Source organism: Pogona vitticeps, chromosome 2 (assembly GCF_051106095.1).
Source record: "Pogona vitticeps strain Pit_001003342236 chromosome 2, PviZW2.1, whole genome shotgun sequence".
NCBI lineage: Eukaryota > Metazoa > Chordata > Lepidosauria > Squamata > Agamidae > Pogona > Pogona vitticeps.
This window is the reverse complement of record NC_135784.1, coordinates 138,201,306-138,487,234: the sequence shown is the minus strand read 5'-3', so window position 1 is coordinate 138,487,234 and position 285,929 is coordinate 138,201,306. Positions and strand designations below refer to the sequence as shown.

At 42.2% G+C, this 285,929-nt stretch overlaps 5 protein-coding genes, 1 long non-coding RNA gene and 1 pseudogene across 17 annotated transcripts; 2 read left to right on the top strand and 5 right to left on the bottom strand.

The window, feature by feature from the left end:
* Nucleotides 1-12,083: 12,083 nt before the first annotated feature.
* Nucleotides 12,084-18,847, bottom strand: LOC144586279 (uncharacterized). Its single transcript, XR_013541013.1, has 2 exons — nt 18,704-18,847; nt 12,084-18,091 (listed from the first exon to the last, which is right to left on the bottom strand). It is a non-coding gene; the product is annotated as an uncharacterized LOC144586279 (long non-coding RNA).
* A 14,110-nt stretch (nt 18,848-32,957) lies between these two features.
* WFIKKN2 (WAP, follistatin/kazal, immunoglobulin, kunitz and netrin domain containing 2) lies at nt 32,958-44,998 on the bottom strand. The gene is made up of 2 exons (XM_020815408.3): nt 44,281-44,998; nt 32,958-36,092 (listed from the first exon to the last, which is right to left on the bottom strand). Exons 1-2 carry the CDS (start codon nt 44,488-44,490, stop codon nt 34,572-34,574), a joined length of 1,731 nt encoding a protein of 576 aa, XP_020671067.2. The 5' UTR covers nt 44,491-44,998; the 3' UTR covers nt 32,958-34,571.
* A 44,609-nt stretch (nt 44,999-89,607) lies between these two features.
* Nucleotides 89,608-97,265, top strand: LOC110091069 (ankyrin repeat domain-containing protein 40). Its single transcript, XM_078384233.1, has 4 exons — nt 89,608-89,850; nt 91,395-91,543; nt 93,719-94,180; nt 95,391-97,265. The coding sequence occupies exons 1-4, from the start codon at nt 89,732-89,734 to the stop codon at nt 95,564-95,566; spliced, it is 906 nt and encodes a 301-aa protein (XP_078240359.1). The 5' UTR covers nt 89,608-89,731; the 3' UTR covers nt 95,567-97,265.
* A 2,383-nt stretch (nt 97,266-99,648) lies between these two features.
* Nucleotides 99,649-144,874, bottom strand: LUC7L3 (LUC7 like 3 pre-mRNA splicing factor). Of its 8 annotated transcripts, XR_012083829.2 has the most exons (12): nt 144,635-144,874; nt 125,446-125,512; nt 123,177-123,216; nt 122,361-122,505; nt 111,712-111,789; nt 111,526-111,630; nt 110,757-110,918; nt 109,015-109,292; nt 108,634-108,794; nt 101,826-101,966; nt 100,726-101,720; nt 99,649-100,155 (listed from the first exon to the last, which is right to left on the bottom strand). XR_012083829.2 is itself a non-coding variant. In XM_020815068.3 (11 exons), exons 1-10 carry the CDS (start codon nt 144,731-144,733, stop codon nt 101,806-101,808), a joined length of 1,296 nt encoding a protein of 431 aa, XP_020670727.1. In that variant the 5' UTR covers nt 144,734-144,874; the 3' UTR covers nt 99,649-100,155; nt 101,773-101,805. The 8 variants fall into 8 exon arrangements, 7 of the variants coding, with proteins under 7 accessions (XP_020670727.1, XP_020670714.1, XP_078240356.1 ...); XM_020815068.3 differs by lacking the exon at nt 100,726-101,720 and having other exon boundaries at nt 101,773-101,966; XM_020815055.3 differs by having other exon boundaries at nt 99,649-101,720.
* Nucleotides 144,875-148,815: 3,941 nt separating this feature from the next.
* On the top strand, nt 148,816-176,056 carry LOC110091110 (ankyrin repeat domain-containing protein 40). 2 transcript variants are annotated; one of them, XM_078384232.1, is made up of 6 exons: nt 148,816-150,154; nt 154,240-154,388; nt 155,463-155,942; nt 157,548-157,729; nt 164,905-165,785; nt 171,416-176,056. In XM_078384232.1, exons 1-5 carry the CDS (start codon nt 150,021-150,023, stop codon nt 165,049-165,051), a joined length of 1,092 nt encoding a protein of 363 aa, XP_078240358.1. In that variant the 5' UTR covers nt 148,816-150,020; the 3' UTR covers nt 165,052-165,785; nt 171,416-176,056. The 2 variants fall into 2 exon arrangements, with proteins under 2 accessions (XP_078240358.1, XP_072846730.2); XM_072990629.2 differs by lacking the exons at nt 164,905-165,785; nt 171,416-176,056 and adding an exon at nt 159,582-160,316.
* On the bottom strand, nt 161,289-161,439 carry LOC140705219 (U1 spliceosomal RNA; annotated as a pseudogene).
* A 344-nt stretch (nt 176,057-176,400) lies between the features above and the next one.
* Nucleotides 176,401-273,335, bottom strand: ABCC3 (ATP binding cassette subfamily C member 3). Of its 4 annotated transcripts, XM_078384224.1 has the most exons (32): nt 273,199-273,317; nt 259,251-259,352; nt 258,541-258,717; nt 256,767-256,892; nt 254,865-255,002; nt 252,406-252,531; nt 243,395-243,456; nt 237,412-237,543; nt 226,459-226,677; nt 225,390-225,567; nt 221,142-221,303; nt 219,313-219,405; nt 216,767-216,970; nt 214,773-214,919; nt 213,943-214,030; nt 211,085-211,151; nt 209,302-209,428; nt 209,010-209,186; nt 205,831-205,998; nt 203,938-204,121; nt 202,821-202,926; nt 202,472-202,622; nt 199,960-200,167; nt 198,391-198,701; nt 193,297-193,496; nt 193,059-193,185; nt 190,113-190,214; nt 188,702-188,848; nt 186,272-186,430; nt 180,342-180,508; nt 178,154-178,348; nt 176,401-176,830 (listed from the first exon to the last, which is right to left on the bottom strand). In XM_078384224.1, the coding sequence occupies exons 3-32, from the start codon at nt 258,559-258,561 to the stop codon at nt 176,722-176,724; spliced, it is 4,401 nt and encodes a 1,466-aa protein (XP_078240350.1). In that variant the 5' UTR covers nt 258,562-258,717; nt 259,251-259,352; nt 273,199-273,317; the 3' UTR covers nt 176,401-176,721. The 4 variants fall into 4 exon arrangements, with proteins under 4 accessions (XP_078240350.1, XP_020670742.3, XP_078240352.1 ...); XM_020815083.3 differs by lacking the exon at nt 259,251-259,352 and having other exon boundaries at nt 273,199-273,335; XM_078384226.1 differs by lacking the exons at nt 237,412-237,543; nt 243,395-243,456; nt 252,406-252,531; ... (3 more) ...; nt 259,251-259,352; nt 273,199-273,317 and adding exons at nt 227,698-227,759; nt 235,276-235,389.
* Nucleotides 273,336-285,929: the final 12,594 nt, after the last annotated feature.

Sequence of the window (285,929 nt, the reverse complement as noted above, 5' to 3'; positions counted from 1 at the left end):
AGCTCTTGAAAAAAGGCCTAAATTGTTTTCCTGCCGTCATGCAGAATCTTCGCTAGATAGATATAATGTAGTGTAGCAAAAACAAATTCTTGTGGTGCCTTAAATACTAACTGATTTTATCTGGCATGAGCTTTAGAGGGAGTGTAGCAGGCTTCTCTGGGAATTTCTATAATGTAACTGTTGTAACAAATGGAGGTGGGGAGAGGTCACTATACAATAAAAGTACCTCTGGATCAAATGTTGTATCAGTATAACCTTAGGATGGCAATCTGAACCCTACTTATCAGAGAGAGAAAAAAAAAACCCCTATTGAGCTAATCCATTATCAGGATTCTGTTGTCTAGTGCCCAGGTTCTCTCTCACAATTGTTATGGGACCATTTGCCTATCCAGATGTAGCAATGAGTGTGCCAGCCATCGGTCTCAACATGTGGAGTGGCACAGCAATTGCATACTTGGGTGTTTGCCTGCAGCCTCTGTGAGCCAGCTTGAGCTAACAGGTCTCATTTTTGCAACTCCATTTTTTTAATATGCTCTAGCAGGGCGGGTAACTTAAAGCAATCCAAGTTTATATGTTTTTAAAAGGGGCGGGTCAGCAACATTTCCCTAGATGGCTTGAGTATATGGCAAGGCAGGTCTTGCCATTAGGCAAACCGAGGCGGGAGGTGCTGGGATGGGCAGCAAAGGCAACCCTCTGTCTGTTGCCCTTTCTTGGTTGACTGGGCTGGATGTGCCACATGGCAGGCCCTGATTCCCACAGCTGCCTGCTGCCCTTGGGTGTGATGATGACACGGCTCCCTTGCCAATATTCAGTTGGCAGTCCAGTCAGCTTCTATATGTGGAACAGGGAAGAGGGTGATATCATGTCTTTTGACCCGTGTGGAAGACTATTTTTGGCCAGCCTCGGTTTAGGGCAGGAGTGGGCAATATATACAATCCATGACCCCCATGGTCATTTTTCATTTCCCCTCCCATGTTCTCTAGCATGCTCTCACCCTCTACCTGCTTTTTAAAAAAATTGCTATGGGGGTGGGGTGGGGAATGGCTTTTTACTCAGAGACAATTTTGCTACATTTTAGTGGCCCCAAAGTGTACCTGGAAACCCTCATATCCCATGTCATTTTATTTTATTGGTTTAAATTGGCAACTAGAGAGAACGGGGGGAGGGCATCTCAGTTTTTAAAAAGCAATTTTTTTTTAGTTAAACCATATTTCAGTTAACAAAAAAATGGCTATTCTGACAGACTCATCACAATATACAAATTCTCTTATGTGACCACAGCACTCTCCTCTAGCTCATCCCCTCTTGGGAGTGTGGTCTTCAGTCTTCTGGCAAATTTGAAAAATGGCTCTCAGACCCAATGAAATCTCCTGACAATTCTGGGACACTGTTTTCCAAAGTCTGGTGGTGTGACCCTCTAGGTTTATGTGAAGATATTCCAGGGGGAGGGAGCAGCATCATTCACATTAAACTGGTTTTGTTTTTATGGTTTCTTAATACAAGTTTTGTTTTATTAGCTCTTTTAACAATAACAATTATCAGTGTTTATTTTTATGGTAAGTCTTTTTGAAAGCTTTTTGCTTTCATTTTTAAATTTACATTTTAAAAAAACATTTTTTGTTAAGGGATAATAGCAAAGCTGGTCTAGCTTTGGTTAGGAAGATAGACTACTTCTTTAATATTTGAATACAGCAGTTTTGTGCCCATCTATTTAACATATCAGTAAAATGTTTCTGCACTGAGTTCTCATTTGGTCAATGTGACGAGACAGGCTTGGAGCCCAGACCCTTTTTGCATATTACCTTTCATATGCTGCTGCCTATCCAAACTCTTCCTGTGACAGCAGAGACACAGGCCAAGAACAAGAGAGTAAATTGCCCACTTTATCATCTGTGTAGTCAATAAAGGCTCTCTCTCTCTCTCTCTCTCTCTCAGTGACACACATACACACACAAGCTAACACACCCATCTGGCTGTACTTTTTCTATCAAGTCTACATGACACAACTAATCCACTCAATAGCATTTTCCTATGCCTAAACCATATACAGTTAGACGGGTCTGGTGGTCAAAGTAATAAGACTGCCAAGTGTCGAGAAACCTATTCTAGGGATAGGTGAGAAGTTTGCATAAAATCAGTTTTTTGTGAGAATTTTTCCAAATTCATTGAAATTTAAAAATAAAATATGAGAGGCTTTTAAGTGCTTAGCTCATTAAATGGTACAGTAGTTTGATTCTCTGTGTATTCAACCATGAGTGCAACTATAAAGTGTGGAAAATACAGTTTGATTCGCTGTGTATCCACAGACCATCAGATTGGGTTTCTGGGGCGGGAACTGCTGTAGCTGCCCAGAGGACAATTTGCAGGAAGGGCAGAGGCAGTTTGATTTGCATGGCATTTCAACAGGAGAAGGTGCTAACAAGATACTAATTGGCGATTTCTACCTTTCTCTCTCTTTCTTATTGTTTCCATAAGTGCTCTAGTAAAAGTCTGTTTCAGTGCTGAGTTGAAACCATTTTTGAAAAAAAGAAACATTTTGGAGACAAGAGGTGCTCTGTAGAGAGGAAAGGGGATCCCTGTAAGCACCACTTTGCTTCCGATAAGGTGATCACACTAGGCAGAACGTGGTCATAAGTGATGTCAAACTGATCGGAAGAAATTTAAACCCACCTGCTATTAAAAAAGAGGTGATTCCTTGCTCAAAACAAATGATTCCACAGTGGGTTCTCCTACATTGAGCTTTCTGTCATCTAGTTGCCAGGTTTTAATTTGAAGTTCACCGTGTCCAGTCAGAGGCAAGTTATGGAGTAAATGGCCAATGTAGTTGTCTCCTATGTGGCTCTTGAGTTCTACTTGTCAACACATTTCTTCTGGCAGGTTCCTCATCCCTCACAGCTGCATCTCAGCCGTGATCCTCTTCATATCAGACTCATTAGCATTTGTTGAATTTGAAAGCAGTGAAATAAATTTTTAGAAAGTTGAATGTGGAACGAGACAGAGAAAGAAACTGGCCATGCCTTCAGTTCTCATTTTAAAACCTCCACTCATTTTGCCACTTTCCCCTTACTGCTCCTTGCAGGCACCACCTTTACCTGTAGGGCCACATTGAGTCACTTCCACGAGCTCAGCTTCCACATTCAGAGAGATTTCTCTGGCTGTGAGGAAAGGCCAGGAGGGGAAAGCATTTGCTGTTTGTCCTTGTAATGGCCCTTAGAAGCCATATGTAGAAACCATGTGCTGCCAAAAGACTACCTGCATTTCTGTAATCTCTGGACAGCTGTGGAATAAAGGAAATTTGGCCATTCTTAGGGTTCATCCCAATGGGGCACATTGTCCCCCTTTGATCTTGAAGAAGGTGGTGATTACCTGAAATTCATGGGATTTCAGTCCATAAATTCAGCTTTAACCTTAAGGGTGAATGAGATGCAGAGATCATACATCCAGTACTCAGATAACAGATTCCTGATCCACTTGCTCTCTCTCCTTCTGCTTTTTCTTCTTTTTACTGGTTGGGGAAAATGTCAAAGCGCTACATCACCTTTTTGAAGGCAGGCAGATTGGCCCTAGGATAACATTTGACATGGACTGCAGCTCAGCTCTGCCTATTCGCAGCTCTTCTACCCATCCTATGCTTGGAAGGAAAAATAAAATAAAAGAACTTTTCTGTTGCAATTTCTCTTCTACAGCTTCCCTTCCCTTTAATCGTATGCCTGGAAGTAAAGTTTGTGACCAGAAATTATGACTGCAGGAGCCTATAACCTCCTATACCTTTCTCTGAGATTTGCTGAACTCCTTTCCATGCAATGAACCAAGGCTAGGGGATACCATGACTCAGGAGGGAACAACAAAAAAAAAAAAGCATGGGAAGGCATGGATATTTTACACTGTTCATTACTGCTATTACAGAGACAAGCATTACATCGTGTGGATGGTGGCAAAAATACCAAAACGATCAGCGCACAGCCAGGTACTTTCACAGAATCAAAAGCTTTCGTTGTATGAGCTTGTGCAGAAGTTTTGGATTGTTTATGCACTCGTAAAGGGAATGTCAGAAAGCTGACTTTTGAATTGGCCACTGATTCCTTGGAGAACAAGCCACTGCACAGCTAGTTGACATACCACCTGTCTGCACGCCACATGCAATCACAAATGGTTTTAGAACTCTAAACCATCCCAATAATGTTTGAATAAGAAATACCTTAGAGTTTATATGTCTAAGTTTGGAACTGATGAAGCAAAACTGTCTAGTTCAGCACTCTCTTTTTCTTTTTTTTTTTTCTTTTTTGGTCATCATCAGCAAGTTGATTTAAATTGAATGAACAATGCTGGCTGCATTCCTCTGCCGAGCAGCATAAAAAAAAAAAAAGAAGTTTTGCTAAACTGTAAAATCCTGCTGAAGGGATTGTTCCAGAAAAGTGTAGTGGCCGACTGCAGTCATACAGACTGTTCCCGTGGCTTTTTTTGTTCTGATCGCTTTATTTCAGAGGAGGAAGTTTGCCATGGAGGAGGAGGGGAAAAACATTTAGGAGTCAGGAGGATAACTCCTCTGGGTATTCTCAGCCATTTACCTCACAGATAAAATATGATCAGTGTGCTGAGCTGAGAACAGATGTAAAATATTTTTAGAAAAATCTTGGCGTACAACAATATGGAACTCTTCGTCCCAGCTCACTCTCCTTGTTTTTACTTTCAGATTTGACCAAACATGTTCTGTTTGGATTGGATTGGAATTGCTGACTTGGAACATCCAGGCTCGTTTGAGTGATTTGATGAACTCTTAGGCTGACCTCATTCTTAACATGCAAGCCCCCTCCCCTGGAATGGAAAAAAAATCCCCCCCCCCTTTTCGCTTCACACAGTTAAAGGGATTTAATCTCAAGGCCTTCCTGAACTAGTCATTGGGATATCATATTGTGTTGCTAGCCCAGCATTTGCTGGGCACTAAAGGGGCTCTGTATAGAGCGTATACGACATTGATCAGTGTTTGCATAGCGGATTTGTGGGGAATAAATGGCAATAGTTAAAGTGAGGCCGAGTGTAGGGACAGCGGGATGTTTTTAACAGGACCCGTCTGGGATTACATTCTTTATGAATGATCCCATAATGTGGATCTGACTGTAGGCCCTCTTCATATGCCACGTATGGAATGTAGAGGCAGAGAGAGAGAGAGAGAAAGAGAGAGAGAAAGAGAGAGAGAATCGTAGCATTCTTCTCTGCTGTTTTCAACATCCCGTTAAACTGTAGGGCAGGTTGCCCAGAAGACAGGTGGAAGCTCTGGTGAAAACCAGTCTTTCCTTCAGAGAGAAATCCCTACAGCGGTGGTTGCATAAATCCTTCTGTTTGTTTTCATCACACTTACTGTCTCTGGTAAACTGGTCCCCTGAGGCTTGGGGGAAAAAGGACTTGGGGACTTTGGCTCATGAGCAGAAGCCATGCTTGCAGACAATAAAAAGAGGACCTGTCACCTCTACTTTAAAAGGGTGTCTCTCTGGGATCGGACCTGGCAGGAGAGAATGTGAAAATATCTGCCTGATACTCTAAAGGAGTGGTTCCCGACCTTGGGTAACCTAGGTGTTCCTGGACTACAACTCCCAAAAATCTGGTCAGTACAGCTAGTGATGACGGCCTCTGGGTGTTTTAATCCAAGAATATCTGGAGACACAAGGTCAGGAACCACTGCTCTAAAAAGCTGTTGCCAATCAGAGGAGAACCAGCCTTTTCCCACTTTGGACTTCCAAATGGTTTTGGATTATAAATCCCATCATCCCAGCCCCCACGGCAGTTGATGGTTTGTTTTTTAAAAAAATTCCAACAGCCTCTGGAGATCCAAAGGTGGAGTTTCTGGGTCTCTGACAATAATAAGTGAGAAAGGTAAAACTCTATGACCTTGTCTGAAGTGACTCTCAAGTGCCCCACATATCAAAAGTCCTGTTCTTAGCCCACATATCGCCACAATGCAGGCTTGGAGTGAAGTGCCAGGATCTCATGGCACTGGAGCTGTTTCATCGTCTGTGTCAAGAGAATGGCCACGATCCTACGGCTAGGTAGCTGCTTTTCGCCGTTACATGGAGTCAAATGCTGATCCCATTTAGTGCTCAGCCTCCAGGGATCACGGGTGGTGGTGGTGGTGGTGGTCTTTTGCTGGAACAGGAGAGAGCTAGCTTCCAGTTTGAGCAGAATATGATTAAGAGGAGCCTCCTTCCCCAGCGAATATCAGATAGGATCTCTTCTGGAAACAACAAAGTGCTCTGAGAATAATCTAGTTTTGGATGACGCGCGAGAGAGTGCCACTCTGGCATTTTCATGTCAAAGGCCATTAAGCTCTGGTTGGATGCTGCCGCCTGCTTTCATTATGGTAGCAAGAGAGCTCTAGACTTTCCAGAATAGGTTTTGTTTTTTAGAAGGATCATTTGACTTTTCATGGACCAGGTGGTAGGATATGTGTGTTAGAATAACAATATTGAATTTGTACTAGCATCTTCCTTTCTTCCCTGTGCTAATTCTTTTGCTCTCATTGTAGGGAACAGAACTGAAATGTGCCATTCAGCGTGCATAATCATCGGCCTATTATCTCCTCTTCTTTTCAACAGTGAAAAAAAAATCAGGAATATAATACATAGCGGGTTCAGACTGAAATGTGTGCAACTGGGCAGGCTGTAATGGACTTCCCACCTCCTCAAGCCGGATCCTCAAGCCATCAGAAAGGAGGAGACGCATGATCAGTGGTGTATGTGAAAGAGGGGGTCCCCTCCCCTCATATTGAGCAGCGGCACTTTCTGTGAGCACAGCTCTTCCATCAACAGAAGGCAGATCCTGGAGCCAATCCATTATGAATAATTACCATTTTCAGACACATGTTATTATTAACAAGATCTAGCATTCATAGCCAAGAATCCAACTGAAGAAATACACTGGGGTAAAAATGCAAATAGGGAATTGCTGGTACAGTAGTTAGAAGGCCAGTGCAGACATTTGTTCTTGCAGGCACAATTGTTCAGCTGGTGTGCAATAACAAATGCATGGGCTGACTTCTTAACTAGTGGTGATTCCAGCCAAATTTTAGGCAGATCATTGCCACTGGATTGTAAAATAAAGGCTACGGGAATCTTCTTACTTACATCTGACACTGTTAAGCCCAACTGCATACGTTTCAACAGTACAGTTGTCCCTAGTTAAGAGGTTGATGGTTATATCTTGTGTCATGCACCGATCTTGTGATCTGGCATGTGAGAAGAAATACAAGCACCAACGTCTTACCTACCTGCATACACTGCTGCAAATACTCTATTGAACTGTGGGCACAGGTGACACCTTAACAGAGTGCACCCATCTCCCTCCCCACCCCCCCAAAAAAGGAATACACCGGGCACTCAATTTGAATGAATAAAATAAAAATCATGCATTTATTGGTTACAGCAAAATCAGCATTGATGCTCCAGGAAAATCAGCACTGGTGCTGCATCAGGTGAGCCAGCTCTCTACCGATGCCCTTTTCCAAGCTTGTCTTCTGGGAAGTGCTGAAGTGGCAGCTGAAGGCCAGTAGCCCCAGGCGGGAGAGTCCTAATGAGAGCCTCTGCCATTTGTACTGAGAAGCCGAGGCCGCCCTCCTGATCTGAGCTCACCTGCTGTCAACCTCTATTCCAAAGGGATTCTTTGTTTTGGGTTAAGAACGTGAGTGCTTCTACCCCACCAACCTGGATCCTTTCCTAGGTGGAAAGCCACCCAGGCAGCCACCAACAAAGTTGTGACAAATCGATAAGACAAATAAGTACAGTCAGTAGCCGCTAATGATCTTCATGACCTAGGCTTATGGTACCCTTGCTGTCACGACTCTTTACATGGAACTAGTGGGGGGATGGCGGGCAGGCGGGCGGGCCAAGTTTTCGAGCAGATGGGCTGCAGGGAGAACTGCTCAGCAATGCCACAGACTCTTTGGCTGGATGTCTTTAAGCAGATATGAGACAGCCAACTCTGTCGTATTGTACAGTATATGCATAATCCCTAAATTAAATGGTAGGCTGGGGAGTGTAATGTACATACCTTTGGTGGACCAGAGTGAAAACTCCAAGATTCCCCTCCCTCCCAGTCAACCAGCTGTCCTCTGATTGGCTGGCCGGCCAGAGTGCAGATGTGGTGTGCTGTGACACACATGCTGAGAACTTTGCCATAGCACAAAGAACGTCGAGGGAGCAGCCACTCCCCTTCACCCCCACCAGCGCAAACACACACACACACACCCCAGTAAGTGTTGGAATTTAATTTGCAACCTCACATACTGTCTGTCATTTGTGTGACTAGGAGGAACTTTTCTGGGTTGGGTGATTGGCTATCCAGCACTAACCAATAGTTCTTTCCAGCCTTTGAACTCAAAAAGAGCACTGCCTGCCTACTGAGTGCTCTTTCCTCTCTTTCCTGGTTTGATGGCAGTTGTTTGTTTTCTGTTGATCTATTTGCAACTGTAAGTAAATACTGTAAATGTTCCTTATTCTTTTTCCTTTAATGTCTCAGACACTATTGAGACTTTAAGTGCCAGTTAATGAGAAAGGGGTGGACTCTGGGGAATTTGTAGCTATTCTCCTCTGTGAGTTCCTGTACTTCTAAAAAGGTAAAGGTAAAGGTTCCCTTGACAATTTTTTGTCCAGTCGTGTTCGACTCTAGGGGGCAGTGCTCATCCCCATTTCCCAGCCATAGAGCCAGCGTTTCGTCCGAAGACAATCTTCCGTGGTCACATGGCCAGTGCGACTTGGACACGGAATGCTGTTACCATCCCACCGAGGTGGTCCGTATTAATCTACTCGCATTTGCATGCTTTCGAACTGCTAGGTTGGCGGGAGCTGGGACAAGCGACGGCAGCTCACTCCATCGCGTGGATTCGATCTTACGACTGCTTGGTCTTCTGACCCTGTGCTTCTACTGTGTAGCAAAAGAGTATTTTACCAGAAATTCAAAACTCTGCAACAGTGAGTTGGGTTGGGGACAGTGGTTTTTGGCCAGTATTTTAGTCCTAAAGTGGATCTTAGAAATCTTGAAGTCCAACCTACTTCTCACTCTAGGTATCTCACAAATACAATCCATAAACACAGTTGGCTGTCTTGGGTCTGTTTAAATTCACCCAGCAAATTAGTTTGTTGCATTGTTTAATAGCTCTTGGAAAGTTTATCCTGACATTTGGCCAAAATCTGTTTCCTTGTTGTTTCTACTCATGTCTAACCCTTTGAAACTACTTGTGCACGTTGGGCTAGTCACATGGATACAGCAGTTGCTTCAAAAATCGTAAATATTATTTGATAATTTTTTCTTAATTCTCTCAGTCTTAAAATTATTACTACTCCTGTCCATCTTACGCACTGTTAGCATAACTCATCTGTACAATGCTTTCTGATTCCATTTAGGCAGGAAATGGAGGTAGTCCTGGTGGTTCCAGACTCTGTCTGCCTCCCACCCCCACCCCGGGGGCATTTCTTTGTAGTGATTTTGCAGATGATTGGCATGCCGGGAAGTTATTACCTGCAGGCCAAATGTTCATGGCACGTGCCAGTCCTTATAAGGATACCCGAGATTCCAAATCCATCAGACGAGGGAGGGGGGCAGGAGGGTGAGTGAAGGGAAGAAAACTATCCACTGCACAGACCTGGAAATCATCACTCCAAACCCCGTGATAATATGAGGTACTTCCTGTTTTGTTTCCAGACTTGAACACAGCTACTGTTGCTGGGGAAGCTCCCATCTCAGAGCACCCTTAGCAATTAAAACAGGAGCCAGTATGGACACGCTTGCCCTGTGAGTCGCTAAACTCATTATGCTGGCAGTCAAACAGGCAATAAAAACTGGGCAGGCTTCACTCATTCATTCCTCAGTAATGGCATCACAAAGAAGTACAGAGAGGTCTCCTTCTTTTTATCTTCCCATACATATGCAAATCTCAGACTGCGCTTGGGCTCAGATTGTCACAACAACACCCGAGGGAGTGGCTGTGACACTCCAGGGTCCACGTCTCCGTCAGGCACATTCAGTTTTATTCTAATTTGGCAAACAGAGGCACACGTACAAATGGGGGAAATGCTGCCAACGCTGAAGGCCAAAATGCTACGAAAGTCATGGAAAAAACAAGCTCATAACATTTCTAAGCTGCACCAAAATGTGGAGAAGAAGAGGGGGAAGAAAATCTCTGCCGTAACATGGCCCTCCAGATGTTGTCTTGTTGCCCGGGACCTTGGTTAGCTCTAGTCAGCATAGGCAATGGTGAGGGATGATGTGGGTTGTGATCCATCAACATCTGGAGAGGGTACCTGTTGCCCAGCCCTCTTCTTGGTCATGGCTGAAGAATGTATGGCACTTCATCTACACTCCATTCCCTCAGAACCCCTGCCAACATAGTCAGTGGCAAGGACTGTCCATATTTGGAGGGACACTTGTACCTCGGCCTCTCCACGGTTTCTTTACTGCGTCATTGTGTTACATGACATCACATGGCTAGCTTAAAGAAGTCTGCATTTGTGTCCCTATGTCCTTAAGAAGGTGGGCCCCTTTTTTGAGTCAGGTAGCTGCTTGTCAGGCAAAGATTCTGAGAAATACAGCATTCCTGCTATGAAGAGAGCTTCGCCCCGTAAATTTCTGCATGCCACAGAGCTGGTACAAGGCATAGGACTTTGGCCACTCCTCACAGTCAGCACTCCTGTTGTCCATCGGTTTTCTCCTTGTGCAAAATAGCAATTTTCTACTGGGTAAAATGTTGGTGGCTCCAACCCACGTGCTTTTCAGTTTGAGGTTTGGTTGTGAATCAGAATAACCAGAAAGGCGGCAAGAGAGGGTCAATCCGACAGCATCCACTCTGTCTTTTTAAGCGGTTCTGTAGGACGTGCTTATCAGGTGAACCTTTAAAAGGCAATTAACCCTGCTTCGTTCAGCTCACAAACTGAGCTGTGAATGGAAAAGTGGGGTCATTAAATTTTATGCAGAGATCGACAGAAAGGGAATGATTAGATGAGTATTTCTCCCACTGTTTGTACTGTGTTTCTTAGTGCTCCTTTCAATATTTATTTCGCCTGCTACACAATGCTAGCACTAATTGCAAGTAATTCTGATCTTTTGCTGTAAGTAAATGGTCTATTTTGTTCAGTCAGCAGGGCTTATGTTTTTTTGGTAGCATTTCTACTTGCATTGCTTTGTCTTACACGACTGCCTGTGCTCAGTGCCATAATGTTGTTGTTGGGTGTGTCTGGATGACATCTCAGATGATGCTCAGAGAAGGGTGTGGTGTGGGAGTGAGGACCTCCTCCTTTTGTCTGTTTCATTTCAATTGGTAAGCCTTAGGACAGTGATGGCAAACCTGTGGCACGTGTGTCACAGCTGGCACACAGAGCCCTCTCTGTGGGCACGCGAGCCACAAGTCACCATTGAGAAATACTTACCCATCCTCCGATCCCAAATTTTGGCACTCCCCTCTGCTGGTGAAGGTCCAGCGGAGGGGTGCAATGGCAGCCATTACTGGTCTAACCTAATGGGAGATTGGAGAACTGGTAAGTATTTCTCTGTTAATACCACCCCTAGGAGTGAAAAAAACACAAGCATTTAAATGTTCCAGTGCAGGGGCAGTTGTTTTTTCTAATCTAAAAACTCAGTATTCAGGTTTAATTGCAGTGCTGGCATTTTGAAATAAATAAGTCAGTTTTCTGTTGCAGTTTGGGCACTTGGGCTCAAAACGTTTCACCATCACTGTCTTAGAAGTTCTTGACTTTCAATCTAGGTAATCAAAATAATATGGGTGGAAGCCCTACCAAAAACAAACAAACAAACAAACAAAAGCCCAGCTGGCTGAACAAAATAGATCTGGTCGACTTGTGATTACCTCTAATATTGTGTAGCTGATAAAATAAATATTGTAAGGAACAGTAAAAAACATGGCACAAACAGTGGGTCAAGTAGCTGCTCTGTTAGTTTTTCAGGGTAATGAAAGGTTAACTCAGTTTAATTTTTATTTAAACATATGAACTGTCAGAAATATAGCTTCCAAATAAAGCTGGAATTAGGGCTGCATTTCAACCCATTTTTAGGTTTAGATGATGCACAACTGTTACCAATTCTTTTGTTGTCGTCCCCCCTCCCCCGGTGCTATCTCTGCATCAGATCCAGCCCATTGGGAGGCTACAGTACTACTGTATTTGTTCCACATTTCATTGCACAGTACAACCAACATCCCATGGAGTGTGTACTCCAAAACGGATTCATTTCCTATGCATCTAGTGTACAGTCCCACCTCCCTCACCCGCTGTCTTTCGACTCCCTTAATTTTTAAAAATTAATTTCCTAACAGGAATGTCAATGTATTGGTATACGGCTGTCAGCACATTTTAGGGAGGGGAGATGCCCAAGGTGTTTGTCTGAGGAGCTTTGAGCTCTCATCAGGCACCAATCGTCCCTGCCCATATAATAGTTTCTGCCATCTCCCTATGCAGCACATCTCCTTTTGCAATGTTCTTGCTCTTGCAGGCTTGATTCCACAGTTGGGAGTGGATAGGATTTGGGATCTCCCAGAAATGTTGACTTTCATTGGCTCAGGCATGAGATGCATGCAAGTATAACTTTGTGGCCTGGGCAGACATATCTGCACAATCAAAAGGAGGAGGGGATGTTCCCTAATTTTTTGGGTTCCTTCCTTATGGATGAAGGGGAGACCAAAAAACAAACAAACAAAAAAAAACAAAAACAAAAACAAAAAACCAACCCAGCAAGCCTTTATACAGCTACTCGTAAATAAGCTCCACTGAGTTTAACGGGCCTTACTTCCAAGCAAGCAAACATAGAATTGCAGCCCAAATTAATTACAAGTGAAAGGGGGAGGAGTTGTAGTATAGTGTAATGGAGTAGTTTACCTCCCACTGAGTTTCTAAGGTAAATAAAAAAAGGTCTAAGAATGCAGTCCTATGTATGTCTACACAGAAGTAAGTTCTGCTCTATCCAATGGGACTTGTTACCAGAAAAGCAGGTGAAGGACTGCAGTTTAAGTGGCTTCCAATCACAGCCAGCCTCCCTCACTCCACACAAAAATATCTCCAGAAGGAAGTGTTTTACTAAAAAATATGTTTACATAAATATAAATAAAACATTTGGAAGAAAGACTATGTATGCAACAAATAAATAAACCTATACATAATAGTAAGAATACTGTAGGATTTATTTCTGAGTAAATTTGCATCCTATTTAGTAATTGCCATCCTCTGAACAGTTCTCTTAGAAGTAAGCCTGGAAGTGATGCCTTGGTGCATGTACAGAGTGCAAACCTGGTAGTTTTCATTAATTATTTTTATAGTGAAAGGTTAAAAATTTTTTTAAAGCAACAGCTAATAAAAATGGCTTGGAATAAAGTGGTGCTCTTCTTGTGTTCCATACGTACTATATACTGTACTTGAAGTGAAGAAAAGGTATTTTTGTTTTTTAAATACTTCATCTAGTTTCAGATCAGGTGTGAAAGAAGATAGATCTCCCCTCACTGCATCTTTAAGAGTTATGTAGATATGGTTTTTTTTATTAGCCCCTGTGGCTTGTCATGTGAACCATACCCACAACTCGAAGCTGTGCCCTGTTTAGAAGCTTTGAGGGCTGCTGGCCCCACTTTCTCTCAGGTAATTTTAAAAAGAGTGGTTTGGCAGAGTTTTTCAAGGCCTCGATGTAGATCAGTAAGACGCCAGCTATATGAGTGTTTAACCCAATCAGTAGCCCCTGCTGGAATGGGTTGGGATCGCTCTAAAAACACTGATGTTCTTGTTAGAGCATTCCAACCTGTTCCTAATGAGGACCAATCCATCCCTGATTGATCTAGGGCTTGAACCTACTGTTTCTTTGGAGCAATTATTTAGGATCAGTCCAAATAAACATGGTTTCCTTGCTGTGCAATCACCTAGATCTCTCCAGTGTGTGGTTGGGGGTGTTCTTCCTATGCCTTAGTGGTGATGTGTGGAGATGGGTGTGGTCCGGCCATGACTACAGATGGCACTTTCACCCTATTTTGAAGTGAAAAAGGAAATTTAGTTTTAATTTTATTTTTTTTTAAAAAAATACTTTCCTAATATTGCAGTGCATCACCTAAGGGCTATGCCACTTGCCAAAAAATATAATTAAAAAAAAGAAAAAGAAAAGGAGAAATTTGTGGCTGATATATGTGACTTTGTATTTTCTCTCTTTAAGTGCACAGAGACCCAGGAATGTCAGGATATTATGACCCACCATAGAGAATTTACTCTTTTGTACATGAGCCAAAATTTGTTAATAGGCATCCATATTAAAACAGGTGTGCAGTCACAGATTCAGCACATTAAGCTGATGCAATCTATGAAATGTGTATTGGACATGAGGTAATGTCTGGGATCCATTCATGGATTGCTTCCCTTCATGGATTGCTGCCTTGTCGTGGTGAAGGGGCTTAAATAATTCAGAGAAGCTATGGGCTACACCATGCAGGGACACCCAAGACAAACAGGTCATAGTGGAGAGTTCTGACTAAACGCAGTCCACCTGGAATAGGAACTGGCAATGCCACTCCAGCATCTTTGCCAAGAAAACTCCATGGACAGAAACAAAAGGCTAAAAGATATGACGCTGGAAGATGGGCCCCTCAGGTCAGAAGGCGTCCAACATGTTACTGAGGAAGAGCGGAGGACAAGTACAAGTAGCTCCAGAGCTAATGAAGTGTTTGGGCCAAAGCCAAAAGGACACTCAGCTGCAGATGCTCCTGAAAGTGAAAGGAAAGTCCGATGCTGCAAAAAAAAAAAAATACTGCATAGGAACCTGGAGTGTAAGATCTATGAACCTTAGTAAGCTGGATGTGGTCAAACATGAGATGGCAAGAATAAACATTGACATCTTGGGTGTCAGTGAATTAAAATGGATGGGAGTGGGCAAATTCAATTCAGACGATTATCATATCTACTACTGTGGGCAAGAATCCCATAGAAAAAATGGAGTAGCACTCATAGTCAACAACAGAGTGGGGAAAGCTGTATTGGGATATAATTTCAAAAAGGTAGAATGATTTCAACACAAAATCAAGGCAGACCTTTCAGCATCACAGTAATCCATGTTTTTGCACCAACCACCAATGCTGAAGAGGCTGAAACTGACCAATTCTATGAAGACTTACAACACCTTCTAGAACTGACACCAAAGAAGGATGTTCTTGTCATTATAGGGGACTGGAATGCTGAAGTAGGGAGCCAAGAGATAAAAGGAACAACAGGTAAATTTGGTCTTGGAGTTCAAAACGAAGCAGGGCAAAGGCTAATAGAGTTTTGTCAGGAGAAACAAGCTGGTCATAACAAGCACTCTTTTCCAACAACACAAGAGGTGACTCTACACATGGACATCACCAGATGGGCAATACCGAAAACAGATTGATTATGTTCTCTGCAGCCAAAGATGGAGAAGCTGCATACATTAAGATTGCTGGAAGAAATATCAACAACCTCCGATATGCAGATAATACCACTCTGATGGCAGAAATTGAGGAGGAATTAAAGAACCTCTTAATGAGGGTGAAAGAGGAGAGCGCAAAAGTGGTCTGAAGCTCAACATAAAAAAACCTAAAATCATGGCCACCAGACCCATAACCTCTTGGCAAATAGAAGGGGAAGATATGGAGGCAGTGACAGATTTTACTTTCTTGGGCTCCATGATCACTGCAGATGGTGACAGCAGCCATGAAATTAAAAGACATCTATTTCTTGGGAGGAAAGCAATGACAAACCTCAACAGCATCTTAAAAAGCAGAGACATCACCTTGCCGACAAAGGTCTGTATAGTCAAAGCTATGGTTTTTCCAGTAGCGATGTATGGAAGTGAGAGCTGGACAATAAAGAAGGCTGACCACCAAAGAATTGATGCTTTTGAATTGTGGTGCTGGAGGAGACTCTTGAGAGTCCCCTGGAGTGCAAGGAGATCAAATCTATCCATTCTGAAGGAAATCAATCCTGAGTGCTCACTGGAAGGACAGATCCTGAAGCTGAGGATTCAATACTTTGGCCATCTGATGAGAAGAGAAGACTCCCTGGAAAAGACCCTGATGTTGGGAAAGAGTGAAGGCAAGAAGAGAAGGGGATGACAGAGGACAAGATGATTGGACAGTGTCATCAAAGCTACCAACATGAATTTGACCCAACTCTGGGAGGCAGTGGAAGAGAGGGGAGTCTGGCATGCTCTGGTCCATGGGATCACGAGTCGGACATGACTTAACTACTAAACAACAACAAATGTCTGGGAGAAGATGTCAGGTGATTTGCCCAGTTATTGGCTATTGACACTATATAAGTGCTACACACTATGATGTAGTGCGGAATGTTGTGTTGGAGAGTTGCTGCATAAAGTGCTGTTTGTTTACCGAAAGTGTATGATTGAGTCATTTGACTAATGTACATAGTTCTGTTGTACATAGTTTGTAAATACACTGCTGGTGAAGGAACCTACTGTGTCTGTGAGTCTCTTTGCTGTCAATCTGCAAGACTAATGTGTCTCAGAACCATCTCCACACCCCAAATCTTGACAAGGATTAATGCCCACCTGCAAACAAATGGAAGTGAGCTGTTCCCAACTGGCCGACAGAGATTGCAAAAGAGAAAGCAGGCCGCAGGGAGCAAAAAGGACCAAATGGACCAACACAGAGCAATCTAATGGAATATGTGGTTCCCTGGATAGCAACTACAGGGGCTACAGGAGTAATTTTCGTGAACAGAAGGAGCAGTTTAATCAAGCCCTATGATTCCAAACTGTTCCGAAGTTACCCAGACTAAATTGCACCCTGTCACTCACCTTAAGATCGGCCAACAGCTTTACTTGATATCAACAAGCAAGCTGTGTGTATACCTTTCAAAACTTTGAGTAAGTCTAGGCTAGGAGAACGCAACATGACATTGACAATGGGCCTCAAAAGTTAAAACACACCATAACATTTATAAAATGGATTTGGCATTTTGCTATTAATCTATAACATAACATAACATAACATAACATAACATAACATAACATAACATAACATAACATAACATAACATAACATACTATACTGTACTATACTATACTATACTATACTATACTATACTATACTATACTATACTATACTATACTATACTATACTATACGCTGTTTCCCCGAAAATAAGGCAGCGTCATATTAATTTTTGCTCCCAAAAATGCATTAGGGCTTATTTTCAGGGAATATTTCATTTTTTTTCCATGTACAACAATCTACATTTATTCAAATACAGTCATGTCATCTTCTTCTGGTTGCTGCACAAGGGTGGAGGGCGGGGCTTCACTTCACTGGGGCTTATTTTGGGGGTAGGGCTTAAATTACGAGCATCCTGAAAAGTCATACTAGGGCTCGTTTTCAGGTTAGGTCATTTTCGGGGAAACAGGGTAATATAACATACTGGGAGCTTCATAAAATGGAAGCAGCCCTGGACCTCTCTCAACGTCCGAGGGGAGCCCTGTTCAGAGGCAGTAGGAGAGCTACTTGCTTTATTTCTACTCCGTTGCTCCAGGAGCCCATTTACCTGCCTGGCATCACCACTGGCAGTAGCACAGACCAGCAACTGTGTTTTGAGGTTTACAGATAGCTACAGTGAAGCAATTGGTCCTGGAGAAACTGTAGACTACAAATACCATGATCTAATCTAAAATTCAGGCAGGGAGTTAATTATATTAGCCAAGCTGTCTGACATTGCTGGTTTACTTTATGCAACAGTGAAAAAAAGCTCAGAAAGGTTTTATTGCAATTTTTTAATAGCGTGAGATAACACGAGTTAACAGAATGGTGAGTATACCAATTATTAATGTAGGAATTTTCTGTCACTGTTTTGATTCCACCCCAAACAAAGATGTTCCCACTCAGTATATAGATATACTGTATGTATTGTTTATTTTTAAAACTATATTGATATCCTGTCTTTACTGAAGTAGACATGGATGGCTCTTGCCCTCTGCACTCTATACTAACAACAAAACTGTGGGAGAGTAGGACTCATCGAGGCTCCATGGGGAGAGGTGAACTTCGAAGCTGCAGCCCAACACAGATATGGCTAGTGTTTCTTCTTCTGTATTGCTGATCTGAAAAAGGAGGGGGGAAGTGTGACGACGAATCTTCTCCTAGTTCTCCTATAGATAACTAAAAATATAGCTCCTCCAAAAGTAAACAGCAGAACAAACATACATAAAGAGGATAAAAAAACCTAGCCCTGTGTTGCTACAAATGATTCAAGTAGCTAAAAAAAAAAGGGAGTTCTGAAAGATTATTTACTATAAAATGGGGATTAATCTTCCTCCACAGCAGGCTGTTGTCTGAACTACTTTGAGGGATATGAAGAATTAGAGGCCAGTGGACTCCTTGCTCTCATGTCAGGGTGGGAATATCAGTGACCAATTAATAATCAGCATGTCTAAAAAGCTACAGATACTTAATGTGAGATGAAAAGGAAGAATTGTCTGTATACCTTTTGAGAATTGCACCAAACAGGGAATTCAGGCAGGTGTATAGGCTGGCGTTTTTTATGGACAGCTGTTACAGGTACAAGAACGTTGGTGTCCTCCTTTGTGTTTGGCCACCATACACTCCATCTTGTCATAACAGAAAAAGCTACTCATGCCTGCCCAGTAAAGGATGGCTGGAGAAACCAAGAGGAAGGGAACCAAGTAAAGAAAAATTTACTGTATAACAGATACCTCCATTTTGCGATGTCAAGTGCCACCTGGTGTTTGACTGAGAGAAAATCAACGGAATACGCATGAGTGCTCCCAAAACACCATCCTCTGTACCTTGCAGGTAAAATCATGTTCAAAAATTTACTGTATCAGGAAAAAAATTCTTGTAACAGGACAAAGATTTTTAATTGCACGTTTATTTATTTACTTATTTATTTACTTATTTATTTATTTATTTATTTATTTATTTATTTATTTATTTAGTTAGTTAGTTAGTTAGTTAGTTAGTTAGTTAGTTAGTTAGTTAGTTAGTTAGTTAGTTATAGCCCACCCTGTATCATAGGATCTCAGAGTGGCTTTCAAAACTTTATAAAATAATTTTAAAATGTGAGATATTGGAAACGCTTAAAATCAAACAAAATTAGAACACTCAAAGATTAAAAACATAGCACTAAAACCTGTGCACGCCATGACCCTCAACTCTCAAAGGCTGTAATAAATTACTTGTATGCCAGTGTTGGCGTCAATCACGCCTCCAAGGGGAGGGCATTCCATAGTTAGGGTGCTAAAGCAGCAGAAAAAGCCCTTCTTTTGCATGCCTGAGGCCCCTTTTGCTCAACAACACTCTGGAAGAATAGTGGAACTAGAAACAGCAATTTTTGCAAAACTTATGTTTGAGTACATGTGTTTGATCTCTTATCTCGTCCAATGTCTTCAGATAAATGACTGTAATGGGGTCATGTAGTTAAACCCTATGCTTAACCCGTGTGTGTGTGTGTGTGTGTACACACACAAGCCAGGGTACAAGTGTTTGCTGAACCCATGGCTATGTCTGGCCTGGCCAAGATGGGTCACGTAGAGGGAGAATTTGTGTAGATCAATTCACATATAGGATTGCCCTTTCACAATTGCTTCAGATTGCAGAACAAATCCGTTATTATATTTGTGCTAAAAAGCTCACCAAATCTGCCAATTCGATACATTTTATTTCATTTATTTCATTTTTTAAAATTTATTTTATTAGATTTATACCCCACCCATCTAGACCAAAGGTTTACTCTACTTTTATTAGTTTCATACTACCCTGCCTTTCCTAAAGCTGGCATATGTGACTCTTGTCCTCCACACTGCAGAACAGCAGCCCTTAACTGCAAAGGACCCTTGGCCATCCAAAAACTACAGTATTTTAATTTTACAGAATTCCTGGAACCCAAAGGAATATCCTACATTTGCTTCTGGCTTCTTTTTCTTTCTCTCTGTGCAATGTGTACGTATGTACTGTACAGTTGTCAGTCATAACAGCAGCCTGGCACACAGAAATTTAGCTGTTATAATTTTTCCTAACATGAAAATAAGTATCCAGAAAACATTATCCTCATCCTTTGAGAGTCTGGAAGACCAAAAATGTCTTCAAATTTAAGAGGAAAGCTAGGATTCTTCTCAAAACACAGAGCATTTGGCAACTGTGCTTAATTACCTGAAAGTATGTGCTTCATGCTATGGAATCCATGTAGACCTGAATCAACACAGATTGGCCAACATAGAGGTACAGTCACAGATGCCAGCTTTTAGAGCTTCACAATCTGATCTCACATCCCACAACAAAGGTCATTCTTAGAGATGGGATATTCATATTCGTCTCCCAGGGGAGATGAATATGAATATTGCCACTAGAGGTGGCAGGGCCCTTTCAACCTCTCCCCCCCCCCCGAAACCTGCCGCTCCACTCACCAGGCTTCACGTGGCATTTGAGGTCCTCATCAGTAACATTGCACCAATTGTGGAAGTAGCCTGGCCCAGCGCATCCCCTCCTCCCTGTGCTGCTGAGCTCTTAGCAGCTGAGTGGGGAGACTTCTCATCCCAGCTCCTCGTCAGACTGGTCAGCAGTGCAGGGAGGTGGGTAAGTGCCAGCCAGGCTACTTTCACGATTGGTGCAATGTTACTCATGCGCACTATGCGAAGCCCAGTGAGTGGACCGGGCTGGTTCTGAGGGGAGAGAATGGCCCTCTTTGGCACCTGTGGTATTGCACTTCATATTTGTATCCCCCAGGATATGAATAAGAAGCTCCCATGTCTAGTTCTTATTCCGCCAGTTTCCGAAGAGGTGGCTGTGTTAATCTGTGCTAGCATAAGGCAAGAACATTAAAAAAAAAGATGACAAAAACCTTGTGGCACCTTAAAGACTAACTGCTATATTTTAATGTGAACTTTCATGGACAAGGCCACTTCCTCAGACATACAAGTGGGGCGCTCTTCCAGTATTAGGTTGAGCTATCTTTATTCCAGGGCCAGGAGACCTATGGCCCTCAAAATTGGTTGGACTCCCACCTTCCTGTAATACTGCATTTAAAGTAATGTATGTGTGTGTGAGAGAAGTAAATAGCCATGGGGGGGGTTGAGCGCCTTGGCCTCCCTTGGTTTCCTGTGAGTGACCACTCCTCTATTACTGCTGTTAGATCACATCCTCCTTAGCTCAGGTCCCCCTTTTTCAAGCTGGTAGTTTGGTCATAACGGTGGTGGTGGGTTTGCTCTTATTTCTCTGCAATGAAAGGCCAGCCATGAGGACACTTTACTGCTGGGACCCTAGGATGCATAGAAGCCATCTCCAAGGGCTTCTATGTATACTCAAATCTAGGTTCATTTTACAGGGATTCCTTGGTCAATAAATGTCAAGTTTTTCCTTTTACATAATATGAACATATTGGGTAATCACACTTAATTAATTGCCAGAAGTGACAGATGATGGAAGATACACAGCATCTGAAGAACTATGGATTTTCCATCCTTACTTGACTCTGAGGGTGTTTCTGCTTAAGAACTTTCCTCCTTTTGCTCTAGTCATTTTGCAGTTTGTGTCCAGAAGATCAGACTGAGAGGTAGCTGGTTAAAATAACAGAAGGGTCAGTGTATCCAATGCTATTTAGACTACCCCTGTTGTGGTAAAACAAGTCTGTGGCCCTTCCCCTCTTTTGCTTTGTGACTGGCTCTGCTGGAGTGTTAGAACCCGCATAAGCACATTTGCTACAAACTAGAGAATACTTAGCCGATGACCATCAAGATTCCAGTCCTCCCTTTTGCATCCAAACATTTTTTTTTGTGGTTCAGTAAAACCGAAGGGAAAGGGCTTATCTCTAGTGGGCCAGAAAGTGAATCTGTGGGAGGACTGCCATTTCATTCATATGTCAGTTCCAGCATCCGCTTTTTTTTTTTTAAATATCTGGGAGAACACTCATTATGAGCCTAGACGCCAGCACTGCAGCTGGCTTGTCTCAGTTCTCAGGTTTTTGCTTTTGTTTTTGCAACACGAGCTTCAGAAATTAACTGAATCAGAAAAACAACAATGTGTAAGTTTTGTAGGCTATCGAAATCGCATATGGGTGGGATCCCTCTTGGCACTAGCTCAGGGGAAACAAGGAGTTCCTGTTATACTTCATTTATGTTGGCATGGTTAATAAACATGGGTCATGACAAAGAAATCCTTGCATTTATCATAGATAATGGATCTCACAAAGCTGCATGAATGTCAACAACCACGGAAAAGCTTTACCTGTTGATTTCTGCAAGTTGAGGGCAGGTCAGAGGTATCTCTAGTTTACAATGCAGAAGGAATATTACTATCCAAGAGTATCACTTCATGAGAGTGCAGTGATTTTATTGTGCTGGTAGAGCAAACCAACATTCGAAAAGGCATTTCTAAAAATAGGGTCAGCCCAAACAAAAAACTATATATTTGAAAACTGGGCTTTGGATCAACACCAAATTTGGCACAGATGTACCAGTCCGCTCTTGTTCTGTGCTAAACTTGGGGAAGTTACACTCCATATTTTGCCACAGGTTACTCCTCCCCAGTTTCATTTCCATTTACTGAGGATATTTGTTAGCATTAGTTTTGTATGTGTTACTCTTAACCTCCTGGGGATACACATATTGGCCAAAATCCTGCTGCTTAGTTATGTCTGCAAAAAAAGGTGTGTGTGTGTGTGGAATTAGCAGCAGTTTCCCACTGCTAATAAACTAGTTCCTACTTGGATTTTCAGGGACTTCCTAATACTGGTGCGTTGGTTGTGCACTCAGAAATCCAAAGAGGGACTTGTTAATTGGCCACGAGAAGCCATTGTGAGTTATACCATTTGTGGGACCCATATGCTCCCTGAATGTGACAAATGAGTGTTGTAAAAAACCAGTAAGGTGCCTTTGCTGAGAAACAAAATTTTCAATAATCACCTAAAGCAAGAGTGATGATAATGATTTCTTTACCTCACTAGGTTCATAATATAGAATCAAGATTATCACAATACAGGTCAGCTGTTTGTATTATTTCCTATTGAAGATCACAATCCTTTAGCACAGGGAGAGGAAGAGGAATTTTTTTGCCCCTCCAGATGTTGTTGAGCTGCAGCACAAAATGTCCCCCACCATGGGCTATGCTGATGCAGCTCTTGGGAAATGGAATCCAACAAAATCTGGAGCGCACGCACACACGCGCGCACTCGCACACACACACCAATGTTTCTCTTGCCTTGTCTAGCAATTTTGTTGCATGTCCTACATTCTGAGAGGATGGAGAACAGATCCTGCCCCTCCTCTGAATTTGAAATATGCTATCATATCTCCAATCTGTCTTCTTTTCTAAAGGCTAAACATGCCCAGTTCTTTCAGACTTTCCTCATAGGGCTTGATTTCCAGCCTCTTGAACATCCATGTTGCCCTCCACCGAACTTGTTCCAATTTGTCAGCATCCTTCTTGCAGTGCGGTGTTTAGAACTGGACACAACAATCAAGATGAGGCCTAACCAGTACCGAATAGAAGGGAACTAGTACCTTGTTGGATTTGGAGACTATCCTTCTGTTAATGCAGCCTAAAATAGCATTTGCCTTATTTGTAGTCACATCACACTGTTGGCTCAGTGTGATTTGCACTTATCCCTGTTAAATTTCATTCTATTGTTTCCAGCCCAGTGCTCAAGCCTATCCGAATCATTCTGAATTTTGTTTCTATCTTACAGAGTATTAGCTGTTCCACCCAATTTTGTATCATCCAAAAATTTGATTAGCATTCCCTGAACCCCTGATCCAGGTCATTAATAAAAATGTTGCACTAGGCCCAGGACTGAGCCCTGAGGAGCCCCACTTGTTACCTCCACCCAATTTGGGAAGGAGCCGTTAATCATCAACCTCTGAGTACAATTCTGTAGCCGACTGTGTATCCACCTGACAGTTGTTCTATCCATACCACACCTAGTTAGCTTGCTAATCAGGATATCATGGGGCACTTTGTCAAAAGATTTGCTGAAGTCAAGATATACTAGGACTACAGCATTCCCTCTTTTTATTAGGGAGGTCACCCAATCAAAAAACAAGATCAAATTAGTCTGTGTTGGCTTCTAGTTATTACTGCATTGTTTTCTAGGTGCTTGCATAGTGACCGTTTTATAATTGGTCCCAGAATTTTTCTTCGGATTGATGTCAGGCTGACTGGTCTGTAGTTCCCAAGTTCCTCCTTTTTGCCCTTTTTGAACATAGGGAGAACAGTAGCCCTCCTCCAATCATCTGGCACCTCACCCATTCCCCATGATTTCAAGAAAATAATGGACAGTGGTTCTGAGAGCTCTTTAGCCAGCTCCTTCAATACTCTTGGATGCAGTTTGTCCGGCCCTGGAGATTTGAACTTGTTTAAGATAGCGAAGTATTCCTTGACTATTTGTTCTTCAGTCTCCAGCTGCAATCTTGTTCCCTCCACCTGCACTTCACAACTGTCTGGAGGGTCATAGTCTGTCCTTTGGGAAAAGACTGAGCTGAAATAGGAATTGAGGACTTTTGCCTTTTCTTTGTCTTCTCTTATCAATTGGCCAGTGATTCTTTTCTTTGTCTTTTGCTACACATGTACCTGAAGAATGCTTTTTTGTTGCTTTTAGAATGTGTAGTTAACCTCAGCTCATTCTCAGCTTTTGCCCTTCTAATGTGATCCCTGTAATTCCTTGCTACTTGTCTATACTCTTTCTTTGTGGCCTGGCCTTCGTTCCACTTCCTATATGTGTCTTTTGTTTGTTTGTTTGTTTTCAGTCCCTCCCTGAGCTTTTTGTGAAGCCACACTGGCCTTTTTCGCTATCTCCCACCTCTTCTTGTTGGAATTCTTTCTAGTTGTGCATTTAGAATTTCCCATTTTAGAAACTCCCACCCTTCTTGTTTTCTCCCCTATATAACAAAATATACCATATTTTCCTGTGTATAAGACAATACGTTTCTCTAAAATATTTAGATTAAAAATTGGAGGTCGTCTTATACATGGAAGTAAGGTGGGGGGGATCAAAGCATGTCATGCCATGGGATGCTACTTATCATTGTCCTGAGTTTGTTAAAATTGGCTTTTTTGAAATCCAGTATATATGTGTGGCTGCGCTCTGCTTTGGTTTCTTTTGAAATCAAGAATTCTAATAGAAAATGGTCACTCTCACCCAGAGTTCTCCTTATTGCCACTTCCTCCATCAACTCATCTTTATTAATTAGAATCATGTCAAGGGTAGCTAGTTAGTCCTCTAGTTTATTTCTCCACTTTTTGTAGGAGAAAATTGTCAGTCACACAAGCCAGGAATTCCCCGTGGAATCAATTTATTTTGTCTGATGTTTCCTGAGGCAGTATTGCCCCTTCTTTTTATTTTATTTTATTTTTTAAAAAACCCCAACAGATACATTGATATGGCAGAAAGGGATCCCCATTCGGGAACCTTTGATCTGTAGTGCCTGTGTCTCAAGAAGTAACACATTGCCCACCATGGTCCCAACTCCCACCTGTACGGCTGTGCTGCTTGGCAGACAGTAGGAGGAGTAAACAACACAAATGGCACAACACGTGAAACCGTGTGGAGATTGTCCCTGTAAAGCCTGAATCCTCAATTTATTCATGTATCATCATACCACTTGTGGAAAACATAATAATCGCAGGGCCACTGCATGGTAATCATGGCGGCTGCCTTCCCCAGGTACCGAGGGTGGGAAAAGAGTCAATAGGAATGTGCACACATGCTAAACAGGTAAGGAATGAATCAATATATCACTGGTACAATTTAAAACCACCCTCTCGGTGAGGGGAAAATAAACTGGAAACAGACCACTGGCCAGGAAAATGAGTCAATCTTGGCTGTGCATTTTGTGTTTGGAAATTTATGAGATGATCTTTAACAACGGTCAAATTGATATAACTACGGTTCTTTTGCCAGGTGTCCTTGAGCCCTAACAGAGGAACACTACTCCTGGATGTGGAGCCTCTGTTTTTAATTATCCCGGTTGACATTTACTGACAGAGCTGTCTTTTATGATTTTGAAATAGAAAGAAAGCATTTCAGATAGTGTTCATCACCCCATATGATGGACATTTATTCTACATGCTAATGATCTGCAACATGAAGAAATGCTCTCCTTCTGGTCTAAAGCGTGGCTAATGAGTGATGGTTTTAAACTCAGTTCAGCTGGTGATAATTTCTTAGGTTGCATTCACAGTGATGTGAAAAGCTTCAGCCACTTAATTTCCATTGTGAAAAGCTGAGGCTTTTCTTCCCCCAAAGGCTGGCAACTCTGCCATTGCGTGTGATCAGGGGAAAACTCCTGAGGCAGAAAATCAGAGGGCAGCTTAGCTTGCCCAGCATTTTGTTTGAGCAACAGTGGTGTAATTTTTTTTAAAAGCCAGAAGTGGAGATGTTGTTTTGGGAGAACCCCAAAGTAAATAATCCCATCTCAGGAACAATGTTGACACACACTCACCCTAGTGATGGAGACCAAACTTGTAGTCTACCTCTAGCAAGCAGGATGGTTATCTCAAATATTTCCTCTTGATCCTGTCAGTTTCAGGATTGCAAAATGTCCCAGGCTCTGTATGGAGCGTGTTTTCATTCCCTACCCTGCCTGAAAGGAAACAGCTAGGCATTTAGAAGAACATGAATAGTAAGTTCAGGAGCTGGAGCAGCTTCTCCCAAAGGAATTGTATCACAGCCTCTTTCCTTACAGCTTTAACTGTTTCCTGCCTCTGGACTTCTACAGCTGAGCAAAATAAGGTACCTTTCTCTCTCTGCTCTCCCCCCCCACCTCCCCCACTTCTCTTTGCCTCCCACACATGCCATTATTTGTTTGTGGCAGAGGGAAAACTTTCTTACTAGGGAGTAAATAGGACTTCTGTCACAGTGGTGGCACGACAACCATTTATTTGAATGAACTGCATTTTATTTTTCATTGATTTAATTATTTTAAACTTTGTGAACTGCCTTGCACAGACCTTTGCCTCAAAAAGTAAAGAAATAATTTTAAACAAAATTAAGTGATTAAATAAATAGAACACAGTTAATTCACTGTTGAGTAAATGTATTAATAAACTTCTTGAACTCAGAACACAAAAAGCTTCCAAGGAAAAGAAGTGCTTGGAAAATTATGTTGAAAACAGTGTGGTGCAAATACCTGGGTAAATTTCCTGTCTGTCTATTTTCAGGGCCCAGGCTTTCCTTTCTGTCTTGTGCAAATCCATTGTGGTTTTGATTATAGTTCTAGATATAAGAGTATCATACTCATGCTACGAAGGACATCAGGGCTTTTCAGATCTACACCATTTCCCAAGACATTCTTCGGTCTGAGGTGGAGTAGCAGCAAAATGTGTGTTAGCTATGTTGACTAACCAAAAAACTCTATATCAATAGGGTTTGTTTCCTCTGTGTCCGGGTGTTTTTTTTTTATAATTTAAGGCCGTTTAACAACGAACACGTCGGGCAAAAGATACAGGTGGCATTGCACCCAGACAAACAGCTTCTATTCCAGGGACAGTTTTGCAAGGGCATTTCCTCCTTGATGCTTCAAATCGCCCTTCCCCAACATGTTGCCTCTCCAGGAGCTAGATCTACTTGCTGTTCCCAACTAGAATAGACCTTCTGGCCAGTATGCTGTTCAGGATTTATGCCTGTGGAGTTCCAGCTGTGGGAACTGCAGCAGCAATCCAATCAAGTGCCCGTCTTGGGTGCCTGTGGGCATGCTTGCATGACATAGTCCAGTGCTTCCCAATCCTGAATCCACAGATGTTCTTGGACTACAACTCCCAGAAATCCTGGCAAGCACAGTGAGTGGTGAAGGCTTCTGGGAGTTTTAGTCCAAGAACATCTGGAGGACCCAAGGTTGGGAACCACTGACCTAGTTCGATGGTTGTGACAACTTGTTCATTTGGAGCTCCACTTGCACAAAAATTAAACAGGACACTGGCAATTGAACCAATTTTTATTTAAGTGTTGACTTCATGATTCAAGCATTGATTCCATGAGTCCGCTCTGGTTGGGACTAGCTGTTGGATTTAGGCCCAGATGTTTAGATAATATTTTTCCCATCAGCCCCAGCCTTTAAAGCTCAATGGTTAGGAATGATGAGCACTGTAGTATTTGTAGTCAAAAAGAAAAAAAAAGAAAAAAGAAAAAGTGTGCTGCTACTAGGCTGAGCAATCCTGCTGTCAGCATCACCCTGAGACTGTGCTGTGTATACCTGCAAAGCAAGAAGGGGTGTAGCACACAGTTTTATATGTCAACATTGCTCCTGGCCATGTGTGGGCTGAGCTGCCCTTCTACAACTTCAGTATGCCAGGGATGTGGGGTCTGCCAGGTGTTACAGGATCTTTTGCCTCATCATCCTTCATGGCTGTCTGTGCTAAGACTGACGTAAGCTGCAGTCCAACAGCATCTGGAGGGCTGCATTTTCCTTAGTGTTGCAATAAGTTGTGATTGCTGTATGGAGGTATCAGGGGCCAGTGCTGATACGTGTGGGCTCCACCAGGGAAGATCCAGCTGGAAGCATCTTGAGAAGAGATCAGGAATGGAAAACAGATAGCCTACAGAAGATGAAGAGTGGATGGACAGGAGAGGCTGAAAGTCATACTGGCTTCAGCCAGGATGTGTCTGTCTGTGGCTTCTACGGCCAAAATGCAATATGGCTAGGTCTAACTTCCGAAATACCCTCTTCTGTGCCTTTATTAAAGGTAAAGGAGCTTTGTTCTCCTCTGTCTGTCCCTGACTTTTAAGTTTGTACTGGAGCATCAGAAATGAACCCTGTCGTCTTTTTACAGTGTCAGAGCTGCATTTCTGAGTGGAGAACAGGTGGCCCAATAGTTGCTGGACTACAACATCTATCTCCCTTAGCCAGCTTGGTTAATGGTGAAGGATGCTGAGAACTGCAGTCTGGCGTCATCTGGAGGGCCGCAGGCTCCCCATTGTGGGTCTGTTTGGAACATTTCATAGCTTGTCCTTTGTGATCCCCACCCCACCCTACCCCCACCCCTAGAGCTTCACTGAATCACCAATGCGTTGTGAGGACAATTGAGCTCAATCAGCAACCATGGCCCTGTTTGGGGGAACAACGTTAAGGTCAGCATCTTACTGACTTTCTGCTGATCAGGTAGCCCCACCAGCATGGTGCTTTGGGATCCCGCTGCCTGCATAAGCGTTGCCACAAGCAGTAATCTTCACAAAGACAAGTTGCCTTCTTCTTGGCGTAATCCTGCATTATTGCGCTGGTGAGACTTTTTCTCTTAGTGGAAACTCGGTAAGGTGTTAGTCTAAACAGCTTGCTTTCTTCAAAGTTAAGGAGGAGGAGGAAGAGGAGGAGGTCTTGTTCACTTTGAGTGCCGATTTATATAATTGTATATAAATTATTCACAGTTTATGGAGAGACGCGTGTATTTGCTTTTCCACCCCCCACATTCCCTGATCATATTGGTCTTTATCTTTGCTGTTGTTATTTGAGTGGCAGGTTACTGAACTCCCACTGATGTATTCTTCTTTCCAACTCACATTATTTCATGGTGGACTTATTTGGATGGACATTTGTCCTGCTGTTTAGTGCACTGCAAAGGTGGATTTGGTCCCCTTCTGCCCCCCCCCCCCAGGGACCGCACAAGGTAATCAGAGGAACAGACCCATTTGCCCCCAGAGCAGCCTTACCTTTTTGAGCCCTTATCAGGGGCTTCTATTTATTTTTGATGTGGGCTCGTGCATTCTAGTTTCGTCCGTTCCCACCGTGTGAAATCACTGGGAATTGAACTAAAATCAAATCTTGCAGCCATCAAAGCTGTCAAGGCTCCTTTCAGTTTCTGGTATTGTAGAGCAGCAAATTGGACACTCCTGAATTTTTAAAAAACTCTGAAGCCAATATGCCCCATTTGGATGGGGAGATCTTGCCACATGACATATCGCTCCTCCCCACCACCACCACCTCAAGTGATCCTATTTAGGCTGCACCAGCCCGCACCAAAAGGCCCCATATAGGCGAACCCTGTTTTCTACATCTGTAAGACAAACTGTATGTGACAGCGGGGAGGATACATAGTGGTGTAAAAACAATTTCCAAGGATTTCTTGTATTGTCCCACCCTCAGGCCCTTAGGGGTCTCTCCCAGAAACAGGCACTCCATTTAACAGCTTTTTAAATGGAGGTGTGTGTTTTTTGGAGGGGGGGTTCCTATTTAAAAATCAACTTCTTTTCTTGGGTTCTTTCTGCTGCTGTGCCACTCCACCCCACTTTTGCATTTGTGCATTTGCGACGCAGCCTTCCTCAGCCACTGAACGGTAAAATAAAGAGACCTTATTCATGCTGGGTGCGAACAACCCAGCAAGCCAGACAGCTGTGTCAGGGCTTTGCAATCTGAAGTGGCCCATTATGGGTCATCCTTGGCCACTACATGCCAGAGCTGAATGGGACTGTGAGAAAACCCTGCACCTTTCTTTTCTTCTCCCTGCTATTTCCTCCCTCGAGCAACAGAGGGAACCTTTTAGTGGGAAATGCTAATCGCAGACGGGATCCCTCTCAAAATACTGTATAGCTGGCAGGAAGACTAGCCTGCCTATTTCCAGGCAGAGTGAGGGGGTGGCAGGTGCTATGAGAGACTATGAAGGGAAAGGGCTTGCTCTGGGTGCATACCTGCAGTTGGCTGAGACCTTACATTGGCCTCCCGATCTGTTTCCAAGGGAGAAGATTACCTTCAAGAAAATAGAAGGGTGGGGAGGAGGTGGAATAAGGATTGCCAACTCAGAAGTTTTTTTTTAAAAAAAAAACCTGGAGTTCATGCAAGTACAGAAATGGAGCAAAGGATAAACATTGTGAGTTCAATTAAGTCTGCATTACTACTACTACTACTACTACTACTACTACTACTACTACTACTACTACTACTACTACTACTCTCGATGATAAAAGGCAGAGAGTTTTGCCATTTGATTATAAAAGGTAAAGGTAAAGGTAAAGGTTCCCCTTGACAATTTTTGTCCAGTCGTGTTCGACTCTAGGGGGCGGTGCTTATCCCCGTTTCCACGCCATGGAGCCAGCGTTTTGTCCGAAGACAATCTTCCGTGGTCACATGGCCAGTGCGACTTAGACACGGAACGCTGTTACCTTCCCACCGAGGTGGTCCTTATTTATCTACTTGCATTTGCATGCTTTCGAACCGCTAGGTTGGCGGGAGCTGGGACAAAGCGACGGGAGCTCACTCCATCGCGTGGATTCGATCTTACGACTGCTTGGTCTTCTGACCCTGCAGCACAGGCTTCTGCAGTTTAGCCTGCAGCGCCACCAGGTCCCTTTTGATTATACTGTACAGCAATCCCCTAGAAAGCAAGCAAGCAAATAAAGTAAACCATAATGTTTCCGTTCCCTTCTGCCTCTTGGCTGGTTGGTTTCTATAAGCAGGAGGGTTCAAGTGTGGATGGCTGCTGGGTCAGGGCACAAGAAGGTTAAAAAAGGACAGGGTTCTTGTCCCTTTAAATGAAAAGGTTCATCTGCTGAAACAGGGGAGAGCTGACAACTAGGGATGAGATCGGGATGAGATCTTGGACTGCACTTCCCAGAAACCCTGGCCCCATACTGTTGGTGGTGAAGGTTTCTGGTAATCGCAGTCCAAGAATGGCTGCATTACCCAAAGCTGGGGACGATTGGTTTAGAGGATAGGGTGTGTAATGTACACCACTCTGCTCTCCAAGACACAAGAATGATTGGAAGGTTCAGGAAGAATGGTTGCGCTGTCTGCAGCATCTGCCACCTGAGGTGACTGGCTAACTAATGGTAAGGCCAGCCCTGCCAAGGTTATTTTGATAGTCAGAGACAGGTGGTATAAAACAGATGAACAGTGATGGTTTGAGGTACACCCTGTGTAGCCAACACCTTTAGCAATACAGAAAATCATTCATCTCCCTTGCTACCTGGATCATATGATGACCAGTGTTTATCAGTTAATGACTAAAAATGTGAAACTGCTATGATGAACCATTACGAGGTGGAATCCTAGAACTGCTTTGCATTTGGCCTCCCGTCCTAGAAGTCCAGGTGGAAGTAAATGTGGGTGAAGCTGTTTCTCAACTGTTAAGGACACAAGAACATAAGCCCAGCTGGATCAGGCCAAGGGCCCATCTAGTCCAGCTTCCTGTATTTCACAGTGGCCCCACCAGATGCCTCTGGAAGCACACGAGACAACTAGAGACCTGTCTCCTGATACATCTTCCCCTGCATCTGGCATTTGGAGGTCCCTTCCTTTTAAGCCTAGAGATGATACATCCCCATCATGGCTTGTAACCTGCGATGGACTTTTCCTCCAGGAATCTGTCCAATTCCCTTTTAAAGGCATCTAGGTCAGATGCCATTACCACCTCCTGTGACACGGAGTTCCACAGACTAACAACAAGAAATATTTTCTTTGGTCTGTTCTCACTCTCCCAGCGCTCAATCTGAGTGGATGTCTCCGGGTTCTGGTACTGCGTGAGAGGGAAAAGAGCTTCCTTCTATCCACTTTATCCATCCCCTGCATAATTTTATAACTGTTTTTTTTTCAACTGTTTACTACAAGAATGACTGAAATGTAGTAAAGCAACATGGAAGCCTGCACAAAAACGTCCACACTCATCTATGTCAGGCCGCAGTTTGTGCCTGTGTGATTTGTGATGAATGCTTTGGTGATGGTTCTGTTGTAGAAGAAAGCCTTTTTTACTTCCCTCCACCTAAAAGATTTCAGCTTGTTGTTCAACTGAGTTGTACAGTTCATAGGTCTCATCAAAAGTGGAAAAAGCTCTGAAATGATTTATCTTTGTCACATTTTTTTTACATCACAGATACTTGACACTTTAACAGGGGTGTGTAAACTTTTTATATCCACTGTAGTATGGTGGGGAAAATAATGTGGTGTATTGGATCGAGTAAGAGACTAGGACTCCAGAAGACCTGGGTTTGAATTCTCAGTTGGTCATGGAAACTTACTTGGAGGAACATACCACTCCTTAAATATCTCATTTACTGTGAAAGCTCTATTATTGTTGATTTAAATAATTTTTGACTTGACAACACATATACACATAATATTTGGGAGTACTGGTAAGAATTAGGATAACTTGCTTCTCAATGGGATGGATACAATCTATCTTGGTTGCAGCAAAGCATTTGACAGAACTCCTCCTTTGTCAGACAGTTGGTTACATGTGAGCTATATGGGATCCCCAGTGTGGTGTAGTGGATACAGTGACAGACCAGGACTCTAGAGAACAGGATTAGAATCCCCACTTGACCAGGCAAACTCTCTGGGGAAAGTGGAACTGGTAAAACCACTCCTTAAATATCCTTCTTACATTGAAAGCCCTATTAGGGTCACTGTAAGTCGGTTCTGACTTGACGGCACAGAACACACAGATGGTAATATTGTCCTACTGCTTTCTGAACAAACACGAAGAATGCTCTGTCTTCATTGCTCATCAAACTGGCCTGTATTTAATAGGGGTTGGAATAGATGGCCTACGAGACCCTTAAAGCTGGATTTTGGGAAATGAAATGAACAAGGAAAGCATGAAAAGAGCTTGATAATGATGTTGTGCTGATGCCCCCCCCCTAAATACAAGCTAACAAAATATGGCAATTCTTTGATAATGGCCTATATGTGGAAGCACACTACAATTCGATCGCAAGCACTTTATCCCGCCTTTGACCGGTGCCCTCAGGGGCCCATTTTCTTGTTCAAACCTGTTCTTAGAAAATGTGGTAGCCTCTGTAAGATTTGCACAAATTTTTGCTGTTCAGGACATATTTTGTTGGTGTTTATTTTAATTTAGCAGAATATTTGTGTTGGCCTTTGAGATACAAAGTGGAAGACACATTATTGTCATCTGAAATAAAGTGACTTCAAATATTAGATTTAGAACAGTCTGTGAGCAGGACAGTTTAGTGAGATAGGTAGTATTTGATTTGACTCCAGTGCTCCTTGCCTGACAGAACGCTCTGAGGACTCCTCAGAATTTGACTTCAGTGTGAATTTGAATCAGAATTCATAATAATATGCTAGACAAATTTTGGTTAAAGATAAGATTCATCTCCTGAAAAGCTGCTTTTCTGATTGCAGCAGTTTCTGCACTGGAGTGCTTTATCTGGTATAATTATTGTGAATATAGGCCATAATTTACGTATTCTTCTCTTACAATCTACTTACGAATTACATTTCAGCTGCTTTCCAGAAGCGTCTCGATGCTTCCAGCGAAAGCAATTATCATTAGGGCAACAGTGTGTATGATTTAGCTTGGAACCAAACAGAATGCTATGAATTTGGTTTTTTAAGAAGAAAGCTGGATTGGTATTGTGTTATGATTACCAGATGGCATTTCTAAACAAATAGAGAGATTGAAATCTAAAGACTAATAGCTGTTTGCTGCTATTTTAAGTGCTTGCCAAACAGGCTTCTGCATCATTACTACACATCATTAATGAGTTAATATATGGCTTCTGTGTAATACACAACATCTATTGGTAAACAGAGATGTTCAGAAGAAGGGTTTCCAGGCTAGCCTACCTTTCATCAGCACAATATAATATACAAATCTGTGAAGCTGACGAGATACAAGCAGGATATACTAATGCAGTCCTAAGAACTCTTTTAATAGCTCGCAGGTTTTCTTGTGGACGACCTCCCGCAGCTTCCGAACACGCCGAATGCTGGAGGCCCCAACAAAGCTGTCTGGTTGTAGGACAGCCATGCCATTGTGGACATCGCCCATGATGATCAGCTGACCATCAGCTGCAGTTATGTTGGGGCAGGGGCAACTCCAGTTCATGTTCAGAAGCGTAATTTCGAGGGGTTCTCTGCCCAAGAACCTGAGCCCCATTTTCTCATCCTTGAGAATCTCCTCCACGGTCACCAGTGCATGTCCCGAATCTTGGTCCTCCGTCAGTTCCGTCACGCGGCCAAGTATAACGAAATCGCTTTTGCAGAAGCTGGTCACCAGCTTTTGGCGCGGCTTGCAGGCTTTGCAGGTTTTGCAGTGCACATTCCTCGGGAAGGGGCACATTTCCTCGCAGGCCTCTCGGCTCTCAAAGTTATTCTCATTGCCTCCGCAGCCTCCGTAAATGAAAGACTGGCATTGTTTGGTCAAGCTGTTGTATGCCCACCGGGGCTCGTAGGCTTTGCAGTGACCTTGGAGAGCCGGCAGGTTGCAGACGTTGATGGGCCCATTCATGCACGTCAACATGCAGTTCTCATAGGTCTCGAAGTGGTTCAGGTTACTGTTACAGTTTCCGTAGATGAAAGTAAAGCAGTTGTTTTTCTTGGCGTCGTAATACCACCGGGTCTGTTCCTCTCCACAGTCTTCACTGTCCGGCTGCTTCAGGCACTCATCAGTTGGGAAGTGGCTTTTGTTCTGGGCTGCCTCCATCGACGTGGCTTCTCCTTTGAGGACTGACAATGGGAAGTCTGCCCTGAGAAGACCACCCAGATTTTTGGCAATGCAAGTATAGATACCTGCATCTTGCACTTGTGTGTTATAGATAACCAGCTGGGCAATGTTAGTGACGACAATGTTCCCTCGGACATGATTGGGTCTCATAATTATTTTCTCATTATCCTCCATCTCCTTCTCCCAGGTGATTTCTGGCTTAGGTCGTCCAACAACATCACACAGAAAGCTAACGGTGTCTCCTACGTAGACAGACTGGTGGGCTGGGTTGTTGACCAGCACGGGTGGAAGGATGTCAGTGATGGTTGTCTCCAAATAGGCAGTCGTGGGGTGAGCTGTCGTCTCTGGCGGGATAGGGCTAGTATTGGGCCATGTGAGATGATAACGGCAAGTTACCACATTAAGTGTAATGCCTTTGGTGCATGCTTCGGCATCCATATAGCACTTGTTGTAATAGGTGAGGCCATCTGATGCACATGTGAAACTTGGCTCTTTTTCACATCTGTCTTTGCATTTGCAAACAGGCTGCCCGTCCCAGATGTCACACTCTGAGCCTTGCTGGATGCACATGAAACGGTCACACGTCGCCTCTTTAGGCATTCCAACGGGCCCTTTCTTCCCCCTAATGTCCATGTAGCGGGCTGCAACGCAGCTCCTAGTTCCACAGACATTAGGACAGCACTTCTCAAAGGTCTCACATTCCTAAGACAAAAGAAATCAAAATTAAATCAACGTTTCCAAGAAGTCTCTAGAACAGAAAACATTCCCACATTATAGTTTTGGGTAAGGTCCTAACACGTCCCACGCCAGACATGCCAGTGGCCGGTAAAGCTCTAGCTCGTAACTACAGTGTAATGGAAGCTTGCTGTGGAGTTGTATGTTGGTCAGGTTGTAATAACTGTGACCACTTTTGTTTTTGAACACTGGAAGGCAGAACTGTGTTCTTGAGAGTTCTTGATATGTCTTCCTTGTCTAGAAACCTTGACCACTATGGTACTGTTTGATCCAGAGGCATGTATCCATAAAAGGCCAAAAGAGGCCGTGCTGCCCAACTTGTTAGTTCCTTAGCATTCTTGTCGGTTTCTCTGTCTTTGGCTTGAACTGTTATTCTAAAGGTGAAAAGTACTTCTGTGATTGCATTTTGGAAAAGGTAGAGAGCAGTAAGCCTGGGCTGTTGAGTGTTTTGATGCATGCGATGGTCTGATGAGTCAAATTACTTCTCTAAAACTAAAACCTTTTTGTTCCTGGCTGGGTGAATCAAATCAATTTAAATCTCAATTTAAATCACTGCAGGGTGCATAAACATCTATGTTTTTTGAAACAAAACCCCAAAAATGGAATTAAAAAATTTAAATGGGATTTTATTTACTGTATTTAAATCAGATTTTTAAAAATTGAAATTGGATTTTTAAAGTATTGATTTTTATGCACCCTGCAGTCATTTAGATTGATTTGATTCAAATCAGTTCCACCCTGGTTACTGGAGAGTAAGTCTCATTGAAATTGATGGATGTTACTTCTGAGCTGACCTGCATACAGTTTCTTCTTTGTGTACAAAATAGATACGGTACATTGAGAAGGTCTACTTGTTTTAAATCTAAAGAGCAGTTTTCCTCTCTTTCAAGAGAAACTCCTGCACAAGAACAGGAATTATATTCCTTCTGGAGATACATGTAATTTATCTCACACAGATTTAAGGGGACCTTGTATCAGTCTTGCTGAATAAACAGACATGTCCTCTGTGGATTTATAAGCACTCCCTCCCTATTGGAAAGCAGCATAACATTTTAACTCCTTCTCTCTCTCTCTCTCTCTCTCTCTCTCTCTCTCTCTCTCTCTTTCACTGGTTCTTGGAAAGCTAACAATAGGTAATAAATAATCTATTCCATTTTCCCTGAGATGTGGGACAACTATCTGAGGTTTTGCCTGAGGTTGGCAGCTAATTTTGTACGAGCTGTTTTCGTTTCTATAGTAGTTGCATATATGTCATTTGAATTCAGAACTGGGTGAGAAAAATGTGTGATAGATAGCTAAGAAAATCTTCTCATCAGAGACTTCATGAACCAGTTAATTCTTTACATTTCAGAACTAACTGGTTCATGACATCAGGAGTGGGAAACCACTATTCACCATGTCACCTGGACTGATCCTTCTGATGTGGTCTTCCTCATACAATTCACATCTTTGAACCATTGTGTCATAGAATCCTTTGTACATGGATCGGGATGGAGGGCAATTCCTGGTATATTGTGTGATAGCTGGGAAACAAATCACACCAGACTGCTCCACAAGCGGTTTGTTTTGTATGACTTTTTATAAAAACTTTCCAACAATCACTTAAGTACAATTATTTTTTTAAAAAAATAAGTATATGGAGTAGAATGTGAAAGTGATAGATTTTCCCATTTAGACAGACAGTTTTGAGTACATAGCATTTTAAGTCTGGATTTGAATCCCTGTATATTCAGCTAAATTTATGGGGCTTTAATTAGAGTTGTTACCACTTCTTCCTGCCAGGCTCCTGATCTTTAAGAGCTACTACATGACTGGTAGACATCAAACAAGGTTGTTGTTTGGTGTGGTTGCACCTAACTGCAATGTGATTGTACCATACTGCATACACTGGTAGTGTTTGAATTTGGGCAGTGCAGGATTTCATGTCCAGCTTTTTTCAGGGAACGTTCAGCTACTGCCGATTCTTCCGGTTGGTTTAGTCTGCAGTGTCCCTCATGTTCTTCGATTCTGATGTGGATGCTGCATTTTGTGGTTCCAATATATACCTGGCCACAACTGCAAGGTATCCAGTATACTCCTGCAGTGGTGAGGGGGTCCCTTTTGTCCTTTGCTGAGAGTAACAAATGACCAGCTAACGACACCCATCAATCACAGTGACAGACCATCTCTCTCGCTTATCACTGCAATAAACCCACAACGAAAAACACGCTGATAACCATAATCACCCAATCTCCTGAAAAGGACAAAAAGCTGATCCCACAGCTATAAATAATCAACTATCCCACAAACTGCACCAGAGCACAGAGAGAGTTCTGACTCCTGTCCTCTGAAGATGCCGGCCAGAGACTAGCGAAACGTTAGGAAGAAAAACCTCAAGAACACAGCCAGACAGCCTGAAAAACCTACAACAACCACTAGATTAAAGTTATCTGTGAAGATTCTCAGTCATCCAGGTGAGTTTATCTGGGAACTGAGTCATGGCAACTGGACTTCTTTCTTATTAGGTTGAAACATTTTGCTACTTGATTAAAGATGTTGAAGTTCAGCAGGGGAATATGTTATCTGGCTTGGATAAAATAAAGAGACAGAAAGAATATGCTGAAGAACTATACAGAAGAGAAGCAGAGTAAAAACAGGAGTAAGAAACATCAGTGATTTAAGATTTGCCGCTGACACCATACTACTGGCAGAAAACACAATGACTTGAAACAAGTGATCACATTTAAGAATGGAAGTGCAAAAGCGGTTAACAATTTAACATTCAGAAGATAAGAATAATGACTGCAGAAGAACTATATAACTTTATTGTTAATGAGGAAAAAATGAACATTGTTAAAAGTTTTCTATACCTTGGTTCAATCATCAATCAAAATGGAGACTGCAACCACGAAATCAGAAGAGCAGCTATGAGGTTCGGAAGGTCAGCGATGAAAGAACTATAAAAGATCCTTAAGTGTAAGGATGTGTCCCTGGAGACCAAGGCCAATGCAATTAGTGCTATCATATTCCTAATTACTATGTGTAAATATGAAAGACAGACAGTGAAGGGAAACATTGATTTAAGTCATGACACCATGGAAGGTTGTCTCAGATTTATGCAAACTTCCTTATCTCTGGCACTTCTCTGTACTGCACCCTGGCACATAAATTCTGTATGAAATATTTGTTCACACAGAAAATTTTAATTATCCCAGGAAATTGTGCTTCACGTGACCATACATCACACAAGTCCCCCTTTTCCTCTCGCCCTTTTCTGCCATTATCACTACCACCTTCCCTTCCACAGTCACACAAGCCAAAAATTGAGCCAAGAGAACTCATATAGAAATGCCATCCCAAACATTGCAAGTCCTGTTGGCTGAACAAAATATACTGCCTACTCATATCAAAACATTGGATCTGCTCACAATTAGTGCTGAGGTCATGTAGTCATTAGGACATAAATATTCAGAGGAACAATGAAGAACACAGCACAAACCGCACAGTATATATTTGTCTGGTTGCTACCTCATTTGAAATGTGATGTCAGAGGGGACATTTAAGGGATACCATAGGCCACTAGAGAAACCAGTAAGTGGGTACTCAATCAAATGAAGCCTGAACTCTCACTACAAGTTAAAACGAGCACACTATTGTCATTTGAAACTATTGCGAGAGGACAGTAATGGAAAGGAAAGCTAGAGGTAACAAAAAAAGAGAGGAAGATCATATATGAGATGAATTCATTCATTAACGGAAGCCACGGTTCTGACATTGAAAGACCAAAATAAGGCTGCCAATGATGGCAACTTTCACAGGTCACTAATTCCTAGGGTTGCTGTAAGTCAGATGCGACTTGACAGAATATAACCAAAACACCTTAGTCCATTTCTTAATTTCATCAGATGCTAGGGAAAACAATAAAAATCCTTCAGCCAGAGTAGGGAGCATCTGGTCTTCCAGAAGCTGATTGATTAAACTCCAGATAAATGACAAATAAATAAATGGCCACATCTGTCAGGACTGATGGTCGTTTGAGTCCTTGGCTCTTGTTTGGAGCTCTGGTGAGTTGGGTGTGTGGCTCAGGAATGAGTATTCAGCCTATTCTTATGGGAGTCCCTCGGTAGTCTGGGAGTGTCCCTGGAGCCATCTTTGCTCTTAGATGGTCTGGATGTAGCTCTACCCAGAAATAAGTTTATGCATTTATGGAAAACTACAGATTCATTAATTTCACACACAGTTCACCCACATGCAGGTCCACAGTATCTTAACATAATCTGCAAGGGCTGCCTTTGAAATATGTTTGGCCAATAGAAAAGGTGTAGAATTCTGATGACATGGCATAATTCTGAACCTGGGACTCTTAATGGAGAAGCAAATATTGACCATGGCCAAGGTGGCATGGCTGCAGCCCTTCCTTGACAGAAAATTCCAGACCACACTGGTTCATGTATTGGTAATCTCTAGGACTGGTTATTGCAATGCTCTCTACACGGGGCTACCTTTGAAGATGATATGGAAACTGCAATAGGTGCAACATGTAGTAGCTAGGCTCATATCGGGAATGTTGGAGATATGACCATGTCTCTCTGATTCTGGCACATCTGCATGTTTGCTTCCCTATCAAATTCAAAGTGTTAACTTATAAAGCCCTTAAAGGTTTGAGATCTCACTACTCGTCAGAGTGGCTTTCTCTAAGATCATCTACTCAGGCTTCCCAGGCTTCCCAGTTACGGGTGGTCACCCAAAGAGAGGTTGGAAATCTGCCCCCAGGAACTGGACTTTTTTGGTGGGGACCATTATGTTGTGGAAAGTGTTGCCTGCAGATATATGCCAGGCCCCCTCCCTCTTGACCTTCAGGAAATACATAAAATCCAAGCTTTTAAAGGACACTTTCAGAAACATCCTCCCCCTATGATTTTCTTGTTGTCCCATGTGATCGTACTTGACTTTTGTTTGCTTTTGCCTTTGGGGGCTTCTTTTTCTCATCGTTTTTATGATTTTGGTGTTAGTGGGTGGGTACATTGGTGATTATGTATTCTTTTTTCTTGTTAGCAGTCCAGAGTGGTGGTTTGTCATTAGATGAGCAGGATACAAACAAATAAACAAACAAAAACAAACAAACAAACAGATGGCATATAATACAAAACAATAATATATTGGTTGATCTGAATTAGCTCCCCACCTGTTTCTAACCCACTAGGTGGTATTTAGAGTCCTAAACAATCTGAGCCTGCATATAGTTTGAGCTAAGATATGTGAAGCAATCCTTTCAATCTTGCCTGCCCGTTGAGATGATCAAAAGAGATGTTGGTCTATGTCCTACACTGCTGTCATAAATGAGGCTGTTGGGTACATGGGATGAGACAGGGATTTCATTATGGTGAAGTGGAACTCCCTCCCTTGGGAAACCGTAAGGCCCCAGCCCTTTTTGTCCACATTCTGCACATGTTTTGTATGCAGGAAGTGTCATGCATTTCCACAGTCTATTCTAATTACTTCATGCTCAACTAGAAAAGACCCTGGAAAGCCACTCCTGGTCAGTGGCATCAAGCGCGACCTCAAAGGAGCAGTTCAGTGATTTGGTACAAGGCAGTTTCCAGCATCTACGCTTGTCTGTAGAGGCTATATTATGTCGTTGGTTTTGGCAAGGCATCTGGAATGAAAGATATAACTCAGGGCAAGTTAAAGCCCTATGGAATTCAATAGGGCAGAAGCATACATTGGATTCACGTACCTATTTGCAAATTGGTGGACTGTCTCCCAAATGTCTCAATCAGCAATAAGAAATACGTTGCTCTCCAGATTTTGTCCTGCTGCAGCTCCACCATCCTTCCTCATGGGCTATGTCAGCTTGGGCTGATGGAGTTATAGTCAAGCAGCATCTGGAAGGCCATAGATTGCCCATCCCTGTTTCATATTATACTCTATCCTCAGGTGAAATCAGCTAGTTCCTGCACTCTGTAGCTGATCTACAGGTTATTATTTGAGTTGAAGATCAACAGCTGCCTGGGGAACCACTGATGACACAAGCTGCTTGGCGGGGGGGGGGGGGGAGTCTTCTAAGAAAAAGAATAATTAACATTGATTTTGTTTGTGTATGTCCCCACTGGCAGTGATAGCTGATGGACCTTTGCTACCAGCAAAGGCTGTACTACATTATTTTGCGACTGTTGTATCACTCAGGGCTGGGCCCTCCTTCATCATTGGTGTAGATGGAGCATGGGAGATGCTCTTGAATGATTTACCCTGGACTTCTTGCTATCCTGAAAATGAATTCAAAAGGGAGCTTGTTCTGCTGCTTTAATTTGGAAGAATAAAAGAAAGCTACTGCTTGGTTTCATAAATGGCATAATTTATCCAGCAGTGATGTTTATGTTACACTTCCCAAGTCATCATATGTTCTCAATTATGTGTTCTCTCCAGTTCCCCTTTTTCAAAGTGGTGTTAGATGATATTGTTATCACTAGAATAGTCCTTTGTAACAGGACATTCTGGAAGTATCAATAGTACTAGAAGGATGACATTTGATTTATTAAACTTTCCAATAATTGGGGATAGGGATGTGGAACCTGTGGCCTTCCAGGTGGTAAAAGACTCTAATTCCCATCATCCCTAGCCAGCTTGGACAATGGTGGTGGTGGTGGTAGTTTCAACTTATATACAGCCCCAAACACTTTTTAGGGTGTTTACAATGTAATTACACAAACAACATTTTGCCGCCAGCCTCCCAGCACACAAAATAGTGAGGTGTGAACTACCAGATCATCAGCACCTACAAGACTGAAGCATCCTCTGATTTAGGAGCTTCTACAATGAGTTTCTTCCACATCAGTGCCCTGGATGTGAATCGATCCATTTGATAATAGAGGCCTCAAAAGTTCTGGGAGGAAAATAAGCCATGGTATGTATCCTACTTAAACACAGATGGCTGCTGAGTCATTGTTTTTTTCAAAAATGGTCACCCACACATGGAAATATCCCAGAATCTAGTACAGTGCTGGTTTGGGGCTAGGTCATGGATGCTCACTGCGCTGTTTCAATAGTCATTTGACCGCAATGAAAGCTTTCGGTTCTCTCAGTTGTCTTGTAAAGGATGCACCGCATCCTGTGACAAGGGTTCTTTTCAGAGCAGTATTTCATGATGACAGGCAACTCAGTAGAGATGACAGCCAGCTCTATTATTCTGGGCAGGTAGGCGAGGCAGAAATAGCTCAGAGGAGCACTGGGATGCCGAAGTGAGCCAGCAGCCCCGGCCAGTGGGTGAGCAGCAGTTCGAATACATTTGGATTGGGAAGAATCATCTGAGAGTTCACGGCAAGCTGTCATTTTTACTGTGTCATTTCTTACATGGCTGCTGGATTTTAAATTAGGTGCTGGCAAGGCTGGGCCATGCCATGTTCCTAAGGAGGGAACAATTTACACCACTGCCTCAGGAAAGGGACGTGTTCCTCTGGAGGAGGCACAACATGGCAAGGTGGGCTTCCATGGAATTTTTGGGGCAGGAGGGCAGAAGAAGAAGCGTTCTTGAAAAGTAACTATTGAGGGAAAGGATACAACTAGCATTGCCGCTCCACAGTGGATGATCAATGTGTTGGGGTAGATGGGGGAGGGTGGGAGAAGTCCTGTGACAAGACAGTTGTGTTAAACTCAGCACTACAGTCTGCCTTGGCTATTGACACCCAATCATTCATGCTGCAATGGTCAAAATGTGCAGGGAATGTTTGCCGTGTGATTTCCCCGCTGGCTAGACAAGTTGAGAGATGGTTTTCTGCCTACAGCCATCACTCAGCATTTGCCTTGTATGAGAATGGTGCCTTCCTCACTCCACCCTGGCAACAAGATCTGGACTCAGTTTTAAAAGCTCGCCTTCTCCCGTTACCATCCAGTGATGTTTGGATGCAAAGTGCCCACCGCCTCCCCTTCCAGGAGGGCTGGAAAACCTCTGGCCCTCCAGATGCTGGATTCCCATCCACTCCAATCTGGCCCAGCCAATGACGGGGGAGCGTAGGCGTTCATTCACAGCTGGAGAGCCACAGAGTACCCAATCCTGACCTGCAAAAATATCCCCCTTCAGCCCTCATTAAATAAAACACAAGACAGACCCAGACAATCCTATCGGCATAGAGAGGCCAAAGAAGACAATGCGAAGAGGAAATAAAAGAAATAAACTCACCAGGTCAGTGTCACACTCTCTCCTGCAGGTGCTCTGCGCATCTACCCAGAGGTTGGGATTCATATCATTGGGACAAATCCCAGCATGAGAGTATCGTATTGGAGGCAAGGCAGTACCTTTTAAGGGGACTTCCAGAAGCAGGAGAATAAAGGTCTTCCCAGTTAGCATCCATATCCATATCCATTGTGTGAAGAGTCTGGAAAAGGACATCTCAGAATAGCTCCAGAGTTGGGGTGGGGGGGTAGGGAAAGTATGTCAACAATTGGATGCAGAAGGAGGGTGTGTGTGTGTGTGTGTGTGTGTGTGTGTGTGTGTGTGTGTGTGTGTGTGTGTGTGTTTCTTTCTTCAGAGTTTGAATTTTTAAAAAAAGAAGAAAAGAAGTCGAAACAAAGGCAGCATCGACACCTGCTTTCTCTTGCTCACCCAGACGTCTTTTCCACCTTGGTCAACGGTGCTGCCTGATCTTGGGTCAGGATTAAAAGTCTTAGGAAGTAGCCCCCTTATTTTAAGCAAAAGGCTCTCCGTCCAAGCCAGACTTAGCTGTATTTATACCCTGCCCGTCTACAACAAGTTGGAAAAAGTAAACTCTATTTCTGTGACAGGCACACGCTTCTTATGTCCCGGTGGCAGCAGTTGTACAGATTTGTTACAAGGGAGAAAAAAAAAGAGCTGGAAAGAGTTTTAAAGGCTGGAACTGCCACGGTGGGACCCCTGCATGTTTCTGAATGGAAGGAGGCCTTCTTAACCCCTTTAGACCTAAAGTACTTCCCTATGCTAAGAATGCATTTTCTTCTGAAAGAGCGCTTGTCTAAATAACATGAACCTACAGTCTGAGGGATTTCCCTATGCCAGGGAAACATATACAATCATTTTCTTTAAAAGGAGCAGCTTACTAGGATAGAAGCTGTGAAAGCTGAGATATAACTTTTTAATTTTTTTTATTTTATTTTAAAGGAGAGAAATGTGAAGTGAGAGGAGGCAGAATAACATTGTTTGAGTTCAGGATCTGAAAGGCAGTAAGTCTTTATAAATGAAAATCCCCCTCCCCTCAAAAAAAAAAAAGAGTCCCCATTTGTTTTATTTATCTTTTCCCCCCAAGTTTCTCTTTTGTTGAACTCTAACCCCACCATGGGAAATTTTTAAAAATTCCTTCACAGTTCACGAACATGAGACCCCCATTGTACGACTTTTTGCTGACCTCTTTAAGGGGGGGGGGGGAGAAATAGGAACAGTTTAACTCTATGGAAACCTGCATAAAGGAATGTACTGCATTTTTTTGCATAGAGGAGGGGGAAGAAGAAAGGAAAAAACCACAAATAACTGAAATCCTAGCCACCCTGGTTAGGATAGGAAGGGCTAACCGAACCCACAGAGAATGGTGAGCTCTTTTCAAGAAAGGCTAATGGGAGAAGACACTGAGGTGTTTGGGGAAGACGGATAGTCAAAGAATGGGAGGCAGGGGAGGGGACGGGGCTCCTCACCAGCTTTGAGATTCTGTTCTACCTTGGGGTCCGTCTGCTATGAAAGGCATGTGCTGGCTGAGATCCAAAGAGCTGCTTTACAGAGTGGGTGGGGGTGGGTGGGCTCATGGATGGCTGCCCGGAGGGGCCTTTTTTTTCCTCATGGAGCAGCAGAGCCCATCAAATCCCGTCCACCACTCCTATTTGACAAACAGCTTCTGACGGATAACGTTATCCTCTCCTACTCTTTCTGAAAGTAGCAGGAGGTCCTTGGTATACCCAGAAGGACTTGCACCCTTCTGAGAATACAGAGATTTTCCTGGATGCAGGGTTTCTATGCTGCCCATATCACATGTGTTGGTGGCCTGTGAGAATCCTTTCGTTCCCACCAGTGCAAGATGATGAGGAATGGAAAGATGGCTGCTGTGCTTTTTTGGTACCAGTAAAGAATAAGGTTAGACAGTAAAGAGTTCCCCCCTCTGTGTAGTGCCTGAAGTGATCTTGCAATTTCCGGGCTACATCCAGTATGTGCTTCACTGGCTTTATCCCTGAACCTAGGGGCCACTGGTGGCAATGGCAAGCACTGATGGATGGTTTTACTGATAAGGTACTCTTGGGCAATGCTAAATCATACACTATTTGTCTTAGCCAATTTCTCACTTTGAAAATACGCCTTTCGTGCCAGCGTATAGGCTACCTTTGAGAGCCACATTATAGATGGTTGCTTGATGGCTGTAGGCCAATGTTATGTTCCAGAGGATCTGCATCACAGGTTAGTGCCAATGTTCTATACACTTTCAGCCAATGTGGTTTTAGCAACTTCGTGATGTTGGTACCTTGTGCCTGTTGCTACCTTGGTACTATGGTATAGAAGGTGCAGCCAAACTAAAATATGCTTCCTGTAAATATGAACTCTCATTACACATATCTGCCTCTGGTGCAGAGAGAGATATACTACCAGCATACTTAGCGGTACCTTTCTTCCAAGGAGACAATGCGGACCCTTTGACCCTCCACATGTTTTGGTCTTCAGTTCTTAAAAGCCCTGGCCAGCAGAGCCAACAGGAAGGATTTCTGGGGTTTAGAACTGGAGGGCCAAACTTGTTCTACCTCTACTTTATAGCAATCATGTATGTACATTACATTAGCATGGAGGTATGACCTAGCGCCAACCTAGAGGTTCGAAAGCATGCAAATGCAAGTAGATAAATCGGGACCACCTCGGTGGGAAGGTAACAGCGTTCCGTGTCTAAGTCGCACTGGCCATGTGACCACGGAAGATTGTTTTCGGACAAAAACGCTGGCTCTATGGCTTGGAAACGGGGATGAGCACCGCCCCCTAGAGTCGAACACGACTGGACAAAAATGGTCAAGGGGAACCTTTACCTTTACCTTTATGACCTAGAACTTGGGGTATGCACCTCTCTTATGCTCATGTGGATAATCTTTGCTGCAACAGGTGTTTGACAAGCACAATGTACCAGTTTCTTGGCAAGTGTGTGGACTTGGGTCTGGGAGTTAGCCTGGGCACAGTTTGCAATCAGTTGTGAGCAAGGATGAGAGGCAAGATGGCTACAATCTTGGCAAGCTGTTGTTTATCTTCCAGGGTCCCCACATGGACCATTCCACCATTTGCTGCTCCCAGACCCATTCGGGGAGCACCTGGAGGTGGGACAGTTTCCTGGCCAGTTTGAGAGGGTAAGTTTTTTCTCTGGTCCACCCAGGGGGAAGAAAAGCACGGTGTCTCTGTGCTACACCTGCCAGTTTCACCTTGACCTTTGCCGCACTACCCTAAGTGGTATGCTTTACTCAATTGTTTGTTAATATAGAACAGTTTCCATCAAATCCAGATCAGATCTAGAAGTCCTACATGCTTTCAGAAAGGCTGATGAATATCCGAGATGGCTGAGTTCATTTACAGTGATAAATGTAAGGCTCTTTCTGTGCTGAAGGATGTCCCAGTTATATTTTGAGCAGTTTTGTTCATGCTCAAATTATTTTGTGGTCTGTATCTTCTAGTAACTCTCTAACGCACAGAGAATATTGAGTTTACGTATTCCTGGGAGTGGGTGCCTGATGCCATTGAGTCCCAGGCTGCCACACCTTTCCCCTCCCACTGCAAGCAAATAAGAAGAAAGGTCTGAGGAAATGGTGACGTCAGGGAGAGCAGCACAGCCTGACTTAATGGGCCTGTACCTCTGGAAGGGCCACGCCTCAGATTCAGAAGCAGACGTCTGCTGTCCATGTCTTCAGATGGACAGGAATGTGGCCCTGAATGAACAGCTCTGGAGCTCATGATGAAAAGGGTAAAAGAGGCAGGGTCAATCATGGGGAATATGGGAGAAGATTCGAGGAGGGCAGAAGGGCAGGAAGAGATATAAGGGAGGAGTCAGGCTTATCTAGAAATAAGGAGGAAGACAAAGAGTGCAGCAAGATCTACATATGGCTCTCTAACCCTTGGTATCACTGGAGGCATTCAAGAGAAACTGAGACAACCACCTGGCAGATATCCTTTGGTTTGTATTCCTGCATCGAGTGGGGGTTGGACTCGATGGCCTCTTTCAACCCCATTATTCTATGATGCTCTGTTTCTGTGTCAGCCCACCTTCAGTCCTGAGCCAGGACGAGGCTGCATTGGGGGTGTCTGTCGTCATGTGGCACTCCAAGAAGAACCATATATTGATTCCATCCCACTTTGCTGCTGGCCATGCAAATGACAGTTCTAGAGATTGGAACAACTGAGTACATAGTGAGGGCCACACCCAGCATCCACCACCTGTAGAGGACAGTGACTGTTGAGTACTCACATGAGAGTGACAGGAACCAACTGGGGGCATGATCAGGAGCAAAGGACTGTGGACTGGAGAAAGGCTCTGTCCCAGGAAGGTGACCACAGCCACTCCGAAGCATACCTGTGAGACTGGAGTTTAAACTCCTCAGTAAAAGACTTATAGCTGTTGTTGAACTGAGTGGCATGTTTATATGTCCCACATGGGTGGCCCCTTCAATGCCTCCCTGCCCATGAAGGGCTTGCAGGGCCCACACAGTGCCATAGAGAGTGTAATTGTCATTGGTTGTATGTTTTATTTACATGGGGAAAGTTTTGGGCAGTCATCCGGGATGCCGTCTAGTTTTGTGACCATCTTCCTACCTTGACTTTTATTTGTACAAACCATGCTAGATTGTGCCCTGATCTATTGATTTTTCACATGAGCAACTAGTAGTGCATAACCATCAGAGAAGGACTTTGAGGTTGAGGTCACACTCAGCAGAATGATCATAAGGACTGGTGTCCCGGAGTTTGGAATAAATGAAATGAGATATATTTTCACCTAACATGCAGCGTATGCCCCTCTAGACATGGTTGGGCTAGAATGCCTATCATTCTTCATTACTGGATTTGCTAACCAGGGATGATGGGAACAGCAGTCCAGGAATATTTGGTTAGCCAACTGTCCCCCTCCCCTGGATTATCATCTAAGTGTGGGTGAGGCGGAACATAATGGTCACAGCCTAAATTACCTAACCTCACCATTGTGTGCAACCATGTGCTGTGCTCATGGGATGTATGTCAGGCTTGTTTCGTGTTGCCCATCTTACCCTCAAAGAGAGCATTTCCATAGAGGCAACAGCATCAACACCACACTCTTGCTCCAGGGAGCCACCACTGGCACTTCTACGTGGGTACATCTGGTGTACCCTACCACCTAATATCAGGTCAAAAGATTTGAAACCTGGCACCTCTCCCTTAAAAACTAGCCAATGGATCCAGGATTAGATTTAAGTACAGTAGTAAGCTCATTACATTGTAGCATAGAGACTTCAGTTTGCTTGCCAAACTGTTTGTGTACATGCTTTCCCTTCATTAGAGCACATTGGGTTTAAACTTTAATTTGTGGCAGCTGGAAGGAATTGATTGTCTACAGCTTTGCTCAGAGGAGTGAGTGGTAGGCCTGTTGCATACAAGACACATTTTACTGCAGGGCTGTTTGAGTTGGTGGGTTGGTGGGGAGGGTTTTGTTGAGCTTCCCCAAAAGGAATTATTTTCTTGAATGCACGAATAGGGAAGTTCTGGCCCATGAGTGGTCTCCTACCTCTGTTATATTTAGTCAGAGAAGAGATGGAATTTAAAGGCATTTAGACTTTTAATAGTCTGCATAGAATACAGCTGTGCTTTACATGCCAGAAATCTGTTGCACTGGATCTTATCCCTGAATAGGGTCAGCAGGGGAAACGTCTAAATGGGTAAAACTGCATTTGCTCCCAGTCATTTGATTTAGGCTGTGCCTGCTCTGTTCCTCCCCTTCATGGATTGCTGCCTTGTCATGGTGAAGGGGCTTGAGTAATTCAGAGAAGCTATGGGCTACACCATGCAGGGACACCCAAGCCGGGCAGGTCATAGTGGAGAGTTCTGACTAAACACGATCCACCTGGAGCAGGAACTGGCAATGCTACTCCAGTATTTTTGCCAAGAAAACTCCATCGACAGAAACAAAAGGCTAAAAGACAGGACGCTAGAAGATGAGCCCCTCAGGTTGGAAGGTGTCCAACATGCTACTGAGGAAGAATGGAGGACAAGTACAAGTAGCTCCGGAGCTAATGAAGTGGTTGGGCCAAAACCGAAAGGATGCTCAGCTGCAGATGTGCCTGAAAGTGAAAGGAAAGTCCGATGCTGCAAATAAAAATACTGCATAGGAACCTGGAATGTAAGATCTATGAACCTTGGGAAGCTGGATGTGGTCAAACAGGAGATGGCAAGAATAAACATTGACATCCTGGGCATCAGTGAACTAAAATGGATGGGAATGGGCGAATTCAAATCAGATGATTATCATATCTACTATTGTTGGCAAGAATCCCATAGAAGGAATGGAGTAGCCCTCATAGTCAACAAAAGAGTGGGAAAACCTGTATTGGGATATAATCTCAAAAATGACAGAATGATTTCAATACAAATCCAAGGCAGACCTTTCAACATCACAATAATCCAAGTTTATGCAACAACCACCAGTGCTGAAGAGGTTGAAATCGACCAATTCTATGAAAACTTACAATACCTTCTAGAACTGACACCAAAGAAATATGTTCTTCTTATTATAGGGGACTGGAATGCTAAAGTAGGGAGTCAAGAGATAAAAGGAACAACAGGTAAGTTTGGCCGTGGAGTTCAAAACAAAACAGGGCAAAGGCTAATAGAGTTTTGTCAAGAGAACAAGCTGGTCATCACAAACACTCTTTTCCAACAACACAAGAGGTGACTCTACACATGGACATCACCAGATGGGCAATACCAAAAACAGATTGATTATGTTCTCTGCAGCCAAAGATGGAGAAGCTCTATACAGTCAGCAAAAACAAGACCCGGAGCTGATTGTGGCTCTGATCATCAGCTCCTTATAGCAAAACTACCGACCGACCGACCGACCGACCGACCGACCGACCGACCGACCGACCGACCGACCGACCGACCGACCGACCGACCGACCGACCGACCGACCGACCGACCGACCGACCGACAGACAGACAGACAGACAGACAGACAGACAGACAGACAGACAGACAGACAGACAGATAGATAGATAGATAGATAGATAGATAGATAGATAGATAGATAGATAGATAGATAGATAGATAGATAGATAGATAGATAGATAGATAGATAGATAGATAGAAAAGGCCCAGAGTCAGGGTGGTTTAGTCTGAGTTAAATGGAATGGTTCCTGACTCTTGATGGTACTACCGAGATAAGAACTGGGCTTGGTATCCAATGTTCTTGTCTAATGGTATTGTCAGATGCCGGTTTTCTTGATGACCTTTATCTGGTATACGCAATACACAATATTTTGGCAAATGGTCCAGCAACATCCCCACCATGCAGTAAGGGTAAGCAGCCTGCCTTTGTGGCCCTCCAGATATTGTTGGACTGCTGTGGATATCTGGGTGGCACAGTGGTAGTATTTCATGCATTAGCCCTACTGGTTGTAGCGCTACTATTTGGTGCTCTGCTTCAGAAAACAGGAAATGGCAAAGTGGTTTACTATCCAGATTTGCATGTACTTTGAACAGTTTCCTTCCACTATCTAAGCATTCCCTGTTTCATGCGGATGTGATTTTTTTCATGGAAATCAGAGAAAGTGCTCAGATCTCACACTTCAGCAATTTGTCACATTTGAGAACTCCTACCATTAATAATCCAAGCTCTTTTTGCACCTCTTCCAATTTTTCCCAACAGGATTGGAGTGACAGCAATAAAATCCATAAATCTTGCATTTGGCTAAGCATTGAGAAGGTAAAAGGGTCATGAGGCACTTCGTCCTGGGGATGCTGCTCTCCATATGTCATGCATTCCTGATAGTAACAACTTTTAAAAAAACGTTTAAAATAGAAATAGATTGAAGACAACGTGGATTGTGTATTTGTTCCTCAATGAAGAGTTTCTCAGTGCTGAAGAGAGAAGTTGCATTCTGATGGGAAAGTTGTAAGCTATGTTGCCCTTTCTTTCCTGTCCCCTGTGGTGTAGAGAAGCAAGGATGTTACAGAGACGGGCTGTGAGCAACACTATGAAATCACCACCCCCTTAGATCAGGAGAGAAGAACCTTTGGTTTCCCAGATGTTTTGACCCACAACTCCCACCTGTCCCATCTAACATGACCACGGGGGGGGGGAGGAGTTATGGGACCCGGAGTCTGGAATATCTACAGTGCCGAAGATTGCTACTCCTTGCTTTTTTAGATTAATGGGGAATGCTGTGCAAGGGTACTTTCTTTCAAGATTCAAATCGTGCAGGTATACTCAAGGATACTCAACTTTGGATAGAGGCTCGTAACATTGTCCAGGAGGCAGCAACGAAAACCATCCCAAAGAAAAGGAAATGCAAGAAAGCAAAGTGGCTGTCCAACGAGGCCGTAGAAATAGCAGAGAGGAGAAGGGAAGCAAAATGCAAGGGAGATAGGGAAAGTTACAGAAACTTGAATTCAGACTTCCAAAGAATAGCAAGGAGAGACAAGAGGGCCTTCTTAAATGAACAATGCAAAGAAATAGAGGAAGATAACAGAAAAGGAAAGACCAGAGATCTGTTCAGGAAAATTGGACATATTAGAGGAACATTTTGCGCAAAGATGAACATGATAAAAGACAAAAATGGGAGGGACCTAACAGAAGCAGAAGACGTCAAGAAGAGGTGGCAAGAATACACGGAGGAATTATATCAGAAAGATGTGGATATCCCGGACAACCCAGACAATGTAGTTGCTGACCTTGAGCCAGACATCCTGGAGAGCGAAGTCAAGTGGGCCTTAGAAAGCCTGGCTAACAACAAGGCCAGTGGAGGTGATGGCATTCCAGTTGAACTATTTAAAATCTTGAAAGATGATGCTGTTAAGGTGCTACATTCAATATACCAGCAAGTTTGGAAAACTCAACAGTGGCCAGAGGATTGGAAAAGATCAGTCTACATCCCAATCCCAAAGAAAGGCAGTGCCAAAGAATGCTCCAACTACCGTACAATTGCACTCATTTCGCACGCTAGCAAGGTTATGCTCAAAATCCTACAAGGTAGGCTTCAGCAGTATGTGGACCGAGAACTCCCAGAAGTACAAGCTGGATTCCGAAGAGGCAGAGGAACTCGAGACCAAATTGCTAACTTGCACTGGATTATGGAGAAAGCCAGAGAGTTCCAGAAAAATATCTACTTCTGCTTCATTGACTATGCGAAAGCCTTTGACTGTGTGGACCACAGCAAACTATGGCAAGTTCTTAAAGAAATGGGAGTGCCTGACCACTTTATCTGTCTCCTGAGAAACCTATATGTGGGACAGGAAGCAACAGTTAGAACTGGTCATGGAACAACGGAGTGGTTCAAAATTGGGAAAGGAGTACGGCAAGGCTGTATATTGTCCCCCAGCTTATTTAACTTATATGCAGAATACATCATGCGGAAGGCTGGACTGGAAGAAACCCAAGCCGGAATTAAGATTGCCGGAAGAAATATCAACAACCTCCGATATGCAGATGATACCACTCTGATGGCAGAAAGTGAGGAGGAATTAAAGAACCTTGTAATGAGAGTGAAAGAGGAGAGTGCAAAAAACGGTCTGAAACTCAACATCAAAAAAACTAAGATCATGGCCACTGGTCCCATCACCTCCTGGGAAATAGAAGGGGAAGATATGGAGGCAGTGTCAAATTTTATCTTCCTGGGCTCCATGATCACTGCAGATGGAGACAGCAGCCCTGAAATTAAAAGGCGCCTTCTTCTTGGGAGGAAAGCGATGACAAATCTGGACAGCATCTTGAAAAGCAGAGACATCACCTTGCCAACAAAAGTCCGAATAGTCAAAGCTATGGTTTTTCCTGTCGTGATGTATGGAAGTGAGAGCTGGACCATAAAGAAAGCTGACCGCCGAAGAATTGATGCCTTTGAATTGTGGTGCTGGAGGAGGCTCTTGAGAATCCCCTGGACTGCAAGGAGAACAAACCTATCAGTTCTAAAGGAAATCAACCCTGAGTGCTCACTGGAAGGACAGATCCTGAAGCTGAGGCTCCAGTACTTTGGCCATCTAATGAGAAGAAAAGACTCCCTGGAAAAGACCCTGATGTTGGGAAAGTGTGATGGCAAGAGGAGAAGGGGACGACCGAGGATGAGATGGCTGGACAGTGTCTGCGAAGCAACCAACATGAACCTGACACAACTCCGGGAGGCAGTAGAAGACAGGAGGGCCTGGCGTGCTCTGGTCCATGGGGTCACGAAGAGTCGGACACGACTAAACGACTAAACACACACACATACTCAAGGATTTGATATGAAACCAATGTGCAGCCTTGCATATAAGCTTAGCTCTTCAATGAGTTTTCTATATACAGTACACAAAAGAAAAACAACAGTAATCCATACACTCATTTCCAACAGTCTTCAGCTCTTTGCTTCGTCTTCTGGTACTACTTTTTGAATATTGAAAACAAAAATGTTGTGGGCGAAAACAGACACTTGTGTCACTCGCCAAATGTTGATCTGTTATGAATCGCAACTGAGTCATTTTTTGTGAGTCATGTAGAAGCATTTGGGGACTGACTCAAAACTCTTAGGATTCTTAAAAAAAAAAAAAACAGGAACAGCACTTTTCTACATCAAATCATTTCCCACCAAATACTTTACAGCAGTGGTCTCCAACCTTGAGCCTCCAGATGTTCTTGGACTTCAATTCCCAGAAATCCTGGCCAGCAGAGGTGGTGGTGAAGGCTTCTGGGAGTTGTAGTCCAAGAACATCTGGAGACCCAAGATTGGGGACCACTGCTTTACAGGGTCAACAATATGAAATCCCCTTGAGCCAATGGGAAGTAGTCTCATCTACTCTCATTATCTCAAAATAATGGACCACCATTCCTGTGCTCAGAGGAGCCGAATAACATCTGCCATCCACAGGCACTGTGTGAGAGACAGTGTGGTTGCGGCTGGGCTGCTGCCGGATTTTCCAAGGGAGTCTGGCTCAGCTTCCCTGTGCCTTGCACTCCTGGCTGCTCCACCCCCTAGGTGACCGTATCAGCTATCCCCCCGGGCCACATGGTGCTGTTGGTAAACACCAGATTGGCAAAGAAATAAGACCACCGTCATCCATGACTTAATTTTGGATGAGGGGGCTGACCTGCCATGTATTACTGAGACCTGGGTGGGAGAAGAAGGAGGAGTTCCTCTATCTCAGTTGTGTCCCCCTGGGGTACTTGGTCCAACACCGGGGTCGCCTGGAGGGTCAGGGAGGAGGCGTGGTGATAGTCTACAAGGATTCCTTCCACTTTTCCAGACTCCCTGTCCCCTTGGGAAATGGTCTTGAGGGCCTGTATTGTGTGTTGGGCTCAAGGGGCAGACTGGGGGTTCTGTTGGTGTACTGCCCACCTTGCTGCTTACCAACAGTCTCCCTACCTGAGCTGATGGAGGTGATCTCAGATCTGGTGGTGAGGACCCCCAGACTTTTGTTACTGGGGGGCCTCAACCTCCATGCCGAGGCTACCTTAACAGGGGCGGCTCACGACTTCATGGCCGCCATAGCAACCATGGGGCTGTCTCAACATGTAATTGGCCTGACTCATGAGAAACGCCATACACTTGACCTAGTATTCTCAACGGGACAGTGGGATGGTGGTCTGGATGTGGTGGGTTTATCTTTGACCCCATTGTCATGGTCAGACCATTTCCTGGCAAAGTTTAGACTCTCTGCCACTACTACCCTCTGTAGGGATGGGGTATCAATTAAAATGATCCACCCCTGGAGAGTTATGGATCCTGAAGGATTCTAAGGGAGTTTCCAGCTGATATGGTTGGCGCTCCTGTCAAAGCCTAGGCCATTTTGTGGTACAAGGAGATGGCCTGGGCGGTTAACACGATAGCACCTAGGCGCCCTCTCCCTGTCCACAGAGCCTATATGGCTCCATGGTACAGTGGGGTCTCTACTTAAGAACTTAATCCGTATTGCAAGGTGGTTCTCAAGTTGAAAAGTTCTTATGTTGAATCTGCATTTCCCATAGGAATGCATTGAAAACCATTTAATCCGTATCTGCTCTTTTCCGTCCATAGAAACTACAGTGGAACCTCTACTTAAGACCTTAATCCGTTTTGGAATGGTGTTCTTAAGTTGAAACATTCTTAAGTTGAAGCAAAATTTCCCATAGGAATGGACTGAAAACCAATTAATCCGTTCTGGCTGTTTTTTTGTTATGTAGAGGTGCGTTCGTACATTGAAGCATTAGTTCCCATAGGAACTAATGCAAAGCTGGTTAATACGTACTCTACCGCTAGGGGGAGAATTTTTTTTTAACCTAAGATGACCTAAGGTTAAAAAAAGAGTAGGAAAGGTTTTTTTTTCCTGTTCTTATCTTGGATTTCTGTTCTCAAGTAGAAGCAAAATTTAACAAATGGAGCTGTTCTTAAGTTGGATTGTTCTTAAGTAGAGACGTTCTTAAGTAGAGACCCCACTGTACACAGAGAAGCTTCTGGCTATGAAGTGATTGGGTAAACAGCTTGAGTGCAGATGGAGGAAAAATCACTGTGACTACGACCAAACACAGCTTAGAACCCATTATTGGGCCTATTCTGTGACAATACAGCTGGAGAAACGTCAACATTTCTCCATTTGTATTGCTTCCTTGGAATGTCGTTCAGCAGATCTATTTTGAGTGGTCCAGGACCTTCTTCAGCCTAATGGTTCAGTGGAGGTCCCGGACCACTCAGTGGCTTGCTGTAATGAATTTGTTACACACTTTGAGGGGAAAATTGCTCAGATTCGCAAAGAGTTGGAATCCACTGTTGATGCAGAGCCTATGGTTGTGTCCAGTGCTCTGGATTTATGTCATAATTTATTGGATGAGTTTTGGTTGTTGTGACCCAAGGATGTGGACAAGGTGCTTGGATCGGTTCATGCCACCACTATGCAACTCAACCCTTGCCCATAATGGCTAATAAAAGAATCTGCCGGGGGTGTGTGTGATTCTGGAGGTCATCAACTCCTTGTTAAGAGAGGGAGTGGTCCCCACCCCATTAAAGGAGGCAGTGATTCACCCACTCCTAAAAAAGCCTAATCTGGACCCAGGTCTAGTGATCAACTATCTACCAGTGGCGAACCTCCCTTTTCTGGGCAAGGTGTTGGAGATGTGGTGGCTGAGCAGCTCCAGGCTCTCCTAGATGAAATGGATTATCTAGTTCCATTTCAATTGTGTTTCAGGCCGGGTTATGAAATGGAGACCGCCTTAGTCACCCTGTTTGATTACCTTTGCCACTAAAGAGACAGTGGGAATGCGTCCCTGTTGATTCTCCTGGACCTCTCAGTGGCTTTCAACACCATCGTCCATGGGGTCCTTCTGGACAGATTGGCTGGGATGGGAACGGGAGGCACTGTTTTATGGTGGTTCCGCTCCTACCTGGCTGATTGGGTCCAGAAGGTGGTGCTGGGGGACAGTAGCTCTGAAACATGGCAGTTGCGTCATGGGGTTCCTCAGGGCTCTATACTGTCCCCCATGCTTTTCAATATCTACATGAGGGAGGTTGTTAGGAGGTTTGGGCTGAGGAGTCAGCAATACACTGATGACACCTAGCTCTACCTTTCATTCTCTACCAATCCAAATGTGGCAGTTCTGAACTTGTGTTCTGAACTTGTGTGTGGATTCAATAATGATCTGGATGAGGGTCAATAAACTGAGGCTCAATCCAGACAAGTCGGAAGTACTGTTGGTGGGTGCTCTGCCAGATAGGTTAAAGGGCCATTTAACTGCCCTAGATGGGGCTACACTCCCCCTAAAGTACAGGATCCACAGCTTGGGAGTGCTCCTTTACCCGGGTCTGACCTTGGAAGCCCAGGTGGACTCGGTGTTCAGGGGTGCCTTCTTACAACTGCGGAGAATATATCAACTTCGCCCTTACCTGAATGAGCAGAGCCTGGAAACAGTCACACATGCATTGATAACAACCAGACTGGACTATTGCAATGTGCTATACATGGGGCAGCCTTTGAAGATGGTTTGGCAACTGCAGGTGGCACAGAACTGGACTGTGTGGCTGGTTAGGAGTGCTGCCATGCGGACTCATATCACGCCGGTTCTGAAAAATTTACCTTGGTTGCCAGTTGCTGCTCGGGCCCAATTCAGAGTGCTTACTTTGACATATAAAGCCCTAGACAGCTTAGGACCTGGTTACCTAAAGGACCGCCTTCTTCCATATGAACCTGCCCGTCCTCTAAGATCAGGCCAGGAGGCCCTTCTGAAGGTGCCATCCCTGAAAGAGGTGAGGGGGTGGCATGTCAAAATAGGGCCTTCTCGGCTGTTGCCCCCCAACTTTGGAAGGCCCGCCCTATAGAGATCTGCCTGGCTCCAACACTTTCGGCTTTTTGGTGCCAGGCAAAGACTTTTCTGTTTAGCCAGCTTAGCTGGCCATATGAGAGGCGGATTTATTAATGATAAATTGACTGCTTTAATATAGGTTATTATTATTATAATATTGCCTATTTTTAATGGTTTTAATGTTTTCTAATGTTTTGATATTGTTGTACGCTGCCCAGGGACCCTTGGTAATGGCGTGGCTAAAAAGTCTTGTAAATAAATAAAAAATCTTGTCAATAAAATGGCAACTATATTAAGGCTTGGAAATGCACAAATAAATGCACCAATAAGTGAAAGGCACAAAATTGTCAGGCGATGTTCAAATATATAGGTTGAGCAGATGAAGCCAAATGGTTAATCCGCTAAATGTGATTCAGTCAGATAGCCACACTGAAGAACAGTCTTGCCGATAAATCCACAGATATGTAGGTCCAAAGGCAAATCTTCACCCCACCCCCCTTCCCTTTCATCTCTACCTTTAGCTGTCCCTGTACTTCTGATGCTAAGAAATATGGTTGGAATAAAAAGATACAAGGGGGGGGGGGAATGACACAACTAGCACTTTTTTGAAATTGTTTTGATGGAATTGAGAAAAGAGGTTAGGAATGGAATAACATGCTCCATCTGCATACTCGGCTTCCATGTGCTCAGTGGAACACATCCTTTAGAAGCTGTACATGTATAAGCTCAGCCAGGATTCAGTGGGCGGCATCTGTCCATGTGGCTACCCTCTGTTGTCACAAACTGCATGTATTTCCCTCCCATCTGAGGACAAACCCAAGCTTATGATTATACATTATTTTTTAATACGTCCTCAATCAGTAGCTATGATCAACAATCCGTCAAAACCATAAAATAATCCAAGAAGACATTTGGCATAAAGTGTAAAGAAACTGTACTTTGCATGGATTTGCATCATGTCTGGTACACTCTTTCGTTTTTATTTCGTGGCTCACCTTTTGCTCTCTTTCTATGTAATATAAGAAGTGAAGGGTGTTTAGATGTTTACAAGCAGACATCACACAGTGCTTTAGACTGCCATTTTCCCTCCCAGAAAGATTACAAAACCGTAAAGTGTGTGTAGAAAAACAACTTTGTAATCCAAATATTTTATTCATTAGTTTTTGGCACAGAGATCTACTACATCCTGTGAAAGCTTTATTTTGATTTTCAATTTTTTTTAAAAAAAGCAGCTGAGTATGACACATTCCCAGGCAGTACTTAACATTCTTACAGCTCCATTAACAACAAAGTTGCATGTACTGATGTTTCAGTTGACTAAACAAAGATGCTTTATAGTGTAAAACTGACTCCATGAGGAATTGTGGCACAATGTGACTGGCGCATTATACCGTGGAATTAGAAACAAGTGGATTCGCACTGCATGTATCACACAGGGCCCAATGTTAACCTGCTGAGATCGGGGCCTTGCTGAAGAACGAGATGCTGTCAAAACACTGAGGTGGGGTTGAGGGAGAAATTAAAAACAGCTGCCCACGTTGCTCTGTCTGCAAGGAGAATGCTCTGACAAAGTAGGAGTTGGACTTATTTAGCTTCCTGGAAAACATAGCTATCTTTTCTTAATTTTTTTTTTAAAAAGCTTTAATCCTTAAAGCTATGAGGAGTTTGAAAATGTCAGGACTAGATCTCAGGAGGATGTGAAATCTTTGGAGCAGGGAGAGGGTTGTTATCCCCCATGTCTAACTCCAGGCTTGTCCCCAGAATGGATGGTGAGTCATCAGGGAGTTCTTTTTCAGAATCAGAATCGCTAGCGTGGGAACTGTTAGTAAATAATGTCCTTATCTTCTTTTGAGGGAGAGTGCCATTTGGATTAGGAAGACTTGAGAGATAAAATAAGTACCTGAGGAGTTTCTAAGTTACCACCATCACATTTTCAAACTCTCCTGGCTATGAAGGGTTTGAAAATGTAGTGGAGGAAACTTAGAAATGAACACTCAGCTAGGTCCCTGTGTGACACATATTTTCGTCATGGTTAGTCCCTTTTCTTTGGACCCAAACCACCATTCCTTCTTTGCTTATTTTACTACATAGTCATTTCCAAAATAGGATGAATTCTTCCAAAACAGATATTTAATAATAATAATAATAATAATAATAATAATAATAATAATAATAATAATAATAATAATAATAATAATAATAATAATAATAATAATAATAATAATAATAATAATAATAATAATAATAATAATAATAATAATAATAATATAAAATCACTATCAAGTGATGAAAATTACAAATACTAGAAGCAGATAACATTGTGCACACAAAAGTTAAAGAACTGACAGACAGGAAATGTATCAAAAGACTGCGGAAAATCTTAAAATCAAACTAAAAGGTGGAAATACAATCAAAGCCATAAACACATGGGTGGTTCCAGTCATTAGACACCCAGCTGGTATAATAGATTGGATTCAAAACCAATTAGAAGAATTGGATTGAAAAACAGGGAAACTAATGAACATGCATCACGCACTACATCCAAAAAGTGATGTGGAGAGATTCTATTTACCATGAAAAATCGGAGGCCATGGATTTCTGCAAATACAGCAGGTAGTAGAGGAGGAAAAAAGAAGCCAAAATGATTATATCAGTACAAGCAGAGAAAAATTACTAAAGGCACTGAAAAATGGAGAATATTTTGAAAACAATAGAAACAAAGGCTCAATATAAGAAACAACACTTTGAAAATAAATTAAACAGCTGGAAAAAATAAACCACTACATGGACAACACCTGAAAAATATTGATGAAAAGCATGATAATAATTCAACATGGGCATGGCTAAAACTGGGGACCCTTAAGAAAGAAACCGAAGGCTTGATTTTTGCTGTACATGATGAAAGCTAAGATCCAAGGAATTAGTTCTAACCGCAAATGTCGACTCTGCCAAGAAAAAGGTAAAACTGTGTCACACTTCATCTGTGAATGTCCAAAGATGCAGAAACAGATTACAAGGTTTGACATGATAGAGTGACAAAGTCAGTGCACTGGTCATTATGCAAAAAATATAACCTTCCGGCCTCCAAAAACCAATGGGAACATCAGGTAGATAAGGTGTCAGAAAATGAGGAAGTCAAGATTTTGTGGGATTTCCAGATCCAAATTGATAGACACCTTGAACATAATACAGCAGACATAGTAGTAATAAAATGAAGAAAGGTGCAGATCATTGACATTGATGCCAGAGTTGAAAATAAAGAATTAGAAAAACTAACAAAATACAGAGACCTGACAATCAAAACGTCTTGCTTGTGGAAGAAACACACTTCAGTCGTCCCCGTAGTCATTGGGGCTTTGGGAACAATATCAAGAAATTTCACACCGTACTATAAGCAGTTGCAGATATCAGAAATCACACCATCAGAGCTCCAAAAAACAGCAATATGAGGAACAGCATACATACCATGCCAATATTTAATAGATACTTAGGTTTTTGGTTAAAACTTTTATCTGTTATATAATATCAGTCAGTGTTTTTATAGCTTTGATTGACTGCGCCTGGTGTTTTTGAACAACAACAATAATAATAGCAATATGCGTGAGGTGTGCTACCTTTATCCATAAACTAGGGTTACAAATCTCAGGCTCTCCTCTTTAGCACGTCCACTTGTGGCGCCTCCTGAGCAACCTTGGCCTCCAGTATCTCCACATCAGTTCCATGTTTGTAGGGTTTTCATATTTGTTTGTAAAGGCTCTTTATATCCTGCAAGGCATCTGGAGGAAATTTCCCCAAATTTTGGGCCTCTCCCACCACCTCTGGGCCTACACATCACAAACCTGTTGAACTGCCACTACAGGTTGCAAGGGGCTTTTTCAGTTTAAAAAAAACATTCTTTTAAAAGAAAAATATGATTTAGGTGAGGGGCATGGGAGCCGGTGCAGGCCTTCAAGGTGTGCCGCTGGGTGGGTCGAGGCCCTGGCCCTACGGAGGTTGCTCATCCCTGCTATGGGGCAACTTCACAAGACTCCCTATGTGATATTAAACCCTATGCACCCCTGTTTCTCCCCAGGCCCTTATCAGTCATTTCATGGGCATTTCTGAGCTGCAGCTTTGCTTGGGCACTGAGAACCACGGTTGCTGTTATTCAACCCACCACCCACTATACAATTTGTTCAGAACAAATATTTGCTAATAATAATAATGTCCCCCCAGGCCTTACACTGGAAGGAACCTGATCCCAGAGTTCCCTGGCTGAGCTTGAGCTGAGGAGGAATGTGCACCTGTTCCTGTTGCCTTGCACTAGAGTGATATATACTCATGATCTCATGAATGTCCCTGGCATGAGGACAGAGGCAGGCAAGGTCAAACCTAAGGCCTCCTTGTTCTCTCAATGCAAAGCTATGTGTCAATGAATCCTAAACAAACAGTCTACTTAATGGGCCAGCCAACCACAGCATCACACACCACACATGTTAGTTATGTTTCCTTTAAATATAAATAGCTCAGCCGTTTAACATAAGTTTTCCATGTGCTAATGCACAGTGCATAGGCGAGTGACAGCTTTTGCAGCTGAAGCTTCTCTGCGGGAGGTAAACCTTAATAATTATGTCTTACTTGAGAGCAGGAGTGGGCTATGGTGGCCCTCTAGTCTGTGTCGAGACTGCAGCTGCTGGCATCCCTCATCACTGGCGATGCTGGAGAGGACCGATCGCAGAGCAACGACATCTGGAGGCCCACAGTGGCACACTCCAGCTTTAATGTAGCCATTTTTTTACAAGGCTTGGAAAAGTTGTCTTTTTAAATGACAGAATTCCCCACCCAGCATAGCCATTGGCCAAGCTGGCTAGGGGATTTTGGAAGTTTAGAATTTTAAAAAAGGTATTTATTTTTATTTATTTATTTAATTTATATCCCGCCTATGTAGTCAGCTCAGGACCACTCTAGGCGGCTAACAATAACATTTTTTCACTATAAAAAGACCTACATTCAGCTGCTAGTCCTAATCAGCATAGATTCATTGGTTGAAATTCAGTAAAAAGTGGCAACTACAGTAGCCCATTGAATCAATGAGATTTCTAAAGGAGTTGATTCACCAAATCCCTATTGAATCAACCAGTCATTCAACTGATGAATGGTAAGTCAACACATATATAACTTCTGTTGATTTAATAGGTCTACCCTAGCTGGGACTTTCATTTGGATTTAGGCTATAGTATCATGTAGTCTGAACACCATCCTATAAGGCAGATCAGTATTGTTGATTCTGGCTTAAGAATATGGCTTAATAAGTAGCTGATGGCATATAACAAGATCCTGTGTGCTGAGTACACTTCTGTACTGCAGTGAGTCCTGGACCCTTTATGCATGGCAGGAGAGGAAGCTGAACATGTTCCATATGTGTTGTCTCCGATGCATTTTTGGTATCACCTGGCAGGACAAAGTTCCAAATAGTGTAGTCCTGGAACTAGCTGGAATTGTCAGCACGTATACATTACTGAAACAGTGACATCTATGTTGGCTCGGGCATGTTATGAGAATGGCTGATGGTCGAATTCCAAAATATCTCCTGTATGGAGAATTAGTGCAGGGAAAGCACCCCAGAGGGAGACCACAGCTGCGATACAAGGATATCTGCAAGCGGGATCTGAAAGCCTTAGAAATGGACCTCAACAGACGGGAAACCTTGACATCTGAGCGTTCAGCCTGGAGGCAGGCAGTGCATCATGACCTCTCCCATTTTGAAGAGACCCTTGTGCAGCAGGCTGAGGCAAAGAGGCAGTCCTGAAACCAACAAAACCAGGGAGCTGGACAGGGGACAGATTATATTTGTCTTCAGTGTGGAAGGGATTGTCACTCTTGAATTGGCCTTCTCAGCCACACTAGACACTGTTCCAAGACCTCCATTCAGAGCATGTTAGCATAGTCTCTCAAGACTGAAGGATATCTATTCAATCATTGTTGATTCCATAATCTATTCCACTGCTAAGAGACAGTGGCTTAGTTGCTTAAACTCAAGTGAGTTCATGGCATAAGTTGGAAAGGGGAGAGAGCCTATAAAAAATATAGTGTTTTTTTTTTTAAGTCTGGTAGAGTAATTGAAAACACAGTGCCTTCAGCAGTCAGGCAGGTACACAGTTCCATCTGAGATTGATGGACGATGAATGAGTCGCCATACCCTTTTGCAGGTGTAGGGGGTGAGCCATATTTGAAAGTTTTGCTCAGCCCCATGGCAATTAAGCTCTGTGGGATGCCACAGGGATCCATTCTATCTCCCATGCTGCTTCATATTTATATGGAGCCGTTGTCATTAGGATTTTTGGAGTTCAGTGCTATCTATATGCTGATGACACTCAGCTCTGCTTCTCCTTATCATCAAGGTGGGCTAAAGCTGTGCAGCTCCTGGACCAATGTCTGGAGATTGTAATGGACTAGATGAGGACCCATAAACAGAAGCTGAATCCTGACAAGACAGAGGCTCTGTGGTTTGGCAGTTCCCAGATCTGGAAGTTGAACAGGAGATTTGCACAGTGTGATTGGATGGAAACGGCTCAACAGACCATGGCCGTGGAGGGAGAAGGTAAAGGATAAAGGAAACCTGGGAAGATAGGAAAGAAAATAGCCAGAGAAAAGAATGAGAAAACGGAGCAGGAGAAAGGAGGAACAGTGACGAAGAGACAAAAAAACAAAAACAAAGACTCTGTGGTAGATAAGCGAGAAAATGGCAGAGCCAAAAGAATGGAAAGAAATGCTCTTCAGTAATCTAGTTGTTGGTCTGCACAGACAAGTACATCAGTGTGATGACATACAGTATATAACGCCTACTCCTTTCCTCCCCATGACCGTACAATCGTTTCCCTCCCTTCTCTTTGCTGTATGATAGAACTTTATTAAGTCCGGCCTCTGTCTGAAGACACCAGGAAGCCTAATACAGTGGGGTCTCTACTTAAGAACTTAATCCGTATTGGAAGGTGGTTCTCAAGTTGAAAAGTTCTTATGTTGAATCTGCATTTCCCATAGGAATGCATTGAAAACCATTTAATCCGTATCTGCTCTTTTCCGTCCATAGAAACTACAGTATCTTACTTCCCAGCAGAAGCTGGCAGTAGAGTAAGTTTGTAGGATATTAGGAAGACATTTGCGTAGAGTTACAATTTACTAATACTGTATCCATTGCATTGTCTACATATTGTTTAGATCGACATAACTTGAAGTTTGCCTGTTCATCATTTTTTAAATCAAAATGCTACATGAATAGCTGGCCCATGGCCCATAGGCAGGCTATCATCTACCTTCTCTGCACCCCTGCGGTAAATGTGTTACACTAATGTTAAATATACTGTATCAGGATATATTTAACATTACATGTTTAAGACGGACAAAACTCCTCCTCAGTAGAAGCAGCTGTTTGGCACTCCACACTAGAAAACCATCATCCCTGACACCGGTCACCTTTTTTGTGTGTGTATAAATAAGAACTAACAGCAATTAAGAGCCTAATATACTGATAAAAAAAAGTAATAGAAAAAAGAAGTTAACTATCCTTTTAGCTCCTTTGAGACTTATCGGCTGAAATGCTTTTGCCAGAAATTATGCTGTATACAGCGAATGACATCATCATTGGGAAATAGAGGAAAAGAATAGAAAGGGAAAAACCAGAGATCTGTTCAAGAAAATTGGAGATATTAAAAGAACATTTTGTGCAAAGATGGACATGATAATAAAGGACAAAATGGGACCTCAGAGAAGCAGAAGACATCAAAAAGAGGTGGCAAGAAGATCTGGATGTCCCGGACAACCCAGATAGTGTGGTTGCTGACCTTGAGCCAGATATCCTGGAGAGTGAAGTCAAATGGGCCTTAGAAAGCATGACTAACAACAAGGCCAGTGGAGGTGATGGCATTCCAGTTGAACTATTTAAAATCTTAAAAGATGATGCTGTTAAGGTGCTACAATCAATATGCCATCAAGTTTGGAAAACTGAGCAGTGGCCAGAGGATTGGAAAAGATCAATCTACATCCCAGTCCCAAAGAAGGGCAGTGCCAGAGAATGCTCCAACTACCATACAACTGCACTCATTTCCCACGCTAGCAAGGTTATGCTCAAAATCCTCCAAGGTAGGCTTCAGCAGTATGTGGACCGAGAACTCCCAGAAGTAGAAGCTGGATTCCGAAGAGGCAGAGGCACTCGAGACCAAATTGCTAACTTGCACTGGATTATGGAGAAAGCCAGAGACTTCCAGAAAAACATCTGCTTCATTGACTATGCAAAAGCCTTTGACTGTGTGGACCACAACAAACTATGGCAAGTCCTTAAAGAAATGGGAGTCCCTGACTACCTTATCTATCTCCTGAGAAATCTATATGTGGGACAGGAAGCAACAGTTAGAACTGGATATGGAACAACTGATTGGTTCAAAATTGGGAAAGGTGTATGACAAGGCTGTATATTGTCTCCCTGCTTATTTATATGCAGAATACATCATGCGAAAGGCTGGACTGAATGAATCCCAAACCAGAATTAAGATTGCCAGAAGAAATATCAACAACCTCCGATATGCAGATGACACCACTCTGATGGCAGAAAGTGAGGAGGAATTAAACAACCTCTTAATGATGGTGAAAGAGGAGAGCGCAAAAAATGGTCTGAAGCTCAACATAAAAAACAAACAAACAAACAAAAACCTTAAGATCATGACCACTGGTCCCATCACCTCCTGGCAAATAGAAGGGGAAGACATGGAGGCAGTGACAGATTTTATTTTCCTGGGCTCCATGATCACTGCAGATGGAGACAGCAGCCATGCAATTAAAAGATGCCTGCTTCTTGGGAGGAAAGTGATGACGAGCCTAGACAGTATCTTAAAAAGCAGAGACATCACCTTGTCGACAAAGGTCTGCATAGTCAAAGTTATGTTTTTTCCAGTACTGATGTATGGAAGTAAGAGCTGGACCATAAGGAAGGCTGACCACTGCAGAATTGATTATTTTGAATTGCGGTGCTGGAGGAGGCTCTTGAGAGTCCCCTGGACTGCAAGGAGATCAAACCTATCCATTTTGAAGGAAATCAACCCTGAGTGCTCACTGGAAGGACAGATCCAGAAGCTGAGGCTCCAGTATTTTGGGCATCTCATGAGAAGAGAAGACTCCCTGGAAAAGACCCTGATGTTGGGAAAGTGTGAGGGCAAGAGGAGAAAGGGACGACAGAGGATGAGATGGTTGGACAGTGTCATCGAAGTGACCAACATTTATTTATTTATTTATTTAATTTATATGCCGCCCACACTACCCAAAGGTCTCTGGGCGGCTTACAGCATTTAAAATACAATAAAGTTATGTAGCAATTAAAATACAATTAAAATATATATAAAATTGCCATCGGACCCACAGCTAATATTATTTCAGTTAAAAGCCTTCTGGAACAGGAAGGTTTTGACCTGGCGCCGAAATGTCATCAGTGTCGGCGCCAGACGAATCTCAGTCGGGAGGGCATTCCATAGTCTGGGGGCAGCTGCCGAAAAGGCCCTTTGTCTACAAGCCGTCCCTCTTACCTCCTTGAGGGACGGCTCTTTCAAAAGGGCCCCCTGGCTAGATCTTAACTGCCGGGTAGGCTCATATGGAAGGAGGCGGTCCTTCAGGTATCCAGGGCCCAAGCCGTTTAGGGCTTTATATGTCAAAACAAGCACTTTGAATTGGGCCCGGGCAGCAACTGGTAGCCAATGTAACTTATACAGAATCGGCTTGATATGTTCCCTGGCGGCCACACCACTCACCAGCCGCGCCGCTCGATTCTGGACCAGCTGCAGTTGCCGGACCGTCTTCAAAGGCAGCCCCATGCAGCGCATTGCAGTAATCTATACGGGATGTTACCAGTGCATGTGTAACTGTCATGAGACTCCGCTCGTCCAGGTAGGGCCGTAGCTGGTATAGTTTCCGCAGCTGGAGGAAGGTGCCCCTGGCCACTGAGTCCACCTGGGCTTCCAGTGTTAGACTGGGGTCCAGGAGCACCCCCAAGCTGCGGACCCTGTCCCTTAGGGGGAGTGTAACCCCATTCAGGGCAGGGAGATGGCCCTCCAGCCTGTCTGGCGAAGCACCCACTAACAGCACTTCCGTCTTGTCTGGATTGAGTTTCAATTTATTGACCCTCATCCAGTCCACTATCAGGTCCAGACACGAGTTCAGCACAAAAACCGCCTCACCTGGATTGGTGGAAAACGAGAGGTAGAGCTGAGTGTTGTCAGCATATTGCTGACTCCTCAGCCCAAACCTCCTGATGACCTCTCCCAGCGGTTTCATGTAGATGTTAAACAGCATGGGGGACAGTATCGAGCCCTGAGGAACCCCATGACATGAATGCCATGGGGCAGAGCAACTGTCCCCCAGCACCACCATCTGGACACGGTCAGCCAGGAAGGAGCGGAACCGCCGTAAAACAGTGCCCCCAACTCCCAACCCAGCCAGCCTATCCAGAAGGACACCATGGTCGATGGTGTCGAAAGCCGCTGAGAGGTCCAGGAGTATCAACAGGGTCACACTCCCCCTGTCTCTCTCCCGGCAAAGGTCATCATACAGGGCGACCAAGGCAGTCTCTGTACCAAAACCCGGCCTGAAACCCGATTGAAATGGATCTAGAAAATCAGTTTCATCCAGCAGCGCCTGGAGTTGCCCAGCCACAACCCGCTCCAACACTTTGCCCAAATAAGGGAGGTTCGCTACTGGTTGGTAGTTAGCCACCAGCCTTGGGTCCAGGTTTGGCTTTTTAAGGAGTGGTCGAATTACCGCCTCTTTCAAGGTGGTAGGGACCACTCCCTCTCTCAAAGAGGCGTTCACGGCCTCCTGGACCCAGGTGCGAACCCCCCTGGCTGATCTTCTAATTAGCCAGGATGGGCAAGGGTCGAGCGGAGTTGTGGTAGAACGGACAGATCCAAGCACCCTGTCCACATCCTCAGGTCTCAACAATTGAAACTCATCCATTAATACCTGACCAAAGCACGGTGCGCTGGATACATCCTCTGACTTTGCAGTAACTGTGGAGTCCAACCCACTGCGAATTTGAGCGATTTTTTCCTCAAAATGGATGGCAAACTCATCACAACGAGCTGATGAGCAGTCCAGGACCTCCACCGGATTTCCCGGTTGAAGAAGATCCTGGACCACCCGAAACAGCTCGGCTGGACGACATTCTGAGGAAGCAATACGGCTGGAGAAATATTGCCGTTTCGCCAGCCGTATTGCCACGAAATAGGCCCGATAATGGGCTCTAAGTCGTGTTCGGTCGGACTCCCAGCGGGATTTCCTCCACCTGCGCTCCAGCTGTCTCCCCTCTCGCTTCATCGCCCGCAGTTCAGAAGTATACCAAGGGGCTGTCTGGGCTCGGCGAGCAGGGAGAGGGCGCTTAGACGCAATCGTGTCAACAGCCCGGGTCATCTCCTTATTCCATAGGGTGACCTGAGCTTCGACAGGAGCGCCGACCATATCAGACGGATAATCCCCCAGAGCATTCAGGAATCCATCTGGATCCATTAGTCTCCGAGGGTGGATCATCTTAATAGATCCCCCACCCTTGCAGAGGGAAGAAGAAGCTAATAGACTAAACTTGACCAGGAAGTGGTCTGACCATGACAATGGGGTCATGACCAGCCCCTCCACATCCAAACCACCATCTTCCAGTCCCGTTGAGAAAACCAGGTCCAAAGTATGGCCCTTCTCATGCGTTGGGCCGATGACACATTGAGACAGCCCCATGGTTGTTATGGCGGCCATGAAGTCCTGAGCTGCCCCAGTCGAGTGAGCCTCGGCATGAATGTTGAGGTCCCCCAGCACCAACAGCCTGGGAGTCCTCAACACCAGGTCCGAGACTACCTCCGTCAGCTCAGGCAGGGAGACTGTTAGTACGCAGCAGGGTGGGCGGTACACCAACAGAATCCCTAACCTGTCTCGCGAGCCCAACACACAATACAGGCCCTCGAGACCTCCTCTCAAAGAGATAGGAAGCCTGGTCAAGGAGATAGAACTCCTATAGACTATAGCAACTCCCCCTCCCCGACCCTCCGAGTGACCTTGGTGCTGGACTGAGTACTCAGGCGGACACAGCTGGGAGAGGGGAACACCACCCTCCTCTCCCACCCAGGTCTCAGTAATGCACGCCAGGTCAGCCCCCTCATCCAGAATTACATCATGGATGAGGGCAGTTTTATTTTGTACTGACCTGGTGTTCATCAACAGCACCGTGTGGCCTGAGGGTTTGCTGATATGGTCGCCTGATACCATCTGGTTGGGGGTAGAACTAGAAGAGGGGATAGATGTAAGATATCTAACCTCTCTTCTCCTACGCGGGCATGTTCTACCCCCACCGCCATTCCTTCCCCTACCCAGCACCACCTCAATGGCTGCCCCCTCCAACACCCTCCCCCCTTCCTGTTCCATTAGATCCACTGTGGGTCTCTTCTTAATTGATGGCAATTAATAACAATTTAAAAACATTTAAAACATATATAAAATAAAACATTTCTAAAGCCCCTTCTCTCCCCCCCCCCCAAGTTATGTGGCTCACGTTGAGATGAATGAGGCAGCCTGGAGCAGCAGGGCCTGGTTCTGCAGACACAGAGGGGGCTGAGCAGCTCTCTTGGGAAAGAGAGCTGGCATCCAGCAGGGGCTCAACCACAGTCCACTGCCTCTCACCCAGTGGCTGTGGCCGGCCGATGGTCCCTGGCTTCCTCTGCACGCATGAATTTGACCAAACTCTGGGAGGCAGTGGAAGACAGGAAGGCCTGGCGTGCTCTGGTCCATAGGGTCACGAAGAGTGGGACACGACTTAATGACTAAACAACAACAACATAAGTGGAGAAGCTTGGTGCTATGGTAAACAAATGTAAACTCTTAAGGGAACTCTGCTTCTCATGACCTCCATACTGTCACACCTGTTTTGACCCACAAGTGCCGTATCAATAAATGTACTTGGGAGCAGTACTTGCTTGAGATTAATACACCTAGGTGTTTTAATTGAGGCGTAAGTACTTCTTCTGTAAGTACTTCTTCTGTAAGTACAAGAAAACAGTGTCCTCTGTCATCATTCTTCAGTGTTCAAGGCAAGCAGTTGTTAGGGGAACACTAAAATGTCAGAGAGCTTTATTACACTGTTATGAACCAGCTGTGTGAGCTCCTCTTTTTTGTCACAGGAAATAGCAATATTCTGGTAGGACTACAATTTCTAGCCATATAAATTTATGTCTCAGAAGATTGCTCCTGCTTGCATAGCTTTATCTTTTGAGAACAGACCCTACAAGTAATTGCTGTTTGTTTTCTCATTGTCTGCTAAAATAACCTGGCAAAGAAGTCATTGCCAGCTGAATGGTGGCTCATTAGGACCAGGTTTGTTCTTTCTGAACTGAGAGATTGCAAATGCTTCTCATCCAGGATGTGTGGTGAAGGCTGAGTTGTAAGTTATTGCTTTCGCTCGTTTTAATGTCCTTGCATAATTACAGGAAGAGGGCAGAAGACCCACTCAGAGGCAGCACCCTGGCTTCCCTGCCCCTGCTCCTCTGGGCACTGTCTCTGAATGGGTGCCTGCTGGGGGAGGTGGGGCTGAGAAGCACTGAGCACCTGTTTGGTTGAAAGATGTTGACCTCGGTTGCATTCTTTGATCCTTGTAGGAGGGGGTTATGAGAGTGTCCTGGTTTAATCTGCCCCAGTTATAGACAGGTGCAGTGGCTGGGTCTGCATGGGGGGTTCTAGCTGTCCACCAGATTAAAAAACAAAAGTCTCCAGATAGGAGAGGAGCAACTGCTATATGCCGGTGGTTCATGGCAGAGGCCGGCCACACACTGGCCCCTCAGGTGAAGTGTAAAGGTCGGTGGGTGGCAAGAAACCCCTAAAGCAATGCTACCCACCCTGAGTGCTGTATTCCTTTAATTAAGTTTCTAACTGTTGTGGTTCTGGAGGTAAGCTGGCCAATATGCACTCTAAGCTCATGAGTTAAATCCTCCTGCATTTTTCAATCTCATTATTTTAAGACTATTTTAAGGGGCCTGGCTCATATTTAATCCACAGAGTTTGTGAGTACAATATGCTCATCAGCTACAGTTTGGCATGCGCAAAAATATAAGTACATGGTTGAAGTGATATAAGGAAAAATGTTTGCGAGGCCCACATTGGCTGACGAAAGCCTAGACTTGTAGAGCTGGATGGGACCCCAAGCATCATCACATCCAAGAAGTGAAAACATCTAGCCAAGAAAGGATTTTCAAGAGTCAGCTGCACCCCATTTAAGGATCCTGGTTTACTGACAGAAAGCAAAAAATGATTTTTAAAAAGCACGCCTTAGTTATAGAAATGCAATAGCCGCCACATTTGGGGATGGGGGAGAGACACAGCAGAGTTCAATGCTGTAGTTGGGGGGCATTTGATGGAGTAAACTGCGACCAAATCCAGAAAGAACTCTCCAAACAGTGTGCCATTTTCTACCAAGATCTGAAATGTCTCCCTGCTGTGTCACTCAACCTGAGCAGAAGCTTGACGCCTTGCATTTCTATAACAAAAAAGTAATTTTTATCTCTTCTTTTTTCTTTCTGTAAATCAGAATCCTTAAATGTTAATGTACTTAGCTGTTGAAAATCTTTTTTTTTTTGACTAGATGTTTTCACTTACACTTCTTGGGCTTTATAGGTGGGACTCAGTGGTCCTTGAGATCCCTTCTAGCTCTACATGGCACAGACAAATTACATGATCAGTACACATCAGAGCCAGGGGATGACTATGCCTGCTGAAGTCTGACTGTGGATTTGGCCACCCCTGCACTCCTTACACCCACTGGGCAGGGAGGTGGTATCTATGTGTGTATTGTGTGGGCTTCAGTACACTTAAGGTTTCCTGGATGCTCCTGTAGTCTGCTGCTCATGGGAAATGACACAATTCTTGAATTTCCTAACCTTGTTAAGTGCCACAGAATACCTTGGCTTTGATCCTTCCATAATGTTAAAAAAGTCACCAGTATGATTCACATGTTTGCACCCCTGTTTTTACTAGATTCCAGCTGTGAGCTTTCAAAGTAGAGTGTGCAGTCCAGCCAAAGTTAAGTAGCCTTAACAAATGCCACTGATTATACTGGAAAAAAATTAAGCATATGCTTATTTCTGTCTCTGAATTCTATGGAACAATAGTATGTAATTTATGCTGGGTCAAACTCCTTGTAATTATGATCTGTCACAATCATATTAAAGCAAAAACATTGTTACTCAAGGTCCCACAATTATAAAAATAACATTAAAACTAATTTAAAGGTCCATATGTCTGTTCTGTATAACACAGAATTCTTTACATTGTCTTAATGCCCTTACAGGGAGTCACTATCTTGAACCTGATTCTCCCCCAGATCCAAAGGCTGCGTGATGTGAATATCAAACACCTTTATGGTGTTTTTAGAGGCTGTTTGGTGAACCAATGACTGGAACAAACAAAAAAAACAAAAAAAAAGCAAACAGGTTTAACAGTAGATGCTTTCATTGCATCTAATCCTGATGACAAAATTATGCTAACAAGTATGTCTTGTGGCCCCAATATATATTATGTAAAACCTTGTGACTTTGATTATGTGTCTATAATACAGATTAGTCTGTTTGGGTGTTTGGTGCTGACCTCCAGTAAGCTTCTAAGCAGTAATAAGAATTTGCAAGTGACAGGCCGGCAGAGGTGCTGTGCTTCCTAATCCTGGCCTGTAAACTCCAGTCATGCATATTCATAAACTATTTATTTTCTTCGTTCCTTTATTAGTGCATTTATTCTTTTTTTCTTACTCTTACCCACAAACACCTTTGAACTTACTACTAATAGGGCAGCATGACACAACAAAGGCTGCAGCCATAGGCCTGCAAATGTGTATTATTGTTACTGGTTTAGCTAGTAAATCCATATTTATTTTATTTGTTTATTTCTACAACTTGTATATTGCCCTATGGCATCTAACCGGTACTGGGACCTGATTTTCTGGAACACATATATGCTGAATGCACCAGGATGGACACTTGATAGTGATGATTAGGATGCATGGTTTAGGTCTCTGGCAGCTGAGCCAGAAGTTGGGAGTTCGATTCCCCCACTGTGCCTCTTTGCCAGTGGTTGGACACAGTGATCCGTAGGGCCCCTTCCAGCTCTGCAGTTCTAAGACGATGTTAATTATGATGATTTGTGCTGGCCGACTGCTATTGTCACACTGATGTGTATTGGTTAGTGCACTGGTTCTTAACCTTGAGTTACTCAGGAGTTTTGGGCTGCAACTCCCAGAAGCCTTCACCACCAGCTGTCCTGACTGGGGTTTCTGGGAGTTGCAGTTCAAAAGCATCAGAGTAACAAAGGTTAAGAACCACGAGGTTAGTGAATACCTAAAGGTCTCTGGACCTTAACACAACCATAAGTTGGATCCCTTTTGATCAGGTGAAGATATGTCTGACCTGTGAAAAGACAAATCTGTGTTCTCTACCATGCATACAGGAGGACTCAAGACCATCCCAAGACATTTTGCTGCCTGGGGCTGAGGAAAAGATTGGACCCCCCCTCTGGATGGGCAGCTGAATCTTCAGTACTGGTGATGGGCCAATATTATCATCTGGCAGCACCTGGGAGCAGCAGGCTGTTGTAGGGGGCGCACTGCAGGTAGTTTAGCTCCATCCTTCAAGAAAGGGAAATGCCTTGGGGGCTTCTGGAGCACCATAACCAGTGACTATGCTGGTTGGAGGATTCCCAGAAGTGTAGTCCAAAAAAGTACAGTAATCCCAAGAGATTAATACCCTGAAGAAATAACTGCAGAACTACCATTGTTGTCCCTACCACATCTGCCACCTAAAGCATTTGCCTTGTTTGGACCATTGGCCTAGGCAGTCCTGGGTAGGCCAATTGTAGACTGTCATATTTATACAGAGTTATAGGCTCTCATCCATGTAAGTAACTGCCACACTAAACTGGTAATGTTGGATTCACAAATGGTGTAATGCTGTGATGTTTAATTTTGACTGAAGATAGATAAAGAGTTTTGGTGGTAGCTCTGTTCTCCTCCCTACAAAACATATCCATGAGAGGGCTGCCTCTTCCATTCAAAAATCCAGACCACACAGCAGCGGAGTGTCAGTTCATGCAGATCCTGAGAAAGGGGAGAAGGGGAATTTGTGTGAAGGCACAGACGACTACACCAAGAACATGTGTGACAAAATCACCTTTGTGAGTAAATGCAACTGAGCTCATTTGAGAAAGAAAGAAAGAAAGAAAGAGAGGCAGGCAAGCAGGTGGGCAGGCAGGCAAAGTGGCAGGCAAGGTGGCTCGCCTGCCTGCCTGCCTGAGTCCATAATAGGAGATGTAAATACAGTGGGGTCTTGACTTGAGAACTTAATCCGTATTGGAAGGCGGTTCTCAAGTCAAAAAGTCTGTAAGTCAAGTCTCCATTGACCTACAGTGCATTGAAAACCGATTAATCCCGTAACAGGCCGTTTTTGTTCCATTTTGGTTTTTTTCTGGTCTGTAAGTCAAATCTGAGTCTGCAAGTCAAACCTAAATTTTGTGGCCAGAGAAGTCTGTAACTCAAAAAGTCTGTAAGTCAAGCCGTCTGTAAGTCAAGGGTCCACTGTATTCGGAGTTATAAGAATTTGCTAGGTTCCCTTAAAATGTGCAACAGAAACCCAGCTAATTAGAATTAGAATTTAGGTACAAGTTTCCCTCTATAACCCCCACCCCCCTTTCTCATAACCAGCACTTTGTAAAGTAATACTCAGGAGGTCACTGTTGGGTAGTAAAAGGGGAGGAAATTATTTTACTCACTATTTCAGCAGCCTTCATAAAGGGATCAGAAATTAAAGGAGGAAAGAAGATGAAAAGTAGCAAAAGATGGATTTTGCAGTTCCACATGTCTGCAGAAGATCCATATTGTGCAGAGAAGGCTTAATCGGCACTCTTCCCTGCAGGCATCTTGGAAAGAAGAGACCTAAGAAACAAAGGCAGTACTGTATAGCAAGAGGGAGGAAGAGGAGAGGGTTCTTCCAGCCATGGGGAGAGGAGCCCATTTAATTAGACAGTAACGCAAATAAAAAAGAAACAAGCAAGTTAGTTTGGTGAAAGGCGACCATGTTTTAGGTTTGCGTGTGAGACTGCTAATTCACCAACAGTGAAGACGGCAGGAAGAATTATGTCTTGGGAAATATGAAATGTTGAAACAAATTTGGGTAAGAATGAAATATCATGATGAAGGACAATTGTGTCATAATGTCAGGACAAGTAAAGATGGCTACCTACAGTATGCAGAGTTCCCTTGCTCTCTACGCTGTTGGAGTGGTAATTAAAAAGCCACTTTGACAAATAACAAGTCCGATCAGATTGTGGCTAGTGGTTCAAACTGAGGTGTCACTAATTGAATAAGAACTAGGGAGAGATCCCAAGAGAAGCCCTTTGGTACTCAATTAGGGAACTGATGTGGTACCCCATGGGGGAACGTTTTACCTCAAAAGGAATAACAGCACCATAGAGCATGGGGCAAGCTTAGCGGATAAAGCTGCCAGATAAATTCTAGTGAACCAGAACAATAAACCATTGTCTAAGAGAGAAACTGTAGAACATTGTAAAGAGAGCAGTTGTCAGGGTCAAAGGCATGGGATGTAGCAAAGGAACAAAAAGCTTGACACTTACAGTCATAGGAACAATGCACAGGCTGTTTTCCTTGCTACCTAAATAATCAGCAATAATCTGTATAGGACTAGATTCCCCCATGCTGTCAGCTTGAAGGTAGAGACACTGGGACTGAAGACTGAAGCTGATTCTCTAGAGGTGTCATCAAGTTACTGTACAGAGGCAATTGATAATACACTTGAAATAAGAGGCAGAGGAAACCATGATCATCTCAACACCATGTGGCAATGAGGATGCCACATGTCTTTCTCCGTCAGATTCAAGATGACCTTCTTAAATAGGAGAAAGGGTGGAAATATATAAAGGGTCTCATTCTGCAACATGGCCCAATGAGTCATGGCCACATCCCATCTTGCTACAGTAGTGTCATAGGTTCTTGTTGGATGTTGAAGTAAATACATTGATTTGAGATGAACTTCAACATCATGAATAGTCAGTTGAGAAGGCAAAGGGGAAGTTGACATTCATGTACATCTTGTGATTTGTGAGGAGATATGTCCGATGTCCAAGGCATTATCACAACAGTACTAGCCCTGCCACTGAATCAGAAAAAGGTTCAGATGGGGACTGAAAAAGGGTCAGGCTGGCTCATAATTTCCTGTGTGTTGTGTAGTCACCAGAAACTAGATCAAACCAAGACTATGCCAACGTTGGTCTAAGATGTGAACTGTATTGCACCCTAAAGTGCATCTGATTGATTTCGAAGGCTCCAGAATGGAGGCCAGCCACATTTGTTTTGTTAGTTTGGGCAAACACCTCCTTCTGTTTATTTTACATGCTCATGGCCTTCAAGGACTGACATCATAATGTCAACACACAGACTTGACCACAGGACTTTCCCTGCCATGAAACGATGCCATTCAGCTTTTTAGTTCTGTTAAAGAAAGAGACACAAGGGACATTTCCTTTCCAGCCAGCATGCTTTTAAAAAAAGCAATGATGATTTTGCATAATCACATGTGTTTTTAATATGCGTTTTACTTCTCTTGTTTTGCTCGATTGTCAGATGTGTCCCCTTTCCCTAGGCTTGGGGTCAAACCACATTGGCGCTTCAGTCATGTCAATGTTTTGTTTGAGGTTCTTAATTTTTGTTTCACACAACGCAGCTGAAGCAGGCTGAAAGCAGAGTAGAAAATTATGTGAGAGGTCGGAGGGGGTGGTTAGCTCATCCCTGAAGCCTTTTTCTCTTGTCAAAATCCCTTTCAGCTCTGCTCTTCCTTTCTCACCCTTGGGGAAAGAAAATGGATATCCAAATTGTGTCTTCTTGGACTGGTAGAAAAATAGCCTGCAAGGAAAGAGTTAAGCAAATTTTCCTGCAAGATTAGTCTACTTTTATTTTATTTTTTTCAATCTTTCCTTCACAGAACCCAGGACAAGGTACACCGTCTTCTCTTTAACTTCATAAAAACTTGGTGAGATAGTTAAAGGTGAAAGATGATGACTGAACAAAGGTTAGATTCATGACTGAATAGCGAATTAAACCATGGTCATCTAGCTCGAATTCAAGCACACCTTCCAATCTGTCCATCTATACTGCAAGTCCACACAGTTGCTCTGGGTCAGAAACATAAAACGAAAAGTAAAGAGAGCCAACCAACCACCACCACCAAAACACGGAGCTGGAAGAAACACTCACTTGATGAGATACCAGATTTTGGCTAAGCTTTGAGCAGAGTTTAAATTTTGTGCTGTTGTACGGAACTGTAATCATAACCATAATCCACATATGGTAGATAGTTGAGGTGCAGTAATGTTTTCTTAATATCAGCCCCAGTGAACCTTTATTTTGATGTATAAAGTTTATAAACAGGCTAAGTGCTGTTCAGAGAAAGAGTTGTGCAGGGGACAATCTGTTCAAGAATTACGAGTGAAAATTTAGTAGATTATAGACAAGAAAAATGAAGCGTGACTTCGAGGAAAAAGAAAAATTGACATGGGCAATTTGGGCAATTTGCTTGCTTTTGAAATGCACTGTGAATTCTAGTTTTTAAGAATACTGGGTCATCCAGAGGATCACAGCATGGGAAGGGAAAGGAGAGCAGCAGCAGGCAGCAATGTGAAGTCAAGTAAGGTAAAGGTAAAGGTTCCCCTTGACAATTTTTGTCCAGTCGTGTTCAACTCTAGGGGGCAGTGCTCATCCCTGTTTCCAAGCCATAGAGCCAGCATTTGTCCAATCTTCCGTGGTCACATGGCCAGTGCGACTTAGACACGGAATGCTGTTACCTTCCCACCGAGGTGGTCCCTATTTATCTACTTGCATTTGCATGCTTTTGAACTGCTAGGTTGGCGGGAGAAGTCAAGTAAATACTCCACTAATCTGCTCCCAAAGCAGTCTCTGTGAGTGGGAAAAACCTGCTGCCTAACAAAAAACACACACCCCTATATTGTATAATATGTGTGTAAGAGTGTGTGTGAGAAATTGACCTGTATACTCTAGCATGAATTGGTACAAAAGTTGGTGGACACCACCAGCTATGAAGCATCCATTGTTGTGTAATTTTAAAGACTGCATTCTCTGCATGTGAAGGTCATGGCAGTCAGGAACAAAAAAAAAAAAAAATCAAGCAGCCAAGATAGATAAAAAAATAACAATTTTGCACTCCCCCTTCCTCAATGAAAAGAATATGGTTGAGTGCTGACAGAACATGTGTGACTCAAGGACAAGAGAGGTTGAAACAGCTATGATTGTGGGTAAGACATAGAGGAGCCCAAATACTGAAACAACAATCAAAATACTGTCAGATCATGGGCACAATCCCTCAGAGTGCTTCAGCAGACATCATATGCTTCTGCCAGCAAAACTGGAAGGGGAATGGCTGCCATTTTAAGGTGCAGCCCTTCCCTCAGGGTTCTCCAAAAAAATCAGCCTTGAAGGAGTGGAAAACCCTCCATGACAGAGTTTTGGCACCCTGGAATGCTACTGAAGGAAGGAAGAGGAAAAGAAAGCCCTGAACTGACATTATGGCATTGCCAGATTTAGCCCCACATCCAGGACTCTCCCTGCCCCCTGGTTAACAACTTGACTGATTCCCTGATGGTGGCCAAAGCGAGCCCCTAACGCTGGGGCTTAGTGTTAAAACAGGAGTTACTTTCTTTCAAAATGTTCAGGCCTTGAAAATGATCAAATAACCAAAAAGTGAGAATGAAATGAAATACACAAACACACAGAAAAAATATTTCAGTTTACCTATATTAAATAAAAGCTTCAAAAGCATTTTTTAAAAAATTCTGAAATAAAGGACATGATAAAATTCAAAAAGCAAATTATAACCTGTTGAAAAGGAGACTGGTTGGGTCCTTCCAAAAAGAAGAGACAGGCACAATTATTTTATTTATTTATTTTATTTTATTAGATTTCTATCCTGCCCGTTTAGACCAAAGGTCTATTCTGGGTGGTTTACAAATTTAAAAACAATAAAACCAATAAGCATCTATTATAAATCCAAGATGGCAAAAGTATAATAAATTAAGATATGGCAGGAGGGACAGCAATTATTCTTCTTTTCCTGGTAAATCTCTAGGTTGTGTACTGTCATAAATATAATATGATGCTATCATGCTTGGTAGCAGATGTACCAGATGTGGTGGTCATAAAAGCAAGTTTTGGATGCTAGTAGAGGGACATTGGCTGATAGCTGCATACTATAGTTGTAAAGATGAGTGTGACATGAAGTGAACTATTATAAGTGGAAGGTCCCTGTGATGCTTGGTTATATTTAAATGTGTTGTGATAGTGAATGTATTGTTTGAAATGTATTGGTTTGGTAAGTACGTGATGGAAGGGGTGAGAGTGGAGTATAGAATGTTGGTAAGAAAGGTTCTGATTGGCTGGGAGAAACTAGGGGTGTGAACTGTTGTTGCTTGTTTGTGAGTTGTCTGCTGTGGAGCAATGGGGACAGGAGAGTTTTGGAATGTGGGGGTCAGAGTTAGCTGATAAAGAGTGAGGTGGAGGGAGAGATTGTACTGAATGAATTTAAATAGACAACGGAATAACAAGGTTCTTTGAACACCGTTATTTTAATAAAACCTGGTTTGTTATATTCAACCCGAGTGGTGCTGAGTTGAACACTGGAGGATGTGTTTGAAGGGCCTGAGTGAAGGAGCAAAGATATACACGCATAGCTCAGGGCTGGCAAAAGAGGAGGAGAGGAAATAAGTGAAGAGTACTAAGAAAACATGTTTATTCCTCTTGTGATTTGAAGAGATCATTACTTACCGTATTTTACCGTGTATACGGCCCCCCCATGTATAAAAGGACCCCCTAATTTTGACCCTTTATAGAGGCGGAGGAGCAATTAATGGCCAACTGCTCCTCCACCTCCGTCTCTTCTGCTGCTGCTGTCTCCGCTGGCCACCCGATTACCTCCTCCAGTGTGATTGCCAGGGCTCACCTCCAGCTCACGTTGCTGCCTTTTCCCTTGCCCTAAGGAGATCGTGGGAGGAGGTGATCTGGCGGCACCAGCAGGAAGAGGTGCCCGAGCGCACATGAATGCTTGTTTGCCTCTGCCTCTGCCTCTGCCTCCACCATCGGAGGGGACAAGGCAACAACATGAGCTGAGCTCATCAGTCCCAGTGGAGGTGGTGATCGGGCAGGCGGGGAAGGCATCAGCAAGAGGCACCTGAGCGCATGTGAGTGCTCCTTCGCCTCCACCTCCTGCTGCTGCTGCCTCGGGGCCACCAGAAGGAACAAGCCGTGAGCTCTGGAAGAGGCAATTGGGCGGCAGCGGCAGCAGCAAGAGGCACTCGAGTGTGCACATGACTGCTTCCTTCCGTGTATAAAATGACACTCAATTTTTCCTCTAATTATTTTAGGAAAATGTGTTGTTTTACACACAGAAGAATACAGTAAATAGCAAAGTGACAAGACAAAGGGAGTTTTGGCATCAATATCAGAGAAAAGTTGTATGACAGTGTTGAAACCAGGAGCTAGTGTCTGGAATAGCAAGTCAAAGTTTGAACACCAATCACCTTGACACGAGAGAGAGTTCAAATGGTTGCTGTTTTATTTAGCTAAATAAGAGGCAGACGGAAGTCATGCCTCCAAGTGTAGGCAAGAAAAAAAGTGTTATGCACAGGAAGACCAGGACTTTTATAACATTGGTTACACAAGGGAATGGGAGGACAAAGGGAGAAATGGGTGGTTCGTGACCTATTGGCAGAAGGGATGGGGTTACAAAGGAATCCTAGTTTTATCAGAATCTGAATCACCAGAGGGATAGAATTTTACAACAGTGTCTATAGACAGCAATTATGGAACTACATGGTTACATTGTTGTACTGTTCTGACAGAAAAGTAATTTATTATCTTGCAAAGAGGTTACAAGGTTGGGTGAAAAGGAGACTTACAATGTGAGAAAGAAATAATGCTTCTACAGGAAAAAGGTATTGTGCAGTGATTGCCCAGGTTACTGAGTTCAATTCAGATAATATTGGTCCTGGTATTCACCTGCGGAAAGAGAGTCAAAGCCCAGCCATTCTTATTCCTTTACAGTAAGGGTCCCAAACCTTTTTCACCCAGTGGATCAGCTGGGGAAGGTGGGGCACCCCCTGCACTCATGCACAAGTGTGAATGAGCGCGCGTGTAAAATGGCAGCTTGGCAGTTGTACAGGCACATGCACACTCATGCACATGAGCAAATGGCAGGGCAGCGCTTGTGCAGGTGCTCGCTCGTGTGCATGCACAAACAGCGGTGTGGTGCTTGCATGGGCATGCTGGAGTGCACGCACATGGGCAAATCAGCTGTGTGGGGGTGAGTGAGTGGGGGGGCAGGGTGGGAGGTCTGTCTCCGTTGGCAGGTCTGGCTCACGCTACAGACCAGGGGTTGGGGACCTCTGCTTTACAAAGACTCTTTGAAGGAACAAAAAACATGTACATATATGTATAGCTGGCTGCGTTTTATCTTTCCAAACTGTATTCTGTTCGCTCCCTTTCCAGTTTTATTAAAGGTGTGTTCTTGCATGTTTCATGTAGTGCTTTTGTGTACACAGTGCCTTCAACAGTCCTGTGTATACCTTAGGAATGTCTCTTGGCTACTTTTCATTATACAGTGTGAACATATAAGAGGGCCAAAATAAACAAAGATTAATGTATTCTCGAAGGCTTTCACAGCCGGGATCCGATGGCTATTGTAGGTTTCTCAGGCTGTTCTGGAAGTTTTTCTTCCTAATGTTTCACCATTCTCTATGGCTGGCATCTTCAGAGGACAGGAGTAAGAACAGAGCACAGACAGAGTTCTGACTCCAGTCCTCTGAAGATGCCGGCCACAGAGACTGGCGAAACGTTAGGAAGAAAAACCTTAAGAACACAGCCAAACAGCCCAAAAAATCTACAACAACCAAACAAATATTAACTTGTAGGAAAACCTAAGATAAGAAAACCCAAGATACCATGCTGGAGAGGTCATGAAGAATTCACAATATAATTGTTTGGCAATCTTAGGATTTAAAAAAACATAATTTATATTATTTATTATACAAATTAAATTATTACAAATTCCGTAATAAATTAAGAGGAAGAAGCCGTTATGTTGCTAAGTTAAGGATTTCAAAATTTCACTGCAATGAAAATGAGAAATACAAGTTGATATTTTGCTACTAAGAAAGAGTAGACACTGTTGTGCACATTTTTAATGGTTCTGTTGTTATGTCATTAATATCAACAAATGCCTATTTAGATAGTAGCATTTTCCTGTGTGGGGACAGCTGATGAAAAAAGCCTTCTCTGCTAATTTTGAGTGTGTTAGATTGCTTTTAAAGCCTAGGATTTAACCTGTATAAAAAGGCGGATTGCCCTCTTCACACATTATCTTGCAATAGAGTTAGATAAAGAGTTTTTTTTAAAAAAAGCTCAAGAGGTCCAAATTTATTTTAAAGTATGTATTCCAAATGTCAAACATCGTAACTGGAAGAGGGAGAGAAAGTACTTTGTTTTAAGAAAGAAAGTAGTAATTCATCATTTACTATTGAGGTAATCTAAAAATGCTATTATCCTCAGAGGTTAAAGGGCATAGAATCTGATTTTATTTAAATAATCAAACTGGTCGGAAACAATGACATTCAGCATCATTTTACAATAATCATTGTAGTTAAATATGAACTGTTTTGGAATGAATGCCTGCAAAAGTATACTTCTCTAAAATTTAACCAGTGTTTTTCTAATACAGAGAATGGTACGGTATTTCATCATAACTCTTTTTATTGTTCTAGTATGACCTCTAGTGGCTTGAGAAAATTACTCCAGTCCTTCCATATATAAATAGAAAACTCCAAGCATTTTTTTTTCATGTGGGCTTCACCCACAGCACTTGTATCCGTGTTTTAACAATTTTTACAGTAACATACATGACATATAAGTGTAACACGTACGTGTATGGTCTATGGTATAATATCAGTGTGGTGTAACGATTAGAACATCAGACTAGGATTTAGAAGACATGAGTTATAATTCCCACCTGGCCATGAAACGTAGTGGGTAGTCTTGCCCAAGCATACTCTCTTAGTGTGATCTATCTCACAGGACTGCCATAAGGATAAAATGGTAGAAGGGCTTGAGCTCATTGAAAGGAAGGTGGAATAAAATCCATCAAACAGAAATACATTTAAAAGTATCTTGTTACAGGCTTAAACTATTATAATTTATGTTGTATTTATTTATTTAAAATATCGATACTCGTCTTTCTCCTTAAAAGGACTCACTTGTGTTTCATTACAAAATCACTGTAGTCTATCTTTCTGCACTGCATGTTTATTATTGTTGTTATTGTTGTTGGTGGTCTTGATTCGTTTGTCTTAGAACCTCTACTTTCATCATCTTCTCAATCTGAGAAAAGTCTTAGCCCAGAAATTTTAAAAAATTGTTTCAATACAAACAAGTTTCATTTGGCATAAGCTTTCATGGAATTAAGCCCACTACTTCAAGATGAAACTGGGTTGTGATCCTCAAATGCTTATAACTGAATAAAACCTGGTCATCTTCAAAGCACCACCTGGTTTTTTTTTTAAATGGAATAGAATAACATGGCTATCCCTTCTGGAAATATAAGCAAACATAAGCAAAACATAGACAGAAACTACACATATGCTTATATCATCACCACCACCACCACCATCATTAGTTTAATGGTCACCTTGCTCAAACCAGCTGTGAAGAGAATATATTTTATTACTGTACTTTTTTGGACCAAAAAGTACATTATATGTATCACCTCAAATACGGCACCTGTGACATTCATTGTAGTGTATCCCCCAACCCCTTTTGTTGTAACATTCTAGGCAGGAGGAAGATGGAAGGAGACCTCCCCTTCTTTCCCTCCTCCCCTATGAAACCCTGGTGCTCAAGTTTGAGTCTGCATGCCACTCCCATACCTGAGCACATCATTGCATTGTTATATGTCTGAACAGTATGGAAAGAGAAGATTTTTCCGTCTTTTCCTCTTCAAAAGGCTCCATATTACACAAGAATGACAGTTTTATGACTTTAAAACATATAACCTCTTAATGCTCCTCCCTATGTCCATCATACTCTCTAAAAACAATTAACACCGAAGGTCAGTGGAAGAACACAGAGGTCAGAAATGCAAAGGTGGGTGATATCAGTTATTGGATCATACAGCCTTCTCTTTCTCCTTTCTGGACTAAATAAAATACCATAAATGACCACATATAACACCACCTACAAGACAATGTGTCTCAACACCAGCCATGCTAATCCTTCGCATCAAACAAAGGTAACTATAACTGAAGAAACCTCTCCTTATGCTCACCAGGTAAAAACATTAATTGGCCTTAATTTTGGACAATTGGCTGCTTCTAACCTGGTGAATGAAACAAATTATTACTCCTAACTTATGCTGGAGGCTGCTAGGTCTTTGTGTTGCCCCTTACTCAACCGCACAGCCCAAAAGAAACTTCATATCATTTCAAAGCAGGCAATGTGTTTGTGTGAGAGCAATCATGGAGTAATTGGCAGCCTTTTGTTCTTAAGAGCAGGGGTCTAAAACTTTCCAAAACATGCTGCAAGGATGCTAGAGAAAACATCCTCAAGAGGACTAATGTACCTCTCAACATTATTCACAAAGCAGAACAGCAAAAGCATCCAACATAATCTGCTTCCTTCCCATGCCGTTTTAAACCGTCCTTTACAGGCTGACTTGTTCTCAGCCACAGAGAAAACTGCTGGATTTGTTTTTAGTGTATTAAGAAGGAAAGCTTCTATTCATGCATAGGCATCCTTCAGTCTCGAGAGACTATGGTAATGTGCTCTGAATGGAGGTCTTGGAACAGTGTCTAGTGTGGCTGAGAAGGCCAATTCAAGAGTGACAATCCCTTCCACACTGAAGACAAATATAATCTGTCCCCTGTCCAGCTCCCTGGTTTTGCTGGTTTCAGGACTGCCTCTTTGCCTCAGCCTGCTGCACAAGGGTCTCTTCAAAATGGGAGAGGCCATGATGCACTGCCTGCCTCCAGGCTGAACGCTCAGATGTCAAGGTTTCCCATCTGCTGAGGTCCATTCCTAAGGGCTTCATATCCCACTTGCAGATGTCCTTGTATCGCAGCTGTGGTCTCCCTCTGGGGCGCTTTCCCTGCACTAATCCTCCATACAGGAGATCTTTTGGAATCCGACCATCAGCCATTCTCACAACATGCCCGAGCCAACATAGATGTCACTGTTTCAGTAATGTATACATGCTAACAATTCCAGCTCGTTCTAGGACTACTCTGTTTGGAACTTTGTCCTGCCAGGTGATACCAAAAATGCTTTGGAGACAACGCATATAGGAGCTTCTATTAGCAATTTAAGGGACATGGTGGCGCTGCGGGTTAAGCTCCAGAAGCCTCTGTGCTGTAAGGTCTGTAGATCTTCAGCTGTAAGACTGAATCCACGTGACAGAGTGAGCACCCATCACTTGTCCCAGCTCCCGCCAACCTAGCGGTTCGAAAGCATGCAAATGCAAGTAGATTTATAGGGACCACCTCGGTGGGAAGGTCACAGCGTTCCGTGTCTAAGTCACACTGGCCATGGGACCACGGAAGATTGTCTTCGGACAAACGCTGGCTCTATGGCTTGGAAATGGGGTGAGCACCTCCCCCTAGAGCTGAACACGACTGGACAAAAATTGTCAAGGGGAACCTTTACCTTTTTATTAGCAATTTAGTTTTAAATAATAAATTTAGTCCCAATCCCAAAGAGAGGCAGTGCCAAAGAATGCTCCAACTACCGTACAATTGCACTCATTTCGCACGCTAGCAAGGTTATGCTCAAAATCCTACAAGGTAGGCTTCAGCAGTATGTGGACCGAGAACTCCCAGAAGTACAAGCTGGATTCCGAAGAGGCAGAGGAACTCGAGACCAAATTGCTAACTTGCGCTGGATTATGGAGAAAGCCAGAGAGTTCCAGAAAAATATCTACTTCTGCTTCATTGACTATGCGAAAGCCTTTGACTGTGTGGACCACAGCAAACTATGGCAAGTTCTTAAAGAAATGGGAGTGCCTGACCACTTTATCTGTCTCCTGAGAAACCTATATGTGGGACAGGAAGCAACAGTTAGAACTGGTCATGGAACAACTGAGTGGTTCAAAATTGGGAAAGGAGTACGGCAAGGCTGTATATTGTCCCCCAGCTTATTTAACTTATATGCAGAATACATCATGCGGAAGGCTGGACTGGAAGAAACCCAAGCCGGAATTAAGATTGCCGGAAGAAATATCAACAACCTCCGATATGCAGATGATACCACTCTGATGGCAGAAAGTGAGGAGGAATTAAAGAACCTTGTAATGAGAGTGAAAGAGGAGAGTGCAAAAAACGGTCTGAAACTCAACATCAAAAAAACTAAGATCATGGCCACTGGTCCCATCACCTCCTGGGAAATAGAAGGGGAAGATATGGAGGCAGTGTCAAATTTTATCTTCCTGGGCTCCATGATCACTGCAGATGGAGACAGCAGCCCTGAAATTAAAAGGCGCCTTCTTCTTGGGAGGAAAGCGATGACAAATCTGGACAGCATCTTGAAAAGCAGAGACATCACCTTGCCAACAAAAGTCCGAATAGTCAAAGCTATGGTTTTTCCTGTCGTGATGTATGGAAGTGAGAGCTGGACCATAAAGAAAGCAGACCGCCGAAGAATTGATGCCTTTGAATTGTGGTGCTGGAGGAGGCTCTTGAGAATCCCCTGGACTGCAAGGAGAACAAACCTATCAGTTCTGGAGGAAATCAACCCTGGGTGCTCACTGGAAGGACAGATCCTGAAGCTGAGGCTCCAGTACTTTGGCCATCTAATGAGAAGAAAAGACTCCCTGGAAAAGACCCTGATGTTGGGAAAGTGTGATGGCAAGAGGAGAAGGGGACGACCGAGGATGAGATGGCTGGACAGTGTCTGTGAAACAACCAACATGAACCTGACACAACTCCGGGAGGCAGTAGAAGACAGGAGGGCCTGGCGTGCTCTGGTCCATGGGGTCACGAAGAGTCGGACACGACTAAACGACTAAACACAATAAATTTAGTAATGGTTTTGATGGCTTTTGTTTTTTGTTACCAATCCACATTTCAAAAATATGTCAGCTCATTTTGTTTGGAAGGAAAGTCGTAATTATATGTATGCATCTTTTGAGTTTTAGAAGTGGTCATTATTATAAACTGTATACAGTATTTTGGAATATACAGAGCCTTATTGAAATTAAAGAACACCTTTTGGTTAGGCATCTGGTTGCGGAGCCTGAGGTTGGGTGTTCAATTTCCCCACCGTGCCTCGTTGGCAGGGGCTGGCCTTGATGATCAGGAACCTTAAATGGCAAACAACCTTACAGTTTGTGCGCTAAAGTGCACTCTCAGAGTTTATACGTGGCATTTTATCTCGGGCTTCATCAAGGGGCATTTAATCCATTTTCTTTTTCATCGGTCGGTATCTGTTGAGTGTGCTTTCCCTTCTTTAAAAACAACAATTGTTGACTAGGGGGAAGCTTTCATCTGGGAGCCGCTGGATGTATAAAACCACCTTAGGAAATAACACAGGTGTTTCAAGAGAAGCTTTGCTATATTATTTATACTCCCGTTGGAGTGTGTGGTTGTCGAACCCCTTTTCGGGTCCGAAGGGCCGATAGAGGAGAGCGCCTCGTCCACTGAACTGCCCGACAGACTCCTTTTGTTGTCAAGGAAACGGGGCGAGCATCACTAATCCGAGAGCGTACTAAATAAGCCTCCTCCTCGCCCTCCTCCTTCCCCGGCCATGTCGGTTTCCGAAGGCGGCGCCCCCTTCTCCCTCGGGCAGGAGGTGGAACTCTGCCCCGCACGTCAAGGGCGCCTAGGAACCGGAGGCTTCTGCTTCGGGTGTCACAAAGAAAAGATTCCCGCCAACTAACGCGGCAGCGGCGGCGTCTCGTCCCGGCTGGAGGTCCCGCGGGGCTGAAGGCGGTGTGCGCGGCTGGGCCAGGCAGCCGCCCCAGGGGAGGAGGTTGGTGGGCAGAAGGAAGGGGCGCGGAAGGCGGGGCGACAGCGAGAAAGGATGAGCAGCCATCTGGAGGAGAGGCTCAGGGAAGCCGCTGCCCTGGGCGATCTCGAGCTGGTGCAGGCGCTGCTCCACAAGGGAGTGGCGGTGAATGCCCGGAATGAGATCAATGGCTGGTAAGGCGCCTCTGCTTCTCCCCGTCCTCCTCCCCTCCCCCCGGTAGCTTCTCCGCTTTCCAGCCGCGGCGCGACAGGACAACGCGTTACACGCAGATGATGCAGCTCCACTCCTTCCCTCCCCAGCCCCGCTGCTCCTCTGGATCTCTCGGTCTCCTCCTCTTTCCTGGTTCCCAGAGGCGGTTACGCCAAGGAAGTAACCCTCTCTACACAGACATCTGTCCAAATCGGGAGGCAGCCTGTCGCGGGTTAACTCGTATACATGGCTGGCAGGGTGAGGAATAAGCAGCAACGTAGAGACCAGATTTTCCAGCTCGGTTTGGGAATGATAACGCCACGGCTGCGCAATCCGTACTTTCGCTTGCGGCCCTCCTGGACCCTTCTTGATAACGCCTAATGTTTTTGAGTGCTCAAAGGGCATAGGTTATCTAGTGCACGTCGATATAGTTTCCCCAAATACTGCAGGTATTTTATCGTGGTAGTGATTATTTATGTAACGTATCTACTAGTGAGTACTTGCTCTGCAAGAACTGACTTAAGTTTACACTTGAGAACCGTTCAATCGGCAATACCTTTGTGATTGGATTGCTCAATATTTTTATTCTCATTTAAAGGCAAGCGAGGAGGTACATTTACACAAGCACGCTCTCCCCACCCCATCAATCTCCATCCATTCATGAGATCTGAAGCAGTTCCAGATGAAAGGTATTGTCAAACCAGCTTTGCTTGCTGAATCTTACATTGACTGTGGACATCCTCCACTTGCAACTCACCTTCCACCTCCTCGCTTGTTTTTGTTTTACAGCAGTGGATTGGGTAAGGAGAAGATAATAGAGTACTGGTGCAATACCCTCAGATTATCTAGTAGGAACACAATCTGGCGATACCCAACTCACAGCTATGCCCCAACTATAAAATTTTGGCCCTTAAGGTACTGTGTTGCCTGTTTCACAGAAGGCAGAAAGCCTAAGATGCAATCATGTTTTTTTTCTGAGATCAGTTTCCATGCATTACTTTCTGATCTAACTCCTTTAACCAGCAACCTACCGCTGAACTGATTGGCCTCCTACTTGCATAGGGATGAGCAAGATGCCCTTTGTAGGGAGTATTCCTATATTTCTGCAGTATGACTCCCATAGTCTAAAGAGGTTATCATATGCACGTGTATGTTCCCTTACTTAGTCTTTTGTAGTGGCTTTCCAGTCTTCGGCAAGATCCTACGTACTGTATCTGTGCCTGGGCAGAAGTGCTGAGGGTTAGACCTATGACTGGCAAGAGCTGCATGCAATGTTTCTGCTTACCCTGCAGTTACAGCTCCTCTCTCAATTCATCACATCAAGTGAGAATAGAGCTTCATGGGAAGAATGCCTAAATTAATGGCCCTTGAGTGCAAATGGAAGGGTATTGGGTGTATGGTATTGGGTAGGCATCAGTATTCTTCTGTGCCACGTTCAGGTGACAACTGAGGCATCTGTGTGAGTTGTCTCTTGGCATCTTTTGTTCCAGTAACAAATACATAGTAAACCAACATTTCTCTTACATAGGACATGTTTACACTGGGCTTGCAAACGGAATCATCCTGAAGTGGTTGCTTACTTACTGGATTCTGGAGCCGATACAGAAATTCTCACAGTTAATGGAGAACTGGCAGCACATTTAACATCAAAGAAAGAAATCAAAAAGATTTTGGGAGGTATAATTTTGATTTAGAGTATTTGTCTTCCCCAAAATATGCTATGAATTTTAATGTAATGCACTGAATGGCAATATTTTTCATTCATAGCAGGGCACTGAACTGGCAGTGTCACAAATTTCAGCAAAGCTTGTAATGGAAGTGAGCTACTGGGTGAGGCTGCCTCCCCATTAAATGTCAGGCAAGCCAAGACCCATTTATTTTACTGGACTACTTTTCCTCTGTATTTATGCTGAATTATTTTACTTAGCTCTTAGGTGTACTATATGAAAACTGTTTCTGTAAGTGGAACTATTTTTATTTCATTGTGGGTTTTTTTTTTTTGCTAGCTGCTACTTTTTAAAGGAAAAGTGGAATATACATTTAAAAATCCTAATGATGGAAGTGTACGTGTAAATTGCCTTTGGGGCAGGTTGTCCACTATCACTGATCTTTTCATCGAGTCCCTAATAAGTCTCTGGAGAACATTAGCCCTCCAAGAAATACAGTGGACTAACCTGACTATGTTTTAGCTTTATCAGAACAAGGCTAGGACACTGTCATATAAACATACTGATTTGTCAGTGAGGAAGAAACTTGTTTTAAATTAGCCACTGTTTGTCATGCTATTCAGCCAAGACAAACTGTGGTAGAGAAAACAAGCTAACTTCAAATTAAAGGTTTTGGACTTGGTTTTTTCCCATTAATACCAGTTAAAATTTGCTGCAGTTTAGGGTTCAGATGACACCCCAAGCTATATTTACAGTGGTGCCTCGCAAGATGATGTTAACTCGTTCAGCCAAAATCGCTGTCTTGTGAAAACATTGTCTTGCGAAATGCGGTTCCCCATTGGAATGCACTGAAATCCATTTAATGTGTTCCAAAGGGGGAAAAATTGTCGTTTTGTGAAAATCACCCATAGAAAAACCGTTTTGTGAAGCATGGACCCAGCTGTCAAAATCACTGTCTTGCGAAAACCCGTCCCTTAAAAAATCGTTTTGCGAAGCGTGGACTCAGCTGTCAGAATCGTCTAGTGAAAAACAGTCCCGAAAAAAACCTGTCTTGCGAAGCACGGACTGAAACATCATCTAGTGAAAATCGTCCATAGGGAAAACAGTTTTGCGAAGCGCTATATCAGTGTAGGAGAACTGCTGTAATTCAAATGAAAAAAATATGAGCCATATTGAGTCCCTTCATCGGGAAAAAGGCAGCTTACAAATAACACCAAATAAATAAAAATAACATATAATAAAATTAAGCGTTCAAGTTTACACTTTTGGACTACAACAGTTTGGAGCTGTAGTCAAAAACCATGAATCTGCACACCTATAGCACAGGTATTTATTGTTGCACACCAAGTCACGTGGCTGGTATGCAACCGCAAATACTCAACACAGGTTTATAAACTTGCAGTAATTCACAATTGAGATTTACACAAATAGTTAAACCAACAAGCATAACTAATATGATTCTTGCCTACGTTTTAGGACAAGGCATACAGTTAAAGGTCAATGGAAATTATTCTACATTTCAAATGCCATTTATTATTTCCATGGATCGCCTTTAAACATGACCGTTTCTAGATAAACAGGCGATCGATACAGTACTTGTGTGGCAAATTTAAAACTTGATAGAACCTAATCTGTACATGGAAAATTCTACTCTTTTGCCAAGAAACATAGGGATTCAAGCATTTTTTCAAAGTTGCTCTGGGCAAGTTTGTCCTTCCAGTTTATTGATGTACGATTTTGATTTTTAACAAACTGGAAAGCCGCCCCAAGTAGACCTGGTCTAGAGGGGCAGGGTATAAATCTAATTAAAGTAAAGTACTGTATGTAATTTCTGGAGTTTTCTTCAGTAATGCAGTTTGCCATGTTATATATAAACACACTTTATTTCTTTACCAGCCTCTCCCAATCAATTCAGTTGCTGCAGGACATTCATATCGCAAACCAAATCATTTGCTAATCCAACTCCTGGCCTCATATATTTTCTTTTGTCTGTTCTCGGGGGGGGGGGGGTCTTTGCTTTTCAAGCTAAAAATCCTCAGTCATTTATGTTTTTAAATATACCTTTATCAAATGTAAATTCTTCCAGAAGGCATAGGAATGTTCTATATATGATTGTAAATTACAAAAAGTGGTTAAAATACTACATTTCTTCTTCTCTTCCCCCCCCCCCGGTTCTGCCCTCAAGTGGAGGATTGCGACCAAGAAGCAGATGATGCAAAGCTACCAATTGTTGCAAACTATCCAACAAACCCATTCCCTCACAACCACAGTCAAGCAGTGGACAGTGTCTGTGGTACATCAGCACCACCTGAGGTTAATTTTAGCCCTTGCTTCTCAGCAGTTCAAACTGGAAAAGTCTGCACAGTCATCTCCTTCCACAATGAAACTGAACTTTCTGGGGGAGACCACAGTGATGGACAGCTTACTTCTCCCATCAGAACAGCAGCATCAGCACACTCAGAGCTGGAGCCAAAGACAGTCCAGAACTGCCCGATTTATCCCTCACTTGCAAATCGCAACAGAGTTCTCTTTCCCCCACCAGCACCTAAGAAGCATGGATCTCACCAAGAAAATGGCACTTGTACGAACAGTGCGCCGCCATTACAACCACTGCTGCTTACAGGAACTCTCCCATATAATGCACAAGGTACTAACATGTGTCATGTTTAATTATAATGCTCTTGTACTGCCTGTATGGAGAGTAAAATGTGCAACACTATCTGCTATATTTCAGAGATACTTTTAAACCATTTTTTTCTTAAAGAGATATGCCAGATTTTTATCAAAACAAGTCCCCTGTATTCTTTATTGATATTTGATGGAGAGTAATTTTGAGGATTCAGGGCCAAATTGTTTTAAACATTACACCTGAACTGTGCTGAAATTAGTTACACATTGTTTGATGTGCACATTTGCAGGATTTAATGAAAAATATTACATTTGTACTGAAATAGAACTTAAGCACTGTACTTTGTATTGTAGTCTAAAGGTGGGCAAAAGATAGTTCTGAACTAGCTGCAGGCTGCTTGATGGTTTTTCAATAGATTGGTAAGATTTATGATTCAATGTTTTAGCAATAGCAGCAACATAATTACTCTTTTTGCCCTAAATTATACTGTTGAAATGAAGCCTTTTCATTCAGCAGCCAAGAAATCTTTGAATTTCCTGTGGAATGACTATGAATTCTGTACAGTGCACTTTTAACTGAGAATTCTCTAAAATCAAAGCATGTATTTTTGCACTAGGCGGGCTACAAGTGGTGGCTCTTGGGGTCCTACTTGGGGTGAAAATGATTCTGGGAGCCTGCCAACTGTTCACTCTTCCCACCGGAGAGTGGGAAGCCTTCAATAGGCTTTTGTTGCTACTGGTATTTCTTTGCTTGTGCCCTGGTAGTCCTAGTGCACACCAAGTAACACAAGCTATAATTTTGAAAGCTTCTTTTTCATAGTGAATTCATAGGAGATTCAGGGTATTGAAAGCAAGGACAAGTAGATTCAAGAAGAGTTTTTACCCAAGTGCAGTATTGAGTTTAAATGCGGGGCCATAGGTTTTTGGTGGATTTTAATTGCTGAGAGAAAACGGGGTATCTATATTTGGATGGTGAAAGTTGTGTATATTTTAACTTTTTTTTGTAGTGTTGTCCAGTTTTACCTTGGGGAAGAGCACCTCATTTCGTTGCACCCACTTGTGAGCGCAATGACAAATAAATTTCTTATGTCTTATGTCTTATTTTGAAATTGATGGGGCTTATACATCAAAGGAAATGTGTCTGGGATTTTAGGGATATAACTGCCACTTCTAGTGATGATTAACTTACTTAAATAACACATCATTTTTCTCTCTACACAAACATACAGAATTAGTGCTCAAAGTAAGAGTTCAAAATACTAAAGAGAATGACTTCATTGAAATTGAACTGGATAGACAAGGCTTGACTTACCAGGATCTACTCAGAGTGAGCTGCTGTGAACTGGGCATTAACCCTCAGCAAGTGGAGAAGATTAGAAAGCTACCAAATACACTGATAAGGTAATAAAAGCAATCACATGGTGTTATCAGCTCCCATTTATGGCAACGTTTTCAAGGTATAAACTTACTCAGACCTGGTTTAGCAATATTACCACTCCTTTCTTCTGAAGGCTGTTTCGGACTGTGCTGCTTACATATTCTTTTATATATGCTTAAAAGGGTAGCAATTTGACCTTGATGGGAATGAATGCCTACCTACTGCAGAACAATATAAAAACAAATCCAGGCGATTGTCATGTATAGCCATTGACCCTCTCTTTTTTAAATACCTCTGAGGCACATGTTATTGGAGAGCTGTTGATTTAGGTTTATTCCCCAGAAAATAACAAATTCATAATTATCGTATTAGCTGTGCTTTAGCTCCAATGGGGATGCGTTGCAGAGCAACAAGACATATATGTTGCCTTATGCAAGAATATCCCTTAACAATTCAAATCTCTGGGTAGAGTGGGCAGCATATAAATTAAATCAATCAATCAATCAGTTGTCAAGCTTTTTGCCTCCAAGCTACAGTGCTCAACACCTTTCACAGCCAATAGGTGATCCCGCCCAAAGTTAGACCATACCCATCATTGCCTCCATATATAATTTTATTGAAACACATTTTTAAAAATCTGCACAGGATCCAAAACATCATGTGTGGACAGCAGAGAATGTCACATTCTCCAAAGGTTGTTCCAGCAGGAGTATGAAAATTATAGGACTAGTGACACCTCCACCTCATGCCTTCTGCAAGCAGATGTGCTCTATAGTCACATGAGTTATCTGGCTCTCATCTATTCCACTGCATCTGTTTTTCTGTCTTTATGCACATTTTGGGCACTTAAAAATGTCCTTCAATACAACTAGTGCTTACAGTAATCTATATTTGCAACTATGATAAATAGCAGCCTAAACCGCAATGAGCTTTTGTAGAGGACAGTTATAAACAGTTATTGCAGTTAGGTCATGAAAATCTCTGCTGTATACATGTCAGAGAAATTAGTGGCGTTTGTATCTCCTGAGTCTGTTTTTCTTCAACTTGAGCAAACATTAAAATCCTTCTTGGTTATGTAAGGAAAAGAACCTATGTTCTGGTCCAGAGAATCTTTGTGCCTTCCTGCACCTTTAGGGTTATATCAATGGAGAATTCCTTCTAACAATATGGAATTTTTTTTCATAACTCAGGCAGGACACAGTACAGTACTGTACAGCATTCCATTTGGTAATCTTAGTGCAACCTTTTAAATGGTTTTTGATTTGCTTTCATTGTTAAGACCGTTTTACAGAAATATTATATCCAATCAATTAAATAACATTATTTTCCTCCTCGTTCAAGGACAAAGATGTTGCCAGGCTTCAGGATTTTCAAGAGCTGGAGCTGGTTTTAGACAGAAGCATCACTTCTCCTTTCAAAAATACTGCAGCAGCAACACTGATGGAAAGACCTTGCTATAACACTAAAGCAGCAAAACTGACATACTGAAGCTGAAGATTTAAAGTGGAAAAATATGTACAAAATTGTTTCTAGGGTCAATAGAATATATTTGTGAACATTTTTATGCATAGATGTTTTTACTTCAGAGACATTTCAGACATTGATCATTATAAGTATTTTAGGGGAACTATGCTTCTGTACACTAAAGCACTTTAGAACCACATACCAAGATGAACTTTTTCATCTTGGCATGTGGTCACCAAGATGAAAAAGCACAAATAGAAAACAATATTTTCTGGGGGAAAGAACTATGGCTGTTTTCTCAATAAGTACCTCCCCTCCTCCCCCAGTCAACTAGAACAGTGGTTCTTAACCTTTGTTACTCGGATGCTTTTGAACTGCAACTCCCAGAAACCCCAGTCAGGACAGCTGGTGGTGAAGGCTTCTGGGAGTTGCAGTCCAAAATTCCTGAGTAACCCAAGGTTAAGAACCAGTGAACTAGAATATGACTCCTAATGATTTGTAAAGAAATATGATCATCCAGAGATTAAGTGCACTATGTCACATATTAATGGTCATAGAAATACTAGTGTTACAGCAGTTATTGTCCTCTTTATAACAGTAATGTAAGTACTTTCTCTGTTAAAAGGAAAGAGAAGTTACTTGAGAATGAAGGGAATGTCTTTAAAGAGAACAGAAACTTTAGAACCCTTCCCTTGCATTACAATCTTTGTTCTAAAAATCTGCAATATGATACTGTAGAACATCTTATTTTTACCTTTTCATATCACAGCCAGCTGTGTGGGCCAATAGTAGAATGTCAATTATTTACAGATACAGTGGTGCCCCGCATAGCGAGGGTTAATCCGTTCCGGATTAACCCTCGCTATGCGGAATCGTCGCTAAATGGGTAGGGAAAACGTATTGAAACACATTAAACTTAGTTTAATGCGTTCCAATACCTTGCTTACTTACCCGTTCAGCGAGGATTCCCCTTGCCGGCAGCCATTTTCGCACCCTCGCTAAGCGAGGGCAGGGCGTGAAAACGGCTGCCGGCAGCCATTTCCGGGCTTCCGGCGGCCATTTTGGAGCCGCCGAACAGCTGTTCCGCGGCTCCAAAATGGCCGCTGCAATACCCGATCTTCGCAATGCGGGTTTTCCCCATTGCGAAGATCGGGTATGTTTCCGTATAGCGATCCCAAAAAAGGGATCGCTATACGGAAACATCGCTATACGGTGCACTCGCTAAGCGAGGCACCACTGTATAATTGTTCTGACAAGAAAAAAAATTGAAATCCTTTCCTATAGCCAACTCCTGCTTCATAATAAAGTTTCTTGTTGCACATAAATCCAACTTACTTGAAAAACGTACATAATAATGGTTGCAACGGGGCAAAACTATGCACCTAGAAAAGTATTTTTGTAGTTCTGTTAAAAACGGAGAGAAAATGGTACAAACTAAAGAAATCAATTACACTGTTATTCTGTAAATAGATCTACCTTTGGAAGAAGTATTTTTACATTGTTAAGAGATTACAACCAAATAACTATTTTCAAATGTTTTTATAGTGTTATTTTAGCTGATTGTGATTATTATATCTACTGTATATAACTGAAACAGACATTTCATAATCCATTTGTGATGTAGAGGTGCTCATTTGTGAAAATGATTTACTTGTCAATTCTGATGAGTCATTTCAGATAATCTCATCTATTTTTTCCTACTAGAATTTTTCCTACATTTGATTATTATGAAGTAGCTGAGCTATTTATAAATATGCTTTGATAAAGCTACTGTTTTGGGTTTTTTTCCATTCAATATTCCAACTTCCAACAGTTCATTGTGTGAGCATTTCTGGACCAGATAAGGAGACCCACATAAAACTGATAACATATGTACATATTACATTTTTCCATTCTCCCATTGTACCCACATTTAGACATACTGCTCTATCACATTTCTACAATTTAAAACTTCACTAGCACTGCCTACTTTCTACTGAACCCCCTTCTACTATCTGTTATCTGAACCTTGTGTTGTGATGGTCATTTAGTTATAATTCCGAAGCTATCAGAATAGTTAGTGCAACATGGCAGCACTTAAGTTTCAGAGATCAGTATCCTCTTCCATAACTGTCCTGGCACACACAGTGTACAAAAGTTGCACAGAACCCAAAATCAAAGCAAGAACTCATTCATAAGCAGCAATTTCTAACTGCCAGTGACATCACTCCCACTATGCCTGTGGAACGATGGAACACGGTACTGGCCTGAGTAGTACTTTATGTTCATGAAACCCAGAATGTTCACAGTCCATGTTGTATAAGAAGTTCTTTGCAATTAAGTTAAATAAAAAATTCCACCTCTCTCTGGTTTTTAAGTTCATAATTACCTGACCTAAAACATTATCCAAGACTGGTTTTGACTTTATCAGAAATATAGACTGCATCATGTATGATATATAGATTGTAGACAGTACTGTGTTGTCCTTAGCACTAATCAAGGAAAACACATCACGTGGAAATAATGGCGGCATCATCTGCTTCATCTTCAATTATTATTTTTAATCTTAAAGAAATTACACTGGCAGAACTTGCAAGTTTTAGTCAAGAAAAAGTAAAAAAAAATCTCTCATTTTGCTTGGGAGCAGGGAGAGAACTAGACAAGAATAAGGTTGAACAACATTTATTTGGAAAGAAGCCTATTTAATATTAAACACTCAATGACAATCGAATGTGTAACAGAAATTCTTAGATACTTTATTTCCATTAGGGTATATCAAGAAGCTAGGTATAGCCTGTTTGTAAAAATGGGATTATTTTTTGTCTGAGACACACAAATACTAAACATTTATTCTTGTATTTTCAAAGTTCAAGAATGAAAACTTGCAATTAAACACTGAGCAAGCCATGTGTTCAGATTATATTGGTTTATAATCTTAAAAGTCTTTTTAAGAAAAATGATAAAAGGACTTAAATTCTCAGTAGCCTGTTTAATTAATTTTTCTGCACTCTGAGAGGTCACAACAGTCCTGAATTTATTTTTATTTTTTAAAAAATCTAACTGAACTTTAATTTTTTTTCTATGCCACTACAGCTTTCTTTCACCTCATTTTAAAGCAGATCTTCATGTCAAGCAGTCTTCTGGATTCTTCGCAGACTGGTCACACTGCTGTCCTATAACGCAAAATGTTGGGGAAAAAGAGTCAGATAATGGGAGCAGACATTACTTTCCTTTGATACTCTTAAATACTATTTGCTGCCTGCTTAATTCTTCACAATTATATATTACACCTACAGCCCTATGTATCTGACAATAAAGGACAAACATGATGTCACAATTCACCAGTCAATGCTGTTGGAAAACCATCTCCTATTCCAAAAGAACTTGCATGGCAGTCTAATGCAAGTGCCATTGAAATGAATGGAAGCTGTGCAACATCAGTGCTCTGAGAACTGCAATTCTATGCATACTTCCTGGGAGTAAGCCCCACTGAGCCCAGTGGAATTTAACTCTGAGTAAACATGCATAAGCCTGCACTGTAGTCACTTAGTAGCTCTTTGGAAATATACTAAAATTAGATTAATTTATTTCCTTATAACATAATCAGTGAGTTTTCATTTAGATTATTCCTTAAAGGAATGACTCTGAAAAATCACAGGGGAAAAATAAATGATTTATATTGAAAGTTTAGTTCCATTCAGCTATCCAATGTGGCCATACGTATTCTTGGCATTTATATATACCTATTGGGTGTTCTTGGCATTGGCCTTTATTTTTCATTTGCCTCCCAAGTCTGGTTACAGCCAGTATATGTTGCTGCGTGCCATGGCTGCCTGGCAATTTCTCCTACGCAGTAGGAAATTATAAACACATACCTCTTAAAGACTTGAAATGCATTGAATGTAACAAGGCGATTATTATGTAGTATGTATTGCATTAAATACTCTTTAAGATATCTAATTCTGGGCAGCACTGCATCCCTACACACAGTTGAAAGAAAATTCCAATCAAGTTAATATCAGGTTAACAGTTTTTACAAAATATGCACAAAGATTCCTTTTCACTTTTTGTAAATAAAACACAACAGTAAGCTTAAAGATTACAGGCAACAGCATTCAAACATGGATGTGGGTAGAGAAAGGAGTACCTGGCATGAGTACCTGCTTAGTTTGACTGAATCCTTGATTTTTAATTTGGCTTTTCATGGGCCGCTCACAACACCAACGCTGTGTGAGGTATGGTAGTCAGCTGCAATTATTCATAAACCCTACACTTCCATCAATCCAATGCTACTGGCTCTCGAGTTACAGAACAAACTGCATTAGAATGCAAGGCAAAGCAAAAAAACTAGAAACATCCTTGACAAAGAAATACTAGCAGTTTATATAAAAACAAAATAGTCCAACATGTGCCTCAAATATTAACTATTAAAGCAAATGTTTCTGATGCACCAACACAATATGGACTTAATTACAAAATCAGTTCAAATGTTAAAAAAGATTACAAATCCCCTAAAAATAAAAAACTAGGATAATTAGTTTCTAAGGCGACTATAATTACAAATATGTTCCCAAGAGGCACACTAAGGGAGGTATGAGTCTGCTACAAAATAGCCGATACAAAACAATGTACCTCAAAAGATTTTGCAGGACTACACTGTGTTTTCCTTCAGAAGTGGCTTTAGTATTTCTTCTGACTTGACTTAGCTCCATCTTCATCTGTACATACTTACGCTGCACTGTTAAACAGTAACAAAAAGCCCTAATCAAAGTTTGAAATGATGCACTTACCTCTGTCTGATCTGAGGTCATATCAGATCAGTTTTAATTGGACTGAGTGTCACCTTCAGATTTAATGTCTTCACTGGTTCCATTGACCTCATTCTTAGTATCGCCTTCCTTGGAGTCCATGCTTGTGTCTTCACTCTGTTTTTCTCGACTACTGGACTTCACACTACTTTTTTTATCATCAGATCCCCTTTTTTCTGCCATGAAAGAAGACATTGACCATGGACATCACAGTAAACACCTATATGGCATCTGAGGAATATATTCTGAAGCATCAGCTATGGCTGTAAAACTGGAAACTACAAATCAAAGTTGCAGTTCTAAAATTAAATGAGTTATTACATCAGAAAGAACAAGTGATGAATAACAGGATTCAAACGAGAAGTGAACACAACAACATTGAGAGGAGAAAAGTACTGCTCAAATTGTAATATAAATTTATTACAACAGAAACCTTTCACTAGTGTGCTGAAAGCCACGTGTGTACCATCTAATCGTAAAACACCTAGTTTCATTTAGATTAGCAAGAGATATATTAAACCACAGATTTATGGCAGTAAATGTCTCTCGTGTATTTTAAAATTAGTTTTTAAGAAATCACATGGAGAAAATTATAATAAAAAACAACAACACCTTCAAACAGGCTGCTGGTTGGAAGCTTAACAGCAGTTTCATTTCTTTTTTAGAGAGTGTCCTAACTGCACATAAAGAGCTAGCAGTCTTTGATATTTGGACTATCTATGTATACTACCTAAAATTCTACAATATAGTATGTTAATCTTATGCTACAAAAACTGTCATTTCTACTGACTTGCTTGCTAATATTTTTGAGAATCCACAGCTCTGGTAAAAATTTTCTCCATGTCCTCCTCCCAAACAGGAGCAACTGCTTCTTCCTCATTCTTTCTAGATCCTCTCCTATTTATTTCTATGATTAAAACACTGAACATATTTTACCTTCATTTGCCTGCTATGTTCAATCACCTAATCAACAGTAGGGGGCTGTCTCCCTATTTTCACTACTACAAAGGGAGAAGCACTGTCTATGTAAGACTGGGCTCAGACTTAAGAATTTGTGACAGAAGGGAGGAATAAGCAAAAACAAACCAGCAACACTTTGATCGTGTTCATCTTCCTAGCAAATCTTGACCTAATTTTCATATGCAAAACTATAAATAATAGCCCACACAAACTTGTTTGAAAGATAAAATGCTAATAGAAATCAACATTAATTGAAAATACGAAAACAAGGGTGTTTTTTAAATGACAGTGGTCAGTACAAGGAAGTCCAATGATGGACTGCATTTACAAGCAGCCCTCAGTAAAATGTGTAAAGCCAGAGGCATGCACTTGCCGAGAGAAACTAAGACAAAGAAAATAACTGATAATTTTGCATCTCTCTGTGGCCGCTGCATTCTTCTTATACTCAATGCGTTGGGTGTCATGAGTAGATTTCTTATGCAAAACTGTTAACATGTTTTTGTCTTATTAAATTGTTATTTTATTAAATAAATACTGCATACAGTCGGGTCTCTACTTAAGAACGTCTCTACTTAAGAACAATCCAACTTAAGAACAGCTCCATTTGCTAAATTTTGCTTCTACTTGAGAACAGAAATCCAAGATAAGAACAGGAAAAAAAACCTTTCCTGCTCTTTTTTTAACCTTAGGTCATCTTAGGTTAAAAAAATTTCTCCCCCTAGTGGTAGAGTACGTATTAACCAGCTTTGCATTAGTTCCTATGGGAACTAATGCTTCAATGTACGAACGCACGTCTACATAACAAAAAAACTGCCAGAATGGATTAATTGGTTTTCAGTCCATTCCTACGGGAAATTTTGCTTCAACTTAAGAATGTTTCAACTTAAGAACACCATTCCAAAACGGATTAAGTTCTTAAGTAGAGGTTCCACTGTAGTTTCTATAGACGGAAAAGAGCAGATATGGATTAAATGGTTTTCAATGCATTCCTATGGGAAATGCAGATTCAACATAAGAACTTTTCAACTTGAGAACCATCTTCCAATACGGATTAAGTTATTAAGTAGAGACCCCACTGTAATTTGAATACACAGCGCTTGTTAATCACACAAGTATTCATTAATTAGCAAGACAAAAGTTCTTATTTTGTCACCAACACAGCTGTTTTAAATGGATTTATTTTTAAAATAAAATAAAATAATAAAGAGCCGAAAATAAACAGAAGATACTCTCTCACACAGCTATTTAGGTTAAGTGTTGGAAAGGCATAGCAATATTAAGCTTATAGCCTCCTACAGGAGAAAAGAAAACTTATAATAATTTATTAATCAAGTAACATAAAAATTAAAGAACTGCTCAGGAAAAGAAACAATTATTTAAGATAAAACACCCACTATTGGCTTTGGAAAAACAAAATTCTAGTTAATTTTAGACCTCTTGTCACCTGCTCTGTGTGACAATTGCCTGGGTAGATTGCACTAACTGACCTTTTTGAAAGTCTTCCATTTTTTGCTTTATTAGGCACCGACGATTCACATGTATGTAGATCCACTGAGGAACAGCAGTCTTGTTGCCCCGCAAGAACTAGCAGTCAGTCCAATAAGCTTATCTTCTGTCCTATGTAGATATGATAGAACTCAACAGCCCTATACAGGGGCAGAGTATATAGATGCTCCTGGAAGCATTTTAGGGTTGCTTTGAGTTTGGACAGATCGAAGACAAGAGTTGTTTGTAGCTACAGTTGTTTTGCCAACTACACAATAGTTACTGACTCTTGGCTTGAAAGATCAAGTTATAATATTGAAAACTGTGTCTTTAAAGTGCTTATTTACTTCACAGTAGAGAATAACACGGTAGAATCAGGAATAATTATAAGTTGTATACTGTATTTGCTGGCGTATAAGATGACTTTTTTGCCCTGAAAAACATGCCTCCAAGTGGAGGGGTTGTCTTATACGCTGGGTGCACCCAGAGCAGGCAGCACATAGGAAAGGGGAAAGAGGAGAGGTGAATGAGGAAGAAGAGGAGGCGACGCCTCTTCTCCTGAGGAGGCAGTAGGCAGCTCCGGCTCTCAGGCGCCGCATGGCCCAGCAGGAAGCAGCATGGAGAGGCAAGCCCAGACTCGGAAACGGGTGGAGCTCAGTCCCTACCAGCTCAGTGACTTCCTTGCACAGTTGCCCTTGCGGAAAGCAGCAGCAGTGCCGCCTCCTTCTTCCCCATGACCTACCACCATGTTGCCCGGGTGGAGAGAAGCTGGCAAGAGAAACGGCGCCTGTGATAAGCCAGCGCTGCTGCTGCGCCGGGCTCCCGAGCGAGCAGGCGCCGGCCTCTGCCTTGGGCCAGCTGGTAGCCCACCCCAGAAACTTGCTTTCTCCTCCCTCTTTGGCCCCTCCGGCAGGGTAAAAGGCAGAGGGAGGGGGTAATCTTATATGGCGAGTATATAACGAATTCTAGATTTTGAGTGGAAATGTTGGGGTCGTCTTATACACCCAGTTGTCTTATACGCCGGCAAATACGGTAATTTCTTTTCCCTTCTTTTTAAAAAGAGGGTATCTGCAAGGGTGGCAGGTCCCAGAATGGGACGTGGTGGCGCTGCAGGTTAAACCACAGAAGCTTCTGCGCTGCAAGGTCAGAAGACCAGCAGTTGTAAGATCGAATCCATGTGATGAAGTGAGCTCCCATCACTTGTCCCAGCTCCTGCCAACCTATCAGTTTGAAAGCATGTAAAAATGCAAGTAGATAAATAGGTACCACCATGGTGGGAAGGTAACAGTGTTCCGTGCCTAGTTATGCTGGCCATGTGACCATGGAAGCTGTCTATGGACAAATGCTGGCTCTGCAGCTTGGAGACGGGGATGAGCACCACACCTTAGAGTCAGACATGACTAGACTAAATGTCAAGGAGATCCTTTACCTATCTGCAAGGAACATGTTCCTTCTACATATTTCCTTAAGTTGTGATGATGGGCACACATGCACCATAAATACTGGGCTGCGCTCTGCTAAAGTGAACACTTATAAACTGTCTACATATGAGAAACTACAGTGTTTTACTGATATGAATGGAATACAGGGAGAAAAAGGGAAAGCTTACCATCAGATTAACAAAGCTGAAAGCGAACTTGCTCATAGGTGTGAACAAATTTCTTTAAGTATTATTCTGCTTTATGCTCTTCCCCCCCCCCGGCTCATACCAGTGACCCCCCCCCACCAGGTGAGGGGATCTTCATCATGAAGCCCAATTTAAACAGAGGAATGAACAAGCTTTACTTAAATTAGCAGTTTCTCATTTCCACTCTATTATCTCTGTCAATGTCTTCCTCAGTAAAGTCAGTATTAAAATCTACTGAGTTGAATGAAAACATAACTGACAGAGAAGAACAGAATAAAGAGGCTGCAGTAAGGGGGAATCTAACAATTATTATCCTCATTTCCTCACATTAAAAAATAATTAAAGTGAAATATTATAGTCTGGTAAATGGAAGTGACATTAGAATTACTTTCCTCGTCAGTGGTTTAGATCAGCCATTCTCAACAGGGGCCATGAGACATTTTAAGGGGCCACAGACTGAAAAATGTGAAAGGGGGATTCTCTAATCAACTGTATGCATTGTACCCTTGTTTGACAGAGGGCCCTGGAATCTGAGAAAAGCTCCTAAAAAGGGCCATGGTCAAAAAAAGGTTGAGGATCCTTGATTTAAAAAAACATTTCACATTTCTCTCCATTACAATTGGTAAGGACTTTCCAAAGCTACAAATATAATTCCACTTCAAAATTAGATACTATACACTACTTGGATATTCAAGACAAAAGACACTGCATGTAGGAGAAATGATGTAGACTGAAGCTGCTTAATATAAATTCTTGGAAATAACAAGGCAAATTTATCCAATATAGAGTAGGAAAATTAGCCTCATTCTATTTTACATCACTATTCTCTTCTCTTAGCATAACACATTGTAGAGTATAAGACTGTGGCACTAATGCCACGACTTAAAACCATCATCTAAGCTTCCTGGAGATAGCTATGCTACATATTGCTGAGTGCATGGAGTAGTCTACTGGACCACAACCAAACCCTTTAATCATTCCTATTAATTAGTTGTAATTCACCACAGATTTATGAACTTAGGTATTAATTCTTTGAATAGGCAGGTATATGGCTTTGCAATGTAATATCAAGATGCATCATACTCCTATTAATTTACAGATTAAAGAAACCATAAAATGTTCTGAAAATACCAGAATTGAAGAAGAAAAGCTTGAAGAGGCTATCTGATGACATGAGAAATATGTCATCAAAAAGTATGCAGACTGCCTTTCAATATGAACATCACAAAGAATGTTGAAGCATACTGAGCTACAGTATCAGTTCATTCCCCAGTAAAACAATACTTTACAACAACTGGGAAATAAGCCCCAGTTAATTCAATGGTGTCTACCTCTCAGCAGCCATGTTTAGAATTGCACTGTAAGTAACCCCCATGACAAGAAGGAAGATCAGTATCCAAACAGGGGAGAAATTGAAAAGGATAAAACAACATCTATTACCTACACTCTTTTCATGAAGGGGATTCACAATGGAAGGTTATCAGGCACACCTACTTGCAACAGAAGAGACTATGAAAGCAGTCTCAGAGCAGAGTTTTCACCTTACAGTGGTGCCTCGCTTAACGATAAATCTGCATAGCGACGAATTTTTGTGATTGTTTTTGCGATGGTTTAGATAGGAAAATATCACTTTGCAATGATTGGTACCATTTTGCGATGATTTTCCAACAGCTGATCGGCGGTTCCAAAATGGCTGCCGGGTAAATAAAATGGCCGCCTGCTGTGTTTTTGCCCGGATTCCTCGCTTACCAGGCAGCGAAAATGGCCGCCGTATGGAGGATTTTCGCTTAAAGGTGATTTTTTTTGCCCATAGGAACGCGTTAAACAGGGTTTAATGCATTCCTATGGGCTTTTAATTTCCGCATAGCGACGAAATCGCTTTGCAGCTATTTTTGCTGCACGTGCTTGCCCAGCAGGTGAACAGGCAGTGGAAATGCACTGGGGAAGCCTCTGAAACCTGCGCATTGCCGGGGTGAGGTGGATGGGGGTGTGGCAGAGGTAGGCCCACCACCCTCCCAGAGGCCCCCCCGCGGCAAAGCGGGGCTTTCAGAGGTGCATTTTCACTGCTGAAAAAGCCCCAGGCGGCTTCTGAAAGCAACTCTTTGCTGGGGTGGGTGTGGGTGTGGCAGGCCCGCCACTCCCCCAGAGCCCCCCCTCACGCCGGATTCGTCGTTAAATGGGGCGCCTGTTAAGCGAGGCACCACTGTATTTTAAATAAATAAAATAAATTTAAGTAGCTTCAGATTTCTGAAATGATTATAGAAATGCAGACAAGGCTGAAAAATAAAACTGATGAAAAGGTATGTGTTGAGGAGAGGCGGCGGAAGTGTACAGAACACAAATGCGTAACATAACATTTTAATGCGAGAACAAAAGTTCACTAGCATATATAAATAGCAATTAATATATTAAGTGTTGCTACATTTCTGTTGTGTATGTCTACTGATAGCAACACATGCCTCAACAAACACACAAATGTATTTGAAGGTCATGGATGCAATAAAAGAAGGGTGGCAGGTAGCCAAGAGGCTAACTCATCTGATGCTATATTACCTTATCATAGACTATATATTGAATATGTTGCAGTACTACAAAGTGTAGTGCTAATTCATTTGATCATCATATGAAGCTATTTCAATTGATGATCAAAGTACTGTAATCTATGTACAGTAAGAAATACTGATTTGGATAAAAAGAATGGGGTTTCCCCTCCAAAGTTAAGGAGCTACAGCCCAGCTCTGCAAATTTTTATACCATCCACATAAACTAACCTTTTTCCTTAGATTTCCTGTCTTGTTCTCGGTCTCTGCTTTTGCTTCTGTGCTTGTAAGATTTCCGATCCCGGCTCTTCGAGCGCCTTCTGTCCCTGCTCCGTGATCTGTGTTTTCTGTCTGACCTATCATGGCTTCTGCTTCTGCGTCTGTCTCGACTCCTGGACATTAAAAGAAAAAAGAAGAAAAACAACAACAATGAAACAGTTGTCAAAAGCATTTCCATACTGAAATTTGTAATAATTTTATCTGAAAACTTATCAACTCAAGGAGGCATCTTATTTTCCATTTCTGAACATAGCTTTACACAAAACACTTGGTAATAAAGCTTATTTCATTTCATATGAATGCAGTGTCTTTACTTATTTCCCAAGGAAGTACCTGCTTCGTCTTCTCTCCTTGCTTCTTGATCTTTTATGGTCCCTTGACCGACTTCCTCGCCTGTCAGAAGTTCTGCTTGAATGTCTGCTTCGTGAACGACTCCTCTTCCTTCTTTCTCTATCACGAGCTCTCTCTTTTTCCTTTTCTTCTTCCTCACGACGCCTTTTTCTTTCTTTTTCTTCCCTTTCACGTTCCCTCTCTCGCTCTTCCCGTTCTAGTTTCTCTTTTTTTAACCGATCATCACGTTCAGGCTCTTCTGTTCTTTTTCTTAATTTCTCCTTTAAAAGGGAAAGAATTCCACAAATTGAAGGAAATACAATCTGGCTGACAAAAAAAACATGGCTTAATTTTACATAACATTTAGGCACTGCACATAAAGACAGTAAATTATGTTGACATAGTAGCTTTTACAGAAACTGCAGCTTGCAATTATATAGGTCCCTCTCTCAGTCTTGCTGCCTTTATAAGCTTCCTTGGTGAGCAAACCAGGAGGCCTTTTCGATGGCTGCTCCCTGGTTATGGTATGCACCTTGAAAAGCCATGTTGCCTCCCTCTCTCTTTTCTTTCTGTTGGCAAAGAACTTCCTTTTAGGTAGCTCTGACCAGGCAAATGGGGGGCATTATGGAATGCTCTATTTATTAATTGGGGGACGTATGTTCCTAAGTATTTTTAAACAGTGTGTCTTAAATATCATTACTTCCTTGTTTTTCAGTATTATATTTTTAATCGTGTTTATGATGTCATTTTAATTGACTGAGCCACCCCGAGACCACTGTGTGTTGAAAAGCAATAAATAAATATTTACAAACTCAAAACATTCCTTAAAGAGGACTACAATACAGGGATAAGTGCAAAGTATTGCACCTTGGAAAAAGAAACCAAACATACAGTTACAAGATGGGGGATACTTAACTCAGCAATACTATGAACGAGAAGGACCTTGGAATCATCATGATCACAAGCTGATTATGAGCCAAGAGTGATGCGGGTACAAAAAGGGGAAATAATAATTTAGGCTGCATTAACAAAGTATAGTCTCCAAATCCCGCATGGTACTAGTTCCCCTCTATTCGGCACTGGTTAGGCCTCATCTTGAGTATTATGTCCAGTTCTGGACACCACACTTCAAGAAGGGTGCTGACAAATTGTAACAAGTTTAGACAAAGGCAACAAGGATTATCAGGGGGATGGAGACCAAGCCATATGGGGAAAGACAGCAAGAACTTGGCATGTTTAGCCTTGAGAAAAGAAGACTGAGGGGAGATATGATAGCACTTTTCAAATACTTGAAAGGCTGTCATACAGAGGAGGGGCAGGATCTCTTCTCGATCATCCCAGAGTGCAGGACATGCAACAATGGGCTCAAATTACAGCAAGCCAGATTTTGGTTGAATATCAGGACAAACTTCCTAACTGTTAGAGCAGTAGAGTAAGATAGTGGAACCAGTTACCTCGAGAGGTGGTGAGTACTCCAACACTGGAGACACTAAAGAGAAATTTAAACAGCTACCTGTCAGATCTATTTTTATTTATATTTCTGCATTGATTCAATGGCCTTATAGCCGCCTTCCAATTTCATTATTCTATGGTCCTATTGTTCTATGATTAATTAAAGACTGTTTGGAACTGCTTATTTCAGGTAAGAACACTGAAATAACATGATGGGTTCCCATCACCATATTTTTAATACAAATTACAGTATTAATATACTCAGTACAAGAAGAGAGATATGCTGAACCTACTTTTAATTCTTCAACCGTAGCTTTAATTTTAGCATAACCCATATGCTGTTTTCCCATCAAATGGTCATCTACCCTGGACTGTGCGTCTCCTACAATTAAAAAGGCTCCACAGACTTCACAAACTTCCATTTGCTTTTCTTGAGCTGCAAAGCTCTCAATTGTCTGGAAAAAAAAAAAAAAAGAAAATGTTCACTAACGAAGGCAATGACACTGAAGCTTTAATGACTACAACCCAATCACATATTTATGTCAATGATATTCCATTAGTAGAAATTTCTGTAGAGAATTGCCACACGTTTTGAATTTGGGGTAGCATTTGCTATAGTACACTGAGTGACATATCTGATGTGCAACAGCAAATGCTTATGCTAACTTCTTAACTTGTGACAATTCATTTCTGAAATGGGTGTACCAATGTTCCAGGTACTGTATTTTTTAAAAATTTAGCACCTTATTTTTTCTAGTTCTACCCCACTTTTTGAATCACAAGCCACCCCAACCCCCACTCACTTACAACCTGCTAACACAAAACATGTTGATAAACTTAAACAAAAGAGACAATCTGCTTAACTTCATAGGTGTTTCAATGTTACTAGAACTCAATTTTTAAAGAATGCAACCAACATATTATTCAAATAGTGTGCTAGACATAACAAACAGGACAACAGGAATTTCTCTTACCAAGTTATGAGATGATGGGGAAATACTTCTTTGCTGTCACATTAAGGCTAATTAAACAGATCAGCTAGTTTTTATGGCTTCTACTTACTGAAGTTGTAGACCTGAGCAATTCTCTTTCTTCTTTCAACTGTTCAACAAGTTTCATCATGCCTTGAGCCTCTTCTACCTTTCCTTCAGAACCCAATTCTTCAATCTACAAGAGATTTTTTAAAAAGCTATTACCATCTTGATCTAAGCTTCTGACTATTTCTGTATTACTAAAAAAACCTTTTACCTGTTGCAGAAGTACATCAATTTTATCTGTTAAAACTTGAATCTTTTCTTCATTTTTACCAGTAGGTCCTGCTGCCTGCTGAATATTAGAACAGAAACGTCAGTAACCAGCAAGAAACAACATTACTATCTTCTATGTCTTATATGCTGCTAGTGTCAGAAAAAAATAAGTAGAAGATAAAATTTTGTGATTAAGTTTAATATGAAAATTCTATATTTCAACTTCATACAAACTAATCTGCCAAATAATAACACAATCATATACATATATAAACAGAGACAAACCCCCTAAGATCAACAGGCCTTACTTTCAGGTAAATGTGTATGTGATTAAACCCAAAAATACATTGAGAATTTTCAGCTGGCTTCTCATGAATTAGAACAGTCAGGTAAAACTCATGCATTTAGTATACCAGCATGGGTATTTATGGTGTTATTCTCTATGGTTTGCAAAATTACAAGAGCTAAGAAGGTAACATGAGAAAAAAAGGTTATTTGTGATGTTTGTTCTTCAAGTGCTCATCCAAACACCAATGCTAATAGGTTTGTGCGGAGTTATCCTTTTTTTAATATTTATTTTTTAACTACTAGGAATAGGGTAGGGAGTACAAAAGGTAAAAGGCAGTGGGGGGGGAAGGGAAAAATTTGAGGATGGGAGAACACAGAATATACAATCATCCAAACTATTTATATTTCAATATCAAATCAACTTTCTGCTTTTTAAAAACTATTTTAAACCCAAGTTACTCTAGCACTGTAAGGAAACCGAGACCATTTGTAAAATATAGCCCATCGTTCAATTTTCTTTTGATTTGGACAGTCATTCAGCATGTCTGAAAGAATATCCCTTTCTGTGGCTTCGCATATTTTCTCAGTACGGAAACTCTTGTTTCCATAGCTCTGCTTTCTTCCAATTTTTGGAAGACAAGAATGGATCCAAGACAGCAATCCAATTTTTAACATAACATTTTCTGATTGTAGTGGCTAAATAGTTCACTGGGTAACTCTTTATCCCATCTATATTACCTGGTACCTTACTCAATAAACACAGTTCTGGAGTTAGTACAATTTTGTTTAACTGTTGATTAACATCTGATAACTTCTCTTTCATCAAATCTTCTATCTGGCTGAGACGCTCATTTACTTGCTAAAATCCTGTTATTATTATCTTCTGCATGGTAACCTGCCATTCTTCATCTGATTTTTTTGCCCCTATTCCCAAATTTTGAGATTGGGCGGACAAAGTCCCCAACATTTGATATTTTAATTTTTTCAAGGCCATTTCAATCTTTCCAATAAGTAGAGTCTGTATAAATAGTACTATATCCTTGACCAAAGTGGCCAACCCACGAGTATCTTTCCGAAATTTCCACTATTTTATCAACAAACCCAACCTACAATCATAAACCTCCCCTAGGTTCTTCCTCCCATACTTGCACAGATATTATAGTATATAAATCAACTTTTAGCCCAACAATTTAAATTACACCCATGGCAATATTATGAGAGTCCCACAGTCAGGCCAAAAGAAAAAAAAAAGAAAAAAAGAAAAATCCAGACTAAACAGCAGACACAGGGAGTCAGTCTCTCCAGTAGATATCCTTATAATCTGCCTGATGTTCTTTCCATTAATCCAAGGGTTCAATAACAGAAGAAAACTCCAGTCCTGGTTTTCCTAGCTCCTCAGTCTAGTCAATTGTGTTGTCTCGCTGATGATTCACAGTCCAATTTCTTTCTTCCAAAAGCTTACTCCTCCTCCTCCAAAAACCCAGCAAGATTCTGTTATCAGAGTCCCACACAGTCTAGGGAGAAAGGTCCAGGCTAAAAAGCATTCACAAAATTTCAGTCTCTTAAAGCCTGTTCATTGGGGTATTTCACTCTGGGATTTTTTTCCATAAACAAAAGATTTTTCCGTCTCACTGTCTCTCTCTTTGGCCTTGAACCAGCCTGCTGTTTAAGAGTCAGTTTCACTTTTGAAGAAGCAGGCTGGTAAGCAAAACTCGCTGCTCCTTATCTTCTTTTGGCCAAGTATTTTCACTCTAATTTCTTTTTCAGCTTAATGGGGCTGTTCATAAATCAAAGACTTCAACTTACTTTGTTGTTATATATTTTCAACGCTGTACTGTATATTGCTTGTTCTCCTCTCCTCAGGGGGTGGGGGTGGAGTTGCTCACAGCTATTCTGCCAAGATGGCTCCCATATCAGATCCGTGCTCAGGTGAATTTTCAGAGGTAATAAATATCAGGTTGCTGCACAATCTTCTTCCTTCTGGCGCTCACCAACTGCTTCAGAGACCTCTCCTGGTCTCCCCTTCGATCCCCCATTTCTAGAGGGACCCCAGACTGGGCGGTTCCAGCTTTTCCCGGGAGCTATTCCCGGAGGCTGCTGGCAGCACCACAACAAAGCTCCGCCTCTGCAGAGTTATCCTTTCAGAAAACTTGAAGAAAGTGTGTTTTGCCAGCCCTGCCTCTCCATTATACCACACAAGCACCAGTATTCAAACCCTGAGTTCTATACATTCAGAAAATTTACTGTTAAAGCATCAGTTACAGGCAGGTATCAAAAAGTTGGGGAAAGGATGGGCCACATGAAGGGACAGGCAACCACTTGAAGAACAAATTTTACAAACAACCACCTGATTTTCTTTGTTGTAGTCTCCATGCATTCACGTTAATAGGTGAACACTAGTGAACTCACCTCCAAAACATAAGAAGTGGAGGCAAGAGAGAGGCACTGCAAAGAGTATACCCTCTTGAAGAAAGTGACTCTCAAGGATCTGCTGTCCTGTTGATAAAGCTGGATAAAACTGAACACCTGGAACTAGGTAGCAGCTTGGAATAACCAGGAAAGGAAAGTTATCTTAGAAATTCTGCTCAGATAACCATAGTTTTAGTGTAATGACTCTTGGGAATTTCTGGCACCAGTATAGTGGTCTTTCAATATGCAAGCATGAATGACTTTACTATCCACATGGAGAATCTTTTGAGTGGAAATAATCTGACTTTTTTTTAAGGTCCAGAGTGTATCACAAAGTCTTGTGGATTGTCTATACAGAAATGCTCTCTCAATGTGGAACACGTATGTTCTTCTCACATCCAGGGAATACTTTTTCTATGGGATGAGGAAAAGCCTAGAGGTAGAATGACCTGAGCTGATTGTAATTTTGAGTAAGAAATTTAATTTGGCCAAAGCACAATCTTTCTCACCTATCTAGAGATAGGACAGATTCTGTTGAATAGCCCGCTCAATGAACCATTGTCATGAGCTGAATCAAAGGAACAAAAGTCACTGGTTCAAATGAGCTTTTATGAGTTAAAACTAAAGACTTCAATGTGGAACTAGTGAATGCACATGTGGGAAATGATGATGCATTCCTGGTATATATTTCTGAACTCCAGGAATCGTAAGCAAAATATACCCTACTGGCAGGGGTTACATAAGCTGAAAGGGCAGTTCAGTAAACTTCAATGGAAGACAACGGCAAAGCCTTGTTTAATAACAGAAGTAAAAAAAAATATGAAAAATGAAGTTATTTGGATCAAAGGTACTGATAACAATTTTCTTTAGGTATGTAGTGGAGAAACTTTCAGTGGGAAGGATGAAGAGCTACATGAAAATAAGCATCTTTCAGATCTATAGTTCAACCAATAATCTTCCCTAATTCAGGAGAGCTCAGCCACAGCCACTATTCTGAGGCAATTCATACTAATGTAAGCAGTGACGTCTCACAGATCCATAATAAGTATGACATCTCCATTCTTTGTTGGTAGTTAGCCTTCGACTTACGAACGGCCCTAGTTACAAACATTTCAACTTACAAACAGCTCTGATAGAAAAATATTGACTCAACTTGCAAACTTAGATTCGAGTTACAAACTGAAAAAAAACACGTGGCAGGTGGGAAAAGCGCAAAATTTGAACTTTCAGTTAACCATTGGCCAGTGAAGAGGGTGCCTGTCTGCTTCCCTGCTCTTCCCAGCATTTTGAGAGTGGATTTGGAGACAGTCTTCAGACTGCCTGGTACTGCCTAGTATCGCCTGTTACAGTGCTGTATGGACTGTTTTTTAAGGCTTTTTAAAAAATTTTGTTTTTTAAAAGGTGTTCCCTCTTTCCTTTGCTGCCCCCCTTTTCCCCAAAAGGTGCTTGTATTGGCTTTTCTTGATTGAAAAGGTGCTTTTCAAGGTGATCTGTTGTCTGAAAGGTGCTTGGTTTTTTCCAGAAGGTGCTTGTCTTGGCTGAAAAGGTGCTTTTCAAGGTGTTCTGCTGAAAAGGTTTCTGCTCCCTCCTCCCTCTTTTCTTTCCTTTATTTTAAAACCTAAGTCATTTTAGGTTAAAAAGGGGAAAAAAGAAGAAAATTCTGCCCCTAGTGGTATGGATGGATTAACCGGCTTTGCATTAGTTCCTACGGGAACTAATGATTCAAGTTACAAACCGCCCCTCAACCTAAGAACCAAAAACAGCGGGAACGGATTAATTGGTTTTCAATGCATTCCTATGGGAAATGTTGATTCGACTTACGAACCTTTCGACTTACAAACTTCCTTCTAGAATGGATTAAGTTTGCAAGTTGAGGGTTGACTGTAGTCTAAACTTTAAAGCAGCACTGAAAAGTACCAAAAGCAGCAACCAATATGGTGAGGAACAGCCTCAAGAAGTGTGTTTCAACAGGGGTTCAGACAGCAGCTGAACAGATCCTGTGGGTGGTAGGCAACTGAACTCTATGATACTGCACTTTAGCAAGTACCTATCAATTAATATCAATGTTTTTCCAGACTTGAATATGTTGTGGAAGCCTTGACCCAAAGATGGTTTCAATATTGAGATGGTGGTTAAGATGGTAACAAGTACTCCTGGTAAGTTCAGCAGTGCAAAGGGAAGCAAAATGCTGTCATGCCTTTCCAGTTCTCAACACAGTTTATTTTGTTTATCTCAAGGTATCAACAGAGATGTGTTGGTCAAAAAGTCAGGAAAGGATATGTGATTATGGCAGGAGATTTCAACATGGTCTTAGATAAGTTGAAAGATAAATCTACACATAAAAAAGATGAATTGCATAAAAGGGATAACCCCCTAAGTAAGATAATAAATACTACCGATCTGAAAGATATATGGAGAGAATTGAAGGGAGATGAAAGGAGGTTTACATATTATTCTGCGGTACATAAAAGTTACTCTAGAATAGATTTTATGTTTATATCACAAAATTTAATTTCAAAAGTAGTAGACACAAATATTAATGTGATAAAGATAACAGACCATGCATTGATGGTGATGGAAATAAAAGTGAAGAAAGATTATAGAGAAGCTAGGAGATGGAGGATAGACTCCAATATTCTTCAACATACAGAGGTGATAGACAAAGTCAAGAAAGAATGGTTGGAAATATGGTCATTTAACGAAGCGGGTGGGAATAAAATAGGCGTGTTATGGGACACCATGAAAGCTGTTATGAGAGGAATTGCTATAAGAGAATCTTGTAGATTAAAAAGATTGAGAGAAGGAAATGTAAAAAGGATTGAAGAATCATTAAAGGATTTAGAAACTAAATATTTTATAGATAGAGACAATAAAAAATTATTAGAGATACAAGCTAAAAGAAAGGAATTGGAAAGCTTAGAATTAGAAAAAGTACAGAGGGACCTGATATACACTAAAAGGAATTTTTTTGAACATAGTAATAAAAATTCAAAACTTTTAGCTAGAATGGTTCATACCAAAAGAACAAAAAACAACATTGGTGTGATTAAAGATAAAACAGGAAAAAACTGCAGTTTAATGAAAGAAAAATTAAAGATTATACAAGATTTTTATCAAAATTTATATAAAAGTAATAGTGCATCAAAAGAAGATATAGAAACTTATATTAAAGAAAATGTTAAGAGTGAAATATCAGAGAACGATAAAAAAGACTTAGATAAAGAAATAAAAGAGGAAGAGATTATAGAGATAATTAATAAACTAAAATATGGTAAAACCCCAGGTTTTGATGGATTAGGTTCGGAATACTATAAAACCTTTAAATCGATATTGATCCCTAAATTAAAAATGCTTTATAATGAAATCTTGGAAGGAGAGAGGATACCAGATTCATGGAAACATTCATTGATAACTCTTATCCCAAAACCTAATAAAGATCTAACAGACCCAAGTTCATATAGGCCTATTTCTTTACTAAATCAGGATGCAAAGATATTTACAGCAATACTTGCAAATAGAATTAATAAATTTATTATAAAATATATCAAAGAGGATCAGAATGGTTTCTTGAAAGGTAGGCAAATGGAAAACTTAACAAGGAGGGTCTTGAATATTATACACAATATAGAAAAAAATAAACTGAAGGCAGGCATTTTATCATCAGATATATTTAAAGCATTTGATTGTGTGGAATGGCCAACGTTAAAGACTTTGTTAAAGGGTTGGGGTTTTGGAAAAAAGTTTAGGGGGATAATAGATCAATTATATTTAGAGAATACCTCTGTAGCAATAGTTAATGATGGGATGACAGACCAAATAGCTCTTGGCCGAGGTACTAGGCAAGGTTGTCCTCTCTCTCCAGTTCTGTTTTGCCTGGTTATTGAAATGTTGGCAAATGTAATTAGGAACGATGATTTAATTGAAGGTATAGGAGAAAAGAAGACAAAGATTAATTTATTTGCGGATGATTCCTTATTGACAGTGAAAAACCCGTTAGAATGTATAGATAAAATTAAAACACACTTAGAAAAATTTGGAAAAATAACCGGATTAAACATAAACTGGCAAAAATCTGACTTAATGTTGTTTAATTATAGTAGAATAGAACAAGAAAAGTTTACTGAAAAACATGATTTTAAAATATGTAAAACAATTAAATACTTAGGAATAGATTTAGCGAAAAATATTCAAAAGATAAAGGATTATAATTATAACAAACTAAAGGAAGTAATTAATAAGAAACTACAAGAATATGATAAGTTCAAATTATCTTGGTTTGGAAAGATTGCATTGGTAAAAATGAAAATTTTACCAAAAATTAATTTTCTATTCAGAATGTTACCAATGCAGTTAACAGAGGATGAGTTGAAATATTGGCAAGGAATAGTTAACAAATATTGTAATGGAGGGAAGAAATCTAGAATAAATAAAAAGTATTGGTATAAAACAACAAAAAAAGGTGGTATAGGTATACCAAATATAAGAAACTATTATTTAGCTAACCAACTGAGGTTTATTGGTGAAATTATATATAATCCGGAAAGGTTAATTTGGTGGGAAATGGAATCATCAGAATTACAAGGAAATATAGAAAAATATTTATTTGCTAAAGGTAAGAAAGACAAAATAAGTCAAGTTAATAATCCTTTTTTAAAGACACTGTTAAATATATGGTATAAGTATAAAAAGAATTTATGTTCATCATACTCTCCATTTAGATTAGTGACAGAAATAGAAGATTTTCCTACCAATATGAAGGTGTATATGGATTTATTTAAAGAAGAAAAAGTGATTAGACTGAAAGATTGGCTGTATAAAATGAGATCGATAGATCAAATGAAACAAGTATTTCAAAACAAGACTATTTCATGGTTGAACTATGCACAACTGGAAAGATGGACTAAGGAATGGGCAAATAAATATAATAAAGGTAGAGAACACACAAAATTTGAGCAATTTTTATTCTCATATGAGGACATTCAGATGACTGACTCAGTAAAAGGTACAGTGAGTAAAATTTATTCACTTCTTAATTTAGAGGAAGAAGAAAGTGAGAAAGAAGGATTGAAATTGGTGTGGGAACAAGATATTGGGAAAAGAATAAATGAAGAAGAATGGAGGAGGATATGGAAAATGAGGATTTTAAGATTGATGTCAGTAAGAATAAAGGAAAATTTTTTTAAACTTAGTTTAAGATGGTATTTAACACCAGTAAAATTAAACAAAATCAACACCAGTCATCCGAATGTCTGCTGGAAATGTGAGAAAGAAGTTGGTACATACTTTCATATGTGGTGGGAATGTGAAAAGGTACAAAGTTTCTGGAGACAAATTTTTAAAGAATTAAGTTGTATCTGTGGAAAAGATATAGAATGTAAGGCTGAGATTGCTTTGTTATCAATATATGAGAATGTGGAATATGACAAAATGATTAAATAATTGATAACTAATTTAATAACAGCAGCTAGATTGATTATTGCTAGACAGTGGAAATTAAAGACTGAATTACAAATTGAAGAATGGTATAAAGAAATATGGAATATAGCATTAAATGATAAATTAACTTGTAATTTAAAGATGAAGAAAGGAGAGTTGAAAAAGAATTTTTATGTAATATGGGGCAAATTTTTGGAATATGTGTTAATAAGGGGAAAAGGGAGAGCTCCAAATCAAGAATCTATGCAGTTCTGGAGAGGAGGACAATAGAAGAAGAAGAATGAGAAGAAGAAGGAAAAGAAGAATATGGCAAGAGGTCCCGTATATGGTGGTGGGGAACACTGTTATTGTGTTGTAAGTGTATATGTTTTATGTATATGATTTTTTTGTTATAGTTATAAATAAATAAATAAAAAATATTTAAAAAAAAGTCCTTTAGGAGAAAGGCAGCCTATAAACATTTTAAATAAATGAATAAATAAGTATTGTATGGTGAAAAAAAAAAAAAAAGAGATGTGTTGGTCAAAATTCATGTTTTCCCTCTGTAGATTGTTGTTTGAACTTGGAAGAGGAACTGTAGGGTGTCTGGAGGAAGACTGTTGTGGTCTGGTGCTATTCTGCTGGAATTTATAGTAGGCAAGTACATGTGTGATACTGATGGAATGCTGGTAGAAGAACTCCCATACATCATGCAGTAGTAGCCAATTTGTGTTCTCCACCTAATTTTTCATCTGTTTTAAGTGAAGAAGCCATGGACCTCAAAACGAATGTCAGCTATCTCATCTCTATCCACTTGTGACAAAGATATGAAACAGAGCCAGGAATGATGCTGCAAGGTGACTACTCCTTAAAGGATCACTTGAGAACATTAGGCTGTATGCCATGCTGAACTAATTTGATGTTCAGCCACATTACCTGCTTCCCAGAGAAAGACTGTTGCTACTTGTTTCTCATCATATGGTAGGTGGCCCATGAGAGCACCTCCTTCTCCCAGAGAAACATCTGGTATAATGTCAGATGTACTTGTTGGTTTGCAATTTTCAGGCTGAATGCTACTCCAGAATAAGCCTGGTGACCTAACAGATGTCTCTCTTCTTTTCTCTGGAGGCAGAGGTGTGGTTTTTTTCACAAAGGAGGCTGTCAAATCAAATTTGGCAAAGGATGGTGAAATAAAAACTTGCAAGCTTCTTTCTTTGGACTTCATAAATTATCCAAATGACAAGTTGATAGTGGCTTCTGACATATTACCTTCAAAAATTTAATCAACGATGAAAACTAGAGAAAGACCTCTGATGCACAGTTTAGGATCCAAGACCTAAAAACATGGGGTCTTGTTTTGGTTGTTCCTGCCGACAGTAATGTATGTTCAAACACCTGGCAAGTCAAGTTAGGCACCTAGAATGTTATAACAACCTGAGAAAGTGATAGTGGGTCACTGGCCAACACCAGTGGATCCGGTGTGTGTGTGTGTGTGTGTGATGATTATGGTTGTGCAGCAGATGATACCAAGCTGTCATCCAATTCAGTATTGATTCCAGAATGTTGTAATGAAGGTCAGTGAAACACCTTCCCCATCTGGATTAGCAGCAGGGGCACATCCAATTATCTGGAACCACCTGAGCAACCAAATATGTTACTAGTTGTGAGACAACTGTGCATGTTGGGACACATCTTGGGGCAGACATAGTCAAGGTAGTAGTAGAGGTTGGTTTTGAACTATATTCAAGTTGCCAATACTTAAGTGGGCACAATCAGTGCTGCCAATATTGATATCAAGGAAGATTATGACACTGCTGAAATGGTTTTGTACCCATCTGTACTTAACTTTCTAGGTTTCTGATGATAAAGGGACTTGAGCAGTGGGCACCAGTGCTGCCCTTGATATGAAGGCTGGTAACTTTATCATGGTGATGATGAGTACCATCCTCTGTGGAAGCAAGATGACTTTGATTGGGGCCTGTATGAATGCTATCACGAACTCCCATATTGCGAGTACCCAGGAACAATGAGAAATTGCTCATGTTTAACTGACGTAGTGGGTTTGCTATTATCAATAAGGTCACCAGAACCAAATCTGAATGAACAGAACATATATCTGTGCTAATTAATATATAATAAAGTGGTGTAACCGGGGGGGGGGGAGGTTGGGGGAAGTCTTCATAATGGTTTCCCCGTACTCCAACAAATTCTGATAAAGTGTGGCCACTGCAGCAGACAAGACAAAGGGGTTGAAGACTAGCACATATGCATTAATGTAGAGGAGTAGGGCTACCACCAAAATTCTGTCTCGCCATCTAGAAAGTACTAAAAGGGTAGCTCTGTGCAGGCAATTAGCATGAATGCAGGAACCACAGCAAAGAGAAATATAATTAATTAAAACGTCACTTTTTAAAAAGTGACTTAAGCACATTATATACACATGACTGGCCAAATCTGAATATTCTCTATTTTAAAGAACACTTATAAGAAAAATAAAAAGAGCATATAGATTGAATTCACATCTGCTTTTGTACTTACACCAGAGGACTGTTGATTCTGAGACAATGCTAAGCGAGCATGGCCTCTTCGAATTCGGCGTTCAACTTCTGCGAGCAAAGTCTGTAAATAGCGAAGGAACTCTCTTTCATAGCCTACTTTCATGAATCGAGAACTCTTCTCATACCTGATAATATATATATTTTTAATTAGACTTTAAACAAACACCATCTACACATAGGGAAAATATATGGCAAATATACACACACAAGGAATATGAGCATATAACTAAAGATTAAAACAGGAGAAATGCTTGTACAGTGGTGCCTCGCATAGCGATTGCTCCGTTTTACGACAAAATCGGTTTGCGATGGACTTTTTGCCATCGCAAGAGCGATCGCTTTGCGATGCCCCTATGGGGAAATTCACTTTGCGATGATCACGGGGAAGCGATCATCGCAAAGCCCCCATTTTTGGGATGATTGTGGGAAAGTGATCATCGCAAAGCCCTGCAGATCAGCTGGCCGAAAATGGGGGCTTTGCGATGATCGCTTCCCCGCGATTATTGCAAAGCCCCCATTTTCGCACAGCTGATCGGCGGTTCCAAAATGGCGGCTGCTGTTTTGCCTCGCTTTAGAGGCACCCAAAATGGCCACCGCTATGGAGGAATTTCGCTTAAGGTTAGTTTCTAAGCCCATAGGAAAATATTAAACACGTTTTAATACGTTCCTATGGGCTTTTTAAAATCGCTTAGCGATTAAATCACTCAGCGCCGTTTTTTCCTGGAACGGATTAACGTCGCTACGTGAAGAACCACTGTATTGGTGCTATGTTTAGTAGTCATAAAGCCCAACTCACTGTTTTCGGAGGTTTTCATCATGAATTTTTTCACATGGGCCTAGAAACAAACAGAATAAACATAAATTTAAGTGCTTTTCTGCTATCAGTAAACAAAAAAAAAACCTCTAAATTTTCTTCTGTAAGACACTGTAATTACTAAACAAGAACACACTGATAAGGCAATACTAGTAAGCAAGTACTGAAAATCTTCTCTACTAATTAAGTAACATTTTTCTAAATATGTATTACTTTTGTCATCAGGCTGACATAATGATACAATGAGTACAACATGACCAATATTCAAGTGACACATTAAAAAGCATAGCTGAGATTTTAAAATTTACAGTTACAGTGGAACCTCTACTTAAGAACTTAATCTGTATTGGAAGGTGGTTCTCAAGTTGAAAAGTTCTTATGTTGAATCTGCATTTCCCATAGGAATGCATTGAAAACCATTTAATCCGTATCTGCTCTTTTCTGTCCATAGAAACTACTGTAATATGTTCCAAGACAAAAAAATATATTGAGAGCTGCTTTCAAGTCTAAAGAAAGCAAAACTCATGTGTACACCTCTGAATGCAGTTGGTTTAATATCTATTTCCTGCAAATATGTATGGGACTGGTAATAAATAGTTCAAGAACAAGCACATTACATTCTTACAACAGGTATTAAAGCCACGAAAACAGCAGCATAAACATTAAAGCTCACACTTGTGAATTAAAGTGGTTTTCAGAAAAAGGCTGAACTGAACTGATCTTACTAGTCCTTTTTTCCAACATTCTGATTCTCAACTTCTGCACTGACGCTACTTTATAATACAGTTTTACAAAATAGCTGTGTGCTGCATTGCACTAGCATATCTTAGCATGCCATACATTATGATTTTGCATAATCATACAACAAAAGTGGCTGTAATGTTGTTATTGCTAGACATGAAACAAAGGACAGGCACAAATCAGAAAAATGGTGAGTCATTTTTAATTTGTGATTTGCAACATTGAGAAATCATGAATTACAAATCAGTGACTTTTTCCTGACCAATCATATTTTTTTTACTTTAAAACCCCATAAAATGCCCCCCCAAGTACCTAGAGACACTAAATTTACACAGAAGCTTCTCCTGACTCTCCTCTACAAGTCCTGCATATTTGGTGAAGTTTAGGTTTTGGACGTCCGAGTTACACACTCACAAGGACGGTACTCTCATGAAAAGTTCCCCCCAAGCACCCAGAAACAACAAATTCACACAGAAACTTCACCTGATTCTACTTTACAATCACTTCAAGTATGGTGAATATTGGGCTTCAGATGTCCACATTATGCACCTACAAAGTGGGTCCCTCCAAGAAAGTGCACTTCAGCAGTTGGCTTGGGGAAAACCCACTCTTCACCAAACATGGAGGGATTGTAGAGGAGAGGCAGGGAAATCTTCCCCACAATTTTGGTGTCTCTAGGTCCCTGGACGGCCATTTTATAAACAAACGAATCAACAAATCAAAATTGCTAAACATTCATTTATTCATATTTGTCGGGGACATTGATTTGTATGAACATGAATCAACAAATTAGCAATTTTTTAACAAATTTGGTTATTTGTTTTTTAATTCATGCCCAACTCTACCTGAAACCTTGTATTGCGTAGAAGGCTATTCAATCTGACAAAGTTTAGTGATTACAGAATAAGCTTTATTTGAACAGAAGATCAGAAAGATTATTGCTAAGGCTATTTGCAAAGACAAGGAAATCTACATTTCCATACTTCAATTCATACTAAATATAACCAATTGCAATTCCAAGTTTAGAACATAACCAGTTACAAACTTGAACAAATCTAGTCTTTTAGCTGTGTTCATCAGATAAAATTTATGTGGGGAAAATATATGTACACCCCCCCACAATAAAAGTTTAACTGAAATAAAAAAGTTTATGTCCCGAACAATTGCCGTATTGTCCGTGTATAAGATGACCCACACTTTCCCAACCCCAAATAAGAAAATTTGATCGCTGCTTTCCCCCTCGACTCCCTAAGCCCCGCGAAAGCAAGATCTAAGGGCTGCGGAAGTGGAGTGGTAAAGAAGCTATCAAAGGGGTGCATGATCAAAGGGCTGTGATCCTGCAGTGCTCTGATCCCTTCCCGCCTAACTTCCATGTAGAGAGCGACCCTCAATTTTTACTCTATTTTAGGAAAAAGCATCTTCTTATACACAGAAAAATACGGTAGTAGCAACAATCCTTAATCCTGCATTTCATATTTGGTATAACACAAGCGAACATACACACACTTACCCAAGTCGGAACGTGTATTCGTAAATAACTCTGCTGGACAAAACCCGCAAAGGTAGTATTTACAGACCTGATAAGAGAAGAAAAGGCTTAAAACACTGTCTTTTTTAAAAATCAGATTTGAAAGGACAAAATTATAGAACAATAAAGTGACTTATTCTTGCTTCCATCTCTTCTAAACCTTTTCCCAGTCTTATTCAGTACAACTGAGTACTTATTTTTCTTGCATATAAATAATGAGGTGTCACAGTCATTAAATATCTGGTTAAGTCATGCAACTTTTTGTTCTAGTTTCCCTCCTTATAAATATTGCATATTTGTTGTCCAAGTATGGGTTTTTATAACTAAAAAAATGCATCCCCAAAGGAACCCTTGCTTTATGGGACCCAATAGTAGGCATCACTGAAGTGTGGGGGAATGCCATAAAGAAGTGAACAAAGCTCAGTGATAGCCCAACAGTCCTCTTTATCCCTTCATTAACTCTTCACAAGATTTATAATAACTAGAGAACTAACTACAACCAATCTGGTAAAGGTGCCGTGTTTCCCTGAAAATAAAACAGAGTCTTATATTAATTTTTGCTCCAAAAAACGCATTAGGGCTTATTTTCAGGGGATGTTTTATTTTACAGTCATGTCATCTGGTTGCCGCACAATGATGGAAGGCGGGATTTCACTTAACTGGGGTTTATTTTGGGGGGTAGGGCTCATATTACAAGCATACTGAAAAATCATACTAAGGCTTATTTTCAAGTTAGGTCTTATTTTGAGGGAAACAGGGCAAGTACAAAGAATTTGATGAGAATATGTGCATTCCCCTCACAGGTTATCACCATTTAGAAAGAAAAAAGCAGTTCAGAAGTCCTGAAGGAATGAGGTGATCAGCATTCATCTCCACAGACATACTGTTAACTTCCAGCAGCCACATTCCCCTGAATGTCTTCAGCATTTATTTTGTATATTGACTTAGGTGTTCTCTGTGCAAAAAGTGATGTGCTATATGAGTCTGCAAATCTCATTTGGGAATTATGTCCTCCACACCACACGTGCTATTCACCCTTTAAGTATAACAGTTCAATGTACATGTCCCACAGGGATTTTAGACTTTTTGAAGATAAAGGTCTTTGCCAAGAACACATAATCAATGAATGCTGCATTACCTGAATTATAATAAACTGCCACATACCACCATACTATTGAGAAGACAATACACACATCTAATGCAGATTTGGACAGAGAATACAGGTGGTTTGAGGGAGGGGTCCAGGAGGCCATGCATGTGCATATAGAAAATCTCTCACTCAGCAGGGGTGAAATCCTTAGATACAATCTATCTCCTATTTATCAAGTTGCCCTTTCATCGATTCTCAGAAAGCTCAGGACCACACACACCAGAAAGACCACTGTTAACAACCCATCATAATGGATAGAGGACTGCAGAGGTGAGATTTTCACTCACCCCACCCCCCTGTCCACTGTACTGTACATCTAATGAGCCTACTCAGACCAGGGGGAAATGAAACCAACATGGAGAATATATCAGGGGTTTCCTGCCAACTCTCCTCAGACTGAAAAGCTACTTGGAGGGTAGTGAAATGTTTCAACCTAATAAGAAAGAAGTCAAGCTGCCATGACTCAACTTCCAGATAATCTCACCTGGATCTGAGAACCTGTTTATCTCTACAGAAGACCATGGACTCTCATAAAACTGAGGCTACCATGAAAGGACTAATGAACCTTTTATACAACTTTTTAAAGGAAAAAATGATATGAACACATTGTTTCATTCTAAAGAGTTAGAATTTATAATCCTTACTTCCCAATGGGTTATTTGGGGTATAGTCACCTTTAAATCAGTGTTAACATCACATGTTTTCCCCCCTAAAACAAAAAGCATTGCAACAATAAAAACTTTTAAAAAATCGGACAGAAACTTTTAAAATGTAATTTAAATGTAAAAAAACTACCAAAACTTATTTAGTTTAAAAGCTGATTTTTATCCACTTTGCTAAAGTCATGTGTTTTTACTGGGTGTAGGCAGCTTCTATCTCTCTGAGAATGAGGTTGATTCCTTCAGGGCAGGATAGCCAACCTTGAGATGCTAAAAGAACGACCTTTCACAATCCAATGGCAGAGTCAAGAATAAGACTATGGAGAAAAGAGTGTATCATTCCGAGGAGATGGGAAATGATTCTTTTTAAAAAGCCCATTTCTAGGGAGTGAAACTAAAATTCGATCATGCCACAGCTATGTTTGGGAGATGTAAGGGCTTTTAAAAGTAGGTAACTTGATCATCAAAGACATAACACTAGTGGGAAGGTAAACTACAGTGGTGCCTCGCAAGACAGGCGCTCCATTTAACGACGAAACCACTTGGCGTCGATGTTTTTGCGATTGCAAAAGTGACCACAAAACGATGTTCCCTATGGGGGAATTTTGCTTTGCGATGATCAGTTCCCTGCTTCGGGAACCGATTCTCGCAAAGCAATGATTTTTTAACAGCTAATCGGCGGTTTCAAAATGGCCGCCAGGTAAACAAAATGGCCACACGCTGTTTTGTGGGACGGATTCCTCGCTGCACAGGCAGTGAAAATGGCCACGCTATGGAGGATCTTCGCTGAACGGTGAGTTTCCAGCCCATAGGAACACATTAACCGGGTCTTAATGCGTTTCTATGGGCTTTTAAAAATCGCTTTACAATGTTTCGTTCTACAGTGATTTCGCTAGAACAAATTAACGTCGTAATGCAAGGCACCACTGTATATAACTCTTCAGCTGGTGCAGAGGATGTAGATGCCATACACATTTTAGATAACCTAATCAATCATGCTGGAGCACCAAATGAGGAAATGCAGTTGAGTGCTCCTGGAACACAAATTCAGGTGCAAGATGATACCTCCAAGGTTGTTATCTCTAAAATGCTACCTGTTTTACAACAGGTTCAGGTTAAACTTAGGGTCTCCAGGTGTGCAAGAGATGAAGGTGTAGTGAGGAGACATTCCAGTTTGTCAGAAACAATCCTGCACAAAAGGGACTGACTCCACTGAAATGTACTGGACCACAGGCCTAAACATGAAGTAGGTGGTTTAATTTAAGAATGGCTTTCAAACATATCCCTTGAGAAAGCCAGGAGGATTTAGAGGTTATTCAGCAGTAGTACTATATAACTTCAGTATCTAATGTAAAGTGGATGAAGCCATATTTTGTTCATTAAGGAAAAGTAACATTTTCAGATATTCTAAACACATATTTTATTTATTTATTTATTTATTTATTTATTTGATTTATATCCCGCCCATCTGGTAAGTCGGTACCACTCTGAGCGGCTAACACAGAAAGTATACAATTATAATAACATAAGTCCAAAATATCAATAACAGAACATAATAATCATAAATAATAAATAGGAAAAGAAGAGAGAAATAATTTAAATTAGCTTAGATGCTGGCAGGTGGGAAGGCCTTGACATAAAGCCATGTTTTTAATTGAGTTTTGAACGTACCCAGCGAAGGGGCCACGCGAATCTCAGGAGGGAGATTGTTCCAAAGGCGAGGAGCCACTGCCGAGAAGGCCCGGTTTCTTGTCTTCTCCCTCCGGGCCTCCCTCGGCATCAGGCTCCTCAGCCTCACCTCCTGGCTCGCGCGGGTGGTTCGGGTAGAACTTGGTGGGTGAAGGCGTTCCGCCAAGTATCAAGGTCCCAAACCGTTTAGGGCCTTATAAGTGAGCATTAAAACTTTGAAGTCGATACGGAAATGAATGGGCAGCCAGTGCAGTCTAGCCAGGATGGGAGAGATGTGATGATATTTTCTCCCTCCGGTGAGGAGTCTGGCTGCTGCATTCTGCACCATCTGAAGTTTCCGTATCAGCCTCAAAGGTAGCCCCACGTAGAGCGTGTTGCAGTGATCTAATCTTGATATTACGAGTGCGTGTACTAAGGTAGTGAGGGCCCCCGTGTCGAGATAGGGCCGCAGCCGGGCAATCTGCCAGAGGTGGAAGTAGGCGGAGTGGATGACCGACGTCACCTGTGTTTCCATGGTGAGCGCCGGGTCCAAATGTATGCCCAAGCTGCGGACCCCGCTCGCCGGGGCCAAGGTCGCCCCCCAAAAGAGAGAGGGCCAACCAGGCCACCAACTATGGGGGGCCTCACCCTCAGGACTTCCGTCTTGTCCGGGTTCAGCCGCAGACCGTTTTCCTGCATCCATTCCAGTATAGTCTCCAGGCAGCGCTGGAGGGTCAGGACGGCATCACCTGCAGTTGGTAAAAAGGAGATGTAGAGCTGGGTGTCATCAGCATACTGATGACACATCGCTCCACACCCTCTGATTATCCCAAAGAACAGCTGGTTATGAAATTTACCAAAGGTGACAACCTTGGGTTTAGCTCTATGGAAATAGAGGCCCTAGCCCAAGATGTATTATGAAATCACAGAGCTATCAAATTTAATTTCTACACAAACAGAAATCTAAAATAATAATACTTGATTTCAAAATAGCAAAATTCTCCAAATTGAGGAAATCAATAAAAAAGAAAGTGAAACTGAAAGAATCATATGTTGAAACATGCTTGTGGAGGGAGGGGAGGGGAAGTTTACTTCAAATCACAATTATAGAAGCTAAGCTATAATACAGACAACACTGCACTAAAAAGATAAAAAGACAACTCCCCTATTAAGACACCTTCCTAGCAGTAATTCATTTATCAAAAGCCCCTCTAAAAGAAAAGTTTTAGCCTGCTGGCAGAAAGACAACAGAGAGAAGGCCAGCTTCATCTCCCACAGAAGGGAAATCCACAGCCTGGGAGCAATCACTGACAAGGTCATCTTTCACAACTACACCAAACATGCTTGCAAGGATGGTAAGACCAAGAGAAAGACCTCTCTTTTACCAAAGGTGCACTGATTAAATAAATAGCTAAACAAACATATTTAATGAGTCTATTAACTGGATTTAAACAAAAATATACTGTATTCCTGTTTGTGACTGTATGATGTAATCATACATGGAATACTATTTGTATTTCTGGCCACTAAACCTCAAAAAGTACTGGAAAAGATACAGAAATGGGCAACTTAAATTATTAAACCGTTGCTTCAATTTCCTTAAGAGGAAAGGTTAAAATGTTTTGGGTTCTTCAATCGTTTTTTAAAAAAAGACAAAATAGAGGGACATGATAGCAACTTACAAAAGAAAAAAACCTGATGTGGACAGTATGGGTTTCCAAAAAAGACAAATGGAGAAAATTACAGTAGAATAAAAAAATATGAATTATGTACAGATTTTTTCCCCTCTCACATAATTTGAGAAGCCAGGGCACCTAATAAAGATGAAGATACTGTACAGGACAATCAAAAGAAGCTATTTCTTCATACAATTTATAGTTAAAGTATGGAATATATTACAAGAAGTAACTGTTACATAACAGCACTGATGTTACCTGTCTGTCATGGGTTTGGAGGGAAAGTTCCATCCTATGGGGAGTGGAAGGCGGGACATCAGGAGGAGGGGCTGTACTGTATAAATATGTGATGCCTGTGTGGTGAAGGGAGATGCTGAGACAGACTGTGAGACACTGGGTTGGGACGAAGCAGCAGCTGGGGAAGAAGAAGCTGTTGTGGGAGTCTGGGTGTCTGACAGGGTACTACTGTGTGTCAGAGTACCAGCCTGAAAGGTTCAGGGGTCTGTTGGTTAGCCAGAACTGATGGGTTCAGGGTCTGTGCTTTAAGTTAAAGGTTCTAGGTGAACCAAACTGTATGCTTGTGTGTGTGAGAATAAGCCACGTTACTTTATTTTATTCACCTGATTGTTTTATTTACCCTGTTTGTATTTAAAATAAACCTTATTCTTTTATTGTTTAAAAATCCATCCCTGGTCTGTGTGACTTATTATAGGGAATGGTTGGTGGCAGCTTAGTAACTGTGTGATAGATCCCAGTAGGTCTGGGTTTGTCACATTGATTGGTGTCCAGCGTGTGGGATACGACTGGTCCAGTTGTCCAGCGGTCCAGCAAAGCCTTGGCAAGTGTGCCCAGAGCAAGGGGGGTCTAGTCAGGGACAGTCTGAGGCGCGTAGGTAATCTTCTAGGTGTACCTCACGGGGAGGTGCACTAGTAGAAGAACGTGCCAACTGGGGAGACTTAGATTTAGGTGCTCTGAGGCAGCCTAGTTTTGGCGGGAAAAGCTGAGGCAAATCTGCGTAGCAACAGTGAGCTAGCTTGCCAGCTGAGAGGCCCAGCAGAGGGGGGTAGGCTCTGACTCGATACTGTTGCAAGTAGTGCTGAAGAACAGCAGCAGTCTCTAGGGAGAGCTGGTTCTGAGGCAAGAAGGAAAAAAAGTGGTCGTTTTATTTTGAGGCTTGACTTTTTAAAGCAGCCTGTTCTGAGGGGGGGTATGCCCTTGACTCGAAGCCAAGTAGCAGACATGAGTGAAGTGAAAGACCCCCAGATTGACCAAGGTTCTGAGGATGAATTTGGCTCAGTGCAAGGTGACAGCACAGGAGAGCAGAACCCAGAACTTAGAAAATTGATCCTAGCCCAACAGCATGAACTGAGGGTGAGGGAAATGGAGGAAAGATTAGAGAGAGAGAAAATGGCATTTGAATTAGAGCGAGAGAGAGAGAGAATGGAGAGGGAAGAAAGAATGGAGAGAGAGAAAATTGCTCTGGAAAAAGAAAGGATGGCGTATGAGTTAAGAAAACTGGAAATGATGAACCAGAACAATAATAATAATAGGGATTCTGAGGGAGGCCAACTGTCTAAGGCTGACCTGAAGAAATTCCCTGTGTACCACAAGGGAGATTGTCCTGAGGTGTTCTTTTCCTTAGTGGAAAGAGCGTTTGTGGACTTCTCAGTGAGGGAAACTGAGAAGATGACCATCATGCGGTCTTTAATCAGTGGTAGCCTGGCTGAGGTTTATGCCGAGATGCCTGAGGAATTGATGAAAGATTTTGCAGAGTTTAAAAAACTGGTGTTTGCAAGACATGGGATAAATGCAGAGCAGCTGAGACAAAGATTCAGGTCCCTTACCAAGAAGCCAGAACAGACTTTTACCCAAGTGGGGGCCCAATTGGTGAGGCTGCTTGAGAAATGGCTATCGCAGGAGGGAATAGAGACCTATGAGCAGCTTAAAGACTTGATAGCCCTGGAACAGTTCTATTCAGTCCTGCAGGGGGAATTGAAATTCCAGGTGAGGGAAAGGAAACCGAAATCTGTGGCAGCAGCCGCAGAGATCGCAGATTTTATCTCCCAAATAAGAAAGCCCTTGGGTGAGGGGAAATCTGTAGGTAAACCCAAAGAAACCTACAGCAAGTACTCTCAGGGACCAGGGAAAAGCCAGCAAGGGGGAGGGGCCCATGGTGAAGGGAAGCCCTCAGACATGAAACCAAGACCTCAGATTTTGGAGGGAAAACCAAAACAAGATGAGAGAGAATCAAAATATACCAGAAAATGCTATTTCTGTCAGGGAAAGGGTCATCTAATCTCAGAGTGTGAGAAATTAAAGCAGCTAAAAGGAATGGTGCCTCAGAATTCTAGTGGGACCAAGCCAAAAGCTGTGTTCTGTGTCCAGAAAGAGCAAAGCTCATTGTCACAGAGGGAGCCTGTTGCCATGACTACTCAGTCTGGAACAGCTACCTCTGCTGATCAGGCTGAGGAAAATGGTCCTCTTGGGGAGGTAAAGCGCTGCTTGCTGGTAAAAACAGATTCTCAGTTGTTTGAGACAGCCGGGGTGGACGTAGGAATACTTGACCGTCAGTATAGGGGGCTGCGGGACACTTGTTCCCAAGTAACCCTATGCCATCCAGATATCATCCCTAGGGAGTTTATAATCCCAAATGAGAGCATGAAGGTGGCAGGGATTGAGGGGCAGATAATCTCTCTGCCAGTAGCAGAGGTACCTGTCAACTTTCAAGGCTGGAGGGGAGATTGGCGGATAGCGATTTCATCGACTCTGCCAGCAGCCGTGCTCGTGGGAAATGACCTGGCTGAACATGTGAAACGGGTGCTAGTGATTACACGCTCACAAGCCACCACAGGGACAGTTCAGGGGGGTAATGATGAGCCAGAGACGGAAGCAGGTGGGGGAAGTTCAGAAGCTGTGGTGGAAACCTTAACCACAGACAGCAGATTTGGACAGGAGCAAAAGGCAGACGCCACTCTCCAAAAGTGTTTTGAACAGGTGACTGACGCCCAGCTAACACCTGAGACCCCAGTGAGATTTCTGGAGAAAAAGGGGATTTTATATAGAGAAACCCTGAGGAATATCTCAAAAGGGGGAGATGGGATCAGAAGTCAGCTGGTGGTACCTGAAAAGTATCGCCCCATGATCTTACAAAGGGGGCACTCTGACATGTTTGCTGCACACTTAGGGGTCAACAAAACACAGCAGAGAATCACACAGAATTTCTACTGGCCTGACATAGGGAAGCAGATCAGGGAGTTCTGTAAACAATGCGATGTGTGTCAAAGGCAGGGGAATAACCGCGATAGGACCAAAGCAAAGTTGTGCCCTTTGCCTGTGATTGACACTCCGTTTAAATGCATAGGGGTGGATATTGTGGGACCTTTGCCCAAGGCCACAAAGAGGGGGAACAGGTTCATCCTAACAATTGTGGACCATGCCACAAGGTATCCTGAAGCCATACCCCTGACTAACATTGAAACTAACACAGTGGCCGATGCTTTGGTGGGGTACATGTCCAGGATGGGATTTGCCTCAGAGATAATCACAGATTTGGGCACATCGTTCACGTCAAAGCTCATGAAACGCTTATGGCAAATCTGTGGAATTAAGCTCAGGGAAGCCACTGCCTATCATCCTGAAAGTGATGGGGTAACTGAGAAGTTCAATGGGACTCTAATGCGCATGATTAGGGCTTTCTTGGCAGAGAATCCAAACAATTGGGACCAGAAGCTGCAATCCCTTTTGGTTGCTTATCGATCAGTGCCACAAGCCAGTACCGGGTTCAGTCCATTTGAACTTTTATTTGGGAAAGGGGTGAAGGGGCCCCTTGATTTGATCGAGCAGGGTTGGGGGCAGATCGCCCAGGGTGACCCACAAGACGTTGTGACTTACATAGACACCTTGATGAATGACCTAAGGAGAAACCTAGAGCTAGCAGCAGAGACCCTGCCAGCTCAAAAGGTCAGAAAGAAAGCTTGGGATGACCAGGAAGGCAGGGAGAGGCGCTTTAACCCAGGGGAGGAAGTGCTTTGGCCTAGGCTCTGCAGAGAGAGCAAACTGCAGCTGGGTATCCCAGAAAGAAAATACTTGGGTCACATAGTAGGGGGAGGAGTGATAAAACCCCTAGAGGCTAAGATAGAAGCAGTTCGAGATTGGCCTAGACCCACCACCAAGAGAAAAGTCAAATCATTTCTTGGGTTGGTGGGCTACTACAGAAAGTTCATCCCGAGGTTTAGCGAGATTGCGGCTCCGCTGACCGATCTGACGAGGAAGACGGCTGATGACCGCATCCCGTGGACCAGCGACTGTGAGGCGGCGTTCCAGAGGTTGAAGGAGGCGTTAATCAACTATCCTGTCCTGCGTGCTCCAGACTTCGACCGGGAGTTCATCATCTACACCGATGCGTCTAACAGCGGGGTAGGAGCAGTTCTGTGCCAGGAGGACGAGAATGGTGACCAGCATCCAGTGTCCTACCTGAGTAGGAAACTTCAAAAAGGTGAGACATTTGGCAACCGTGGAGAAGGAGTGTTTGGCCATAGTCTACGCGATCCAGAAGGCCAAGCCTTACATCTGGGGAAGACATTTTGTTCTGTGTACTGACCATTCACCATTGCAATGGTTAAAGACAATGAAAACCCACAATAGCAAACTTATGAGGTGGGCTTTGAACTTACAGGACTATGACTTTGAAGTGAAGGTGGTCAGAGGGTCAGTGAACTGTGTTGCTGACGCCTTATCAAGAAGACCTGAAGACTGAAGACGGCGAAAGAACATGGACTATATGTATATAATGAAAACAAAAAGTTAAAATGTACCTGGTTTTAAATTGGTTTGTATTAATAAAGGTAAATTGATGTAATGTATATGGTAAATGTTTAAATGCCTATTTGAAATGTTTAACTTAGAATGTAAGTAAGTATAATATGGTAGGTATAATTGGTGTTGTGTGTTTTATACAGGTTGTTTTTTTGGGAAAAAGCACCTTAGCTTTCCCCCTACAAAACAACTTATAAAGAGGGGAGGTGTTACATAACAGCACTGATGTTACCTGTCTGTCATGGGTTTGGAGGGAAAGTTCCATCCTATGGGGAGTGGAAGGCGGGACATCAGGAGGAGGGGCTGTACTGTATAAATATGTGATGCCTGTGTGGTGAAGGGAGATGCTGAGACAGACTGTGAGACACTGGGTTGGGACGAAGCAGCAGCTGGGGAAGAAGAAGCTGTTGTGGGAGTCTGGGTGTCTGACAGGGTACTACTGTGTGTCAGAGTACCAGCCTGAAAGGTTCAGGGGTCTGTTGGTTAGCCAGAACTGATGGGTTCAGGGTCTGTGCTTTAAGTTAAAGGTTCTAGGTGAACCAAACTGTATGCTTGTGTGTGTGAGAATAAGCCACGTTACTTTATTTTATTCACCTGATTGTTTTATTTACCCTGTTTGTATTTAAAATAAACCTTATTCTTTTATTGTTTAAAAATCCATCCCTGGTCTGTGTGACTTATTATAGGGAATGGTTGGTGGCAGCTTAGTAACTGTGTGATAGATCCCAGTAGGTCTGGGTTTGTCACAGTAACAACGCCTGGCCACTTGGATGGTTTTACAACTACATTAGACCAATTCAGGAAAGATAAATTATCAATGGTTGCAAATCATGATGGCTAGGGAATACACCAGGATGAATACTACTGTGCTCAACTACAGACATCTAGTTATCCACTGTGGAAAAAGAATGCTAGATTCCATAGGCATTTGGCCCTGATCAGAAGTGGTCCCTGACTCATTACATTCCAGTGTGCTATTAATAATAAAAGGAAGTCTTGTTCACTGAAAATTAACACAATTATTAAGGACACCAAGCTAACCTTAATACTAACAGCCCTGTTAATAGATACCTCAATGCCTGTCTCTCCATTGATGGCAGGGACTATAAGGGCATTTGGCTGACACTGCTCCATGAGACTTGCAATCTCAAAAAGACAGGTTCCTGGTTGCACGGAGTAAGTGTGCTCATTTGTCCATGCACTACTTACATTCCCCTTGCAAATGGTTCCTGTCAGTGTGAGTGAGTGAAGTGGCTATGGCATGTGTCCCTAGCTTCATCCATGCTTACACAGAAACTCTTCTTTGGAAAATACCTGAAAAATATTAATATTACTAATACTAATTGAAAATACTAATGTTGATGATTAATGCAACTATTATTAGAAGACCTATTAGTATACAGTGGTGCCTCGCTTGACGACGTTAATCAGTTCCAGCGAAATCGCTGTAGAACGAAATCAATCGAAATAAAAAAGCCCATTGAAATACACTGAAAACCGTTCAATGTGTTCCAATGGGCGAAATACCTTCTCGTCCAGCGAAGATCCTCCATAAGGCGGCCATTTTCTGCTCCCTGTAGCACGATGAATCAGTCCCTAACACAGCGGGGAGCCATTTTGCACAGTGAGCGGCCATTTTGCACAGTGGGCTGCCATTTTGGAACCCCAACCATCAGCTGTTTTGATCGTCGTAAAGCGATTTTTCCCATTAAAACATCGTTTTGCGATCACAAAAACCTAATCATCTAGCAGATTCGTTGTTTAACGAGGTAATCGTTAAGTGAGGCACCACTGTATGTTGAACTTCTTGAGTCATGGTGGATAAAAAGCAATTATAAAAAGCCGCCTAGAGTGGCCGCAATTCCAGGTAGCCGGCTCAAGATTGACTCAGCCTTCTATCCTTCCGAGGTCAGTAAAATGAGTACCCAGCTTGCTGGGGGGGGGGCAATGTGTAGCCTGCATAATTAAATTAAACTGCCCAGAGAGTGCTTGAAGCACTATGGGGTGGTATATAAGCAGCACACTTTGCTTTTGCTTTGCTTTTTTAAAAAAAATCAAACTGATTGAAATCACAATTTAAATTTTAAAAATGTTTTATTTAAATCAATTTGATTTAAATAAAAACCGCCTTGCAGGGATTTCATTAATTTTAAGAACACATTTGAAAGTGCAACTGCAAAGACAACAGATGTAGTGGTTATAGCCAATTCCACATCCACTTTCAGCCAGTGCCTTGAGAGATTAGATAAAAGTGAAGGGAAAAAAAATCAAAATATAGCAATATGTTTGCTTGTGGATACATGCAAAGTAGAAGCATTCCTTGAGCTAATCACAGAAGAACAGTTCTCATTCTTCCACAAAAGAGAAGTCTGTGTGGATCATTTTGTCTAACAACAGGCACAAACAGTAGGTTTGGATGTAACAGCAAACTGTGGTTGGCATTAAGCAAATGAGCCTTTTATGACCTTCAGGTTGTGTGTACCTTCTGTTGCATAACACAATTATCTCTTTCTCTAGTTTGAGGACAAGGATACTAAAAGATTTGTTAACTATTATTTTTATGTGCTATCAAGTTGGAATTGAATTACAGTGAGATATTTAAGGTGTTTACATGGTTGAGCCAAGATTCAGATCCAGGCCTCGTGGGTCCTAATCCGCCACTACATCCACAACATCACAATGGATATTTCATTAACATAGGTTTGGTTTATTTTCAACTTGCTTTTCTTCACTTGAACAAACATAGAAGCTTTGTTGTTAGGAGTCACTATGTGCCAACTTCTCGCAATCCTAGGAATTAATGACTCCCAAAAGGTCTACAAAACTCAACAGGACTTATTTCAGTGTAGACACCTACAGGACTGAGCTATAACTCCACAGGCAAAGTGCAAATATTGTTTTCTACATACATATGATTATTTAAGCTATGCACATACGAACTAGAAATGTTGCAAGTGCCTAACTCCTGTGGGTGCCCTATAAAAAATTGCTGTTTCCAAATACTCTCTGGCAGGTTCTTAAGAAATGGGTTCTAGTAGGTGGAAACCAAACATTCTCCCTACTAACAGTTGACACTATTCAGTTTTTAGACAGCCAAGTGCAAGTTATCCCAGACAGCGTTGTAGCAAACAGAGGAACAAATTTAGCCATCATGAACTCAACTGTTCTGTTTACTATAAATGAAAAAACAAAAGAAAAAGAAAGCCACATTAGGTGCTAAAATCAGATAGCTATTCTGTTTTTGAAAATATTGTACTACTGAAGTGAACAAAGTTACAGGCAATTCTATGTCAATAAACTCTTGCCTCTTTAAGTACCACAGAAGCCATTCTTCACAAAGTTAGGGTGAACGTTTGGAGCATTCCTGGACTCAATTTTGCTCCTGCATTCTCAAGAGGCTAATGCTGTTGTCTGCCAGTAAGGCTAGTTTTCAATTGGACACATGCAGTAACTATACTGTTACTAGTAGGATGGACCTAGCCACAGGAATGTACTTCAGCTAGTAACTAGGATTCTGTTTGTTTGTTTAGTCGTTTAGTCGTGTCCAACTCTTCGTGACCCCATGGACCAGAGCACGCCAGGCCGTCCTGACTTCCACTGCCTCCCGGAGCTGGGCCAAATTCATGTTTGTTGCTTCGATGACACTGTCCAGCCATCTCATCCTCTGTCGTCCCCTTCTCCTCTTGCCCTCACACTTTCCTAACATCAGGGTCTTTTCGAAGGAGTCTTCTCTTCTCATGAGATGGCCAAAGTATTGGAGCCTCATCTTCAGGATCCGTCCTTCCAGTGAGCACTCAGGCTTGATTTCCTTTAGAATGGATCGGTTTGTTCTCCTTGCAGTCCAAGGGACTCTTGACAGTCTCCTCCAGCACCACAATTCAAAAGCATCAATTCTTCGGTGGTCAGCTTTCTTTATGGTCCAGCTCTCACTTCCGTACATCACTACAGGAAAAATCATAGCTTTGACTACTCTGACTTTTGTTGGCAAGGTGATGTCTCTGCTTTTTAAGATGCTGTCTAGGTTTGTCATCACTTTCCTCCCAAGCAGGCGTCTTTTAATTTTGGGGCTGCTGTCACCATCTGCAGTGATCATGGAGCCCAAGAAAGTAAAATCTGTCACTACCTCCATATCTTCCCCTTCTATTTGCCAGGAGGTGATAGGACCAGTGGCCATGATCTTAGTTTTTTTGATGTTGAGCTTCAGACCATATTTTGCGCTCTCCTCTTTCACCCTCATTACAAGGTTCCTTAATTCCTCCTCACTTTCTGCCATCAGAGTGGTATCATTTGCATATCGGAGGTTGTTGATACAGTGGTGCCTCGCAGAACGGGCGCCTCGCAGAGCGATGAATTCGCACTACGAGGCCGTTTTTGCGATCGCAAAACGGTGCCTGTATAGGCGGGAAATCGCAGAGTGAAAGTCGGTAAGCTGCTTGCTTACCGACCTTCGCTTTGCGACCCGACAATCAGCTGTCCAGCGGGTCCAAAATGGCCGCCGGAACAGCCGAAAGGGGTCGGGGCACAGCATTTTCGCGGCCTTCGTAAGCAAGGGGAGGGTGCGAAAACGCTGCGTGCAGCCATTTCAGGGCTTCCGGCAGTGTTTTTGCACCCTCCCCTTGCTTACCAAGGGCGCGAAAATGCTGCGCCTCGGCCCCTTTCAGCTGTTCCGGAGGCCATTTTGGACTCGACGGACAGCTGATCGCAGCCATTTTCGCGCCCTCGTTCTGCGAGGGGAGGGCGCGAAAATGGCTGCCGGCATCGCTGTACGGTAAGTAAACGTGCCGGTTGGAGCGTTTCAATGGCTTTTTTACTTCCGTACAGTGATGTTTCACACAGCAAGGGTTAATCCGGAACGGATTAACCTTGCTGTGCGAGGCACCACTGTATTTCTTCCAGCAATCTTAATTCCAGTTTGGGATTCCTCCAGTCCGGCCTTTCGCATGATGTATTCTGCATATAAGTTAAATAAGCAGGGAGACAATATACAGCCTTGTCGTACTCCTTTCCCAATTTTGAACCAATCAGTGTTTCCGTATCCAGTTCTAACTGTTGCTTCCTGTGCCACGTATAGATTTCTCAGTAGATAGATAAGGTGGTCAGGCACTCCCATTTCTTTAAGGACCTGCCATATTTTGCTGTGGTCCACACAGTCAAAGGCTTTTGCATAGTCAATGAAGCAGAAGTAGATGTTTTTCTGGAACTCTCTGGCTTTCTCCATAATCCAGCGCATGTTAGCAATTTGGTCTCTAGTTCCTCTGCCCCTTCGAAATCCAGCTTGCACTTCTGGGAGTTATCGGTCCACATACTGTTCAAGCCTACCTTGGAGGATTTTGAGCATAACCTTGCTAGCGTGGGAAATGAGTGCAATTGTATGGTAGTTGGAGCATTCTTTGGCACTGCCTTTCTTTGGGATTGGTATGTAGACTGATCTTTTCCAGTCCTCTGGCCACTGTTGAGTTTTCCAAACTTGCTGGCATATTAAATGTAGCACCTTAACAGCGTCATCTTTTAAGATTTTAAATTGTTCCACTGGAATGCCATCACCTCCACTGGCCTTGTTGTTAGACAAGCTTTCTAAGGCCCATTTGACTTCACTCTCCAGGATGTCTGGCTGGAAGCAAAAGGCATGCAGCTCTTCATTATCCATCCTTCTGCCTACTGGTCCTCTTCTAGAACCTTCATCTTCAGGCAAGCTTTCCATCAGTGGCTAGATTTTTGAGTGGGGTTGCTAAACATATTGTTGTGTCTTACTGCTTTGAATGTGTTTTTGTGTGTTGTTTTTGTCTACTGTGTTGTAATGTGGTATTTGAACCTTTCTAGAATTTGTACACAGCAGGTCCCTGTACCTATGGGGAATTGGTTCCAAGCCTCCTGCTGGCCGCTGAAAAAGGTTAAACACTATTTTAATAGCAAACGGTATACAGTCATGCCCCACTTAACGGTTGCCCCGCATTATGACGAATCTGCTTCATGACAATGTTTTTGTGATCGCAATTGCGACAGCAAAACGATGGTCTAAATGTTTTTTTTTTTTTTTTTTTTTTTGCTTTGTGAAGATCGGTTCCCTGCTTCGGGAACCAATTCTTCGCATTATGACGATCAGCTGATCGTCAGGTTTTCAAAATGGCCACCAGGTGCTCAAAATGGTTCCCCGCTGTGCTTAGGGACGGATTCCTCGCTATACAGGCACCGAAAATGGCTGCCGTATGGAGGATCTTCGCTGGACTGTGAGTTTTTAGCCCATTGGAACGCAGTAACCGGGTTTTAATACGTTTCAATGGTTTTTTTCAATTTTGCTTTACGATGTTTTCGCTCTACAGCAATTTCGCTGGAACGAATTAATGTCGTTAAACAAGGCACCACTGTATACAGCATGGTCTCTGGTTCACTCTAATAGCCAGCTCTGGTAATTTCATCATTAAAAATATAAATATTGGATGTTTTTCTTTTAATATTTTCAGACCATGGTTAAGTGTATCCGCAGATACTGATCCTGAAGATAAGGGGGCCTCTACTATATTTACTATTTTTAGCTGCCTTGGGTCCCTTTTAAGGAGAAAAGTGGGGTAAAATATTTTAAATCAATTAATTAAGAAACAGATGCAATGCAGAATGCTGGTCATTATCTTCGAAGATCTTAACACTGCAAACTACACCAACTAAACTGCCTGCTGTTGCTCATCCGCTGAGATTATCTAGCTAGGTCTCTTTTGTTTCCATCACCTTTACAGCTCAGCTAGTGGAAACAAAAGAATGGGCCACCTGAACTGCAATACTAGGTGTGACTACTTTTTTTTTTACTAAAAATATTTTACCTTGTAATTCTGCTTAAAAAGGAATCAAGATGGCTCACACAATGTTTAAAGATAAAAAATGTAAGTATACAAATACAAAAAGGATCAAAGAAATACCACACTTTAGAAGTAGTAAAGAAAAGCAACACAAAAACACATTCAAAGTAGTAAGGCATTTTAAAAATCCCACTCAAGCTTGCCTGAAGAGAAAGGCCTTAGTCTGCTTGCCTAAAGACAGCAGAGATAGGGTCAGCCTGGCCTCCTGTGGGAATGAGTTTCAAAGTCGTTCCCACAGGAGGCCAGACAATGAAGTTATCCTGGACTGGAACACGCTAAACATGACTGCTTGAAAAAGTATGAAATTTAGAATGAAATTCTGAAACAGCAAATCACATCACACTTCACAATGACCCCATTTCCTCCATCTCAGCCTCAATGCCCCCACATGCTCTCTCTTCTCCTTCTACAGGGAGTGGGGGAAAGTTGGGCTTTTTGTTTTTATTTAATGATAAACAGATATGGATATGAAATGAGAAACACAAAAACAAAGGAACTGGGCTGGCCCATATTTCTTTTTGTGACGTGGTTGTGGGATCCTGTTTTGCTAGAGCAAAACAAAGTACCAAACTTTTTTCTGCTTGGCATTTTGTTTGGCTCTGGCAAAATGGGATGGCCTGCCCCCATCACCTCTGCCTACCTGGTCCTGCCACCTCCACCTCCTCTGCTGCTGGTGTGGGCTGCCGGTGCCATTTTCAAAAGCAGTGGCAGGCTCCTGGTGTGGTGAAGCCAGAGTTGCTGCCTCTGCATATGTGCCCACCCATCAGCTGCAGGCACATGTGTAGAGGCAGCTGGTTCAGCATACCTGCCAGGAGCCTGCTGCCGCCTCTGAAGAGGGCACTGGTAGAGGCAGCCAGACAAGGCAGCCTCCCTACTGGCATGAACATGGAAAAATAACTGCAAACAGGTTCATTTTTCAAGGGGTTTCTAATGGTTTGTGGTTCATGGGCAACCATGAACCATCACAAACCACTGTTTTCCAGTTCATGCCCATCTCTAGAAGTTATATATTACTTGCTTGCTTTTGAAGTAAAAACAATAAATGAAAAAAAAAAAACCCTTTGCTTCTTCTCTCTCTGTCCCTCTGCAGGGAGTTGGGGAAAGCTGAATTTTATTTATTTATTCCTTCCCTTTGTTGGTCAGCCATATATTACTACTGTACATTGGCTTGCCACTGAAGTGAAACACCACTCACTGGATTGTAAAGAAAAAGTTCCACAAGTGTTTCTGCAAGGAGCAAGAGAAAGTTGGGTGGTTTCTTTCTTTTATTTATAGGCAAGCAACGTTTCACTTCACTGGTTTGTCTGGTTTCACTTTGGTTCAATACTGGCAATCACAGATGCCAGAAACTGAACTAAAACAGAGCAATCCTACCAGTGCTAAAGACACAGCAGCTCCTGTCAGGGACCCAAGAAGGTACAGGTTAGCATAGCTAAGGGTCAGGCTGGTCCATGATTTCCTTTACATCATGTGGATGCGAGGAAATAAGCAAATAAGCATGTTCCAAAGCAGTCCAAAATGTGAGACAAAGTGCTCTAATCACACCTTTAGCCCTTCTATGCTCAACTACCCAGGAGAATCATTTGCCCCTCTTTGATAAACTATGTACCTTTTGAAAAAGTTCAGCAACAGATTTTGCAATTCACTTTTATGTGAGTACCTTCCTATTTTAGCAGTTAGTGATAGTTTGTTTTTTTGTCTAATCTTATTGGGGGTAACTTTTTTCCAATCGTTGTTAATCAGGTTGCATAGTTCTGCTTTGAACTGGAAAAGGGCAATCAAACGCTCTCCTAAGTAAGTGCAGTATACAGTAATGCACTGAAAATTTATAAAAACGAAAGAACAGAAACGAAGAACGCCCTTTTCACATCCACGTTTTAGCTCCTGCCTTTTCACCCTGCCTGCACCGAGATGGGATGCCTGGAAACACGGCGCCCACCGTGTTTCCAGGCATCCCATCTCGAGACATCTATTGTCCGCTGCTCTCGCGGCTCATCGCCGACATCTCAGGCTAGGGGGTCCGATGAGTTTCCTTGCTTCCCTCTGAAGCACCCAAGGGCCCTCTCCCGCAGCTTCTGCGGCGCTTCCTATTCACCCCACCCTTGGGAGGCCCTAAAGGTGCTTCGAGCAGTGCAGCCTCTTGCCGCCAAGCGACTCCTCACAGACGAAATTGGGAAGACAAGAGTCTCTTTGAAACCCAGCCCGTTAAAAACGCTGCCTTTGCACTCACCGCCGGTCCCCCGTCTTCTCCCTCCTCCCACCGCTTCATCATCCACTCGGGGCGCGCGAAAAGGACCGCCACCGAGCGAGGCCCTGCTACCCAGAACAAGGCCCGGGCTCCGCGCTACTCACGCTTTCATGGTCCCACCGCACGTTGCTGCGCTTTTCGTCTGGGGCCAGGTTCCTGTCCCGGCCCATAAGCTCGTCCAAAAGCTGGGCAGCCGAAATCATGATGCCAGTCAGCCCGCTTGGCTGCCGCTACGCCACCGCTTTCCCTCCTTTTAACAAGACACACAAGCCGCGCCGCTAACGAGACTGACAGAGACAAAATGGCGGCACCCTCCAGCCAGGGCGTTTCCCACAATGCACTACGCACATCTCGCGTAGCCGCCCCCGCGTCTTGTTGTCAAGGCCCCGCGTTGCCTACGGGTAGAGAGAGAGAGACGGCAATGCAGCGGGGAGCCGCGTCGCGTCCCTGGTCTTGTGCTGAAGTTTTAAGGACAGACTACATGGGCAGTTTCCACATCCCACGGTTCCTACCAATGCTCAGAGGGGTTTTTTTCCAATAAAGAGGGGAGCACGGATCCTCAGCGTACCAAACCAAGCAGTTCAGATACAGCTGAGCATCACCTAACTGGACTCTACGCTCGCACGTATTCGACAGTTGCTCCGACTTTCCAGAGCTTCGCAGAATACAAGACCCCTCTGGATTTGTATTAAATAAATAGACGGCTAGAGATATTTAGCCTTGGTCTTATTTTGACTGTATATTTACTATTGTTGGTAACACCGTAATTTACATTAAATATTATTTAGAACTTCATGGAAACATCTGCCACTTTTCAGAAATATTTCAAATTCTTGTACAGTATTGGAAGTGAGTAAGGCAGAACGGTGGTACCATTAAAGTTACATCTAGAATGTTTCCAGAGTAACTATCCCTAAGGAGGGAACATATTTTCCAAGGAAAGGAGCTTCAGATACATGCAGTATGAAGTAAAGCAAGTGCCTCCTCGCCTGCAAAGCAAATCTTGTATTCTGTGTCCAGACGATGTCTGTGGATGCTATCATTAATTCATTTCTGAGATTGATTTATTTTTGCATGACACTGTTCTAGGTGGTGTGCATATAAAAACCAGGGCAAAAAGCAAAATGACATAATCAAACATAATAATAGACAAACAACAACAACAAAAAAAAAACAGACAAAGGTGTAAACCCAAATGGTTTAGTAAAACCAGGCAGCAATAGAAGATGGGAAGAACATGATGATGCCAGAAAGCCATAGGTTAGGACACTCTCAATGGTGCTACGATAGTATGACAGAAGTAAATGCTGAGATAAATTTAACTTGCCGAGCATTCTCAGGAAATACAGCCTCTTCTGTGCCTTCTTCACCAGCATGTTGGCATTTATATTCCATGAGAGGTTCTCTGAGATGTAAGTGCCCAGAAATTTAAAACTACCAACTCTCTCCGCCATTTATGTACAGTGGTAAATGTACATTTCTCTTCGTCCTAAAATCAATTATGAGTTCTTTAGTTTTTTTATGTTAAGTGTGAGATGATTTTCTTTACACCAAAGTATCAACCCATTATTATTATATTGCTTATTAATAAATATATTAATATATTTGCTATATATTAGCAAAATGTTTGTGATTGATATGGTTGCTCTTATTTCAAATTTCACCAGCCTTCATCTGTTGAACGCTGGCGTGTCAGCCAGCTCTTACAGACAGGTCGTTGCACAATCCAGACTACCAAACCCCAAGTTTACACCTCTCCCTACAACAAAAGAACAACTGTACCCTTTCCTTTCCTAAGAACAGAGTGCATTAAAAATCAATGATTTCCAAATTTATTTAAATAACAATTTAAGTCATAATGTAAATTTTAAAAATCTTTTTTATTTAAATAATCAAAATACCTTATTTTAAAATTTTAAATCTGCTTTAAATCCATTTAAATCAAATCCACCCTGCCTCAGAAGCAGACAGATCATCTCAGGACATTCAAAGTAATGGAAACTTTGTTGTGTGGGTCAAATCTTAGTGACAGAGGGAAAATAACAGTATGCCCTGTGGATGGTAAGCATGCTCCTGGAGAGATAGGGAAAGGTAGACTTTTGGAGGACTGTCTGACTTTGGGGTTCTTTTATCCTCTCCTGATCTTCATCAGATAGTGTTAATGGAAAACAATGCTGGAATAGGTCTGGAATTTCAGAGTAGGTGGCTGCTATTAGGTAGCAGTATGCCCACTCTCAAAACAAAAGAAAGATAGCAGTTAGTATAGTTATTGTAATGGGGAGTTACAGTATATGCTTCTTGGGCAATTTGGGAGCCTGGCTGCAGTATTTTATTCCAGTTGAGGTTTCTGAACTCTCTCCAAAGGCAGCCGTGCAAAGAGTGCATTGGACTGTGTACAAACACCATGCAAAAGCTCAATCATGTTCGTTTTACCTGACTTTGGAGAATACTGAATATCAGATGGCAGGATAAAGTCCCTGACATTGAAGTCCTGGAGCAAACACAGATAACAAGCATTTTTAACATTTTGAAACAACTACAACTTCAGTGGAGTGGACAAATCATCAGGATGTTAGATTACTGTCTCCCAAAGCTCTCTACTAGAGAGCTTGCTGCAGGTGCTCAATTGCTTGGTGAACAAAATAAACTATTCAAGGACCCACTGAAGAAAACTTTGAAATAATTTAATATTGACCATGTCCATTGGGAAGCTCCCACTCAAGACAAAAATGTCTAGCAAAGAGGGGTTAAAAATTGGAGGGAAAATCAAGGATGCATAAAAAAGGAAAGAAACATGGAAACAGAAATGTAACAGTTTGAGGGACCATCAACCAGAAGGTCAAACAAGAAATCCCTCAAACCACCTTCTGCAATAAAACTCAAAATAGGCTCCTGTAAACTCTTGGTTCTGCTGTATGAGATGGAACTGTGGACTTTACTGTGAAGGAGGAGTGTGTGAAAGTGTGCCGTCTGTGACGATAGAGGCCATAGAAGGAGGAGAGGATGGGGGAAGTGAGAGAAGGTGGCTAAAGAAGTGACAGTTACAAAGGAGGTGGGAGAAGTTGAATTGAAGGAAAAGGCGGGAAAGGTGGAGATTTGCCTGGTGGAGGAGGATGCAAGGGGGGAATGCAGAGCAAGAGGTGACAGCATGGGAAGAGGATATAAGCGGGGAAAGGGTGCATTGGTTCAGTTCAATGTTGGAAGAATATGTATGAGAGAAAAAGGGAAGAAGCACGAAGGGAAGTAGAGTACATAAAGACTCAGGGGCTACTGAGAGACTTTCCCCACTTGAAGGTGGGAGGACTGTTGCCGGAACCAAAATTGGGGTAAGATAAGCTGACTCCGTTTCGAACCCAGGAATGGACTGTCATCATAGCACCGCGCAAGCTAGAGTTGCAAAGAGAGACTGAGATTGCCTACAACCGTTTCTACAACCAGATGAGCGAGGCTGGGTGAGGCATTCATGTTGTGGGACGATTTGTGCCCTGAGAAGTATTCCTCTCCGAAGACCACTGTACTGAGAGTGGTGTGAGAGAACCCCCCCCCCCCGCCGGTGTGTCAGTGGGAATATGGGAAAAGTTTTGGTTCATCTAGTTGTGACCTGTTGCCAGAGTTAAGAGCCTTTGATCCTATGAATAATATGCTGGAGGAGATGAGAGGCAATAAAAATGCCAGATTGAAAGTTATTAAGACATTTCCTGTTTTATTTCCCGCTAAAAGTGAGGAGTTGCCCAAAGGAAACTCCGAACCCAATCACATTTACAGACTACTATGAAAAAAGGGAGAAACATTTAAAATGTGGATTTTAAATGTGAATCATCTGGAATGTGAAATATCTTGGACCAAGAGGGTGACCAATTAAAAAGTACTGTCCAAAAATTGACAGGACACATAAAGCGCAGAAACCAAGACTATGATGGTCATATAATGTGAACAGTACTGATTGCTGCAGCCGATCACTGTGGATAAAATAAATGGGAAAATAGGTGTAGGAAGGAAGGAAAAAAAAATACCTATTGGCTACTGTTGCCTGGATCACACCTAGAATTTTTTTTTGTCTCCGTAAGTGTGGAGGCAAATAAATCAGGCAGTGAGTGAAGCAATTTATTCCAGTTGGTGGAAATACCCTCTGAAAGAGGAGTATGAAAACATGGAGCATTCACACGGCTTTTGTAGTATTTTGAGCAAGAATGTGGAGGGTAACAACTAATCCCGCCAATTAGCAAGTTACATTTCAACACTCACCAAATAAGGCAGGTATGTGGTTACTATTTCCTAAGCAGGTACATGGGACAATGGAAATATTTCATAACAAGTGTTGTAGGATACTCAGTTTAGATACTGTGGGCAGCTGGTCTGTTACACAGGACTCTGTGGTGAAGAGACTGGCTGGACCAGTTAGACACTGCCAGTCAGGCGAAAGGCTTACATTTCACAAGGGCAATAAAATCCAATGTGATGCAGAGAGAATTATCAGTCTTGGAAATAAAGACATGGAAATAGAAGCATTGATCAGATAAATGTCTCTTCCTACAAATAGAAGTATTGAAAAATATTTTTCCCTAATACTGTAGCTACAAAACATAGAAGGCTAAATGTAACACAATACAGTATCAGTATTTAGACCAGCCACATGACTAAAATCGGTACAGCGATGAAGGTTTATAAGAGGAACAGAAGAAGATGCTTTTGTAAACCAAGCTTCCTGTTTATTAGGGGTTTGAAGCACCATTTTGGAACATTGGACTCTGCAACATTTATTATTTTAATTAATATTTATTCTCCCCTTGCCCTCTAGTGAGCTTAAGGTAGCACACGGTCCTTCCCTTTCTTCTCGCTCTTGACAACAAACCTGTTGTTTGCAATATGCATCGTTATCTTACACTGTACACAGTAGTGCTATGTCACACGTGTGCAATCTAAACAGGTAGAAAGGCGTAACCTCAGCCCTCGGCTTCCACGTGCGGGAGATAGGAAAGGTGAAAGGGGAGCCGCGATCGTCGTTCGTGGACCCAAGCAACAGAATGCGTTTTCTCATTTTCTCAGGAGTATAATTATTGGTCGTCATAAGGCTGTTTATCGTTTAACTCATCCCTTATTTTTATAAATGGTAAAGAAAGCCATGCCCTTCTGCCGCGCTGAACGCTCGCATGCGCGACCTTTGCTAGGAACTCAAAGTCTAGGTCGTTGTTGTCACACGTAATAGAGTCCCCCTTATGAGCAGGAAGCAGAACCTTATTAGACGGACCATAACTATGCAATTAGGAAAAATGGCCTTCCGACGTGTGAGATTCTTTGATTTATAGCAGTACATAGCAAAAGAACTGTACATGATTTTTACATTAAGCAGAACAAGACTTGACGCTTTTTTCCCCGGGACAGATTAGCCTTTACGCGTCTATTAACTGCGGATACAAAATGATCCATCATCTCGGACGCTAGGCTGTTATTTGCTGCTGCCAAAGTTTACTGTAAAGAATAATTCGTAACATGAGTTCTGCGTTAGAAGAAAAGGAACTTCAGGAGAGATTGAGAGAAGCGGCTGCTTTGGGGGACCTCGAAGAAGTCCAGCGATTGGTGGAGTTCGGGGTGAACGTGAATTCTCAAAATGAAATCAACGGCTGGTAAGCATTTAATTGCATAGTCTGCTGACGGCACAGGATCCGGCAAGGAAGCACACACCCCTTCATAGAATAAATTGAAGGCGTATGTTCATTAGGCATGGTGAAACTTGAACGATTTGCTTTCTTTCTAGTTATTCTTTTTAATTGCTGGGAGTTTAGCAAATAGTTTGTTGCTGTTTGTTTTTACCATGTTTAATGCAAATGATTTTAACTGAGAGAAGGCGACTTGGTGTTTTGTTTATTTAGAAGACTAGCAGCTCGTATTTGAGCATTTATTTTACGTTTGAGGGATAATATGAGCACATACCTTTTGTTTGTTTGTTTGCAGTTCTGTGAACACTTACCTGGCAGTAAGTCTCACTGAACACTGATTTGTTTTTGAATATATAAGATTGCACTCAAAAAGGATACAGTCTGTAGGATTTGGGGGTACGGGGAATGAGGTGAAACCCCATGGCTGCATGTTGGTATAATTTCTGAGCATATTCTGCATAACCGTAATACATGAGCTGGAATCAATTAGCAATGGTGGAGTGTAAATGATCTATGGATGGGCTCCTCTTTGATTGCCTCAGTGGTCTCCAAGCCCTCTTATCCCTCCCCATGATTGCACTGTTAATAATTTTATATAGCTGTGATAAATCAGATGAATCAAAATATTTAATTATATATGACGGCTTTTCAAAATGTATTTCAGTTTTATTAATATTGTCTACTACGTCGTATTTAGTGGAGATTCATAATTATAGAAGCATATCGCCATTATGAAAAACCAGAGATCTGTTCAAGAAAACTGGAGATATTAAAGAAACTTTCTGTGCAAATATAGACATGATAAAGGACAAAAATCGTAGGGCCCTAACAGAAGCAGAAGACATCAAGAAGAGGTGGCAAGAATACACAGAGAAATTATACCAGAAAGATCTGGATGTCCCGGACAACCCAAATACAGTGGTGCCCTGCATAACGAGCAATTCGTTTAACGATGAATCCACATAGCGACGCGTTTTTTGCGATCGCAAAAGCGATCGCATAACGATGTTTTAGATGGCCAAAAATCGCTTTGCAATGATCGGTAAGCGTTTTGCTTACTGATTTTCGCATAGCGATGTTTTTTCTAACAGCTGATCGGCAGTTCCAAAATGGCCGCCGGGTAAAGAAAATGGCCGCCCGCAGTGTTTTCGTGCCCTTTCCTTGCTTACCGGGCAGCGAAAATGGCGGCCGTATGGAGTATTTATGGATAATGGTGAGTTTTTTGCCCATAGGAACGCATTAAAAGTGTTTTAATGCGTTCCTATGGGCTTTTTTGCCCTGCATAGCGACAAATCCGGATAGCGACGATTTTTTCAGAATGGATTATCGTCGCTATGCAGGGCACCGCTGTACTGTAGTGTGGTTGCTGACCTTGAGCCAGATATCCTGGAGAGTGAAGTCAAGTAGGCCTTAGAAAGCATGGCTAACAGGCTAACAACAAGGCCCTGATGTTGGGAAAGTGTGAAGGCAAGAGGAGGAGGGGACGACAGAGGACGAGATGGTTGGACAGTGTCATCGAAGGAACCAACATGAATTTGACCCAACTCCGGGAGGCAATGGAAGACAGGAGTGCCTGGCATACTCTGGTCCATGCGGTCACGAAGAGTCGGACATGACTTAACGACTAAAGAACAATATCATTATTATAATATTGTCTATTGTAATGGTTTTAATGTTTTTAAAGTTTTAATATTGTTGTACGCTGCTCAGAGACCATTGGTAAAGACACGGTTAAAATATCTGGTAAATAAATAAATAAATTTGTGCGGACTAATATTTATTTATTTTATTTATTTTATTTATTTCCCGCCTATCTAGTCGATTAAGACCACTCTCTATAATAGACACATATAGAGAGAAAAGCTGTCCGTGTCATGACTGACCTGTACATATGAAGACTTTGCAAGTATATAGAAGTAAATAACCTTGTAAGTGAGGGAGCAAAAAGATGAATGATCCAGCGAAGAATGATTGTGACCAGTCACCTCTTGGATATGGTTAAGGGTCAGTTGAAAATGGAAGATGAAAGTTTGGCAGATGGTATTGTTATATCCCAGAGGAACACTGAATGAGAGCAGTCTTGTTCAGTTATAAGGATACAGTGTAACTTTTTATTGCAGGTTTACCTTGTTTAATGTATCTCTCATGGTCCTAAGCCAGTGGTGGCAAACCTTTTTGGGCTCGGGTGCCCAAACTGGGGTGGGGGGGACATCAGCGGGTGGTGTGATGCTGCGGCAGCAGAACCGACAGTGGCAGGGATGGAACCGGAAGTGGCTGCAGAACGGGGAATCCTGGCACAGAGGTGCCTCAAGACCCCACTCGGGATCCGCTGCCAGGACCAGCTGCTCCGGATCCACCTGCCGAAGCGCTAGCACCGCAGCTGCAGCCACCTTCTCAGGTTTGGCTGCACCAGGGGTGGGGGGAGTAGCGATCCGGCGACTTATGGCTTGTGTGCCGGCAGAAAGGGCAAGGTGTTGGAACGTGTGGCGTGCCAAAGGTTTGCCATCGCTGTGACCTAAGCAGTTAGTTTCCTGGTATAAAGGAACTGGGGAATCACTTTCTCTCAGGAGAGGCTGCCCAGTGTAGCTCTGCATAATTCACTTCTGTGACCTGGTGTCTTTCCAGCGGGAATGGTGAAGCATTAACTGTTTCGTTTCTCTAATTTCCCATCTTGGTAATGTATATATCTACCAGTTAGTTGCTTGTATTATTAAGTTTTAATAATTATATCATCCTATTGTTTTTTATCATTTTTTGTAAGCTGCCCCGAGTAGACTTTGTCTAGAGGGGCGGGGTATAAATCTAAATAAGGTAAAAAAAAGTAAAAGAAGCATTCAGAAGGACATAAAACTGGGCATTTTGCAAGCTGGTCATATTCTTGCATTTTGCTATGTGTACTTTTAATTCATACTAGACCTGGGTGCTTCGTATTCATATCCAGAAAATACAAAGCACAGCACCACAGGTGTGACAGCGGTCCATTCCCACCTCCCAGAACCAGCCCAGTTCAGTCACTGGGCTCCACGCAGTGCGTGCATCTGTCAGCATCGTCCTTGTGCCAATTGCAGGAGTAGTCCAGCCTGACTCTCCCAGAGCCAGCAGCTGAGTGGGGGGACTTGTCTTCCCACCTTCTCGCTGGAGTGGTTGGCTCTGAGGAGAGGTGGGGAAGCACTGGCTGGACTGCTTCCTTGATTGGCACAATGATGACAATGCTGATGGTCCTGAGCACCGTCTGGAACCTGATGAGTGGAGCGGGCAGGTTCTGCTGGTGGGAATGGACCACGATGGCACCTGTGATGCCTCGGTTTATATTTATATCCCCTGGACACGACTATGAAACGCCTGGGTCTAGTTCATACATAATGATGACCTATGCTTAAGCACTACAAGAATGGGCCTTAAGAAGTCTTAAGTAAAACATCAGCAACACCCTTTCTCTTCTTCAACCTACTTGGGAGGAGGACTTCTGCTTGATTTAATTTCACTTTGTTCAAAACAAACAAACAAGCTCAATTTTTTGAAATATGTGAATCTCTGATTCTGATTAAAACAGATCTTAATCAGTTTCTAAACAAACTAGCTTAAAACCATGAGTTCAGATTCTGGTGGTTTCACAAAATGTTACTATAAGCAAATATTTAAATCAGGATTCCTGGGTCAATAGTGATTTGACCATGGTTTTAAACTAGGATTCCTGTTTTGAATATTAAACCAAGATGCTTAGGAAATGAAATTGCAGTTTACAGAGATGGTTTTACCAGCTCTGTATGAGGAAAAGGAGAGGGAGAGAAATGGGTAAGCCGGTTGCTTTGGTTGTACTTAGAGGCATATCCGTGTAATGTTACCTATGGATTAGTGTTCACTGCATAGATTGTGTCTCTATCTACAATTTCCTTTTGTTTTTATTTGCTGTTGCATCACTTTAATCAAATCTTAATCTAGGCAACCGCAAAATGTGCATTAGCTACTGGAAGGTTTAAAATGCGGTTTCATGGCCTTGGTCGTTGTGTGGCATGGTGTCTTCATTTAGCTCTTGCGTTTGCCTTGTGCAGGACCTGCTTGCATTGGGCCTGCAAACGGAATCACGCTCAGGTGGTATCATACCTGCTCGAAGCTGGTGCTGATAAGGACATTCTCACAGTTAAAGAAGAAAGGCCAGACCAGCTGACATCAAAGAGGGAAATAAGGAAGATGCTGGGAGGTAAAATGAATAAGTAACATCATTTGTAATGTCAGAAATATTTGAATTTCAGTGGGAATCTCGGAATAATTCAGGGAAAGGGCAAAGCATTGTGATCTCACTGTCCTGCAACTTTCCCCCCCCAGCCTTTTTGACTCAAAATCTGTAGTTATCAGTGTTAATTACTTTGTAATAAGGTAGTTAGTATCCATCATATATGTTTTGCTAGGTCTTGACTTATTAAAAATATGGTCCCATGTTAACCTTGTGTGATGTTATGCAGTTACATATTAACATATTAACAAATTATAATTACCGTATTTGCTGGCGTACAAGACGATTTTTTGGCGCTGAAAAATATGCCTCCAAGTGGGAGGGTTGTCTTGTACGCCGGGTGCATGTTCAGCAAACCCTCCCTCTCTCCCAGCAAAGTCACTTACCTGGTAGTAAGACTGAATAGAGCCCCGCTCCTAGCCTGGGAACAGCCTGACTCTAGCGCCGAACAGCTGACAGTCGGGAACAGCAGAGAGGCGGCAGCCATTTTGAGATGCGACCACATGGCTGCTGCCTCTCAAAATGGCTGACGCCTCTCCAAAATGGCTGCCGGCTCTCTGCTGTTCCTTCTTCCAGCAAACCCTGGCTCTCTCCGAAAAGGAACCAAAAGGGGCAAAAGGAACTCTCCCCATGATGCAGCCAAAGCAGAATCACGCATGCGGAAGAGGGGGTAGTCTTATACAGCAAGTATATAACAAACTACATTCTGAGTGGGAATGTTGGGGGGGTCGTCTTATACACCCAGTCGCCTTATACACCGGCAAATACGGTAACATATTAATACATGTGTTAATATGTTATAATTAACATATTAACAAGTATTAACGTATAATATTTCAATAACACTTTCTAATAGCTCAATCTTATTATAGCTTTTGTAGTTACATGGTCAATTATCACTTCATTTTAATCTATTCATATTAATACTAACCTGTTAAGGCAGAGTCTTTGTTCCCAACCCTCAAGTTATTAAAAAAAAGAAGAAGCTTAGAATCACCTTTCTTTAATTAACATTTTCCTTTCTTCTTTCTTGTTCTGCAGTGAAAGATGATGATGAGCTTCTGGATGTGAAGAAAGATACTGCCCTGCCCATTGTCCCCAATTATTTGGCTCACCCACCTTTCCCATATGTTTATAACTCCATGAGTAGCAGCACTACCAGCACCTCAGCTTCGTCTTTGAATGGAAGACTTTCCCCTACTTTGGAGCAGCACAATGAAGACTGTCCAGTTTCTTTACCTCACATTCAGGCACTTGGCAATGCCATGGGACAACAAGACAGATCTTCCCCGGTAGGGTCCAGTGGGGACACAGCCAGGGGAATGGCTGTAGAGTGCGCTGAGCCCATCGTCCAAAATGGCCATGTTCGCCAGATGCCTGTTCCTCCAAGCACGACAATCTCCTCCCCAGCTGCATCTAAACAGCCTGAAACTCAGCAACCCAATGGCTCCTGTGCAGGACCTGTTCCAACCTTTCAACCCTTTTTCTTCACAGGAGCGTTCCCCTTTACAAATATGCAAGGTAACCTCAAACAGCTGAAGCTGTGTGCTTTCTACGTGAGGTAGGGTTGTGTTCCAGTGAAAATGAAGAAACCTAAATAAGGTGGATGGTGCTTGGGTTCTGTCAGAAACTGGTCTTTGGCATAACTAATTCATTATTACTAAATTAACATAATACAGTAGGAACCTTCCCCCCCCCCCCATCTGCAGGATCAGTATCTGCTGATTCATTTATCTGCTGCCTAAAAATGCTGAATAAAAAAAATATCAGGAATACGTACTGTATTTATACATTTTTCCAAGGTATATTTTCCAGAACTGGTCACTAGAGGGAGCCAGAGATGATGCAGTATGTATAGTGTTTCATTCTTTAGCATTTTTTGGAACCCATACCCAGCAAATCCTATTGTATCTTCCTTGTTGTAAGTGGGTCCCCCCCTTCCTTTGCAAGTATTCTTGAAAAAAGTTAGTAGTGGGTTTGTTTCAGGATATGTATTTATAATGCCTTTGATCCCGTTTCATGAGTAAAATTGATTTCATTTCCCTGCATCTTTCTATACTTTCCCCTACTTAAAAATCAGCCTCTGAGGATTGTGGAGCTCCTCTTGAATAGAATGGCAAACGGTTCCACATTGGATGAAAAGAAGAGGGATTGCTGTCAATCCTACCCCATAAAATGTCGTTTTCTTTCATTCTTTTTGGTGCCAACTCAAGGTTGGTTTTGACATTTAGAAAGACTGTATAAGGGTAAAGTTCAACAGAAACCAGTTAAAATCCGATGGATTAACAGTAAAGCAAGAAAACAACAAAAGCAGTGGAAACATTCTGAAAAGCCCTAGCGGAAAAAATCCTACCTGAAATAACACCGAGAAGGCCTTTTTAAAATCTAGGCACAAATATGAAGTCCTGCTTCCATGCTGTGGGCACTGATTTTTATTTATTATTACGTCTTCATATCAGACCGATGTGCCCCTAGTATGAACTCCTTATTGACCTTCCTTATTGACTCCTTAAAACACAAAGTAGCCATACATTTATTAAAAATAATTTTGCTCCCCCTCTAAATCAAAGATTCCCACAGCAGCAGTCATTCATTGGTGGTGGTGTTCCCTCAGGTGGTTAATGCCAGTGGGTATTCCTTGCTCTTGCCCCAAACAGACTTAGAACAGTCCTAAATTCTATCCGGGTCATTCAGCTATGGACTGAATTGACCCTAGAACAATAGAACATAACTGTTACTATTCTACCCTCCAGTACAACTTGAGTTGCTAAAACTTTTATTTATTTATTTCACGAGTCTTGGATTGCAGTAGCCTTGGTCTGGGAGTCTCCTTGCTATGCTCTTAGTGAGAGTAAACATGGAAAATGTTTGAAACTCAGTGAATGCCTGAATCTAACTGGGAGACCCAAGTACTGTACAGCAGACCCATTAAATTAATGGGATTTTCATAAGTGTTGACTCACTGTTCAGCAGGTGATTCAGTGGCTCTGCTCTAGTTAGGGCTAGCCATTGGATTTTGGTCTTAATGTCTTTATTACTAACTCTCCTAATAGGCTTTAATGTCTTTACTACTAACTATATTAATAGTCTGAATTCCTGCATTTGTGTCTGGTTTTTTGAAATTAGAACTGGTGCTCAAGGTCAGAGTTCAAAACCGTACACTGAAAGAGAATGATTTCATTGAAATTGAACTGGACCGACAAGAGCTGACGTACAGAGAACTGCTGAGAGTGAGCTGCTGTGAATTGGGGGTTAACCCAGAACATGTGGAAAAAATACGGAAGCTTCCAAATACAGTGTTAAGGAAGGTAAGGTCCTTCAAATGGAACCCATTTCTGTTGATAGTGGTTATCCCAGGCCTTCAGAATTTATGACCAGCCGCTGTGTGTTTATGGCTTGCCTGACGTTCCACAACTTGTTTTAGAAGTCCAAAGGAGAAAAACAAGGACCAGATGTTTGAGGCAAACGAAACCTAGCCCAGATTCTGCTGGCTTCTCTTCCTGCAGTGCTTATTTACTTCCGAGTAGCTGTTCCTAGAATTGCAACTGCTAGACATTGATGTAATTACTGGATACTGTATTTGCAAACCACAAATGATGACATTTGGCCACTGAAAGGGTAACTAATATTGCACATGATTAGTTACTGCTGCTTCAGGAGACAAACCAGTATGTGTGGTATCTCACTGTCTGTTTTTTGCACAAAAACGGAGCAGTGAAATTTGAAGAGAACTGATTTTTCACAGGTCATATATCTGTATTGTTTTGTATGGTCTACACTCTGTCTGCTGGAGCCTTATAAGGGATGGAGCACTTCCTTTGGGAAGGAGCTCAAGCATCAACAGAGAAAAGCCTGTTTTATGTACTAACGCACCTAGCTTCCTGGGGTGCTGGGCTTAGAAACCTGAAATGATCCTTCCAGCATTTGACCACAGATGTTTGAGCCGATTTTTATTGGGCCATGTACATAATCTCTGTGCCTTTGGCTTTCTAACTAGTTGTCAGTAACTACAGCAACAGGGAAGAGTCATCTTAACCTATCATTAATCACCAGCCAGTTATTGGCTGCCTTGGGTTCTTCCTCTTGGTGCCCCAAATCCCTGACCACCCACTTCTTTTTTAGGTTTGCATTTTGAGTCTCCCATCCCCACTCCTACCATAAGCTTTGGGGTAAAGGAGGTGATTGTTTTCTGGTGTTGTGCTTGCAGTTCACCTTAATTTCAGTTCATCATAAAATCTGACCATATTCATCATTCCTTTTTCCACCTTTTTTGTAATCTGGTGAATGCTAAATGTCCAAGGCAGATCCCTGTGAAATGTCATTTAGCTCCTCTAATTTGAATGGCAACATTTCACTAATTGCTGTTCTGGCTAAAACCCACTGCATGCTGGAACACCCTGAGGGTGATTTTGCAGACAAAAGTACACCTACCTTATGGCAGCATGCTTCTCTTGTGTACTGGGAAGACTATCACATGAACATCACAAAAAGCTATGCTAGGACTGAGGTATTTTATCTACTTGGGTCCCTTTTCTGGAGGAGTTTCCCTGCCGATGGAAGGGAAAAACTAGGCTGATTGTTATTTTTGTTCTTTAAAATGTTGAACACTAATAATCAGACTCCATTCCTTGGATAAATATTTATTTTTAAAATATTGAAAACCCTCAAGGTGTCTTGAGAAATATCAGAGCAGAAGCCCTATCTTCCTCAAGCTGTTGTTTGTTGGTGCTGTAGTTCTCAAACAATCATCATACCACTGTCGGTGGGACTATCCTGTCATAAGTATTTTGCACATACCCTCAGCTTCTGTTAATGTTGAAGACCTGTATGAATTTTTAATATTTAAAGTCCTTAAACATTCCTTTTTAAACAAACAGCGGTATCCAGACAAATGTGTCAGATGTCTCCATGCTGTGGATTATCTTTACCCATTGCTCATCCTGCTGGAATGAGCAGGTATTTGCTATACAAGTTGTACCAGGACAAGATGTTCCTAGAGTATTCCCTAGTTATGCTGACCTCCTCTGCAAATCCCTGAAGCATCTAGTTTGTTTCAGCTGGCAGAACTAATTCAATTCAGTGCTGGTCGATTAGGCTTCACCTTATCATTCTTGAAGTCCATACCAATTTCATATCTTGTTTCTTTTGATGACACCATAGCCTATCATGCAGACCTTGAAATCTCTGGCCCAAATCCCTCTGCGCACACAGGACAGCTGATGGGCACATTAACGGGTTTCTTGATCGGCGTTGTGTCTTCCCAACAGCTGGATGAAGGAGCATCTGGATCTACTGTGCCTTTTTGTCTGTGTGATTCTTTGTTTCCCCTTATCTAGATTGTGATTCAAAATCGATAATTGTTTATTTAGCATGCAACCTGTTAGACATTTAAGCTTGGACATAATTTTTATTTTCTGTGTGAAGCAAAGTTCATTCCAAATCCAACATTCATTCCAAATTGTACACATTGGAGATCAAGCTATGGCTAAGAGGTCGGTGGAGATTATTCCTTGCTATGTACCAAGAATTGCATAATTGAAGGAGGCCCTACATGTTCTCTTTTTTTTATTTTATTTTATTTTTAAAAACTAGGGATAAGGTAAGGAATACAAAAAGTAGAGGGGGATGTATGGAAAAAGAGAGAGAGGAGGAATGAGAACATAATGTACAGTCATCCAATCTGTTTGTTCACGTTGCGATATCAAGTCAACTTTTTACCTTTCTACCATTTGATTGCCCTCCAGGTTTCAACTTACAATTACATCTTAGTTTAATTCTATATTATTCAAGCTCTATCTGGTGACTCAAGCCATTTATATAATAAATCCCATTGTTTAGTTGCCTTTTGTATTGGACAGTCTTTCAACACTTCTGATGTATATCCATTTCTGCCGCTTCCCATAACTTCTCAATGAGTTCCTCTTGTTTCGGTATCTCCGATTTCTTCCAATTCTTAGCATACAGAATTCTGGCTGCAGTGACTATATATATAACTAGTAGTTCTTTGTCTTATCTATATTATCTGGTATAATGTTCAGTAAAAACAATTCTGGGGTTAGTGGAACATTACGAAGCAGTATTTTTTGTAGCAGAGTATGTACTGCTATCCAATACTGTTTTGCTACTCTACAAGTCCACCAAAGATGATAAAAGCTTCCCTCTTGTGCTTCACACTTCCACCAGACATTTGACACCTCTGTATAAATCTTTGACAATTTTTTCGGAGTCATATGCCACCTACAAAACATCTTATATATGTTCTCCTTAAAATTTACCGATTTTGTGAGCTTTTTTATTTTTCCATATTTGCAACCATTGATCAATATCAATATTATGTCTTATATTTTGTGCTCGCCTAATCATACATTCTTTTACCATCTCATATTGTATTTTAGTTTCAAGCAAATAATCATACATTTTCTTAATTACTTTATCATTTGAATACAGCAAAAGTTTATCAAATACCGTTTGTTCTGTGTAAAAGCCCTCTATTTTATATTTTCTATACCTAGATTCCATTTGTGCTCTGGACCACCAGTTTAGATACCGTATTTTTTGCTCCATAAGACACACTTCCCCCCCCCAAAAAAAAGTGGGGGGGGAAGTATGTGTGTCTTATGGAGCGAATACAGTAAAAAAAAAAGGGTTCAGCCACCACCACCCGGAAGCCTCCCACTGCCATGCTGGGAAGCCTCTGAACTGGCACCAAAGACTGCTTGCTGTTTGGACCTCACCATTCTTCACAGCTGGCTTTCCAGGATCTGCTTCTTGCAGCCCACCTGGAAAACCAGCAAGGCCAACAGGCCTATGGCAGCAGGCAATGAAAACAGCCAAGGACCAAAGGGGAAAGAGTAATTCTAGAAAGACCAAGGGAAACCACGCAGTCCCCCACTTAGGCAGTTGATTTTCCCACATTTGTGGAAATCACAGGGGTCAACACATCCAGAGTGCAATAGATGAGGCTTACCCTGGGAAAACCACTTTTACAATAATGGTATCTCCCCTGCCCAGTGTGAGTTGGAATGGCCCCTGAAAATTCTTCCCCTTTCAATGCCCTATCCCCCAAAAGCATGGTGACCCCCCGGCTGCACCTCCTGATCAGAACAGGGCTGCACAGCCCCAGTCCCAAAAGAGGCCAAGAGAACTCAGTGTTTTGGGGTGCCCCACAGGACCCCTATCGGGCTGGATGTTCCTCCCACAATCCTCCAGTGCACAGATATTAGCATACCTAATATGCGGGAAGGCAGGGAAAGCGGGAAATTCAAACTTTCAGTTAGTGAAGAGGCTGCTTGTCTGCTTCCTTGCTAGTCCAAGCAGTTAGATTGCTGGGAGAGAGACCTGGGACTGCCTGGTATTGTCGTTTTAAAATGTAAAATGTAGTTTAAAAGCTGCTTGTTTTGGGTTAAACTGTGCTTGGGTGAAAAGGTGCTTCGTTTGAGCTGAAACCTGCTTGTGTAGAAACGTACATAGGGGTACTTGCTTTAAAAGCTGCCTGCAAAGCCTTTCAGACCAGCGCCGATCAGCTGTTAGGTGGGGAGAGGGGAGGGGGAAGGAGCAGGAGTGGAGAAGAGCACAAGATGGCTGCTATCTGCCAGGTGCCTGCTGGCTTTTAGCTGTTTGGGGCTCTTTTTTGGCTGTTCTGGGGTCTACCAAGGCACTGTGCTATCTACAGTACCTGGTAAGTGACTTTCTTTTAAGTTTTTAAAAGTTTCTGACCTCCCCCCCCCACACACACATAAAAATGCATTAATTAATTTTCAATGCATTTCTATGGGAAATTTGGATTCAACTTGCAAACTTTTCAACTAGTTCTGGGCATCTAATAGAGATTGTATTTCCAAAGGGTGTTGCAGCAAGGAAACTAACTGTGCCCCGTGACTTCTAACTGGATTACAGTACCTGCTTCCTGATTTCATCTACTATAGTTTGTATTCAGTTTTTTGTCTCATCAAGAACATTCTTCCTGGCTTTGTGTGGCCTAACCTGTTGTGCCTTGCATGCTATAAACTTTCAATTATGTCAGAAAATGGAGATTTGGTCTTATGCTGAGCATGTGCTACTGCTGGTGAATGGGATCAGGTTAAGCTTTGTGTTTTTGTTCTTTTGCATAACCTAAAGTAAAAAAGGAAATAAATAGTTTAATTCCACTATTTATTCTTCACACAACTAAAAGGGACCTCTCAATGCAGTGCCAAATCAGACAAACCATTTCTGATTTAATATAGGCTTGAGCTGTAGATGGGCAGAGTTGCACAACAATCTCATCTGTCATTGAGACATTTCTATAAGCATGGGGAGGAGGTGGATGAAAGGAAATGTAAAATATAGGTAGAGTGGTATAGGTCTTATTACTGGCTGATAATGGTCTATATTAATGCCACTGCTGACTGCTGTTCACTTTACATGGTTCAAATGTTATTTTGTTATTTTGTTATAGTTTATTAAATATTTTATTACACTATTTGGTTCAGAATATATTTTCCCTGTGTTCCTCCTCTAAAAATTAAGTGCGTCTTAAGGTCCGGTGCGTCTTATGGAGCAAAAAATACGGTATATGTTTTGTGTTTCTAACTCTTCTTTGGACCTTAACTATATATATATATATATATATATATATATATATATATATATATATATATATATATATATATATATATAGAGAGAGAGAGAGAGAGAGAGAGAGAGAGAGAGAGAGAGAGAGAGAGAGAGAGAGAGTAAATCTGCTGTATGATCTTTTTCCATGTCCCTAGTTGGGCTCTTCTTATCATATGCAAGTTGAAACTTTTCTGCTCTTTATCTTTTTTGTACCATAGAAAGCATGCCAACCTAACTGTAAATCATCTCCTTCCAAGCCTTGCTTGTTCTCTTTAATGCAAATTCAGGTTGGACTAATGAGTTAAGGATGGAACGTGGGACTTCATTTGAGTGAAGACTGCCCTTGAATGTCCCATTGGACTTTTTTTCCCTACCGCAAATAAAGGGTACAGTTTGGTGTCAGTCACCTTTGAGCAAGCTGCTCTGTGTACAGCGAGCCACACAGCCAAGAAAACATGAACAAGATTAGTCCGTTAGAAAACTGATTTTTACAGGTTTGCAAAATAGTATGAGATATACTCACAAGAATATTGCATGAACATCAGGAAAAGCTATGCTAGGACTGAGGTATTTTATCTGCTGTACTTGGTTCCCTTTAATGAAGATCGTTTCACCACCAATGGAAGGAAAGACCAAGGCTGATTTTCATTTTTGTTCTTTAAAATATTTTCCTTTGGGATATTTTGTCTCTTTGATGAGAGGTTTGGTTGGTGGCAGGTGAGTATTTTTATGTTTACATTGTATGTATGCAAGCCACCCAAAGTAGTGGCAGTGCCACTAGATGGGTTGGATAAAAGGTTGGTCAATCAATCAATCAATCAATCAATCAATCAATCAATCAATCAATCAATCAATCAATCAATCAATCAATCAATCAATCAGCAAGCCATTTTCCCATGTTTCAAGAAGAATAATCTACAGCTAGTTAAGAAGCTCTACATCTAATCACTTTATTACAGTGATTATTAGCATTTTCCACATAAAGAACCTCAAAGCAGAGGCTGGCAGAACACATTGAAAACTGGGTTGTTAATCCGGCAATAAAGCGTTGGGCTGGATCCAGACTAATTTAGTTGCCACTGAAATCTAAGAGGGACTTAACTTAGTCATGGCTATCTTTTCATGTTGGCTCTAAAAGAACTTATCTGCAATTAATATATTCTGGATCAAGCTCATTATTTAGCTGTTTCGTTGCCTGAAGCAGGGAGCTGGAGGGCAGTACCTTCTAGCCTCATCTTTGCATAGAAGACCAAGGATTTGTGGAGGGTTGCAAGTGGAGATCCATCAGCTGGGAAAAGAATAGCTGCACCCATGGTTACTTTCCTTTTCCCTCTCCATTCCCTTCTGCTTTTGTCTTGTCTTTTGATTCTAAGCTTGTGGGCAAGGAGTGTCTTTTTTTCTGTAACTGTAGAACACTTTGAAAAATGTAGGTGTTTAAAATCTTAAACAAATTTTTTTCACGGGAGTTTGGAAGGTCATGTTCAGGCACCAGTTTCTAAGTTCCATGGTATTTAGTGACCAATTTCAGTGAAAACAATTGAGGAAGAGGTGAAACCAGATGGTGATCTGGTTCTCAGCCCAGCTGGCTAAAGAGGTCCTGCTCTCTCAATTCATATTTTGCTGTTCTCAGGTGAAATAGTGGCCAGAATTTTACTAATGTGCATATCAGGTCTGGATCATTAGCAGCAATTAATTGCAGCTAATTGCTGAGATGCCGGGATATGTCTTGATTGCATTCCTGGTCACGTACTTCATTGTGCAGTCAAGATGTGCCCTAGCAGCTTTTTGATGAGCAAGAATGGTCACTTTTGAGGTGGGTGGGGTCAGATTGCACACCTTGTGAATGTTTAAACGTTATTTCTAATTTGCTGTGTTGGTTTCTTTTAAGGACAAAGATGTTTCAAGGCTTCAAGATTTCCAAGAACTGGAGTTGGTTCTGACAATGAGCGACAACGACTTTCTGTTTAGAAATGCTGCACCAATGTTGACAGAAAGACCTTGTTACAATAAGAAAGCATCAAAATTGACATACTAATTGCTGAAATAAAATACCTGTCACTAGCATTTTAACCTAGGGGTTTTGTAAGGGCTATAACATCAAATTATACTTTACCTGTGGAGGTTACCTTTTGACCCATTAAGTCTCCTTATTTGAAAGCAAGTACAACTGAAGACTGTTGCACTTCTTTCAGGTGATCTGTGCTTAGGATGAGGATCTCGGTATTTGTAGTGTCCACCTGCCATTAGCTTTGAATAACCTGACAGCACAAATAATGTGCTGAATACTAAGCAGGGACAGACTATGCACTCTCTGCATGCAGCTGTGTTTCTTGAGAGGGAATTATTTCTCCCTAGAATACTGCGGAGTTTGAAGCTCTCAGGGAAAGGCTTTAAATGAAATTGTTCTCATAATTGCTATGGACATAAAGGAGCAGGAGCACTCATGTTGAAGGACAGAACCTGGGAGGCAGATAATGCTTGTAATGAGACTCTTTAGCATGCAGAGATTCCTGGTATTACTAATGAGAGTTAAATGTGCAACGTGTGAAGAATACACTATTTTTAAAGAGAGAAGAAAGAACAGGGAAGGAAGAAAGAGTAGCCAGGGTTCTCAAGCAATAGTGAGGTTGGCATAGGAGTATCAAGGTAGTTCTGAGTTATGCTGATAGGCCATCCTTCTGGACCATCAACACCGCAAACAGTAGATGGGATAGGTTTTGCCACTTGTACAGGTCAAAGGAAGCGGCTAGTGTTAGAGTCAAGATGTAGGTGTGACAAACCCAGACCTACTGGGATCTATCACACAGTTACTAAGCTGCCACCAACCATTCCCTATAATAAGTCACACAGACCAGGGATGGATTTTTAAACAATAAAAGAATAAGGTTTATTTTAAATACAAACAGGGTAAATAAAACAATCAGGTGAATAAAATAAAGTAACGTGGCTTATTCTCACACACACAAGCATACAGTTTGGTTCACCTAGAACCTTTAACTTAAAGCACAGACCCTGAACCCTTCAGTTCTGGCTAACCAACAGACCCCTGAACCTTTCAGGCTGGTACTCTGACACACAGTAGTACCCTGTCAGACACCCAGACTCCCACAACAGCTTCTTCTTCCCCAGCTGCTGCTTCGTCCCAACCCAGTGTCTCACAGTCTGTCTCAGCATCTCCTCTTCACCACACAGGCATCACATATTTATACAGTACAGCCCCTCCTCCTGATGTCCCGCCTTCCACTCCCCATAGGATGGAACTTTCCCTCCAAACCCATGACAGACAGGTAACATCAGTGCTGTTATGTAACACCTCCCCTCTTTAAAAGTTGTTTTGTAGGGGGAAAGCTAAAAGTGCTTTTCACCAAAAAACAACCTGCATAAAATACACAACAACATTTATACATACCATATAATACTTACATATACTTACACTCCAAGTTAACCATAGCAAATATGCATTTAAACATTTTACCATATACAGTACATCAATTTACCTTTATTAATACCAACCAAATTCAAAACCAGGTACATTTTAACTTTTTGTTTTCATTATATACATATAGTCCATGTTCTTTCGCCGTCTTCAGTCTTCAGGTCTTCTTGATAAGGCGTCAGCAACACAGTTCACTGACCCTCTGACCACCTTCACTTCAAAGTCATAGTCCTGTAAGTTCAAAGCCCACCTCATAAGTTTGCTATTGTGGGTTTTCATTGTCTTTAACCATTGTAATGGTGAATGGTCAGTACACAGAACAAAATGTCTTCCCCAGATGTAAGGCTTGGCCTTCTGGATCGCGTAGACTATGGCCAAACACTCCTTCTCCACGGTTGCCAAATGTCTCTCACCTTTTTGAAGCTTCCTACTCAGGTAGGACACTGGATGCTGGTCACCATTCTCATCCTCCTGGCACAGAACTGCTCCTACCCCGCTGTTAGACGCATCGGTGTAGATGATGAACTCCCGGTCGAAGTCTGGAGCACGCAGGACAGGATAGTTGATTAACGCCTCCTTCAACCTCTGGAACGCCGCCTCACAGTCGCTGGTCCACGGGATGCGGTCATCAGCCGTCTTCCTCGTCAGATCGGTCAGCGGAGCCGCAATCTCGCTAAACCTCGGGATGAACTTTCTGTAGTAGCCCACCAACCCAAGAAATGATTTGACTTTTTTCTTGGTGTTGGGTCTAGGCCAATCACGAACAGCTTCTATTTTGGCCTCCAGGGGTTTTATCATTCCTCCCCCTACCATGTGACCCAAGTATTTTATTTCTGGGCTACCCAGCTGACACTTGCTGGCCTTTACTGTTAGCCCTGCTGCACTTAACCTCTGCAGCACTAACTCCAGGTGTATCAGGTGATCTTCCCAGGTATTACTGAAGATCCCTATGTCGTCAATGTAGGCCACTGTAAAGTCATTGAGCCCTGCCAAGGTCTGGTCCATCAGCCTTTGGAATGTGGCTGGTGCATTCCTGAGACCAAAGCTCAGGACTCGAAACTCATAGAGACCAAAAGGGCTGCAAAAGGCAGTCTTTTCTTGATCCCTGGGATCAATTCTTAATTGCCAATATCCCTTTACCAGGTCCAATGATGAGATGAACCGACAACCCCCTATGGTTTCAATCAGGTTGTCTAGCCTGGGCATTGGGTAGGCATCAGGAGTGGTTACACGGTTTAATTTCCTGTAATCGACACAAAACCTAATGCTCCCATCAGGCTTGTCCACCAGGACTATCGGAGAGGACCAAGGACTAGAAGAGGGGACGATTATGTTCTCCCTCAGCATCTCGTCCAGCTCCTTCCGCACCTTGTCCCTATAGGGTCCCGTTACTCGGTATGGGGATACTGCCTGCGGGGGTGCATCCCCTGTGTGGATCCGATGCATCACTCCCTTCACTATCCCCGGCTTGTTGGAAAACACCTGTTGATATTTACTAAGCAGCATTTTTAGTTCTTGCTGCTGGTCTTGGGTGAGTGCAGGACTGATCTTTACCTCCTCTGGGTTGTATTTTACTTCCCCTCTACCCTCCCAGAAGGGTAATTCAGCTTCCTCACTCTCAGCTGCTTTTATCGCGAATAAAACCCTCTGTTCCCCTCTGTAGTAGGGTTTTAGGGCATTCACATGAACCACCCTCCTTGCTTGGTTCTCCTCCTGCTCTATTAGGTAGTTCAGGTCTGACATCTTGGAAATGACCCTATATGGTCCTGCCCATTTGAGCTGCAGTTTGTTCTCTCTGCAGGGCCTAAGCCAAAGCACTTCCTCCCCTGGGTCAAAGTGCCTCTCTCTAGCTTTGTGGTCATACCATGTTTTCTGTCTGACCTTCTGAGCTTGCAGGTTTTCTGCTGCCAGCTCTAGATTTCTCTTTAGGTCATTCATCAGGGTGTCTATGTATGTCACAACGTCTTGTGGGTCATCCTGGGTGATCTGCTCCCAATTTTGTTTGATCAAATCAAGGGGCCCTTTCACCCCTAAGTGTGCAGCAAACATGTCAGAGTGACCCCTTTGTAAAATCATGGGGCGATATTTTTCAGGTACCACCAGCTGACTTCTGATCCCATCTCCCCCTTTTGAGATATTCCTCAGGGTCTCTCTATACAGAATCCCCTTTTTCTCCAGAAATCTCACTGGGGTTTCAGGTGCTAGCTGGGCGTCAGTCACCTGTTCAAAACACTTTTGGAGAGTGGCGTCTGCCTTCTGCTCCTGTCCAAATCTGCTGTCTGTGGTTAAGGTTTCCACCACAGCTTCTGAACTCCCCTCTGCTTCCGTCTCTGGCTCATCATTACCCCCCTGAACTGTCCCTGTGGTGGCTTGTGAGCGTGTAATCACTAGCACCCGTTTCACATGTTCAGCCAGGTCATTTCCCACGAGCACGGCTGCTGGCAGAGTCGATGAAATTGCTAGGCGCCAAGCTCCCCTCCAGCCTTGAAAGTTGACAGGTACCTCAGCTACTGGCAGAGAGATTACCTGCCCCTCAATCCCTGCCACCTTCATGCTCTCATTTGGGATTATAAACTCCCTAGGGATGATATCTGGATGGCACAGGGTTACCTGGGAACAAGTGTCCCGCAGCCCCCTATACTGACGGTCAAGTATTCCTACGTCCACCCCTGCTGTCTCAAACAACTGAGAATCTGTTTTTATCAGCAAGCAGCGCTTTACCTCCACCAGAGGACCATTTTCCTCAGCCTGATCAGCAGAGGTAGCTGTTCCAGACTGAGTAGCTATGGCAACAGGCTCCCTCTGTGACACTGAGCCTTGCTCTTTCTGGACACAGAACACAGCTTTTGGCTTGGTCCCACTAGAATTCTGAGGCACCATTCCTTTTAGCTGCTTCAATTTCTCACACTCTGAGATCAGATGACCCTTTCCCTGACAGAAATAGCATTTTCTGGTGTATTTTGATTCTCTCTCCTCTTGTTTGGGTTTTCCCTCCAAATTCTGAGGGCTTGGTTTCATGCCTGAGGGCTTCCCTTCACCATGGGCCCCTCCCCCTTGCTGGCTTTTCCCTGGTCCCTGAGAGTACTTGCTGTAGGTTTCTTTGGGTTTACCTACAGATTTCCCCTCACCCAAGGGCTTTCTTATTTGGGAGATAAAATCCGCGATCTCTGCGGCTGCTGCCACAGATTTCGGTTTCCTTTCCCTCACCTGGAATTTCAATTCCCCATGCAGGACTGAATAGAACTGTTCCAGGGCTATCAAGTCTTTAAGCTGTTCATAGGTCTCTGTTCCCTCCTGCGACAGCCATTTCTCAAGCAGCCTCACCAATTGGGCCCCCACTTGGGTAAAAGTCTGTTCTGGCTTCTTGGTGAGGGACCTGAACCTTTGTCTCAGCTGCTCTGCATTTATCCCATGTCTTGCGAACACCAGTTTTTTAAACTCTGCAAAATCTTTCATCCGTTCCTCAGGCATCTCGGCATAAACCTCAGCCAGGCTACCACTGATTAAAGAACGCATGATGGTCATCTTCTCAGTTTCCCTCACTGAGAAGTCCACAAACGCTCTTTCCACTAAGGAAAAGAACACCTCAGGACAATCTCCCTTGTGGTACACAGGGAATTTCTTCAGGTCAGCCTTAGACAGTTGGCCTCCCTCAGAATCCCTATTATTATTATTGTTCTGGTTCATCAGTTCCAGTTTTCTTAATTCAAACGCCATCTTCTCTCTCTCCATTCTTTCTTCTCTCTCCATCCTCTCTCTCTCTCGCTCTAATTCAAATGCCATTTTCTCTCTCTCTAATCTTTCCTCCATTTCCCTCACCCTCAGTTCATGCTGTTGGGCTAGGATCAATTTTCTAAGTTCTGGGTTCTGCTCTCCTGTGCTGTCACCTTGCACTGAGCCAAATTCATCCTCAGAACCTTGGTCAATCTGGGGGTCTTTCACATCACTCATGTCTGCTACTTGGCTTCGAGTCAAGGGCATACCCCCCCCTCAGAACAGGCTGCTTTAAAAAGTCAAGCCTCAGAATAAAACGACCACTTTTTTCCTTTTACCTCAGAACCAGCTCTCCCTAGAGATTGCTGCTGTTCTTCAGCACTAAAGTTGCAACAGTATCGAGTCAGAGCCTACCCCCCTCTGCTGGGCCTCTCAGCTGGCAAGCTAGCTCACTGTTGCTACGCAGATTTGCCTCAGCTTTTCCCGCCAAAACTAGGCTGCCTCAGAGCACCTTAATCTAAGTCTCCCCAGTTGGCACGTTCTTCTACTAGCGCACCTCCCCGTGAGGTACACCTAGAAGATTACCTACGCGCCTCAGACTGTCCCTGACTAGACCCCCCTTGCTCTGGGCACACCTGCCAAGGCTTTGCTGGACCGCTGGACAACTGGACCAGTCGTATCCCACACGCTGGACACCAATCAATGTGACAAACCCAGACCTACTGGGATCTATCACACAGTTACTAAGCTGCCACCAACCATTCCCTATAATAAGTCACACAGACCAGGGATGGATTTTTAAACAATAAAAGAATAAGGTTTATTTTAAATACAAACAGGGTAAATAAAACAATCAGGTGAATAAAATAAAGTAACGTGGCTTATTCTCACACACACAAGCATACAGTTTGGTTCACCTAGAACCTTTAACTTAAAGCACAGACCCTGAACCCTTCAGTTCTGGCTAACCAACAGACCCCTGAACCTTTCAGGCTGGTACTCTGACACACAGTAGTACCCTGTCAGACACCCAGACTCCCACAACAGCTTCTTCTTCCCCAGCTGCTGCTTCGTCCCAACCCAGTGTCTCACAGTCTGTCTCAGCATCTCCTCTTCACCACACAGGCATCACATATTTATACAGTACAGCCCCTCCTCCTGATGTCCCGCCTTCCACTCCCCATAGGATGGAACTTTCCCTCCAAACCCATGACAGACAGGTAACATCAGTGCTGTTATGTAACAGTAGGTCAAGGGGAAGCTTGCCCTGCTGACCTCATTGTTACTTAAAGAAGCATGAGCAAGCTACTAAAGAGATGGAAGACTGGAGCCCTCAGAGGTACATTGTGGCCAGGGCTTGGGGAAAGTCAGCTTTTGAGGAGAATGGCTCCCAGAATCCCCCATCTAGCCTGGCCGTTGGCCGTGCTGCTGGGAGGATTCTAGGAGCTGTAGAAGGAACTTTTCCAACATCTGTCTGGGGTATCATATACTAGACAAAACATCTCCCACTGCCTAGTCCTTTTAAGAGCAAAGCTTGGGTATCTGATAGAAGCACACACTTTAATTCAGCTGGTTTAAGACTCTTACAAGGTCACAAAACCAGCTGCAGTTTCTTCAAAATGGTGCTCAGTTCAAACATTTGAACATATTTACTGTATTATCCCAAACTGTAAATATGGTGTTGGACAAAACTATTAGTGTGAGCTGTCATGCTGACATGAGAGTGCTTGTCAGCAAACAATGTGGAATAGTTGATAATATCTGATGGTGACTGAACATTTTAATTTTTATTATTATTATTTGTATTCTGTTTCAGCTTCCTGAGGAGTAAGTAGGTTGGTAACTTGACTCCACAACCTGAAACCGCAAGTGAACTGAGCACAGTTTCTCTTAGCCTCTAGCCTTTATCCTGTGTATACTCTGGTCTTAAACTGTTAACCTGTTTAAGGGAAATAATCTTCTAGCATTTTAAATAGCAGAATTATTTTTCATACCAAGATAAAAATCTTGGGAGTTTCTATGCATTTTTGATAGATGTGCTTGCATTTCACATAGGCATGCCCTGCTTCTCCCCTCCTTGCTAGTTAAAATCCTATGCTGTCAAATCCTAGAATAAACAATCTGGAAAGGCATGGAACATAACCTGTTTGAATAAATAAATAATATATATAGTTTTAGGATTCCATAGTACTAATGAAGATACAGTATGTCATTTACTTTGGCTGTAGTTCAATTAATATAGACTACAAGGTGGAAGGACTATAGCGAGGCACTTGGAAATTAGTAGAGAAAAGCATTTAGCTGCTGATTGCTATGTCTCTGTGTCAGTGTTCCCCTTGCCTCTGGCTGGGGTAAAGGGATCATGGGCACTAATAACAACCCTTATCAGTGTTATAGAATTAAGACAGGTCTGAAGTTTGAGAGGGGACACTGCCCATTTTGGGGATGGGGGGAAACTATGTGCCAGAACCGACCATCCTTGTGAACTTGTCCAGGACAGAACACTAATCTTTGGGGCTGCTTCTGCTGATGGATCTGAATGGCACACGAGGTGATGATTGTCTCCTTCCTTGTTGGAAATTCCCTCTGGGTAGTTAGCGAGTCCATCCCAAGTAAGTGAGGGTAGCCAGCCCACAGTTGCTTTTCTGTCTTAGCCACCTGTTAACCTTAATGTGACAGAAGAAAAGATGGAGAAGATTCTTCCCTCTTACCCTTTTAACCTGTGTGCACATTTTTCTCAGCTGTAGCTCCCCTCTGTTTCAACAGTCAAAGCAGGGAGAAGAAATGTTATAATCTTGTAATGATCTTAGAACTGCAGGATTCCTATGGGTCGAGTCCAGCCCTTACCAGGGAGGCACAGCAGGGGAATCGAACTCCCAATCTCTGGCTCCACAGCCAGATACCTAAACCACTGAGTTATTTAGCAGCTCATTGGGTTCAGCCATGTTGTACCTCAAGATTTCCTGTACTGTTTTGGGGAATATGGCCAATATATCACTTATTCTGTGATATTGCTAGCAGCTACTGTGTTTCAGAGTGGCTCACAGACAGAACATTTTATTGACCAAGGCTATGTAGAATATATTCCTCCAGACTTGTGGAGGAAAACTTTGTTAAAACTATTTCAGATCCTGTAAGTAAGAGGGTAGAAAGAGTGCTGTTCTGTATATTTACACATATATTGCAGAATCCTACATTTGATTTTGATTTCCCGAGCAGCCTAACTATTTCTTAAGGCACACTGGGTATGATGCTACTAGGTGCTTAATATTGTCTGGTAGGGTAAAGCAATGGCTGGAAAATCCAGCTTTAATAGTCTGTTAGGCCTCTTGTATGCTGTGGAGTTTTCAGATGTGATCATTCTCAAATGTAATTGTCTCCTCAACCATTATATTGAGGAGGGCAGCTGACAGCACTGCAGATGTTATTAAACTGCAGCTACAATTGTCGGTCACCATTGGTCATGTTGGGTGGGGCTGATGGGAATGGCAGTCCACCATCATCTGGAAAGCTGTATGTCCCCCTTGCTTGAGCTGTATTTTCATGTCCCATACGATCTTTGGTGAAGCAAATTTAATGTCAAATGTCATTTTGCTTCAGTGACCTATGTTGGCCACATGTCCCAGTCAGGCTAGATCTTAAAAGATGCACTGAAGAATCACTGTGATTAATATAATTAATTAACCACAGAATGTTAAGATGTGGTTTTAAAACCTGAGCTGTCCCTTATGAAAGGGAATTCAGAGCTGATTGCAATATTATCCAATCAGTCTGCTTACACAACTGCTGATTGAAGCAATATATTTGAAATTGGGTTTTCAAAAAAAAAAAACAAAAAACCAGTTTGTCTGAATTAAGTCAAGAAAAATCACTAGCATTGAAATGACTGCTTTAATACTGTTAAATAATTAATTGTATTGTTTTCAGTTATTTGATTAAAATATTTAACTATTCTAACAGTTAAAGTATTCAGATCATAACTAATTTTGAGATAATTGCCCCTTATGTTCATTTTGGTATGTTTCATAAGAGGTGCCTAGATTGATACGGTCAGCATCCTCTGACATGAGCCAGAAATCTGGACTTTATGTTTTCAGAGATTTCAGGGCTAAGCAGTAACAGAGCAAATCTTATCCACGGTGATGGATTCACTGTTCCACAAAAGAGACAAAATGATGTGTGACAATCCAGTGTAGTTAGCAAAGTTGTATGTATGAAGCATGTAACGAGGCCTTGTTTGCATAGACAATATTGTTTTGAGGTAATACAGGGAGCTTTTAATTGTCTTGTGGGGCGGGGTTGGTAAGCAAGGTCTTGTTGTCTTTAAACCTGTACCACTAGAAGTTCACTGGGATGAGAAAGCCATCCCTCTGATCCAAGACCTTATACACTGGCATAGCCAATGCCACCTGGGATTTGAATGTTGTACCCTTACAAGCCCCTGACATTATCCCAGGATTTAAAAATGCCAGTTATCAATGGAACAGTCTGGGATAGTGCATCAGCTTTGTGGTATAGCCTTGGTAACGGAGGCTTAGCTTCTAGGGTTATCACTATCATTCCCTACTGGGATTTATTTCATCGTCCTATACTAATCATTGGGAACTTCTGGACCAAATGGAGCCTGTGGTGTCCCCTTCTCCCCCCTCCCACCCAATTGTTCAGATAGCAGCCAAGGAACAGGCTCTTGGGAATGGGGTGCTAAAGCCTCCCATCACCCACAGCAATCATGGTGAAGATTTTTCTCTCTAATGGCAGCAGGGGAACAGTGATCCTGGCTCAAGACTGCTGCTCTAAAGGTCAGGCAAAAGCTCTCCACTCCCTCCGAGCAATCTGGATCAGGTTAATTGGGGTGCAAGTAAGGATCAAAGCTAAAAGCTGATCAGGATTGCTGCAACAAGGATGAAGTACAAGAATGGCTGGCTATAGCCAACTAATTCAGCAAGTATTGAAATAAATAGAAGCTGAGTCCCTGTTCCCTGACAAGTGCCAGACAAGGACTTGCATAGCATACTTCTATCTGGAAATTTTTATGTGGGGGTTGATAAGGCTCAAGATTTGATCCTGGGAGGTGCATCTTAACTCTGATTTTGCAAAACACTGATGTGTGTGCCTAAGCTTCACATACACAGCCATCTGCTTTAGAATTGTCTGAAAGGAAATGTGCCATTGTGCTGTCAGACTTAGCTTAAAAATTCCAGCACCTTTCAGGAACAAACACTTAAAAGACGAAGGCCACAATCCATCACAAAGTCACTGGACTGAATGGTGTCCCACGCTGGTCCAAACTGGCACTGACATGTTTTAGGTTTCTGATTCAGAAGCAGATGTCCCTTAGAATCCAGTGGTCAAAAAACTCTTGTCTAGTTACGTCAGTGTAATGGAAGTGGTATAACATTTGGAGGCAAACTACTTCAGGCTGAGAAGCCACCATATACATTTGTTGCATATTGAGTGATGCTGCCCTGTGTGGAACAGATAAAGTCTACAGTGATTTCTTAACTTGAGGTTGTTTGCATTATGCCAGTGTGACTATGCAACAGGATTTTGGCCAATATGTGGGGAAGCTCTTAATTAGCCATAGTATTATTTAATAAATTACTGGTCTGAAGATTATTCTGCCCAGTGGCTGGCATCTTTCTATGCACTCAGATAATATTTTTATATTGTATAACTTGTGTAATTTATAACAGAAGATTTTATTAGCTTTGCTAACCAAATTATTAACCTCATAATAACTGTGTAGTTCTTTCTAACATCAGTGGATATTAAGGAATCAGAATTTCTGTGTTGCTGTAGAAACAATATAGTTAAAATTAAGAATTACTCAATTCTTGTTGCCTATGTGTTCTATCATTTTTACAGTAATAAAACTTTGTTGCCTTTAAAATGAGGTGTGTTGATTTTTCTCTTCCTCCCAATAGAATCATCCAAGGGAATGTTCACTGTACGTTGTCTTCATGATCAGCATGATCAGACATGAGGTTCTTTGGAGGAAAAACATATTCCAAGTGCTGTCAAATCCATTCTGCCAGGAGGGCTGCACAACCATATCTTTCTGACAAGCTTTTAAAGCCTGCGTACTTGAGAGGACTTTAGTTGACAAATAGGTTGTAATACTTCTTTGAAAAAGAATAAATCTCTTGCTGTTCAAATTCAGATGTAAAAACAACATCATGGTTGCGCCTTTGGAATTCTTAACAAGAAGTTGACCCCAAATAATCAGACTAATACTTTATATCAGTACACATCATTTACTGATATAGAAACAGAATATAGTTAATTGCTAGACATAAACAGAAACTACACACATGCATCCATTTTCTTAACAGGATGTCTGACAATTAAAAAAAACACTCAAAAAGTAGAAAATGTGTTTAAAAATATAAAATTACATTTTCTGGTTCTTGAAGGCATATGAAACGCTTTTAACCTGTATTATCATAATCTGATAGAAATGCTGTTTTTAAAAAAATACAGTGACTTTCAGATATTGCTTTTGGGTAGAAAACAACCCAGTAACTAGTCCTTGGCTGATGGAGAGTGGAAGTTGTGTTATGCCAATCCAGCATCTTTGGCCATACCATAGAAGACCCCTCTAGATGCAATGAGTCTTGAAGGTGTGTCAAACTCAGCAATTGCTCCTTTGTCTAGAACAAGAACTCTGCAAAACAACACAAAAATATATGTTTACACTTTAAAGAAAGAAGTGTGCAAGCTTACCATGGCATTGTCACAAAATCCCTAACTAATTCACAAATACTCCCTTTCTAAAAAGATTACTTTTTAAATCCAAATGATCAGAAAAATCAAGACAAAGAGAGGGAAAATGGAATATGTGTCAGCCATAGTCATAGTGGACAAGTACTGCGAAAACTGGATTAATATTCCAGCACTACTGTCGCTGCGTGGTTTGTGACAGATCGTTTTCGGATTTAACTTCCTACCAGAAACGTGAATGATTGCCCCATGAGGCTATTATGTGTGACAACAGGAAAACAAAAGGTAAAGCATTCTATAAATTAGATGCTCATGTAATGGTAAACAATAATATAGTGAGTTTATACCAGATAGAATGTCCTAAAGAGCTTAACTTGCAGAAGTATTCAAATAATGTTGGTCATAGAATTCTCATTTATTCTGTAGCATTTTGAGATTACTTTTATACTTTAATTACATGGTTTGATGTTAATATAAAACATTGCTCCTCCTGTACCCCACCCCACCCCTTTTTGCGTACAGCTCATATTCTGATGAATTAACTTGATCTGGTAAGAAAGAACATGTGGCTAAATGGGTAACCCTACCCTAGAGGTATGTTTGCACTCTAAAGCTTCTTTTGGTGAATGGCAAACTATCCTTCTCCACACCTCCCAGAATATTCTGCGTACTTCGGTGAAGCAAACTGCACACTACAAAGCGACATAGCAGATTTACTTAGGAGTAAGCACTAGCCTGCCAACACAAAGCAAAAGATTGAGGTGCTTCCTCCTAAACAGATTCAACTTAGCAGAATTCCAACCTGCCACTTGGTGCAAAAGGACCTTGTACACATGTTGCATGGAATATCACCACCTAGGGAACTAAGTCCTTCTTCAGACACAACAAGGAAAAGACTGTATGGTCCTTAAGATTACAAAAATGTAAGAGTGTTCTTCAGGGAGTCTTTTAAAATAAAACCAGAAGTGAACCACCCAGGATGAAAAGTACCAGCTATATCCTAAGAGGAAGGAACAGTACGAACACAGATTTCAGGTCTCTGGAAGACACAAATTATCTCTGTTTGCCAGTAAAGCTGGTAGGAGATTAACTGATCCAATATAAATGAGTCATGGGGTTCCCACGCTTGAACATAAGTCTGATCTGGCACCTGGAATTAATGACATGTTCTGCATTCGATTCACCTGAAGCAAGTAAGGAAATGCCACCCTAGAGAGCTCAAACTCCCTTTCTGGAGATAGATATAAAAACCACGCAGCGTGGCTACCTGGTGTAATCCATAATGGTATTCAGCCTGTGTGCTATTGTTAGCACCGTGCAGTCTTCAAACTGTGTTCTTATTGTCATCTGAATGAGGTCGTCCGTCTCCAGATCGATTGCTGCAGTGGCTTCATCCAAAATAAGGATCCTCGTTTTGCGGAGGAGCGCTCTTGCCAAGCAAATAAGCTGCCTTTGGCCAACACTGGGAAGAGGAGGTAGAGAGTTGTTTTTCTCGTTCTTTCAAATCAAGGGCCATGCCAGGGCTGTGAGCTTTTCGAAACCTCTTCAGGCTACACCAGTGACTGGGCGAGGTTCCAACCAAATGCTATCGGGACTTGTGGCTGCTGCTACTACTCTATATTCTGCCCATACATTTATCCAGGAATGTCTAGAAACCATGGCGCTATCATGTGCAGGACCTCCTAGTTCCTGAGCTGCAGTGGGAATTGAGAAATACGTAACGCAAAAAAGGGCTTCATGTGAAAGTGTGATCAGGGGGAAATTCTAGCTCCATCCCTGGCCCCTCACGGTCTCCCCATGTAGAAGGGCCGTCTGAAAAGGAAACATTGCTGCATGTCAAGCCTCTCCACATAATTCGGAACCCTGAACCAAGTGAAAAGTATTCATGTGTATTCATGGCCTAAACCAGGGGTGGGAAAGGTGTGGCCCTCCAGATGTTGGACTGAACCCCTCCCCCCATCAGTTCTATCGTAAGAAGCACAGTCCAAAAATTGGGAGGGCCTCAGTTACCCGCCCCAGTCTACCCACTACTAGAAGGAGGAAGGTTGTGAGTCAGCTGCAGCCACGTAGTCCCAAAAATAGAATTCATTATACGAAATATTTTTATCCCATCATTCCCCAGATAAGTTCAGGTTCACTAAGAAAGATCAATCCAGACCATAAAATATTATTATGAATTACAAAAATGAAAGTACAGAAGAGATAAAAATGACAGTCATACATAGTGTTTCTTTAAAACTTTCCAACACATTTAAATCATTTCCCCAAAGGCATTTCTTTTTTAAAGGGTCTTTTTTTTTGCACAGAAATGAAGGGCCACCAGAGGTAGAAATGTGAGCTTCACTAAGGAAGAAGTATCAAAGGCTGGAAGCGGCTACCAAAAAAGGTTCCTTTTCTGGATCCAGAGGAGATTTATTGCATGGCTTCTCGGGTCACATAAAATAGGGAAAAACTTATATGGGACAGTCCTCCAGCTACCAGTTACCCTAAATGGCTCTGCCAGTCACCCTCCAGCACTGAGCCAGGAAACAGACTAGAAGGTAATATTCTTGTTTAGGCAATGGAGTAAGATGCACTGTCATGCTCAGGAGAGCCTGTTAACAACAAGATTGCTATATCTTGGGCCAGATGAAGTTTCTGTAATTATACTGTACTGTTCCTCCCACAGCCTTACCTCGATTAATGTTGTCATTTTGATAACTGACATCCCATTATTTTTGGAATAATTGCTGTTCTGTTATCATGTTTTCTATCCGTTATTTTTACATACCGTATAGTTCGTGTATATCTAGTGGCTGTTTTATCTGATGCTTTAATTTTGATTATTGTTGAATTTTATCTTATGTCTGGGCCGTGATACTGCAAGCCACCCAGAGTAGTGGCCTGGCCACTAAATGGGCAGGGTGGAAATTTAAATAAACAAATAAGTTTAGTGATGCATTCAAGCCAGAGCAGACACCCAGACAAATACTGAGTCAGATCCATTATAAAATGAAAAGTGAGCCAAGAAATGGAAACATCATTTGTGGAAGGACTAGCGATAGGGCCCAAGCATTTTAGAGGAGCACAGAACACACATGTAACTTGACCCTTTCATATGTACTTCAAACCTGTAAATCCTCTGATCAGCTCTTGTTCTCACAATCTCTGGAATCAGTGTTCCTGATCAGTATGGTGTTTGTCCCTTCCTTTTGCTTTGTGTATGCATGGGTGGGTGAAGTGTGTGTGCGCATGTGCACGTCTGCACCTGGGTATGAAAGGGGGAGGCAAAACCTGAAAGAGTCCCTTGAGGACTCACTGAACATGCTCAGCTGTCACAGGACGCTAACTGCCTACCGGAGGGGGAATGAAGACAGGAAATGGCATGGCTGCAACTCTGAGTAGAAAGTATTCCACAGTCAACGTTTTGTAGGCCCCACCTGCCATAACTATTTCGTGACTAGAATTTCACTTACCTAAGATTCTCTCCTCCTTCTGAGCATTCATAATCCAGCATAGCTGGCTGACTGCTGACAAACCTCTTCAAATGGGAAAGTTCAAGAGATTTCCATATTTCTTCCTCAGAATATTTATTAAATGGATCCAAATTCATTCGGAGTGTTCCAGAAAAAAGAACAGGGTCCTAAAAAACATAAGTCACAATTTGTACAGAACAAAGTTCAAAGAAAAATGTAGGAATACCAAAATAAGCATTTCTTCAATAAATTCTGATTCAGTGACGAAGTCAAGGCAAATCTCCCCCCCGCCCTGCCCCTATGATTTACTGTGCCCTAGCACTATAGGGAGGGAAGGTGGAGTACCACAGGCCATGAAGGATAAAACATTGTCACAGTGTACAAGAACAAAGGAGACAATAACTGCAATAACTACCATGGCATCTCTCTTCTCAACGTTGTAGGGAAGCTGCCTGCCTGTGTTGTACTGAGGAGACTCCAGGTATTTGCAGACAGAGTCTATCCAGAATCACAGTGTGGATTTCAAGGTAATAGGTCCACCACTGATATGGTATTCTCCCTCAGACAGCTGCAGGAGAAATGCAGCGAACAACAACAGCCACTCTTTGTGGCCTTCATAGATCTCACAAAGTCTTTAGCAGGGATGGCCTTTTTAAAATACTTCCCAAGACTGGATGTCCACCTCAACTCCTTAACATCATCAGATCCTTTCATGAGGAAATGAAGGGCACTGTAGTTTTTGATGGCTCAACATCAGATCCCTTTGACATTCAAAGTGGAGTGAAACAGGGTTGTGTCCTCACACCAACCTTGTTTGGGATCGTTTTTGCTGTCATGCTGAAGCACGCCCTTGGAACTGCAATATAAGGTGTCTATCTCCGGACTAGATCAGATGGAAAGCTCTTTAATCTCTCTAGATTGAGAACGAAGACCAAAGTCCAACTGAAATGCATATGGAACTTCCTCTTAGCAGATGATGCAGCCATTGTTGCCCACTCTGCTGAAGACCTCCAACAACTCATGAATCGTTTTAGCAAGGCCTGCCAAGACTTTGAATTAACAATCAGCTTGAAGAAAACACAAGTCATGGGCCAGGGCGTGGACTCACTTCCCTCTATTACCATCTCCAACCAAGAATCGGAGGTTGTTCATGACTTTATGTACCTTGGCTCAACGATCTCTGACACTCTTTCCCTAGATGTCGAGCTGGATAAATGCATTGGCAAGGCCGCTACCATGTTCTCTAGACTAACAAAGAGAGTATGGCTTAATAAGAAGTTGATGGCATATACCAAGATCCAGGTCTATAGAGCCTGTGTCCTGAGCACACTCCTGTACTGCAGTGAGTCCTGGAACCTTTGTGCATGGCAGGAAAGGAAGCTGAACATGTTCCATATGCATTCCGACAGATTTTTGGTATCACCTGGCAGGACAATGTTCCAAATAGAGTAGTCCTAGAACGAGCTGGAATTTTTAGCATGTGTACATTACTGAAACAGTGACATCTACATTGGCTCGAGCATGTCATGAGAATGGCTGATGGTTGGATTCCAAAAGATCTCCTGTATGGAGAGTTAGTGCAGGGAAAGCACCCCAGAGGGAGACCATAGCTGTGATACAAGGATATCTGCAAGCGGAATCTGAAGGCCTTAGGAATGGACCTCAACAGATGGGAAACCCTGACATCTTGAGAGTTCAGTATGGAGGCAAGTGGTGCATCACAACCTCTCCCATTTTGAAGAGACCCTTGTCCAGCAGGCTGAAGCAAAGAGGCAATCCCGAAATCAGCAAAATCAGGGAGCTGGACAGGGGACAGATTGCATTCAGTGTGGAAGGGATTGTCACTCTCAGATTGGCCTTCTCAGCCACACTAGATGCTGTTCCAAGTCCTCCATACAGAGCATATTACCATAGTCTCTCAAGACTGAAGGATGCCTAATCTAAGCACTATATCTTTGGTTCTGTGTGATTTCTGCAATCCAATGAACCAGATCCATTACAGGTGGGTGACATAACTTGGCCATACAATCTCAGTTTGCACCCTCTTCAAGAATGTTGGTCACCCTCATATTGTCTCCCCATTCAGACAGCCTGGATAGCCTTGGCAGCAACACCTCGTCCCCACCCCAGATTGAAAGCCCTGCTGATAAACACGAGGTCAATGAAAGGAAAAATACCAGCCATCCAGCATTTGATCCTGAATTAATACACCAACCTGACCTGTATTACAGAGACCTGGTTGAAGGATGCTGGGAGAGTTCTGCTAACTGAGTTCTCTAGTAACAGCAGCAACCTGGATCTGGGAGTAAAGGTGAGGTAGAATTGGCAGTGGTCTACTGTGATTCCATTCTCCTCACCAGGTGCCTTTCCCCATGGTCTTCTGGGCGCGAGTACCTGAAAGTGGAGATCCAAGACAGAATATGGATTCTGTTCATGTACCTCCCACTCTGCTGCTTAGGGGTCTTCCAAGTGAGTCTTGGGGGTAATGCTGGAGTCCCCTTGGCTTTTTGTCCTAGAGGACTTCAACATTCATGCTGAGATCTGGGTCCCTGTGAGAAGTGGCTCAAGACCTCCCATCTTCCATGATGATGACCGTGGGTCTGTCCCACTCAGGTAGCAGGGTATACTCTGGGCCTAGTCTTCTCTGCTGGATAGGGTGAGAGTGGTCTGGTTGTGGAGGAGCTTTCTATTGTTTGGTAGTTACTCTCCCTGGTGAACTCACTGGAACTCAGACCCTCCACAGAGGTAGGGGGCCAATTATGATGGTGGCTCTTGGGGAGTTTCCTGTCACCTCAGCAGGTAATCCTGTCTAAGCCTTTGTTGACTTCCGGAATAGGGAAAGAGCTATGACCATAGAGTGGAGACAAACGAGTCCCCTAGTTTACTAGGAAACTGGCAACGATGAAATGATTAGGATGGAGACTTACAGCAACAATGGTGAAAAACTCAGAGCCAATATAACTGAATACAGACTAGCACTTATTTAAAGGCTTACTCCCTGGCTGTGCACTTGCACAGAGCCATTCAACAGAGTTTCAAGAAATCAAGGGCTTAATACATGCTCACTCACAAGAACAAGGTGATGAACCTTTGACAGCCATCTGTGATGAATCTGTGTATGACCTTTGGCATTCTGTCTTTGAAAACAGTTTGGAAACTTCAGCTGGGTCAAAACGCTGCAGTCAGGCTGCTGGCTGGTGCTGGTTAGAGGAAGCATATCATCCTTTGTTACACGGTAGACCACTACAACTCTACCTCACCGTTACTCCCAGATCTAGGTTGCTGCTACTGTTGCTGCTACCAGTTGCCAATCAATTTCCAGGCCCAGTTCAAAATTCTGATTATTAATTATAAGGCCCTACAGCAGTGGTCTTCAACCTTGGGCCTCCAGATGTTCTTGGACTTCAGCTCCCAGAAATCCTGGCCAGCAGAAGTGGTGGTGAAGGCTTCTGGGAGTTGCAGTCCAAGAACATCTGGAGGCCCAAGATTGGGGACCACTGCCCTACAGGACTCAGATCCAGGCTCTCTGAAGGAATCTTGGTTCCTAAAATCTTCAGGGGAGCCCCTTCTCTCAGTCCCATTGTCCTCACAGGAACATTTCGGAGGAATGCGAGAGGGGCCTTCTCTGTAGCTGCACCCAGTTTTCTGAATGCCCTCCTTCAGGAAGCTAAGTTGGCTCCCTCCTTCTTGCCCTTCTAGCAACAGATCAAGATCAAGAGGGTAGTTATAACCACAGTGGACAATAAAGCTAGACTCTCCCTAAGATTGTGATTATGATTCTCAAGTGTGCTTTTAATGGATCTTTTAGTGCTTTTGTATGATCAGTTTTTATATTGATTTATATTTAATTGATTTTTAATGTTACTGTCTTTTTAACTTTACTTGTATTTCAATTATTATGAGTTGCCTTGAATCCCTTTATGGAAAAAAAATGGCACAGAAATGAAACGGAATGAATGAAGTGATAAAAACTATTGCCATGCTAGCATAAGGGAACTTTTCCCCCTTCCCTTTCTCAGCTACAATCCTTTATGCTGCCAGAAAACTGGCTCCAAGAGGTTTCCCAAATTCTGGAGCAGGCTTTAGAGGTGTATGGGGAACACCAATAATTCTGTCAGTAGAACCACTCTATTGAATACTGGCCATAGCAACTGAATCTCTGTGCCATCAGACACTGTAGAACACGACCAAGTCACCTTTACTATGTACCTCAAATGTCAGGAATCCAGTTCCTTATTATCTCTCTCGGGGCAATAATTAATGGTCTCTGCTTAGAATAACATTTTCTGGTAGGTTCCAGGCCAATGGGTGTTAAAATTCTCACAATTACAGGGACATAAAATGAAAGGATTTCCCCCATCGTTGCAAAGATAATGCTACCAAGCTCGCCTGCTTTTGCATTCTATCTGGTCCTTCTAACAGTGTGCCTAGATTAGTCAGCAGGCTTTCATGGGCAAATTTTTGTGTTGGGAAGCATATCACCACGACCCTTTTTCCCCAGTATAATCAAAATAATGTCCATTGCACTAATATGCCTATTCCTATGAAATCACACTGCTGTTCCTCTCCAAAACAGCTACATTGTGGGCAAAATACACACATTACCCTGCTGGAGCCTCAATATTGAAGGGAAAATTGTGTAATGGAAGAAATGTAAGTCACCAGCAACACTATTTTAAGTGACCCTTGTGCTGAGAAAATGTAAGTAATCACCAATCCTGTGTTGTGGCCTCCCTCAGTCTCTCTAACATGTATTACATTTTACCTTACTTCAAATTCAAATATTGTTACTTTCCTAAGTGGTAACCAATTATGTGAGACTGAGACAGATAAACACTCAGTGGAATAACACCAGGACACGAGGATATGTAGTGGTACACATCACAGGGAAGGAGGAGGGAATTCAATACTGGGTTGTCATTAGGGGCAGCTCTTTGTTTCTTAGGAACATGTGGTTCCGCCCTAAGCAATATGGGAATTGCAGCCGCCTGCATTACAGTGTTGCAGGAATCTATGTCACTGCACACACAACATTAGTCTGATTGAGGCCAGTTTGAAGATTCTAATTCTGCCATTGAGTTACCATTTTCTCTTAAGTCTTCATGTACTTCAAAACAGTGTACTCTGAAAATAAGTAAGCAGATAAAGCTATCTGTGGAAGATCAACACTTTCTACCACACGGGGGACAGGAATATAACCCATAGGTGCTGTATTTATTATTCCTGAAGAGGTACATATGCTTCTGTGAGCAAACATTCTACACAAACTTTCAATAACAAGAGCTTTGTGGGGTGGGGAGGTGGGGCACGGTAAATAGAAGGACATTATGTGCCATCCATCAGACATTATTGATTGATTGATTGATTGATTGATTGATTGATTGATTGATTGATTGATTGATTGATTGATTGATCGATCGATCGATTGATTGATTGATTTGATTTGATTTATACCCCACCCATCTGGTATATTCTACCACTCTGGGCAGCTAATCCATTATGTGCCATCCATCAAATGTGAATTTCGTTGTATGTGTATATACTTACAATGACAATAAATTATTATTATTATTAAAAAAAAAAAAAATCAGAAGTTTTCACAAAAAGCAATGTTAGGCCAAGAAGATAAAATGATGAGTGTCAGGGTTTTTGGGGTTGGGGGCATCAATCATGGAGGTGGTAATGAGAAAGGGGAGCAAGATAAATTAAAACTTGCTTCCTGTAACAATGAACATTACCAGGCTTTGTTAAGAATAGATGTTATCTGGCTCGCTCCTTGGATCTCAACATAAAACAAGTGTTTTAAATTTGTGTAAGTACTAGTTCTGGACAGACAGGATGACTTTGCTTGCAAAGGACTCATTTTACACAAGGCAGCTTGCTGCGTAAACCAAGATGTCGTGCTTCTCTCGTGACATTATCAGCATTACCTGAGGAATAATCGTCAGTCTGGATCGTAAGTCATGAAGGCCGATATCTGCAATTCTCAGCCCATCTATTCTGATTTCTCCCTCCACCGCTTCCAGGATCCTGAAGAGGCTAAGGGTCATAGAGGACTTTCCCGCTCCAGTTCTTCCAACAATTCCAACCTAAGCCATGCATTGGCAAGGGAGGGGAGAAAGATGCTCTTAAACTAGGTTTCCAAACAAATAAGGCCCACAACAGAACAATTAGACCACCACCGGGCATACTGTCAGCAAGAAAATATAAAACAAAGTGTGTTGACTCTGATTCTTTGAGTAGCCAAGAGTCATCATGTGAGTCAAAGACCCCCTCAATAAATGAAAGTTTTGTGTTGTTGGGGGACCTGGTGTCTTGGAGGAGTCTATTAGCAAGTGTGATGAAAGGGAAATATATTTCTTCCAAGTAGTCAGCCTTGGATGTCTTCTTTCGAGTTTAACATGCTGCAAAAATCTTACATTAATTCATACATTCAAAGGATAAGAACAATAACCATTTTAAAAGTAGGTAATGGTCCATTATAAGGAAGAAAAAAAAGTTTATGGGCCAGAATTTTATTTTAATGCTTGTCCAGGCTACAGTTTATGAAGGATATTCTTCTCCTTTCATCTTGTCTTTATGTCCCCAAAAATGGGAATCAGAAAAAAGACACCTTTTAAATGTATTTACAATATTGTACATTAAACAGAACAGGTTATATTCAGCTATGGCTTTCCTCTACCCAAAGAGTTGTTTGAGCCAGTGGAGGCTTCTTTAAATATAAAAGGGAGATGATTTCCTTAAAATGCTCAAATTTTTCACTCACATCTGATCTGCTGTTCTGCTACAGGGAGCCCCCGAACCCTTTGAGGGTCTTTTGGATGGCTGTGAGGGAAGAATCAGTACAAATCCTTTCCCACCCTCCATTGGCAGAAATGCCTGCTGGATCAAAGGATCGGTGCCAAATACAACAGCATGAGTTTGATCTAAAAAAAAAAGTCTTTGCTGATTCTACCCACACCCCATCTTTTCACTGCCCTTCTCTCCTGAAACTCTTTGGAAGTTTGAGGGACTGTCCAGAACAATGGGGCAAGTGATGCAGGGGAGCTTTCTCCTTTTCCTGCCACTGGGTGTGTTTCAAGGATTGCTCTACATGCTCATTGTTGTTGTTGTTCAATCGTTAAGTCATATCCGACTCTTTATGACCCCATGGACCAGAGCATGCCAGGCCCTCCTGACTTCCACTGCCTCCCAGAGTTGGGTCAAAGTCATGTTGGTTGCTTCAGTCACATTGTTCAACCATCTCGTCCTCTGTCATCCCCTTCTCCTCCTGCTTTCACATTTTCCCAACATGAGGGTCTTTTCCAGGGAGTCTTCTCTTCTCATGAGATGGTCAAAGTATCGGAGCCTCAGCTTCAGGATCCGTCCTTCCAGTGAGTACCAAGGGTTGATTTCCTTCAGAATGGATAGGTTTGTTCTCCTTGCAGTCCAGGGGACTCTCAGGTGCCTCCTCCAGCACCACAATTCAAAAGCATCAATTTTTCGGTGGTCATCCTTCTTTATGGTCTAGTTCACACTTCCATACATCGCTATTGGAAAAACCATAGCTTTGACTATGCGGGCCTTTGTTGGCAAGGTGATGTCTCTGCTTTTTAAGATCCTGTCTAGGTTTGCCATCGCTTTCCTTACAAGAAGCAGGTGTCTTTTAATTTTGTGCCTGCTGTCACCATCTGCAGTGATCATGAATGTTCATTCATGCTCATTAGCAGAACGCAAACTCTGGATGCAACTCTATGTTTTAAAATTTGAACCAGAATTGTGCAATGTAGCCTGTTTTTCTGTATATGTGTGTTATGATAAACTAGTCTGGGTGGAATTTTTGAATTAATTCCAACAGAAACAAAAGCAAGTGCCCTCTGTATTGTTGATTACCCTCTAGACCAAGGATAAGAAGCCTCCAACCTACAGAGGTCTCCTAACTATTTTGCACGTGTCTTCTGCTATTGTGGTCCACAAGATGGCTCCTGCCTTAAATGGCTGTGCTTTGCATTTCTGAGAGCTGACACACAAAACTGAGGTACATTTTGTATCCCAGTGAGCTGCTGTATATGCTGAATGAGCTCTGCTTTGGAACCCAGGAAGTACAGTACTGCTTTCAACTCAATTCCTGAGTTCTATGGGGAAGTACAGTTGGCTAGGTTGTGATTCCAGAAGACCTAGTTCTGGCACCAGGACTGAGGTCCCCCACCCCATGTATGGACTATAATGTGGTACAGTGACTGGTGGTCTGCATCTGAATAAGGCAACTTTTGACGTTCTTGTGCATACACTGAATAAAACCAAAAGCTTGGAAATGCTGGTAAGTGAAAAAGTAATTTCATTCTATGCATGCCCACTTAGTAGCTATGCTGAAATCATACCTTTTCCCCACCTTTCACATGAAGGCTCAGGTCTTTCAGTACCAAGTCTAAACCTTTCCTGTACCTTACAGAATAGTTCTCAAACTGTACTTCCCCATGGGTGGGCCAGTCTTCTGTTGGCCTTTTATCTTCAATTATCCAGGGAGCCTGAAAGAAAGAAAGAAAGAAAGAAAGAAAGAAAGAAAGAAAGAAAGAAAGAAAGAAAGAAAGAAAGAAAGAAAGAAAGAAAGAAAGAAAGAAAGAAAGAAAGAAAGAAAGAAAGAAAGAAAGAAAGAAAGAAAGAAAGAAAGAAAGAGTATTATATTAACCTTAAAACATTTTTAATACCAGGGTATAATGTTACACTAAATATTCAGGGATAATTGAATAAGTGTTCCTCTTAAAGATTAACACACACTTTACACAGCTCATTTGCAGAATCATTTAAACTAAGATGAGTGACCCATTGTGTACACTTCTGTCAGCATGAGAGTCACAAATGATGCCATTGTTACTCTCTGCTCCTCTGTATAGCATCTTGCGAATCTAATTAGTTACACAGGGGATGCCTGCTCTGAAAGGGAAACCTACTTTTCTTCTTTCAAACAGCTTTAGTCCAGCATATACAAAGCACATAATCCTGAAGAGGCTTATTCTCCTAGAAATGTACATGTTCAGGTTAAATGACAATAGAAAAAGAAAATAAGTAGCAAAATGTCCTTGTTCATATGGGACCATGAAAGCTTTCATATTTTACATCTGTCTTCATCAGGTGGAATTGAACATGATGGTTATTTCAAATATTAAGAGAGTGGGTTAGTAGCAGACACTACTACTAACCTCGGGTATTTAATAGGCTTATCAGAAATGGTAAAATCAAGTCGGTACTAGGCACATTTATTTTGATTGACATCCATTGTAGAATTATGAATAGTTTAGCTCTTTCCCACTGAAATCAGTGCTATAGGCCGAATTCCTTAATTAATCTGAATGGAATGTCATGATTACAAAAGAGAACAGAAGGTTGTTTAGAGTCAGCTGTACTACTATAACTACAAATATCCTAGAAAAGCAAGGCAGAAATCAAACAGAATCCAGTTAAACACTGGACAGATAGCATCACATCAACATTACAAACAAAGACACATGGCTGCATGTGTGTGCATGCAAATATATTCTTAATCAATAGAGGAATTACATATTTATATTACAAACAAATATAAGGGGGAAGGGAAAACAAGAGATTGGAAAAGTTGAATTTTTGGACTACAACGTCCAGGAAAACCTGCCTGTTGATGGATTCCAGTTGTAGTTAAAAAAAAGGCCAACTTTCCCAAGGTCTTGAAAACATACATAAGCTGGACAGATCAAAAACTCTTAAAACTTCATTTCGAGAAGGAACATTCCCCACAGCGACGCATCAAGAACTCACCTCGGTTTCAGTTTCTGAGTATTCCTTCACTCTTTCTACAGCCACAATGTTGGTTTCCAAATCAGATGTCATTCGTACCATCCAATTCAGAGACATGGTCACCTAAGCAATGATGAAGATATGTCACCTGTTTAGGAAGACTTATGACAGCAGCAAACCATAGCTGCCATCTGTTTGGCTGTTACTACATTTGACTGTTTCCTACACAGAATCTTTGAAATGTAGAACTGAATTTCAGATGACATGATATAGAACTAAATAAAGGGCCAAACCAGTGAAGTTTGGTTGTAGGAGCTGGGACACCCAGGATTTTTCCAGCCAGGGGAAAACTACTAAGCTCTTCCTGCTTGGTCATGGATGAGCGCAGAACTTACCGTGACTTGGGTCCACACTGTGCAAATGGGCAAGCGAAAGAGACCATGTGCAACCTCTTCAGAGAGTACGCAAGAGCAGAAACACAAGGATAAAGTCTCAGGGTTCACCTCATGCCATCCCCATTTCGGATTGACCTCTGAAACCTTATGAAGTGGCTGCCAATCAAAACATTTTAATGTATTCACAAAGGCTTTCACGGCCAGGATCTAATGGTTGTTGTGGGTTTTTCGGGCTCTTTGGCCGTGTTCTGAAGGTTGTTCTTCCTAACGTTTCGCCAGTCTCTGTGGCCAGCATCTTCAGAGTGCTGTCCTCTGAAGGAGGCCTCCGAAAGCTAACACCTTCCCCCTCTGCCTCCCAACCACCCCCTTGCTGCTGCTGCTCCCCCCCCCCCGTGGCCTCCCTACCTGATCCTGCTGCCACCTCTTCTGCTAACAGGCATGCACAGCTGGCCTGGCTCCTGGAAGGGAAGCTAGACTGCTCTCTAAAGATGGCAGTGGCAGAAGACAAAGAGGAGGTGGCAGCAGGATCAGGTAGGGAACCCACAGGGGGGGGGGAGGGCAGCAGGAAGTGGGCGGGGCATCCTGCTTGCCAAAAACAAAGCACCGAGCTGAAAAATGTTCAGAGCATCTTCATTTTGGTGAAACAGGATCCCCGAACCAAATTCTACCAGTCTAGTTCATGGATTTTTTTTGGTTTGTAGTTTGGTTCTTGTGTAGTTGGTGGGAAAAATAACCATATCAGTGACTGATTGGGTACATGTCAGAGAATAAATGCTCCCATTTGGAAGAGCACTGCGTAACATCCTATATCCCCATTTGTGTTCCTTCCTATTCATATCTTCACGCCACCCTCTTTTTAATGAATTTCTCTTCTCTGTTCTTGTTTCATTTCTAGCCTCCTTGCCCTCAAGAAGGGTAAGCTCAGGAAAGAAAGTCCTTGGCCTCTCCACCCAAAAGCTATCCTCTACCTCGCAAGAGCAGCCTTTGAATAAGCTTAATATTCCCACATCTAATCATATTACAAATCCCTGTAAGAAAAGGAGGATGCAAACATTTAGGAAAATGCATAGTTTTCCTTAAAGTTTGTAATGGCTTATTATAAGCCCTTATTATAAGCCCACTATTTATCATATTCTATTCAATATAAATATATACTGGTAGTATCCATTGCTTTATCAATTTTAATGTGTGATCCCATTGCTATCTAGGGTAGAGTTTCAATTAATATCCTTCTCCTTGAATAAATCAGCATTCATAGCTTTTAAAGATGAGAGGCACAGCTCAAATCCTTTGATCCGGCCAAATGCTATAAGTCTGAGCATCTCACAAATCAATTTCTCCACCAGAGATGGCAACTTCTGACTGAGCTGTGCCAATGTAATTTTGAAAATGAAACTCAGTCTTTTGCTTCAAGAATTCAAAACGATTAAGAATCTGCCATGACTAAATACACGGTCAACTGGTAGTGGTTTTACGATAATGATGCTGTCCTTAATTAATGCCCTACAGCACAGGAGGTACTGAAGAGAGCATTAAAACCTTAGTGTAGCTTCTTTTCAAAAACAGTAGGATAGTGATATCTGTGGGGGATCAGTTCCACACCCCCTGTGGATGCTAAAAAACACAGAAGTAGCGAACACTATACACTACATGGTTTCTAGCTCCCTCTAGGACAGACCTGGGCAAAGTGCGGCCCGAGGGCCACATACGGCCCGTGAGCCACTCCTGTCCAGCCCATGGACAGTTTTGAACATCAAAACCATTTATAGCTTTTTGTCTAAAGTTGATCAATTGCTTATCTTTAACATACCGCAAAAACTTCTTTAGTATTTGTGAAGATCAACAAGTTTAAAATAAAAACAATCATAACATCACTGTTTCATTTTATTTTTAAGTACAGTTGGTTCGGCCCCCGAACACAGTTCAGATTTTTCATGTGGCTCATCTATAGAAATTAATTACCTACCCCTGCTCTAGGACAGGTTCAGGTAAATGCATCAAGGGAACACATTTAAACAGGTATTTAAGGGTGCATGTGTGTTTAGTATTTTCAGCCAGTGGAAAAGTGAATCAGTGGATACTGATCCTGTGGATAAGGGGATCTGACTGTACCAAGGAAAACAAGAGGCCTGGGGCAGTTTCCCTGTGCATAAATATGTATGAAAGTGACAGGGGCCTTAACAAATTGATGATCTTGTTAGGGAAACACAGAATACACTCAGTCCAAAACTTCTGCTACTTTTCAGTCTGCACAGAATTTAACAAATGATGTGTTGGGGCTTTTTATTGCTAAAGCACTCAACAGATAAATTTACATTGACATTCCAGAGCCTTTAGAAAGGATTCCCTTTTATGGCCTATTTTGCTCTTTATTCTTTTCCTGTGTTTTTTTTAAAAACTGCATTTCCTTCATGCCAATTTGCTCCATTCTTGCCTCTCTTTGTTCAACAAGAGCAGAAAGATTGCAGCACCATACAATTAAAACCAGAACACCTAATGAAAAGGTCAAACTACAGTGACACTTCCAACTCCCTGCTTACATGAGCAATCCCCTGAAACACAATTTACGCACCTGCAAGGCGTAAGACACAGAGAGTCCAACCAGGCCAGCACTCAGGGTGTTTTTGCTTAAGACAGCAAAAAGGGCTGCAAAAAATACAACACAGTTCCCTACAAATTCAACTCTAATTCCAAGCCACCTGTTAAATGAAAGAAAGACACAGATGTACAAGTCAGAACAAGGCTTGGCAGATAAAAATGCAATTTCTTCAATTCAACAGTTAAAACTTTCCCTTTTGCTTTCTTCTTACCTGTTGGATACAATTCCAGGGTAGTAACTTTTCTGGTTATCATTCACTTTAGTGTCACTGATCATAACGAAAGCTTTCTCCCTTCTATAAGCTCGGATGACACTTGTTCCTGTGACTGTTTCCGAAAAATGGGAATATATGGGCGACCTGCTCACAGATTCCAGTCGCTTTAATTGGCGAGAAGTAGCTACGTAAAACCGCTGCCATCATTCAATGCAATGCATAAAGATTAAAAACAGAAAACAAAATGTTTTAGACATTGCACTTGAACTGTGAATACCTTGTATCCCTGATGCTCTACAAAGTCTCAGGATGAGAATATATATATATATATTGGAAAGCGGAAACTGTAACTAATTCCAATATAATCCCACCCTAATCCTTCTTTAAACCTCAGAACAATTTATAAGACATCCAAAGCAAATAGTAAGACTTCCTCTGTGCTATACCAGCCTACAGCGTTTGCACGACTGAATGCTCTGGTACAAAAACCTTTTGCACACAGTAAAACAACATGCCAGGCAAATCTTCTCCTATGATATGCTAGTTCTATTATGCAGATGGTACGTGTTTTACAGAGGAGCATTCAAGTATGTAAATCCCAATTTGTAGCCTGAAATCGTATATTAGTATATTACTATATAGTATATATAGCACCATCACTCCATCCTGATGACTATATAAACTACCTACAGTATATGTCTGCTAACTGGATTTCTACCGTTGTTATTCTTTACAGCAGTACCCTGCCTATCCATCAAGGTAATTTTCATGGCTCCCCTTTCCACCATTTTATCCTCATTACAGTCCTGTCAGAGAAGGTCAAACTGGAAAAAGTACAAATGGCCCTTCCATGATCACCCAAGGAATTTTGTGACCATAAACACTTTAAATCCAAATGTCCTATAAAGCCAAATGTTCTAACCTATAAAGCCCTAAATGGCTTGGGTCCAAACTATCTAAAAGACCACATCTCCCTTTATGAGCCTGCCTGGGCTTTGAGATAATCAGGGGAGGCCTTTCTCTCTGTCCCACCACCCTCACAGGTGCATTTGGTGGGGACACGGGAGAAAGCCTTCTCTGTTGCTGCTCCCAGATGTTGGAACTCCTTCCCATGGGAAGCTAGACTGGCCCCATCTTTGTTGTCCTTCTACAAGCATTCCAAGGTCCACGGCTCTTTGTTTTATGATTTTACTGGAGGTATCCCATTTTTATACTGGCTTTCCCTTAATAACTGGTGGTCTGAGAGGGGCTTGTAAATGGATTGTTGTGCTCTGTTGTCTTATATTTTTTTAGTTCTGATTTTTATTACTGTTTTTAAAAACTCTAGCTGCCTAGAGTGGTCCTGATCCGACCAGATAGGCGGGATATAAATAAAATAAATAAAATAAATAAATAATACTTGTTTAATTCTTTTCAAATATTTATATGCCTACTGTTTTTTGCTTTTGAATATTGTCTTTTTGTAAGCTGCCTTGGATTTTTTTTCTTTAAGGAGAAAGGTGGCGTAAAAATATTTAAGTAAATAAATAATAAATAAGTTCTTCTCCATCATCATGGAATAACTGATGGTACCATGATAGAAGAGGAGGCCTGTCAAGAAGATTGCAAGGGGAACAATTGTGTTAGCATCAAAATGTGGTTCACACACGCCACTTAGCTGCCCTCTGTGACACCGGGTGAATAAGGAGGATCAGATCCTAAGGAAATCATTTTCTTGCTGCATGTTATACCACTCCCTCTTTTGGAAAGCCATTTCTCTCCTCCTTTACCTTTATATAGAAAAGGAAAAGCCTTTAGGAAAAACATAATGATATATATTTTCTCTATGTTATATGGAAGATGAAGAAAATGAAATGTAAAGTGCCCTCCAACTATTAGCATTGCAGCACCTCCAATATTCCCTGCAGAATTGAAACCTTCTTGATTAATTGGTTCAGTTGATCTATTACTACAGTCAATGAATATATTATTCACATCATCAAACATGCTTTTCTTGATTTAGGGAATGCTTTCAAAATGGTTTTTTTTTAGTGCCTGGTCTGTGTAATTTAAAGCTTGAGAAACTATTATGAAAAGGAAATCAAAGAGAGCAGGCAGTGCCATTGCAATAGATGAAAATAAAAAGTAAAAGCTATTAATCCACTTAATGCATTCATAAATAATTAACAGCTCTAGAGATGTCAGTAATCTATGCCTGCTCCCCACAACATATGCTTGAAGTTCCTGGCATTGAGCTGGGAATGCCCAAGATTTAAGTTATATCCACACAAAGCTTCACTGAGAGAATTTTATGGGAGTCCAGTGGAAACTATCTGCCACCATTTAGGATCCTCTCCCTTACTTTCCTCTCCCTTCTTCTGTCTTTTTTCTTAGGGGAACAAAAAAAAAAATCGTTATAGAGGACGAGACAAAATGCTACAAAATGTCCTTTGACGGGCAGTGCTAGGAGCACCTTCCTTAGAGGAGGGCATTTCTTCCAAGTTGAGGTACAGAGGGAACCAGGCAGGTTAACATTAGCTCTTGGGATTGACAGGCATTAATATAATTTGTGTTTTGCTAGGACTGGTATGACGGATGGGAGCTTGACTTTCTCCTCTTGCTTGGTCCACTGAGTGGCATCTTCAGCCTGATGCACACCCCGCTCCAAAACAAGAACTAGTTCTTTCTTTTGCTCAAGAAAGGGTGAGATGAGAAATCGGCATCCAGATCCAGAGATAGGTATAGTCCACAGTTGTGGCATGATCCTGACAGAATCATGGTGTGTTGTTTATTTAACAGAGGCTTGTTTGTTTTTTTAAATCTCCAATTTATACCCTGGAGACCACAGAGCAACAGTGTTGTAAAGGTCTGAAAGGCTGTGAACCTTTGTGCCAGACTTTCCCTCCCGTTGCTTACATGGTTCAGCCAGGCTTTGTTGACCACAGAAATCTCCAAGGGCAGAATAAGCGTCTTACAGGAAAATGCATAAGCAGCTGGTAGCTGAAGATGACCCACATGAGCCATCCTCACCACAGGAGTGGGAAGGGCTAAATGATCAGAGGAAACCCTTTTTTCTCATAGGCAGTGACTTTGCCCTAAAGAAGCGGAAGGCTCCAAAAGCAGTGTTACTGGTTATTGCTTGCTATATGGAACTGGTAATGTCGCCGCTTGTAACATATTACATCCCCTAAAGCAGGGGAAAGTGCTCTAATCAATCAAGAATTTAATCTGTTTCTTCAGTGTGAATAAAATACAAAGAGTTGGACTACTGAATGGAATGGATTACATCACACCAATATCTTTATCAGCAAAGGTTTGAGAAGTTAATCGATTGAGATCTGTCTACTTGGCTTCTTAAACAAAAGAAAGAAATAAGCGTATCCTGGAAGGCGTATTTGAGTCCAACCTTGCTATATTCATGCTCTTGCCTATCTACGTTTTCTTTTAATTCGATATGTGAAAAGTCAATAAAAAGGAAATTAAAAAGAGAGCATTTGAAGGGAACATGCTGGCAGCTGTTGTGAAGGATTCAGAAATGGAAGAGAGTTTTCCACAACTTTGATGATGGTTCAGCTGAGCAGCTTATGGCCCAGAGGCAGTCTATCAGGTTTTTTTGAAAAATAAATATGTATTGCAGAAAGCAATCTTGATGTGAGTGAAACCCTACTTTCGTCACAGTAACCAAATTAGTAAGGACCGGTTTGCTCTGCCTGGAATGAAATCAGAAAAAGTTCTGTCTTGTGTCCATGTACATACAAAGTAGCTACAAATTTGAGTCTCTATACAGTAATAATCAGAGAAAGATTATATCATCTATTCTCCCTTATATCACAGTTTCGGAACATGATGAACCAGCTACACAGATGGGTAAACTAATAATAAGATGCCTCAAAGAAAATTGTGGGTTGAACGAGATCCCTTTAATTTCAAGCATCAATTCAATCTAGTGAGGTTTTATTAAACAACAGAATAGGCAGCTTAGTTAATTGACCTCCGCACAACTCCATAAGTGGGAAGATCATAAAATAATACTAGCTGCACCTACACCAGTAGCCACCTCAATCTGATAAAGAGATACCAGAATCAAAGGCTATAAAATGCGACACCTCCACTGCCAGTAAAATCATAAAACAAAGAGCCGTAACCTTGGAATGTGCTGTGATCAGAACTTCTGGATTGTAAATGCACAAAACGATATGGGAGGATCAGCAGGTTAATATACTAGAATATATTTATTTAGTCATGACCATACCTTGTAGGTGAAAAGCAAAGCAAGACCAGTATATTTTAGATATCACTGAGCCATCCATCATTTCTAAAAACTGTCTTAAAGGAAGGGATAGCCTGATGCCAAAGTTTTATTTGCCATATTTTTGAGACATTACCATTATATTTAAAAGAACAGACAAAAATGTTGGAAATGTTTCCTCCAGACAGTTGCCTCACACTCTGATTTTGCAGATCAAGTTGGAAATGACAATCACTTTGCCTGTATGGAAATAAACTTTATATTTTCTGTACCTTATCTTGCTTTGTATTGATTTGTAAATGCTAGGTTTGATCTCAAAGTCCATTGAGGTCTCTACTCAACTCCTACACTCACATAGGGAGTTCTCTGTGACTAAGTGAAGTTACTCTTCAGCTTATGGCTGGCAAAAAGAGAAGGCCTAATGTGGGGTGTGGTGGCACTGTGGGTTAAACTGCAAAGACTCTGGGCTGAAAGATTGAAAGATCAGCAGTTTGAATCCACATGACAGAGTGAGCTCCCGTCGCTTGTCCCTAGCAGTTCGAAAGCATGTAAAAATGTGAGTAGATAAATAGGTACCACCACGGTGGGAAGGTAATGGCATTCCGTGTCAAGTCATGCTGGCCACATGACCACGGAAACTGTCTATGGACAAACGCTGACTCCATGGCCTGGAAACGGGGATGAGCAATGCCCCCCTAGAGTCAGACACGACTAGACAAATTGTCAAGCAGAACCAATGTGAAAGACATCCATAAACTAAGACAAAATTTGTCACATCATCTAGCCTTCTGGTTTTGAAAAATTATTAAGTGCAATCAAGCAACAGTCAAAGACGAGGTGGGGTATTTAGCTCTGTGAAATACCTGGGCAAAGAAGTACAGAACCGCTAGAGGTATTATAACCACTGCAAAGAGAGGAGTGCTTGCCATGATCACAATCAAGGTTGATACAGAGACAAAGAAGGTTCCCAGGAACATCAAGATAGTTGGCGGTATCACTTCATCAATCACGTAGATGTCCTTGGAGAAGCGATTGATAATCCTGCCGATTGGAGTTGTGTCATAGAAAGACTGCGGGGTGTGGAGCTTGTTTGCCAGCAGCGCTGCATGGAGAGCACGAGCTGCCCTGATGCCACCCATGGCTAAGGTAAAGGAGGAGATCAGCACAATAACCCCTGTTTACAAAAGGCAGAAAGACACAAAAGACCATTAAGTGCCTTGCTTGTAGGTAGGTCTGTTCTCCCAATAACCCTGAAAACATCTGTTGCTTAAGCAACAACTTTAACACCCTCATTTATCTTGACATTTGATCGTAGGAAAAACACTGCATAACCAGTGAAGCCCCACTGAACAGCAGTCAAGGAAGTACAACTCAGAGCTAGTATTGTTACAGCTTAGTACACAAAGCCTGACATACACTTCTGGTTCTTAAGCTCTGCTATACTGAGGACTAATATTTTGGCTTTTTTGTGATCTCCCTTTCATCTAACAAAATCCTGCTGTGGAGTAGCACTGGCAAACTGACACTAATTGATGAGTCGCTGCTTTGATTCCTGTGCACACACCAAGTCACTTGTTAGCTACTTGTTAATTCGCAGCCCTGAGTGCTCACTGGAAGGACAGATCCTGAAGCTGAGGCTCCAATACCTTAGCCATCTCATGAGAAGAGAAGACTCCCTGGAAAAGATGCTGATGTTGGGAAAGAGTGAAGGCAAAAGGAGAAGGGGACGACAGAGGATGAGATGGTTGGACAGTGTCATCAAAGATACCAACAGGAATTTGACACAACTAAAGGAGGCAGTGGAGAGACAGGAGGGCCTGACGTGCTCTGGTCCATGGGGTCACGAAGAGTTGGACACGACTAAACAACAACAATTAGCAGCAGTTTGCTACTGTGAATTATACCACTGTCCTTCCACCTGTGTAACTCCACAACAGGATTTTGGCCATTGCAATTATTATCAAATGTGAGGATACAGGAGAGACCTCTAGTTAGAAGTGAGTTTTGTGACTGGCCAGGTGTGTCAGGAACAAGCATCAACACAGCCAAGGATTCCTTTGAAGCTTTCAAAGCAACCATAGGGATGCCCCTGACAACATAAGTGACACTTCTGTCTCTTCAGCATTTTAAACATCACAGGAACAAATTTAGCAAGGTAGGTTCAAGTTTGGAGTCACTGACAGAGAAGTGCACATGTATAGACAGACAGACAGACAGACAGACAGACTGACTGACAGACCGACAGACAGACCGACAGACAGAGGTAGCCATGTTGGGCAAAGACTTTGAAAAACTACTTTTTTGGATTATAACTCTTAACTCCCAACAGTCTTGCTGTCTGGGGGGATTCTGGGAACTGTAGTCCACAAGAGAACCTTTCCAAGCTCTACTTGGACCTAAGGAGGAAGGATGATAACAAAGAACACATTTACCTTGTAAGATGCCCAGGGCAGCATAGACTCCAATTCGCATGTGCACATTCTGCTGGGTGCCATTTATTACAGGTTCATTGGTCCAGGCACTGAGCCATACGTTGGCCCCAATTGAAGCAGCATTTTGACAGCAGAACAGGAAACATATAAATAAAGAAACTATAGGGCCAACAGCCTTCATGTATTGCCAGAAAACAGTCAGCTTGACCTGCAGTTTGATATCAAAGAAGTGAATTGAAAAAAACACTGATGCCTGAAGCCCACAAGAAGACTAAAAACTTGCCAAAGGATTTATCCACTGAACATGAAAGCCAAAAATCTCCAACATGAAATCTTTCTATGCCAAGTAATCACCAGATGCAGAAAATTGTGAGGACAGAAAATATGGCCACAACAGATAGATGAGCAAGATAGAGACATCATATCAAATGATTCTACTGAACTATATGGAAAAAGAAGCAATATTTTCCTAGGCAATACAGTGGTGCCTCGCTTTACGATTGCCCCGTTTAACGATGAAACCGCATTATGATGAACTTTTTGCGATCGCAAAATGATGTTTCCTATGGGGGAATTTCGCTTTGCGATGATCAGTTCCCTGCTTCGGGAACCGATCCTTCGCAAAACGACGATTTTCCAACAGCTGATTGGCGGTTTCAAAATGGCCACCAGGTACACAAAATGGCCCCCCACTGTTTTCTGGGATGGATTCCTCGCTGCACAGGCAGCGAAAATGGCCACCCTATGGAGGATCTTCGCTGGATGGTGAGTTTACAGCCCTCTGGAATGCATTAAATGGGTTGTAATGCGTTTCAATGGGTTTTTTCTTTTCGCATTATGTCATTTTCGTTCTACAGTGATTTCGCTGGAACAAATTAACATCGTAATGCGAGGCACCACTGTATTAATGTTTGGCATGTCTACACAATAAAGAACCTATTGCTTTCTATGGCATTAAAAAAAATTGAAGCAGTAACATTCTTCCACTTTATATGTGTTTGCAAAGCAAGGAACATACACCATAAAGCAATCCACTTTACCATTTATGGCAGCTCTTCAGAAGGATTTTTATCTTGCTGATAATATAACGCAACTACGTATGGACGATTCTTCCAGATACATATAACATCTAGCAAAATATTACTGAGTGAAACCCAGTGACCTGTACAGCCATGATGTCACACAGAGCTTGTGACCACAATTTGATCCTGCACACATTTGTTACGCATTGCTGCTCTGACTGGGCCTTTAGTACTACAGTACTTGTGTTTATCATATCTCTGAGTGGTATTTGTTTGTTCCTTTTTAGTTTTTGCATACTTATTGTAAATTATTAAATGTTGTAAGCAGCCCAGAGACCTTTGGGTAGTGTGGATGACATATAAGTTAATGAATGAATGAATGAATGAATGAATGAATGAATGAATGAATGAATGAAAAGTAAAGGTTGCTCACAATGGTGCCAGGCACTGAAAATTTAGCATGTTCGGCACCTAACACCGAAGGATGACAACCAATAGATGTTGCTGATGACTAGAGGTTGTTATTTAGCTGATATTGATGAAGGCCAAGCATATGTATTTCTGGATGCCTCATCACACCATGCTTCTGTTTTATGCTTCTTTATTTGCTTAGGCATTGGAGGGCCACATAAAAACCTCCAGATGTTGAGCTGCAACTCTCTTTATTTCACACCAGCCTCTATGCTTGCAGTCTAACAACATCGGAAGAGCTCTATTTCTGTCCTTGAGGAGCCTTGTGGTGCAGTGGTTAAAAATGCAGTGATGCAGTGAAGACTCTGTTCATAACCTAAGTTTGATCCTGGACTCAGGTAGCTGGTTGGAGGTGGACTCAACTTTCCTCCTTCCTAGGTTGGCAACTTGAGTACTGAGCTCACGGGGGATGGAGGGGCAATGTATAATTTGCATAACTGTAAACTGTGCAGACAGATCTTTGAGAACTATGGGGTGACATATAAGTAGCCAAGGTTCCCTCTAAGCTGTGCTGGCGTGCAGGGGCGTGCCGCTCCATTGGGCGCACATAGCTGAGCAAGTGTATCCCGCCTGTTCGCTCCCATTTGTGGCTGGAACTTCGTGCACAGGGAGCGGAGCCTCCACACAGAGCTCCGGAGAATTGGTCACAAAGTTAAAAATGGCTAAGACACATCATAGTGTGTTCAAACTCATCTGCTGCTTTCATTGTAAAAAGGAACAAACAAAAAACTCAGGCAAGCAAAGACAAACAAGGAAAAAAAAAACCCAGCTAACAACTAATAAATACTATACCTTCCTTTGTTATGTCATGAGTAACCAATGAAACATTGTGTTTGACATCAATGGATATAAAATAATTATGATCACGGACATAATTTAAATCTTTTTAATTTAATGTGTTGGACTCTTTAGCAAAATAATTCTCTGGGGAAAAATGTACTGCCCTACAATTAATCAAAAGGCAACTTAAAGCTTCAATATTTTTTTTTCTTGTTTTATTAAAATCAAGAGGTTCTTACTGTGCCAGTTTCAGCTGTTTCTGCCTCGATGAGTTTCTCAGGTGAACCTTTTTTGGGGGCGGGAGGCTCAAGTGGCTTTTTATCACACACCCTCCTTTTGGTTGACATTTTGCTCGGGCATTCCCCATCTGAAGATATTACACTGAGTTGTCTAATTTTTTTAAAAAAAGAGAATGAGAGAGAGAGAGAGAACAAAAGAACGGTGACTGTTAGGCTGCTGAACTTCAGGACAAGCAAATGCACTTTGATTTCTATGGCCAAGGGCACAGTCTTTAGAGGGGTCGTTCGACTAGATAGGCGGGGTATAAATGCAATAAATATATAAATTAGAAGCAGGCCCTGAGGTTACCTGAGGAACTGCTTGCGGACTTCGTTGGTCACTGGTTCGCTGTCTGCCAGATCTGTATGGTTGCTGAGTGTATCTTCAGCAAGCAAGACCTCCTCATCCTCTATGACTGCAAAGGGAGAGCAAATTTTTAACTTATGTAGCCTTTCTCTTGCACAAGACGCCTGTGTTGAGTGCACTGCTTCCTAAACTATAAAAAGTGAGAACCACGTGGAAATAAGTAAATCATCTCAGTTCTTCGAAAATAATAAACTCCAGCATATTCAGGTCTCTAACCTTCCCTTCCAGTTCCATTTAACCATGAGGTTTGGGTAGCTTATGAGGCTGGACATGCTCCAAAAAAATCTAGACCATTAGGACCCCAATACATGCTCTTAAGAAGTGATCACAAAGGTCCCAGATGATCCTGGAATCTCTGACTGTAGTACATTAAAGTGAGGTTTACTTTTAAGGAAACTAGCTTTAAGGAAGAGCCTCGTGGCACAGTGGTTAAACCGCTGTACTGCAGCCAAAACTGTGCTCACGACCTGGGGTTCAATCCCAGGTAGCCGGCTCAAGGTTGACTCAGCCTTCTATCCTTCCAAGGTCGGTAAAATGAGTACCCAGCTCGCTGGGGGGGGGGCAATGTGTAGCCTGCATAATTAACTTATAAACCACCCAGAGAGTGCTTGAAGCGCTATGGGGCAGTATATAAGCAGCACGCTTTGCTTTTTTGCTTTTACTCGAGCACTTGTCCCGATCCAGCCATGGGAATGTGATTACTATGCAAAGGAATGAAAGGAAGATGAAAAGATTTCTTACTTTTGACCCTAAGTGCAGCCAGTTTCCTTAAAAGTAAACCAGACTACAAAAAGCTTCTGGTCCACTCAGTTTTAATTCTAATGGAAACTTTTTTTAAAAATTGGTCTTACATGTTACTTATGTGTTTTTTTTTTCATTTTCTCCCTGGTTTTCAAATTTGTCCTTATATGAATAAGTGCTCATCTTTTCATTTACATATCAAACACAACCTCTTAAGCCCCAGTTCGAAACTGTTCCCAGCCTCTAATCTAACAGATTAAAGACATCAAAAGACACACGTGCGGGTGGTGGGAGCGAAACACAGGAAAAATGGTCTCACTTGTTGGCTCATCTTCTTCTATGTCTTCATCAGGGGCATAATTGCGCAGGAAATCTGCAAAGGACCCATTCTGTTGCAGAAGCTCTTGGTAGGACCCCATTTCAGAGATTTTACCATCCACAAGAACCACAATGTGGTCCACCTGGGGCAAAAAATTGATGCCATGGGTCACCAAAATGCGAGTCTGAAAAATGAAAACAGAACAGGGGTCAAAAGATACCTTGCTAACTTCAAAGTATTCTTAACAACAGTGTGAATGAGAATAAACACAGAAGAGGCTTCTCGTCAGGAAGTGAATGACAACTACAAATTGTCGTCAGGTGAACAAGATGTTTGTGCATTGCTGGGGTTGGTTAGGGTTGATTTTGGCTTGGCAACGATTAGTGGCATGGAAATCTGAGCTTCACCAAGTAAAAGACAAAGGATTCATTAAAAAAAATCTAAAGAGGAACCAGAACAGTCTCAAAACATACCATATTTTACCGTGTATACGACCCCCCCAATGTATAAAATGATCCTCTAATTTTGACCCTTGATGGAGGCAGAGGAGCAGCTAATGGGCAACTGCTCCTCTACCTCCATCTCCTGCTGCTGCTGTCTCCGCTGCCCGCCCGATTACTTCCTATCTCATTCTTCATTGCACTGTCTACTCAGACTGTCTACTCAGGTTCAATGACTGAATTATATGCAACAAGGTCCTTGGCTCCTGTTTTAAGAACATGATTAGGAGAGGACATGACTTGTGTAAAATGACAACCAAGGCTTGTGGATTTCCACCACTGCATTTAACTTGAGCACTGCAGGAAGGAGAGAGAAGGTGTTTGTGGCTACAATGTAGGCAGGAGCCTGGGCCACTGCAGGTCCCCCTTATTGTTCTTTTAGTAGTACTACCAAAGTACAGTGGACCCTCGACTTACAGACGGCTCAACTTAAAGACTTTTTGAGTTACAGACTTCTCTGGCTGCAAAATTTAGATTCGACTTGCAGGTGGAGAATCGACTTACAGACCAGAAAAAAACCAAAATGGAACAAAAATAGAATAAAAACTGCCAGTTGTGGGATTAATCAGTTTTCAATGCATTGTAGATCAATGGAGATTCGACCTACAGACTTTTTGATTTACAGCCACTGTTCCAATATGGATTAATTCCTTAAGTAGAGGATCCACTGTATAAAGCTGGCTGGGTAGCTCACTGTTCTAGGTATCTGGCTGCAAAGCCAGAAGTTGTGAGTTCAAATTCCCACTGTATCTCCTAGGGGAAGAGCCAGCCTGCGTGGCTCTGGGCAAGCTACACAGCTGCAGGAGGACCCCCAGAAGAAAGAAATGATAAACCACTTCTGCGTACAATGGAGTCTCGACCTACGAATGGCCCCACTTACGGACTTTTTGACCTATGTACAGCTCCAGCCGCAAAATTTTGGATCAACTTGCGGCCGGAGCTTCGACGTACAGACGAAAAGGTCAGGGTAAAAGGGCAGGAAATTCAAACTGTTGGTGGTGAAGAGGCTGCTTCTTTAGCTCTTTTGCCCCAACAGTTTGGAAAAGGGAGGGAGCCGGACGGTGGGGGAGAAAGGCAGGAGCCGATCCGGTCTTTCTCCCCCACCGCGAGGCTTCTCCCAAAACGCTGTGCCCGATGGAGTTTTCAGCAGCAGAGAAGCCTCACAGTGGATTTACTGTCTCAGAAAGTAACCTCTGATTACTGAAACTTCTGCACTAATCACCTACTAAGATAGGGAAAACAGTTCACACACATAATTTCTTCTACAATACTGAGGATTACAAATGAGAATCTCTTTCTAAAAGGAAACCTGAGATTCTACACATGCCGCCATGGTCTTTACTAGGCATCACTGCTTGCAGGCATAGAGATGTTTAGATTATTGTGGCCTCACTTTTCCTTTAAGAGCTCCTTCTGGTCCAACGACTTTGTCAAAGATATGCTTGGCCACATGGGAATCCACCGCTGAAAGAGGATCGTCTAGCAAATAAATGTCAGCATCACTGAACGCCGCACGGGCCAGGCTCACCCGTTGTCGCTGGCCACCTGAAAGGTTGATGCCCTGGATGAAAGGAAAAAGAAGCATGTCACAACTTTTAAATTCAGTGGTGTTATCAGTTCTCACTAGGAGAGAGGCCAAAACAATTAAATGGCCCATGTGATCAAGAACCCAGCTGTTTCATTACAACGTTCATGAGAATGTTGCTACTTCTAGAGATCCATGGGTCACATCTGCCTCCTCCAGACCTCACCCCTGGCTCTAAAAATCCTAAATGAACCTCAGTACCTCCCAATATCTTATTTTCACTGGGCTGTGAAGAGCTACTTCCCCATATTTTTTTTCATCCCTGTTTTGTTTTAGACCCAGTTATTTTTCTAGTACTCAGAGTGACCAGCAATCATTCTCAGTTTTGAAAAAGCCCTCCCCTTGGCCCTAATCCAGGTTGACAAAGACATGGCAAAAATGTCCTCCACACCTTAGAAGGCACGAGAAGCTGGTTTGATTTTAAAAAAAAATGTGGAAGGTTTGAGAGCCATGGAGAGGTCAGTGGCCCTAATGGAATCACACAGGGAAGCCAGGGGACCACATGAGGCTATCTCTACTTCAGACTGATAGTAATCTCACTCATGAGAACATCAGGCATAGACTCACTCCAGCTAAGATTGGCAATACTGTGCATCATTCCCCGCTTCAAAGCTGTTGCCATGACGGCTGATAAAAGAGATTTTTACACACACAGTCAAGCAACTAACAAACTGGCCATGTGGTCGCTGCATTATAGGGCAGCTGCTTTCAACATTCACATATTTATTTATTTGCTGTGTCTCTGCCGCCCTTCAAGTCAAGGACTCTCAAGAGTAGTGACATCAGAACTCTAAACATGTAAAATTCAAAAGTTTAGAAACAGGGCGGCAGATAGGTGCAAAACAACAGACTCATGCTAGCTGGACACATAACTTTGTACTAATTACTGAAGCAGACAATCATCCTTTCATGGCTGTCTGAAAGGCAAGCGAAGAAGGAGCAATCTGAGGAAGATTTAGAAGGGAGTTAGATCAATTTAGGGAAGATGGTGCTATCAGTGGCTACCAGTACTGATATACTAGTTTTCATATGCTCAAACCTGTTTTGGACAGCCTGGAAAAGGCAACTTAAACATCTCTCAATAAACAAATAAAATATGATGCCTCTGAAGATTTGCTGGTTGGGGGGAATAGTGGGAGAAGGATATTGTCCCTAATGTCCGGCTTGTGAGCCTCCCATGGGCATCTAGTTCGCCAGTGTGAGAAATAGGGTGCTGAAACACATAGGCCATTGGCCTGAGCCCGCATGACTCTTTTTGTGATTCTCATGGTACAGAATATGGTGATACACTTGAAGAGTAGTAATATTCTGGGGAAATTGTTTCAGAGAAAAGTTAACACGTAGCCTATGCTTACACATTGAGGGTATTTCTTATCATAGTTGTTCTTTTAGATCAGATTGGTTAACAAACAGAGGCTATTAATACACTCCTGAATCATGAATACAAAGCATCATCTGCTGTAGCAATTTGGGTTCATCTTGGTGGGTCACTTCTCCTCTCTGGATGGATTCAAGACATTGTACAAAAACAGGCTGCAGCATTTTAAAGCAGGGATGCAGAGATTTAAATAACCAATACCCACTGACGCCTAAAAAATGGCCCTAATGAATGATGTGTGGACTGCTAAGGACTGCCTTGGATCCAGTGGTATCTTTCCATTTTAGGTGTTTCTGGAGAAGGGACGTGGTGGCGCTGTGGGCTAAACCGCAGAAACCTGTGCTGCAGGGTCAGAAGACCAAGCAGTCGTAAGATCGAATCCACGCAATGGAGTGAGGGCCCGTCGCTTGTCCCAGCTCCTGCCAACCTAGCAGTTCGAAATCATGCAAATGCAAGTAGATAAATAGGGACCACCTCGGTGGGAAGGTAACAGCATTCCGCGTCTAAGTCGCACTGGCCATGTGTCCACAGAAGATTGTCTTCGGACAAACGCTGGCTCTGTGGCTTGGAAACGGGGATGAGCACCACCCCCTAGAGTCGAGCACGACTGGACAAAAATTGTCAAGGGGAACCTTTACTTTTACCTTTACCTATCCAGGCATTCAATAGGTGTGTCCAGTCACATAGGGGCATGGATAAGAAGAGAAAATGTAAACATATGTAGAGTGCATGAATAGTCGTAACCAGCAGACACTCTTTGAAAGGCCTGCTATCAAATTGGAGGCCTTATTTCCCATGAAGACTTTAATGCTGTGGCACTTATTTTTCAATTTAGTGCTAAACTAGGTGATAGAGACAGCATGTTAGAATGGGAATTCCTTAAGTGCTTTAAAAGCTCTGCTTGTCATGGTCCAGGATCCCTTTACCTCCTATAATTTGAATATTACTTTGTTGGTTTTTGATGCCTGGTCATCAGGAAGTAAATATGGACTTGAGAATCCATATCCAGCACAGAACAGCTTCCAGCTTCTGATTATGTGCTATCTGTATTACCTGCTTGGATCTTAAGAAAGACAGTATGGGAGGGTTGAGAGGAGAAATAGAAGATCTTTATTCTCACAGCTCTGATTTCTGTCCTTGCTTTCCTTCAGTTCACCTCTTAGAATACCTTACTGGAACCCAGAACCTAAGATTTGCATTTCTAGTCTAGATCCCTCATTGCTCTTTTGTGATGTTTTCAGTCCCTTTTAATTTTCTTGGCAGCTCTTGGGCATCCATCCATCCATCCATCCACCCATCCATCCACCCATCCATCCACCCATCCATCCATCCATCCATCCATCCATCCATCCATCCATCCATCCATCCATCCATCCATCCATCCATCCATCCATCCATCCATCCATCCATCCATCCATCCATCCATCCATCCATCCATCCATCCATCATCTTGTTATCAAAGAGTGGTGCTCAAAGCATGAAAAAACACTGATAAACCACCTTAAAACAATTAAAATATAAACAGTTTAAAAACACAATTAAAATACATTGATAAATGGTTAAAGTTCCCTTCTATAGTATCATCTGTGATTATTGCTGTGGTCCTTACCTTCTCGCCTATTTCAGTCTGATCCCCCCCAGGCAACATCTCAAGATCTTGTTTCAAGGCACATGCCTCTAAGACAGTTTGGTACTTCTGCTCATTATGGGGGCGGCCAAACAATATGTTATCTTTCAAAGTGGCATTCTGGATCCAGGCTATTTGGGGTACATAAGCAACTGAACCCTGTAAGGAGTTATATAGAAACAGACACAGACAGAGAGAGGTCAGTTTACAAGGCACATAGATTAATAAAAGTTCAAAGTTGATAAAATGCTGTTTTACAATATTGTGGACCAACCTTCACAGCCACTTCCCCACGGAGCTTCTCCATTTCACCAAGAAGTGCTGACACCAGGGAAGACTTCCCACAGCCCACATGGCCAACAACAGCCACCAAAGAACCAGTAGGGACCATCCAATTTATACTGTATGAAAAGACAAAGTGGGGAAACCAGTGTGGGATTCTTTGTCAAGAAGCAAACTGGGTTGCTATAATGATTACAAAGAAAAATCAAGCAAGAATTGTGTGGTATTTTAAGCTTTTGAGAACTACAGCCTATTTATTTAAAATGTCACTGGATCTTTATTGTGGTTGCTCCAACAAACTAAGATAGCTCCCCCTCTGGAATGTGTCTTTATACAAGTACTAAACATTGTCTTTCTTCCTTTAAATGGTGGGTAGGTTTTGTACCCACCATTTTGCATGAGGTATGCTATATTTTCCCTTCCAAGAGTTTAGTGAAACATTCCATTAAGGACTTGGTTTAATAAGTTTGCCTAGATTTGGTTTAGGGATGGGCATGAATCCAAAAACGAACCAGGAAGTTCATTGAAATTAACTGGTTCATTGATTCGTGTCAGTTTAGGTTTGTCCTAACAGGAGAACCCAAACTGACACCAACCACAAACTCTTAAAACAATTTTCCGAAGATCCTGGTTTATTCCCCCCAATGCAGCCTGCCCCCTTCCCACTGCCCTTCTCCCTCCCACTGCACAAAATAAGATTTATTTTCCTGATATTCAGCCTAAATTTGGTTTCCTGTAGCTTGAACCTGTTATTATGTGTCCTGCACTCTGGTTGATCAAGAGGGCCAACAGGCAGACACTATTTGAAGCTGGAATACAGAGGATGCCCTCTTGTGATCTCTCAAATGATGTTTTCCAACACTAATTTCTACCATACGTTCTGATATGTATTATCACAACTCATCCCATTCTACATTTCAGAAGATTCTCCCCACCACCACCAGAGAATTTGCTGAGTCATAACTTGCACACACTTTTTGCAAGGTGGTTGAAATAGCAAGAACCTTAGAAAAAGCTGATTCATGCTGACTAGGTCATCTGAAACATGATCATGTATCTCCTCCACTTGTAAGCTCCCAGAACGTATCTTAAACACATGCACTGTCAGGAATTCCTCTCTAAATATAAACTGTCAAAAAGCTGACTTTGTGTCTCCAATCTTCTTTGGGCTTGTTGTACTTCTGAACTTAGTAATGCTTCTCACACTTAAGAAGGCAGTTGCCTGAATTTTTATAATTGCCCTTAAAATGGCAATTCAGTGCAACAGATGCTGTGTACATTGAGTCAGCATTGTTTATCATGCTTTTGCTGAATGTACAAAATGACCTTGTGAGAGTGATGGATGAGCAATCATCTCATCTTGCAGAAAGCGGATAAGCAAACCAAAAAAGCCTGGGTGCACCTTTAGGCCAGATAATCCATTCAAAGGGTAGACTCAATCTTAAATAGAGTATAACAAGTATAATGCATTTTTGTTTGTTTTGATACAAAAGAGGGAAACACAAGAAAAACTAAAGACCCAACATTCCAGACATGACAAATGTTTTAAGATACTGTTCTTAACCTGCAACTGTAAAAGACTGATATTCAACCCTTTGAAACAAAAAACTAGCTTTTCGGGGAAGGGGGTGGAATAGTAGGCATTACCCCATTAATTAATCACTTTGTCTTATTTATATGCCACCTTTCTCTCGGTTAATAACATTAATGATTCCACAAATTTCTTTGAACTTAGAGGCGGAAGTAGCAAAACCAATTCACTTAAGCCTGCTTACTCTTTCAGAGTTGGCTCACCATCTTTTGCCCAGCTGAATGTTCCATCATGCACAGTAATAGCATAACCTGTTTTTAAAAAATGAAACAAGGGAATGTAAGGTTGCAATCCTATATACGCTGACCAGGGATTTGGGAAGGGGAAGATATTTATTTGCATTTCATTTCATTATGAGCTGACTTAATTTGTACTTCTTGAGATGTGACACACTTATACTTTGGTTTTCACACTTCACCAAATTTAGTGATATAATCATCTAATCAGAAATGTGCATATTATGTCAAATTGCTTGCAAAGATGTCTTTTACAAGGAAAGTGAGAATTCTATGTAGATTTATGTTGGCAGGCATAAATTGCTGTGGCCAACTGCTGATTGTTAACAATTTACCACTTGCATTCTGAGTGGCATGTGAAGAAATGTGACTAGTTCATGGTCAGGATTGTGTGCAACAATTCATTAATTAGTTGTAAGTCAGTGTCATAATTCACACAATTACACCTAGGACAGTTTAAACCTATTTCAGGACTCAGGCTGATGCTTTGCAAAATCTGGCCAAAAATGCATATATGTGGGGAAAATGCATACCATTTTTTTTTGTTCACACATAACTATGCAGCAAAATGTGTGCATCTTTTTGTGTAAAAATTTAAAAGCCCAGACAATATAGCAAGCTAATGAAATAGATCAATCCATCATCTGCACTGGGATAAGTTTCACTCAAATCCCTAAGACCCACCACTGAATCATCATGCATAGGATTATACAGTAAGAAAGAAGAGATGTCACAGAGGTGGGAGAGAGAATCATGGTGATACGAAGCCAAGCTTCTTTAATGTGAAAGAACTGGTAGAATGCAGAGAAGGCTGATGAGAAAGAATTGTTAATGAGATATGAGGAACCACTGTAAGATGTTTCCTTCTTTCTTGTTCCTTGAGTAACATCCTGTCACAGGCCTGGCCATGAGTCATGCTATTGAGGTCAGTGCTGGATCAACATTTTAAGCATTAAAAAAAGATACACTTTGGAGAGGCTGCTTAGTGGATGTCTTATAGCATGCTCTGGAAAAGTGGTTTCTCCAGTGACATTATCCTCTGTGCAACAGTTGTATTTATGGAATAAGAAGAAATACTTTAAAGTAGGGAACATCCCACAATTCCAGCTTAAATGATTATCCAGCAGCAATTACAGAAATATGTGCTTGTTTATCTCCCTCAGCCAGACATAGCTGTTCTCTGGCGATTACTCTCAAGTACTTTCTGCAGTCTGGTTTTCAGCAGCTCAAGGATAGTTTCATGCTATCCCCTTTTTCTGAAAATGTAAAGGCCATCCCAAACACTATTAAAGTGTTGGAAGACCATAAGTGTCACCAGGAAGGGTGCAATGGGGAATGCACAAGAGCAGACCGGATCCTAAGCAGCTCTGCTTTGCTTCCTTCACTTTCAAAGACGAGGAACGTGTTGGCTTTACTTGTGGAACTGTATTCTTATCACAAGGCTCCTCTGACTTCTTTGAGAGATGAGTGAAGGAAGCTTTACAGCAGGAAAGGAAACAGCCTATAGGAAGCTTTAGGTGACCGAATCTTCATCAGCTTGTTAGATCTAAATGTTCCTTAGGCCTCTTCTAACAAGCATGTGCAACAGCTATAACTCTTCACACGACATTGCAAGATATTCATGCTTGCTGGGCAGGGTGGGGGGTAATGTGTAAACTGCATAATTAAATTGTAAACCACCCAGGGAGTGTTTTAAGTGCTATGAGTGCTATGGGGTGGAATATAAGCAGCACACTTTGCTTTCATTCTTTGTTTTTTCCTTTCCGTTCCTTTTTTCATCTGTGGAATTCAGAGGCTTCATTGCAGAGAGTTACTTGATACTTCTCCTCACATCGTACTCAATTCACGTTGGCTGTGTTCTCATGTCACAAAAAGCCATGGTTTATTGTTGTGGGAATAAGCTTCGTCTCTTCATGGGCTCATGTACTTCACTTTTCCTATTTGTCTCTGGCATGTCAATGAAGAGGAGGCGATTGGAAGCTTTTGCTTCTTTTTTCTGATAACTGTGATTTGTTGAATCATCAAAATGCAACACTGTGATAATCTTAACTACATAGTTTGCTTGAAACAAATCAGTTCTCTATTATGTTACAAAGTTTTGTTTCAAAGCAAACTGCTAGAAGAGGAAGGGAAAAGTGTGAAAGTCTTGTGCAAGACTAAGCTCATTTTCCATCGCAATCAACCACAGTCTATCACTATGTACAAAGGAAAACAACTGACTACAGCACACTTTTAAGGCTTTGGATACATTAGGAGGTTTTCTCTTAAGTAAACTGGAAAATATCGCTGAACACACAAATTACATGATAACTTACTACTGCTTCCACAAATCATGTTAGAAAGGACTAAGACAAATTATTGTAAATTTTGTGAGGAACAGACTGGGAAAATTCCATCATCTTGCATTAATGGAACTACTTCATAAATGTCAAACTTCTTTAAAACGAGGACTGTTTTGCAAGGTATAAGCTGACATTCCTAAGAGACCAAATGGTATTCCTCCTCATATTTCCCATTAGTGCAACATGCAAACAAGATTATCAAATGAAATGTATATTAAAGGAATACTGTCAGAAACATCTCTAGCACCAGTTCAAAATGCTCATTCACAGCTGAATGTTTAAGGTGCCTGTCACAAAAGAAGTGTTTGAGGAGACATCAAAGTTCAACCTTAGATGTCTGAGGTTTGCTGGCTGAAATTTATCTATGCTCTGCAGCCTCCAGATGTTGGAATCCAACTCCACCATGCCAATGAAACTTTTTCTGCCTCACCCTTTGTGCCAGATCTACCAGAGCAGTGTTTTACCTGGAGTAATTAACTTGGTTTCCACACAGCCAGGATCAAGTTCATCATGTGACAAAAACTGCTGAATTCTCTTCAATGAAACACTTGTCTGAGGGATAATCACACACAAAAAACTGTTATTTTAATGAGATAAAACATCTTGCAAATTTTGTCCTATAAGGGAGCCCAGCAATTTATATATTCACTGTGCATTAATGAACCAGACCTTGACAACCTTGCTTTTTTTTTTTTTTGACCACTCCATCCAGAACCGCCAAGACATCATAGCATGTGGCCATGTTGCAAGGGAATTGTAGAAGTTGTAGCCCAAAATTTTACTTTCACACTCTAGCATACCAGCTTACTGCTTTGTAAGGGGTAGCAGCTATAGCATGTCAGAACATCCATAGCCACTTTTACATTGGCTGAACGCATCACACAACACAGCAGAGTTTAAACCTGTGTGTAGTTCCTGTATAAAACAGGAGTTGAGTAGGCATTGTTTTTTAAATTTCATATAATGCTCTACTGTCTGTCTAGTATGTTGTATATTTTATTGGACTGAATTATTTTTAATAGTTCTTAGTGGGTGTAAACATTATAATGGTGCATTTGTAGTTTTTTTTCTTTTTTAGCATCAACGGGTAAATAGATACAAATACATTTGATATACGTAGTCACCTTGGGAGCATTCAAGGCATAAAAAGTTGTGGCCCTAATGTGACTGAGGCAATGGATTTGAACTAAAAGGTCTGCTACAGTTGCGTCTACTTTGGCCCAGACAATCATTCTCAAAGTTTTTTTGTTTGAATTCTGTGTGTTTTTTTCTTTTTAGCTGGCACCATTCTTACCTGTGCAATGTTGCTAATGACCTGAGGTAGCATGTTGAGTGGGAATTTTAGGAGATTAAAAAGGGAGAGAGACACAAAGGCTTTCTCTGCATCTAGGACATTATTTTCATCCACAGTGACATAAACAGAAAAGGTGGTCAGGGCAACCTGGAAGCCAGAAAAATATACTGCATGAACAACAATTGTTGATGAAAGAACAACTTGTTATACTGATCTGCTAGAGAAAGAAAAAGTACAGCACCACTCTGAGAAACACAAATATAATGCAAACAAGCTGATCAACTTCCAGAATATGTCCATTAGAACAATAACAACAAGTGCAACAACAACTCAGTTTTCTCTTATAACAATACACCGGATTGGTTCCCTGTTCACTATGGGTCTGATATACAAAATGGAAATTTTCTGCCCGCATTTCCTCCTAAAAGAGAGAAAGGCAACAGAAAATGAATGTACAGAGTTGTGGGTCCCAAGGAGATCGACCTTGAAATGGATATTCTTCTTTATGTTTTCTCCTATGTATTTGGAATGTGTAGTGAATACACATAGTTTTTAAGGAAAGGGGGAAGCTAATAAAAACAGGAGGAAGAATCTATCCATAGAACCACAGCGGCTATTTCTGGGCTGTCAAAATTCAAAGTAAACAATTTCTATTGACAGCCAGCTTCCTTAAAACATAAATAGATGTGTGTGACATAGGAGGAACTCTGCCACCCCAACCTCCCTGCCAGGTACACACAATAGACATTCAAGTTTATAAAAACAGGGAGCAATTGGGAAACTGGTTAAAAATAATATTGCAACTATCTTTGTGCTAACCATATAAAATACTGTGCACTGTTCTGGTTGTTCTATCTAACAACAGATATGAAAGGTAACGTTGAGATAGGAAACAATCATTAAAGTGATCAGTGATAGAAAGCTAGGAAAGTATTTGAAGCATTTTACTTTGGAAAAAGATAAGAGGGATGGAAAACCTGAAGTTGGTAAAGTTAAAAATCCTGCAGCAGTTTGGAGTGCTACCTGTTCAATGTACTTCAACGTAGTATAAGGTTCCCTCTACACGGCTCTATTTCCACTCCTTTCAATTCCCTCAACAGCATCTGTTATCCATTCCTAATAGACTGATAGTACTCTAGGGCCATTGAATATGCTCAATCTGCTGTGGGTTTCCCCCTCCTGTGACAGGTTTTCTTTTCCTAAGCATTTTTTGTATATTTCTGTAAAACCCAGAGATCTGCCAAACCTGCTAATACCTCTTGTGTGCCTATGGTGCCACTTTGGTTATACAAGAACTGATATTTTAAGATCAGTCCATTACTAGTATGTAGCTATCTGTATGCAGATGATAAACAATGCAGAGCAGTGGCAACAGAGAAGAATCCATCACCTTTTCTTGTAATCACCAGAATTCAAGGTTACTCTCTGATTGTGATTGACAGAGAAAAGCAAGGACGTACCTCATTACACACCTAATTTTCCTTGCCACATGACATTTGGTATGGTTATTAGTGTAAATAACACTTGGAGGAGATCACAGATTTATAAAGGAACTGTATTCATGGAGCATATAAAATGCTTAGTTGTCTTAATGGCTGCTAGTCATTATAGCAGAATTCACAAGTGTTCATGTTGAGAGGGATGTTGGATTGTCAGATGCTGGGAGAAAATTGGAGAAGGAAACTTTCTCCATTATGTTCTTTCCTTATTAGTTATCACTGGAGCAATAAATAAAACAGATCAGTCTACCAGTCATGCTATTTTGTTTTTATGGACATAACAGTTTTAGAATGTGATAGTGTGAAGACTAGTCAGATCTATTTAATCATCTTTCCTCTTTATTGTCCTTACCAGGTAGTGATGGGTTCCAGGCAGCAGAGTGAATTTATCTGCTTTAGACAGAAGTCAAGTCATTGCATCTTTTTTAGAATGAACGGTAGTTCTCCCATGTCACATGCAGCGCCAGTGATAAAAAAATAACCAACAAAACTTACCAGAAATGGTGCGCTGATCCATGCAAAGGTTGAAATGGCATTTAGGTAGGCTGATTTTTTCAAAATGCGGAGTTCATTCTTCCGTATCTCTAGAACTTTTTCTGCAAAGGATGGTTCCCAGGCATAGAGCTTGAGTACTTTTATGCCACTTAGGATTTCATTCATTAGCTTAATACGTGAGTCCTTATAGCGCATTTGTTCCACCTAAGAAGATAATTAGAGAACATAATTAGGCAAAAATGATTATGCCAAAATTGTTTCCTTGCACTGTAATTCCTGCACCTCAATGACTAGAAATCACAAATAACAAAAATGGCAGATATCAAGAACATATTAATATATTACAAAAATACCTAACACTTTGGGCACATTAGTGTTAATGCGAACACACATTAATGTTAGTTCATTAAAGACAAACCATTTCTAAAATTACACTGGGTAACAATCTTATATTCAGATAATTCAACACATATAATAGTTTTAAAGAGAACTGTAATTTAAATGTTTAAAACTCCATTTAAAAATCCATTTTTATTTACTCCGGCACCTCCAGTTAAAAATATCCAAAGCCACAAATGTCAAAAAGATTCCTGGCTTACTTTGGAAAATGGCTGAAAGTGAAGGTAGGCAGGAATGGATTCTGAATAAACAATAACATACATAGATTGATTCTATGAAAACCACATTAGTTTGCAGTTGCAGTCTTATTGGACTCTTTAATGCCACTAGCCTCAGGTGTATTCACAGAGGGCCATTTTAGGTATGTTTAATGTATGAAGCATAGACATCAGTCACTAGAATATGCACTTTATTTCCTTCCTATAGTATTGACAGCTAAACTGAGACCACCCTCATCTTCTGCCTGTTTGTTGGCCTTCCAGAGTCCAGACAGTCCCATCTTAATCATTAAGGAACCAAGAAAGCCACGAATCAAGCATTGCAAATGTATAGCCATACTCTAGATGGATTCTTTCATCACATCTCAGTCTTTACTTGTCATGTAAGGACTGCTGTGACATAGTGTGAGAAAAGCAATGTGGTTTCTATTTGCCATTAAGGGTTCTTTTTAAAGGTGAAGCAGAGCAGTCTAATAGCATTATGCACTTCACCGGCAGTTTTGTGTTTTCTCATTACCTTTCACTGAATTCAACATGTGCTCTTGTTCAGCTGACCACCCATACAAGAACAGCTCTGGAGAAACAGGGAGAGTGAGGAAGCCAGAAACAGCAAGAGCTCAACTGAAAAGTGGAAATGCAGAAAAAGCACCAGTATAGGATACTAGGAAGAAACAAAAAGCAGGGGAGGAAGGGGAAGATACTATTTGGGTGTTATAGTTCCAGTCATAGTTGAGTGATTAACCACTTGAGGAATGGGAAAGGATGCTAGGGCCTGATGTTGCCCATCAGGACCAACTGTAAAACTCAAGGCAATTTTAGAAACATGAGACATTTTAAAACTCAACGTGTACCCTTTCATTAGCAGGCTGACAGAAACGGCAGGTCAACCTCTGATTTACTAAAGGCAGACCTACAAGATCTTCCAGCATGCCCAGAGCTACCAACTTCTTATTTGCTGAGGTAATAGGAGACTTCTCTCACTCATTCTGGATTATGAACTAGCCTCTCAGGAGAGACTATTTGTGTAGCCTTCTCTCCTCACTTTCAGGGATCTGTTAAGCATTGTTTTAGCTCAGTATGCTATTTTTTCCCCCAAATGAGGGGTAAATACAGAAATGTTTTACTGCTTCTGACCCTTTCACTGTGGTTATAAGACTGTATTTACACCACATGTGTTATTATTTTAATCTTCTAAATGAGACCCAGGCAGAAAGGAAGTCCAATCTGAAACATGAGTTAACCAGTGAAATACTGAGGTAATCAGACAGATGTAGAAGGAAAGCGCTATGAGAGGAGGGGCCAACAGGGCCATTTCAGCTGGGCCTCACCTCACATGGGGTGTGTGTGTGTGTCTATGTGTCTCACTGCAGGCAAGAGTGCATTCTCCTCCACATCAAAACGTGGACTGTGTTTCTTGACTAGAATCAGATTTGGAACGTTTACCATATCCTGTCATTCTCAACTAAAGTCCAAACAAGGAAGTAGCCCTCAAAATGTGGAACAGCTTCATCTCAGCCCCCCAAGGACCTGATATCAGGCTTAGGAAGAGCCTAACAAAAAGGTAGGAGGACAAGGAAGAGCAAAGATCCCAAGGCAGGCGAGCAACTGCAATGAGGAAGAGCTCTTCATATGGCAATCAGCTGAATACTGATTATCAGGCCAGCAATAATAATAATAATAATAATAATAATAATAATAATAATAATAATAATAATAATAATAATAATAATAATAATAATAATAATAATAATAATAATAATAATAATAATAATAATTATAATTATAATTATAATTATAATTATAATCATCATCATCATCATCATCATCATCATCATCATCATCATCATCATCATCTTCCTGCTGCTTTTTGCCCAGAGACTCAGCAGGGCATCAAAATGAAGCTTGGAAAGTGTTAAAATGCTTACCTACCTGGAATGCCCTGGTTTTTATCGCAATCACGGCATTAAACGGGATGAGTAAGACCATCACAGCAACTCCTGCCAGCACTGAAGCTCCTAAACTCTTCAAAGGATGTAAAATATATAAGTTATCACCAGAACCTTGAACTGCCACTTTGGATATAACACCTTTTTGGATAACACTACTGGTGGACATGCAGGCTGAAGGGCAATGATCCAAAAACAAACAAACAAACAAAACAAAACAAAAACAAAACAAAAAACAACCCACTCCTGATTCCCCCCCCCCAAAGAAAGTAGCTGTATTAGGCTATCTCAGCATGTTGGCAGAACAGGAGGGAGAAAAGGAAAAATAAAACGAAAGACTATGTATTGTGGCATTTAAAAAACTAACCATGTTGTTTGAAAGTGAGCTTTTATTGATCATGTCCTCCTCCTTCGGGCACATGGAGTACATACACTATGCCCTCTCCATTTATCATGTTTCCATGAGGACTTATAACCTGGTGAGAGTAAAGAGACAGGCAAAGTCACAGTGCATTGTTGACACAGCAATGGGACTATCAGGCCACAGATTGCTGAGAATGGCAGGCTATAGAAAGATGGTAGACTTGTGTCTGGTATACATCTTATCACCCAGCCTATGGCCTGCAGTTTTAAGTAATCAATGTCTTTTTATTCCCCTCCTAACAAGGAACAATGCATTGTGACCTTATTTATTGCTTGTACCCTCACCTCTTTATGACCCCTCATGGGAAAATGGATAACTACAGAGGACCTCATAGGAGCATTCGGTGTCTGAAACAGGTGATTTTAATCCACTAAAACTCACACTGCAACAAATCTGTTAAGTCTTTAAAGTGCCACAGTATTTTGTGCCTATCCCCTCCCCCTTTTCCCCTTTAGTTTTCGCACCTTCTCAGTTCTTGTTACCGTTACATTCTCCAGCATTTTAACTAATTATTTTTAAACTAATATATGTTCCATTGTTTATAATATAATAATGTATTGTGCTTTTCAGTGGCTTGTCTCTTAATTTGTGAACCAACCTGGGTCCAGTAATTGGGAGAAAGTCTGAATAGAAATATTAATTAATTAATTAGTTAACAGAAATTACAATTCTTCTAGTAAAATGTTTATGAAATAAGGTTGCCACAACAGCATTCTAAAAGGACAGCTCTGTGGACTCCCTGTGGTTATTCTTTTTTTTCCTCTACACCTTGTGGAGACACATCCATAGTTTCTAGTTGATGAAAGCATGGAGGACAGTGGGATATCCGATCCTTCAGAGTTTGTTTTCACTTTGGCTGCTTTTCACAGGCACTGTAAATAGGAGCAGGCTTCCACCACCTCACTGCAAGCCAGTGTGATAATAACATACTTGGCAAGGGCACCCCCATTGTGTCAGGCACAATACTGTGCAGAGAGTCAAAAGAAGACAACGTGAACCTGCCAAGCTGGTTTTCTGTTTATCTAAGATTTATTTTAAAGAGCTAAGAAAAGTGATCCCACAGTGATTCCCTCCCTCCACCGCTTAGAATCTCCTCCCCCTCAATATTCCTTCCTTGCTTCTTTAACTTAAAGCACAATGTGACCTGTCTGTGTGCCCCAACAGCATTGTGTCTTCAACTCATCATTTGTTCATGTAGAACATTTTAAAAAAATAAGTAAATGGAATTTTGTTGAGAGGAAAAGGGTTGCTGGCAATATTGTGTTGTCTAATAAATTTTCCCTAGAACAGAATCATCACTTAGCTTAATGACTCCACAATGTGCCTCATTGAGGCAAAAAGCAAAAAAACAAAAACAAAAACAAAACAAAACTCAAGAGGTTTTGTACCTGCCAGAGAAAGTACAAAGCAAGGCAAATCTGCAGTGGTGCAGACCATAACATGTTCAGGAACATAGTCAAATCCATGCATCTCTGAGCATCCACTGACATCAGGTTGACAATCTCCCCAGTAGTGCAGGAACGCTTTGCTGAGTTGGTAATAACTAAAGACTGGAAAGACAGAGAGAGGAACTTTCATATTTAGTCATGGTTTCTTCTGCTACAACATTTTTATTCTACACTTCCATTAAGGAACTCAGTATATGGTACGTGGTTCCCTACCTGCGCTACTGTTTTTCCCTTACAACAGCCCTTATGATATATTTCAAGCAGGGAGCTGAAGCTGGATCTCCTTGGTAGATAGTCAACAAGTGTCAGCATGAAGCCCACTGACCTGCACTTCACAAGCTATTCCAGTTCAGCCCTTTGAACCCTTCTGAATTAGTGGGATTTACACAAGTGCTGACTTATCATTCAGCTGTTGATTCAGTGAATCAATTCCAGCTACGACTAGCAATCGGATTTAGGCCTGTATCTGCTTGATCTATCCAAGGAGGCAGGGTTTAACACCTTTCTGGACCCAGGCTACGGTGCTCCTGAAGGATCAAGTTTGTAACTTGTAGATTGTGATCAATCTTCTGATATCAGAAAGTCAAGCTCATTTTCTTGGCCAAGAATTATCTTCTGCCAGCTTTGACTTGTCAAATGTATTCCTTTCTGAACAGACAGCCTCAACACATGCCATTTAGGACTCCCACTGTAAAACTTTAGTCCTGGCAGTACAGTATTTTCAAAATCTGTTTGGAAACTTCAGTTAGCCCAAACCATATCTCCATATTTGCTAACTGGAGCTGCTCATCAGTGGAAACATATCTCACCCATTACACTCTGACAGGGGAACTTCCAAGCACAATTCAGCTAAAGCTCTATATGGTCACAAAACTCAGAAGGGGTACCTGAACGAGCACTGTTTCACAAAGCTGCTTCCATATAAACGTAGTAATGAACTAAGAATTTATTCTCAAAGGCTTTCACGGCTGGGATCTGATGGTGGTTGCAGGTTTTTTGGGCTCTTTGGCCATGTTCTGAAGGTTGTTCTTCCCAACGCTTTGCCAGTCTCTGTGGCCAGCATCTTCAGAGGACAGGAGTCAGAACACTGTCTGTGCTCTGTTCTGTGTTCTGACTCCTGTCCTCTGAAGATGCCGGCCACAGAGACTGGTGAAACGTTAGGAAGAACAACCTTCAGAACACGGCCAAAGAGCCCGAAAAACCCGCAACAAGCTAAGAATTTCTTTGTGGTGGCACCAATCTTTGGAATGTCTCTGTGACTTGGATGCCTTTTTCAACAAAGGCAAAGATATATATTTTTCCAAGTGCTTGTATACCATGTAGGTTTTTCAGTTCATATCTCATCACTATGATTTTTATATATTACGTTGCTACTGTTTTTATTTGTTTTTTACTCTATTTTATTTAATCATCTTGCCAGCAGTGAAGCTGAAGGATAACTCGTTTAATTTGTAGTGTAAGTTATAAATTTTATATATATAACTACTGCTAGTTTTATGCCTTTAAGGCCTGTTTTCCTTATCATATAGAGATCAATAATGCACTTTTTAAAAAGAGAAAAGTTATATTCTTCTAATATTGGTTTGAATAAAAAAGAAAACTTATGTTCAGTGGAGCCTACTCTCCTCCCTAGCAAGAGCTTTTTTTAAAAAATAGACTTATAACTTATGTCCCTCTGTCTGATTACTGTTTTAAATAGATGGTTGTCATGAAAGCTTCTCTACATTGTTCAAGCAAATATATATATATATATATGAAAAGCCTGGCACTAATGAAATAACTGGGCTTCTATTATGCATCGTATTGTTTTAAGATGCTTATTTGAGAACTCAAAACATAGGCACACTAAATATACAGTATAATCTTGTTTATACCAAAGACTTGAGGAACTTGCAAAACATCTCACGAATGAGATAGTCTGGCACAAAGGTTAAGTATTTACGAGGATTTCACAAACAGCTGTAGCAGGGATACTGAGAGCACGGCATATCATGTACCACACTTCATGCACATATACAATGCTCTCATTGCAGGGAACGGCCAAATTGTGTACAACTACTGTATTTTTAAATGTACCACCCACTTATTCCATACATGTGTTTTAGTTTTTAACAAGACTGTTCACCTACTCATGCAACAATTATTAATTCAATAATAATTTCAACTGTCACATACTCATCCACACACAATTTTTAAAGAAATCTAACTACCAGTTTGAAACAGAGAGTGGTCAATTATCATCCTCACAAAACATTTGGGATAATGTTGTACCATACATGCTAACCCTACACATACCTGCTTTGGGGCTAAGGTTGTTGTTTACAAATATTGTAAACACTTCACAAGATAGTAATTAAATGGTGGGCAGGTAATAACATGTGATGTGTTGGAGAATAGCTAATACACAAAAGCAGAACCAAGGGCAATCTGAATAATACTGTATTCAAAAGATTGTTTAAAACTGGGAAGAGCACAGATGGATAGCTCTAAAGATCTGATTATAATGAAAAAAATCATTTTCTGTTCATGCCATCTACTAATAGAGGGGCTGTGTGTTATAGTAGTTTTTATGTTGCATCAGAACATGGAACAGCTAGGTACAAGCTTCCACTGAATCAACAAACTCACCAAGTGACCTTCTACCACTCACTCTCTCACAGTCAGCCTGCCTCACGATAGGGTTGGGTTTTTTTTATGTGTTCACTTTGAAACAAAATGTGCAGTTGAGAAAATAAAAGTGCAGTTGGAGTTGATAGAGGCAGAGTCAGAAGGAATGGAATGACTGTACTAGTGAATCATCAGGGTTTATGTTTCTATCTGTACATTTCTATCTGTTCATTTCCCCCCTCCAACTGTATGCTCAAAGAAACCCTTGACTCACAGGATTGTTGTAAAGACAACGTGTGGAAAAGGAGAGCTAAATAATCTATTTCAGCTCAGAGGACTAAAAACACAACCAATAAGTAATAAATAAATATAATAGATGCTTACTAATGTTGATATTTACTGATTATTTTGAGGCCACTAATGGTTTCACTGGTTAATAGTTTTTGGTACTGTTTGTTTGCCACCATGTTTTTTTTAATATAAAAGTGAAATAGAATGAAAATAAAACAAAATAATGAAAAATAACTAATATTAGGGTTCCATTCACAAACAGACTAGCCCTATGAGAAATCCTACAGAACTGATTATGCATATCATAAATACATGTATACATATCACAATCATGTGGAGGTTTGTCCTCCAAAAGGCATTCTGCTGTAAGATAGGACATTTAATGGATGACAAAGACCCACTCCTTTCGCCTCATTCATGTAATTGTGGACTTCTCTCACACATACACTAATGCCGCATCTGCCCCATGGCCCCCTAGAGGCAAGGATGGTCAAGGAAGGCTTTAATATTGACAAGATTGTTGTTGGGACATCTGTCACCCAAGCCCAGCTGAGAAAAGGGTAGGTACAACACAGGCCACTAGGGAGAAATGCCTAGGGAGCAGGGAGGGCATTTCTGGAGCTGAATTTGGGATCATCAAACCAAAAACCTGGGCTATATGCTAGATGAAGAATCCTGAATCATTAAAGAATTAGCATGGCCAATGGCTAACAGTTCATGTATGACTGGAATTCAGTTACATGGAGGTCTTTACAAATAAACTGTAAATACCAGAATACTGAGAAGAGACTGAGGATCTATCCATGCAAGATGAGAGATAATTTGAGAATAAGCACACTCTGTGGATTCCATGCATTTTCCGAGATGATTTGCTCATTTACCAAAAACATATCAAATGCGTGTCAGGGTATTGTATGGCTGACATGTGCACTTAGTTGCCATTTTGTTATGAATAATGGAGGCATGGAAATGAACTAGGAGTTACGCCAGTTCAGGTTCTGTAGCAATATCTACCCACTGACTCAACCACCACCACAACAATTTACACCTGGTGAAACAATAATAGATCCTTTAGAGGCATCATTAATATAAGAGATAAAATCATAATCTGAGCAGGGCCTATTTCCTGGAAAGAGAGGTGGCCTGCTTTGTTTCCAATGGCAGGTCGCCCACACACAGATACCAATCTGAGAGACATTTCTGCAGCAGATGCCTCCCGCTGATGCCTACCTGCCTAGTCAACCCATCCCTGCCTCCCCCTGGTAGGCAGGAAGATCAACCTCCTCTTACCTTTCGGTAGATCATCCCTATGATGCCAGTCCTCAGTCTCATTCCAGTAACAAAGCAGTATTGGAAGTGCTGATGAAGGATGATCGTCTGCAGCACAGCACAGAAAAACATCGAAGCCGCAATCAGATAACCCCACCACAAGGGAGCATGTTCATTCTTGATGAAGCCAATTAACACGCTGTTTAAGGAAATGGGAAAAATAAACAGACAACAGAGGGGTGGGGGTGGGGATACAGAGATTAGTGGGACCGAGTCACAGCACACCCCTTCCTTCTAACCACAGCAAAGTGTTCTCCTGAGTGCAAAGGCCAGACTTTATTCCTGTTTCAAAGAGCATGGCTAAGGGTGACCTCAAATATTTTATTCAGTGTTTGTTATGGCTCCCATTTTGAAAAATTGGAAAATGCTTCCATATGGCTAACAGTGCTGGTGACCTGCAGTAATTAAATCAATGCTATGTGTGCAGGCCAATCTGTATGGCAATACCGGACATGTATTCCATGATGACAACATGAAGGGTACCATTCCTGAGAAGCTGGAGCAAATGGCATTTGCACAACAGAGTATGCACACTTGTAATCCTTATCCACGATAATATATACATTGTGTGCATTTTTTGAATGCAGCGAGCCATTCTAAACAGAACTGGCTTCCAGGCATGCAGTATATTAGAGGTACCCAAGCAAGCTGGAGAAGAAGTTTGTTTGTTTTTTTACAATGGGCACCCACCATATTTCCATCAAAAATGTTTTCATGCAGAATCGGAAGCAAATAAAACAATATTTAGAAGAACATGGTGTGTTCCTGAACAATTTCCTGCCAAGGAATGCAAATGCCTCCCGCAAGTTCCTTTAGGTACCATGCAGACAGACCAAGGTATTTACACAGTTACTGCATAGGTGTCGCATGACCCGTGAAGGTGGGTATGTGATAAATGGGAAACATTAGAACAAAACAAAACTAAACCTAAACCTAACTAGGGGAGCTGATCTCTGTTCATCAACTGATCATCCCAAATGAAAATGAAAATTATTTGATGCACAAAAAGTAGAACAAAATTTCAGCTCACCTTAACAATTGTGGGTTGACAAACGATAGCAGATCTTGGATCAGCTTGAAGAAGGAACTGATCAGGTAGTAAGGACCAAACGTTCTTAGCAAGGCCTTAAGAAAAGAAGGCTCTTTCTGCTGTATCTTACTACTTATAAGGACTTCTGTCTCCTCCGGACCATCAGCAATATGGTTCATCACATTGTTTGAGCTTTTTGTATAGGAGACATCTTTTTTCCTGGGAAGATGAAACACACCGTTATATAATGGTTTAAAGGGGGGGGGAGCTCTGTTTTACATACTGACTGTTTAGAAATATTTCCTTCATTTTCAAATACTACGATTCTCATCTAATAAACCAGGCGGCCAAAGGAGCTGTTGAGCCATTGGATCAGTTGAGGGAATGCTAGACTGGCGATTCATGCCACAAAGGTTACTAAAACTAAACAATTGTTAATCTTACTTAAACTTTCAATATAAAGCCATAACCCAGAGTCCTTGACAGACTAAACACGAAAACTTTTGTGACTGATCATTTACCCTTTTGCTTAGCAATAAGCGTATGGCTTCTCTGCTGACCAAAGCAACAATATACCATGAGTCAGCAGTATATTTTTTTATTATTATTATCTATGCAGTGATAAAGCTTCAAACTGAAATGATTTTGCTTGATGTTTTGTGATCCAGAACAGTTGTGTTCGTTGATCATACTTCTTATAACCCCCCCTTGATTATTTTATGGTTAACTATTAATAACTTTACAATAGTTTAACTGGCCCTCCTGATTTTGTCTCCAGGAAAACTGTGATTTTGTCTCCAGAAAAACTGGTATCCCTGCTAGGTTTCAAGACAAATGCACACAATGAAGGCACAACTGAAATTATTCAGTGTCTCTTGATCCTGACTTGATATCTTTCTTGACCGCGCTTTTTAAGTCTGCGCTATAAGACTATAGCAGAGCATATAATGAAGTATGTATGTATTTGTTTAAAATATTTTAACCCATTTTTCTCATTTAAAAGGACTGAAGGTGGCTGATATAATTAAAAGACTATATTTAAAAGCTAAAAACAGTATGCAAACATTTAAAAAATCCATTAATATAATGATCATGGGCTAGATCCTGTTGTTGGTCCAGTTAAAGGAGACCCACTTTATCATACATATTAATGTACATGGATTTATGGATTTAATGCATTTACTCTAGCTGGGACTAACAAACAGATTTAGCTCTACAGAAAAATTCCTGTGAACTCACTCCTGTTCCCATGTCTGCAACACTGATTTGAATTCTCATCTCCAAGATTCTTTCTGTAGAGCCTTCTGTCACATACAGCACTGATGGTACCTGTCTGTCATGGGTTTGGAGGGAAAGTTCCATCCTATGGGGAGTGGAAGGCGGGACATCAGGGGGAGGAGCTGTACTGTATATATATTGGGAGCTGATGTGGAGAGTGAGGAGTTGGAGTTTGTGTGTCAGACTGAGTACAACTGTGTGTCAGTTAGTACATACCTGATAGGTTCAGGTTTCTATCTAGGTAGCCAGAACTGTTAGGTTCAGGGTCTGTGCTTTACTGTAAAGGGTTCTGGGGGAACCAAACTGTTGTATGTGTGTGATTGGGACTATGCCACGTTACATTACCCTATTTACCTGATCATTTTGTTTTCCCTGTTTGTTATTTAAATAAACCTTGTTCTTTTGTTTGTTAAAATCCATTCCTGGTCTGTGTGACTCCTTATAGGGAATGGTTGGTGGCAGCATAACTACATGGTGGCATACTCCAGTAGGTCTGGGGTTGTCACATTGATTGGTGGCAGCGGTGGGATATGACTGGTCCAGTTGTCCAGTGGTCCAGCAAAGCCTTGGCAAGTGTGCCCAGAGCAAGGGGGGTCTAGTCAGGGAAAATCTGAGGGCGCGTAGGTAATCTTCTAGGCTTACCTCACGGGGAGGTAGGCTAGTGGAAGAACGTGCCAACTCAGATTGGGGAGACTAGATTAGGGAGCTCTGAGGCAACCCGTTTTGGCGGGAAAAGGCTGAGGCAAAGCTGTGTGAAGTAACAGTGATCTAGCCTGTCTGCTGAGAGGCCTAGCAGAGGGGGTGGATTCTGCCTGGCAACAGTTGCAAGTTAGTGCTGAAGGAACAGCAGCAATCTATAGAAGGCTGTTCCTGAGGCAAAAGGAAAAAAGTCGTCGTTTTATTTTGAGGCTTGACTTTTGAAGGCAGCCTGTTCTGGGGAGATTATGCCCTTGACTCGAAGCCAAATGGCAGAAATGGGTGAAGTGAGAGATCCACAGGTAGACCAAGGTTCTGAGGAGGAATTTGGCTCAGTGCAGGATGAGAGCACGGGGGAACTGACCTCAGAACTCAGAAAATGCGCCTAGCCCAACAGCATGAACTGAGGATGAGGGAAATAGAAAGGGAAGAGAAACAAAGGCAATTTGAAATGGAGGAAAGGGAAAGAGAGAAACAAAGACAATTTGAATTAGAGAGAGAGAGAGAGAAAATTGCTCTGGAAAAAGAAAGGATGGCGTTTGAGTTAAGAAAATTGGAAATGATGAACCAGAATAATAATAACAATAGAGATTCTGAGGTGGGCCAATTGTCTAAAACTGACTTGAAGAAATTCCCTGTGTACAACAAGGGAGATTGCCCTGAGGTGTTCTTTTCCCTCGTGGAAAGAGCGTTTGTGGACTTCTCAGTAAGGGAAACTGAGAAGATGACCATTATGCGATCTTTAATCAGTGGCAGCCTGGCAGAAGTCTATGCAGAGATGCCAGTGGAACTGCTGAAGGACTTCGCTGAGTTTAAAAAACTGGTGTTTGCCCGACATGGGATAAATGCGCAACAGCTGAGGCAAAGATTCAGGTCACTCACCAAAAAACCAGAGCAGACTTTTACCCAAGTGGGGGCCCAACTGGTGAGGCTGCTAGAGAAATGGCTGTCTCAGGAGGGGACAGAGACCTTCCAGCAGCTCAAAGACCTGATAGCGCTGGAACAGTTTTATTCAGTCCTGCATGGGGAACTGAAGTTCCAGGTGAGGGAGAGGAAACCGAAATCAGTGACAGAAGCGGCAGAGATCGCAGATTTTATTTACCAAATAAGAAAGCCCTTCGGTGCTGAGGGGAAATCTGTAGGTAAACCCAAAGAAACCTACAGCAAGTACTCTCAGGGACCAGGGAAAAACCAGCAAGGGGGAGGGGCCCATGTTGAAGGGAAGCCCTCAGACATGAAACCACCAAGACCTCAGATTTTGGAGGGAAAACCAAAACCAGATGAGAAAGACTCCAAATACAGCAGAAAATGTTATTTCTGTCAAGGAAAGGGCCATCTAATCTCAGAGTGTGAGAAATTAAAGCAGCTAAAGGGAAATGTGCCTCATGATTTGAGTGGAACCAAGCCAAAAGCTGTGTTCTGTGTCCAGAAAGAGCAAAGCTCCTTGCCACTGAGGGAGCCTGTTACCATGGCTACTCAATCTGAACCAGTTACATCTGCTGATCAGGCTGGGGAAAATGGTCCTCTTGTGGAGGTCAAGCGCTGCTTACTAGTGAGAACAGATTCACAATTGTTTGAGACCGCAGGGGTGGACGTAGGAATACTTGACCATCAGTATAGGGGGCTAAGGGATACTTGTTCCCAGGTGACCCTGTGCCATCCAGACATTATTCCTATGAAGTATATAATCCCAAATGAGAGCTTGAAGGTGGCAGGGATTGAGGGGCAGGTGATCTCACTGCCAGTAGCTGAGGTACCTGTGAGCTTTCAAGGCTGGAGGGGAGTTTGGCGGCTAGCGATTTCATCGACTCTGCCAGCAGCCGTGCTCGTGGGAAATGACCTGGCTGAACATGTGAAACGGGTGCTAGTGATTACACGCTCACAAGCCACAACGGGGACAGTTCAGGGGGGTACTGAAGAGCCCGAGGCTGAAGCAGATGAGGGTAGTTCCGAAGCTGTGGTGGAAACCTTAACCACAGACAGCAGATTTGGACAGGAGCAAAAGGCAGACGCCACTCTCCGAAAGTGTTTTGAACAGGTCACAGACACCCAGCTAACACCTGAAACCCCAGCGAGATTTCGTGAGGAAAAGGGAATTTTATATAGAGAGACCCTGATGAATATCTCAAAAGGGGGAGATGGGATCAGAAGTCAGCTAGTTGTACCTGAAAAGTATCGCCCCATGATCTTACAAAGGGGGCACTCTGACATGTTTGCTGCGCACTTAGGGGTGAACAAAACACAGCAGAGAATCACACAAAATTTTTACTGGCCTGAAATAGGGAAGCAGATCAAGGAGTTCTGTAAACAATGTGATGTGTGTCAGAGGCAGGGGAATAACCGTGACAGGACCAAAGCGAAGTTGTGCCCTTTGCCTGTGATTGACACCCCGTTCAAATGTATAGGAGTGGATATTGTGGGACCTTTGCCCAAGGCCACAAAGAGGGGGAACCGGTTCATTCTCACCATTGTGGACCATGCCACGAGGTACCCCGAAGCCATTCCCTTGACTAACATTGAAACTAACACAGTGGCAGATGCCTTGGTGGGGTATATGTCCAGGATGGGATTTGCCTCAGAGATAATCACAGATTTGGGCACATCGTTTACATCAAAGCTCATGAAACGGTTATGGCAAATCTGTGGAATTAGACACAAGGAAACCACTGCCTATCACCCCGAAAGTAATGGGTTAACGGAGAAGTTCAATGGGACTCTGATGTGCATGATTAGGGCTTACTTGGCAGAGAATCCAAACAATTGGGACCAGAAGCTGCAATCCCTTTTGTTTGCTTATCGATCAGTGCCACAAGCCAGTACCGGGTTCAGTCCGTTTGAACTTTTGTTTGGGAGAAGGGTGAAAGGGCCACTTGATTTAATCAAACAAAATTGGGAGCAGATCACCCAGGATGACCCACAAGACGTTGTGACATACATAGACTCTTTAATGAATGACCTAAAGAGAAACCTAGAGCTGTGTGTTTAGTCGTTTAGTCGTGTCCGACTCTTCGTGACCCCATGGACCAGAACACGCCAGGCCCTCCTATCTTCCACCGCCTCCCGGAGTTGTGTCAAATTCATGTTGGTTGCTTCGATGACACTGTCCAACCATCTCATCCTCGGTCGTCCCCTTCTCCTCTTGCCTTCACACTTTCCCAACATCAAAGTCTTTTCCAAGGAGTCTTCTCATGAGATGGCCAAAGTACTGGAGCCTCAGCTTCAGGATCTGTCCTTCCAGTGAGCACTCAGGGTTGATTTCCTTTAGAACTGATAGGTTTGTTCTCCTTGCAGTCCAGGGGATTCTCAAGAGCCTCCTCCAGCACCACAATTCAAAGGCATCAATTCTTCGGCGGTCTGCTTTCTTTATGGTCCAGCTCTCACTTCCATACATCACGACAGGAAAAACCATAGCTTTGACTATTCGGACTTTTGTTGGCAAGGTGATGTCTTTGCTTTTCAAGATGCTGTCCAGATTTGTCATCGCTTTCCTCCCAAGAAGAAGGCGCCTTTTAATTTCAGGGCTGCTGTCTCCATCTGCAGTGATCATGGAGCCCAGGAAGATAAAATTTGACACTGCCTCCATATCTTCCCCTTCTATTTCCCAGGAGGTGATGGGACCACTGGCCATGATCTTAGTTTTTTTGATGTTGAGTTTCAGACTATTTTTTGCACTCTCCTCTTTCACTCTCATTACAAGGTTCTTTAATTCCTCCTCACTTTCTGCCATCAGAGTGGTATCATCTGCATATCGGAGGTTGTTGATATTTCTTCCGGCAATCTTAATTCCGGCTTGGGTTTCTTCCAGTCCAGCCTTCCGCATGATGTATTCTGCATATAAGTTAAATAAGCTGGGGGACAATATACAGCCTTGCCGTACTCCTTTCCCAATTTTGAACCACTCAGTTGTTCCATGACCAGTTCTAACTGTTGCTTCCTGTCCCACATATAGGTTTCTCAGGAGACAGATAAAGTGGTCAGGCACTCCCATTTCTTTAAGAACTTGCCATAGTTTGCTGTGGTCCACACAGTCAAAGGCTTTTGCATAGTCAATGAAGCAGAAGTAGATATTTTTCTGGAACTCTCTGGCTTTCTCCATAATCCAGCGCAAGTTAGCAATTTGGTCTCGAGTTCCTCTGCCTCTTCAGAATCCAGCTTGTACTTCTGGGAGTTCTCGGTCCACATACTGCTGAAGCCTACCTTGTAGGATTTTGAGCATAACCTTGCTAGCGTGCGAAATGAGTGCAATTGTACGGTAGTTGGAGCATTCTTTGGCACTGCCTTTCTTTGGGATTGGGATGTAGACTGATCTTTTCCAATCCTCTGGCTAGCAGCAGAAAACCTGCAAGCTCAGAAGGTCAGACAGAAAACCTGGTATGACCAGAAAGCCAGGGAGAGGCACTTTAACCCAGGGGAGGAAGTGCTTTGGCTTAGGCCCTGCAAAGAGAACAAACTGCAGCTCAAATGGGCAGGACCATACAGGGTCATTTCCAAGATGTCGGATCTGAACTACCTTATAGAGCAGGAGGAACACCAAGCAAGGAGGGTGGTACATGTGAATGCCCTAAAACCCTACTACAGAGGGGAACAGAGGGTTTTATTTGCAATAAAAGCAGCTGAGAGTGAGGAAGCTGAATTACCCTTCTGGGAGGGTAGAGGGGAAGTAAAATACAACCCAGATGAGGTAAAGATCAGTCCTGCACTCACCCAAGACCAGCAGCAAGAACTAAAAGTGCTGCTCACCAAATATCAAAAGGTGTTTTCAAATAAGCCGGGGATAGTGAAGGGAGTGATGCATCGGATCCATACAGGGGATGCAACCCCACAAGCAGTATCCCCATACCGAGTGACGGGACCCTATAGGGACAAGGTGCGGAAGGAGCTGGACGAGATGCTTAGGGAGAACATAATCGTCCCCTCTTCTAGTCCTTGGTCCTCTCCGATAGTCCTGGTGGACAAGCCTGATGGGAGCATTAGGTTTTGTGTAGATTACCGGAAATTAAACCGCGTAACCACTCCTGATGCCTATCCAATGCCCAGGCTAGACAACCTGATTGAAACCATAGGGGGTTGTCGGTTCATTTCATCATTGGACCTAGTAAAGGGATACTGGCAATTAAGAATTGATCCCAGGGATCAAGAAAAGACCGCATTTTGCAGCCCTTTCGGTCTCTATGAGTTTAGAGTCCTGAGTTTTGGTCTCAGAAATGCACCAGCCACATTCCAAAGGCTGATGGACCAGACCTTAGCAGGGCTCAGTGACTTTACTGTGGCCTACATTGACGATATAGGGATCTTCAGCAATACCTGGGAAGATCACCTGAAACACCTGGAGATAGCGCTGCAGAGGTTAAGTGCAGCAGGGCTAACAGTAAAGGCAAGCAAGTGTCAGCTGGGTAGCCCAGAAATAAAATACTTGGGTCACATAGTAGGGGGAGGAATGATCAAACCCCTAGAGGCCAAGATAGAAGCCGTTCGTGATTGGCCCAGACCCAACACCAAGAAAAAAGTGAAATCATTTCTTGGGTTGGTGGGCTACTACAGAAAGTTCATCCCGAGGTTTAGCGAGATGGCGACTCCGCTGACCGATCTGACGCGGAAGAAGACTGATGACCGCATCCCGTGGACCAGCGACTGTGAGGAGGCGTTCCGGAGGTTGAAGGAGGCGCTCATCCATTATCCAGTGCTGCGTGCTCCCGACTTCGACCGGGAGTTCATCATCTACACCGATGCGTCTAACAGCGGGGTAGGAGCAGTTCTTTGCCAGGAGGATGAAAATGGTGACCAGCATCCAGTGTCCTACCTGAGTAGGAAACTTCAAAAAGGTGAGAGACATTTGGCAACCGTGGAGAAGGAGTGCTTGGCCATAGTATACGCGATTCAGAAGGCCAAACCTTACATCTGGGGAAGACATTTTGTTCTGTGCACTGACCACTCACCACTGCAGTGGTTAAAGACAATGAAAACCCACAATAGTAAACTTATGAGGTGGGCTTTAAACCTGCAAGATTATGACTTTGAAGTGAAGGTGGTCAGAGGGTCAATGAACTGTGTTGCTGACGCCTTGTCAAGAAGACCCGAAGAGTGAAGACGGCTAAGAAACCATGGACTATGTATATATTTTGGTGACCAAAAGTTAAATGTACTTGTTTATTAAACCTGCTTGGTTTGTATTAATAAAGGTGACTTAATGTATTGTAAATGTTAATGTTAAATGCATAAGTGATATGTTTAACCTAGAGTGTAAGTATGGGTTATGGGATTGTATGTTATAATGTATAACTGTTTGTGTTTGATCCTGGTTGTTTTTTTGGAGAAAAGCACTTTAGCTTTTCCCCCGCAAAACAACTTATAAAGAGGGGAGGTGTCACATACAGCACTGATGGTACCTGTCTGTCATGGGTTTGGAGGGAAAGTTCCATCCTATGGGGAGTGGAAGGCGGGACATCAGGGGGAGGAGCTGTACTGTATATATATTGGGAGCTGATGTGGAGAGTGAGGAGTTGGAGTCTGTGTGTCAGACTGAGTACAACTGTGTGTCAGTTAGTACATACCTGATAGGTTCAGGTTTCTATCTAGGTAGCCAGAACTGTTAGGTTCAGGGTCTGTGCTTTACTGTAAAGGGTTCTGGGGGAACCAAACTGTTGTATGTGTGTGATTGGGACTATGCCACGTTACATTACCCTATTTACCTGATCATTTTGTTTTCCCTGTTTGTTATTTAAATAAACCTTGTTCTTTTGTTTGTTAAAATCCATTCCTGGTCTGTGTGACTCCTTATAGGGAATGGTTGGTGGCAGCATAACTACATGGTGGCATACTCCAGTAGGTCTGGGGTTGTCACACCTTCATACACTGATTCAATTATATTTTGAATCTATCTTCCAGCTACGTGACTCCATTAGGCCTCTGATTTAGAACTGCTTGACTTTTGGCTCCCTTTCCTGTCCGAGTTCTAGTCTTGGTGAAGACAACAAAGATAAGAAGGAATTTTTAAAAAACACAATAATCCCACTAGTTTGAATACTTCAGCAAATAATCTACAGGAGGGATGCATTATGCATTTGGCTGATTGGGGCTAAATAAACAAAAATGCTTTCATCGTCTTAAAGTATATTTTACCCTATGCAGAACTGTAGCCAGTGTTGTATCTTCAGGAAGAATATCAGTTATTTCAGTGCTTATTCTGTTGTCAGAGAATAATTCAGATATTCAAATAGTAATTTAAATGCATTCGAGAAGAAGCAGAAAGCACCTAACAGTATTATTTTAAATGAGTTTTTAAAAATTGCACTTCTTACTTGGTAGATCCTGTTCTTACACAGGGAGTGGGCAAAGAGCAAGACTCTGCATCAGCCTTAGGAACCCAAGCAAAAGAGGTAGAATCATGTAGCCGTAGTCCAACAATGTCTAGAGGGTCACATTTTGCCCTTTCGTACTTTTTACAATCTACTAACATAATCCATTCTCAGTCCAGTTTAAACACTTGCTTGAAACATTTATGAAGAGAATACATACATAAATAAAGGTGTTAACTCCTCAAACATCAAATCTTCTGTGTTCTCACATTTTGACTTTACAAAATGGTTTTAACCTGCACTGAGAGGAATATTTTACAGCAGATTTCCCAATTTCTTGCTCCACTCTAAGTAGTTACATAGTGAACATTAATAAACAAAGCAAGAATTCATACATCTTATATTAGAATTCATACATCTTACAATTATATAAAAAGGAAGTTTTTACAAAAAGAACAAGCTGCAAAGGAAGATGGAGTTATTTAAACCTTTACTGCCAACAGGAACACCCACAGAAACCTTTGCCAAAAATACTATTATGAGAAAACAGGTATCATTGAATGAAAACTCAATACTAGGCATGACTTTGAAGAACCAGACAAAAAAGCCAACTTCCGGGTTTGAGAAGCACAAAAGGCCCACATGCACCTCTAACTTTGAACATCGAAACATGTGAAAGAGCACTGCTTTGTTATGCTGTAAAATATCATTTTTATGAGATGCTGGCAAAATAGGGTTAGGGTTGCTTAGGGTCAGGTAGAGGTCCAGTATGCCATTTGATGCGATCCTCAGATCCAGAAAGCATATTGGACCTGAAGTGACCCTATTTGGTCTAGGAATTCCTGATATCATGGCTTAAGAAGAAAGCCACTTCAGGACATTGGCAAATTAAACAATTCCCCTGTTCCTTATTAGGGCAGTACAGATGCACTGTATCACTTACAATTTGTTTTAATTGAAAGCTTCCTCCAGTGGGAGGAGACAGGATGGGCCAATGAAGAGCTTTTTCTTTTCTGTTCTTTGACTTGTTTTAAAGGTCTAGTAGAAAACTTGCCCTCAGCTGAATCCACCACTGGCTGGTAACCTTCTAAGAGAGAATCATCTGTGCACTGATAAATTAGATTCTCCCTCTCTTTCTCTTCCTTCCCCCCCCCACTCCCCCTTCTTCTACACCAGGGTTCCCAAACTTGGGTGACCCAGGGGTTCTTGGACTACAACTCCAGACACCCCAGTCAATGCTGTTGAGTGTGGAACTTACCATTTGTATGCTAAATCCTTCTTCCTGAAAATCTGAATGTCTCTCTCTCTTTTTAAAAAAATGAATTCTAATCCTTATGAATAGAAAAAAATATGTTTGAATGTGTGACGACCACAACAGGGCAAAACTTATTAATTTAAATAGGAGCCAAGGAGCTAAGGATTTGTGTTTATTAGAAAGCAGTTTTTTTGTGCCACACGGATTCTTGTCTTTTCCTATGACTAGCAACAGCAGAATAAGTTATGCAAAACAGGTGAATATGCAACTTACATAATGGATACAGGCTAGAGAATTTGGGTTGTCTTGCCACTGAATACAAGTTACCACAGAAAAAACTGTGATGTTTTTAGAAGTGCAGTATAAAGCTGTATTTTATTCACACAAACAAAAGTATAAGAGCTATTTATGAAGACAGAATCAACTTACTGCTGCTTTTCCTGTTTCTGATTATCCCACTCTTTCTGGAGCTTCTGTATTATCACATGGGATTTATCATCTGTATTCAGGGACCATAAATCCTTCTCTTCAAGAGGCCTCTTATATCCCTGGACTGCCATACTGTGTTACAGGAAAAAAATAACATACCAGTAACTCAGACCCATTTTGGATAGCTCAGCTACTCTGGGACTAAAAGGATAGTATTACACTATATACCCCACATATATATCAACTATTTAATTTCACCCCACTCCATAGTATCTAGGACAGCTTACCCATGTCCTGATTTCACGTGACTATTCACCCCTTTGTCCTTGTCACACCTCCTATGCTGCCATTAAAGGAATGGGCTGGGTGGAGAAGTCATGCAAGGTCAGTCATGCATGTTTGGCATATAAATGCAGGACCAAAATCAGTTGCAAACAGGAATGGACCCAGTGAATTAATAGAATTTACATAGATGTTGACTTAACAAGTCTCATTCAGTGGAACTACTCTAGCTGGGACCAACACTTGGCTTTACCTCATATTTCCCAGCAAGAAAAGCATTTTTTTTATCTCAGAAGGAAGCCCATAACTCACCTGATCTCTTACACAATGACTAACACAACCTCTGTGTTGCCTGGCTAAATGGAGGATTTGATATATGAAGTCCGATAACTGTTTTGTCTCCGTTCAACAACACCAACATTTAGCATTCTTTAAGCTTTCAGGCCAACAACATATGCTAACAAAGGCCCATAATTTGAGCTGAAACCATGTTAACGCTACAGGAAAGTGGCTGAGGCAGTCTTTCCATGTTTGTGAAATCCAATTTCAAAGGAATCCTGTGCTTAAATCATGAAAACCAATACCAGTAAATTGAGCTAATTTGCGTAATCCTGAAGGTGACAGCCAAGCTGTGAAAACATCTTTTGTTTTCATTGATTAAGAATTCCATTCATCCAGTCACAGGCTATCCCTAATATCTGTTTTTGGCCCCATAATGATAGCTAGAGGGTTTTGAGAAACAGATTTCCTGGCCCACCATCCTAAATAAGCATGTGTTTATATATGAAGTAGACAGCCTAACCCGAGAGCAGCTGATCTTTGAGTGCACAACTAGTGGATCATAACTACAGTGGGGTCTCTACTTAAGAACATCTCTACTTAAGAACAATCCAACTTAAGAACAGCTCCATTTGCTAAATTTTGCTTCTACCTGAGAACAGAAATCCAAGATAAGAACAGGAAAAAAACCTTTCCTGCTCTTTTTTTAACCTTAGGTCATCTTAGGTTAAAAAAAATATCTCCCCCTAGTGGTAGAGTACGTATTAACCAGCTTTGCATTAGTTCCTATGGGAACTAATGCTTCAATGTACGAACGCACCTCTACATAACAAAAAACAAAAAAACAAAAAAACAAACAACAAAAAAAAACAGCCAGAACGGATTAATTGGTTTTCAGTCCATTCCTATGGGATATTTTGCTTCAACTTAAGAACGTTTCAACTTAAGAACACCATTCCAAAACGGATTAAGTTCTTAAGTAGAGGTTCCACTGTAGTTTCTATGGATGGAAAAGAGCAGATACGGATTAAATGGTTTGCAATGCGTTCCTATGGGAAATGCAGATTCAACATAAGAACTTTTCAACTTGAGAACCACCTTCCAATACGGATTAAGTTCTTAAGTAGAGACCCCACTGTATATGCCATATTAATTTAACACAGATTACAGAGCTCTGATTTTGCACATCGCGAGTTGTTGAATGGGATTATCATCTGCCCAACAATTTGTCTTTTTTCTAAAATCAATCTGGATGTAATGATAAAATATTCTTTATTGTGATGGAGGGAAACTTCAGGCCTCCTGGAGTGGTTGCAAAGAGAAAGCTGAAGAATCTTCCTTCTTTATTAGCCCCAATTATGTGAAATAATTAATACATAATGGTTGTTGTGGGTTTTTCAGGCTATTTGGCTGTGTTCTAAAGGTTGTTCTTCCTAACATTTTGCCAGTATTTGTGGCCGACATCTTCAGAGGACAGCACTCTGTGCTCTGGTGTAGTTTGCTTGGGAGTGGACCAGAGTACAGAGTGCTGTTCTCTGAAGATGCCGGCCACAGAGACTGGCGAAACGTTAGGAAGAACAACCTTCAGAACACAGCCAAAGAGCCCGAAAAACCCACAACAACCATTAGATCCCAGCCGTGAAAGCCTTCGTGAATACAAATTAATACATCATTTGGTCTTTCCCTATATGCAGACAGAGAATTGTCAGAATTCTGAAGCAGAAGAAAGCAGGCACCAACGCATGATACAAACGCAGGCTGTGAGCTAGTCCAGTCATTATAATAAACCCTGGTTTATCTAATTGAGAATCAGCCACAGCACATATTGTGCTTAAACACTCCTCTCCCTGCTTCTTTACTCATCCTATGAGAGGGCCCTGAGGTGGAGATCAGAGGCTTTTGTTTGCCTTTTTAAAAACTGGCGACTGTCTGTCGTGCCATCCAAATCCAACAAACAGCAGTTAATCTTAACTTGAGTGTTTTGTTTCAAATAAACCAGAGATAAAATGTAGCACATTTTTTTGAGTCTGGACAAAACAACTTGCAGTTAAAAAAAATGCAAGCCATGATTTGTTACGAAGCCCGAATCAACTCGTTCTTTGCCTTTATACTCTGTACCCATTAATGTTTCTTTCCTGCTCTAGAGTTGTGCCAGTCCTATATTCGGCACTGAAGAACAGATCAAATGATGGATGCATTTTTACGCCTTACTAGAATCTTGGATATGCTAGTTACTGTATGGGACCATCTTCCTAATCTTTGGCATTTACTACCAATTTATGTGCAAACAACAGGTTCGGTGGCAGCTCACTTTCCCTATTTTTATTTCTTACACCTGTGGTATCTACAAACAGAAGAAGCTTCACGTCTGATCCCCAAGGTGGCCAACCATTAATTGCATTTTTTTTCTGGCCCACTCCTAGATGGCACTAAGATCACCACTGACATCAGTGTAACTGCTGCTACTGCTGGAGATGCTGAATTACTCTTTATTACCCTCCTGCCCTTCTTCCATAGACTTCAACTACCCTAGAGAGTTGACTGGAAGTACTACAGATTAACTCATCTCGTTTTAAGTGAAGGAACTCAGCATTAAACAACTATCTATCTTCTAAGTATTAACTGTACTCTTCATGAAAGCCCACAGACACTTTTTCAATCAGTGGGCTAATTGTTTCAGGGCCAGGCAAGCCTGCCATCGTTGGGTGACAAGCTCTGTATTGTTTCTACGTGAGAAATTTTATAAGCCGATTTTGCTCTGCAGTAAATATACCGATGGGTTCAGATACAGCAGATTGCAGCTATGAGTCCCACCTTGAGTAAATTAGCATTTGTTATTCTTATACTGGCGTGCTCTGATCCATGGGGTCACGAAGAGTCGGACACGACTAAACAACAAAATTCTTATACTGTATGTACAGTTTATCTCATGTTTCCTCTGAGGAGTATTAAATAGAGTACACCGCAGTTTCCTTCTCTCATGCTTCCAATACCTGGCAGCCTTAACGGCTGAGCAGAGGTTTGAACCTCAGTCTGCATTTCTCGTTCCAACACTCTCCATTAATCACATGATCTTAACACTCCATGTTAATTACACAGTCGTCCAACCTAAACGACTTCATAAATTGTTTGATACGCAAGGGAAATCTGAATTGTGGAGTACTTTGAATGTGAAGAATTTACAATAGAGATGATAAACGATTCCCCTGTCGCACACTCAGCAATCCTTGATACTCTTTGTACTGCCCTAATCTAACATTGAAGGTGTCACATTCCCTGCCAGCACTGCTCCAGTTCTGAGAAGGATGACTCCGACATCAGAAGAAGCAGGCATCGTGAGCTGTCCCTGTTTTGATCTAAGATCCCCAAATATATCAAGCTGGGCTGTTCAAGCTAAAGCAAGTCAGGGACTTTAAGGGACAGAGCATCTTAAATTCCTCAGGATGGAAAATAGGAAGATGTTGCAGTCACAGCAGCACTATATGATTCACAGCCCCACTGTGACGGGCTCACAAGTATAAGGACAGGCTTCTGTGAGAGGCACTGGGACCCATCTCACCCCCTTCTCTCAGCCCCACCATGGGACGCAACACCCCCTGAATACAAAACCAGAAGCAGCTGGAAAGGCGCTCCTTAACAAACAAACTTATTTTAGAACAAATAAGAGAGGGAGACAGGCTTTAAAACAGTCACACTTCCTGAAGGTTTCCAATAACAGTCTTACTTTTTAAGTGGAAACTGGGTGGGTTTTTTTTGTTTTTGTTTTTTGAGATGGTGATGGGGCTTCTGTGGACTCTAGAGGGTCACAAACTCAGGAGAGAATTGCATCACATGTTGGCCACATCAGCCCTTATCATGAGTTAGTTGCGCTAAAGTCACATCCAACTTATAGTGACTTTAATAGAGCTTCCAAGCTATATGAGATATTTAAGGAGTGTTTTTATCATCAAAGGGACGTGGTGGCGCTGCAGGCTAAACCACAGAAGCCTGTGCTGCAGGGTCAGAAGACCAAGCAGCTGTAAGATCGAATCCACGTGACGGAGTGAGCTCCCGTCACTTTGTCCCAGCTCCTCACCAACCTAGCAGTTCGAAAGCATGTAAATGCGAGTAGATAAATAGGTACCACCTCGGTGGGAAGGTAAAACAGTGTTCCCTAGTCACACTGTCCACGTGGCAATGGAAACTGTCTTCGGACAGGCGCTGCCTCTATGGCTTGAAAAGCGGGATGAGCACCGCCCCCTAGAGTCGGACACGACTGGACTAAAAATGTCAAGGGGAACCTTTACCTTTAACATCACCAACCACCTAATGAATTTTCACAGCTGGGAAGGGATTTGAACCCAGTTCCAGTCCATCACTCTGTGCATTGCACCATACTCAGCATGTTCTTTGTTCCATTGTGGTCACTTGGAGGAAAAAGGTCCCTATCTCTGCCATTCATTCCTAGAGTTGTAATACGTGTGAGTCCTTTATCATGGGATCAACTACAAACATGTATTTCCCACACATATAATTTTACTGGGAAAAGTGTTGAGATGCATTAAGGAGTAGCAACAGTAGAACCATCCTCTATCCTTTTTGAAAGCGTCTTCTGATTGCAAAGAAAACCTTAAAAAAATAGGAGCTTTGTAAAAACAATTAATTTTTTTTCCTAAGGGAAAAAACATGCCCTCTCCTTGGAGAAAAATTGGTTTAACAAATCAACTTCTTTCTTCTTTGAAGAAGCTAGAATGTAACTTTTTTTTAAAAAAGCAATCATTTGGAGTGCTTAAAGTTAGCAAAGATGCAGTTCATCATGTTACACACAAGGCTAGTGTTTCTTTCCTTGCTGCACAGGAATAATACTTTTTTTTCCTGAAAAACTCTATAAAACATGACTACTACAGGAAATGAAACCTGAACCTTAATTGCCAACTCAAACACCAGCCTGTAAATTGTTCCCAATGTCAGCCAATATTTTCAAGACTATTATAGACGCAGTACTGGAGGATCTGTAAAATTAGGTTTTGCTGCTCTGTCTTGTTTCTTGCATTAAAGTTCTGACAGATGGTTCTTAAAACACACACACACACACACACACACCTTTCAGGCTGTGTAATACAAATGCAGATTAACCTAACCCATACTAACTCAACAATCCAGTCCCCTGGATTTCCATGGAGCCTTCTTCCCAATAAGTGTCCCCAGAACGGTACCATTTCTCTCTCTTCCTCCACCTTATTAGGCAAATAACTTCAGATAAATGCAGGGATGGGAGTGTTAATTCCCTCATGCCACTTAGGATTGTTATATTGTACAGGAATGCAGCTAGGCAACCAAGACCACAAAGGGAAATGTCTTGGAATGGTGCCATCCCACTATTGCCATATGCAAAAGGGAAGTTACTGACAGGCTACAGAAAGACTTGAAACAACAGGCTTACCTTGTGAACCACCAAAATGTCACCTTTGAAAGAAAGCCAGAATTTAATTCTGGACAAGGATTCTACAAAAAAAGAATTGACAATATAAAATACTATTAATAAATAATATATATCAATACAGAGGGGTTTTTTTTGGGAGGGGTGGGGTGAGTGGGAGTTAGTCGACATGTACGTATTTTGAAAGGCCACACCACTCACTTGAAACCATTTGCAACATGTTCTTGTATGTATATATTGCCCTGGAATTCTTCCCAGTTTCCCACTGCCTCCGCCCCAAGCTCTCAGCCGTGTTTCAAGACAATGGCTAGATTTCACCATCCAATGTCAGTCAGTTCTGCTTGTACACAGCAGATTAGGAAGCAAAGCTGAACTGCTACCAGATAGTGAATCCAGGGGATCTTTTCACTGGAGCGGCAGCCAAGGGTGGGGGGGGGAAAGGCAGAGCAAGCCAACGGAACCCCCCCCCCCGCTTCGTTGCCAGAAGAGTTTATGAAGACCATATGGTGGAAATAAGGATGGAAGGAAAGTGTTTTGCTTTTACTGCCCTTCACCATCATCTTTCAGAAAGTGTGAAATGCTGTTCTGCTTAGAGGACTATTTTCTCCACGGGCAATTATTAACTGTCACACAGGGAGGAACTGCAACACGGGGCTTTTCCCCCTCTGTATTCCCTGGCCTAAATCCAATCATTCTGTAAACTCAGATTTACTGTTTGTAAGACATGGAATGCCAACTGATCACTGCATTAGAAGCTCTTGAAGAAGACTATAAGCAGAATCTACAAAAAGCTAATCCCCTAAAAACAAACAAACAAACAAAAAACAAACAAACAAACAAACAATCAAAAACAGGCCTGAATCTGGATTCCCCAGATCTGGGTTCAGAAGCACTGAAACTAAGTCTTCACCAAGAGTTTACCACAGATCTTAACCCCTTCTAGATAGGAATACCTTTAAACCCAAGCCCATTCAATTTTCAAGACAGTGGTTCCCAACCTTGGGTTCCCAGAAGCCTTCCTCACTAGCTGTGCTGGCCAGGATTTCTGGGAGATGTAGTCCAAGAGCATCTGAGGACCTAAGGTTGGGAACCATTGACCTAAGAAATAGAGAAGCCACTAGGAAATTACAAGCAACCTGTGTGAGAAATGCACAGTTAGATCATTTTTACCGTATAAAATATTTAGGTGTTGCTTTGGACCCAACACTGACATATTAAAAATACTGTGTAAACATCAAACGTAAAGCTGTTACCAAGAATAGCCTATTAGAAAAAAAATTGGAATTATCTGGGAGATGTCCTCCCAAACCCTGGCCTTGGGTTTTTCTGCTGGTGAATTTGCTTTTCCAGCATGCTATAAATCTACACATGCTAAACGTGTAGATGCGGCACTTAAATGAGACATGGAGACTTATTACTGGGCATATGAAACCAACCCCTCTACATAAGGAATTACTATCTGGAATACTATATGGCTTATCATTTTTATGAGCACCAACGTTCAAGGAGAAGATTGAAATTTAGAAAGAGCTTTTTAAATCTTAGTCCAGCACCAACATTTCGACCACAGGAAGCCAGGCTAGGTCTGTGGAGAGCTAGAACTCTCCACCTGGCTGAATGTATGGAACCAGCCAAGCAGCTGGCACCAGGACATGATGCTAGATGGGATGTGTGGAAAGATCTGAACAGATTCCAAAGTGGGGTTGAACAATCTAAGGACAATTCAGAGAAATGGGGATATTCATCTGTAGGAGCTACAACATGGGAATGTGGAGAAAAACCAAACGACATGACGTCTCTATCAATAATCCTTAGGCATGGAAGAAAATCTTGTTCTGGAGAAACAATACGATTGGTTGGTGCAACACAATTTTGCCCCAAAATTATTTAATGCGTTTTTATAGTATATGATTAATCATGTATTGTTGTATTTTACAGTATATGTATTTTCATTTAATGGAGTTCTGGACACGTTATAAGTGAATATATTAATACAATCCTTCTGTTTATTCCAATGCTCTGACACAAATGAATGAATGAATGAATGAATGAATGAATAAATGAATAAATAAATAAATAAATAAATAAATCTAACTGTTAATCCCAGCTAGGATAGACCCATTGCATCAGTTGCGGAATAGCAAGTCAACACTTAGGCAAATCCATGGATTCAATGGACCTACTCTAGTAAGAACTGGCAGTTGAATTTAGACCTCCTAAGTTTGTGTACAGCAAGGGTTCTATCTCATGAAGAGACACTATCTGCAGACTGTCAAGACATACCCAGCCTTTTAGCTCAAATTCCTAAACCTTCCTAGGGAAGAAAGTTCCATCATTGCGCCCGGGTTTCGCGGGTGTAGCCGCAGGCTGAGGCTTCTGTTTGTTTCTCTCGGCTCTGGAGGACGGTTGGAGCCTCCTTGCAAGATCTGAAGGCCGGCGGGATCCCGGACGAGTGGAGGAGAAGGGGGAGAAGGGGATCGGAGCCGGCGGTAGCCAGGAGAATACAACGTCTGGGAGCCTAGGGAGAACTGGGGTCTTGCCAGGACGCTGAGCCCCTGTGAGCCGGCGCCATGTTGGCGGGTTTCCCTCCTGTATTCAGCTGCCCCGCTTGTTATTTTACATCTAACAAAGGTCCTCATCAAACTGTCCTTCAAGAGCCAGCTTTGGAAGAGACTAAATTTTTATTACCTCGGCTTTTGGTACTTCAGCCCGAGCCTGGAAATATCATCTACTTGGGCTCAGAAATTCGACTTAAGAACTGTAAATCTCACCCCATGAACAAGAACTATAAATCAGCCCCACCACTGAGACTAGCGACAAGACTAAAGGGTGGAAGACTGAAAAATCTGCTCATATGGGGGGGATAGTTATCTGAGTCTTTTATTAATATGTTTGATTGATTTATTTATTTTCTTTATATTCTATTATTTTGATTATTATTATTTTGATTATTTCTGATTACTTTATTTAATTATTGTTATGTTTGATATTCTTGGTTTAAATGTTCCTTATTGATGTATTTTTACTTTAATTTATGTATTGTATAATTTATATAATTTTTACTTTATCTGTAGTAAGTTATTATTATTATTATTATTATTTTCTTTCTTCTTTTTTCTTTCTTCTATCGTCATGGAACGGGGGACCTGCCCACCCAGCGAGGGGCTACAAAACATCTCTGTGACTACGGGTAGAGGGCGATATGGCGTTGACTTCGTCCCAACTCGTGTTAGAAGAACTTTGAACAGATGTTTAAAGGCTGTTCCTTGTTCTGAGACGGAGATCAACCCCCAGTATCGAGGTGGCCAGACCAGCCAGCCCTCTACTCTACGCCTGGTCTTGTTGAATGCCAGGTCTGTATCGAATAAAACCCAATTGATTTACGATCTCATTTTGGAGGAAGATGCAGACCTGGCCTGCATAACCGAAACATGGATTGGCGGAGAGGGGGGTCCCCCTCTAGCTCTCATCTGTCCGCCCGGTTATGCAGTCCAACACCAGGGTAGACTGGAGGGACGGGGGGGGAGTAGCCATCATTTATAAGTCCACCTTAGAGGTAGTTAGGCGCTCCTTGGTGGTAAAGCCAGGTCTTGAGGCCCTCCACGTGTGGATTGGGGCTAGGGACGGTATTGGGATCTTGCTGGGTTACCGTGCTCCCCGCGACCCAGCCATTTCCCTACCGGAGCTGGCGGACTTTGTCTCCGCGGCACTGTTGGGTTCCCCGAGGCTACTGGTACTGGGGGACTTCAACGCGCATGCGGGGGCAGGGACTTCCGGTCCAGCTCTTGAGTTCTTGGAGACCATGGCCTTCTTGAACATGTCCCAACATGTCAACGGCCCTACACATGTGGGCGGCCATACATTAGACTTGGTCTTTTCCACCAATGGGAGCGAGAGTGGTCCGATGGTGACTGACCTTGAGTCGGTACCTCTGTCATGGTCGGACCACCACCTAATAAAATGTACCATCAAGATGGCTCTCCCCCCTCGCAGGGAGCAGGGACCTATTATTATGGTCCGCCCTCGAAGGCTACTGGATCCGATTGGATTCCAGGATGCCATGAGAAGTAAAGAACAAATTTAAGGAACTAGATTTGGTGGACAGAGTGCCTGAAGAACTTTGGATAGAGGCTCGTAACATTGTCCAGGAGGCAGCAACGAAAACCATCCCAAAGAAAAGGAAATGCAAGAAAGCAAAGTGGCTGTCCAACGAGGCCTTAGAAATAGCAGAGAGGAGAAGGGAAGCAAAATGCAAGGGAGATAGGGAAAGTTACAGAAACTTGAATGCAGACTTCCAAAGAATAGCAAGGAGAGACAAGAGGGCCTTCTTAAATGAACAATGCAAAGAAATAGAGGAAGATAACAGAAAAGGAAAGACCAGAGATCTGTTCAGGAAAATTGGACATATTAGAGGAACATTTTGCGCAAAGATGAACATGATAAAAGACAAAAATGGGAGGGACCTAACAGAAGCAGAAGACGTCAAGAAGAGGTGGCAAGAATACACAGAGGAATTATATCAGAAAGATTTGGATATCCCGGACAACCCAGACAATGTAGCTGCTGACCTTGAGCCAGACATCCTGGAGAACGAAGTCAAGTGGGCCTTAGAAAGCCTGGCTAACAACAAGGCCAGTGGAGGTGATGGCATTCCAGTTGAACTATTTAAAATCTTGAAAGATGATGCTGTTAAGGTGCTACATTCAATATGCCAGCAAGTTTGGAAAACTCAGCAGTGGCCAGAGGATTGGAAAAGATCAGTCTACATCCCAATCCCAAAGAAAGGCAGTGCCAAAGAATGCTCCAACTACCGTACAATTGTACTCATTTCACACGCTAGCAAGGTTATGCTCAAAATCCTACAAGGTAGGCTTCAGCAGTATGTGGACCGAGAACTCCCAGAAGTACAAGCTGGATTCCGAAGAGGCAGAGGAACTCGAGACCAAATTGCTAACTTGCGCTGGATTATGGAGAAAGCCAGAGAGTTCCAGAAAAATATCTACTTCTGCTTCATTGACTATGCGAAAGCCTTTGACTGTGTGGACCACAGCAAACTATGGCAAGTTCTTAAAGAAATGGGAGTGCCTGACCACCTTATCCATCTCCTGAGAAACCTATATGTGGGACAGGAAGCAACAGTTAGAACTGGTCATGGAACAACTGAGTGGTTCAAAATTGGGAAAGGAGTACGGCAAGGCTGTATATTGTCCCCCAGCTTATTTAACTTATATGCAGAATACATCATGCGGAAGGCTGGACTGGAAGAAACCCAAGCCGGAATTAAGATTGCCGGAAGAAATATCAACAACCTCCGATATGCAGATGATACCACTCTGATGGCAGAAAGTGAGGAGGAATTAAAGAACCTTGTAATGAGAGTGAAAGAGGAGAGTGCAAAAAACGGTCTGAAACTCAACATCAAAAAAACTAAGATCATGGCCACTGGTCCCATCACCTCCTGGGAAATAGAAGGGGAAGATATGGAGGCAGTGTCAAATTTTATCTTCCTGGGCTCCATGATCACTGCAGATGGAGACAGCAGCCCTGAAATTAAAAGGCACCTTCTTCTTGGGAGGAAAGCGATGACAAATCTGGACAGCATCTTGAAAAGCAGAGACATCACCTTGCCAACAAAAGTCCGAATAGTCAAAGCTATGGTTTTTCCTGTCATGATGTATGGAAGTGAGAGCTGGACCATAAAGAAAGCAGACCGCCGAAGAATTGATGCCTTTGAATTGTGGTGCTGGAGGAGGCTCTTGAGAATCCCCTGGACTGCAAGGAGAACAAACCTATCAGTTCTAAAGGAAATCAACCCTGAATGCTCACTTGAAGGACAGATCCTGAAGCTGAGGCTCCAGTACTTTGGCCATCTCATGAGAAGAAAAGAGTCCTTGGAAAAGACCTTGATGTTAGGAAAGTGTGACGGCAAGAGGAGAAGGGGACGACCGAGGATGAGATGGCTGGACAGTGTCTGCGAAGCAACCAACATGAACCTGACACAACTCCGGGAGGCAGTAGAAGACAGGAGGGCCTGGCGTGCTCTGGTCCATGGGGTCACGAAGAGTCGGACACGACTAAACGACTAAACACACACACACATGAGAGGGGTTACGGCTGACCTGGCTAGCGCTCCTGTCGAGGCTCTGGTCGATGCCTGGTTCACTGCCGCGACTAGTGCCGTAGACACGATCGCGCCTAAACGCCCTCTCCGCCGCAGAGATCGCCCGGCGCCCTGGTTTACCCAGGATCTCCGGACATCGAAGCGGGTCAGGAGACGGCTAGAGCGCAAATGGAGAAAGGACCCGACGGTTTTCAATCGTATAGCTGTTAAGGTCGCTACTAACCTTTACCAGGCTAAGGTAAAGGCTGCAAGTCGAACATACCTCGCGAACCGGATAAGCGAGGCATCCAATCAGCAGGCGGAATTATTCCGTATAGTACGTGACCTATCCGGAATTGGCCCGGGTGATAGGCCTCCCCCTAGTTTTACACCGGACCAATTTGCAGCATTTTTTAAATCTAAAGTGGAGGCCATCCGCCGGGACCTTTCCCCCTTTTTGAATACAGTGAGTCGAGCAGAGATGTCCAGCGCCCCGTCTTGCCCGGTTATTTTTGATTCCTTTCGGCCCGCTTCGCCCGATACTGTGGCCAGGACGCTTGATCGCTGTCGTGCCACCACCTCCTCTTTGGACCCTTGTCCGGCCTGGCTAATCAAGGCAGCCAGGCCTTTAACAACGGAATGGGCTACTGTAATAATTAATGCGTCTTTCCTTGAGGGCAGATTTCCTTCTGCCCTCAAGGATACACTCATTAGGCCCATAAGAAAGAAACCTAGTTTGGCGGCGGACGAAATTGGCAACTATAGGCCCGTCGCCAATGTTTCTTTCTTAAGCAAGGTAGTCGAGAGGGTGGTGGCCGATCAGCTTCAGGCGTTCCTGGATGAAACTGATGCCCTGGATCCATTCCAGTCGGGCTTCAGGCCGCGCCACGGAACAGAAACGGCATTGGTCGCCCTGTGTGATGATCTATTGAGGGAGGCCGACAGGGGCAAAGTGTCTCTGCTGGTCCTCCTCGATATCTCAGCGGCCTTTGATACCATTGACCACGGTATCCTCCTGGGGAGGCTCGCCGAGTTAGGAATAGGTGGCCAGGCATTTGCTTGGCTCCGTTCCTTCTTTGAGGACCGTCCCCAGAGAGTACAGCTTGGGGAGAGTGTCTCGGCCCCGTGGAGCCTCAATTGTGGGGTCCCACAGGGGTCGATCATCTCCCCAATGCTGTTTAACATCTATATGAGGCCGCTGGGGGGGGGTCATCAGGGGGTGTGGGGCTCTGTGCCATCAATATGCTGATGACACGCAGCTCTACATCTCCTTTTCACCAACTACAGGAGATGCCGTTCTGTCCCTTCAGCGCTGCCTGGAGACTGTACGGGAATGGATGCAGGAGAACGGGCTGAGGCTGAACCCGGACAAGACGGAGGTACTGAGGGTGGGCGCTCCCACAGCTGGGGATTTGGGAAACTCCCTCATTTTTGGGGGGGTGACCCTGCCTGCCAGCAATGGGGTTCGCAGCTTGGGGATACATCTGGACCCGGCCCTCACCATGGAATCTCAGGTGACGTCTGTGGTCCGTACCGCATTTTTCCATCTTAGGCGGATTGCCCAGCTGCGACCCTATCTCGACGTGGGGGCTCTCACTACTTTGGTACACGCGCTTGTAATCTCAAGATTAGACCACTGTAATGCGCTCTACGTGGGGCTACCTTTGAGGCTGCTGCGGAAACTACAGGTGGTGCAGAATGCTGCGGCCAGATTACTTAGTGGAGTGAGAAGATACCAACATATCTCCCCCACCCTGGCCGCGTTGCATTGGCTGCCCATCCGATTCCGCATCGACTTCAAAGTATTGATGCTTACTTATAAAGCCCTAAACGGTTTAGGACCTCAATATCTGGCGGAACGCCTTCTCCCACCAAGATCTACCCGGGTCACTCGTGCGAGCCAGGAGGTGAGGCTGAGGAGCCTGACGCCGAGAGAGGCCCGGAATGAGAAGACCAGAAATCGGGCCTTCTCGGCGGTGGCTCCTCGCCTATGGAACAACTTACCTCCTGAGATCCGCGCCGCTCCCTCGCTGGGTATTTTCAAGAAACAATTAAAAACACTTATGTATAGGCAGGCCTTCCCAACAGCTAACCCCTGACGATCTTTCTTTTTCTATATCATGTTGACCTTTATTTTTATTAATTTATAATGTTTTTAGAACTTATTGCTGTGATTTGTAAGCCGCCTAGAGTGGTCGAATAAGACCAGATAGGCGGGATAGAAATAAAATAAATAAATAAATAAATAAATAAATAAATAAATAAATAAATAAATATTGCCCTCCTCACCCCCACCCCACTCACCTAGACTCCTTCTCAGTTTCGTGTGATTACATCTCTTACTGCAGAAGTTAAATATGCTGACTCCCGAATTCCAAAATCCATTTACATGCATGCTCCACTTCATTTATCCCACAACTTCTTTCTAGCAAGGATTACCGCAGAGAACTTCATTTATCTTTAATAAGGTACCACCACATTCAGTGACCGGCTTTTACATAATCACACAACTACCACTTCAAAGCAGGCTTCTAGCAAGTGCCAGCCTTACACTTTTCTTGCCCCTGGGTTGTCCTCTTGGATCAGTGAAGTGAGAGGAGAGCATGTACTCCCTCCCCATGGGGCTACATCTGGAGTGCATCTTCCCGTTACTGAGACACAGATTTTTCTGTAACAAATCCCACAATCAGAACTCTTAAAGAGATGCCAGTCAAGCTGGGATATTCTTTGTACCAGAAGTGCCAGTTATGTTCTGAAAAGCATTTGGAAAAGTTACATTTTTGGACTAGGGAACTCCTGGAATTCTGCAGCCATCATAGCCACAGATCTATTTTGGGAGCTTGTAGTTCAAAAGAGCTAGAGTTTTGTTCACAGCACACTCTTAAGGTTGTTAAAAGAACAGAGCTTTACTTACTGGATCTAAATTGACTGGTGAGAAAAATGGAGCCTTTTCTTTAAGGCACGAAAGAATCAGTTCAATGAGGATCAGTGCAAAGTAGACATAAAATGTGGTAACCCTGAATCTGTCTTCCATTTGATCCTAAGAAGAAGAAAAAGAAATAGGGGTTAAGAACCAATAAGCCATGAAAAAGGACTTCACTGAAATGCCACAGGAAGGTCAATTATGTTAAAGGACTACGGGTAACATAAAAGATAAGATTTTGCCCATGAACCTATTCAGAAAATTATTATTTAATCTGTCCATGGAGTGAAATTACCTCTGTGGGAAAGCAGTGAAGATAAAGATTGTTAGAAGAATGCAATATTATTCTTCTAAAAAAATTAATATCTGATGAGTAACAAAACAAATCTGATTTAAAATATGGAGAGTAGTGTTTGAATTTCAGTATTGTCTTGTTGGAATCAGGATAGCCATCTTTCCACTCTTTTTGCAAGGGAGCCTGGAAAATCCTGCCTTCCAGACAGGATTACTTTCACATCTTTTCTTTGGCCACATACTTTTGATCCCAGTACCAGAGGACTAGAGAAAATATAAGTACCAGTGCAGAGAAGACTGTAGAAAAGACTAAATCAAAATAAAACACAAAAACCTACACTACAAAAACACAGCAGCCCCTTAAAGACCGTTAGAGTGGAGAGAAACAATAAGTGAATCTCAAAAGGATTAAATACCAACCAGGGCATCTTGTGTCATTATATAAATTAATAAAAAGTTCTCCCTACAATATTTTGCATGGTGTGATGATTAAGATATCCCCACACCATCCAAAGGCATGGGTGAGTGATACCTTTACTAGACCACTAAAACAATCAACCACTGGTGCAATAGTTGATCCCAGGAGGCACCTTCTGTTGCCTTCACACCTCACAGCCAGTGTTGAAACTGTTCATTCAAACCGAGATATGTGTGCAATCAACGATCCTACAGTTAATTACTTGTATCAGTACTGCCATTGTCACTTCCCTGTGCCTACCTGCATATATAGTATATATACAGGTTCACTGCACTCCACTCTAATTAATGAAGTGGATTAGTCCACAAAAGCTCACATTGGAATATATAAGCTAGTCTTCAAGGCATTGCTGTGCTTTTGTTTTGTTTGCTACTACAGTGGTGCCTCACTTAACGATTACCTCATTAAACGACAAAACCGCTTGACGATGAAGTTTTTACGATCACAAAATGATGTTTAGATAGGGAAATTTTGCTTGATGATGATCGGTCCCCTGCTTCAGGAACTGATTTTTCGCTAGACGACAATTTCAAACAGCTGATCGACGGCTCTAAAATGGCTGCCCGCTGTGCAAAATGGCTCCCCACTGTGTTTTAGGATGGATTCCAAGCTTTACAGGCACCGAAAAAGGCCGCCCCTATGGAGGATCTTTGCTGGACGCTGAGGCATTTAGCCCTTTGGAACGCATTGAACCGGTTTCAATGCATTTCAATGGGCTTTTTTGTTTTGCTTGACAAGGATTTCGCTTAACAGCGATTTCAACGGAACAAATTATCCTCGTCAAGCGAGGCACCACTGTACATTGAAAATTTCCCAGATTTGGTTTCCGGCGCTATTTTTGACTGAAGTGGGTGCTTTAAAGACTGCTTTCAGTCAGAGTTCACTTTCCTAACTCCAGTCAACATCTGAGGCTTTCTTGCAGGTCAAACTGCAGTCGGGAGCCATTGGGATCGGGGAGTTTTTCATAGCACCCATTTTGTGCAGAATATCCACCCCACCCCATTCCCTGCATGTCTTTTGCAGGGCCCTGACTCTTGATGTTTGGCCAAAACTAGGCTATTTCAGGTGGCTTGGGGTTTTCTCAGATTTCACTATTTTAGTGTTGTTAACCTGCATGACTAAGGTTGCTAGAAGTATGTTGCTATGGGTGTTGGGGGTTTTTTTGGGTACTTTTACAGCACATTGTTTTTCAGTATTACAATGTTTGTTTCCCAAAATATAAGAGCCTGCCTCATGAATAAAAGTGGGATTTCACGTTGCCGAAATGGAGGATTGTCTTCCCTAAAGGAGGACATACAGCCACCCAGGCATTCAAGGCCCACAGGTCTTTCATGTCCCTGAGAAGAGCAACATTCCCCCCTTTCCATGCAATATCCTTGCAGCTCCAACGGCAGTCAAAGTCTCCTAGCTTGCCTTGTCTTATTCAGCATCAAGGTATGCAGATAAAGAATTGTCAGGATTCTGAAGCAGAAGAGAGCAGGTAGGAGCCGAGGTATGCCCTACACCCAGGGCTCTGGGGGAAAGCCAGGCAATCTGATGTTTTGTCTCCTATCATTTGCATATCCTGACCCTCCTCCAACTCTGCCCCACTTCTTTTGCACAAGAGGGTTTCAAGTGCCCTCCCGCCTTGAACTGTAACAATGAAACAATATGACACAGCCCACTTATAGACATTTACCTGAGCTGAATTACGGATAATTTTGGACCTCAAAGGACCCACAGCACACAACACGCACAAGAACCAGAATACGACGAGAACTCCTGAGGACTGCACACCATGAAGCCTCTCATATTGGATGAGCAACATGGCTGACAGCTGCACAGAAAGGAAAGACAGAAATTAAAACATAGGCTCTCTTTTTCCTTAGCTGCTATTAGGAGCTTGAAACTATTGTCTTGTTTGCATTTGTTACTGGGTGTTTTCTTAAAATTTGCATTTATACCACTATTTTTATTCCTTCTCAAAAAAGGAAAAAAAAGAGAGCCTTATCTCAGTTTTATAATGGTAGCATATTTGTATATGCAAAGAAAAAAACATGGTTTCTTTTTCCCCTCAGCAGTAATGACCTTGACAGCCCATATGTGTGTTTTCAATGTAGTCTTCGTTGTACAATAACTACATTTTTGGAGGCTCACTAAATTTGATCAAGTGATTGGGTGTCCAGGAGTTTCCCCCCTTATTGTAGTTTTGATATGAGACCCACTGTGTGCAAAAGTAAAACTCCCTCCAGTGTAGGAAAGGGAACACACATATTTCACGACATTCATAAAATGAGTTCTCCAAACATGAATTTTAAAGTGTACACAGGAATAGACACTCTTGACTTGAGTGAAATTCCTGAAGATTTGATCATTCCTCGTCCTTTCTTTAAAAAGAGAAATGGATATGGGTACTTTAGTCTTTCAAAAATGTAGATAATTTCCATAATTTGCTTCCTCCTTTGGCTGCTATTTCAAAGCTGGAGATATTGCACAACAGTCTGTCTTGTGTATCTGTAGTTAGTCACAGCACAGCCACAAATGTGTGCATTTCACAGCTGCAGAATATAAACAGATGAGAAATAACAAAAGCAGCCTTCAGGTCACGTCTTTTGTCTCCTGTCAAAGCTCTTCCACCCCAATGGAGGACACATGTTCAAGACCGTTCTCCCAAGGCCACTTCATCTTTCTTAATTATGAGAACAGCAAACCAATAAGGTTGGGTGGGAAACCTCTAGTTGAAAAACCTCCCAACCCCAAGTTCTGCCAGGCTTGTACTAGCAGGATGAAAAGCAGGAGTGAGGATTTGTTTGGGATCTCTGGCTCCTGCCTCCCATTGCAAGTATATGTTGTGTGTGTGTGGGGGGGTCTGAATAGGGAGGCTTTGAAACCAATGGATCTAAAAAGCTTTACTGGGCTCTTTCCTGAAATGCTGCCAATTTTGCTAGTCTTGGTGGAGCAAGGACAGAAGAAGGGTGATGGCCATAGAGGTTTCTTTGCCAGCAGCAGGGAGACCCTGTTTGACCTTTTTTTTTTTTCACAGATGGAGAGGGAGGTCTACACTATCCTGCTCCTCTCTTGCAGGCCAGGGGATTGCAGCTTTCATTGTCTTTATCATCCTGCCAAATCTAGTCAGTTCTTGCCTGCCATCTCTGGACCTCCTAGAGCAGTGGTGGCGAACCTTTCTGGGCCCGCGTGCCCAAACTGGGGGGGAGGGGAAAGCAGTGGGTGGCAGACCTGGACCTGGAAGTGCAGACCCAGACCTGGAAGTGGCGGCGGAAGGGGGAATCCAGACAAAGAGATGCCTCAAGACCCCTCCACTGCCAGCACCAGTTGCTCCGGTTCCGCCTGCTGAAGCATGAGTACCAGTTGCAGCTGCCTCCTGAGGTTTGGCTGTCTGTGTGTGTGTGTGTGGGGGGGTTGCAGGGGGTGGGGGCAGTCGTGATCTGGCTCACGTGCCAGCAGAAAAGGCTCCGCATGCCAGCTGTGGCACGCATGCCATAGGTTCGCCATTGCTGTCCTAGAGGATGCCACGTTGGCACAAACCAAAGGATATCACGTCACCAGGTTGATCACAGCAGCAACAGAAAGGTATACTAACCATTGTAATGCCAACAATTAAGGGTGTGACGAAATATACAGATGGTGGTGTTCTGCTTTGAATGATTCCATGGAAAGAATAGAAGAGATTGGCCCAATTCACACACCAAAGACAGAAAGCAAACATCTGTTAAAAAAAAAAAGACACAGAGAGAAAATCAGCCCAGCTCCAAAAACAGACAATATAAACAGAGAGCAGCTAAAGTACATCTTACTTTTAAAGCATCCTTCCAAGTAACCCCCCCAAATTACTAGCTGACAATAATTTTTCATTGATTTCTCAACATACAGTGACATGTGCTAAATATGTGTGGCACACTGATGAGCTGAGGGGTGTGTGCACGCAGACTTTTCTTCTTGTTTATGAATGTTTCTCTGAACCTCAGTCAGAGAAGACTTTTGATTGCCAAGGGCTACCAGTTATACAGAGCCTTGTGGTGTAGTGGTTAAACTGCAGTACTTCAGCCAAGACTCTGCTCACAACCTGACTTTGATCCTGGTGGGGTCAGAGAGCCGGCTCATAGCTGATTCAGCCTTCCATCCTTCTGAGGTTGGTAAACTGAGTACCCAGCTCACTAAAGGGCACACTTTGTCTTTTTGTTTTCATTTCCTAAATTTCTTCCCAGAGATTTCTATGGGTACATTTCCAAAAACAAGAGCATGTCTATGTGAGAATCCTGTAGTTGAACCACTGTGATTTAAGAAGTCCTGTTGGATTGGATAGTATCCTCTGTGGACACTATTTTTGATTTTTGTTTTGTTTTGTCTTGTCTTTCAGCAATAGCTATTCAGGCATTTTGTTCCAGTACATTTCTTTTAAAAATCAAGAGAAATTTCATTATGGACTTCAAGAAGGTTTGCGTCTGTGGTTTATTAAATTAGATGGTGAAAAAACTGCAGCAGTGTGACAGCACAGTAAGGCTACTTTAATCAATTTTCTGCCCTTTTCCTTGATTAGATATCAAAGCAATTAACTGAAACAACATATCGAGCATCTCCGTATTGAAGATATCTCAGAGATATTTTATGAAGATAAGATTTCCTTCCAGTCCATCTTGACTAGATAACCCTGGAAATTATACGAGACCTTCTGCAAAATGAAAGTACTGCCTGATTCAAAAGATGTTCTTAATCATGAAGCTATTGACATAGAACACTATTTTGGAAAGGACCTCTGAGATTAAAATCCAATTAAAAGTCCATACTTTTAACCTGTGATTAATGGGGCAATTATGATCAGTCACTTCTAAACCTGAGGAGCAGTTATAGTTGCTAAAACTGATATTTCCACACAATGAGGAAACAGGCAGTGAGGAAAAAAAAAACAGACAACTGTTTGCAAGGATCTGGGAGGGCAGAAGGAAAAGGAAAAACAAAACTGCAAATTATGCAGGATGCAGACATTACCCATCAAGAACCAATCTGCTTCCTGACTCATTCGTGGGGACTGCTCGCATATTTTCCAAGCTCTTCCCTGCATTCATGAGAATTTGGGACATGACTTCAAAAATGTGTCAACCTTATAATTCTGTCTGATAAAGCCAAACACCATGTTTCAAAGATAGATTGAGCAGCAAAGGATGAACTTCCAGATGATCACCACTATCTAATTCAGTACCTTTTGAATTTAGACTACAGTTAAATTCCTTCTGCCCATGCTCATATTATTTCTCATATTAAAACTCTTCCCTCAGACACCGTTTGCATGCCTTCTTTTTAAAACAAGGGTCTACCACTGCTCATTTGCCATTATGGAGAATGCAGCATGATCTTACCGTTTTAAACCTGCAGAGCATGGACAATATTATGTACCCCCGATTGTTGCATTTTAAATAAAATAGGTAAAAAGGCAAGATGAACCAAAAATAGAAGCACGGTGCCCATGCCAGGATGGTGTTCTGGAAACACAGTGTTAGGTCTGGATTGTCAGTGTACACTGTAAGGTTGGGGTCCTGCAGGAGGAAAAAGAAACACATTGTCAAGTATTAGTGAACATGCTGGGGTACTCCAAAGCTTCACCATAAATTAGCAAAGAGCTGTGGGATTTAACATGCTTTTTGCAAAGAAAGGCCAACAACCTGAGCTTGTGTGTCTTTTGATTCATTCCACAATGGAAGGAGTCACTACACTCATTTGCCTAACACAGAATAATACATGTTGGAGTTTTGTTTGCAACCTCACATGGTATCTGTAGTTTAAGTGATTGAGAGGGACTTTTCTGGGCTGAGAGGAGTGTCTGTCTATCCCACACTAACCAATAATTCCTTCCAGCCTTTGAATTCAAAGAGAGCCCCGCCCCTACTGAGTGTTCCTTTCCCTCTCTTTAGTCTGTTGCTAGCTGTTGTTAGTTTGCTATTGATCTGTTTATTTGGTCACTAAATATGTGAGTAGTAAAGAAAGCAGCACAAGTAACTGTAAGTAGAGAAATGATTTTTACTCTTTCTACTACAAATGTCTCAGAGTGAGTTATTGAGACTTTAAGTACCAGTTCATGAGAAAGTGGTGGATTCTTTGGAACTTGTAGCTATCCTTCCTTCCTTCCTTCCTTGTGTTCTACCTGGACACATGCAGCTGATTGGGGCTTGGTCTGAAAAAGTACCATAATGAGAATTCTAAGTAAGTAAGAAAGATGTTTATCTTATTCTTGTTTTTATTTTTATTGTTTTGATTTACTGTCTGTCTGTTATTGTTTGGTTTTTAGTTTGTTAACTGCTCAGAATAGTGCATTGCACTAATGGGACAGGATAGAAATAAAATAAAATAAAATAAATCTAGTAGTGTTACCATAAAACAAGCAAAAAACCAAAATCACACACTTCTCTCTCAACATTAGTGGAACACCAATCCATGCGCTTATGAAGCATCTAAGCTGCAGTGTGTGCTGCCATGACAGGTCAGAGCCACCTATCAAAACTATCAGAAAATGCTAGTAGAAGTCGAAAGCAAAGGCTTTCATGGCCGGGATCTAATGGTTGTTGTGGGTTTTTCGGGCTCTTTGGCCGTGTTTTGAAGGTTGTTCTTCCTGACGTTTTGCCAGTCTCTGTGGCCGGCATCTCCAAAGAGCCCAAAAAACCCCACAACAACTACTAGTAGTAGGTCTTTATTTTATTTTACTTTATTTAATTTACTATTTATGCATTTTCTAATCCCTAAGTGTAGGGTGCCTCTGGATCACAAAGCGTAAGACAAGGAAAAAGGCAGAATTAAATGGAAACTGTTTGGGCAGGTGGTCCACATTTTCACTAAATTAACAGCATGAGAATGTTCCTCATATGTGGAATGCTTCTGATCGGCAATGACTCATGGGGTGAGATACCCCCAGTGGAATTCTGGGGAACTATCTGACACTATACTATGATTGACCTTGGGCAGATGGGATTGAGCAGATCTCAGAACTGTATTTGCTGTCTGTGGGCCACCACATTTTTGGAGCGGAGAGCATGTAATTTTCTCAGGTGACCCAGCTTAAGCGGTCCAGTTCCAAACAGATAAAACAAAAAAGTGCCGCAAGATGTTTCATCGCTAAGCCAAAAGAAGACAAAACAAGTGTAATTCAGAGTATATAGCTAAGCAGCCTATATCATAAAAGTAGATAACTTTCCTTCATTAAACACAGTTAGAGAGCTACTTCAAAAGTCAAACAAGAAATGCATCCAACAATTTCCTCTCTTTTCTTTATCTGGATGGTTGCTGTATTTAAACAGGCAACATGTAATAACAACCCTTCACTCAACAGTCAAGGTTAACACGCTGCATGAAGCTGGCATTCTGTTGCTGTTGAAAGATTACAGTCACAAAAACTATAGAGTGGGAGGAGGTGAAAAAAAGGCTGAAAAATAGAAAATGGGAAAGAAATACAACTTATTTGCAGAAAAGTAACCACATTCATCTTTTTGCAACACAAAAGCCACGAAATGTTAACGCAACACTTTAATTATGACATATGTTTTCATGCTTTCATCAAATGCATCAAGTACCACCCTACATTGCTAAGTACTGAGCATGTTCATCAAATTTGGCCAAATCCTAAAACTAAATGGGCCCTTTTGGACCAGTTCTGATGCATCCTGAGGTGAAACAGATGTTCCTCCGGAGCTGGCAGAACTAAAACTGGATCTCACAGTACAGTTTGTATGGTCTTTGTTCTTTTGGAAAAAGCAGACAGTCTGTCGAGGGGAGGACGGAGAGCAGCTTTTTAGCTTTCCTTTGTCATTGCTCTGTGTTGACGTTATCTCAATGTCTGGTAGAAAAACAGGTGATGCTGGAATTACACCTTTCCCCCCTTGTTGCTTCCTTTGTTTTCATTCTTGATTCCTTCTTCCTTCCCACATCATTTCCTCTCCCGCTCTTCATCACACTCTGCAAACTCTTTTCTATCTTGATCCCTTCCCTACTGTCCTTTATTTCCTCTTGTGTGCCACATACATTTCCATTCTTTAGCATTAGTTGATAGTTAATTCACTTCAGTCCACCCTGAGCATTGGGAGGGAGACCATGCTGCCTGCAGAAATCTGGGTGTTGTAGTCCCGGATTAAAACTCTGGAGGTTTGGATTCAAATCCTCTATCAACCATGGAAGCAGGGTGGCAGTGTCAAAACTATTCCATGAATATCTCCCACATCTGGAAAACCCTATTAAGGTCATCACGACAGCATGTAACACCGCCCCGAAACACACATCTCCACACTTCTAAGAGAAATTTAGTTTTCCAGTTTGACGCAGATTCTCATCTCTCTCTGTGGATCATCATCATTAACATTAGTGTCAATACAACCATTTCTGCTGCAGCAACTTCTATCCCCAGCAGCAACAGCATAGTGGGTGCTTTTTCCTGCAGATTCTTACCCTTTCACCTCTTTCCAATCTTATTTACATTTCTGTCTTCAGTTCCATTTCCGGTTTGATTTAAGTTCCATTTCTTGTTGCTTTCTTCAAGTACACATTTCTGCTTGTCCTGCTTTGTGCACCCTCTGCTGTCATCTTGTCTAGAACGTATTACTCAATAGCTGGACCTTTGGCCTGCAGTATATTTCTAAGAATCCCATTTCCTGCTCATTTTCCTTCAGTGAGTTTATCTTTTCCTGTGTTTCTAAGATTTTATTTTACCTTCAGTTTGCCAGCATTTGTTCTTTCTAATGTAGGCTGAGATGGGCTACACTGTGTCCTGCGTGTGAATTATTCTACTGAAAATCCAGGCATTATAATATAGGGACTTCATTGTCCTGAACACGTTACAATTAACTATTATGAGAAACAGCTTGTGATGTGGACAAGCCACCCTGGGCAGAGGAAGAGGTCCAGGGAGTGGAAAAGCTCTTGCTGGCACTGCCCTTGCCATTGGACATAAGTATTATGTTTGGCAAAAGGGACGTGGTGGCGCTGCGGGCTAAACCGCAGAAGCCTCTGTGCTGCAGGGTCAGAAGACCAGCAGTTGTAAGATCGAATCCACACAACTGAGTGAGCTTCCATCGCTTTGTCCCAGCTCCTCGCCAACCTAGCAGTTTGAAAGCATGCAATGCGAGTAGATAAATGGGTACCACTTCGGTGGGAAGGTAAAATGGCATTCCCTAGTCACGCTGGCCCTGTGACAATGGAAACTGTCTTTGGACAAGCGCTGGCTCTATAGCTTGAAAACGGGATGAGCATCGCCCCCTAGAGTCAGACACGACTGAACTAAAAATGTCAAGGGGAACCTTATCTTTTACCTATTATGTTTGGCTACAGCCCTCTTACCTTCAGCACAGAAGACACCACTATTGGGAGAGCTCTTGAAGTAGGCAAAGTATTGGAGGTGGCAGATGCTCAGCTGCAGGCCTGCTGATCCCCACCCATCCACCTGATGGACGGCCTATTCCTGTATAGTTCTGAGAGGCCCAGACTTTCAAAAGTGTAATGTCCGGTTCACATTTTCCCAAGAAATTGGATGTCATGTGGACATGTTCTGAGCTTGCTATGTTTCCACCAGGTAATGTGTCTGTGCTACAGAAAGTGTTTAGGTGAGGGAAGGGGAGCAGGAGCCATGACACTACCAGAAGTCTATACTTACACTTGAAGAAGTAAGCTCTGCAAGGAGCAGAGAAGTCATAATCAAATTATAGAGACCATAATAGTGTGTTCAAGGTAAGCGAGGTATTTAAGGAGTGGTTTTACTAGTTCCATTCCCCCCCCCAGCAAACTTCCATGACTAAGTGAAGAATCAAACCCAGCCCTTCTGAGTGCTAGTCCATCACTCTACCCACTGCACCACACTGGATATCTAATGCTAAAAAAAAGATAACAGAAAGAAAGAAAAAAGGAAAATAACATTCAAGACTCTTTGACTTGGAAGCCATCACCTTGAGTTTGCAAGAGTTGAGCAAGGCCGTTAAGGACAGGACATTCTGGAAATCACGCATTCATAGGATCATCAAAAGTCAGAAGCAACTTGATGGGACACAACAACAACCACATGTTTTACAAATCACCACTTCCAGAGCTGAATCCAAATCCTGAGGTTGGTGCGCATTCTGACTAGTTATATGCACAGTTTAAGCAAGGAACTATGGACAGTAAATTAGGGATAGAAGAACTGAGTGCAAGAACGGTCAACTGAATTACATGAAACTTGATACAGATTAATCAGTTCATTTTTTTTTTTACTTTAAAACCCTATAAAATCACCCCCCGAGCAACTAGAGACACCCAATTTGTGGGTGTAGAACTTGGACATCCAAAACCCAAACTTTACCAAATGTGTAGGGCTTGTAGAGGAGAGTAAGGGGAAGCCTCCCTATGAATTTGGTGTCCCCAGGTACTTGGGGGGATGTTTTAAAGAGTTCTAAAGTCAAAAACAAATTGACAAGTTGATTTGTTGATTCGTTAGAAAAAATACACATACATTTGTAATTCATGATTTACCTTGAAAAATCAGGAATAAAAATGAATTGCCATTTTTCTGTTTCATGCCTATCTCTAATCTTAACACCTGAGCAGACTCATAAAGCAAGACATGGTTCTTGAAATAGCTTGGACCCAAGCTATTTAGGACTTTGCAGGTTAGAACCAGCACTTTGAATTGTGGCCGGAAAGAGAATGGCAGCCAGTGGAGCTGCTGTAAAGGGGTATGTGTGCGTGTGATGTGATCTCTGAAACGTATGGAGGAATTGACTCACCAAATCCTCACTGATTCAATGGGCTTACTGTAGTGTGACTTATGATGCTAAGCAACAGGATTACAACTATTAATTTCAAGAGGTCCTTGCACATTTTTGAAGTAAGACTTTGTACTCGTGAAGAAGGCATTTCTCCTTCACACATGCTCTGTTGATCTCTCAGTGCCAAAAGTCTGACTCATTTCCTTTAGCTAGGAAGGCATACAAACACATTCCAGGTCACCAGTAAGGACATTATATTTTAGCGCATGAAACTGTACTGGAACAATCTTGCTTATCAGAGGAGATAAAAACAGTTCATATACGGCAGCAACAAAACCAAACTTAATGTTTTCTAAAATAACTCTATCTACGTGTGTGTGTGCACGCGTCAGAATGAAGACATTGACACCCTTGTGGGTTTTTTTTTTATTATTTTGAAGACTGAAAAAATGCATACACATGCACACAAATCATTAGAATAAAAGGTGATCTTATCACAACTTCCACCTTGGGTACAAACCTTGAAAGCAAATTCCATTTTGAACCATTTCTCAAATCAAATGACACACAGCAGTACCCAAGCCCTTGTTTAATTCAACAACGACAGGCAAACGCAGAATGATAAGCTGGGGGGGGGGCATGTCTCCTTCCACCCTGGTGGGATAAGCCCAGCTCATTCAGGCCAAGGGCTGTGAGTGCATATAAACCATGTCCATGCATTACTCATGCAAAACAGCGACATGACAGGGGTTATAAGCCCCATGTGGTTTAGTTCCATTGCCAAGGCCGTGCACTTCCCTTTCATTAATGTAAACTTACTGATAAGCTTTAATTCCCTGTTTGTAGTTAAACTTCTCCAAATGGAGATGTAGATCTATATCAGCAGCCACAGAGTGGGAGGAAGCTGCCTGCGCCCATAGGGATAACTTGCTGTTTGAATCCTCAGTCCAATGGGCAGGCATTGAACAGATCAAGCCAGACTCTGTCTTTAACTTGCCAATGGGTGCTAGGTATTTGCCAGCTCTGTATCAAAAAGCTACACAACACTGACAGTGACTCAGCTGACTACTTGCACTTTTAAACTTCAACTCTTGAGAGCTGATGTTAATCAAGCCGAACACTATGGAAAGAGCATTTGAAGGGAGTAGAACCAACTAGACCATTGAAGGTTTGAAAGAACAACACACCCTGGTAGCAAATTCCTACAAGGATCTGTGTGTACTCTGCGCACAAATACCAGCCCCTGGTGTGTAACCCCGGACATTGTGCCAAGAAAAGCTAAACTGTAACTGGTGTCAATTATGCAAATTAATAAAGCTTTTATCTATGTCATTCATTCGCTTAGGTTTTTCACCTCTGCTACTCATGGGCACAGAAGCGATGCCTCTTTCGCAGGGATTCTGTCTGGCTTCAGAAGTCACACCACATATCGCCAGAAGACACCTTTCAAGAATAAACGTTTCGGGTTCTCTGTAGCCAAGACAAAATTACATGGCTTCTACATCACCAGAGAACATGTGCTGAGGATAAACCACAGTTGCACCACTTCAGACTTGAACTGTGTGAGCTGCCTGGACTTCCCAGTTCAAGAGCACATGAACATCAGGAGTGAGGAATGTATGGCCCTCCAAATGTTGTAACTCCCATAAGCCCTGACCAGCACAGCCAATGGGCAAAATATAATAGGATTTCTGAAGGGCCACCTCCCCTCCCTGTCTTTGCTGTACATTCATTAGGCATCTGAGACACAAAATCACAGATTTCTTTACAACACCAAAATATACTTCCTTAAAATATCTTACAGTGCAAAATACAGAAAGATTACATTTAGGGAAGCAGTTTTAGATGCTTACTTTATCATTTACACATTTCTCTAAATTTACTCGTGGCAGTAGTGTGGGACATATTTTGTCTCTATTCCTTAATGCATGTCACATGAACAAGTCACAGCACATGTAAATGTAGCCTTTATAATTAAAATTGTAAACCGCCCGGAGAGTGCTTGTAGCGCTATGGGGCGGTATATAAGTCCAATAAATAAATAAATAAATAAATGTCTCAAAAGTTATGTCTAAGGTTTTTAGAGTGACTGCTTTGACCCCATGCTCCCTCCCCATTCAAACCAATGTTCTGCCTGTCATACCCACTGGATAGCTTTTGATGACTTCATGTAGGATTGAAACTGAACAGCTATGTAATTTGTTGACTTACTTGGGTTTAAGTCTTCTGAAGACACATGGACTTGTAGCCCTTTAAAAAGTGTTGTTTCTAGGTAAAGCTTATTGCTACCACAGACTTTGATATTGCTATAGGGTAAGTCACTCTAGGCTGAGTGACAACATCCCAGTAACAGGACCAACATGAATTTTATGACTTAAAAATGAGAGTAATTCCGCAGTCAGAGAGATATATCAAGCCAGCCACAAAATAATTTATACCTTATGGTATTGTGGCTTCACCAGCAATAAGTTGATTGCTCTGGATGCTGACTCATGTTGTGACTCAGCTTTTAATCCTCAATATTATTGAAAAGTCTACCATTAGCAATATTATTGAAAAGTCTACCATTAGCAACTGACTCATTTTTACAACCACAGCTAAACATACCTTTCTCCTAGATTTTAAACCTAAAAGGACCCCACAGGGAAGGCCCTCGTCATTCATACGGTACTGTGGCATTTCCAGCAATAAAGTTTTATTACAGAATACTTCTACTAGGACTGTTAAGATCCAGGCTTTCTGCTCTAGCCCGGGATACAGAGCTCTATTTCAGATTTCATAGCTCACCCCAGTAACTGTGACAGAGAATATATATTATCCTACAAAACCTAGAAAAGTTAATGAAGTTGGCTGGGAAATTTTGACAATTGTGGGTCAAAAAAGTAGCTCTCTCCATGCTGTGCTCTCCTGTTGTCTAGATTCAAATATACCTTTTTACAAACACTACCTGGGCTTGGCTGTTTCCTTATTGATCCCTGTGGGTTGATTCCTTCTAGTGGTGGTGGTGACTGTGGTGGTGGGACAGTTGCATAGCAAGGTTGCAATTCCTGTCCTATTCTGATGCACACCTTCCCTCTTATATAGATCTAGCACCAAGCTTCAACAGTCCAAGACCTTTTGCTGATACCGCTGGGAAAGTATGCAGATAAACTACTATACTGTATCACCAAATGAAACATGGTCATAGTCACTTATGTAGTTTAAACTACTGAACTGGTTCTTTTAAATAAATAAGAGTCCTTCTAAAAAGATACTAAAATAAAATGGAGAAAACACTGCAGAGTGATTTCATAATAATAACATACATTGATAATTACTATGTGCAGTCAATATATTTGTGAAGATTCTCAGTCATCCAGGTGAGGTTATCTGGAAACTGAGTCATGGCAACTGGACTTCTTTCATATTAGGTTGAATCGTTTCACTGCTCATCCAAGTAGCTTCTTCAGTCTGAAGACAGTTGGTAGGAGACTCTGATATATCCTCCCTGTTGGTTTCACTTCCACCTGGTCTGAATAAATTCATTAGAAGGACAAAGGATGGGGGGGGGGTGAGCGATAATCCCACTTCTGCAGTCCTTCTCCACTCATTGTCATGGGTCATTAACAGTGGTCTTTCTGTTGGATGTGGTCCTGAGCTTTCTGAGGAGGGACGAAAGGGCAGCATGATAAATAGGAGACAGATTGTATCTAAGGATTTCACCCCTGCTGAGTGAGGGATTTTCTACATGAACATGCATGGCCTTCCTGGACCCTTTCTCAAACCATCTGTCTTCTCCATTTAAAATGCAGAAATGGGATTATCCCTCACCCCCAGCCTATTCAGACCAGGAAGAAGTGAAATCTAAAATCAAAGGTGGAGGATATATTCAGGGATCTCCTACCCACTCTCCTCAGACTGAAGAAGCTACTTGGAGGAGTAGCGAAATGTTTCAACCTAATAAGAAAAAAAGTCCAGTTGCCATGGCTCAACTTCCAGAGAACCTCACCAGATACGAGCAGTCAAGTCAATTCCAAGGTGACCACTTCCAGGGTTTTCTTGGTGTAAAGTAATCAGAAGCAGTTTACCCATCCCTTCTTCTGGGGACACTTTGGGACTGTGCAGCTTGCCCAAGGCCAGCTCTCCTCCTGGGAGGCACAGTGGGAAATAAAACCCCTGACCCCTGGCATGGGATACTCCAACTCCCTGAGCTATCCAGCCAGCTACTATACGTAAATAGTCATGAGAATATGAACATTGAATGAGTGGCAACTTGAGAGTAAACCTAAAATGTGGAAGCACCTCTTGATTTGGCCTTTTGCCACAGGCCTTACAGGAGTAAAACCTGTTCCCTCAGGAAAAGCCAGTCACCTTAGTGGGTGAATTGTGCGTGGTTGAACTAGAGAAGAGGGCAGGAATCTTGTGAGAAATACTGTGGATAAAGATGGTCACGGTAATCTTTATGAACTCTTCTCTTCGAAAAGCATATAGCTCAAAGAATGTCTGAAAAGCAATGTTTATTCCCACCTTCTTCCCGGGCCTTTATCAGATGAACGCTGAAACTGATACAAGATAGTACTGTAGAAATGATATACTGGCGGGACTTTTTGATTTAAAGATAAGAGCTGGAGCAAAGTAAATCAGGAGCAGCAGCTTTTTGGAACCAGAAAAGTGCCTACAGGTTAGAACGGGATAAAAGGTCAAGTTTGTAGGTAGCTAGTGAACTAAGCCATGACTTTTCAAAAAGGGAAGGAGGGAGGGGAGAGGCTTTTGTACTGTTTCTGAGCAGCCATCTTGTCTTCCTCTCATAAAGCCAGCCAATTCAGCTGGAATTTCCCTTACTGCACAGGATCCCTAACCACTGGATTCTTAAGCACAGGGATGAATTGGGCATTGAGACCTGGGATCTGGGGAGTGCTTAATAATGTTGGGAAACTAGAGAATACTGGAAAAATAATTTCCAAGTTGTTCTATGCAAAAATCTTGTCAACATGTTTTCTGAGACAGCTCTTCCAGTTTTGTTAACACTCTTTCTCATCTGGATATGTTCCTACGATTGACGTACCCAAAGTAGTTGAGAAAAACAGATTTTAGATCTGATTTTGCTGTGGAAGATGTCAGCTTGTGAGTACCTTTTCAATTTCTGTCTCACTAGAGATTTAGACATGTTGTTTCTATGGCTAAAGTTTCTACCACTATGCTTACAAACATTTACTTACTACTTTGGTTCTAGACACAAACAGATTTTTAGGAAGTAAACACAAAAAGAAAGAAGCTAGCTTTCTGTGTCTAGATGTAACAAAGTTTGCAACCATTGTTGCCAGCTGTATTTTTCCATGTCTTGAAAATGAACTCTACAGAAACGTTTAGAATGATCCTGTGCACAAAAATGCTGAGACAAAAGTGAGAGGCAATGACACATATATAGCCCTGCTGACCTGCAAATAATTGTTGGCATAATAAATGTTTATATGAATTAAAGTAATAAAAATGGAGCTATCAATGTTACCTAAAACATAAAGAGACACTCCCTAAGCAAACTGTCCAGAATCTAGCTTAAGAACAGATATGTGTTCCTAAGGAAAGACTAAGAGGGTGATATAGGAGTGTTAGTGTTGGACCAGAATCAGATTACCCGCTTCAAGTTCCTACGCAACCACAAAACTCACCGGATAGCCTTGGACAAGGAATTCGGGTAAGAAGGTGGTTTTTTTCACACCCTTCCTGAAATCAGCAAGAGTAGACACTGACTGCAGCTCTGAGGGTAGTGTACTATATGAGGGAGTGAAACCTAGAAGTCACACAGGAGAAAGCCCTCTTCCATGTTTGGTCAAGGGGTAAAAAAACAGTTGCATTAAAACATAAGCAATCCCATAGATGGCTAGACCCCAAACTGTTTAGTATTCTGAAAACCAGAACCAGGGCCTTGAATTGAGGCCAGAAAGCAATTCGCAGCCAAATACAGGTGTTTCAGTACAGTGGACCCTTGACTTACAGATGGCTTGACTTATAGACTTTTTGAGTTACAGACTTCTCTGGCCGCAAAATTTAGGTTTGACTTGCAGCCTGAGAATTGACTTACAGACCAGAAAAAAACCAAAATGGAACAAAAATGGCCTGTTACGGGATTAATCTGTTTTCAATGCACTGTAGGTCAATGGAGACTTGACCTACAGACTTTTTGACTTGAGAAACGCCTTCCAATACGGATTAAGTTCTCAAGTCAAGACCCCACTGTATTGGGGTCAAATGATTTCAGTACCCTGCACCAGTTGGCAGTCTACCTAGTGTATATGTACTGTGAACTGAAGAGCCAAGATTCTCTTCAAGGGCAGTCCCACATAGAGTCCCCTGCAGTAGTCGAGATGCAAGGTGACTAGGGCATGGGTGTCTGTTGCCAAATCAGATTGACCCAGGAAAGGTTGTTAACTGGTGTTCTAAGGAGAGTTGTGCAAAAGAACCCCTCCTCATTGCTACTGTTTGGGGATCCAGGTAACAGCACAGAGTCATGAAACACTCTCAAACTATGAAACTGACCAGTCTGGGGAAGTACAATCTGTTGTAAAACAGGATGAGCCCCAACTCCCAAACTGGCTTTCTAACGATCAGCAACACATCTCTCTTGTCAAGATTTAATTTCAGCTGGTTTACCTTATAGGGTCCCTTCCAACTCTGCAGTTCTAAGACTAGTATTATTACTATCTTCCTCCAACCACTTCTTAAGCTCAGGCAGTATTTACGAACCCTACAAAATCTTCTTCAGTTATCAAAACACAGAGACACTTGTGTAACACACCTGTCCATTGTGGTAACGGAAGCTCACAATGGCCTACTTTCAGCAAGCCAACATTAGAATGAGGAGGAAAAAATGGTTTAAATGTGGTTTAGCCTTCTGCCAATCTCACACATGAAAGAAGGGGCTATTCCTTGCCCAATTCTGGCAATAAATCTCCATAAATTGTAAGATAACTGAGAACAACCCCCCCCCGAGCCAACCTAAAACCACATAATTGTATTTCCATATAGATGTGTTCAGCCACACAGGATTAGTATAGGACCCTAATTAACCCACAAGACAATTAAGAGGGACAAACTACAGCATGCAAGAGGAATCCTAAAATTTGTTCTCCCAGGGATTTTATTTCCACATTATAGCAGCCACGGGGGGTCTCCAGTTTTAATTGCTGAAACACAGGAAAGGGAACCTGTTTCTTCATATGTTTTGTGGTTTTCAATGAGGTTGCTGCATTATTCTGTTTGCATGCATAGCTAATTTAAAAACAAAAGAGGTGTCCCAGCTTAAAGGCTCACAGATTTACTTCAGTCTGAACTTACAAACGATTTCCTTAGACAGCTGAGGAAGTGGACTGTAATCCGTGAAAGCTCATAATCGAATAATAAATCCATCTGCCTTTTGGGAGCCGCAACCTTTTGGTTTTTATTTTGGCTAATCAATGACCTGCAGAGCTGCCAACAGCCCTGTCCTTTTGACTTAGGGAGTGACCCTCTGAAGATGCCACTATGAAGAAACTACGCCCACACCCCGAGGCAACCAACATCAAGCAGAGCATGTCATTGCCTTATAGAGCAGGTCACTTATAAAGTTACAGAACCTCGGTATCACCTGACAATACATAGGCATTGACGCCCCTAGAAGAATAACCTAGCAAAAGCTTAGAGACAGACACTGAATGCCTGTTTCTTATTTCAAGGGTGATGGTTTCTACAGCACAATGCTCTTAAGATTTCACATGCAATCCTAAACACTCTTACTGGACAACAAATCCAGCAGAATTCAAAGTGAATTTTAAGTGAACTAATGTATGACTAATTAAAAGTGATGAAGTAGACTAAGCATTTTACCATTAGACTAACTTCGCAATGAAAAATAGTCAGTTCTATTCACCTCACATGGTCTTGTAGATGGTATGAACCTGGTCGTCAGAGGCAGCCAGAGGCTGGCTGCAAGGCAGATGAGAAAGCGAACCGGCTGAGAAGAAATGGAGACTAGACTTGTCCTTCCTACGCTCCCAGCAGATATCAATCAGGCTGCTATGTGTGGGGTGTAGGGAGGTGGGTGGGATCTTTATCTTTACATCAGCATAATAATAATCGTGTGCCACCATTTCTGATTAAGGCAATCCCTTTTCAAGGTTTTCCAGGTAGAGAGTACTCAGAAATGGTTAACCATTCCCTACATGATGCTGAGTCTCAAGCAAAAACGTTCACCCTCCTTGGCATCCCCCAGCATACTAGTGGTTGGGGAGGGAGACACAGAGAACTTCTTTTAAAAGTTGAGTTCATGTCCTGCATCACTCTATGAGAGCACAATGTGAGGGATACTGTTCTCCTATCAACTCCACTGTCAGTCTTGTTGGGCACAATGGGACTCCCAAGGAAATAGATAAGGACTGGGCTCTACCAGGGGCTGGGTTTTGTTTTTGTTTTTTATTTTTTTTGGCTACCCTCAAAGGCTGGTCCAGGTTTCAGAATTCGCCTGTAATGGACCACAGGCACCTATTCCATGTGGGATAGAGTGGGATTCCAACCAGGGAAGGGAACCAGAGTGAGGTGCCCTCACCAGGAACCGCTGCCTCTAGCACTTACCTTGTTCCAACATGTGCTGGTTTTACAGCGCATAATAACACAAGTAGTGAGATATTGAAAAGACCTGTCTAGCCAGGTTTGCCAGCACACAATACACAGTATCAGGCTTGGGAACATTCCCATCTCTCATGGGTTAAAAAGAAAAAAGAAAAACACATGGAGCCCGACAACACGTTGCTTCATGGGGATCTGAATCCATGCATGCATATGCACAGTGCCGCTCTTTTTTTCTCCCAAAGCCACAGGACACTGTGCACCTGCATGCATGGATCCCCCAGTCACTGGAGATCCACGTGAAGCAAAGTGTATGGACAGTATTTAAAGGGGTATAAACATCACATGAAGAGCAGGCTGCCTCACATCCTCTAAGATACGTGGCTTTAATTCTATTCCAACTAAACCCACGAGCAGCCGATGCTGTGCCGGGGGGGTGTGTGTCCCCAAGGGACATCGGATCCCTTGAGCCTTAAAACAGTCCCGCCGAAGCCACTCCGGGTTGCCACACGGTCCCTCCTCCTCCTCCTCCCGGCCAAGCCTCGGGCTGCGTCCCATCGCTCGCTCGCTCGCCCACCGCCCCCAAAGGACCGAGCGCGAGCCCTCCTCTTCCCGGGCGCCCTTCTCCGAGCGCCGCTTTCCAAAGCCCGGCAGATGGAAGAGAGGAAGGCGCCTTCCAGGGAGCGGAGAGGCCGCCCCGAGGCACCCGGGGAGCCTTACCCAAAAGCGGGAGCCGCAGAAGGCGTCCATCCTGCGCGCCAGCAGCCGCCCGAAGAGGAGGAGTAGTGGCGGCGGCGGCGGCTTCGGCGGCGGGCCAGCCTCCGGACCAGCCCCTTCTCGTCCCCCGTCGTCGTCCCCCCCCCCCCCGGGCCGCGCCTGGCTCCCCTGGAGCGCTGCCTGCCCCCCCCTCCCCGCGTCCCTTCCGCCCCGCTAAGGCGGATGTTCACCTCACCCGGGATGGTGGGCGGGGAAGGGCTTGCCCAGGCAGCGGCGACGGCCACGGCGAAGGGCAGGGCAGGGCAGGGCAGGGCAGGGAGAAGGTGGGGCGGGAGCGCGCTGGCCTGGCCTGCTGCCGGAGGAGGACGGACGGACGGACGGACTGGCCCCGTAGGCCCGGCCAGGCGTCACCGGGTGCTCGGGGGTGTGAGGAGGGCCGCTCTGTCCTGGACGCCGGATGGGCAATAAACTTTTCTGGGCCGCCAGAGGGGGCAAGGGGCCCTGGTGCTGCTATCATCGTCGTCATTGTGCTGTCAACTCAATTCTGACTTAGGGGGACCCTTTTCAGGGTTTTCTAGATATACTCCACTCAGAAGTGGTTTCTCATCCCCTTCTTCTGGAAGCACTCTGGGACTATGCAGCTTGCCCAAGGCCTCACAGGCTGGCTTTCCTCCCGCCGGGGCACAATGGGGAATTGAACTCGCAGATCTCGGGCTTTGCAGCCTGATACCTACTGAGCTATAGTACCTGTTAATTCCATCTTGTTCAGATGGCGCAGCGCAGCTGGCTTGAAGTGGGCTCCCCCGTTGGCACAAAAGGAGAGGGCAAGAAGTGGCTAAAGCAAAACATCCTGCATCTATTTCCACAGGTCCCTTTGCCCTCTCCTGCAGGGGCACACCCTGAAATCCAGAGGGAGAGTATGAAGGAGGGCGATAGCATCATTTCCTTCACTCAACCTCCCTCCTTCCCCAGGAGACCTAGAGCAACTGGCTGGGCTGCCCCCTCAAGTGTGCAAAGGAGGGATTGTTGTTATTTAGTCGTTGTGTCCAACTGTTCATGACCCAGAGGGCCAGAGCATGCCAGGCCCTCCTGTCTTCCACTGTCTCCTGGAGTTGGGTCAAATTCATGTTGGTTGCTTCGATGACGTTGTCCATCCGTCTCGTCCTCTGCCATCCCCTTCTCCCCCTGCCTTCACACTTTCCCAACATCAGGGTCATTTCCAGGGAAAAGGAGGGATGGCAGTTGCCAACTCCTAGTCCTGCTCTTGTTTCAGCTACATCTCATCATTCCTGGGGTGGTATTTTGGTGGACTGAGGCCTGTGGTATGCCCCAGACAAGGGGGAGGGGGAATTGCTAGAGGGGAGTGAGGCCTAAGAGCCCCCCTCTCCAAGGACAAGATGACTGCTTGGTTAGAGTAGACCCATCTCATTCTCTCACTTTCACCCACCTCTGCACTTTCTGTGGGACATGGTCGGTTGTCCCTGTTATTTTACTTGTTCCAATAAATTGCACATTGCACCAACAGGAGATACTGAGTGTATCTGCAATGCTTAAATATTACAGTTTCACATATAGGACAATAAAACACAGCAAGACAAAATTGAAATTAAAAGGAGCTTGGCAAGAACATAATTGCTCTTGCTTGTTTTCATAAGAGTTGCACAATAACTTTCCACTGGGTGGATGTCGTAGCAACACTAGGGATACACTGTAGCCCAGCCTTTCTGATTATGCAAAACTATGGGGAACTGCCTGGGAAAGTTGTGGCATCTTCATTTGAACTTTAAAAGAAAAGCATCTAAAGTTTTGGCAAACCTTCCCGTCAGAGGTAATCAAGCCTTGCATAAGACCAAGGGAGCAAAAATCATGCATAAGTGGAGGGCAGATGCACTGGAGGAGAGGGTGGTACAGGAGGAGGTCACTTCCACAGCTAAGCTGAGTGGCCGGTGGATGGAGCCTGACCTGCATCTGAAGAAAGAAGCACCCTCGCGATGGTGATGATGGAAAGGGAAACATTAAACTGAATTAGCATCATGAAAGATTTTAATCTTGGAGACTTTATTGAAAATACATTGTTTATATTGCAAGTGCTGGTCGTCCGTTGTAGGCTTTGGTGGCACATGGACATTTCATAGCAACTCCTGCTTTGTGATGTTTTCTAAAGTTACCTTGCCTTCCTCATCCCATCCCCACCCCCTTTTGTCTAAATGTAAATGTTGTACACAAGGAGCTGAATTGTCAGGAGGATTGTGCTATGGTGAGCTGCTTTACTGACAGGACTCCACCATGGCCCTGCATATGTTATGACAGACAATTCTCAGAGGTTTTCATTTTGCAAATGTATTTATTAGGTTTATAACCCACCATTCTTCCAGAAAATGAAACCTATTGGCAGTGCCCGCCAATTTCTGAATCAAAATCCAATGTTAAGAAGCAAACAATACTAACCTTTAAATTGGTATGCTCTTCCCAGGAAGACTTTCAGTCATTGTCATCTGGGTCATCCATCATCTCTTTCTCTCCTACTCCTTGCCAGATGTTTGTCACCAGCTGTTTCAGTTTTGGATCCAGCAGGCTCCAGACAGTAATGTGGAGCTCCAGTCTCCAAGGATCTTCAACCAATATGATGGTCTCCCTTCTGCACTTCATTACCCATTTATGGTATCCTGAAGAATCAGGATGATGATGTGCATTTTCCCCCTCAATGCCTTAATAAGGTTTTCCATCCTACATTTTCTGTGTTTTAAAATTTATTGGTCTTTGTTCACTTGCGTTAGGTTTACAGTACTTCTCGGTTCAAGAACATTCTCGGTTCGAGAAGTTCTTAGAATCCTATACTTCTGTTGTTTTATAGGAGCCTGCGATAGTCCCATATGATTCCATGCTGTACAATAGAACTGAGAGTACATAGCACTGTACAAGGTACATTTTCAAAGCCAATTGTATGTTTTTGTAGATAGATAGATAGATAGATAGATAGATAGATAGATAGATAGATAGATAGATAGATAGATAGATAGATAGATAGATAGATAGATAGATAGATAGATAGATAGATAGATAGATAGACTGTCCATACCTAATGAGACATCCAAAATAGTGAACATCATCCAAAAATAATAAAACATGTTTGCATAGCATGTTTAAGACTAATATTATTATTGTAATGTATTGGCTTTTCATGGACACTGACAGTCTACTTCTTTATGTCTGCAGAGTGCAATCCTGGGGCTTCAGAGATCTATATAGTAAGTAAGGCTTAGTGCGGCATATAAACAGTGAGATAAGAGTAGATTTAAATGAAAGATGGTTAGCAATGACATTAATGTTAGCATAAACATCCTGGGACTAGATAGTGTGATAAAATCTGTTGTCAGTATGTTCTATTGATTAGAGAAGTAGACGATGACTTGGAAGATCTGGGTTCTTTCTCCATTTGGCCATGAGGCTCCGTGTGTGCCCTGGTGTGAGTAAACTCCTTTGTGGGGTTGTTCATGAGGAAAAAAAGTAGTAGAGTAATTTAAGTCATTTTGAACTGAGTGGTGGAAAGTCAGGATAGAACTATAGCTGTGAGAAACAGCTAAGCTATGAGACATTCACAAATTTGAACACAGTACACAGTATGTATTAATAGCCTATGGTCAGTTCTGTTGGGTTTCTGCTACATGAGATCACTTTATGAAACCTGCAGTGTTTTGTTTCGTTTTACCTTATAGTGCCAGACATTTGCATAAATTGCCATGGCTCTTGGCAGCATGTTTCATTTCTACAGCTGAGTCCGTGAACAGGCACGTGACCAAGATCCGGATCTTGTCAGTTAGTGGCCATTAGCCACAGCACAACCTGCAGACCTCACACAAACACCCAGAGTATTCTAGCCAGTAGTATGAAGTAACTTGAACAGGGAAAACACTGACCTGCCTTATGAAGAAACTCCAGCACCTTTTTGGATAACAGATCCTTATCATTCTACCTAATTTAAAGATGTACAAGTTAGTCACCTCACTAAACCAAAATGAAGGATGTTACGCAGTTTTCAGAATCCCAAAGCTTGTCCTGAACACAGTCACTGAAGAAACACTCTTCTTGCTTGGTTAGTTGTGGGAAGGTACAGAGAAGGGTGCTCCCTAATATATGTGGGAAAGAAATATTCCTTTGGGTATCTAGGTCCTCAGCCATACCTGCCTACCCGTCACCATAAAAGAAGCACATAAAATGGATTACTTTGTACGGTCATATTACATGACATTAGTGGTATATAGAGGATAGCCAGCAAAGAGGTACTAAGGCAAAGGAATAAACATGAAGACATCGTAACAAACATAAGATGCAGAAAGTTAAAATTCTTTGGCCACATTATAAGAAATGAAAAGTATAGATCATTAGAGCTAATTGTTTGAGGCAAAATAAATGGAAAAATAAGCATAAGAACAAACGTGGAGTTAAAGTGGCTCCCATCTCCTTCCTCAAAAAATGTAAAAATGTTAAAAACAAACTGAAAAGAAGAACAGTGGTTTTGGGAAATGGCAAGAAAGGAAAAGCTACTATTCGAATTGGTAACTAGATATATTTTATTTGTACGAGGGGATAATGCCAAATAGCTTCATATATCAACAAGTTAGTATCTAAGGCCCTGTCTGCCTGTCTGTTTAAGTTGTATACTGCTTCCATTGGTGCTGAGGCAGTATTCTGTGTGGTTTACAATAAATATAACACCAGACAAAATAAAAATAAAATCACTAGTGGTGTTTTTACCTCTTTAGAGGCAAGATTGTAAAAATAATGAAAAAAGTAAGAACAGCGGTGATAAAGAAAGGACCGCCTCCTTCCATATGAGCCTATCCGGCAGTTAAGATCTAGCCAGGGGGCCCTTTTGAAAGAGCCGTCCCTCAAGGAGGTAAGAGGGATGGCTTGTAGACAAAGGGCCTTTTGGGCAGCTGCCCCCGGACTATGGAATGCCCTCCCGAGGGAGATTCGTCTGGTGCCCACGCTGATCACATTTCGGCACCAGGTCAAAACCTTCCTGTTCCAGAAGGCTTTTAATTGAAATAACATCAACTGTGGGTCCTGATGGCATTTTTTAGATAGAGTATCTATTTTAATTGTATTTTAATCATTTTATCTTTTATTGTATTTTAATTGTATTTTAGTTGTTGTAAGCCGCCCAGAGACCTTTGGGTAGAGTGAGTGGCATATAAGTTAAATAAATAATAAATAAATAATAAGGAGAAGAACTTGTTGGCTGAAATAATTTAAGGATAGACTCAGATGAAACATAACAATGCTGTTTAGAGCTGCCAGAGCCAAACGCAGAATAGTTGTCAACCTGTGGTACAGGAGGAACAAGAAGGTGGTACATGTATGTGGACATGCATGTACAGCCTTCAAGCTTACATGTTGGGGTACAATTTCCTTTATTACATGATCCATAGATCATGGTTTTAAAAATGTGTAATGCTTAATGCGTAACTCTGATCCAGACCATTCATATTATAAAAGGATAAAACCAAGTTTCAGCTCAGAAGGAGGGCAAGCATGACAGTATAGTTAGATATCTACTTTGGGTGCTTCAAGTAAGTCACATGGATACAAGACTAAAAACAACAATATCTCTCTGCTGTGTTAAAATAGTTATATTTTATATAAAAACATTCAGGGCAGTTTGCAATACCACTATTTAAAAGTTTATAATCAGTTAAGAAAAAAATGCTGGACTTACCCTTCTCGGTATGAGTGTGTCAAAAACAGTTGCAGTAGCCAACAGGATTTTCTTGGCCGAAACTTAAGTCATGTAAGTGGCTTTTCTGAAAGTCCAGGTTTGGATTACTGTATACATTCAAAGAGTAAGTAGTGAAATAGGCAAGTAGGCTGTTCTGGAGAGAGACCCTTGTACCTGCTAGACCCTGCAGTTGCAAAAACACCCTCTTTTAACATTCCTACATTGTACGGGGAGCATTGACCCCCCTTCAAGTAGAGATGGGGAAACTTATTTTTTGGCCTACAAAAGCCTTTCCCATCTCTACCTGCAATTAAGGGTTCTTCTCTCTTTTCTGGAAGCAGTTGTATCTACTTTGCTGTTATCCAGCACATCACTGATAGTTGATTTAGAACAGCCACTGATAAAACTATTGTTATGTTCATTCTGCTTTACCATTCAGTCACTCAGGTTAGGTTTTCTTTCTTTGGAGAAGACAACTCAAGGCTTATGATGTTTTGCTTAGTCATTCTTGTTCTGTTTGGATTACACATACTTACACATTTACTTTTATGTTGGATCTCATTTACTTATATGTCAAATCCACAAATTCCACCAACATCCCTAGCTCCGGGGGCAATGCCCTGATGATAGTGTTGGCCTAGGGCTGAACGGGCCCAGGTGACCTAACCTGATCACCATAATGAAACACATGGACACAATTCTGGAAGGAAAGGACACAACTTTATTGGTTACAGCAGCAGGTTGCTGGCTCAGTATTGGAGATGGATCCAGTGCCCCTTGATCCCGCCCCACCTATCAGCGGACCACTGAGGGTCACCACACAGAGTGACAGACCATGGAGGCCGCACAGGTGTATGCCACTCCATGGCTCCCTGCCGCCTGGGGACAACAGCCGGCCTATGGCCCCTGAGCTAGGCCAAACCATGCCCTGTCCCCGTCTTCCATTAAGGGGATCCCTTAAAAACCCCGGGGCCACACTCAACAGCTGAAATTCACCGGCTACGAATGGGAGGTGGGAGGGAGGGAAGGCCAATGAGTCACAACTGGATGAGAAGCTGCCACGGCTCTTCTAATACACAAAGGGTGGACCAGAGTGACATTCCCCTCCCTCGGGCCATGCGCCAAGGAGGGGGATTTGAAAATTGTGGCTGCTCAATGGGAGGCTGCTGTGTCAGCCATGTTCTCCCATCGGCCCTCATGTCCCATCCAGTTGTGGCATTAGAGCCATTTCATCCTTTGTTGTCACCCGGGCTACCGGGCCAGCCACAACTGGGAGGTCTGATTAGTCGGGCCCCTTTTAATAATGTTTACCACAGGTTGTCCTTTTCTCCTACTCATGCACAAAGTTCTTTTTTTAAAAAAATATTATCATTTATCTATCAAATTACACAACATAAACCTACTACCACACACAAAAAATACAATTACGGTACATATCACATTAGTGCCACCATCACCCTCAGGGCTAGCATTAATAATGCTTTAAATTCCATTCAATCCATTTTCTCTCCAAAACTTGGTTGTTTCTTCCTTCAGTGTATACCCCTTCCCTCTGCTAAATACATATTCCAGGAATACACTCCTTATTTTCTTAAAATTGTTATTTTTTTATAAACCTCTTCTTATTTTCACACCACATGTCAATTTATCATTAATTGGTGTATCCCATAGTTCTCTATACCATTCCTCTAAACTGAGTTGGTTTTCATTTTTCCAGTTTCATGAAAAAATTAACCTTGCTGCCGTAATCATTATTACTATTAAATCCTTATTTTCTTTCAATAATTGATCCTTCTTCAGCAAATTCAATAAAGCCATTTATGGGGACATTTGAATATTTAATCCAGTTATTTCATTTATTTCTTTAAAAATTTGCTTCCATTCTTGCTTTCTTAATTCACATGACCACCACATATGTATATACTGTATGTTCCCCTCATCTTTATATATATATTTGTTTTTCAGATTTCTAACTCACTTTCAAAACTTACAATCCTTAAAAGATCCCGCTTTTCCCCTGAAGATGCTTATATTAACTTTACCCAGAGTCCATTCTGAAGGGTCTGAGTGTATTATAAGGAAGAGCATGGATGATTACTATGGGATGCCACAAGGAGGAAAGGAACTGTAGGTGATAACTCATTCCTTCTTTTCAAGCAGACATGGTATTTACCTTAGCCATATACCCCGCTTTAACTTCTTTTGGAATGGATTTCTGATCATACCTGTTGAGTAAATGTGTATGTCTTCAGTGCTTTATTTTGATGAATGCTTTCGGGACTTAGTACTGGGGCAATGAGCCCTTAATGTGTATTTGCTTCCTATCTCACCTTTAGAATGCTGTGTACTTTATGAAGCAAGCATTGTTAGGCCCTGCCACTCACTGCAACATCTGTCGCAAGAGAACTTTGGCAAACAAAAGTGCATTTCCCTATTTCCCATCCCTCTTGCTGGGCAAATTTCAGAGTGGAAGACTGCATAAAAGGACATTAGGAAAGAAAGCACACACAAAAACCCTATATTTTGTGTTTTCCACTCCTCTTCACTCCATTCCCAGTTTTCAGAACTAGATGGAACAGCAAACACCATTAGGGAACAACATATATCTTCAACAGGTCTGTAGGACAGCACCCAGCAGGCCATGGTTTGCCACAGTATTTGTTAAAAAACCAAAAACAAAACACAACCGATCGAGTCCTAGGGAAGCTTTCTACTAAATTAAAAATGTATGTTCCTGGAGAAGCTATCACAAATGGCAACTTTAGGACAGGCCAGTTCTCCACAATAAACATCTCCAGGATGTGCCCAGCCATTTATCTCTGTTATTTATGTTCCCTGAGGAAGAGCACATCTTACAATAAAAATATCTCATTAGTTCAGGCTGGGCTGTGAATATCTCAATAACCTTGAAAGCCCTAGGGATGTCGTGGCGCTGTGGGCTAAACCGCAGAAGCCTGTGCTGCAAGGTCAGAAGACCAAGCAGTCGTAAGATCGAATCCACGCGACGGAGTGAGCTCCCGTCGCTTGTCCCAGCTCCCGCCAACCTAGCGGTTTGAAAGCATGCAAATGCAAGTAGATAAATAGGGACCACTTCGGTGGGAAGGTAACAGCATTCCGTGTCTAAGTCGCACTGGCCATGTGACCATGGAAGATTGTCTTTGGACAAAACGCTGGCTCTATGGCTTGGAAACGGGGATGAGCACTGCCCCCTAGTGTCGAACACGACTGGACAAAAATTGTCAAGGGGAACCTTTACCTTTACCTTGAAAGCCCTATTAGGGTAGCTATAAATTGGTTCTAACCCAAATTATGTTTGAGAATAATTTCAGACACACTTTACCCCTTTTATTTCTCCCAATTGTCGCTAACAATGGCAACAACCACATTGCTTCCTCAACGCCACCACTCTCAGCAAAGCTAAGGGTGCTGAAGAAGTTTGGGGCACACACAACACTGGAGCCTCACTTTGATACTGATCACACATCTCTGGGCAGAATGTAAAAAAAAAAAATCATTTGGGCATCCTGGGAGTTGTAGTTCATAAACACAACTTTCTCAAGCTCTGTCACTGGGTTGATGATATGTTCAGAGACATCAAGCACCTACTCTCAGGTACATGCACTCAAGCCCTTACCTGGTAAAGGTGATTGAATCTTGGTAGTGTATTGAAACTCTTCACCACCACCATCCAGATCTGGCCTGCTGCTGCAGAGAGAACCCAGACGGTCAAAGCTAAAAAAAGACTAACTCTCCCAGCTTCAATGTATTCACAAAGGCTTTCATGGCCAGGATCTAATGGTTGTTGTGGGTTTTTTGGGCTCTTTGGCTGTGTTCTGAAGGTTGTTCTTCCTAACGTCCTTGGAGTCCCAAGCCACCTACACCAGAGCACAGAGTGTTGTCCTCTGAAGATGCCGGCCACAGAGACTGGAGAAACGTTAGGATGAACAAGCTTCCGAAAATGGCCAAAGAGCCCGAAAAATCCACAACAACCATCTCCCAGCTTCATTCAACCATGTCTCTGTTATACAAGGCAGGTCAGCATGCTCGCCCAGAATCAGATCCTGGATATCAGATCCTGCCTTACCTTTCACTGACCTGGCATTCCACAACAGCACTTTCAACCAAGATAGTCCTCCTCTGATGTCATTGACATCTCCTGACTCTGTATCTCCCCCTGCCCTCTGTGATTGTAATGGCTGCTCTCTGCTCCTGCACAATATCCCCTCACCTTTGAAAACACATCCCTCCTCAACAGACAAAAGACCTCAAAACAGCAAAGGCAGGCAGGGGACACACTAAGCAAATTGCTTCCTCCTTATCGCTCTCTCCCTCTCAAAAACAAACAACCCCTCCCATTAAAAAAACATTTCTTATCCACTTCACCATGAAACACATCAAGGGAAAAAAGTCAGGTGGAAAAAGGGGGGAAAAACCCACATTTGCTGCATAATCTAGCAAACTGGGAGGGCTTGGCCCTGCAGATCAGCAGAAGTCCAGGAATAATCCCCACCCATCATCTGCCTCCACAGAGCAAGACAAAGAACAGGCAAGGAGCTCCCTGTGACGGATGTGATCAGAGGTTATTTCAACTGCCTGCAGGTGTACACACTCGTTCACGCCCAGGACCACATTCAGGCCAGTGAGGCAAAGGTGAACTGGAGTGAGCTCAACTGAAATGGCCAGCAGGACAGCTAAGGAAAATAAGTATGATTATGAAGTTGAAGGAATTCATCTTCTTATTTCTGGTGTGGCTGGTTTTCATGGGAGCATTATTTTGGCAATGAGTCAGCCTGACTCTTCCTGCGATTCATCTTCCTGTCCATATTCTCTTCAGACCACATCTTCTAAATTATGTTGGTTTTAAAAATGCAATTTTTAATCTCACTCACAATAACACTTCATATTTATGTTTTGCTTTCCTGGAATCTACGAAGCATTTTATATCTGTCATTTTAAGGAGACTTGCTCTGCCAAGAGTATTGGCCGGCAGATGCCACACAGTGACTTTGTAGCTGGAGGAAGAGTTCAACTCAGGACTTCGGCAGAATTGTTCCCATTTTGTGACACCGGCTCATAACTATGGCCCTGGACTGCAGTATTTACTTGAGATTGTGCCTGCATACACAATTTGCAAAAAGAGATGGATTTGCATAATATTTTAAATAGTTTATTGACATTACATAGGAATGAAATAGAGGTCCATTCTTCATCAGGTGATCACTCAAGACGTCTGCTAATGTGAGATGCCCACTATTAGGGTTTCATTTCTTACCTATGTAACAAGATAAAGCATGAGCACAGACAGTTTCAAACATGGTTGTAGCTGGGGCAAGTTTCAAATTTGCTTCAGTAGTAAGTAACCCCAAAGAGAAACTTGAATCAGCCCTTCCCAAGCTGGTATCTTGCAGATGTTTGGCATTATCCCCAATGTGGCTGAGTTTATTTTAGTCTAATTTGTCTGGAGGTTTTGAATTCTCTCTGAAAGGCCAGCTCAGAGGAGGAGATCAATCTAACTCCATAATTCCCTAACTCACTAATTCTTCTTGGAAGGCCATAGCTTGGTCAAATGGAGAGAATAAACTGGCTTGTCGGTTCATGACAACACCTGGTGACTTAATGGGGTGTGCTGGAAATGTTGTGTACATACAGTTTTTTAGAAGACAAGATGGAATAAAGATAGCCTACAGTACAGGAACTTATTTTGAATATGGAAATCAACATTCTGTGAAATCTTTTGAGGAAACACTTATCTGCTGGTATAATGCAAAGCTTATGGCTTTACTGTTCTGGGGCTTGCAAAAATGTTTCCACAGTGTAAAAAAGTACCAGAAATCACTTATTGATGTGGCTTTTCCCTCCATTTCTATTACTTACAGCTTTATCGGAATATTCCATATTCCAGACAGGTACCCATATATGACTCATAAACTCAGGGTTAGTCAGTGATTCTACTAATGGGCCATTAGGAACAGGATATCATGCTTTGTTCTTTTATTTGATACACTTCAATCTATCACAAGATGCATGTTGTCATTCCATTGTTCCAGTTCATGTAAAAGCTTAATATTCATTGTTTTCCTAATTGCTTTTTTATACTTGCTTGATGTATTCTATTTTCCCCCCTTCTGTTCTTTTGACAACTGCACAAAAATAGAAAGTTGTCTGTTTAAGCTCCATTTAATACTTTGGCTGGAAAAGGACCTTAATTTAACACCCAACCTCAGCTGTTCTGGAGTTCCCTCAGCCAGCTGAAGGCATACAACAGGCACCTGTCACATCACATTACATCACCTCATATTCTAGTTACCTCATCTGTCCCTCAGTACCTGGCACGGCGTTTAAGGATCACCCAAAAAGAGGAAATGCACCAATAGAAAAAAGGAAAAGATAAATTTAGAAATATTTCCGATTGTCTAAGCAGATCTATTACATCCCACTACAGCGGAGTGGTGAAGTCTCTGTCACCTGGTGAGCCAGGTCCATTCTGCTCAGGCATCTGGTTTTCCTGGGCTACATCGTGACTCCTGCTCTTAGAATCTTAGAACGGCAAAGCTGGAAGGGACCTCATGGATCATCAAGTCCAGTCCATGTTAAGAAGGCAGAGTGAGGATTTGTTCTTTCTTAGGATTTAACCTGCGTTTGCATTGAGCAGTCCTTCAGTCTGAGGATGCCGCCACATAGAAAGTTGCCCTCCGATGGCCGGACAAGTAGAAGACTGTCTTCTGTAAAGTAGTATGGATGGCTACCCTGAGCTTCGGTCCTAACCCACTTCAGCCATGCGTTGTACGGACTGCAGCCCAGAGGATGCAAACGTTTTAAAACCAGTTCCTAAAGCACAGGACACCATGAGGACAAAGGGCTTTCTTCTGATAATAAACCTGCCTTCTTTGAGAAGGGACTGTCCCACCTAAAATCATATTTTCGATTTTAGCTCAGGCAGCCCAGTGTGCCTCCTTTGTCTTTCACCTTTGCTTCCTTTCACTTATAAACTGAGAATGCAGGTTGTGCCAGTTTA

Coding starts and splice junctions, on each gene's coding strand:
- WFIKKN2 (XM_020815408.3), bottom strand. CDS start 44,490: ATGTCCTTTTCCAGACTCTTCACACAATGGATATGGATATGGATGCTA. Junction 36,093..44,280: donor GAGAGTGTGACACTGACCTG/GTGAGTTTATTT, acceptor CTTTTGTCTTAG/GAATGTGAGACCTTTGAGAA.
- LOC110091069 (XM_078384233.1), top strand. CDS start 89,732: ATGAGCAGCCATCTGGAGGAGAGGCTCAGGGAAGCCGCTGCCCTGGGC. Junction 89,851..91,394: donor CGGAATGAGATCAATGGCTG/GTAAGGCGCCTC, acceptor TCTCTTACATAG/GACATGTTTACACTGGGCTT. Junction 94,181..95,390: donor TCTCCCATATAATGCACAAG/GTACTAACATGT, acceptor ACAAACATACAG/AATTAGTGCTCAAAGTAAGA.
- LUC7L3 (XM_020815055.3), bottom strand. CDS start 144,733: ATGATTTCGGCTGCCCAGCTTTTGGACGAGCTTATGGGCCGGGACAGG. Junction 109,293..110,756: donor CTACGGTTGAAGAATTAAAA/GTAGGTTCAGCA, acceptor TCCCTTTTAAAG/GAGAAATTAAGAAAAAGAAC. Junction 108,795..109,014: donor AAGGAGAGAAGACGAAGCAG/GTACTTCCTTGG, acceptor TTTAATGTCCAG/GAGTCGAGACAGACGCAGAA.
- LOC110091110 (XM_078384232.1), top strand. CDS start 150,021: ATGAGTTCTGCGTTAGAAGAAAAGGAACTTCAGGAGAGATTGAGAGAA. Junction 150,155..154,239: donor CAAAATGAAATCAACGGCTG/GTAAGCATTTAA, acceptor TGCCTTGTGCAG/GACCTGCTTGCATTGGGCCT. Junction 157,730..164,904: donor CAAATACAGTGTTAAGGAAG/GTAAGGTCCTTC, acceptor GTTTCTTTTAAG/GACAAAGATGTTTCAAGGCT.
- ABCC3 (XM_020815083.3), bottom strand. CDS start 273,228: ATGGACGCCTTCTGCGGCTCCCGCTTTTGG. Junction 200,168..202,471: donor AAACAGCTGAAACTGGCACA/GTAAGAACCTCT, acceptor ATCAAACTGCAG/GTCAAGCTGACTGTTTTCTG. Junction 180,509..186,271: donor GACTGACGATTATTCCTCAG/GTAATGCTGATA, acceptor TATGTTTTTTAG/GACCCTGTTCTTTTTTCTGG.